At 41.7% G+C, this 257,763-nt stretch overlaps 2 protein-coding genes across 8 annotated transcripts; one reads left to right on the top strand and one right to left on the bottom strand.

The window, feature by feature from the left end:
* Positions 1–19,663: 19,663 nt before the first annotated feature.
* On the top strand, positions 19,664–82,284 carry HADH (hydroxyacyl-CoA dehydrogenase). Its single transcript, XM_003410389.4, has 8 exons — positions 19,664–19,853; positions 57,598–57,726; positions 60,324–60,481; positions 67,690–67,816; positions 71,249–71,338; positions 75,067–75,139; positions 80,372–80,488; positions 81,549–82,284. The coding sequence occupies exons 1-8, from the start codon at positions 19,722–19,724 to the stop codon at positions 81,665–81,667; spliced, it is 945 nt and encodes a 314-aa protein (XP_003410437.1). The 5' UTR covers positions 19,664–19,721; the 3' UTR covers positions 81,668–82,284.
* A 13,115-nt stretch (positions 82,285–95,399) lies between these two features.
* Positions 95,400–223,959, bottom strand: LEF1 (lymphoid enhancer binding factor 1). Of its 7 annotated transcripts, none has more exons than XM_003410390.4 (12): positions 223,556–223,957; positions 221,020–221,086; positions 219,432–219,565; positions 140,615–140,747; positions 133,516–133,606; positions 131,665–131,748; positions 128,891–129,013; positions 127,425–127,587; positions 121,415–121,522; positions 115,580–115,628; positions 114,884–114,924; positions 95,400–96,626 (listed from the first exon to the last, which is right to left on the bottom strand). In XM_003410390.4, exons 1-11 carry the CDS (start codon positions 223,766–223,768, stop codon positions 114,890–114,892), a joined length of 1,200 nt encoding a protein of 399 aa, XP_003410438.1. In that variant the 5' UTR covers positions 223,769–223,957; the 3' UTR covers positions 95,400–96,626; positions 114,884–114,889. The 7 variants fall into 7 exon arrangements, with proteins under 7 accessions (XP_003410438.1, XP_003410439.1, XP_003410440.1 ...); XM_023548566.2 differs by lacking the exon at positions 223,556–223,957 and adding an exon at positions 222,298–222,843 and having other exon boundaries at positions 95,401–96,626; XM_023548564.2 differs by lacking the exon at positions 95,400–96,626 and adding an exon at positions 96,633–105,476.
* Positions 223,960–257,763: the final 33,804 nt, after the last annotated feature.

Raw genomic sequence — 257,763 nt, 5'->3', positions numbered from 1 at the left:
CTACAGGTTCTTAATTAGAAATCCTGAGCTGCTTTTGGAGAGCAGAACATTTAGAGATTTAATGTGTGAGGATGTGTTCAAGTTCCAATTCCATTTGCTGACAAGCTGATAGTGCTCCATAGGGTTTTCAGTGGCTTAGTTTTCAGAAATATTTCACCAGGCCTTTCTTCTAAGGTGCCTCTGGGTGAACTCAAACCTCCGAACTTGTGGTTAGCAGCCAAGCAAGTTAACTGTTTGCACCAGCCAGGGACTCGTGTTCAAGTTACTATTCTTTAAACCTAGTTCCTATTTACACATCAAACTTAGTTTCTGTCTCCAAGTTTAAATGGCAGACGCAAATGAGTAATGATTTTTCTCCCTACAAAGCCATTTAGCATATCTTCTTATTTTTAGCCTCGTCTCAGAATTAGTTAGAAATCATGCTATTGACTGGTCATTCATTCTAGAGATACAATGATACTATCTTTTAAAATAATAAATCACTAAACAGTGTTCTGCTAACCCAGAATATACAGATGCATCGATGAAACAAAAATGAGGGCATAAACCCATGTCTTCTGGAGTGTATAAAAGTGGCATCACTCTTTGATGGAACTTAAAGAAATATTCAAAAAACAGTGCTGGGAGCATCAAACAACCTTGAAAACGTAGTGCTGAGTGAAGCAAGTCAGTCACAAAAGGACAAATACTGTATGATCACACTTACATGATATATCTAGAACAGGCAAGTGTTTAGAGGCCTAAGCTTATTAGTGCGCTCCCCAGGAACAGGAGGGAGGGGGGAAGGGAAGTTATTTTTCTTGATTGAGTTTTTGTTTCTGGTGATAAAAAACTTGGCAATGGATACTGGTGATGGTTGCACAATATGATCATTGTATTTGGTGTCACTGAAATGTACATGTAAAAAATGTTGAATTAGCAAATGTGTTTTATATATATAATATGTGCGTGTGTGTATTTTATATATATATATCAACAATAAAAAAAAAAAAAACAGTGCTGGGGCAATTGGTTAATTATTAGAAAATTAATTCCAGGAGGTCTGAAAAGTAAAAATACCCTGTCTGTATGCAACTGTCTATGAAATAGGGAATGGGAGGTACCTTTCTAAGCACAAAAAAGGAATGAAAGCAATTGTAAAACTAAAGCAAAATAGATTTGATGACATTAAAAATAGAAGACTTCTATGTTCCAAAAAGAGAATTGGCAAATCATGAAAAATACTTGTATCAGCCTTGATAAAAACTTAATATCTTTAATATATAAAGTGTTTATAAATCAGTGAGTAGATCACCCCAATCAAAAAAAGATAAAAAAAAAAATTTAATACAAATAGCCAATAATATGAAAAAATGTTCAAACTCATCAAAAATGCTAACTACAACAGTGAGATACCACTTTTTAATCACTAAATTTTAAGGATTTTTTTTTAAAAAAAGGACTAAAAAAAAAAATTTTTTTTTTTTTATGCCAAGTAGTACTAAAGGAGAAGTATTCATACACTGCTGTATGGCAATGTATATGGTATGTCAACAATATCAACTGGAACCACAAATCGGGAGAAAATTTAAGAATACACACCAAATATCTAAAAGTGTTTATTCTTAAAATGCAATGTGGTATCCTAGATTGGATCCTGGAACAGAATAATAACATTAGTGGGAAAACCGGTAAAATACAAATAAAACCTGCCATTTAGTTAAAAGTATTGCACCAAAGTTAATTTTTTAGTTTTGACAGACGTACGATGGTATTTAAGATGTTAACGTTAGGGGAAGCTGGGTGAAGGGAATATGGAAACTCTGCACTCTCTGTGCAATGTTTATAAAAACCTAGCATACAAAATAAAAAATATATTTACTCCATTTAGCCAAGTAAATTCTACTTCTAAGATATTAACTACGGGAAATAATCAGAGATTAAAGTAGTTTCAGATAAGTTATTCACTGCAGAGATATATTTGATAGCAAAAGAGAAAAGAAATGGAAAGGAAAGAAAAAAGTAAATAATCCAAATGATCAAAACTACGGACAACGGAAAAGCCATATTCATTCACGTATAAAATAATTATGAGAATTATTCTGATGTTGGGACATAATGAACCAAACAAAGATCCCTACCATCAGCAGCTTAATTCCCAAGAGGGGGAAAAAGACAGTGAGATAAATATAATATGCAGCATATTAGCGATGTGTTATGAAGAAAAATAAAACCAAGAAGAGGATGCAAATTATCAGCAAGAAGTTGCAATTTCGGTGGTGAGGTCAGAGGAAGACTATATGGGAAGGTGATTTTTGAGTGAAGATGACCTGACGGAAGGGAGGAAGTGAGTCCTGCAGATATCTGGGGAAAGAACATTCTAGGCAGAGAGAAAAGTCAGGAAAGGTGTGCACCAGGGTTGTATTCTGTCACCATACCTATTCAATCTGTATGCTGAACAAATAATACGAGAAGCTGGACTATATGAAGAACAGGGCATCAGGATTGGAGGAAGATTCATTAACAACCTGTGTTATGCAGACAACACAACCTTGCTTGCTGAAGTGAAAAATACTTGAAGCACTTACTAATGAAGATCAAAGACCACAGCCTTCAGTATGGATTGCGCCTCAACATAAAGAGAACAAAAATCCTCATGACTGGACCAATGAGCAACATCATGATAAACGGAGAAAAGATTGAAGTTGTCAAGGATTTCATTTTACTTGGATCCATAGTCAACACACATGGAAGCAGCAGTCAAGAAATCAAAAGCTGCACTGCATTGGGTAAATCTGCTGCAAAGGACCTCTTTAAAGTGTTGAAGAGCAAAGATGTCACCTTGAAGACTAAGGTGCACCTGACCCAAGCCATGGTATTTTCAATCACATCATATGCATGTGAAAGCTGGACAATGAATAAGGAAGACCAAAGAAGAATTGATGCCTTTGAATTGTGGTGTTGGTGAAGAATATTGAATATACCATGGACTGCCAAATGTATGAACGAATCTGTCTTAGAAGAAGTACAAGCAGAATGCTCCTTAGAAACAAGGATGGTGAGACTGCGTCTTACATACTTTGGACGTGTTGTCAGGAGCGATCAGTCTCTGGAGAAGGACATCATGTTTGGCAAAATACAGAGTCAGCGGAAAAGAGGAAGACCCTTAACGAGGTGGATTGACACAATGGCAGCAACAATGAGCTCAAGCATAACAATGACTGTAAGGATGGAGCAGGACCGGGCAGTGTTTTGTTCTGTTGTGCATAGGGTCACTATAAGTCGGAACGGACTCAACAGCACCTAACAAGAACAACAGGCAGAGAGAACAGCAAGTCAAAAGCTCCAAGGCTGCAGTGTACCTGGAATGTCCCAGGGAACAGCAGGGAAACAGTATGTCTGGAGCAGAGTGAGCAACAGCGGATAGTAGTAAGACAGGAGACAAGAGAAGTGGAGGTGGGGAGGGCAGACCTTAAAGACTGGCCTTTATCTGAGAGATGCCAGCCATTGGAGGGTTTTGAGCAGAGAAGGGACATGATCTGCTTTATGATTTAATAGATTTGTGCTAGCTACTGTGCTGCAAATAGAAGGGGGCAAGGATAGAATAATAGAATATTACTCAACAGTTACATATTACTGTTAATAATATTTACTGATATGAAAAATGCTCAAATATTACATTATCATTTTTAAAAGAAAGGCACAAATCTAAATACACTATGATTTTTCTAAAAACAATTACAGACTGACAAGACTTTGGGGAGTAAAATGATGGTTGATTTTATTTTCCTTTTAATTCTTTTCTATTTTCTATAATGAACATCTAGTCTTAAAAAAATATATATATATATATATATATATATATATATATCCTAAAGGTTATGAATTGCTCACAGGTAAGGAACTGAGTTACGATTGTGATTTCTTATAGCAGAGAGCCTGTTTGGTTTAGGATACTTTAATATTAATCTGTAAAATGAAAGCCTTCATAGCTCTTAATAAAGCATACTGAACATTTTTAATGGAAAACTTACAAAAAATTTTATTTTGCTGTTGTTGTTGAGAATATACACAATGGAAAACTTCTTTGTCTAAAATGATGATTTAAAAAAAACAAGGCAGAAACCACTTGCTGTCAAGTTGATTCCGACTCAGGGTGACCCCGTGTGTGTCAGACAGAACTGTGCTCCGTAGGGTTTTCAGCGGCTGGTTCTTCAGTAGATCATCAGGCCTTTCTGCTAAGGTGCCTCAGGGTAGCAGCATTAACTCTTTGCTCTACTTAAAACCCACTAAAAAACCCACTGCCATTGAGCCGATTCTGACTCATAGCGGCCCTCAGGGACAGAGTAGAACTGCCCCACAGGGTTTCCAAGGAGCGCCTGGTGGATCTGAACTGCTGACCTTTTGGTTAGCAGCTGTAGCTCTTAACCACTACACCACCAGGGTTGCGCTACTCAGGGACTCCTAAAATGATGATAGGCTAGGGTTTTTAAATTATAGAATTCTAGAGCTAAGAAAGGGGAGTTTAGAGGGGATCTAATTCAGTTCCCTACTAGATGAGATGGAGGAACCCAAAAGTAAAATGACCAGTCCAAGGGCTCTTGAATCCAGAACTAGAACCTAACTGTTTGATTTCAACATATTGTCAAAGAAAATTGAGAGTACGATGCCAAATTTTAAGGACCCACTTAAAGCGATCACAGGTAAGATTCCTACTTCCTGTTGTTTCAAGCAGTAACTTAAATGGCATAAAAATATCCACCAATCTTAAGCTTTTTATTTATTCATTCAAGAAATATGTTGAATGGCTAGTAGGTGCCCAGCACTGTTTAAAACTTAAAGATAAAAAATTTTACTTCAATGAAAAGCTATACTTATAGTTTCTTCTCTTGTTATTGTTGTTGTTAGGTGCCATCAAGTCGATTTTTGACTCACAGTGACCCAAATGTGACACAGTAGAATTGCCCCATAGGATCATCTTGCCAGATCTTTTCTTCCGCAGAGCTGCTGGGTGGGTTCAAACCACCAACCTTTCAGTTAGCAGCCAATTGCTTACCTGCTGTACCACTAGAACTCCTAGTTTTTTCCTATATGTACACTTTAAAGAAAGAAGGCTAAGAAAAGTTCTTTAAAAATAAAAGGTGCAGGCAGCATCAGATTTTAAGCACTCGATAACTGTGTACAATTGTGGCGACGGTGCAGGAGCACGCTGCGTTCCCTTCCCTTGTGCACAGGGTTGACGTGAAGGGCAGCTAACAAGAACATAAACTGTGAATCGAAAAAGCTCTTTGCTGCTCTCTTGTGGAAGAAAAAAGATTTTCCTATTAAAAATCTTAAAGGTTAAGAGATACCTTAGAAGTTACAAGATACATTTGGTTTGGGGGGCTGGGATAAGTTCAGTATAATTTAGCTGTATGACTATATATTCTTTCTAGTCCACTAATGAAAAATGTAATTTTAAGGAAAACAATTGAGCCTTGTTCTTTTCAGGAATCATACCATGAGGTATGTAGAAGTAAGTTATAGAAAGAAACTCTCAAGGGACCAGAAAATAAGCTGGTGGTAAGAGTTGCTGGCCTGAGTGAGTGGAACTCGGTAAGAAACCAGACAGAATAGGATAATGAGAGCGGGATTAGGAGCATGGCAGACCTCAGACCCAAGTCCCACCCCTGCCAGTAAATGGCCATATGACCTCTCTGGACCTCGATTTCCTCATCTGCCAAAGGATTTGGAGAGATGATCTCTCAGGTCTCTGACTAGCTTCACTATTCCATCTTTTCAGCCTCCCACATTGAGCATTGGGGCCATGTCCAGGACTGATAATCTAATATCCCCTTCTCCGCCTCAACTTCTGCAGCTCCCAGATGTAGAGACTTAGGAAGTCTTCAGGCATCTCCCTCCTCCCTGCTTTTTCCACTAATCTGCAGTGGCATATCCAGGAATAAATGCACAAGGGTGGAAAGAGCACTGAGCTGGAAGGCAGGACACCAGGATCACAGCCCTGGCCATGCAGCTGCCTCTCTGGGTAAACTTTCGTGAGCACTTAACACCTTTGGCCTTGATTCCACAGCTCCCACAGAACAGAGTTCAACTAACTAGTGGTTCCCAACTTTGGCAATACTTTAGAATCACCTGGGGAATTTAATAAAAATAGTGGCACCCATCAACTTGTACAAGCCAAGGTCATGGAAGCTCCACAGATACATCTAAACTCCCTGAGGGACCAAATTGCTGGGCTGAGGGCTGTGGGGACTGTGGTCTTGGGGAACATCCAGCTCAATTGGCATAACATCGTTTACAAAGAAAATGTTCTACATTCTACTGTGGTTAGTAGTGTCTGGGGTCTTAAAAGCCTGTGAGCAGCCATTTAGGATACTCCACTGGTCTCACCACTTTGGGAGCAAGAAATAATGAAGAAAACTCAAGATACAAGGGAAAGATTAGTCCAAAGGACTAATGGACCATATCTACCACAACCTCCACCAGACTGAGTCCAGTACAACTAGATGGTGCCCAGCTACCACCACTGACTGCTCTGACAGGGATCACAATAAAGTGTCCCAGGCAGAGCTGGAGAAAAATGTAGAACACAATTCTAATTCCAAAAGACCAGACTTGCTGGCCTGATAGAGACTGGAGAAACCCTGAGAGTATGGCCCCTGGACACCCTTTCAGCTGAGTGATGAAGTCACTCCTGAGATTCACCCTTCAGCCAAAGATTTGACAGGCCCATAAAATAAAATGAGACTAAAGGGGCACACCAGCCCTGAGGCAAGGACTAGAAGGCAGGAGAGGACAGGAAAGCTGGTAATAGGGAACCTAAGGTTGAGAAGGGAGAGTGTTCACATGTTGTCAGGTTGTTAACCAATGTTATAAAACACTATGTGTACTGTTTAATGAGAAACTAGCTTGTTCTGTAAACTTTCATTTAAAGTACAATCAAATAATAACAATAAAAGGTTTAAAAAAAAAAATAATGGTACCCGGGTTCTACCCCAGACCAATTAAATCAGAATCTCAGGGTAGTCAGGTCTAAACATTCATAGTTATAAAAAGTGGCCAAGGCTAAATAAAATGTATCTGTAAAAGCCAAACAATATCAAATGTCAAGACTCCTTACGAAGTTATAATAAGCAAGATAGTGCAGTATGCACAAAGATAGACAAGTAGACCAATGGGACAGACCCACACATTTAAGGGCACTAATTGTGACAATGATATCACTACAATATGGTGGAAAAAAGGTGGAATTTTCAACAAATGGTGCTGCATCAATTTGATATCAACATAGAAATAAATGAACCTTGACTCTTCTATCTCACACCATATATAAAAATCAACTCCAGAGGGGGGTAGACCTAAATGTGAACATTAAGCAATAAATATTCTAAAAAAATAAAAGTATCTTTATTGTCTGAGGTAGCTAGACTCCAAGATGGCCTCTACTGATTCCTTTGTATAGTTCCCTTCCACAGTGAACAGGGCTGACTGTGTAACCACTAGGATATTGCAGGAATGATGATTTGTAACTCTATAAGCTAGGTCATAAAAAACACTGTGACTCCTGCTTCACTCTCCTTTGGTTTACTTGTTCTGTGGGAAGCCACCCGCCACATTGGAAAGATACTCAAGCAGCCCTGTAGAAAAGTCCATGCAGCTAGGAACTGATTCTTCCTGCCATTGGCCAATACTGTTGGTGTTATGGATTGAATTGTGTCGCCCCAAAATATATGGTGGGATTCTAGCTCCTATGTCTATAGATTCACTCTGGATCGTCCATACATCAGGTTGGTCATCATCCAACCTCTGGACTAGAGCCAGAGGCCTGCCTATTGCCTGCCGAACTTCAGTTCGTCAGCCCCCTGTAGCTACGGGACTCAGAAGAAGCATCCAGGGGGATGCCTGACCCACCGACCAGGGACCTGCCAGGCTCTACAACCCTGAGTTGAAGAGGGGGGAGAGCGTGACCAGACTGGCCTAGAAAGGTTTCCGAGGAGCTAAGGAGGGACCCCATGTGTCTGTCGGTTTGTCGTACTGTGGGGGCTCGTGGGTTGCTGTGATGCTGGAAGCTATGCCACCAGTATTCAGATACCAGCAGGGTCACCCATGGAGGACAGGTTTCAGCTGAGCTTCCAGACTAAGACAGATTAGGAAGAAGGACCCAGCAGTCTACTTCTGAAAAGCATTAGCCAGTGAAAACCTTATGAATAGCAGCAGAACATTGTCTGATATAGTGCTGGAAGATGAGTCCCCCAGGTTGGAAGGCACTCAAAAGATGACTGGGGAAGAGCTGCCTCCTCAAAGTGGAGTCGACCTTAATGACGTGGATGGAGTAAAGCTTTCAGGACCTTCATTTGCTGATGTGGCATGACTCAAAATGAGAAGAAACAGCTGCAAACATCCATTAATAATTAGAACCTGGAATGTATGAAGTATGAATCTAGGAAAATTGGAAATTGTCAAAAATGAAATGGAACACATAAACATCAATATCCTAGGCATTAGTGAGCTGAAAGGGACTGGCATTGGCCATTCTGAATCAGACAATCATATACTCTACTATGCTGGGAATGACAACTTGAAGAGGAATGGTGTTGCATTCGTCGTCAAAAAGAACGTTTCAAGATCTATCCTGAAGTACAACGCTGTCAGTGATAGGATAATATCCATATGCCTACAAGGAAGACCAGTTAATACCACTATTATTCAAACTTACACAACAACCACTAGGGCCAAAGATGAAGAAATAGAAGATTTTTATCAGCTGCTGCAGTCTGAAATTGAGCAAACATGCAATCAAGATGCATTGATAATCACTGGTGATTGAAATGCAAAACTTGGAAACAAAGAAGAAGGATCAGTAGTTGGAAAATATGGCCTTGGTGATAGAAACAATGGCTGAGATCGAATGATAGAAGTTTGCAAGACCAATGACTTCTTCATTGCAAATACCTTCTTTCGCCAACATAAACAGCGACTATACACATGGACTTCACCAGATGGAACACACAGAAATCAAATTGACATCTGTGGAAAGAGACGATGGAAAAGCTCAATATCATCAGTCAGAACAAGGCCAGGGGCTGACTGTGGAACAGACCATCAATTGCTCATATGCCAGTTCAAGCTGAAACTGAAGAAAATCAGAGCAAGTCCACGAGAGCCAAAATATGACCTTGAGTATACCCCACCTGAATTTAGAGACCATCTCAACAATAGATTTGACGCATTGAACACTAGTGACCGAAGACCAGACGAATTGTGGAATGACATCAAGGACATCATCCATGAAGAAAGCAAGAGGTCACTGAAAAGACAGGAAAGAAAGAAAAGACCAAGATGGATGTCAGAGGAGACTCTGAAACTTGCTCTTGAGCATCGACCAGCTAAAGCAAAAGGAAGAATTGAAGAAGTAAAAGAACTAAACAGATTTCAAAGGGCTTCTCGAGAAGACAAAGTAAAGTATTTTAATGACATGTGCAAAGAGTTGGAGATGGTAAACCAAAAGCGAAGAACACGCTTGGCATTTCTCAAGCTGAAAGAACGGAAGAAAAAATTCAAGCCTCGAGTTGCAATAGTGAAGGATTCCATGGGGAAAATATTAAACAATGCAGGAAGCATCAAAAGAGGATGGAAGGAATACACAGAGTCATTATACCAAAAAGAATTAGTCGATATTCAACCATTTCAAGAGGTAGCATATGATCAGGAACTGATGGTACTGAAGGAAGAAGGCCAGGCTGCTCTGAAGGCATTGGCAAAAAACAAGACTCCAGGAATTGATGGAATATCAATTGAGATATTTCAGCAAACAGATGCAGTGCTGGACGTGCTCACTCGTCTATGCCAAGAAATATGGAAGACAGCTTCCTGGCCAACTAACTTGAAGAGATCCATATTTATGCCTATTCCCAAGAAAGGTGATCCAACCAAATGTGGAAATTATAGAACAATATCATTAATATCACAAGCAAGAACAATTTTGCGGAAGATCATTCAAAAATGGCTACAGCAGTATATAGACGGGCAACTGCCAGAAATTCAGGCTGGTTTCAGAAGAGGATGTTGAACCAGGGATATCACTGCTGATGTCAGATGGATCCTGGCTGAAAGCAGAGAATACCAGGAGGATATTTACCTGTGTTTTATTGACTATGCAAAGGCATTCGACTGTGTGAATCATAACAAACTATGGATAACACTGTGAAGAATGGGAATTCCAGAACACTTAATTGTGCTCATGAGGAACCTTTACATAGATCAAGAGGCAGTTGTTCGGACGGAACAAGGGGATACTGATTGGTTTAAAGTCAAGAAAGGTGTGTGTCAGGGTTGTATTCTTTCACCATACCTATTTAATCTGTATGCTGAGCAAATAATCCCAGAAGCTGGACTATATGAAGAAGAAGGGGGCATCGGGATTGGAGGAAGACTCATTAACAACCTGCGTTATGCAGATGACACAACCTTGCTTGCTGAAAGTGAAGAGGACTTGAAGCACTTACTAATGAAGATCAAAGACCACAGCCTTCAGTATGGATTACATCTCAACATAAAGAAAACAAAAATCCTCATGACTGGACCAATGAGCAACATCATGATAAATGGAGAAAAGACTGAAGTTGTCAAGGATTTCCTTTTACTTGGATCCACAATCAACACCCATGGAAGCAGCAGTCAAGAAATCAAAAGACGCATTACATTGGGCAAATCTGCTGCAAAGGACCTCTTTAAAGTGTTGAAGAACAAAGATGTCACCCTGAAGACTAAGGTGCACCTGACCCAAGCCATGGTATTTTCAATCACATCATATGCATGTGAAAGCTGGACAATGAATAAGGAAGACCGAAGAAGAGCTGACGCCTTTGAATTGTGGTGTTGGTGAAGAATATTGAATATACCATGGACTGCCAAAAGAACGAATAAATCTGTCTTGGAACAAGTGTGGCCAGAATGCTCCTTAGAGGCTAGGATGGTGAGACTACATCTTACATACTTTGGACATGTTGTCATGAGGGATCAGTCCCTGGAGAAGGACATCATGCTTGGCAGAGTACAGGGTCAGCGGAAAAGAGGAAGACCCTCAACGAGGTGGATTGACACAGTGGCTGCAACAATGAGCTCAAGCATAAAAACGATTGTAAGGATGGCGCAGGACCGGGCAGTGTTTCGTTCTGTTATGCATAGGGTCACTGTGAGTCAGAACTGACTCGATGGCACCTAACAACAACAATATGTCTGTAGATGCAATCTATTTAACATAATGTAATCAATTTTTTTTAATCACTTTCCTTAATACAAAGTAATGTAAAGCAATCAATCAGTTGAGGCTATACCTGTAAGAGCAGATTCTAAATCTAATAACTTTGAATTATACAATGAGTAGCATAGACACTGGGCAAGGCAGAAGCCATGTGATGATCATCTACAAGCCAGGAAACCAGGGAACACCTGGGGCTACCAACACAGCAGGAACACTGGTTTAGACTTTTAGCCTCTAGAACTGTGAGAAAATTAATTTTTGCTCCTTAAAACCACCCAAAAGGAAAGTAAGACAACTTACCTGAGAGTGGGGGGTGCTGTTCTAATAAAACACCTAAAATGTGGAAGTGGCTTTGCAATTGGGTAATAGGGAGTTGTTGTTGTTAGGTGCTGTTGAGTTGGTTCTGACTCATAGCGACCTGATGTACAAAAGAACGAAACACTGGCTGGTTCTGCACCATGCTCACCATCATTGCTTTGTTTGAGCCCATTGTTGAGGACACTGTGTAAATCCATCTCGTTGAGGGTTTTCCTCTTTTTTGCTGACCCTCTACTTTACCAAGCATGATGTCCTTCTCCAAGGACTGGTCCCTCCTGATAACACGTCCAAAGTATGTGAAACAAAGTCTCACCAACCTCGCTTCCATGGAGCATTCTGATCGTACTTCTCCCAAAACACATTTGTTTGTTCCTCTGGCAGTCCATGGTATATTCAATATTTTTCACCAATACCATAATCCAAATGCATCAATTCTTCTTCAGTCTTCCCCATTCACTGTCCAGCTTTCGCATGCATATGAGGTGACTGGAAACATCATGGCTTGGATCAGGCGCTCCTTAGTCCTCAAGGTGATATCTTTGCTTTTTAACACTTTAAAGAGGTCTTTGCCAGCAGATTTGCCTATTGCAATACGTCATTCGATTTCTTGACTGCTGCTTCCATGGGTGTTGATTGTGGATCCAAGTGAAATGAAATCTTTAACAACTTAAGTCTTTTCTCAGTTTATCGTGATACTGCTTATCGGTCCAGTTGTAAGGATTTTTGTTTTATGTTGAGGTGTAATACATACTGAAGGCTGTAGTTTTTGATCTTCATCAGTAAGTGCTTCAAGTTCTCTTTTTCGGCGAGCATCAAAAGAAGACAGAAAGAATACTGAGAATCACTGTACCAAAAAGAACTAGTCAATGTTCAACCATTTCAGGAGGTAGCATATGATCAAGAATCGATGGTACTGAAGGAAGAAGTCCAAGCTGCACTGAAGGCCTTGGTGAAAGACAAGGTTCCAGGAATTGGCAGCATGCCAAATGAGATGTTTCAACAAATGAATGCGATGCTGGAAGCTCTCTCATCTATACCAAAGAATCTGGAAGACAGCTACCTGGCCAACAGACTCAGATTCATATACGTACCTATTCCAGAGAAAGGTGATCCAACGGGATGTGGAAATTATCGAACAATATCATTAATATCACATGCAAGTAAAATTATGCCAAAGATAATTCAAAAATGGTTGTTGCAGTACATTGACAGGGAACTGCCAGAAATTCAAGCCAGAGGTAGAAGAGGATGTGGAAGGAGGGATATCATTGCTGATGCCAGATGGATTTTGACTGAAAGCAGAGAATACTAGAAAGATACTTACCTGTGTTTTATTGACTATGCAAAGGCACTCAACTATGGATCATAACAAATTATGGATAATATTGTGAAGCATGAGAATTCTGGAACACTCAGTTGTGCTCATGCAGAACGTGCACATGGACCAAGAGGCATTCATTCGAACAGAACAAGGGGATACTGCATGGTTTTAAAGTCAGGAAGGGTAGCGTCAAGGTTGTATCCTTTCATTACACTTATCCAACCTGTATGTTGAGCAAATAACCTGAGAAGCTGGATTATACGGAGAAGCCCACAGCATCAGGATTGGAGGAATACTCATTAACAACCTGTGATATGCAGATGGTAATAGAGAGACTGGAGAAATTTTGATATGCTTGATAGTAAGAGCATAGAATGCCTGAAGAGATTTTGGGGAGAATTATGGACATTGAGGGTAATTTTGATGCAGGTCCAGGAAGAAATGAGGAATTCCATTGAGAAACCTTCTACTGCCATGAATAGAATGTTGCTAGAAATATGGATGATAAATGTGCTTCTGGTAAGGATTTAAAAGGAAATGACGAACACGTTATTAGACACTGGAGGAAAGTTGATTCTTGCTATAAAGTGGCAAAGACCTTGTCTGAACTATGTTTGAATGTTTGGTAGAAAGTAAAACATAGAAGTAATGAACTTGGGTATTTAGCTGAAGAGATTTCTCAGCAAGATCTTAAAGGGGTACCATGGTTTCTCCTTGCTACTTAAAGTAAAATGCAAGAAAAAAATAGATTTAGAAATGAACTGTGCAAAAAACCATTAAAACATAAAGATTTGGAAAATTTTGTTATATAAACTAAAAAGGCACGTCCTGGAATTTTCAACAAGGGTATGGCTCTAAATCTTCTCCTAAAGAAATCAGACCTGTGAATGATGGATCTAATCAACAAGAGGCTGCAGAAATACTGTGAGCTTAGAATGAAAGGGACAGAGACAGGGTGAAATGAAGGAAAGCATCTGGCTCCAAGAATTCTTTAGGCAGGAAATGGGCCAAAGGAGCTTATCTGTTGTCTTCCTAGAAGAGGAAGGCAGCAGCACCCTGGGAGCAGTTCCAAGATCAGCAGAACTGTTAGAAGGAGCAAAAGTGGAGTCATTGCTTCTAGGTTTCAAAGGGTGGAGCCACCACGGCCACCTCTGTTCTGGAGAGTGAGACTGCCAGCTCTGGAGGGTAGAGCTGCTGTTCAAGTGGGCCAGGAGAATGGGGACACTGCCCAAGGGTGAGCAGGCAGAGCTGCCATGCCTATGAACCAGAAAAAATGGGGTGGCAGCCCAAAGTTGAGAGGGTAGGACTGCCATGTCAGTGGGCCAGGAGAACAGAGCTGTCTAGGGCTTAGGGGCTGCGGTCACCATTCTCAGGTGTACCAGGAGAATGGGGTTACCCAAAGCCAAGGGAGCAGGACTGCTATCCTAGTGGGCCTTGAAGGCAGGGCTGATACCTAGGGCTAAGGGGCCTATACCAAAAATCCAGAGTGTGGCTAACTCCAAAAGTCAGGAAGGCAGAGCCATTGCATAGATGTGCCCAGAGGACAGAGGATTATTTTCAAAAGCCTTGAGAGTTGAAACTTTCCTTGCTTAGTTTTGAACTTGCTTAGTACCCATGACCCTTCTTTTCCTCCAATTTCTCTAATTTGGAAGGAAATGTCTATCCTGTGTCTACTCGACCAGTGTACTTCAGGAACAGATAACTTGTATTCTAGGTTTCATGGGTTCACAGATGGAAAGGAGTTTTGCCCCAAGATAGAACACACCCAAGGTCTCACCCATACATGATTTAGATGATTTGGAAAATGAGATTTTGGATTTACAGTTGATGCTGTAATGGATAGAACCTTTGGAATGATATGATAGGGTCAATATGTTTTGCATGTGGGAAGAACATGAATTTGGGGGGGCCAAAGGGTAGAATGTTATAGATTAAATTGTGACCCCCAAAATATGTGTTGTAATTCTAGCTCCTGTAACTGTGCATGTAATCTATTGTAATCACCGTCCATAATACAATCTAATACAATTAATCAATCAGTTGAGGTCATACCAGTGTAGGGTGGATCCTGAACCTGATCTGTTACAGGTTATATAAAGAGCAGCATAAACACAGGGACATGTAAGCACAAACTAGGGAAGGCAGAAGCCATGTGAAAATCAGCTACAAGCCAAGGACCAACGAACACCAGGGACTACTGACAGGGAAGGAAATCAACATGGCTGAAACCCTGATTTGGACTTTTAGCCTCCAGAACTATGAAAGAATAAATTTCTGGCTTTTGTAAAGCTACTCACTTGTCATACCTATTATAGCAGTCCTAAGAAACCAAGACTAAAATCAAAATCAAACCAGATGCCCTCAGGTCAATTTCAACTCATGGAGACCCCATATATTACAGAGAACTGCACTCCCTAGGGTTTTCAAGGCTGTGACCTTTCGGGAGCAGAGTAGCAGGTGTTTCTTCAAAGGCACTTCTGGGTAGGTTCGAATCATCAACCTTTCAATTAGAAGTTGAGTACCTGACAGTTTGTGCCACCCAGGGGCTCCAGAAACTAAGACAGAGGGGTGTGATTAGTACCTACCACGTAGGGTTCCTGTGAGGGTTAAATGAATTGATTCATGTGAAGCACTTAGAAGAGTGAAGAACATAGTAAAAGGGGTCAATATACGGTGGCTGCTACTACATGGAAAACCATTTAACGGAAGTGTGTGGCCTGTAAGAAATACTCCAAGGGATGACCATTATTTTTAGCATTATTGTTAAGGCTAGTAAAACGGTTAGCTTCAGATACATGAACGTCACACCTGAAAATTCTAAGAAAAATCAAAAGGTGTGGTTTGTGTCAAAGGACATATTCTGTAGGTCATTCTCCCCTATGGCAATAATGAAATTGTATTGTGCTATCACCCTTACTTGGTGGTCCTTGTGATTTGAGGCAAACATTTGGAGATTGCTGGCTGAGGTTAGAACTGTAATCCATTCTCAATACTTCTGAAATCTTTCACTTCCCATAAAATACAAGGAAAATCTTGGCCTACATTCAGTGAATCCCACGGCCATTAATAAAAAACAAATCCATTGCCATTGAGTCGATTCTGACTCATTGTGACCCTACAGGACAGTAGAGCTGCCCCACAGGGTTTTTAAGGAGCGGCTGGTGGATTCAAACTGCCGACCTTTTGGGTAGCAGTGGAACGCTTAACCAGTGCGCTCCAGGGCTCCATTAACGCTTAGGGTGAAATATGCAACTGTTTCCCCTTGTGTGCAAATCCCATGCTGGAGGTAGAGAAACATTCTGTCTCCCTAGCAAGAATCCAAATGAACTCTTACCCAGACTGCAGAATACGTCTAAAATCAAGATTGCATTAGCTGTACTACCCACCACCCACTTTCCTCCAAAAGGAGCATTTCATGCAAACGCTTGTTGTAGGTGCGTATTTACCACTTTGTTCCCAGGAATCCTGCGCTTCACACTTTCTAGCACTGGGAGTGCCATACTGCTCTGTAACAGAGAGAAACATTTTCCAAGCAGGGGACAAAACGTAGGTGCAAAGGAGATGATATTGAGGTGACTGCTGGCATGACAGAAAAACCAAGAAACATATTTAAATTCTATTTTTTTTTTTTTTTAGGCTCAAAAGGGTAAATGTATTTGTAAAGTTGTTCAGTGTTTCAGGATATTAGAGGTCTTGCTGATACGTATTATATAAGTCATTCTGAGGGCATATTTTAGTAGGATATACAAATCTATTACTGGGCCCTTCTCAAACTAACTATAAACTATACTTCTTGATTATGCAAACCATATGATTAGTTCTTTGAAAACACTGCTGATGATAGTGGCAACGTCAGCCCTCATTAATTTTGCAGTAGTTAAGCTCTTGGTTGAACTTTCTAGACTTTGCTGTGGTATCACTCAGCAGCTACAGCTTCTAGTTTTCTACTATATAAAATCTAAAAATTGCTCAACACAGGAGACACAGCATTAATTTTTCACTCTTTCCCCAGTAAGTCAGAACTCATTAATTTCCCACAAATAGAAGGAAAATTCTGCCTCACTGAATGAGTCCCGCCTCCATTAATGCTTCTGACTCTTTGCACACCCTGTCCTTAGGTCAACGTGTCTATCACATGACAGTGTAAAGACTGGGTGTCCGCTCAGATCCCTGCCTGCCTACTCATAACTCACGATGACCAGAGAGCCTTTGATATTTTTTCTGCCCAACGGGACTTTGTTGGAAGCAAAGAACCTACCATACTCCCTGCTTCTGCAGCTCTCGAGGGCCACCACCATGCATGTTTTCAAATAATGCTTCTTTGATATCTATTTTTTAAGTATTACAGTGATCCATTTATGGGACAAATCATATAAAAGCAGTGATTACTCACTCCATTCTCTGTGCCAGCCCTGTTCTTTGTTAAAGCGCTTGTTGTCTCTGGGTTGGTTCAATGGTCATGGCCACACTTCCCAATAATCCGCTCTCTCTGCAGAAAGAAATGAGGCATGACCCCTAGAAAAGGGTGAAGGTACAGGTCAGGGGCCACAGAAATTCCTACCCGGTTGCCAAAAGTCCAAGGTCACACTTGGGAAAAGTTTGCAGTCCTTGCAAAAGAAGGATTCTGTTTTAACTATCATCTGACCAGGACTGGACAGGAGGAGGGGCAAGGGAAGTCCTCCAGCTTCAAAAGACAGTAAACAGGGTTTAGACTCTTAGTGGGAAACTGGAAAGTTATTTGTCTGACCACTTCTTTCAACAGACATTGGAGCCTGGGGAGTTAAGTGTTGGCAGGTCAAACAACACACTAATGACGGAGCCAAGACTGTTAACTCTCACTATACTGTTTTCTTTATACCACACCTTTGCATCATGGAGACCACCTCAGATTTGAGAATTGCTAGAAAATCCTGCAGCGGTTAATTTTTTTCTTTTGAGGAAAATAAGTCACAGATCTCAAAATGTACCATATTAAGGCATTATGTTTTGTATTACACAAAAATTTTATTTTTAAAAAATATATTGTGACACCATAACACTGTAACTGGTATGTTTGGCCTTGTATTGCATAAACCTTGTAAATGAGAAAAACTAACACCCGCCTGAACAAACTTGAGTGCATCCTCATTTATCTTCCTAGCTTCACCTTTAACCACATCTAACTCCTCACCCTTTCCCCAACTGCAATGCTTCCTCATGTTTCTGCCTTTGCTCATGCTGCTTCCTCTATCCAAAATTCCTTTCTCGATAAACTTACCCATTCTTCAAGCTACTAGGTTTCTCTGTGTAATCTTTTCTCTTTCTATTTCCACAGGTTTTGGAAATGGTCAAGTCCTAGACTCTAGTGGTTAATGGAGTTTAATTATGTGGATAGAATGCTCTCTTCCCAAACAGTAGTGATCTCCTTAGTATTGTCCTGAGCCTAAGAGGGCACTCAACAACAGGACTTCTCCCATATTCCTATAGAACTAGTTATAAAATAAGATCAGATCAAAGGAATGATGAACACAGATTCACTATGATAGTTATTTCTGGTAGGGGAGGCCAACTTTTGTTTGGATGGTGGGTTTGTGGGTCCTTATTAAATATTTTAAAGTAAATTAATAAACAATTTTATAACACTATGGAAAACCTGGTGGTAACAGGTTTTTTGTTTGTTTTTTATCTACACTAACTTTAATCTTGACTCGACGGCAATGGGTTTGGTTTTTTTGGTTTAAGGTGCCAAAACCCGTTGTAGTCAAGTCGATTCCTACTCATAGCGACCCCATAGATCGAGCAGAACTGCCCCATAGAGTTTCCAAGAAGCGTCTAGCAGATTCAAACTGCCAACGTTTTGGTTAGCAGCAGCGTAGCTCTTAACCACTGCGCCACCAGGGTTCCTATCACTAAGGTACAGTAAAAAAACTAGATATTATTCACCCTAGTGCAAAGATTGGCCTAGGTGGTCCCAAGTCTTCCACTATCTGGAAAGACATTCCTTTCTTATGTTTTCTAACATTGCATTGCTCTTTGATCTTAATCCGTCCACGTGTTCACTGCATTGATCTCTGGTTAGCTGTAAAGTGGAACAGTGAAATACACACTAGATAACTGTTTTGGATATCGGCAGTTTAAGTTTCCTTCCTTCTTAGCAGAAACGATCAACACCCGCTGGAAATAAACGACACAGTGCACATTTTAGATTCCAATACCACAGCTGCCAAACAGCAAATAATTACTCAGTGCCTAGCTGTGTACAGAACTCCCTGTCCTTGGAGTCGATTGCGACTCAGAGGTACGCACAAAACCAAACCCGTTGCCATCGAGTTGATTCTGACTCATAGGAACACTATAGGAGAGAGCAAGAACTGCCCGCATAAGGTTTCCATGGAGCGGCTGGTGGAATCGAACTGCAGACATTCTAGCTAGCAGCAGCCTCATCAACACCGCGCACTTTGTTATGTTATACAAGGCGCCCGTGCCTTTTTCAAGGGCGGGCCGGTGCTCAGCCCAACAAGGGAACGCGAGCGTCCCAGCTCGCCTCAAGACTCGGAACAGACTCGCTCGCCAGCTCTGGTGCAGCTCTACCTGCAACTAGTCCGCCACTCCCGGCGCAGCACAAGGCGGTGGCCTGCGCCGGCCCACTCGGGCCCGGACGCAGCGCACAGACGTTCAAACGCGGTAGCCCGCGGTCTCGGCCAATGGGTGGAGCGGGCCGCAAGTCCCCGCCCCGCCGCTGGGTGACGTCACAGAGCCGCGCGGGACGGTGGGGCCATCTGGGTCTCCGCCCCCAGAGATCGTCTTGCCTTGGTTCCCTCGCTGACTGGGACTTGTCGCTGTCGCCGCCGCCGCCGCGCCATGGCTTTCGTGACCAGGCAGTTTGTGCGCTCCGTGTCCTCCTCGTCTGCCGCCTCGGCCTCGGCGAAGAAAATCACCTTCAAGCATGTGACAGTCATCGGCGCCGGGCTGATGGGGTCAGGCATCGCCCAGGTGAGCCGCCCCGCGGGCTGCGCGTCCCGCTCGCTTTAGTGCCCACCCGAGGCTGGCAGCGACCAGCAGGGGGTGTCCGGCCGGGTGGCCACCACCCACCGGAGACCGGAGGAGTTTTCACCCCTCCCCTCCCCCGTGTAGTCGAAATATCTGGAGTCGGGGCCTGCAAAGGCTCAACAGGCTCCATTCGCCCAGAGGCTAAATGCCCTCGGACTGAGTCTCGGCTTCCTCGCCTCTAAAAGTCCAGCTCCTTCCAGGGGCCAGTGAGGTTCTGTGGAGAGTGTTCGCGAAAGCACGAGGAACCGAAACACGGCGGTGCAAAGGAAACCAAAAGGCAAACCAAACCCGTTTCCGCTCATAGGGACCCTATAGGACAGAGTAGAACTGCCCCGTAGGGTTTCCAAGACTGTAAATCTTTACCGAAGCAGACTGCTTCATCTTTGGGTGGGTTGGAACCGCCGACCTTTTAGTTAGCAGCCGAGCACTTTAACCACTGCGCCGGGGCTACTTGTGCAGAAAGAAGGCAATATTATATGTGCCCCCCATAACGTGTTTCCTTCTTACTCACTTCAAGCAGGAATTTGCTTCCTGAAACCTGGACTGCCATCATTTTTTAAACTTAATTTGCTAGTTTTTAAAAATAACTGCAGTCTTTGCTCTCCTAAACGGTCCCCTCTCTCCCGCGTGTGTTTCTTTTGCTGGTTACAAAGAATAATAATAGCCATCCTTTTTGTAGTATTTGAGAAGGTCACTTAATCAGAGCTTGCTGACCACCTGGACTTGGTCGACAGTAGCATGAGGCAAGTTTGGCCCTTGACTTGGTGCCCTCCGTGCAGAGAACTGTGCTAGGTTTAGTGCTGGGGAAAGGTGGGAGGGAGAAATAAAGCTGCAGACTGGCCTTCTACTCTGGAGGAGTCTCTAATCTCACTGCACATTTCAGGACTATACCCTGCTCACCCTGTTCCAGGCCAACTGTGGTTCAGGGTCGGTTGTGCAGTTGATTTCCTGGGATACTGTAATGCTTGCTTTTCATTTATTTTTAACGAATACATCCCAGCTGACGTTGGAGGACCATGATTTTCATATTTGGGCTGATTATATTCTTAACATTTCAACTCTTTACAACTTGAGTTGTTGGGGAAGGGAAAGTAATTTTTCTTGATGGAGGAGCCTCAAGTTCAATATCTACAGTCACAGCAGTTCAATTTTTCAGCATCTGTTTCCAACCAAGGGCTCACTTTTTTGCTTGCTTTTAAAATAAATCTCTCTATTGTCATAAATCTTAATTTTTTCCGCTCTGCAAAGTTTTTGCAATATGTTAGATTGATTGCATTTTCTCCTAAAATATATGTTTCTGTAAATGTTTCATCCTTCTGACTTCTTACAGTCTTCCATTTCTCTGAATTGAGATCATGTTTTTGAAGATACATTGCCTTTTTTATTGTGTAGGTGCTGTAACTTCCAGATTATGGTGTCCCCATAGTCTGTGTTATACATGGGATGGAAGGAAAAAGCCACTTTAACCTAAAAATTTCGGATGTTATACTCAAGACAGAGTTTAGCTTGAGAGCACTTTCATCCCTCTGTTCAACCCACATCTCCCAAGGTTGTGAGAGTGAGATTTGTGTGGGCAGAAATAAAATACTTGTTTAAAACCACACACCTGAGGAGCCCTGATGGTGCAGTGGTTAAGCGCTCTGCTGCAAACCCAAAGGTTGGCAGCTCCACAGGAGAAAGACCTGGTGATCTGCTTCTGTAAAGATTACAGTCTAGAAAACCCTATGGGGCAATTTTACTCGTGTCACATGTGGTCACTATGAGTTGAAAGTCGACTCAATGGCATCTAACAATAATAACACAATATCTTAGTCATAAGATATCAGAGCCATAAGCCTCTAATGACAATAAAGGAAATGGATCCAGAAAATATTGTGGATGGTGTGCTTGAAGACATCAATGGAAAAAGATTAGAAACTGAATAGAAGGCATCACCTTTGTACAAAATCAAGGTTGCTCAGTTCTTGGAATACAGCATCCATTATTGGCCACATAAAGGGATTATGTTGCATGAAAGACACAAGGGCAACTCATAAAATTCAGGTGTGGTATTGGAGCTCTCATATGAGAAGAGAGGGATGAGAAATGATAGACATTAGTGGGGAACACAGACTTGTGGATCAAATCCTTGAATAACTGAGCCAGGGAATACTTTTTGAAACTTGAGAGGGCAAAAAAGCTATTTGCCCCACAGCTTAGAAACATAACAGAACTTGTGATTCCAAAAGGTGATAAAGAAATCTAAATAGTGGACAGTCAAAAAGAACAATAGTTCCATCCTTACACGACAGGGTTTAAGAGTGCCTCAGCCACTTTATGTGACAGTCATAATCCTGTGAAGGAGAACCATGCTTTCCTGCAAAACATCTCTGTGTCACTCTCAGCTGGTTGGTTTCAGCAGCGTTTTCATTCTTTATGTTCCTTTACTGAGACGAGCTAAATTTCTTTTGCTTATTGAGTGCCACTGACTAATTAGTTGATGTGTTTTGAGTACAGACTCGCCCCAGCTCAGGGTAATGGTTGCAAGTTTAGGCCTGGAGTTGGATGTGGCCTGAATGTTAGCTCTGCCTCATGCCGGCTCTTAACATGGGAAAGTTGCTTAACCTGTGTGCTTTGGTTTCCTCATCTCTAAGGTAGGACCAGTGCTAGTATTTGTAGGAGTATGGGGAGGATTAACTGACTTAACGCATGTAAAGCACTTAGCCCACAATCTGGCACCTAATAAGAGCTCAGGAGATGTGATTTGTGATTATTATCTTATTTGCAGTTATCCTTGTCCTGTTGCCCTTTTCCCCTAATATCTGCTCCCATCCCTGATTGTTGCTGCTGAGATAGGCCTATAATGTTTAGGTGGAGAGCATTTGACGTGACTGTTTGTTCCATCTGGCTTAATTTTGAATGCAAATGCTAGTTGGTACTGCAGTTCGTTTACGGACCTCTGAAAAGAGAATGGGCACTTTTTATCTACCTCTCATTTTATTGTTAAATTTCATCAAAGCCTTTAAAACACAACCACAGATCATGGTGCTAATTCACACTTAAGTCTCCTAAACTCCTCATGAAGTAGTTTTAATTTTAATCAAGATGCAGTTCTGTCTACAATTTTAATTTTTTAAATAATTTTTATCATATGTTCCAGTTCGTGCTGAGCAGGATGAAAAAAAAATTAAACAGATTTTTGGGGGCCTGGTAATTCCATTTGTCAAAGAATTAAACAGTTTAAGACAAGTGAGGTCCCTGCTTAATTACATTTGATCAGAGCACAGGCCATTTGTCTGTTTGTATTCTCCAAATGTATTTATTTTGCCTGTCATTTGTTTGTTTTAAATTTAAAGGAAAAAAAAAAAAACTCTTAGGCTGCTGGTTAATATTTAAGTAAGGCTAACTTGTTTTATGTGTTTGCCCATTATACACTTCTGACTTGGTTCTGATTGCCTTTTATCTTCAGCTGCGTACTTAGGTTGGAAAGGAAGCTTAGACCATTCAGTGATCCTTGGGTGAGGGACAGGTTTTTATGTTTTATAAAGGAGAAAAAAGAATTTTCTTTTTCTCCAGTTTATAGACTGAATACTGTATAAGCTTTGCCTCATGCATTTTCTTTTTTTATGTGAAGATCCCAGAGAACTCATTAAATCACTGGTGAGGAGGAGTGGGCTCCCTGGGAATGAAATTCCGTAGGCTTGATCTCTCAGGGCTCATCAGCATAACTTTTCGTTTTAGTGCGCTACTCTTCTTTGAGAAAGTGAGGAGGTTTGTATTCTGAAGGGGTTGGACATGGGTTTTTCTCATCCAAAGCTGTTTTTGGGAGTGCATCTTTCTTAATACAAAAAGTTGGCATTTCTTCTGCGGAGAGCACCTTAAGCTGTTAAAACAAAGGGATAGGGCATTCCAAACTACTCCTGTTACTGTGCAGTGTTTGAGGAGGACTGAAGACCGAAGTGGACCTGAAGGCTTTTCTTTAGCCACTGAACTTCTCTTGTATCTTCTCCCTGCCCTGAACTCTGAATTTTCTGATGCTGAATAGAAGGGTGATCAGAGTTGCTTTGTATTTCTTTTGGGGGGGGCGGTTAGGGGGACTTTATTCTTTCATTCTGCTACAGTGAATTGAACATTTATGTTTGCTTGAAAAACAGTGCAGTGGCCTGGGAGAAGTTTCAGGATCACAAGAGATAGGCACAGTCACCTGACCATAAATACTCCTTTTGACGGTTCTTTGTGGAGGGAATATTTTTATTCCTAGATATTAATTTCTACTCAAGGCGATGGATACATCTGTTTGTCAGAAAGCTCTTGCCTCATTTCCTAGGTTGTTGCTTAGTTCTTTATTGGGTTGTTCTCTGATCTTAACTGATGTACTGGGATAGTAAAACCACCTTCTATGGACGTATTAGCATTGCACTTGGGGCAGGGTAGAAGATACTGTCATTCCCAGAGCAAAGTAAGGCTGACAGGTAAAAAAATAATGCCATGGAAAATGGTTGAACATTTTGTAAAGCAGAAATGGCCCTTCAGTCAGGTTTTGGTTTTTCTCTGCCATGTCCTAGATCCAGCCTTACTATCTCCTGCCTCTTGCTGAGTTTCAAATTTCCTCCCTTACTCGATCTGTTTCCTCACATATCTGCCTTACGCACACACTTGCTTGCCTAGTTTTACTGGGACCATAGGAAACCCTGGCTTAGAACTGGTTCATTCCAGTTCAAAGCCCTGTGGAGGACTCTTATTTCCACAAGATTCCCATAGGGATCTTGTTCAAATGTAGATTCTGATTCAGTGTATCTGGGTTGGAAAGGCAATTTTCAGCAGGGGTTCGAATTGGAATGAACCAATTTGAAGCCATACAGGAAGCTAATTCTGCTGCTCTCTATTCTGTGTTGCTCCCTGGATTATGCTAATAATGTTATGGTTTCTGGCGAGTGATCTGCTGATGGGGAGGGGCAGAAAGAGCTGACTTGACAGTACAGCCTCTGAGGTGCCTGTGCCGGAATTTGAGTCCCAGTCCTCCTTCTCCTAGCTGTATGAACCTTGGGCAAGTTACTTCAGCCCTCTGCCTCTTTCCTTTCTGGAATAATGGTACTGGCCTACAAATTTTAAGATTTAAATAAGCTAATATGTATAAAAGTGCTTAGAATAGTACTTGCCATTGATTAGTAACTGTTTAGTAAAAGTTAGCTGTTTTTATATAGGTCCATCAGATCTAATCTGGTGATGATTTCTCTTATTTTAGATTCTCTTAATTATCTTTAGAACTGTGTTTAAACAGTTCTAAAGATTTTAAGACTAATTATGTGGGTTGTTGAGAAAGGTAATCTTAGTGCTTAACTTTTGGGCATTACAATGAGTTCATACATATAAAGCATTTAGAACAGAACCTGGCATTTAAAAAACACTACAAATGTGACACTTTATTCTGTTCAGAGCACTTTGACATCTGCCATCTCATGTGACCATTAAGTAATTATCCCTGCAGAAATGATACTTGGGCTCAAGGCTCAGAGGTGGAGCTAGGGCTGGAACTCAGGTCTGTTAGATCCTGGTTAGCTGACTGGAGATTCCTGAGGCTGAGAACCATCACAGTTCTGCCTCTACCTCTGGCCCCTGCTGTCTTGTGGGGAAAAGTGTGTTGCCCTTGGGAAGGAGATTTGTGGGTATGTGAAGTCAGTGGACATCAGCTTGGCCTCTCCTCAGCTCTAGACTCAAATTTAGAATCACCTGCTGGTCATCTCCATCTAGATGCTCTGTTGCCATCCCTGTGCCCGTAATAAAGACTCAAATACAAAGACTCAAACACACCTGCCAAGACTTAATTAATTCATCATGTGCCCCCACCCCCACTTCTGCCCAGAGTTTCCTCCTCCTAATATTGTCATTGTTCATCTAACCACATACACTGAAGATGGTGTCATGGGCAATGTCTCTTCCATCCTTGAAAAGGCTTTGTAGCTTTCCATTCTGAGGAGGGCTCTTTCTTCTACTCCCTCCTTTGTATTTCCTGGACTAGGCCCTGTTACCTGAATTGTGAGAGCATCCTAATTGGTGCTTTCAGCAAAAATCCCACTCATCCTAACAAGCCTTGACAGGTTATTTTTCCTGGAAACCAGTCTGAGTTTGTGTCTACCCAGAAGGTGTCCTCATTACATGTCTTTCAGGGATTCTTAAATATAACCAAGACTTGGTTGAGATGCTGTCGATATGTACAGTTATCCCTTTTCCAGGATTTGTAGGAGGAGGGAGGAAAGTCTTGGGAGAAATAGAGGTATTTTCACTACATTACCAACTCTGGAAGCTTATCGAGTTTTTTTTTTTTTTTTTTTTTAATTGTTTAACAGACTTTTCATCTAAAAACAGAGGCATGTTTTCTTGGCTCTTTAGATATACTTTTTGAAATATAAAGATACAAGTCTTAAAAAAGGAGGTCAGCCAATGAATTTAACTGTTTCAAGAACAAACCAGCTGGTCACGGTAGTGGTGGTTGGAATTCTCAACAAAATGCCTTTTTCTGATTGTTGAGGTTAGTGAATACAGCTTATGCTGTTGGCAGAATTCAAAGCATTGCACAACCAGAGATAATCATACGCCTAGACTTGCCAGTTCTGAGAGAGGCAACTGATTTATGGCTTTACTCTGTGGATCAAATATTGAGAACGCAAAACGATAGCTAGCAGCCTCTGGGCACAGTCAGCTGAGGGAGAGCCCTGAACAAACCAGCTGGTCATGGTGGTGGTGGTTGGAATTCTCAACAAATTGCCTTTTTCTGATTGTTGAGGTTAGCGAATACAGCTTATGCTGATGGCAGAATTCAAAGCATTGCACAACCAGAGATAATCATAAACCTAGACTTGCCAGTTTTGAGAGAGGCGACTGATTTATGACTTTACTCTGTGGATCAAATGTTGAGAGCCCAAAAGGATAGCCAGCAGCCTCTGGGCACAGTCAGCTGAGGGAGAGCACTAACTTAATGTACTTATTCTGGGGATTGGGAGGAATACCAAATTCAAGTGGTAGGTGGTTCACACAATGTTGATATTTTTCAGAAGCAATGTAATCTTGATGACATGAAGCTGCTTTATGGTGTAAGGGCAAATGGGATACCTCCTTCCCCCCTTGGAGCTGTGTTGAGAAGGAGAGGATGGGAAAAAGACTAGTTACTGGACTAGTTGATGTAACTCTCACAAATTCACTACTCCGCTTATGTTTCGGAGAAGCTACCTCAAATCTGGTCATACATTTGGAAAAATATAAGTTCAGTATGCTTCTTCTTGGCATGTTTACTTGGCTCTGTGGCCAGATTACTCATGGCCTTTGACAAGTATGCTCTTCACTCAGCCTATTTTTATAGCTCTGAAGCACTCTTGTCTAAAAATATTTCCTCTCTGGCTAAACTTGCCTTCCACCAAGCCTAGAAAAGTCATGGAGTCGAGGACATAGCCTTCAAATAAATTTTTTTCCATTGCAGAGTTCTCATCCTCAAGGCATAACAGCATGTAGGTCACTATCATAAAACAGGAGTTCTTAATGGATTGGCTTAAATTATGGTCACTTAAGCTTAAATAGTGATAGAAATGATACCAGAGATCACATATTAGAATTTTGTTAAGACCAAAGACTTCTTCATTGCAAATACTTTTTTTCAACAACGTAAACAGTGACTCTACATGTGGACCTCGCCAGATGGAATACACAGGAATTAAATTGACTATGTCTGTGAAAAGAGATGGTGGACAAGCTCAATATCATCAGTCAGGAGAAGGTCAGGGGCCAAATGCAGAACAAGTTCAGGTTGAAGCTGAAGAAAATTAGAACAAGTCCACGAGAACCACAAGTACAACTGTGAGTATATCCCGTGTGAATTTAGAGACCATCTCAAGAGTAGATTTGATGCGTTGAACACCGATGACCTAAGACTAGATGAGTTGTAGAATGACATGAAGGGCATGATATCTGAAGGAAGCAAGAGGTCATTAAAAAGACAGGAAAGAAAGAAAAGACCAAAGTGGATATCAGAAGAGAGTTTGAAACTTGCTCTTGAACATCAAGTAGCTAAAGCATATGGAAGAAATGATGAAGTCAAAGAGCTAAACAAAAGATTTCCAAGGGCAGTTCAAGAAGACAAAGTAAAGTATTATGTTGACACGTGCAAAGACCTGGAGTTAGAAAACCAGAAGGGAAGAACATGCTCAGCATTTCTCAAACCGAAAGAGCTGAAGAAAAGATTCAAGCCTCAAAGTTGCAATAGTGGGTAAAATACTGAACAACGGAGGAAGCATCAGAAGAAGATGGAAGGAATACACAGTGTCATTGTACCAAAAAGAATTGATCAACTTTCAACCATTTCAGGAAGTAGCGTATGATCAAGAACCGATAGTATTGAAGGAAGAGGTCCAAGCTGCACCAAAGACATTGGTGAAAAAGAAGGCTCCAGGAATTGACAGAATACCAATTGAGATGATTCAACAAATGGATGCAGTGCTGGAAGTGCACACTTGTCTATGCCAAGAAGTATGGAAGGCAGCTGCCTGGCCAACAGTCTGGAAGAGATCCATATTTATACCTATTCCCAAGAAAGGTGATCCAACCAGATGCAGAAATTATCGAATAATATCATTAATATCACATGTAATTAAACGTAGCCGAGTTTCATTCAAAAGTGGTTGCAGCTGTACATCAACAGGGAACTGCCAGAAATTCAAGCCAGATTCAGAAGAGGATGTGGAACGATGGATATCATTGCTGATGTCAGACGAATCCTGGCCGAGAGCAGAGAATACCAGAAAGATATTTACCTGTGTTTCATTGACTATGCAAAGGTATTTGACTGTGTGGATCATAACAAATTATGATAACATTACAAAGAATGGGAATTCCAGAACACTTAATTGTGCTCATCAGGAACCTGTACAGAGATCAAGAGGCAGTCACTCGAATAGAACAGGGGGATACTGAGTGGTTTAAAGTCAGGAAAGGTGTGTGTCAGGGTTGTATCCTTTCACCGTATTTATGCAGTCTGAGTGTTGAGAAAATAATTGGAGAAGCTGGACTATATGGAGGGGCATCAGGATTGGAGAAAGGCTTATTAACAACTTGTGCTATAAAGATGACACAACCTAACTTGCTGAAAGTAAAGAGGACTTGAAGCACTTGCTGATGAAGATCAAAGACTACAGCCTTTAGTATGGATCACACTTTAACATAAAGGAAAGAAAAATCCCCACAACTGGACCAATAAGCAACGTCATGGTGAACGGAAAAAAGATGGCAGTTATCAAGGATTTCATTTTACTTGGATCCACAGTCGACACCCAAGGAAGCAGCAGTCAGGAAATCAAAGGATGGACAGCATTGGACAAATATGCTGCAAGAGACCTCTTTAAAAAAAAGAGTTGAAAAGATGTCACCTTGAGGACTAAGGTGTGCCTGATCCAAACCATGGTGTTTTCAATCACCTCATATGCATGTGAAAGGTGGACAGTGAATAAGAAAGACCAGAGAAGAATTGAAGCCTTTGAGTTGTGGTGTTGGCAGAGGATATTGAATCTACCACAGACTTCCAAAAGAAGGAACAAATCTGTCTTGGAAGAAGTATAGCCAGAATGCTTTTTAGAAGTAAGGATGATGAGATATCTCACATATTTTGGATGTGTTATCAGGAGGGACCAGTCCCTGGAGAAGGACATCATGCTAGGTAAAGTGGAGGGTCAGCAAAAAAGAGGAAGACCCTCAAAGAGTTGGATTGACACAGTGGCTGCAACCGTGGGCTCAAGCATAGCAGCAGTCATGGGGATGGCGCAAGACCAGGCAGCGTTACGTTCTGTTGTACGCAGGGTCCATATGAATCAGAACCGACTCATGATGGCACCTAACAACAACAACAAACTTCAGTGCCAGAAGAGTCTTCCTTATTTATTGTAAAAATAGCAAATGTCTATGGGAGGAACAAAAAAAGGCCTTTATCCTTTTGTGTTCTCCTCCTCCACTACCATCTCCTTCCCAGAAAAGTAACTTGGGTGGTATTGTTGCATAATTGAAAATAATGAGTCTCATCGGTTTCCTTAAATCCAAGACACATGAAATTGTTTTCTAAATAAGAACCCTAATCATATAATTATTTTCATATTATAAGAGACCCTCAGCTATGCTGTTAGGGTTATTAGACAATGGAAAGAGCCCTAGACTTCAGGTGACCAGTTCTCATCTTGGCTTTACCATCAGATGTATTTGTTCAGGAGCTCTGGTGGTACAGTGGTTAAGAGCTCAACTATTTTCCAAAAGGTCCAAAGCTTGAATCCACCAGCTGCTTCTTAGAAACCCTGTGGGGTAGTTCTGCTCTGTCTGATAGGATCTCTGTGAGTTGAAATCAACTCAACAGCAATAGGCTTGGTTTTTTGTTTTTTATTTTTTAATTGACTAACCCACTGCTATCAAGTCGATACTGACTTATGAAAGAGTAGAACTGACCCATGGGGTTTCCAAGGCTGTGATCTTTATGGGCACAGACTGCCACATCTTTCTCCCCCAGAACAGCTGGTGGGTTCGAACCACCAACCTCTTGGTTAGCAGTCAAGTGCTTTAACCACTGCCCCACCAGGATTCCTTTAATTGACTTAAAACCCGTTGCCATCAAGTAGATTCCACTTCATAGCGACCCTTGGGACAGAGTAGAGCTGCCCCATAGGGTTTCCAAGCAGCAGCTGGTGGATTTGAACTGCTGATCTTTTGGTTAGCAGCTAAGCTCTTAACCACTGCACCACCAGGGCTCCTTAGTTGACTGAAGGCTCTGGGTATTAGCTACTTTTTTCTTACTGTCCTTTTCAAACTAATAGTGTGATTTCTCATAATTCTAAAATAACTTGAAAGGTCACGTAATGTTTGTTATAAAGGGCTCGTAGCAACAAAACCAGTCATTATTTCTTGAGGACATATTCCTAAAATAATTTACAAATTCCGGTGTTCATTTCATGAGTACTAAGTGTCTCCCTGAAAGGAGCCCTGGTGGTGCAATGGTTAAGCAGTTGGCTACTAACCAAAAGATTGGGAGTTTGGACCCACCAGCGGCTCCGCAGGAGAAAAGACCTAGTGGTCTGCTCGCATAAAGATTATAGCCACAAAACCCTATGGGGCAGTTCTGCTTTGTCAGATAGGGTCACTGTGAGTTGGAATCAACTTGACAGCACAGAACAAGAAGTATCTCCCATGTATTGGGGCCTGGGAAATGTAAGATGTGGTTGCTGCTCTTAAGGAACCCACTGTCCAAAAGAAATAAGATATGAACAACTAACCATAATAAAGGCATGGATTGTCTACCTGTCATATCTGGGATTTAGCCTGAGGCAGTCAAAAGTTTTAAATAATTTAGGTAACCCTGGTGGCGTAGTTGTTAAGAGCTACCGCTGCTAACCGAAAGGTTGGCGGTTTGAATCCACCAGACACTCCTTGGACACCATATGGGGTAGCTCAGCTCTGTCCTGTAGGGTCCCTATGAGTCAGAATAGACTCAGTGTCAACAGGTTTTTTTTTTTTTTTTTTTTTAATGTTAAGGTACTTTGAGTTACTACATATAAAAAAGGCTTTTAAACATTTAAAGTGTACTTATGACACATAGGTTGTATCTTATTACAGTAAAGAAAAAAAGACATTAAAAAAGAATATGATGATTAAAGGGACGATATGCCAGGAGGATATAACCATATTAAATATTTATGTACCCAATGACAGGGCTGCAAGATATATAAAACAAACTCTAACAGCATTGAAAAGTGAGATAGATAGCTCCACAATTATACACCACTGTCAGTGAAGCACAGAACATCCAGAAAGAAGCTCAATAAGGACATGGAAGATCTAAATGCTACAACCCACCAACTTGACCTCATAAACATATACAGAACACTCCACCCAACAGCAACCAAGTATACTTTCTTTTCTAGTGCACATGGAACATTTCTCTGGGATAGACCACATATTAGGTCGTAAAGCAAGCCTTAGCAGAATCCAAAACATCAAAATATTACAAAGCATCTTCTCTGACCATAAGGCGATAAAAGTAGAAATCAATAACAGAAAAAGCAGGGAAGAGAAATCAAACACTTAGAAACTGAACAATGCTCTGCTCAAAAACAACTGGGTTGTAGAAAACCTCAAGGGTGGAATAAAGAAATTCATAGAATCCAATGAGAATGAAAGCACTTCCTATCAGAACCTTTGGGACACAGCAAAAGCAGTGCTCAGAGGTCAATTTATATCAATAAATGCACACATACAAAAAGAAGAAAGGGCCAAAATCAAAGAATTATCCCTACAACTTGAACAAATAGAGAGCAACAAAAGAAACCCTCAGGCACCAGGAGAAAGCAAATAATAAAAATCAGAATTATATGAAATAGAGAACAGAAAAACAATTGAAAGATTTAACAAGACCAAAAGCTGGTTCTTTGAAAAAATTAACAAAATTGATAAACCACTGGCCAAACTGACAAAAGAAAAACAGGAGAGGAAGCAAACGACCTGAATAAGAAATGAGTTGGGCAATATTACAACAGACCCAACTGGAATTAAAAGAATCATGTCAGATTAGTACGAAAAATTGCACACTAACAAATTTGAAAACCTAGAAGAAATGGATGAATCCCTAGAAACACACTACCTACCTAAACTAACACAAACAGAGGTAGAACAACTAAATAGACCCATAAAAAAAGAAGAGATTGAAAAGGTAATTAAAAACTCCCCCAAAAAAAAAGCAGTGGCCCGGATGGCTTCCCCGCAGAGTTCTACCAAACTTTCAGAGAAGAGTTAACACCACTACTACCAAAGGTATTTCAGAACATAGAAGAGAACAGAATACTCCCAAACTCATTCTGTGAAGCCACCATATCCCTAATACCAAAACCAGGTAAAAAAAAAAAAAGACACCACAAATAAAGAAAATTACAGACCTATATCCCTCATGAACTTAGATGCAAAAATCCTCAACAAAATTCTAGCCAATGGAATTCAACAACATCAAAAAAATAATTCACCATGACCAAGTGGGATTCATACCAGGTGTGCAGGGATGGTTCAACATTAGAAAAACAATGTAATCCATCATATAAATAAAAGAACCACATGATCTTATCAATTGATGCAGAAAAGGCATTTGACAAAGTTCAGTACCCATTCATGACAAAAATTTTCAGCAAAATAGGAATAGAAGGAGAATTCCTCAACCTAATAAAGGGCATTTATACAAAGCCAATAGCCAACATCATGCTAAATGGAGAGAGCCTGAAAGCATTCCCCCTTGAGATTAGGAATCAGACAAGGATGCCCTTTATCACCACTCTTAGTCAACATTGTGGTGGAAGTCCTAGCCAGAGCAATCAGGCTAGATAACGAAAGTGCGTCCAAATTGGTAAGGAAGAAGTAAAAGTATCTCTATTTGCAGATGACATGATCTTATACACAGAAAACCCTAAAGAATCCTCAAGAAAACCACTGAAACTAATGGAAGAGTTCAGCAGAGGATCAGGATACAAGATAAACCTACAAAAATTAGTTGGATTCCTCTACACCAAGGAAAAGAAAAATTGAAGAGAAAATCACCAAATCAGTACCGTTTACAGTAGCCCCCAAGAAGATAAAATACTTAGGAATAAATCTTACCAGAGTCGTAAAAGACCTATACAAAGAAAACTACAAGACACTACTGTAAGAAACCAAGGGAGACCTACATGAGTGGAAAAACATACCTTGCTCATAAATAAGACTTAACTTTGTAAAAATGTCTATTCTACCAAAAGCCATCTATAGATACAACACAATTCCGATCCAAATTCCAATGACATTTTTTAATGAGATGGAGAAACAAATCACCAACTTCATATGGAAGGGAAAGAGGCCCCAGATAAATAAAGCATTACTGAAAAAGAACAAAGTGGGGGGCCTCACTCTACCTGATTTTAGAACCAGGGTCAAAACAACCTAGTACTGATATAACAACAGATACGTAGACCAATGGAACAGATTTGAGAATCCAGACATAAATCCATCCACATATGAGCAGCTGATATTTGACAAAGGCCCAAAGTCAGATGGGGAAAAGATAGTCTCTTTAAGAAATGGTGCTGGCATAACCGGATATCCATCTGCAAAAAAACAAAACAAGACCCATATCTCACACGATGCACAAAACGCAACTCAAAATGGATCAAAAACCTAAATATAAAATCTAAAATGATAAAGATCATGAAAGAAAAAATATGGACAATGCTAGGAGCCCTAATACATGGCATAAACAGTATACAAAACATTACTGACAATACATAAACAGCAGAAGAGAAACCAGATAACTGGGAGCTCCTAAAAATCAAACACCTATGCTCATCCAAAGGCTTCACCAAAAGAATAAAAAGATTACCTATAGAGTGAGCTACTTGCATCAGGTGGACACTTGAGACTATGTTGGCATCTTCTGTCTGGAGGGGAGATGGAAGGGTAGAGGGGGTAAGAAGCTGGCAAAATGGTCACGAAAAGAGAGACTGGAAGGAGGGAGCGGGCTGTCTCATTAGGCGGAGAGTAATTGGGAGTATGTAGTAAGGTGTATATAAGTTGATAAGTGAGAGACTGACTTGATTTGTAAACTTTCACTTAAAGTACAATAAAAATTATTTTTAAAAAATCATTAAAAAAAAGTTAGCTACAGACTGGGAAAAAGTTTTTAGCTATGACATTTCTGATCAACATCTGATCTCTAAAATGTACATGATACTGCAAAAACTGAACTACAAAAGACAACCCAATTAAAAAATGGGCAAAGGATATGAACAGGCACTTCACTAAAGAAGACATTCAGGTAGCTAACAGATAACATGAGGAAATGCTCACAATCACTGGCCATTAGAGAAATGCAAATCAAAACTATAATGAGATTTCATCTCACTCCAGCAAGGCTGGCATTAATCTAAAAAACACAAAATAATAAATGTTGGAGAGGCTGTGGAGAGACTGGAACGCTTCTACACTGCTGGTGGGAATGTCAAATGGTACAACCACTTTGGAAATCAATTTGGCACTTCCTTAAAAAGCTAGAACTAGAACTACCATATGATCCAGCAATCCCACTCCTTGGAATATATCCTAGAGAAATAAGAGCCTTTACACGAACAGATAGATGCACACCCATCTTTATTGCAGCACTGTTTACAATAGCAAAAACATGGAAGCAACCAAGGTGCCCATCAACGGATGAATGGATAAATAAATTGTGGTATATTCACACAATGGAACACTACACATCAATAAAGAATAGTGAGGAATCTGAAACATTTCATAACATGGAGGAACCTGGAAGGCATTATGCTGAGTGAAGTTAGTCAGTTGCAAAAAGACAAATATTGTATAGGAACTTGAGAAATAGTTTAAACTGAGAAGAAAACATTCTTTTGTGGTTACAAGAGGGGAGAGGGAGGGTGGGAGAGGGGTATTCACTAACTGGATAGTAGAGAGGAACTACTTTAGGTAAAGGGAAAGACAGCACACAATACAGGGCAGGTCAGCACAATTGGACTAAATGAAAAGCAAAGAAGTTCCCTGAATAAACTGAATGCTTCAAAGGCCAGTGTAGCAGGGGCAGGGGTCTGGGGACCATGGTTTCAGGCGACATCGAAGTCAATTGGCATAATAAAATCTATTAACAAAACATTCTGCATCCCACTTTGAAGAGTGGCGTCTGGGGTCTTAAACTCTAGCAAGCAGCCATCTAAGAGGCATCAATTGGTCTCAACCCACCTGGCTCAAAGGATAATGAAGAACACCAAGGAAACAAGGTGATTATGAGCCCAAGAGACAGAAAGGGCCACATGAACCAGCGACTACATCATCCTGAGACCAGAAGAACTAGATGGTCCCCAGCTGCAACCGATGACTGCCCTGACAGGGAAAACAACAGAGAAACCCTGAGGAAGCAGGAAAACAGTGGGATGCAGACCCCAAATTCTCATAAGACCAGACTTAATGGTCTGACTGAGACTGGAAGGACCCTGGTGGTCATGGCCCCCAGACCTTCTGTTGCCCCAGGACAGGAACCATTCCCGAAGCCAACTCTTCAGACATGGATTGGACTGGACAATGGGTTGGAGAGGGATGCTGGTGAGGAGTGAGCTTCTTGGATCAGGTGGACATTTGAGACTATGTTGGCGTCTCCTCCCTGGAGGGGAGATGAGAGGGTGGAGGGGGTTAGAAGCTGGCGAAAAGGACACAAAAAGAGAGAGTGGAGGGAGAGAGCAGGCTGTCTCATTAGGGGGAGAGTATTTGGGAGTGTGTAGCAAGGTGTATATGGGTTTTTGTGTGAGAGACTGACTTGATTTGTAAACTTTCACTTAAAGCACAATAAAAATTATTAAAAAAAAAAAAAAAAGAAGGCCTGCTTCAGGTGGTTAAGGAAGCCCCCAAACCCCACTGCCTTTCTTTTTAAATGGAGAGGGATCACAGCCTTTTCATAAAAATGGAAGGAGACAGAAGAGAAAACCTGAAAAAGAAAACTGAAAGGGGACAAGTCCTGAGATCAAAAGGTGTAAGAGCAAATGCACAATATAATAATTTACTTTAGAAATCTGAACCTGGATTCAGTCATAGACCACAGACCCTTGCAGGAGGAGGAAGGGGGCTACCTAGAATAAGAACAAGCTCTTGTGATGTGCCAGGCACTGTTCTAGGTGTTTAACTTGTATTAATTCATTTAATCCTCCCTGTTTTTACAGGTGGAAACCCTGGTGGCATAGTGGTTAAGTGCTGCGGCTGCTAAGCAAAAGGCTCACAGTTCAAATCCACCAGGTGCTCCTTGGAAACTCTGTGGGGCGGTTCTACACTGCCTTGTAGGGTCCCTGTGAGTCAGAATCGACTCAACGGCAGTGGGTTTGGTTTTGAGTTTTATTTTTACAGATGAGGAGATGACCAGCAGAGGTTAAGGAATGTTTTCTGTCTCACAGTTGGCAGAAGGCCTCCAGAGTCTGGCCCTTGTCCAGCTCAGTACTGTCTCAGACTGTTTCCCTCAGAGCCAGCCATGCCTTGCAGGGTCAAGAACTGCACTTGAGCTCTGGATGCAAACAGTCAGACCCCAGTCAGGCCCCAGGCTTTCAGTGCTTATGGTTACAATGAGAATGACACCATGCCCCCAGAGGCTGTTAGGAGGATCAAATGAGATAATTTACGTGGAATGAAAGCTCTCTGAGAGTAGGGGATTTGTTTTGTTCACCACCTTATTCCAGGGCACGAAACAGATTCCAAGTTACTGTTTTTACTCAAATAATGTGCATGTTATTATATGTTTTCTTTGCCAGCTGCACCCTCCCTCACTCAGGTATTTACATAAGAGTAATGTGCTAATTTTTTACAGCAACAGTTAAAAAATACCCTCGTTATTGGCATAAAAACACAGTAATAGAGGGCAGCAGTCAATGAAGGAATGAGGGCAGTGAAGTGCTCAGCATGGTAGTCTGAGTGGTAGTTCCCATCCGTTCCACAGATGTGAGGGGAAGGAGGCAAAAGAGCTCAACTCTGAGAAGCTTCGTTCTTTGTGACCTTTGCCATAGGTTGAAGCAAGAAAAGTGGTGGGAGAATGAGCAATTACTGGCACTTGATGTTGCTGTAAGTACTGAATACCGAAGAACGTGCCCCGCAGTAGTGAGGACAGCGTTCCTGTTGGGGGCACATGTGTTGAGTTGGGTGCTCTGTTTGGGGGAACCAACCTGGTGTAATTAGCAGTAAGCCTGGTGGTAACGATGCAATTCCTTTTCCTGTTAATGTCAAAAATAATTATATGCTCGTTTAATGCAGATTATAGCATAAATGTCGTTTCAAGAGGATAAACTACAGAACAATAAAGTGACACATCTTTAAAATTGATATTTGATGCTTGTGGGCAGAATTTGTGTGTGATGATGATCATTCCCAAGTGGCAAACAAAGCCCTGAAGTTGTCAGGATGGGTTTTTAATGTATTTTGTGAGTAGGCAGTTTTTCATTAGTGTTATCGAAGTCAAACTAGGGAAACTGAGTAAATAAATATAAAAGGGATCATGAGGCTGCAGCTTCCTGGTGTTAACCCAGCATCAGTGATTCAGTTATAGCAACACAAACTCATCTGTTATGTTGATGTCGTTAATTTGAATTGTATCGGTTTTATTTAATTTATAAATTTGGTTTTATCGTTGTGAAGTTCTGTAAGTATAAGGTGTCTCAACTTGATGGCAGCTAACAGCAACTCCCTTTTATTTAAGTGTGAACTGGAATAGCTGTGTTAGTTTAGAGGTGCTCATTAAAGAGCTTGGCTTTGAGCTCAAATTCTAGTAAAAAGACCAGACTTAATGGTCTGACTGAGACTGGAGGGACCGCGGAGGTCATGGCCCCAGACTCTCTGTTTGTCCAAAACTAAAACCATTCTCAAAGCCAACTCTTCAGACAAAGATCGGAATGGACTGTAAGACATAAAATGACACTGCTGAGGAGTGCGCTTCTTAGCTCAAGTAGACACGTGAGACTGTGTGTCTGGAGGTGAGATGAGAAGGCAGAGGGGGACAGGGCCTGAGCGAATGGACACAGGAAATACAGGGTGGAGAGAAGGCGTGTACTGTCACATTGATTGTAGGGAGAGCAACTAGGATCACATAATGATGTGTGTATCAGTTTTTGTATGAAAAACTGACTTGAATTGTAAACTTTCACTTAAAGCACAATTAAAAAAAAAAAAAGCTTGGCTTTGGCGTCCCAGGGACTTGCTTGGTTTAGAGGTATTCCGTACTAGATAGTATCTCTGTGGCATTTCTAGAGTTATTCAATCTCTCTCAGCTATTGTTTTCTCATCTGGCAGATGAAGATAGTAGTTCTTTTCAAAGGTTGAGCATCAAATTATCAAAAACTTAGCAGCTAATAAGCGTCAGCTGCTGTTCCAGGTGCGGAGGTATAGTGGGGAGCAAAGCTGCTGCCTTCGTGCCACTTAAATTCTAGTGGTGTCAGCTGCTGTGCAGTCAGCGCCAGCTCATGGGGATTCCACACACAATGGACCAAAACACTGCCTGGTCCTGTGCCATCCCCATGACTGGTTGTGGGTAGGACCGTTGTGATCCATTGGGTTTTCATTGGCTGATATTTGGAAGGAGATCACCAGGCCTTTCTTCCTAATCCATTTCAGCCTGGAAGCTCTGTCAAAACCTGTTCAGTGTCGTAGTAACACATAAGCCATCACTGACAGATGGGTGGTGACTGCGCACAAGATGCATTAGCCAATCGAACCCCAGCCTCCTGCATGAAAGGCAAGAATTCTACCACTGAACCATCAGTGCCCTTGAAGCTAAATGTAAAGTAGTAAAGCTGTGTGGGGCAAGAACAGCACATAGTGTGTAAACCCTGGAGCAAGATCACGTAGCATCAGATCAGATGCCTTCATGTTATTAGCTATTTTAATTGTTGCTGGGAAACATCTAGGAATACTAAGGAGGGGCACATAACTCCAAAGGGACAGGGAAGGGTTCCTGGAGGAGATTACAGTAAGACATGAAGTATTAGCCAGGTGAAAGGTGCAGGTTACAGGTGTTCCACACAGTGGGAGAGCTCCAGAAATGAGTATCACCCGTGGTTAAGACTCTCAGCATGGCTAGAGCATAACACATGGGGCAGTGGTGGTTCATGGTAGAGCTCTTGCCTTCCATGGGAGAGACCCAGCCTCAGTCCCCAGGGCCAGTGCCCCTTATACGCAGCCGCCACTTGCTGAGGCTTGTGTATTGCTGTGATGCTGAACAGATTTCAGCAGAGCTTCCAGACTAAGACAGACTAGGAAGAAAGGCCTGGTGATCTGCTTCTGAAAATCAGCCAATGAAAACTCTATGGATCCTGATGATTTGATCCCATTTTACATGGGGTCATCATGAGTTGGCCGAAGACTGGATGGCAGCTAAAAACAACAGCAAGAGCATAAAATGGAGTTTCTGGTTGGTGCAGACAGTTAATGCACTCAGCTTCAAACCAAAAGGCTAGAAATTCGAGCCCACCCAGAGGCACCTTGAAAAAAAAGCCTGACGATCTACTTCTGAAAAAACAGCCATAGAAAACCCTGTTGGAGGTGGTACAAAATGAAAAATGTAGTCAGTGTCATTGAATTGTAAATGTGGCAGTTGTCAGATGTTTTGGAGTGTATATTTTCATCATGGAAACCCGGGGGGCATAGTGGTTAAGAGTTGTGGCTGCTAACCAGGCGCTCCTTGGAAACCGTATGGGGGCAGTTCTGCTCTATCCTATAGGGTCGCTATGAGTTGGAATCAACTTGACGGCAACGGGTTTGGTTTTTTTTGTTTTTATCTTCATCACAATATACATAAATCCAAATCCACTGCCATTGATTCCGACTCATAGCGACCCTATAGGACAGAGTAGAACTGCCCCATAGGGTTTCCAAGGCTGTAATCTTTATAGAAGCAGACTGCCACCTCTCTCTCCTACAGAGCGACTGGTGGGTTCAAGCTACTGACCTTTTGGTTAGCAGCTGAGTGTTTAACTACCACACTGCAAGGGCTAGTAATAAAGAGATTATACACACACACACATTGTGAAAATGGCGTGAGGGAGGCATCTGACGTCCTCTAACTTCACAAGGAGGAAGGAGAATCAAGATCAACAGCTCAAGGCTGGTTGCTATGGGACAGAGGGCAGACATACTTCCTTTCGCCAGCCCTTTTTACCAATTCTGACACCTTCCATGGCACTCTGTTGTAACCAAAGGAGGGTTCTTGTCCTGTCCTATGAGCTGATTGAAATAAGATGGATGTCTCACACCACCAGCTGCAAGGGAAACAGAAAGTGGAAATTTATTGTTGTTGCAAACGAGGAGCAACGTGGGGCCTAGCAGCCAAAAGACCACTCGATCCCAGCCCCAGGGGAGCTTGGAGCTTTTATGCCATCCACTTCCCAGGGGGCGCGATTGGTGCCCAAAATCTGACACCCCAGTCCGTCCCATGTCCATATTTGGAGATCCAGGTGCTGAGTCATTTGTAAAGGAAGGGAACTTCCACTTTGTAAATGAGCGCGGGTACAGTTGTTTGCCAGAGAACATCTTCCTCTCCAGAGAAGTTCAGGTCCAGGGTCAAGTTTGGGGCAATGGATCTTCAGGTCCTCTGAGTGTGCTGAGATCTTGGCTTGTGTATGCACGGGATTTCAGCACTGAATTCAAACCGCAGTTTGGGCCTGTGGTGTGGTCGGGCCAAGCTGCAGTTAGAAACCGGGGCGTGGTAGGCTGCAGGAGGGGGAGGGGGGCACTGTGGCTGAGCAGAAAGCCTTGGTGGAAGCTTCAATCCTGTGGTGCTCTACTCTGCTAAGTTCTATTAACTCATCGCAACAGCCACACACAACTCAAAGATATGGGGTTTATTTACAATTGTGGGGTTTATTAGGGAAGTAACAGGTTATAATTCAGCTTCAGGAACAGTCAGAATATAATTCTTCCACTCTTTCCAGCCATGCCCACAGGCAGGCCTTTTTCTGGCCCCATGGCCTGGCTTCTGCCCTGCTCCAGCAAGTGTTACAGAGCTCTTTTAGTTCTACTGATAAGTGCCCCGAGGCACCCCATTTCTCCAGTAAGTCTCTGCCCTGAGGCACTCAGCTCTAGCTCTTGGAGTCAGCAAACCTTGCTCCACCAAGTGCCCGGAGGCACCTTTTTCCACCAGCAAGCCTCCTGCCCAAAGGCACTTAGCTTTTCTGCCCTGTGGGGTAGGACGTTTCCTGCCTGTCTCCTGGTTTGTTGCCACCACTTGTTTGCTTTTGCTTCTCACCATCTTTGTTGTTACAGCTCTCTCTCTTTTTTGCTCTTTCTCATGCTCTCTTTCTCAGTGTCCTGGTTCCAGGAGCTTCTCAGCAAGTGACTTAACCTCTCTAATTCCATTTCTTTTGCAAAATGGGAATGATGTCTACCTTGACAGGTGTATGCCTGCCTATCTGCCTGTATTGCACATGCAGACAGGCTGTGCCTGAAACTTCTAGGCAGACATAAGACTGCTAGAAGTGAGGCACGTATACCCACTGGCATCAGCCATTCCGTGGTTGCTACATTCATCTGTGATCAAGCCAGACACTCAAGACACTTACACAGTGTTAGCAAAGTGAAAGCCATTATTATAATTTATAGAACGCAAACAGCAAAAACAGAGTCTTAAAGGGGAACTGCTTACCCTTTCCCAAATTACTCTTGTCCATGCTTATGTTGCTGGGCAGGCATGCTGTGGTTCAGGTCGGACGCTGTCTTCACATCATCGCCTCTGGCTACTACCATGCTGCTTGGGGGTCTTCCTAGCTCCTGAGGCTTCTCCTCTGTCGCTGGGTCTTGCTGATGAAGACCCCTGCACAGGATCTTCTGGGCCTCTGCCACTGGCTCCCACCATGCTTCCTGGACCTGTGCTGCCCAAGGGCCCACGTGCCTCCTGCCATGCCGACAGGGGTGGGGGCGGGGGGCAGCGTGCAGCCCTTGCGTGGGACACACTCAGGCCTCTGCCCTGCATGGGCAAGTGTTACAGTTCTTTTAGCTCTGTGGGCAAATGCTGGGCAGCACCCAGCTCCACAGGCAAACCTCCTGACCAAAGGTGCTCAGCTCTGTCTCTCTCCGTGGGCTGGTAAACCCACCACAGCCACCTCTTTCTCTCCACGGGCCACCCAGCCTGCTGTCGCTGTTGCTCCATCTTCAGTGTTAACAGCTCTCTCTCTTGTGTCTACGAGATTCTCAGTGCAGGAACCCCAAGCTAAAAGAACATGCTTCACTCCAAACTCTTCTTGGTATGGTAGTCAGGTCACCCTGAACCTCTGTGGGATTGGCCTTTATATAAGCAAACTCCTTGTCAATCAATTTCAAGGCATGGCCCTCCCAGCAGGACCATGAAGCAACCAATCGCCTCAGTGGACTACAAGTCAGTCAGTCCTACTGAGTGGGTTTTCAGACCAGCATTTGCATAATAATTGACCAGTCCCTTGTTAGATTGTGGCACAGCCAGCCATTTTGTGGGAGTTACAAGACTAGGGCTAGAAAGACCATATATAAGTGATTCATTGTACTGCACCAGGATTGTTGGATTGATCAGAAATTGTCTTGGAAAGTCCAAAGCTTGTGCCTGGCGCACAATAGTTGCTTCATACGTGACAGCTCTTATTTTTGCTGCATTTGGCTTTGTTCTTTCAAAGGCTTATGTTCTTTCTGTTAATGGCATGTAAACCCCTTAAAGGTAGAGACTGCTGCTTACATAAGCTCTCCTGGCTCTCATAGGAGAAATAAGAAAAGCTCATTAATAATTCAGAAAGAAACCAGCTGGCCTCCAATGCCTCATGGCTACCTAGCCATGCTAACGGCTGCATTAGCTTATCAAGCCAGCCTGGGATGAAAGTCATGCAGCTTTCAGGTTTAGTGTGGATCGCGTTGGGGCAAGGAACAGATTGCCTGTATTGTGAATCTGTCTCTATGTAAGACAGTCGAAGGCAAGTTTTATTATGCCTAATGCTGTCAGGGTGCAGACTAAGAACATTACTATCCCTTGCATTTGTGGTCTAGCCCACGTACTTATTCTTGATGGTAACCAACTAAATAAGTCTGGTGTTTATAAGGGTGTTAAACAGTGTGTAACCAACTAGCTTGCTGTCTAATTTCTATGTATATCCTGTTCTACTTCTCCCGTGTTATTTATCCGTATGCAACAAGAGGTATTTGCTACAGCGTAGACTACACTTTCTTGGGCTAATAAAAAATCTTAAGGCTATTTTGTTATCTCAAGTCACCTTGGTTGATGAGGTCAGAGATTACTGTTGTGTTTTTATCTAATTAGCAACTTCGTCTGTTATTCGTCCCTTAATGATTGACCCATTTTCTAGTTTCTGTAACTTGCGCCTTATGTCTGGCACGCTCTGAGAGACAAAAGTCAGGTTAACAACTTTCTGGAAAGTAGAGTCATCAGAATTTATCTCAGCATGTTTTCTATAAGCTTCTAGGACCCACTCAAGGCAGGCAGAGTGATTCTCATCTGGCTTTTGGTGAACCTCTTGAATTTTGTTAAGGTTCCTGGGTTTGGGTGCTCCCTGCTGGAGCCCCTCTAGGATACATTCTTGATAATGTTGTAAGAAAACCATATTATTAGCCTGGTGGACCTCAGCAGACGGAACACACAGGAATCAAATCAGCTACATCTGTGGGAAGAGACGATGGTAAAGCTCAATATCATCAGTCAGAACAAGGCCAGGGGCCAACTGCAAAACAGACCATCAATTGCTCATATGCAAGTTCCAGTTTAAACTGAAGAAAATTAGAACAAGTCAATGCCAATGAAAGTACAGCCTTGACTATATCCCACCTGAATTTAGAGACCCTCTCAAGAATAGATTTGATGCATTGAACACTAATGACTGAAGGCCAGATGCGTTGTGGAATGACATCAAGGACATCATACAGGAAGAAAGCAAGAGCTCATTAAAAAGACAGAAAAGACCAAAATGGATGTCAGAAGAGACTCAGAAACTTGCTCTGGAACTTAGAATAGCTAAAGAGAATGGAAGAGATGATGAAGTAAAAGAGCTGAACAGAAGATTTCAAAGAGTGGCTCGAGAAGACAAAGCAAAGTATTACGATGACATGTGCAAAGACCTGGAGGTGGAAAACCAAAATGGAAGAACACGCCCTGCATTTCTCAAGCTGAAAGATCTGAAGAAAAAATTCAAGCCTTGAGTTGCAATAGTGAAGGATTCTACGGGGAAAATATTAAATAACCCAGGAAGCATCAAAAGAAGATGGAAGGAATACACAGAGTCACTATACCCAAAAGAATTGGTTGATGTTCAACCATTTCAGACAGTAACATATGATCAGGAACTGATGGTACTGAAGGAAGAAGTCCATGCTGCACTAAGGCACCGGTGAAAAACAAGGCTCCAGGAATTGATGGAATGCCAACTGATATGTTTCAACAAACCAGTGCGGCACTGGAAGTGCTCGCTTGTGTGTGCTAAGAAATTTGCAAGACAGCTACCTGGCCAACTGACTGGAAGAGATCTATATTTATGCCTAATCCCAGGAAAGGTGATCCCGCCGAATGCAGAAATTATCCAACCATATTATTAATATCACACACAAGTAAAATTTTGCTGAAGCTCATTCAAGAACGGCTGCAGCAGTATATCGACAGGGAACAGCCAGAAACTCAGGCTGGATTCAGAAGAGGATGCGGAACCAGGGATATCATTGCTGATGTCAGATAGATGCTGGCTGAAAGCAGAAAATACCAGAAATATGTTTACCTGTGTTTTATTGACTATGCAATGACATCTGACTGTGTGGATCATAGCAAATTATGGATAACATTGTGAAAAATGGGAATTCCAGAACACTTAATTGTGCTCATGAGGAATCTGTACATAGATGAACAGGCAGTCGTTCGAACAGAACAAGGGAATACTGTGTGGTTTCAAGTTGGGAAAGCTGTGTGTCAGGGTTGTATCCTTTCACCATACCTATTCATTCTGTATGCTGAGCAAATAATTAGAGAAGCTGAACTATATGAAGAAGAACGGGGCATCAGGATCGGAGGAAGACTCATGAACAACCTGTGTTATGCAGATGACACAACCTTGTTTGCTGAAAGTGAAGAGGACTTGAAGCACTTACCGATGAAGATCAAAGACCACAGCCTTCGGTATGGATTATACCTCAACATAAAGGAAACAAAAATTATCACAACTGGACCAATAAGCAACATCATGATAAATGGAGAAAAGATTGAGGTTGTCAAGGATTTCATTTTACTTGGATCCGCAATCAACACCCATGGACGCAGCAGTCAAGAAATCAAAAGACACATTGCATTGGGCAAATCGGCTGCAAAAGACCTCTTTAAAGTGCTTATCATGAGGGTTAGAGAAAAAGGGGAAAACCTTCAACGTGACAGACTGACACAGCAGCTGCAACAATGGGCTTTAGCAAAACAAGGACTGTGAGGATGGAGCAGGACCGGGTAGTGTTTCGTTCTGTCGTACATAGGGTCGCTTTGAGTTGGAACCAACTCAATGGCACCTAACAACAGTAGTCCTATAGGGTCGCTATGACTCAGAATTGAATCATTGGCAACGGGTTTGGTTTAGCTTTTTTAGTAGTTTATTTAATAAAGGTATCACAACTTCCCTTCCCAGCCCTGCGCCACTCTCCTGTTGAAAGACATTTAAGCTGTTTTAAGTTTTGGCATTTTAAAAATATTACTGAATCGATATATGCACACCCATGTTTACTGCAGCACTGTTTACAATAGCAAAAAGCTGGAAGCAACCAAGGTGTCCATCAACGGATGAATGGTTAAATAAATTATGGTATATTCACACAATGGAATACTATGCATCAGTAAAGAACAGTGGCTAATCTGTGAAACATTTCATAACATGGAGGAACCTGGAAGGCATTATGCTGAGTGAAATTAGTCAGAGGCAAAAGGACAAACATCGTATAAGACCACTATTATAAGATCTTGAGAAACAGTATAAACTGAGAAGAACACATTCTTTTGTGGTTACGAGAAGGGGGGAGGGAGGGAGGATGGGAGAGGGTTATTTACTGATTAGTTAGTAGATAAGAACTACTTTAGGTGAAGGGAAGGACAATACTCAATACATGGAAGGTCAGCTCAACTGGACTGGACCAAAAGCAAAGAAGTTTCCGGGATAAACTGAATGCTTCAAAGGTCAGCGGAGCAAGGGCGGGGGTTTGGGGACCATGGTTTAAGGGGACTTCTAAGTCAATTGGCAAAATAATTCTATTATGAAAACATTCTGCATCCCACTTTGAAATGTGGCATCTGGGGTCTTAAATGCTCACAAGCAGCCATCTAAGATGCATCAATTGGTCTCAACCCACCTGGATCAAAGGAGAATGAAGAACACCAAGGTCACACAATAACTATGAGCCCAAGAGACAGAAAGGGCCACATGAACCAGAGACTTACATCATCCTGAGACCAAAAGAACTAGTTGGTGCCCGGCCACAAGCGATGACTGCCTTGACAGGGAGCACAACAGAGAACCCCTGAGGGAGCAGGAGATCAGTGGGATGCAGACCCCAAATTCTCACAAAAAGACTATACTTAATGGTCTGACTGAGACTAGAGGAATCCCGGCGGTCATGGTCCCCAAACCTTTTGCTGGCCCAGGACAGGAACCATTCCCGAAGACGACTCATCAGACATGGAAGGGACTGGACAATGGGTAGGAGAGAGATGCTGATGAAGAGTGAGCTATTTGTATCAGGTGGACACTTGAGACTGTGTTGGCATCTCCTGTCTGGAGGGGGGATGGGAGGGTAGAGAGGGTTGGAAGCTGGCAAAATTGTCACGAAAGGAGAGACTGGAAGGGCTGACTCATTAAAAAAAAAAAAAGACTCATTAGGGGGAGAGAAAGTGGGAGTATGGAGTAAGGTGTATATAAGCTTATATGTGACAGTCTGACTTGATTCGTAAACGTTCACTTGAAGCTCAATAAAAATTAAAAAAAAAAAAGAATAATTAGACAAGGCACGATTATAGTTGGGATTTTAACATACCTCTCTCAGTAGAATGAAAGTCAATATAAATATATAATGTGTGAACAATATAATTAACTTACATGAACTAATTGACATATATCAAACACTACACCAAATAATTGCAGAATGCACATTCTGTTCAAGTGCCTGTGAAAAATTACTCAAATAGATCGCATGTTGAGAGACAAAGCAAGTCTAAACAGATTTCAAAGAACTAAAATCGGAGAGTGTGTGATATCTGATCTCAGCAGAATCAAAATAGAAATCAACAATAGGAAGATAACTGGAAAATTCCTCAAATGATAAAGATTTAAACAACACATTTAAACCATCCAGGGAACAAAAAATAAATTATAATGGAAATCGGAAAAAATTTTGAACTACATTATAATGAAAATTTGGCATCTCAAAACTTGCATGTCAGCTACTGCAGTTATTAAAGCTTCCCTGTTTCTGACAGTTGCCGTTGAGCTGGCCTCCAACTCATGGTGACCCCATGCACAATGGAACAAAATGTTGGCCCAGTCGTGCACCATCCCCATGATTTGTTGTGGATTGAACTGTTGTGATCCATAGGATTTTCACTGGCTAATTTTTGGAGGTAGGTTGCTAGGCCTTTATTCCTAGTCCATCTTAGTCTGGAAGCTCCACTGAACCCTGCATCATAGCAACATGCAACCCTCCACTGACAGACGGATGGTGGCTATGCATGAGATGTATTGGCCAGGAATTGAACTCAGGCCTCCTGCATGGAAAGCAAGAATTCTACCCCTGACCCACCTCTATTAGAACTTTAAATACATATATCATGAAAGCGGAAAGGTTGAAAATCAATTATCTAAGCTTCCATCTTCAAAGCTAGAAAAAGTGTGGTAAAATAAACCCTCCAAAAAAGGAAAATAAAAGAAATATAGAAAGCATAAATCAATGGAATAGAAAACAGTAGTACAGTAGAGAAAAATAAAACCAAAAGATGGCTCTTTGAAAAGATTAATGAAACTAATAAACCTTTAGCAAGACTGATCAAGTAATAAAACACAAAAGTTATTAATTTAGTAATGAAAAAGGAGACATTTCTACATTTTCCTATAGATATTGATAATAATAGGATAGTATGAACAACTTAGAAGTCCCTGGGTGGTGCAAATGGTTAAGACGTTTGGCTGCTAAGCAAAAGATTGGCAGTTCGAGTCCACCCAACGTGCCTGGAAAGAAAGGCCTGGTGATCTACTTCTGAAAAATTAGCCATTGCAAACCTTGTGGACTCGCCAGGAATCAGAGTTGACTTGATGGTCACTGTTACTGGTATGAGCAACTTTATACTAATAAAGTTGAATATTCAGATAAAATAGAAGTATTTCCTGAAAAATACAAATGCCAAAATAGAATATTGAAATAGCCAAAGATTAAGACAAGCCCATAAAACAAAACGAGACTAAATGAGCACACCAGCTCAGGGGCAAGGCCAAGAAGGCAGGAGGAGACGGGAAAGCTGGTAACAGGGAACCCAAGGTCAAGACGGTGAGAGCGCTGATGTGTTGTGGGGTTGGCAGCCAGGGTCACAAAACAATATGTGTGTTAATTGTTCATGAGAAACTAATTTGTCCTGTAAACTTTCATCTAAAATACAACAAAAAAGAAAATTGAAATTAAAAAAAAAAAGAAAAGAAACCCATATTATTAGCCTGGTTTGGATCCTACTTGGGGTCTTGAAGGGGCACAGCCACATCTGCAGGTCATCTGGCCAGATTCCTCCCTGTCTCATGTAGCCTCTCTGCCTCCCGTCTAGCCTTTTCTGAAACCATCCTTCTTTCCTCCTGAGTCAGCAGGCCTCGGAAAGAGGGCTTGTACATCTGCCCATGTTGGTTGGTGAGTATCAAAGGTACTCTGAAAGAACTCTGCCATCTGGCTGGGGTCTTCTCGGTAACTGGGCATTGATCTCCCCTAGTTCAGTTTTTTTGTTTTTTTAGTTCAGTAAGTCAATAGAAGTGAAGGGAGTGTGCACCCTCACAAAGCTGTGGAGCATCCTTTGATCATCTATTCCTGCCGGAACCTGGTGAAGAGGAACTGCTTTTGCCCTTTATCAGAAGAGGGAGGCCCCTGGCCTAATTGAATACCACTGTGGGTGTGGGAAGGAGAGGCCACTTCCTCTAATCAGGAATATAAGGTTTCTGCTGTTTTCTTGGCCTCCCCTTCCGGTTTCTGACCCTTGCTGGGTCCTGGAGTTGTGGTCGAGGGGGCGGCAGCTGCTGGAGCCCCGGTACATAAAGGGGGTGGGGGAGGTGCTGTTGGGAAAGGGAGAGGTTCCCAAGGCTCACTTTCTTCTAAAACCTCTTCCTCTTTGTCTTTCTGGTCTCGAGGCTTTTTTGCCCTCTGAACCATTAATTTACATTGTTTCTGTAAATTTCTCTTTTGATATAAAGCCATAAAAGCCTACACATAAGGGATTTCATCCCATTTCTTTTTTCTTTTACAAAACAACATTAACTGTAAGATGGTATCATAATGTAAGGGGATATTTTACCCAATTCTGATTACAGTACTTGATCATGACTTTCCTTTTCATATCCCCATAGCTGAACTGTTTCCAGTTCTTTAAAATACAACCCAGCGGTGAACACTCGGGGATCGACAGCATGCCTCCCATTCTCTACACAGCACTCAGCATGCACACACACAGACAAGAGTGAGCTCACACCAGGCCTGAGGATGGAGTCTCAGGACCCTGTGGTTAATGGGAATGGTGGAGGTATCTAGGTGGGCCACTTCAACCCCTCAGATCGTAAGTCCTGAAGCAGAACTCACACCAGGGGTTTCTTGGCAGGCTCTGTTTCAGCCTCCTAGTCCCCTCCCAACTGTATCCGGGGAGCGGACTACCGGTCCAGTGCCTCCAGACCAGACCAGATCTGTTTGTCCTCTCAAAGTTGGGCTTGCACTGTAACAAGGAACACTGCCTGCCGAGCTTGAACTTACCTGCGTCATCTGGGTCGAGAATGACCCAGGCGTGCTGAGGGCGCCAGCAAGCCAGGCCACAGCCGGGATGGCACTGAGGAAACTGGGCAAACAGCAGATAGAACTGCTCACGGTCCCATCTGGGGTGCCAAAATTGAAACCGGACTGGTGGGTCTGTGCCTAGCATGCAAAAAGCCAAACTCTCAGACGCTGGTTTTGAGAGGAATAAAGAGTTTATTTTGCAGGCTAGCAAGCAGGAACTCAGAGGTATGGACCTCAGGTTGAGTTCACCAATCTGGGAGAGCAATTTACAATTTATACTTTTACATATTCATTTAAGGGTAGAGGAAAACGGTGGGCAGCATCAGAAAGTTCTAACTATTCATAGTTTCTATTGATTATATATTGAGAGGTAGGGCTAAGACTTGGCATAGAAGTGGCTGACAGACCCTCTGCTTTTGAAATAGGCTCGACTACTGCCAGTGATGTATTTCCGGTGATTTTGGTCCCTTGGCATGAGTCTTTTGTTTCCTTGACATAAGATCTCTTGTGTTATTGACCATGCATGTCGGTCATCTTTGTCTGTTCTGCACATGTCTGACCGTTCTGAACCCATTAGATCTGAATTTGTCCGGGTCTTTCTGGAGAGTCTGCAAGACAACTTGAGGGAAGTGAGTGACATGGTTGGGGAGGTGACTAGAAGTGGCCTGATAACTGGTGGAGTATCTTTAGCTTCTAGTGTCCCCTAACAAAAACACAAGAGGAAATACTGACATATAAATCTTGACCCAAAGAGAATCAAGCATTTTTCTTGATTTTGACGGCACCTTCCATGTAATTTATTAAATAAAACTTTTTAACTCTTTCCCTTTATAAAAAAAACTTTTTTCGGCTTTCCATGAAGTTTCAGAGTTGTCAGGAGTTTGTTATAGGTCACTGTGAAACAATTCTTAAGTTATTTAACCAAACATGTTAAAGTAAAACCTTGGCTTTTTCTTTTTTCCCTAAATGCCATGCAGCTTTGTTTTTGGCTCAGGAATCTTATTCTTTCATGAGAGGCCGAACCTCTGCCTTAAAGGCAGATTACACAAAGAATAAATTAACCCTTCAACTCAGAAATCAAAGAAAATTTTAACGGCAAAAAAACCCAATTCTTTGTTTTATATTTTATTTAACATTAAAGCTCTTAAAAACCTTATAAATTAAACTTTCGTCAGACAGATAAAACTTTTGACCATATCAAATAAATTTCTTTTTAATAAACCTCTGAAATGTTGTCTTTGTTGCATACTTTTTAAGACAGACACGAGAGTTTTTCTTGGATGAGGAAAGAACTGAGGTTCTAAGACAGCCTTACAAAAAAACAGCAATTCTCAGCCATAGCCTTCAACCAGATGCAGGACAGAAACTTAGAGACACAATGCTCCAGATCAGAAACAAGCTCTTAGAACAAAAGGACACAGAAAGACCACATAAAGTTACTGAACTGTATATGGGGATTCTAGTTTCTTAAAGTGTATATACCAATTTTTCATAAATTCAACTCAATTCAACAGAAATAACAGATTTTAGATAAAACTTATTAACTTGCCAGAGTGTCAGATGGAGGAATCCTGCTGTGACTCTTTATTGAGAAATTCTGTCATAAAACAGATACGGCGCTACCACTTCTCCCTGTGAATTTGGCAAAACAGAGCACTGTTCCCCAGGCTTACTCTGAGCCACAAAAAGAAACCTAATGAGGAAGGGCACAGGGTTTGGACAGTGTTTCACTTAGACCAATGTATACCTTCTTTGCGTGACTGTTTGCTTGTGGGTGGCAGGCAGCAAAGTGCTCTAACGTGTTTTGCAACCAACCACCTTATCCTGTCACCGGAGTCTTTAGCTCGTAATGAGCACTGGCGAGCACACCAATGGCTTTTACTGGTTGACCCATGCCTAAATTTTTGCGGCTTATAGTGGCTTAGAGCTCTTTGAAAATAGAACTACCTCTTTAATGTTTAAAACGCCCAAATCCGGACCTAAACTGCAGTTCACCAAGAGTTACTAGATACCAAAAAAACAAACCCAGTGCCGTTGAGTCGATTCCAACCCATAGTGACCCTATAGGACAGAGTAGAACAGCCCCATAGAGTTTCCAAGGAGCACCTGGCAGATTGGAACTGCCCACCTTTTTGTTAGCAGCTGTAGTGCTTAACCACTACGCCACCAGGATTTCCAAGTTACTAGATATCACTCTTAAATGATCAAGCAAAAATCTAAGATTCTCCTTAATCAAACAACGGGTTTTGCAAGCAAATATGCTGAACTAAACAAGAAAACATGAGAAGAAAAAAAAAAAAAAGGAAAGGCTCGTTTTCTGAGAGCACTCACCCTTTCGGTGTCTAAGGGACGTGGAGTGTGACTGCATGGGTCCAGAAGATAGGACCTCTTTTTTGCTGACTTCTGCTCCACAGACGAGGTCTCCTAGAGGTCGACTATGGGCTAGGGACTGTGGTTTATAAGATTAATAGGACGTGGTCCCTGCCCTCAAAATTCAAAAAAGTCAGAGTTGCCGACTTTGTGTCTATAGAGTATGTCTGCAGAAAATGATTACAAGGAATTTGAGTACTCAGGTTGGCTTGTTCTCTGCAGATGGGTGAAATGAAAATGCTGTTGTAACTTGAAATCATTTGAAGTCATGCTGTGACGGTGGTTTATCGCTGTGTAATAAATTGTGACCTGCACCACAGAGCTCCTCTGTAAAAACCTAGTTCACCTGTAGTTTCTTCATTCACTGTGGGTTTAAACAAGAGTGTCATTTTTATCTGCATGTCTGTGGAACGTCCACATCATAAGATTACTTTTTATTTCCTTAAGCTTTGTGCGTTAACCAAGGAAAGAAAACTCGAAGTTTAAAAGAAAAAAAAAAAAACGCGCCACAAGTAACCAGTTAGAAAATATAATTGTTGCCACTCACTAGATGAGAAATGCAAGCTTGGGCATGTCGGAGAGTCCAGAATTGATGGAAGTAGAGAGAAAAATTGGGCCAACGTTCCTGCAAGAGATGCAGCCTCTTTCAGATGGATGAGGGTAGTGAGTGAGCGGCAGAGGGAAGTGTCGCAGAGCAGGAATGTGGCCAGTCAGCAACAGGCTGGGAAAGAAGACCTGTCTTTTTCCTTCTCTTAGATTTGGCCCCCTCCTTGCGCCTCTTATGAGGTCGCTATGAGTCGGAATTGACTCGACAGCAGAGGGTTTGGCTTTTTGTTTTTTTGCACGTCTTGTATTTTGTAGGGTTGCTACGAGTCGGAGTCGACTTGACGGCACTGGGTTCACTGGGTTTTGTATTTTCTAGTGGAAATGGGAAAACAAACACTTTGTATACTTAGTCTCTTTGATATGGCCTCTTGACACACGGACTTTGCTCTCCTGGAACATTGCCGAGATTTAATAATTGTTTTTTGCCCCATTTCTGCCTTTCTGTGCTGTCTCTGGTATGCTTATGCAAACACCACGGTCAAGGAAGGCAGTAGCTGAATTGGCCCGGTTTTCCTCATATGGGTGGGAGAGTATCTGAGGACTTTGGATAGGCGCAGAGAGTCAGCATTTAGGCTAAAAGTGCTTTTTTGCCCATGGTTTTTCCTGGTTGAATTTTAGTGTTTCATAAATGAGCATGTATATTTTAGTTTACTTGAATATTTGAGAGTGCTTCCTCTTTAGGTTTTTTCCGCTTATAGCTTTTGTTTAAATTATTACTTTTAAAAAAATTAATTATGAGGGCAACATTATGGCTTATCTGCAGCATAACCAAAAATGTCCAGTGACTATTGGAATCAAACTTGTTTGTGAATAGAATAACATTGAAAGCGACTTTCTAGAAAAAAAGCCCTCATACTATCGCCTTCACCTGCTCCACTCACCTCATTAAGATTAATACAGTACCTAATACCTTGGAGGAAACCCTGGTGGCGTAGCGGTTAAGACCTGCGGCTGCTAATTAAAAGGTCGGCAGTTTGAATCCACCAGGCGCTCCTTGGAAACCCTATGGGGCAGTTCTGCTCTGTCCTTCAGAGTTGCTATGAGTCGGAATCGACTCAGTGGCAGTGGATAATACGTTGGAGGTTTGGCCTGTTCTGGATACTCTCTTCTTATCCAACCTCTGAGATCTTTTGCCTGACGGGATTCTTGACCTAGGCTAAATTCACGACGGTTTTTATTTCATTGGACGCTCCGTTTGTGGAGCTTTATATTGTTTTTTGTTTGTTTGTTTTTTCATGTTTTCTCAATGAGATCTGCCCTTCAGCTTTGGCACAAGTACTTAGAATTTTTTCTGCCAACTTCCTGAAGAGGAAAAGGCTGAGTAATACCTGCTGGAAGAAAAGTACAGGGGAAAGTGGATTGGGACCTAAGTGGCAGTTAGAAATCCTGTTTGGCATATTCAGAGAAGGATCTAGGTCAGAGAGAAGAGGAACAAAGTAAAAATCACTGTGCCATTCCAGAGGGATTGTCAGAGGAGCCAGAAAAGAAAGGGAAGGGCCCCGGAGCCAGCCGTCTCAGCTCACCCCATCCTTGCAGATGACATACCCTTATCAGCCATCATCACTACTGCCTGTGGGCTCTTGCTCCCCAGGGTGCCATCTCAAAGCAATTCAAGTTCATCACCAGCTCCAATCAGAATTTAGGATTTATTTTTAGTTTCTGTTGGGCATCCCCGGGACCACTGACAATGTTTAGCGATTGCTTGGAGAACTCACAGGACTCATAGCTATGATTTATTACAGTGAAAAGGTACAAAGCAAAATTAGAAAGAAAGGAAAGGCATATGGAGTAAAGTCTAGGGGAAACTGGGCGCAAGCTTCCAAGAGTTCTCTCCCAGTGGAGTCACATAAACCAAACAAAACCTGTTGCCATCAAGCTGGTTCTGACTCATAGACCCAATAGGACAGAGTAGAACTGCCCTACAGGGTTTCCAAGGCTATAAACCTTTATGGAAGCAGACTGCCACATTTTTCTGCCAAGGAGGGGAGCAGCTGGTGGGTTTGAACTGCTAACCTTTGGGTTAATAGCCAAATGTTTAACCGCTGAGCTGCCAGGGCTCCCAGAGTCGTACAGCACGTGCTTAATTCCTCCAGCAATGAGTTGTGACAACACATGTGAAATGTCTACTGTGAAGGCTCTGTAGAGACTGTGCCTCTGGGCTTTATTGGGGCCTGCTCACATCAGCACTCTTTCTTGGGGACGTACTGAAATCCCCAGACTTCAGAAGGTGTTCACCGTAAACCATATTGTTTGTACAACAACTTTAAGCATGGTGAGGCACTCTTACCAGGGAATGATGGGAACCCTTCCAAAATCCAAGTTCCTAGACACCAGCCAAGGGCCAGCCTTGCAAGGATGATATCTTGGGCCTGCTATGTTAACTCATTTCTGCACAGTTTCTAAACTTGCTCTTGCTTTTTTACTTTGAATTTATTGTTGACTAGATAGACCTTAGCTTCTTGGCACCTAGAGATAAACGCTTATGTTTATCTAGCTTGGTGGGTGTTTTGCTTTTTGGCACATTATTTGATTTTGCCTGCCTGTCTGAAGCCTGTGGATTGTTTCTACTGACCAGGCAGGTTTGCTGCTTGCCTCTGTCCTTTAATTCATCCGCAGTCACCCCCATTGCCCTGTCCTGTTGTCAGGCTGTCCCCTCAGGCCTTCCCTTGTTGGCAGTGTTCCTTTTTCATGGTTCCCAGGCAGGCCCCGGGGCAGTGGTGGTGTGGGCTCAGACCTGTGGCTCCTGAGTGCTGCTGTCCTGGGAGAAGCCAAGGGAGGGGGAGGGGCCTGGTAGAAAGGTACGATTGTAATTACCTTCCATTTAAAAATTATAATTGACTTCCTTTTAAAACCCATCTAGCCATTTTGAAATGTGTTCTTGGGAAATCTTACTTTGGAATTTGAACGTCTTTGCCTTTGGGTTTTACTGTATATTTCTTTTCCTCTTTGGTTTTCTGCTTTGAGTTTTAGTTGCCTGGCTTCAGAAAATCTCACTTCACAATGGTAGGTAGGGGCTGTTTTTTGCTCTGTCACCTCTTTTTTCTTCATTGGGTGAATTCGCTCCAGTTGACCAGCCCCTCTCCTCTGCACTGTTGATGCCTCAGAGATTTCACATCAGTGGATCTGTGGGGGCTTTTCAGACCCCAGGGGATCTAAGAAGGCCTGGGCATTGTGCTGTCCTCTTGAGTCATTTATGTTTGGATTAGGTCACCTGTGTCCTCTTGCTTCTGGCCTGAACTGATTTACTTATAACATCCTGTCTGAAAGGTGACCTGATTGCCTATTTTTAGCCACATTACCTATTCCATCCTTTTTTGCCAACACCATTAGCAAACTGGGGTAAAGTAGGGATTTACTTGTCACCAACTGGCTGAATGAAGGTGGCTGTCTGCCAGCTTGGGGCAACTTTATTAAACGTACCTTGTACCCCAGGATTCCTCCCTTAGCCAGAGTTGGTGGCTGAAGGATGAGGAAGCGCCCTTCCTAAGTTGGCTAGCTGCTTAAAACCTCACTTATATGAGAGTCTTGTCACAAAATAGCCCTTGATGACAGGAGGCTTTTTGCCATTGTTAATTGAAAGTTTGTGGTCTTACCTTCTGCAATTTATGGGGTCGCTGTGAGTCGGAATTGACTTGATGGCAGTGGGTTTGGTTTGGTTTGGTGGTGAATGAGAATGGCCAAGATACCGAGCTGCATGGGACACTCCAGCACTAAGGACAAAAGGACGATGGCATGAGGAATGGCTGCTGTGTGACTGGGCCCTTGAGCACTTGAAATGTGGCTAGTGTGACTGAAGAATGGGATTTTTCATTTTACTTCATTTCAGTGACCTTACATAGCCACATGTAGCTGTTGACTCCTGTATTGGACAGTACAAGGGAGGGGTTAAGAGTGTGGGCATCCCAGTGTGTGACTTCGGGGAAGCTTCTTAACTTTAGACCATTGTTTTGGGAGTTTGTGTTAATCCACAGAAAGGGCTGAGATCAGTGCACCCCGCAAGAAGTATGTTTAGTTAATGCTGGCTGTTAGTATATCCACTCATTGTTTTGAGGATGGAATGGTAGTAGAATTCATGTGGAGTATGAAACTTCCATGCTGTTTAATATTTTTAAAATTTTTAGTAACTTTTATGTTTTTTCTTTTAAAAAAACTGTACTTTTCGCTCTAGGTCGCTGCAGCAACTGGGCATAAAGTAGCGTTGGTGGACCTGACAGAGGACATCCTGGCAAAATCTAAAAAGAGAATTGAGGAAAGCCTTAGGAAAGTGGCCAAGAAGAAGTTTGCAGACAACCCCGAGGTAATTTCTTGTTATTGATGTACCTAAGATCAACCTTCTGACCACAACACATTTGTGAAGGCCTTCTGGTCTTTGCTTGCATTTTTGGGGTGGGTGGGTTGGTTGGTTGGGTTGGTTGGGTTGGTTGGTTGGTGTAAAACTCATTTCCCTGTAACCATAGATCAATATAATAACAATCACTAAACATTCAGTGGGGGCTGATTAGAAAATGGGGGAAGCTAAAAACCGTATTGCTGAGTAGGGTTTGAGGTTGAGGAGAACGTTTCTACAGGTGGCGAACTCCACTGAGACTTTGGGACTGAAGAACACCTATTTTATTACAAAGCTGGAAGAGGGAGAAACAAGAAGATAATTTTAGTATTTGCAAGCTAAAAAGAGAATGGTTAAAAATAAACATTCTATTTAGAGACTTTTGATTGCTTAAATAGTATCTTGTGCGCATTTACTGTATACTAGAGAAGAAATTATAGGGTGAATCATTCTCGTTTTCCAGGGAAACAAGAGGCACAAGAGCTTGTGAAACTCTTAGAAGGCTGGGAACCCTGGTTTACTGATTCTTTCTCATTGGATCATGTGGCTTTTCCACCACACTTTCACTTAGAACTTGGCAATTAACTAGAAATACTGAAAAAATCATCCAAATGAATTTTTATTTACCTTTGTCGCCTTGTTAAAGTTGCTTAAGATTTATTTCCTTGGGCCTTGGATGTGATTTCTCTTCTCATGAAGGTAGAGAAGAGTGCAAATAGTTTTTTTTTTTTTTTTTTTTTTAACCTGACTTAACTGTGATGGTGTGTCTAGTCACCTTTTAAAAGCCAGAGGGGAGGGAGGTAGATAATTTTACCTCTCCCTGAAAAAATCCAAACAGTAAAAATCACGGACAAATTAAGATTTTCTTTACCTGTTCTCCATATTCTTAGTTATGGGGGGACCTGGAGCCCAGGTGGTGCAGTGGTTAAGAGCTTGTCTGCTAACCAAAAGGTCAGCAGTTCAGATTCACCAGCCACTCTTTGGAAGCCCAGTGGGGCAGTTCTCCATCCTAAAGGGTCACTATGAGTCAGAATCGACTCCACAGCAACGGATAAGAAAAAATTTTAAAAATATAGGGGGAACCTAGTATAGGGAGTGTTGCGATGAGGGCCTATGCAGATGGGATTATAAGAGTCCTGGGCTGATGGTTGGAGTCAAGGACAGAGTGAATCTGAGCTGAGATATCCTGTGTTTTTCACTTGTTTACTCTGCAAACATCTTACGAATATGGGGTGGGAGGCTCTGGGCCACACCTGAGGGTAAAAAGATCACCCCAGGCTCCCGTTGCTGGACTCCTGACTCCTGAATCCTCAGGAGTCTATTCTTCTCTGCCAGGGACATCCTTGGATGAGGGTGGCATCAGTTTGCCCAGTTGACATACTGTATTTAGCTCTGTGGTGACCATATGGTAGTCACTACCCACAAGTGAGAGTTGATTAGTTTAAATGTGGATGGTCTGACTTGAGATGTGCTGAGAGTGTAAAATAGACACCAGATTTCAAAGACTTAATATAAAAAGAAAATGTAAAACATCTCAACAATTTTTTATATTGATTACATGTTGAAATATTAATATCTTATATTGGGTTAATTTCATCTTCGTTTATTAATGCAGCTAGTAGAAAGCTGAAAATTTCATATGCGTCTTGTATTATATTTCTTTTGAACAGCTCTCAGTCTCGTTTATTCTGTGATGATTTTGGATGCCTTTGTTAATCATAAACATTTTGATGCCCCGTGGACAAATTACATCTTGAAATAAAATGGCAGGCGGTAGAGGCATAATCTCTGCTTATGCCTTGAATGAGGTCTGTTTGTGGAAACCTGGCATCACAGAATGAAAATGAGGAAGAGAGGAGGCTGCAAGCTCTTTGAGAGTAGAATCCTTGTCTAGCTTGATTTTGAAACACCAGCTGCTGGCCCTTGATAGGCGATTATTGTTTGTTGAATCACTGTTGAGTTTGGCTTTTTACTCTGGCTCTTCCTTACTCAGCTCTTCTCTGCCACCTATTAGCGGGAATAGTCAGCACCACTGTAAGACTAATGGAGGGTGCTGAGCTTAAGCTTTTGCCCTATTCTGGAAAGACAAATTACAGGCTTCATGGAAACTGAGAGAACAGATGTCATGGGCCAATGTAGGTGCTATGAACAGATCATTCAGTAACCGGATTAGAGCTGACTGACTTGAAAGATCATGACTGACATAGGGTTGTGGTAGCCAATAGTTGGGATTGATTGTTCTCTGGTAGACTTCTGCAGTACATTGAGATGCCATTGTCCCTAAGCAGAAATGTAGAGAGTTTTATATCTTAGAATTCCAGGGTGCATAAAAGTGGTGTCAGGCATCCAAAATCATTACAAAATAAACCAGACTGAGAGCTATTCAACAGAAATATAATGCAAGACACATATGAGATTTTCAGTTTTCTATTAGCTGCATTGATAAACTAAAAAGATGAAATTAATTAACCCAATATAAGATATTAATATTTCAACATGTAATCCATATAAAAAATTATTTTCAGGAGTGCGCAGTGAATGTTCTCTTCTTCCTCCCACTGCCTTAGGCTGCTGATGAGTTTGTCGAGAAGACCCTGAGCAGCATATCAACCAGCACAGATGCGGCATCTGTGGTCCACAGCACAGACCTGGTGGTGGAGGCCATCGCAGAGAATCTGAAGGTGAAGAATGAGCTCTTCGCAAGGCTGGACAAGTTTGCTGCTGAGTATGTGTTCCCTGGACGTTTTTGTCGCCTTCTGAGGGTTCCCTCCCCGCGGCTCAGGCCTTTCCCCTTTTTTATTGCCTCCTTCCAGGAGGGATCTTCTGACACTAAGTAACTTCTTTTTCTAACAGGCCACTGCTGTTTCCAGAAGAGGCAATACTGTGTTTTTGTTTTTTTGCCCTCCACCCTCCCACTCTCATTTGTTCCCCGAGGCTTGGTTTGCCCTGATATGATCCTTGTCCCCAAATGAGGATGGATTTTCCTGCAGCAAAACGAAGGGATTTGTCCAGGAACAGGTCTTTATATCTCTTGCAGCATCTAGATCATTGGCTCTTCCATGCCAGAGACATGAACATGTCCTTAAATGTCTGCCAAGGAGCCTCAGAGCAACTTTGTGTTACTTCTTTTTTTGGTGGAACAGATATAGTGTAGTTGACGGGAGTGCCTCTCTACCTATACAGATTCCCCAAGACTCTGCCATCTAGTGCTTTATCTGGGTTAAACCAGAGTGCCCTTGGGAACATTAAAGGAGCATAGAATAACCAGGCTTCCTGGCAAAGGGAAGGATGGGTAGGCCAGTCACACATAGGCCAGATGCACAGGTGCCTGGTGCTCAAGACTGTCTGTAAAGTGTCAGCAAGCATGTACAAGCTCTAGGTCACCTCGAATCCAGAGCCATAGGTTGTGTTTGACTCTTGCCTTTGGACCATTGTGATAGCTGACTGATTCATTCATGCTGTCCTTGCGCCTTGCTTGGCCACACTTCACCTTCTTGTTTGTAATTGAAAGTCAGAATAAGATTATATGACAAAAGTAATTATTAGGTAGCCACCAGTGAGCAGTGGCTACAGAGAAACACTCCCATGACAGCCTGGTGGAATGTCAGCCATCAGAGTTCTGTGGCCTGGTGGCCAGAGAGGCCCTGCCCCCTGACAAAAAGAAGAGACCTTTCTTTTTGTGACCTGTGGGTCACTCTGCTGAGCAGCATGCTTATGTATGCCACACTGGCATTTAGGGGCTGCAGAGACATCTGATAAATACAGAAGACATTCTTGGTCAGGAGTTTGGCTCCCAAGTCATAAGGGAGCCCTCTAAGATAATAAAGCACTCACCCCAGGGAAGGGTGTTTCATCGAGCAACCTGGCCTTTCTTGAGATATTGGCTATTCCCTAGTAACCAGTGATAGGCTTGACTACCCTCCTGGGTCAGTGTGAGGGATGGAAGGAATATGAGATGAAAGTTAAGAGACTGGGGTCTGGTGCTAGGCTCCTACCACTTCACTCTCTGGCTTTGGACACATCATATTTTATCATCTTTGTGGTTCTCAGTTTAATCATCTATAATCTGAGTTGAGGGGCTTAGAGTTAATAATGTCTAGGACCTTTCTAGTTTATCTCCCCAAGACTAGCTTCCTTATTTATAAAATAAGGGCATGGTACCTATTACACAGGGTTGTTTAGATGATATTCCTGTGTGCCTCCTGTGTGTCAGGTACTATACTAGGCTCTTTCATCTGAATTTTTATAAAAGATGTGACATGCGAAAGGCCATGACCCATAGTAGGCATGCTATAAATGTGACCTTGCTTTTGGCCTTGAGTCATCCTTCTCTGCATTCTTTATTTTCTTAGATTACCTGCATTTTTGAATGCCTGCTAAATTTTTTTTTTTTTTTAATCAGCTTTATTGAGACATACTTTGCTACTCAGTTTTACAGTTAGATCCTATAACGGGAAGAAGCTATGTTAGAGAGAGAAGGTTCCAGCTGGAATCCCTGATGAAACAACTGCATCCTGGAAAAGAACACTCCTTCCCTAGCAGCAGGTTAAAAAGTACAAAGGAAAAGCTCGGACAAGGCCCACAGTCACCTGGAGCTGAGTCATGGCTCTCCTCCTTTGATGAAGCATGGACTCTCCCGTTTGTTACACTCCCCCCACTCCCTCTCTCTTCTCCATACTGAGGTCTGTGCTGTTGATTTTCTTGTACATGTAAGAGAAAAGTAATTTTTTGTACCTGAGTTGGTCAGAAAGGGAGAGATGAGATAGTCCAGTAGAGTCAAGTGTTTCTAGGAAAATGTGAGAGTGTATTTTTTTGATGGAAAGTAAGACAGTGCTGTGTGTTTAATATGTAAACACATTGTGCTTGTGTTGAAAGAACAGTGTGAGACCCTGTTGGAAACAGAGCCACCCTAACCTTGTGGGCTGTTGGGACTTGGCCCTTGGGAGAGACAACTGGGGTAGGCTCCAGGGAAGTCTTTTGTAAGTGGCTTCCCCCCCGCCCTTTTTTTAATTGTGGTAAAAACATACACACCAAAACTTCATAATGCCACAACTTCCACATTTACAACTCAGTGATATTGATTACATTTTTTATGTTGTATCACCATTACTGCCATCCTCATCCAAAAAGTTCCACCACCGTTAACATAAACTCAGTGTCCTTCCCCCCACCCCATCTTAGTCATCTAGCGCTGCTATAACGGAAATACCACAAGTGGACGTCTTTAACAGAGAGAAGTTTATAATCTCTCACACTCTGGTAGGCTAGAGGTCCAAATTCAGGCTGCCAGTTCTAGGGGAAGGCTTTGACTCTCTGTTGGCTTAGGAGGGAGGTCCGTGTCATTAGTCTTCCCTTGGTCTGGGAGCTTCTCCATGCAGGAACTTCAGGTCCAAAGGACACGCTGTACTCCTGGCATTGCTTTCTTGGTAGTATGAGGTCCCCCACGTCTCTCTGCTTGCTTCTCCTCTTGTGTACCTCAGAAGAGATTGGCTCAAGACACAATCCAGTCTTGTAGACTGAATCCTGCCTCATTAACATAACTGCTGCTAGTCCCATCTCATCAACATCATAGAGATAGGATTTACAACATTTAGGAAAGTCATATCAGATGACAAAATAGTGGACAGTCACACAATACTGGTAATCATGGCCTAGCCAAATTGATGCACATATTTTGGGGGAACACAATTCAATCCCATGACATTCTACCCTTTGGCCTCCAAAAATTCACATCCTTGCCAGATGTAAAATATATTCACCCCACCATATCATAGCAAAAGTCTTAATTCAACTCCAAGTCTAAAATCCAAAAATTCCTCTTCATCTGTGAAATGTAGAATACAAGTTATCTGCTTTCAAAGTACAGTGGTGGAATAGCTAGACATTTCCATTACAAATGGGAGAAATTGAAGGGAAAGAAGGGATAACAGGCACCAAGCAAGTCAGCAGAACACATTACATTAGCCCTCAAGGCTTGAAAATAATCCTCTCTTCTCTGAGACTATTTACACAATGACCCTGCCCTTTAGACTGCAGGTACTGGCCACACTCTCCGGATTCTGAGTAGAGGCCCCTAGACCCTAGGCTTCAGCTCTGTCTTCCAGGTCCACTGGAATAGCAACTCTGCTCTCTTGACTTTAGGCACACCATTCTCCTAGTTCGTCTGAGTGGTGACTCCACCCTTAGAAACGCCAGAGGCCATGGCTCCACCCTTTGAGACCCTAGAGGTTGTGGCCCTACCCTTTGAGACTGAAGCAGCTTGCCTTCCTGTGTTCCTTGTCTCTTCGGCTTCTACTTTCTAGTTAGTTGGCCTCACAACCCTTTGGGCCTCACTGCCCATGTCTGCCTGCTGGGGCAAGTATTCTAAAGCTGTGTGGCTCCACTGATAAATGCCTGGAGGCACCCCACTCCACCAGTACACTTCGGCGAGAAGGCACTTAGCTCTCTTGCTCTGTGGGTTGGCAAGCCTAGCTCCATCAATAAGTGCCTGGAGGTACCCCACTCCACCAGGAAACCTCCTGCACAAAGGCACTCAGCTCTCTCACTCCATGGGTGGGCTCCAGTGTCATCTCGCACTCGTCTCCTAGTTCTGCTGCTGCCGGTCCTGTGCTGCTGCTTCTCCCCATCTGCACCATCTCTGTGTTTACTGTCCTCCCCACTTCCCTCTGAGTTCTCTATCCATTCACAGTTTCAAAACCGCTTCCCACATTTTAGGTATCTGTTAAAGCAGCACCTTACTCCCAGTACCAAGTGTCTTAGGCTGGGTTCTCTAGAGAAGCTAAATCAGTAAAGCATATAAATATATTTATATAGAGAGAGAGATTTATATCAAGGAACTGGCTCACGCGCTTGTTGAGGCTGGAACATCCCGAGTCCATCGGTCAGGATAGAAGCTTCTCCTGATTCGTGTAGCCCCCCGGGGCTGGTGAACCCAAGATTGGCAGGTTGGAGAGCAGGGCTATTGCTCACAGGCTGTGAAGATCAATAAATCCCAAGACTCGCAGGCAAGACCGAAGGTAAGCAGCTAGCTCAGTCACCAGAATCAGAAGTTGGATGGACAGGAGCCAGCTGCAGGATGCAGAACAAGCAAAAGCCCCCATCCTTCCAAGAACATCACCTTTTATTTGGATGCAGGCCATGTACCCAAGGAAACTGCCTTTCAACTGATTGGCTACTCACATCAGATGCCATCATGGGGGTGATCACATATCAGATCTCAACAGGGAAGTGATCACAGCGTTATACGACTGCCAGCACACCGAGAGTCATGGCCAAGTTGACGCACAGTCTTAACCCTCACATCCCCCAGACAAAAACCACCCTTTACCCCAGCCTGCCACCCCTAGAAATCCACTAATAATCTGGTTTTTATATATCTGCTTATTTCATATAGTGAGATCATACCTTATTTGTCCTTTTGTGACTGACTGACTTCTCTTAGGAGCCCTGGTGGCACAGTGGTTAAAAGCTCAGCTGCTAAACAAAAGGTAGGCAGTTTAAATCCACCAGCACTCCTTAAAACCTTATGGGGGTGATTCTACTCTGTCCTGTAGGGTCCCTGTGAGTCGGAATTGACTTGATAGCAGTGGGTTTGGGTTTGTTTTTTGTTTTGTATTTCGCTCAGTATAATGTTTTCAGGGTTCCTCCTTGTATGTAACCACATTTTGTTATATGTGTTTATCTGTTGATGGACGTTGCGGTTGTTTCCGCCTTTGGTTATTTTGAAAAGTTCTGCAGTTAACATTGGTGTACAGGTTTGTAAGTGACTTTTCAAGAAGCAGACACACAAGGCTGAGGAAAAGCTCTGAGCAGGAGCGGTCTACCCAGGAGAGAGAGCCCTGGACTGTCGACATCTGGGACTGGACTCCAATGTCCCTGTTTGTCATTTTACAGAATGTGCTTTCCAGCCAGTGCCCTAGTCTCCCCTTTTCGGCAGGCGAGTTGCCCTTTAAATGTTATATAAAAAGCTACCACATTATGACATAATACTAATTTTTGAAATAACTATTCCTTTTCTTAATGGAGGTGTAGAGCAGCTGTTAGCACAGCCTTGGGCCAAGACCGTCCCTGCTGCCCTTGTGGGCTTTATGCCCCAGACTCGTTCAGGGTGTGGAGCTAAAAGGAGTGCTTGTGCTGGCCATACATAATGTTATTGGCAGAGGAGCTTTTGTTATTACGTTAAATAATTGGAGATTTAAAAAAAAAAAAACCCACTGCCGTCGCCTCAGAGAGACCCTATAGGACAGAGTAGAGCTGCCCCATAGGGTTTCCAAGAAGCGACTGGTGGATTCGAACTGCTGACCTTTTGGTTTGCAGCCATAGCTCTTAACCATTGTGCCACCAGGGGATAGTTTATGTTATTTACCCTGTGGACCAAACAGCAGGAAAGTTTGAAAGCTAAAATCTAAAAATCTTAAAAATACATTTTTTTTTTTTTTTTTAAATAGGGAAGCACCCCTGTGTGGCCTTTAAATGGGCTAACTGGAGGTTGGCTGGGAAAAATAGGTGCTACTGTGCACGGGAAGTGTTGACGCGGCAGACCTTCCCTTAAGTAAATCTCTTAATCTCACAGCTGCTGTCTGTCATCTACTGCACAGGCTTCTCCTTTCATCTCACTCTCCTCTCCTTTTTCCATATTACTTGTTTCTTCTCCCTTTGTCTTTCCAGTACTCCTGCCCACCCTGGTTTCAGGCAGATTATGGTGTTGCCTTTTGGTAAGCAGGAACTCCAGGATCTGGTCAGTCCTTTCTGCACTGTGACTAGCCAATATGATCGTAATTAGTTAGCATTAGGTTGTTGTTAGGTGCCGTTGAGTCAATTCTGACTCAGCGACCCTGTGTACGACAGAACGAAATACTGCCCTGTCCCGTGCCATCCGTACAATCATTGCTGTGTTTAAACCCATTGTTGCGGCCACTGTGTCAATCCATTTCATTGAGGGTCTTCCCCTTTTTCGCTGACCCTCTGCTTTACCAAGCATGGTGTCCTTCTCCAGGGACTGGTCCTCCCTCACTGATAACATGTTCAGAGTACGTGAAACGAAGTCTCACCATCCTTGCTTCTAAGGAACATTCTGGCTGTACTTCTGTAGGTAGTTTTGTGAATTTTTATCCATAAGGTGGCGCTCTAGGAAAGCTTAGAAGTCACCTGTATTAAAGATCTGCCTATTAGGCCTTTAACAACCCACGTTACTGTCAAATTTGACTTGAGTTAGTACAGATTTTTTAAAATTAATATTTTATACACACAAAAGAAAACAATACTGCTTTTTCAGGAGATTTTATAATCTGAAGACCTTGGACATCTTCCTTCCTTTCCCAAAACTACCTGTGTAACCTTAAAATTTCTTTTTGAACAGTGTTGGTTTTCTTCTGTTTTCATTTTAATTCTTGTTCAATGGGAAAGTAAAGCTTTTCACTTGGGGGTAAGAGATTTTAGTTCATATGTACTATCCACTGTTTCTCACTCAGGATTCAGGTGTTTATTTACAGTTTTTGTTTATTTCGGGTGTTCGTGATACAGCCTTCTGTGTTAGCCTTTGGTGACTTAGAGTTTTCATTTTGTGACTGAGGTTGGTTAAATAGCTTGCTCAGTTAGCTGCCTTCTTGTTACATACTATGATAATTAACTAATGTAAGCAGATAGGAGAAGTTTTGCTCCCTAAAATTAAGGAGCTATTTATAAAGGTTAAATACACCCTGGAAACAGGTAACTTTTAAGTTATTTAATTTAAAATTTCAAAACTTAAGTTAAACTGAGATCACTGGATTTCAGCCTCTTGTATAAAGATGGGTCTTTCTTCCAGCTTCCTGCACAGTCAGGGCAGCAGATCTGGGCAGTAAGTAGGCGTGTTGTGCATTACACCCAAGATTTGTCTTAACTGTTGCCAAAGATGAGACTCACTCCAATACCCCACCATTTTTCTCTCTGCAGACACACAGTCTTTGCCAGCAATACTTCCTCTTTGCAGATCACAGGCATAGCCAATGCCACCACCAGACAAGACCGATTCGCTGGGCTCCACTTCTTCAACCCAGTGCCCATAATGAAACTTGTAGAGGTCAGTGGGTATCTGCTCGTGCATGTCTGCTTGCTCTGCTGGCTTTCTCAGTCCTGCTTTTCTGAGTTGCACTGGCCTTGCCACCAGGGGACCGCATCAGCTTGATTTTAACGGGTGGGTAGAAGATTGTCCTTGTGCATGTTTCTTGTGCCATAGTCTGTTCTTCCAGAGTGAAAAGAAGGCGGCAACCTAGTATATAGGAAGGCGCCTGTACCTCGTTTCTTTCGCAACCTGTGTTTTGACCAGTGATGTCCAGGAGGACTGTTAACTTTTTGGCATGTTATTTACTTGTTTGTGCCAGAGCTGATGGGCAATGCTGAGAAACCCATCAGGCTGGGAGGGCAGCATGAAAGACCACTTGCTTGTGGAGACCACAAGGGGAGAACCACAGCTTGGTATTCACACTGAGGGTCATTTTGCTCCAGGCCATAAGTGGAATATTAGATAGACCTGGTTTTAAAGAGCAGGTATGCCCCATCCCCCATTCCTGGGGTGAATCCTGGCCCTATGCAACAGTCCTTGGTATTGTCCCCAGATGATGCACACCTCCTGTGTGTTGTCAGAGCTATTAAAAGCAGCTCCCAATAGCCTTGAACCTTCTGACCAAACCCGAGAGGCAGAGGGAAGTGGCCAGGGGGAGCTACCCCCAGCATTCCTGTTTGGGCTGCTTCTGTTTGATTGCTTGGAGACTGGGTTATGAGGGAGGTGGAGTCACAACAGACAGTTTGCACCTGAAATGTGGCAACTTGCCTTTTACAGGGAGCTAATTACAGGGTCTGAAGAGCAGCCACCATTAAAGTAGCATTTGTTCTGAGATTGAGGAGTTATTGCCTTGCGAAGTGTGGGGGAGGCTGCTGATGTGGGTGATGTGGAGCCAGCAAACCTCTGGAAACTGGCTCTGGCCTCACTGGGAGGGGGTATGGGGTCTCCTGCAGCCCCTTCTTCTCTCCTTTACCTCCTCTGTGCCACCCACATAAGCACTGATTTCTAGTTTAGTGATGACGGCATCTTCTTACAGTCTTCTCTCAGGTAGTAATCTGACCCATCTTGCAATTGAAATTTGTCTGTTCTACCAACATTGCTCCTCAGCTTCTTCCATTTACTCCTCTTCCCTAAGGCTGGTTTTGAAGACATTGAAGAATGAAGGGGAAGGACCAGGGATACAGGGATTAGAAGAAATAGCACTTATACCTTATGTGTAAAAAAAAAAAAACAAAGTAGTAGAATGGCATTTTTAACATCTCAGTACCTAGGGACAGATGAATTTCTTTAGTTACTATATTGTGTACATACATGGGTTTCTTTTTAATAGAAAACTTCTTTTTGGAAGTTTTAGGTTTACAGACACATTGTGGGGAGAGTATGAGTTCTCATATATCTCCTCTCCTCCCTGCACACTGTTTCAAAATGTATTTTTAAGTTAAAGACAAATTGTATAGATTTACTTCCAACCCTAAAAATGTTATCAACTCCATTTATCTGATAATGTCTGGTCATGTCTTTAGCACCTTGGTTGTTAAGAGCTAAAGTTCAGAGAATGTTACCATTTTCTGGAAAATGTTTTATAAAAGTGCTCTTCTCCGTGCAATTTTTATTCTTTAACTTTCGCTCTTGTATGTGGCGCTGGTGGTGAGCCCCAGAATGAATGGTACCGTAAGCTGAGTGGTACCTTTCCTTTACTTGAGACTGGACTCATTTATATATTTTTTTCAGACTCTTTCGTTGGAACTGTAAACGGAATAATTATCTGTAGCACATTGCCATTTATTGAATGAATGAACATGTATCCCTCTCATTTCAAAATAAAACAAAAACCTTTACTATTATAGCCGCCTTTTGTCCTTGCTCAAGTTCATTAGTTCTTGAACAAACCCTAGGATTGCTGTTTGATTTTTGACACCTGCAGAGCAGTTGGTGGTCCATCTTGTTCTCCTCGTCCCATCTCCAGCTTCATGGTGCTTTTTTCAGCTTGTACTTATTTACTTCCCTCAGTGTCATTACGTACCACCACTCCCCAGCCTGTGAGCACATTGGAACAGGCACGATAATAACCCTCTTCACTGATATGGCATCTTTCATCCCTTTACAGACACCAGCTCATTAAGCCGTACGGCCCTCTGACAGGGAGATGTGTGAAGCGATATTATCCCCATTTCATAGTTGAGAAGGCAGGTATGGAGGGCTGATTTGACTCGCCTACAATGGTTATGAGGATGGCGCAGGACCAGGCATCGTTTTGTTCTGTTGTGCGTAGTGTCGCTATGAGTTGGAAACAACTCAGTGGCACCTAACCACAACAACATGATCACGTAAAGGGTCTGAGGAGGAGCCGAGCCTGTTGCTGTGACTCTGGTTGACATTTCTTACTGACATTCAAATTATATATAAATTATATATACATATTTTAAGTTTAAATTCATTTCTGTCTCTCTCCATTTGCTGAAATCTAATTCCCTGAGAGATGAGTTCCCTAAATATGTATTGAGGGCTGACTCTGTGCAGGCACTGTGCTTCTTGCCATCTCCTGTAGATCCCAGCAGGCTGCTGAGAACAGGGCTCGTCATATGCTTGCCCTACACCTTGTAGAAGTCAGGAGGGAGCCTTCTCAGGTGCCTGGCAGACAGCAGGCCCGTTTGCTGTTTGCTGTAAATGTAAAGCCTTGCTCTGTGGGGAGAGCCTGAAGCAAAGGGCGCCTGCTGGGCTTTGATGCGACTGTGTGGGAGAGGGTAGACTAATTGGAGCAACACTCATCTAGGGGCCCAAGAGACCTGTGACTCGGTTTCCTGGGATTCCTTCTCATCTGTGATAGGCAAGGGTGGGGCTCTACGTTCTACAGTGTCTTCCAGCACTGACATCCTGTGATATAAGAGTAGGAACAGAACTTGGGCATTTCCTTTTTCTTCCTCCCTTGCAGAGAACTCTAAGGGCAAGTATCACACCCAAGTGGACTTTCACTTTCTTCCCTGAATTAACAGTAGCAGCTAAAACAGTAACAAAATCCAGCATTTACTGAGCACTTCATTCCTCCTAAGAGCTGTGCTTAGTGCTTTACCCACTAATCTGATTTCACCCTCAACACCACTCCTTGAGGTAGCTAGAGTGATTTCATTTTCAAGAAACATGCCCAGGGTCACACAGCCAGTAAGTGGTGGGTTTGGGATTTGAACCCAGGTCTTTCTCAACTATAATCCTGTAAAACTACCACACACACTCTCTCTGTCTTCTTTCTCTTTCAGCCTTGATTCTGTACATTCTTCAGTGCTTTGTTGTCTTAAGATGGACATTTGGGTAAACATTTTGTTTCTGGTTTGAGATCCCTACTTTATTTTTGCCATCTGTGCGGGCCTTTTTGATTGATACTTTCTCAAACAGTTCTATTGAGGTTGTTTACTGACTCTCAAGTCATAATTCTTCTCTGCTTTGCATTTTCAGGTCATTAAAACACCCATGACCAGCCAGAAGACATTTGAATCTCTGATGGACTTTAGCAAAGCCCTGGGGAAGCATCCTGTTGCTTGTAAGGTAGGGTATGGGTAGCTTGGGAAGGAGGTGGTCTTCCTTGGAGCCTGACTCATTCCTGGTAGAATTACGTGAGCAACGGAGCACTGGTCACGTGCAAGCGTGTGTGTCAGTCTCTATTCCAGTTTCCTGGCAGGGAAACCCGACTCCTAAGCCATGCCCAAGGCCATCAGGTGGGTAGTTTGAGAGCTGAATGGTGCCCAGGACTTCAGTGGAACAGAAGACGTGGGACTTCTCTCTGGGTCCTGACTTCTGTCCCTTGATGACCAGCTATATTTTCATAAATGATTTTTGTTACCTTGTCAGCTTTGGCTTCTTTGGGGCTGCTGGGAGCAGAGCCCAGTGTGGTAAGCTCAGGCTGGAGGATGCACGCAGCCCTAACGGAGAATTAGGGCTTTACTTTTGGAAAGCGTGTCATAGATGTTAGGGGAATGATGGGAGAGGAGAGAGGCCACCCTGCCCAAAATAGCATTCAGGAAGCTGTTTCTCAGCAGACCATCGCATTGTGTTGTGTTTTTTTAATAAGAAGCGTGGTCGAGTGGAAAGGCACACTTAACCTCCAGCCTTTTTTTTTTAAATCATCCCAATTGTCTGAAATGATAACCTACTTCATTTTGATTTCCTTTAGTTTCCCCGTTGCCAAAAACCTGGGGATTATGCTTCTGTATGATGTCGCAGTTTTTCTACAGGGGCAGTTGTGTCAAGAAATTAAACACCATTACTAAGTGTTATAAATAAGCGCTCTACCTTTTGACCATGATCTTTTTTTGTGTGTGTGTGTGTGTGTGTGTGTGTGAAAATACATACACAGCAAAACATACACTCATTCAGCAATTGCTCCCTGTGCAACATTGACCATAATCTTTTATAGCATTAGGGTTCTTCTCATGACATCCTTTTGCTTTCTAATATAGTCTCAAGTTTGAACTCACAGTATTGTATTAACCCATGTGAGATCATATGCTCAGGAATCATCTGAGTAAGTCATCTGTTCAGTCATCTGTTCATGTGGAACCCAGTAGCTGAAGACAGCAGGCCCCCCAGCCTGAGAGGGTAGTTTCTTCTTATTAGGGGTCTCATTTTTTCTTTTTCTTGTACTTTAGATGAAGGTTTACAGAACAAACTGGTTTCTCATCACACAGTTAGTATACACATTGTCCTGTGACATTGGTTAGCAGCCCCATGACATGTTAACCCTCTCCCTTCTCAACCCTAGGTTCCCTATTACCAGCAGGTCTCATTTTTTTTAACACCTTTTTTTGTTGTTATTTTAAATCTGGATTTAAAAATATCACATTAATAACTGGCTGCTGTGATTGTACTTTCTGTCCCCATTGTGCTCTGTTAATGGAAGAAAGTAATAGTGTTAGAAAGAACAGCCGTGTCTAGCAAATTAGCTAGGTATAAAAATGAGAGTGCAAGGAAAAGCCAGTGATTATCTTCAGCAGTGTAACCATAAATCATGGAGCATGGTGATCCATTCTCCATCACAGCGGCCACGGCAGCTGTGGGGATGGCAGCACATTAGTCTCATCAAGTTGCCCTTTTTACGTCATTCCAGAACTCTTCTTCTCTGGGATACCTGAGGGCTCTCCAGGAGTCTTTATTCTGGCTTAGTTATTTAGGCTCTTGAACATTCAGAAAAAGTATGGCAACCACTTAGAACAAGGGTCAGTGAACTTTTTCTGTGAACAGCCAGGTAGTAAATTTTTTAGGCTTCGCGGGCCCATATGGTCTCTCTTGCAACTACCCAATTCTGTTTTAGTGCAAAAACAGCCATGGACAATACATAAAGGGGTGAGTGTGGCTGTGCTCCAATAAAACTTTATAAAAAACAGGCTGTAGGCTGGATTTGGCCTGTGGGGTCATAGTTTATCAACACCTGACATAGAAGAATGACATTAATATCCCCTGAGTATGTCTTTCTTCATAGTGAGGCTTCACAGGGAGAGCATGGTGTAAAGGTTATGGGCATGCACTCTAGAATCAGCCTGACTGGGATTTTACTCACTGTGTAATCGGGCAAGTTACTTAACCTGTCTCATATTATTATGAGGAGTAGATGAATTAATTTTGTAAAGTACATAGAACAGTGCCTGGCACATAGTAAGTACAGTAAATAAAGTGTATTAAGTAAATAAATATTAAAAGATTATGAAGAATATAAGGCTTATGACTATATAAGTTAAATTGCTTTATAAAAAGGATTGTCTCTTACTAGTCCCACTAATATTATGAGAGTACCTTTCTCTCTGCATCAACAGTTTTGAATATTATGATGGAAAAAAAAACCCTGATGATATTATTGGCAAAAATGCTGTTTAATTCTAATGAATATTTCTTTGATTCCTAATGAGTTTAAATATTTTGTTAGTTTTAGTACTTTCTCTTTATTCAGTTCTGTGAGCTCTTGCAATAGAGGATATTAGCTATTATAATTGAAGCAGATATTTTTCTGAGGCTGTTTTCTGACTTTGCATCTTGTCTGTGATGGGCTTCATGTCCTCGGGCATTTTATCCTGAGTTTCTACAGTAAACCTTTTGACGGTGAAAAGCATATTTTTGCCTCAGTTTTAAGCATAAACATGTTTTCATTAATACAATCTTGATTACACTGATAAAGCCCTTTTGTGTGTGTTTGTGCTCCTGTGGAGACAGGGGTCGGGACTGTTAGCAGCTTGTCCACAGTCACAGGAGGTGCACGTCATGTTTTTATTGGCCGCTTTACATCACGCAGTCCGGTTATCCACAGGAGTAATGCATGAGCCTAGTCATCTTGATTCAAATGTTTATTGAGTGCCTAGTGGGTGCTGGAAACTCAATACAAGGTCCAGGGCCAGGGTGAGGATTTCCATCCTCAGGAAGATCACAGCCTTTTGACAAAGGAGGGGTCACCATTGATTTAGTGGAAATCAGTTTCACTAAATGCCACCCAAAAATTACCAACACAGCTGACCTCACAGGTACCCAAAAGAGATCAGTAGGTAAAATCTAAAACCCACACCAGTCCACAGGAGAGGCGATTAGCAACTTAATGAGGAGGAAAGATCAGTGAGAGGGGCATGCCTTAAAGGAGTCTTCTCCAGGGCTGCCGGTCTTAGGTGGTGTGCTGGGAAAGGCCAGCATCCATCGGGGATCCACTTGATTACACTGGACTGTGCAACGGAGCATGAGGAAATACCGAGCAGCCAGAGGGCTCCGGGAGCCTGGGATTTAGTTCTCCTTTGGGGTTTGTTCTAGATGGAGGGTTACTTTTTCTAGATTTCTAGAAGGGATGTGAGAGAGGAGTAAAGGGGCTACTGTTTGAATGTAGGCTATGTGCACATGTCATTTACGTGTTTTTTAATTTAATCATCGTCATAACTTATGAAGCAGACATTAATACCCCCAATTCACATATGAGGAGATTGAATATCAGGAAGATGCAAGGTCAGAGTGCTAGAATTTGAGCCCAGATCTGCCTGCCCCTAGTGGCCCCTCTACCTTGATCTGCCTTTATTTCAGGATCTGTGCAGTAGGGACACCTGGGGTTGATTTTCTTTCAAGTGCCATGATTATTGGATAAATTGTCATAGGAGATAGAAATAAGGCTGTGTTGGTACTTGAAGACAGATTTGAATATGAATAGCTTTATAAGTGTGGATAACATAATGCAGGGTATAAAGGCGCAATCTATTTCACAGATGAAGTTTACTGAAAATTCGCTTTTATTTTTCTCTCTCCTAAAACAGGACACTCCCGGGTTTATTGTCAACCGTCTGCTGGTGCCATACCTCTCAGAAGCAATCAGGCTGTACGAGCGAGGTAGCTGTCCTGACCCGGCCGAGAGCAGCAGGTCTCTGCTCCTGGCACCACCCTCCAGGAGCCCTATACAGTGTCTTCAGGAAGGGAGGGGTGGGTGGAGTAGAGGAAGGAGCTTGTGTGTTGTAGCTGTGTGAGCTTGGGCCTCACCCCTTTGGGCCCTGGTGCCTTGTCACTGTGTTCTTAGGGGTCCCGGGGCTCTCTGTGAGACCTCTGGGGCACAGCTCTGGGACCCCCTTAAGTCCCAGCCAGAATGGTTCCATGACCCACCTGGATTTATATCCTGGATCTTTGCTTTTAGTTAAAAGGTTTAGTGCTTTAAAAGAAATAATAATTTATAAATCACTAAGCGAGGTGATTTCTAAAATTCCTTAAGATCCTAAAATTCTATGGCTATATGATGGGTGATGGGAAATATGGGACAAGGCTGATAATATGATAAAGACTTCCTAGTAGCCCTCTGCCCTTACTGAGTGATATTGGGGTACTTTTTTTTTTTTTAACCATAAGCATGGTCTAAAATTTTTTCCGGAAATATTGTTGATTGACAAAGAATAGTCTTCCCTGTTCTAGAAATACAAGACATGTATCCTGCCTGCTCCCCCCACCCCCCCGCCCCCATTTCTCCAAAGGTAACTACCCTGGCTGCCTCAAAGGTAAACAAGCCTGACTAAGGCTGAATAAAAAGCAAGTGTAATTGTTTTCAGTTACTTCATTCACAAATGCTTGCTCCTGAGAATGTCATTTTTGAAACAAAACATTTACACCAGCTCTTCCAGGGAGATGAAAGCACATTTACTTCCTCAAAATCTGCTTTAAATATTAAAACTTTGCTCTGTGGTTTATGGAAGCAGTTGCCTCACTTTTGCTCCAAGATCAAACCAACACTTCTGTGTTTATCTATCAACAAATATGCCTAATTACACCTCAAAGAAAGCGTAAAGCATTTGCCTTACCTTGAAAGGCTTTTTTTTTTTTTTTTAAATAAAATGCTACTTTTTAGAACGTAGCAGTGGGTGATCCCCATCTTAGTGGTGTTTTTCTCACTGAGACATACGGTTGTTTTGATATATTTTCAAATGTACTGTGTATCTGATTGTTAGTTGAAAACCATTTTCTTGTCCTCTGACCCTTACCATCCATCACTAACCACTGTGAGATGAGGCTGGAAGGGCCACTTCTGGCCCCACATGGGACATGCTCGTCTGTTCTTAGCGCTACTAACAACAGAGCCCTCCTTGTCGGTCCCTCTGCCTCTCTCTCCAGCAGCCTTCTTGGGGCTTGTGAGCTGGAGCATTCCCTTGGGGAGGGGCTGGACATCATGTCTGGGTTGGGTGCTGCTTCCCAGGAGTCCACAGTAAGGTCTCTACTTCTTAGGTTGCACCTTAGGCTTTGTACCATGTCCCTCTGCCACCTTTCTGCTTCTCCCCGTTTCAGCCAACACAGAGGAGTGTTTAACTGCATGCCCGCCATCCAGTTTCCATTTACCTGCTGCTCAGCTGCCCTGAGCGTCAGTTCCGCTTTAAAACCTGAAATTATCTTGGAATCTCCCTCTCTGGCCTGCCACTTCTGTCCGCTGGTCATTTTTACTTCGTGCCTGTTCTGCCTTTTCCTCTCTCCTTTCCCTATGCCAGTCTGGCTGCCTCAGCTCCTTCAGGCAACAAAGGAACCCACATTACGTGTCTTTACAAACTGGTATCTTCTGTAACACAGCCGTCTGCCATGCTTGCAGTAAAAGGGTAAAGTTGTTACCGAAATGTACTGTACTGTATCTCCCACATCTACAGCTGAGGGAGTCTCAGGATCCAGCAGCTATTTAAAAAACCTCTGTAATGTAGACACTATGTGACTTCGTTTAGCCCAGCCTTTTCTGAACTCATTTCGGAAAAAGTTTTCTTTGCAGTACTGTTGATGCCCCATCCACACATACTGTTAAATGCTGCTTTGTGTGATGGAGGCTTGTCATAAGGATGCGTGGCATATTCGAGCAGAGAATCATCTCAGCCATGGACCAGTCAGGTCTCCTGGACACTGAGCGGCTTTCAGGAAGCTTGCGAACTCCCCACGGTATCTGCTGGTGGTTCATTGGCCCTCTCTTACCACTGCCCCTGACTACTCTGAGCCTCATGGCTTCTGCTGCATGGTGCCTTCTTTCTCAGTGCCTTTCAGCTGCTGTCCTCACTCTCTTCCTTTCAGGAAAATTTGCTCTAATGGAGGGCCTGATTGGTGCAGTTAGTCACTTTTGCTCCTGTGGGTCAGAGCTCTCTGCAGACCTTTGAGGAGGCTGGTGCCCAATGGTGGCCTGCTGCTCCTGGCAGACACCCACTGCGATTGGTCGACTCTGGCAGGGTTGGCGGCCACATGGTTAGCTTTTCTTAGGAGGGATGTGCTGGTGGCAGTGCCTGGTAGCTTAATGAGCCCGCCCGAGTCACTGTATGACATCCTGCTCACTGCCACTGCTTGCTCAAGACATTTTCAGTGGTTCTGTAGTGACCTACCAAATAAGCGCCTTTTCTTCTCACCATCAGCCCCTGCTGTCATCACCACATGCTTTACTTTCACCTTTCTCACAAGGCCTACCTGAGTTTCCTCAGTGCTGCAAAATGGACATAATCTCTGTTATCGTAACTCTGTTTATGCTTCACATCCCTGTTGGGGCTCTTGCCACTCTCTCCCCTTTCTTCTCCTGTTGTATTCTGTTTGCTGGGCAGTGTCTGGGTCCTCCTCATCTTTATACCCCAAAGTGCTTGTCAGTGACAGGCATTTAGTAAGTAACTGTTGATGAATAAAGTGGCTGTGCCCCGTTTCTGATCCTTAACCCGGCTTGTTGTCATTGCCAAGAATGGTTGGTAGGTGGCGCTGATGAGCTAGCAAGAGAAAGAAGGTGGGGCAGGTCCCAAGTCCCAGGTTACAGGTCCCCAGCCAAGAAGATTTGAAAGTTCACTGGTGAAGCTTTTCTTTATTGTCTTGTCCAGCGGTAGGGGCTCTTACCCTTGGGGAGAGGGAGCTCCTGAACCTCCCACGGTTGGCGTAGAATTCTGTGTACATGTGCAGTTTTTATGGAGAGAGTGTCAGATTCTCAGAGAAGTACTTGGCTTTAAAGAAGTGTAGGAATTATTAGTCTGTACAACATGACACAACATTTAACCCGTACTTGGCACACCAATCTGCCTGTTTATTTCTCTTGGGGTTTTTTTTTTTTTTTTGGCAACTATTTTATTCTGTACTACTCAGAAGGATTTTTCCATTTACAGTGACTGGAAACTGTTTAGATTTTTTACATGATATGCTCTAACTGTGTTTTGAAGTAAACTTGTCCTCAAAAGAGCCTCTGAATCTGGAATTACACCTCGCCACTAGCTCTAGGGTTCACTATCCTCTCGTTGAATATAGATTTGATTAAATAACTCTGGTTAAATTGGAACTATTATGTAATCAGATTTCTGCTCCCAAGGAGCTTACATTCTAACGAAGGGAGACAGACCATAATAAATGAACCAGTGGAGAACATGTTAGGTTTTCATCGGTGGTAGTGGAGAAAACTAGTAGGATGGTGAGAGTCCCAGCCTGGAGTTCCAGCAGTTGCAGTTTTATACATTTTATATATAGGGATGTGTCACGGCTCTGATGAGGCGACACTGGAGCAGAAAACTGAAGGAAGTCAGGGTTCGGGCCATACAAATATCTGAAGGCAGAGTGTTCCAAGCACAGGGACCAGCAGGTGCTAATCCATGAGAGAGGAGTATGTTTGGCTGTCAACTCAGCGTTCTGGTTATAACACCATAGAAGCCTCGGGGTCTCATGAAATCCTCTGAGCAGAATCCATTTATGAGCTGTGGAGTCACACCCCAACTATGACATGTTCTGTCTCACCCCTGCTTTTGCACGTGCTGTTCTCTGCCTGGAATGCCCTTTTCACCTGCTCTTCTCCTGGGATTCTCTTCATCCTTGGGAACCTGGGCTTCGGTGGTGGTGGCTTTGGTGAAGTCATTGCAGTCTGAGTAAATTGCTCCATCTTTGCTCACACTGAACCTTGTGAATCTTCATGAATCTTTAGCACTTGTTAGGTTGAAATTTTTGGTGTACACATCTGAGCTCTCTGGTATCGTGAGTTCTGAGAATTTGTCTTGTTTTTCTTTGTCTTGTTCAGTGCTTGGTGCATTTTAGAAACTAAATAAGTTGACTGAATGAAAAGAGGGCCTTTATAAAGCTAACGTATATCGTTATTCCTTGCTTTCAGTCACAGTTGTCAGAATCCTCTGGTTGACTAACTGGTATAGTACTCATAATGTCATCCAAGAAAAGTAATTGGGTGGTATTTTAATTTCATCCCCTTGAATTACCTTGAAATCCTTTGATTTACTTTAGTATTCCATATGCCTTGGAAAATACAGTCTTTATAGATGTTTAAGTAGTTCTTACTCTTTGTGCCTAAAAGTCGGCGATTTTTAGGTATAAAATCCTGTCTGTTTTAGCATTTTCCCCTCCTTTAACTAGTTTTGGTATGGTTGACCATTATGTTTTGGAACAAAATTCTAGGTAGCCACTGTATAGACAGACTATTCCAGTTCCTGATTTTGAAGGAAGGGAGCAGTTCCCTATAAAGGTCTCTTGTGTCCCCAGGTCAATACAGTAAGGGTAAAATGCCTAGGAAAAAGCCCACGGGCCTTTGTCTTAGTCCACTCAGGCCACTGTCAAACCTGCATGACAATTCTAAATAATGTTTGGGCTCTTCTTTACACAGTTATCTTGAATAAAGCGTTTATGTGAATGTGACTCTGTAGGAATACTCATTGCCTGTAAACCAAGAAAGCTGGAAAAGAAATGTACTTTTCCACATAAAAACAAAGCTTTATTAATTCTTGCCTCTTTTAAAGAAGCCTGTTTCTCCATCAAAAAATACGATCTAGCTTTAAATATGACATTTTAGTAAATTATTCCAGAGTTGGAAAAATCCCCATCAATTAGAAAGTAATGTTTCCAGGGCCTTCTCTCTCCATCAACGAGGTAGTAATGCTCTAGAATTCACCTCACATGGCGGAATAGCTTCAAAAATTTTGTGACGTATTTGGCTTGTACTTCTGAGATGAAATTTTAATTAAGCCAGGAATTCTGTTTCTAAGAGTTTTTTTGAATGCGCAGATCTATAAAACTTCAGTAATTGTGGGACTAACCCTGTGACAGGGAGAATTGTGGGAAGGATGGCGGTGACTCAGCGTTGCCCTTTTCTCCCAGGTGACGCGTCCAAGGAAGACATCGACATTGCTATGAAGTTGGGAGCTGGGTACCCTATGGGCCCATTTGAGCTTACTGACTATGTTGGGCTGGATACTACAAAGTTCATCCTAGACGGTAGGAATTGGAATTCTCTGTTTTCTGTCTTTTATTGAGGTGAAGTTGTGTCTGTGAACTATGGACTATAAAAAAACTGCATGTTTAATAACTGTGAGTCTGAGCAGAGCTTCCAGAGTCCACATCCCTGCCTTAGCAGCATAAAGACTCAAGTTAATAGATAGGAGAAGGACAAATGTGGTGGTGTGGTACCTCTGAACAGGGTAACCTTTTTTATTTTTTAATTTTTAAATAATTAGATTTCACAGGATGTTACAAATACAGTACAAACAGGTACCCTTCACCCAGTTTCCCCAATGGTTACGTCTTATATAACCATAGTGCAGTATCAAAACCAGGAAATTGACATTGGTATAATGTGTCCTTCACCACATGTGTTGATTTGTGTAACCTCCATTGCAGTCCAGTACACAACCATTTTTTAAAAATGTATCCATTTTAATGTAGTGACTCTGAAGACAGGGTAAAAATAATTATTGAAACTGGAGTGAAGCCAAATGTAGCTCATTACTCAAAACCACCGAAGTCAAATGTAGCTCATTACTATCAGGTTTCACAAAGAATACTTGCATATTTGAGAGGACTGAGAAGTAGGAGATTTTGCATTTTATGAGGACGAAGAATTTTTTTTTTTAAGACTATACCAGTAGTAGCAAATGCAGATTTTAAACATGTATTCCGAAAGCTGTTTAAATGTGTCACTAAGGAGTCAAACCAAGAAATCAGTGGCCTCTGTTTGTGTTCTTAGACCTTTGGCAAACTGAAGTCTGGCTTTAGTGATTACCAGGAAGGGCCGGGATAAGCAAGATGGCCCTCTGAAGCTGGGCCTCGAGCTGCACCGCCATGTGGCAGCCCAGGCTCTAGGGCTGATGTGGCTGGGTCAGCTAAGCCCTCCTTGTGCCTGAGCTGTGCTGGCCCGAGTGGGCACCATGCCTGAGAGGCTCTCCCACATCAGGATAGAAGCCCTTTTCTCCAAGCTCTGTCAGACTGGCCCTGGGAATGCTGAAGCATAAAAGTAAAACACAAGACTTCATCCTAAATCCTTTCCCTCCTCTAACAGGGTGGCATGAAATGGATGTACAGAACCCCTTGTTTCAGCCCAGTCCGATCCTGAATAAACTGGTAGCAGAGAATAAGTTGGGCAAGAAGACTGGAGAAGGATTTTACAAATACAAATGATGCGCAGCGCCTCTGGCTCCAGGAAGGACCCACGGAAGCGTGTACCAGCCAGCTCCCCAAGTGGCCTCGGGAATGCTGTCCAGTCAGACATTCCCTCACACCGCACAGTCTGCTCAATGTGCATTTTTGATTATAATCTTTCTGAAATAATTATTTACACTAGTTACAGTAATAACAGATTCCTTCACTGAGAACTAACTCCCTTTTTTAGTCTATTCATTTTGGGGTATTTCCTGAAAAACTTTATACCCTTGGTGCCTTGGAGCAAACATTTCTTTTCATTTTCATAAGAATTGCCTGAATTCATTCACTTGCAAAGGGAAAAAGCCTTCCTCTGAGAGCCCTGTGTTTTCATCATTGCCTCGAGGGAGAGTCATGAGCCATTGAGATGTAGTATGTCCATGCAGTGTGTATTACAGCATTTGCTACCTGCAGCTTTGAGCCTTACCCTACATTCTGGGTGTGACATAAGATGTTATGTCTTTATTCAACTCATCATCAGGATGCTGCTGCTGGATTGGTGGGAATAACTGTGCTGGGTTTGCAGGAAGAGCTTTGTTCTCATGGTCATTCACATCTGCAATCTTAGTGATTACTGTCTCTGTCTTTTTTTTTTTTAAGAAATCAATGTGTTACAAACAACTTATAAATTGACTTTAATAAAATGTAATCTTTTAATCTATAAAAATTTGGATTGAAAATAAAAATATAATTTCAAATCATAATAAGTTTAAGTGTTTATAAAAGTAAAGATTGGTAATTTAAGCAAAAACTATGCCCCATCTTCCTTGGCTTATTATTCTTTTTTAAAGTGTCAGTGGTAGGGAAGGAAAAGGCAAGGGAAGACATTCACATATAAACCTGCCTGTGACTGTCCCTTCCAGATTTCTTACCAGTAAAGCAGTAATAGGACAGAGAGAAAGATTTTTAAGGAACATCTGTTTCTTCTTTGCCAGCAAAGTCAAATAGTGTAACACAAGCTTCTTTTAATCATTGGCCTGAGAAAGTGTCTTCCAAGATCGAATTTTGAAGCTGGAAAGATGTCAGAAACCCTGAGGTCAGTGGCCTCCCTTACAGAAAGCTCAAGTGATGTGCCCAAGGTCACCAGAAGTTTTGTAGCAGAGCCAGAATTAGAACTAGGTCATGATGATAAATACAAAATAGCACATTTGAAAACCTCAATCCAGAGTTGCAGACAGGACTGTCACCAACATGGACATCACAGTTCTAATGGCTGAGAATATTTTTTTCTTCATTCTGTGATTGATAAAAAGGAGCTTACAAATAAATTTTTAATTTGAATCTAATTATAGCAGAGTGTGAAAATAAATAAATATGCACTTACGTTTCTACCACACATAGAACCAGGTTTATTTAGGAAACTTTTGGGTTATATAAAACGTTCCCTAACGAAAAGAGGAAGCACCTGCGAAGCCACCACCATTTCCATTAATAAAGGTTACCCCTGTGGTCTGACAGCTCCCTGCTCACTCCCAGGCTGACTCTTGACCTTTAACATGAGTCCTGGGCTTAGGAGGAGGGGGCTTCACTTCTCACTCTCTGACCAGAGTCCCCATAGGATGTGGCCCTTGGCCTGGAAATGGCAGGGCTCTTTCTTGACCACTGAATTCCAGGAAAGAGATAAAACTCAGCAATGTGCCTATCAGCCTGAGAACCACGCCTGCCAGATACAAGGGTGCGGTGACATTTTCTGAGATTTTTAAATGCATTTTTAGCCTACCAGAAGTCAAAAAGCCTGGCCTCTGAGCATCTTTTTATCCTTTTCAAAATATCTTTTCCATGCGTCCTGTTTGGGACCTGGAAGACATTTGAACATCCTTCTCTCCTTATACATGGGAGGTGGGAGTGGCTTTCTCCATGTCTTTGCTCTCTCAGGTGAGTACAGCTGCTTCCCACAGGGAACTCCAAGGGCTGAAGGAAAGTCTCCTCAGTCAGGTCCTCTGCTTTCAAATATAGACCAGCTGCACACGGAGCTGCTGCTCTTTTCCTCTCCTGTGTTTTGGCCAAACTTGTTTAGGAAGGAGGGTGAGTCCGGGCAGTGCTGCTGGGCCCCGACCTCACCGCTGCCATTCCTCTTCACTTCCCAAGCTTACCTCCAAATAAAAACCATGAATCTTTTATAAAAATTTTAAAGTACCAGGTTTTGGTCAAGAGGACACTTTTCCCCCCTGCCCCTTCCTCTTAGTATTATTTTTATTCCTACATTAAAAAAAAAAAAAATTTAAGATTAAAAATAAAACCATACAATCTATGAAATGTCTTGTTGAATAAGACTAAGTGAGCCGCTGAGCATAACTGTCACCTAGACTTCAATTGTTTATTAAAATAGAGTTTTTCAAAGAGTAGTTTTAATATTTATTAAGATGTCTTTGTAAAATAAAAGTTATAGCCCTTTAATATCTTTAAGATGGTAAAAACGGCATGGGGTAGTATCTCACCTCCTCTGACCCCACAAGGGGAAAGGAGAGCCAAGATCAGTAGCACAAGCCTGACTCCCATGATGTGGAAGCCAGATAAGCCTCCTCTCTCCACCATCTTTACTAATTCTACCACCCATCTCTTGCACAGCTCTCTGTGCTTCTCTGCTGGGTTCGATAATTCGTTGCAGTGGACACACGGAACTCACCATACTCACAATTATGGGGTTTGTTAGGGAAGTACCAGTTACAATTGGCTCAAGAACACTCAGGATAAAAAAAAAAAAAATTTTTTTTTTTTTTTTTACTCAGGATAGAGTTCTTTAATCAGGATAGCCTCTCCCCAGCTGTGCTTGCAGGCACGCCTCTCCCTGGCCCTTAGTCTCTGCCCAAAGGCACCCACCTTTCTCTCTCTGTGGGTTCGGCCCACCATGCTGTCTCCTGCTGCTGGGTCTCGCCTTCCTCGGTGGTGGTGGTGGGCTCCTCCCCTCTGCTCTGGAATTGGCTCTTTTAAGGCAAAACTGACCGATCCCCTTGGTAGGCCACAATGACCCTATCACACAATCACCTATATGGGAGTTGCAAGACCATGGCTAGGAAGGCTGAGCACAAAATTAATTTGTCACATTGCAAAGATTCACTGTAAATAACAGTTTCTCAGGGAAAATAGTTGGTTAACTTCTTTTGACATCAGTTATAAGGTGTATTTGCAGTACTGGAACTGCTAAATGGCACAGCATGGGGGTAAGGTGGGGCCAGGTCATGAAACAGAATCTGTGGTATAAAAATCAGGTGTTGTATAATGATTCATCACTGGGTTCTGGTAAATAGTGAATTTCTGACTAACACGTCAGCTTTCAGAAGTTCATTTTAGACTGAACCACTCATAGTTGATAGAGTAAGACCAGTATGTTAGTCATGGCTTATACAACAATATGCAGTAATTATGTTTTCTCTCTGTTGGTGAGTTGCACTTTTCACACATTTGAAACAAGCTCTTGTCTTGTCCCACCTTGATTTTAATCCACTTAATATTTCACCCTAAGTAACCGATTAAGTCTACCACAAATACAAGGTGTGGCTATAATTTTATGGGACTTTCTTGTAAACAAGTATCAATGGTGCATAAATAGTAATCTTAAAAATGCTTTAAACAGTGGGACCATCGCTATATTTTCAAGGCTATGTTTTGAAAGGCAGAACCCATTTGGCTGTGGAAATTCTTTTTTAAATCAATCTCATTGTTTGATAATCACAACTTTTTTGGTTATTTCAGCAATCTGTCTTGATGGAACACCTCCTATTTTTAAATGGCAGAACAAAGTTTAACTCCTGAAAGACACAAAATCACATCATTGATACTAATTTTATTCAATTTTTTTTTTAATTTAAAATAACTGTAGCTGCTGTAGTATTAATCTATATAAATGATTAATACCACAGACCTTGGAGTTAAAACAGATGGGTTCTGGTTCTCAACTCATCACTCTACCTATGTAACCTCGGGGTTATTTCTGGTTTGGATATATCTACTAAGACAGGCCTAATCACGGAACCTCTCCTAAGGGGTTGTTGAGAACCATGTGAGACGATGGCTTTCAAGTGTTGAGCTCACTGCCTAGCACAGACAGGCCAATTGTGGCTAACCTCCTTCTGTGCCCAGCTTGGAATGAGGCCATAGTTCCTGTAAACCTAACGGGTTACAGTCAGCTCTGAACCTTCCACACCTGGGGGGAACAGACTGAAGATTGGGAACAGGCCCAAGTGCCTCATAAAAGAGTCTTAGAAGTTACGCTGTTGGGTCACTTGGGTAAAAGATTAGAGCTAAAGCTCCGTACTCCACCACACAGCCACTCCAGAAGGTCTTTCCGAACTTCAGCAGAGGTGCAGCTCAGGCCTAATCAGGAGGGGTTAAAGTGCAGGGGAACAGTCACTCCTGTAGGTTACGTTGTGTGTATGGGCAGTAGACTGGATGGTTTAAGACTCCAGGAAAATATAACTACGTAGGAAAGAAGTTCCCCAAGATTCTCCTAATCACATAGGGTAATTTGGGAAAGTGGTGGTATATGAACAGGAGGAAAATTTAACTTAAGTCTATCGTAGTGTAGTTTTCAAATGACATTAGGCGAGCTTCTAAAGATTCACTCTTCGGCTGAAGTTGTGGGAGTGAGTCCCCACTAAGTCTCTTAATCAGTTACTTCAGACAAGGGAGCAATAGCAGGGATCACCCTTAGGGCTGAAACTAATTCAAGCAGGTCTTGAGTCAGTGTCAAGGTGCAGGGAGGGGTTACTATAACCGATTTAAGCATTAGTTTTTATTAAGGTAGAGCCCCTTTGCATGGCAGAGGATTTGTGATGCAGAGAAGCCATGGTGTCTGAATGTGGGTCTCCAAGCCACATTCCTTTAGATGCACTTACTGGAATATTCTACCAGAAACATGTAGCCTGTTCTCAGGCAAGCAGGTATTGTAAAGGAAAACCCTGGGATGAGAACACTGCTTCCTGCTATCTCAAACAGCCACTTGACTCAAATACCAAGTTTAGAAGACAGGAAACTGAGAAGCTCTCCAAACCAGTGCTGGAGGGCAGAAGGCATTTTGAAACTAAATTTTCTACTGTGGGCAGTTTGAATGGCTGAACTGTAAATGGCAAATGCTTCTGGAAAGGTAGTTTTCCAGAGCCCCGTATCCTCAGTATTAAAGTTCTGGGGAAGTTCAAGGGCACAGAGCAATCTTTCCCTCCACTGCACTGATTTGTAGTAGCCCAGGCAGACAGAGTGAAAAGCTCTTGTCTAGCCCTGCTCTAGTCCCCTTTGATTTGAGTCCTAGGGATGAGGCTGTCTGGTGCAAACGTGCTCCGGATTTTAGGTGAAGAAGCTCCTGCTTAAGTGGTGAAAGTACGGTGCAAAGAGAGGGAAATAGAAACTTGAGTGTACACACACATCCTGGTCTAAGCATGCACAGTACATGGCGATGGGAAAGAGAATTAACTACCCTGTCAGTACTTGGTCTCAGGTGGATGCTTTCCAACAGCTGGCTTGGCATTCTTTCAAGTCATAGGCCTAAGGTAAGGTTATTAATGCTATGTCTTGATTTTCTCTATTGTCCTCCCGTTCTTGTTAAGTCTTGTGTGTGTACCGGGAGGGGGAAGGGAGGTTGTCTTTTGCTAAGAGAGAAAATTAGTTTATAGCATCCTTTTATTAAAATCACAACTAATCCCAAATACCAGGAGGTTGGTGAGAGGACACCATATCTTATTCATGTGACTTGCAATTTGCACACCCACCCCACCCCCATGAACCACAGCCTCCTGGGGACTCTGCACTCCAGGGTCCTTTATCAACTCTTGAAATCCCCCACCAATTCTGGCTGAAGAAGGAGCCCTGGTGGTGCACTGATTAAGTACATGCCTGCTAAGCAAAAGGTCAGGGTTTGAACCCATCAGCCACTCTGAGGGAGAAAAGACCTGGTGACCTGCTCCCATAAAGATTACAGCCTAGGAAACCCTATGGGGGAGTTCTGCTCTGTCACATGGGGTTGTCATGAGTTGGAATCAACAACACACAACAAATGGCTGAAGATCTTATCATTCATCTGAGAAACCCTGCTCTGGGGAGAAAAGACAGAAGGGGAGAATAGAGACAATCATTCCAAACAAGTGTCAGAAGAAAAGTGCAGTTGGCCACAATGTTGAATGTGTCTCTTTCAGGTTGAAAACTCATGAAAACCGGATGGTTTTTGCCAGGGCTGCCTGAATGAGTTTGAGTTTCCTAGGGCCAGGCACTGAGAGGACAGCCATAGCTAATTGGCACCTTAGAAGTAGAGCAGGCATAGCGTACGCAGCATGTGTGAAACAGGTAAGATTTTCCACAAGGCACCTTTGGGCTTTCGTTAGCACCCCAGTGAGTACCACATACCCCTTGTGTTTGATACTCGGGAGCTCATCAGTGCTGAAGGGTGTCTCAAGACCTGGGCATGAAGGGTAAGCTAGATTTTAAAGCTGTTACCTTTCTCCAATTGTGCAGTAGTTATCTGAACTAACTTTGAAAGGGTCTGCAATAAACAGGCCAAATTGTGGGGCTCCATTTAGAAGCAAAGATGGCGAGACTACGTCTCCCATACTTGGCATATGTTATCAGGAGGAATCAGTCCCTGGAGAAGGACATCATGTTTGGTAAAGCAGAGGCTCAGCAAAAAGAGGAAGACCCTCAAAGAGATGGGTTGACACAGTGGGGCTGCACAAATGGGCTCAAGCATAACAACGATTGTGAGGATGGCGCAGGACCAGACAGTGTTCTGTTGCAAACAGGGTCGCTGTGAGTTGGAGCCAACGCAGCGGCACCTAACAACAATTTTTACTTTTGTTACCTTATAACATTATCTTGCTGATGGGAGAAAAATCATCATAGCATGGAACAAGAGTCAGTGATTCCACTGAGTTCAAATTCTGAAACTAAGTTGGAGAAACGAAAATGACTATCAGTTCCGCTGTGACTACAAAGAAGCAGTCAAGATGATGTGTGATTACTTCTATTATTTGTATGCAACGTTCTTAGTCCACCTGGCAAATAATATATTTTCTACCAATTTCTCCCAAAGTTTTTTATGGAGTTCAAAAATTTAATCTGTTTAGCTGGTAAAATCTCAAGGCTCTGACCCAGTAAAAACCAGACACTGCCCCCTTTTGTTTAAGTACTTCCTTGATCTTTGCCCAAAATAGACTGGTTAGTCCTGGCTACCAACTGCTTCCATGGGCAGAAAAAATAAACTCATATGTTCTATGGCTATGGGCAATAAAAAACGAACTCTTTCTTACACTGGACAAAAAAAAGCATGTTTTCTAAAAAATAGAAAACAATTTAAGAAGACATTTAGCCCACAAAGAAGTATGCTCAAAGGGGTTAAGTGCACAGCAGCCAATAAATGTAGAAATGGACTTTGTTCAGGTCTGGGTGACTAGAAACCTGGCATTTCCCCACTGTGCCCTCTCCTTCCTAATATAAGTTGCTATTTTTTAAAGTCCAACTTAGTAGTTGGAGAGGGGGATGCTTGAACATTGTAACAAATGCAGATGGTGGACAATCTTACAAACAATAAAAAACATTTTTCTTGTGCACGATTATTTGAGCATAGCCCATTGGCAGGTACTCAATAAAAACACTGAATGCATTATTTTTTTTTTAGTTCCATTCTACTGTGACCCACAGATAGGCTGATGATGTTACCATTGTTTCTTCAGTAAGAGCAAGGAAATAAAAGTCACGTTCTTCAAGTTTTACTGTAAATTATTATTTTAACATCACCAAATACCAAAAAAAAAAATTTTTTTTTAATATCCTAATCTCTATAAAATTCCAATGTAGGTTGATTTGTGCCAATGTTTATTTTAAATAGCTGCTCTTATACACCCTTTCCTTTTCTCTCTGCAGCCATTCCTAGTTTCAGAGTTAGATAATGCAGGTCTTCCCAAAAGGAGAGTTGCAAAAGTTTAAAACAGCAACTTTCACAATGACATCCACTAAATGATAGTCACAAAAGCAATGATCTTATTTTTGCTACAATATAAACATTGTTTAGAAACACATCCTTCTAAATATTAAGATGTTTAACCACAATTTTTACAGTTCCTATTTAAAAATTTTATCCATTTTTTATAACATTTTAAAAAATACCCTTTGCCGGACCATGGTTTCAGGGGACATCTAAACCAATTGGCAAAATAAAATCTATTAAGAAAACATTCTGCATCCCACTTTGAAGAGTAGCATCTGGGGTTTTAACCACTAGCAAGTGGCCATCTAAGATGCATCAATGAGTCTCAACCCACTTGGATCAAAGGAGAATGAAGAACACCAAGGACACAAGGTAACTACAAGCCCAAGAGACAGAAAGGGCCACATGAACCAGGAACTACATTATCCTGAGACCAGAAGAACTAGATGGTGCCCAGCTACAACTGATGACCGCCCTGACAGGGAACACAACAGAGAACCCCTGAGGGTGCAGGAGAACAGTGGGATGCAGACACCAAATTCACATAAAAAAACTAGACTTAATGGTCTGACTGAGACTAGAAGGACCCCAGTGGTCATGGCCCCTAGACCTTCTGTTGGCCCAGGAGAGGAACCATTCCCGAAGCCAACTCGTCAGACGTGGATTGGACTAGACAATGGGTTGGAGGGGGATGCTGGTGAGGAGTGAACTACTTGGATCAGGTGGACTACTTGAGACTATGTTGGCATCTCCTGCCTGGAGGGGAGATGGGAGGGTGGAGGGGGTTAGAGGCTGGCAAAATGGACATGAAAAAAGAGAGTGGAAGGAGGGAGCGGGCTGTCTTACTGGGGGGAGAGTAATTGGGAGTATGTAGGGCGTAGTGGTTAAGCGCTATGGCTGCTAACCAAGAGGCCGGCAGTTCGAATCCACCAGGCGCTCCTTGGAAACTCTATTGGGCAGCTCTACGCTGTCCTATAGGGTCGCTATGAGTCAGAATCGACTTGATGGCAGTGGGTAGCAAGGTGTATATAAGTTTTTATGTGAGAGACTGACTTGATTTTTAAACTTTCACTTAAAGCACAATAAAAATTATTTTTAAAAAGTACACCTGTAAGAAATCCAAGTGGGAAATGTGTGATACATATTTTTACAACAACAACGATACAGAGCAGCTGCTGAGTCTGCTTATGTACACCAAAAAAAAAACCCTTGCCATTGAGTGGATTCTGACTCATAGTGACCCCATAGGACAGAGTGGAAGTAGGAACTGTGAAATTAGGAATGACATTGAGAATGAGAATTCCAGAACAATTCATTGTGCTCATGCGAACGAAACCTGTACACAGACCAAGAGGCAGTCGTTCAAATAGAACAAGGGGATACTGAGTGGTTTCAAATCAGAAAAGGTATGTATCAGGGTTGTACTCTTTCATCATACTTATTCAATCTGTACGCTGAGCAAATAAACCAAGAAGCCAGATTGTGAAGAACTCGGCATCAGAATTGGAGGAAGACTCATTAACAACCTGGGATATACAGATGACACAACCTGTTTGTTGAAAGTGAAGAGGATTTGAAGCACTTATTGATGAAGATCAAAGACTAGAGCCTTCAGTATGTATTACACCTCAACATAAACAAAAATCCTCCCAACTGGACCATAAGCAACATCATGATAAACGGAGAAAAGATTAAAGTTGTCAAGGATTTAGATTTTACTTGGATCCACAATGAACACCCATGGAAGCAGCAGTCAAGAAATTACATGATTTATTGCATTGGGCAAATGTGCTGCAAAATACCTATTTAAAGTGTTGAAAGCCAAAGATGTCACTTTGAGAGCTAAGGTGTGCCTGACCCAAGCCATGGTATTTTCAATCACTTCATATGCATAAGAAAGCTGGACAATGAATAAGGAAGACTGAAGAATTGATGCCTTTGAGTTATGGTGGTCGAAGAATACTGAATATACCATGGACTGCCAGAATAATCAACAAATCTGTCTTGGAAGAAGTAACAGCCAGAATGCTCCTTAGAAGTGAGGATGGTGAGACTTCCTCTTATGTACTTTGGACATGTTATAGGAGGGAGCAGTCCCTGGAGAAGGACATCATGCTTAGTAGAGTGTCAGTGAAAAAGAGGAAGACCCTCAATGAGATGGATTGACACAGTGGCTGCAACAGTGGGCTCAAGCATAACAACGATCATGAGGATGGCACATGACCAGGCAGTGTTTCATTCTTTTGTACATAGGGTCGCTATGAGTTGGAACTGACTCGGTGGCACCTAACAACAGCAGCAATGTGAAAAATGATTCAACTTGTCACACACAGACACATATATATATGTTTTTTTCTTCCTGTTTTTCTTTGTATCTCCCCAGAAGCTAGGTTTGCAGAGTAGATCTTAAAATTCCCGACGCTTCTATGTATGGACGTTAATATCCTGCAGGCATAAATAGTAAATGTCATTTCTTAATAAACACTATTATGTCATGTGGAATTTAAATTTCTCTTTTGTGTCAGAACCATGCATTTCTCCCTCATGATTTTTCTTCTCTAGAAGAAAAACCACACAGATACCTTGTTATTGCTCACTGGCCCTTTATTGGAGGTTTCCAAATTGTTCCAGACTTAGACCAAAATATAGAGGAAAAAAATATTGTACTTAGGACAGCTGCAGTGGTAAGACAGTTCAAAAGTCCCTTTCCAGCTAAACAGGTAGTTACCAGCAACCCTAGGGACCAAACAACCTAACACCAGGACCAGGAGGAAAACACCCCTTCATAGTGACCAACATGCCAGGTGTGATCTCAGGGAAAAGCTCAGCACCCAGAAGGCTAACTCACCCTCCTCTTCCTGGCACATAATTCAAGCTCTGAGCTCTTAGTAGGGAAGGGAGCCAAATCACTCAGATCAAACAGAAGCTGCGGCCCTAGGAGTATCCCTTTCCCCACAGATGCCCCCAGGCTAGTTTCTCTCTTGTCCATACCTCGACCAGGACTGTTTGACTCTCCTTCCCCAGAACTGCTGCCTGCAGAAGGCTGGATTTTGGTGGAATGGGCCAGGAATGGGCACTGAGCAGTGACATCAAATTAATTAGGAAAGTTATTCTAGAGAAAATACAGAAAAGTAGGAGGGGGACAAAGTTTGTGGAAGGGACAACTGGCTCAGAGGGTTCAAACAACCCATTTTCTTCAATGTTGTTTAGTCACTTTTTGTGTGGGTGTGTCATACGAAATGTAGAGGAGTAACCAAGGGAGAGGGGTTGGCCGAGTCTTGATTTTCAGGTTTACATAGGTGGTGCTCATAACGACTCATAGCGACCCTATAGGACTGAGTAGAACTGCCCCACAGGATTTCCAAGGTGTGGCTGATGGATCCGAAAAGGTGACCTTTTGGTTAGCAGCTGAGGTATTAACCACTATGACACCAGGGCCCCAGCAACAGGTTTGGTTTGTTTTTATAGGTGGCACAGTGGTTGAGAGCTGTGGCTGCTAACCAATAGGTAGGCAGTTTGAATGCATCAGCCGCTCCTTGGAAAACGTATGGGGCAGTTCTACTCTGTCCTATAGGGTCGCTATGAGTCAGAATACACTCAACAGCAAAGGTTATGTCTGTTTGGGTGGTGCAAATGATTTTCCTTTTTAAACCTTCAACACAGCTGGGGAACAGCTTGTAATAACCTTGAAGATAGACATTAAATCACTCCTCAAATTTTTCTGGGTGGCACAAACAATTCAGCACTTGAACTCCAGCCAAAAGGCTGGCAGCTCGAACCCACCCAGAGGCACCTCGGACAACAGGCCTGGCAGTCTGCTTCACAGCCTTGAAAACCCTATGGAACAGTTCTACTCAGCACACATGGCGTCAACATGAGTCATAATTGACACAATGGCAACTAACAACAACAGTGTGTCTGTGTGTACTTAGTTTCTTCCCAAGATCCAGAAGAGCCTATCTTTCTGTTGCCATAACCTTTTTTCAAAAAGTAACACTCCAAGGTCACCTCCTATACCATTTTGTTAGATTTCCTAGTTAACCTTCGAAAAGACCATGGTGGTAGCTGAAGACTGTTTTAAATACTTGGTTCGTATATATTAAGAAACCTCAGATAATTTTCCAATGAAGTTCTGGCCACAGCTGAATATGAAACCTTTATAACAAGTAGGTCCCCTGAACATAATAGACTCCCCCCACCCCAGTTCAAGTCTAGGACTAAATGAAGAGAAATTGGAGAGGTTCCAGAGGATAGTAATGAAAATGATTAAAGGACCAATGATGAAAGGTTCAAGGAATTGGGATTACTTAGCCTGAAGAAAAATTTGAGGGGTGATTTAATGGCAATCTTCAAGTACAGTACGTGAAGGGTTATTACAAGTATGGTAGCCAGCTGTTCCCCAGCTGTGTTGAAGGTTGAAAAAGGGAAACAACTAGAATTTCAGCAACAGAGGTTTCAGTTAGACTAGTGGTATCAATGGTTCTCAAAACTAGCTCAAGGGATGGAATACCACTGTGGAAGACACTGAAATATTGTTTTAAATTTAAAATGGGTTTTGCTAAACCAGATACCAACTGATACTGGTATGATCAAAGTTTAAGGGAAAGCTATAGCATAGGATTTGTCAAGGATTTCATTTTACTTGGATCCACAATCAATGCCCATGGAAGCAGCAGTCAAGAAATTAAACGACCTATTGCACTGGGCAAATCTACTGCAAAAGACCTCTTTGAAGTATTAAAAAGCAAAGACGTCACTTTGAGGACTAAGGTGTGCCTGACCCACTCCATGGTATTTGCAATTGCCTCACGTGCACATGAAAGCTGGACAATGAATAAGGAAGACCGTAGAAGAATTGATGCCTTTGAATTATGGTATTGACCAAGAATACTGAATATACCACAGACTGCCATAAGAATGAACAAATCTGTCTCGGAAGACGTCAACAGCCAGAATGCTACTTAGAAGCAAGGATTGTGAGACTTTGTCTCAAATGCTTTGGACATGTTCTCAGGAGGGACCATTCCCTGGAAAAGGTCATCATGCTTGGAAGAGGATAAGCAAAAGAGAGGAAAACCCTCAACAAGATAGATTAATATAGTGTCTGCAATGATGGGCTCAAGCGTAACAATGATTATGAAGATGGTACAGGACTGAGTGGTGCTTTGTTCTGTTGTACATAGGCTCACTATGAGTCGCAACTGACTGGATGGCACCAAACAACAACATAGAACAGCAACAACTGTGAGGATGGCACAGGACCACGTGGTGTTTTGTTCTGTTGTACGTAAGGTTGCTATGAGTTGTAATGGACTCAACCGTACCTATTAAACGGAATATCAACTCAAAATTGGGAAAATGCAGACTGTGGTTAAAACCTTCCCTTCAGCACAGGGACACCATGATTTTGGGAGCCCACTTTGAGAACCCGCTATGCAAAGTACCCGTACACTTAACTATGGTGAGCGTGGCACAGTGATGGCTTGCCTTTCTTTAAGTTGTCAGGAAAGAAGAGAATCTTGCCCATCTGACTGTTCTCTTTCCTTTCACCATGATTTATGCCTACACCTGGAAAAGGAGGAAGACAGGCCATACAAGTACTTCTGAAGATTTCCATGTCGAAGAGAGAGACAAGGAGGGTCTTCCTTACAACAGGTGTTGGCCTGTGCTTATTCAGAGACGGCACCAGCAGAGCTCCAACGACGGGGAAGCTCGGGTGCGATCCAACTTGGCCTTGGTCTGTAATTTAGCTCCCCATTCCCCAATTTTAGATGATTGGGAATGTCACTCTTAATGACACTTTTTTTTTTTTTTAATGTTTTATTACAAAGCTTCTTTTAAAAAATGCTCAGCACGTTAACTCAAACTGGAATGACAAATGTTAGATGACAGTTTCGGGCAAAGGCTGTGCCTTGCTATTTAAAAAAAAAAAAAAAGGTACATCAATGCTCATTTTAACAACTGGCATAAAATCCCACTAGTTGGCTAATAAAAACAGATACAAATACAGAACATTTAAAGAAATAACAATTCAAGTGCTGGGCTTTTTACAACAAGGGGGTAAGAAGGAAAGAAATGAAAATTCACTGCAAACCGGTCTGCTGGAAGTATCTGTTAAGGTTTACCTTTTTAAAAAAAGAAGAAGAAAATCAGAAGAAAAATAAAGTGAAATACAACTGCCATTGCTACAAACAGAGTGGGTTTGGCTGTTCCATTTATTCAGCTCTACAGAACACCTCACAAAGACAGAGAGGCCACTACTTTGTTACAGAAAATTCACAGAGAAGCCACTCATCAGACAAGGTATCTCTCAGAAAAAGAGGGCTCCTTTTATAATTTTGTTTTCTATTTCAAATATTTCTGGATCTTTGAATTTTATTTAAATGCTCATAGCTAGCAAAATATACAGGAAAATGAAAACTAAAAAGTGTAAATTAAAAAAAAATTCAAGTTTAAAAAAAAAGAAGCAAACATAAGATTGATCCTTTTGCACTGTTAAATAAAGCTTTAGGAGAAAGGAAGAGAAAGAAAAAGACAGAAACAAAGAGGGAACTCTTCCACAAATTCCTCTGCTGGGATGCTGACGGACAGACGGACGTGCTGGTGGCCGGCTCCAGTTGCTGACAGCAGGCAGACGCAGCCAAGCTACTGTCCTTGCCAAAATGTTACAGGTTTCGAGGCAAGATGCTCTGGGAAGTTCCCGGCAGAGAAGGGGGAGGAAGCTTCTCAGCTGACCCAGGGTCTGCTAGCATTCTTGTGTGCTTTCTAATTTTCCTTTTTTTAAAACCCTTTTTAAGTTTGATTTTGGAACTTGGCTCTTGCAGTAGATGAAAGGGGGTTTGGCAGTGATTGTCTATGGATCAGCGTCTCTAACAGCAACCTCAGGGTGACGTTGGTGTCAGTTCTCCTTTGGGGTCGACTGCGCAAGCCGTGGAGACAGTCTGGGTTTTCAACAAGCTTCCATCTCCAGAAGAGGTCCTGGGGTTGCTGCCTTGGCTCTGCACGTTGGGAATGAGTTTCGTTTTCCACCTCAGGAAGGAACAAATGAAATGCTATTAATATGAATTTGCCACAGACCTTTAAAAGATTCTGCCTCTATTAAGTACAGCACATGTCTTAAGATCTCTGAATTTAATTAATCTACTTTGATTTGGTAGGTGGCTCACATGGATTGCTCTATGGTAGCCCCAAATCCTCAAAATACATTATATAATAAGCACAATTTGGTTCTAAATGTGTCTGCACAGGATTATGATGTGAAAGGTATTTAACACTTTGGGTCATAGGAAAAGAAAAAAAAATCATGTTTGAAAAACGTCAGTAGACATGGCCCGACATAAATTGGAAAGGTAGGCAATGACCAGATCCAGAAAAGGCCTGTGTCAGTCCGAAGTGTTTGGTCTTTTCAGTCCGCTGTGGTAAGCCACCGTATGCCAGTACACAGGGCTATCGCCCATTCCAATTACCCAGGGCACCACCTACTCCCATAGCATCAGGCCCCAGTGCAAATGGTGTGCTTGCTCTGACCACTCATATAGACAGCCCAAGATACGACGCCTTTCCATCTTCAGTTAAGACTTTACGGTTCTCAAGACATTTTTCCTTCTTAACAACTTGGATCTCTAATGTTAGCCTGGTAATGTACATGCAGTAAGTCCTTTTCAGTAAAGGTTACTAAATATTCGTGATGATAAGGAATTTCAAAAAAGAAGAGTCCCCGAATCCAAAAAGCTTTAAGGATCTGGGATTTTAAAAATGGATTGAAAATAAAATATAAAAACACGGTAACAAGATGAGACTAGGACAACTTGAAAGAAAAGTGTTGCAGAGTAAAGTTCCTTCACCCAAGAACCTTTGCCTCGCGTTGAGCCTAGAACGGCTGCTTTCCTTTAGCTGCAGACAGAGGCCGGAGGACACACGGATTCTTCTTCGATCCCTTGCCAGCCTCAGCCCATCCCAACCCTGTGCTTGTGGCTGTGGGTGTCCTTGTTACTAGCAGAAATCTCCTTCAAATTTTTAATTCTAAATCAAAGCAGACGCCTCTATGAGTTTTATTTGCGTGAGAGGAAAGAGAAATTAGAGGAGAAATAAATGGAAGCTTTGAAAGAGTTAAATAGTAAAAACAAAACTTTGGTTAGCAAGTTAGTCTACACAGTGCTTTTCAAAGGAGAAGAAAAAAAGGAGAGTCATGTGTAAAATGGAAATGGTGGCTTGTACCTACCTCAGGGGCTGCTGTGAGGAACTACTTGGCTAATGTATCTTAAAGCGCTTAAAAAGTGCATACCATGTGGGAAGCCCTGTGTACCTGTTAGCTATTGTCATTACTGCAATTTTTACCACTGTTGTATCTAAAAATGAATGACAGGAGCTGTGAAGAAACTACCTATATATCTGGGCAACTTGGATCTCTAATGTTAGCCTGGTAATGTATACGCAGTAAGTCTTTTTCAGTAAATATTGGTGATGATAATGAATTTCAAAAAAGAGAATCCCCAAATCCCAAACAGGAAGTCTTCAGTGACAATTCCAATTCCTAGTCTCTTGCAGAATTAACCTTTCTCCTCTTAACAAGAAAACACACACTACAGCATTATGATTTTTCAATTTAAGAGGAATGCCACTCCTTAGCACAAGAGGATTAAAGAGCCCTACCTTTCCAAAGGAGAAAGGAACAGGACTCAAGCACAGAGCCTGGAAAGGGTGGTTAAGAGCACCCCACAGATTTTTATTTACGTTGTACTTTTTCATCACAGATTTTCAAAGGTTTGGTCCAGGTTGGTCTTCCTGCAGGCTTTCCTCTCAGCACTACATGACAGTGTTCAGCTTCCTGAGAGGAGTGGCCTAGAAGCCCTGGGCCAGGAGCTCACAGCCGCCTGGGACAAGTGCTGTGATTGAGAATGGCCAGGCTTGCTGAAGAACCCGAACTGTCCACAGGCTGACTCTGACATGAGAGACAGCTTCCATGCGCTGCTGTGTCCCCTGTTCTCAAACACATTCTACCCACAGCAGCCTAGACTCCCCTAGAGTCTTTCTTCCCCCTCCTTGCTCCTTCTGCTCTGTCCCCAAAGCTCCTTCTTCTTCCTTCTTAGCTGAGCACAAAAACAAACGTGGCTTCCCAGAGAAGGCCCATTTTAACACAAGGACAACGTGCAACCCCTGGGGGAACGAATTCCGCCACCTTCTAATAAAGCTATTTCTTTCTACAGTCTTACATTTTCCCTCCTTTATTTACTATTTCATATTGTCCTCTTACAACCCTCCTATAAAGGCTGTAAAAGCTGGCTTCAAAGATCCTCTGTACAACTGCCTACCAAAAGGGACGTGTCCCCACAGGGATACAACAGTGTAACCAGTATTTAAATACACCCGCATAGAAACTGCCTCACTATCCTATAAAGCCGCAGTTTGTCCCTAGTTGCTCCTTTAAAATAAAGGGTCATCAGGGTAGCCCAACTCCTCTTCAAATGGGAGATATGGGGGCCTTAGAGGGTTGCTTCACAGATATAAAACAGGTCAAATCAAGATTCTTTTCAAGAAACCACAGGCATGAGGCTCCGGAGACTGGAGACTTCCCACATCTAAGGCTTCACTGGGGGGCTGCGGCTGAAGCTCTGCCAGGCCAGGCGAGCCCCAGCAAAGCCCCATCCACCAGAGAGTCGGCGGTGCAATCAAAGCCAGCAATTACTGCTCTGGCTGCGGCTCGGCTTCAAAGGAGCCCGGCAAGGCCCGTCCTACATATGTTAAGGCTTGGGCTCCTCCACCCGCTTGCTGGTGGGCGTCGTCACCTCAAGGGGCATTTGTACAGGATCTCTGTAGGCAGCACAAGACCCTCCCTCCCTCTTCCTCTCCAGCGGAAACCTTAGAAGCTCTAACAGATCAAATCCCAATCTCAACAAAACATCCCACTAATGAAGGGCACCCTTGTGGCAAAATGGTTAAGCATCAGCTGCTAACCGAAAGGTTGGTGGTTCGAACCAACCCAGCGATTCCACTGGCTAAAGACCTGTCAATCCACTCCCATAAAGAGTCCAGCCTAGAAAACCCTATGGGGCAGTTCTACTCTGTCACATGGGGTCGCTATGAGTTCAAATCGACTTGATGGCACCTAGTAACCAAATGGAGCCAGAGACCAAATGGGCAGAACCACTTACTTAAGAGCTAAGAGGGAAAGGGAAATCTAAAGATGTCAGGCAAGGGCCTGCTTCTGGGAGACAATACTGACTCTGTAGGGCATTCCAGACCTTGACACAAAAAGATGTAGAAGAATGGAAAGGGGAAAATCCTTTCTCCCTAAAATCTTATCAAAAAGCGAGTGCTTTGCCAGCCTGTATCTTTGGGGTTCTACTGCCCCAGCCCCCTTCCCCAGGCAGTCCTCCGGCATCAGAAGTCAAGGAAAAAAGCCCACTAGTGACCTGAGGTGGAGGAGAGGAGGGTTTGGAGGAAGGGTGGAGACCTGCTCTCTGCCATACGGCCCAGGATGCACTCTGTCTGCTCAAGCTACCCAGGCCAAGCGGGGCAGCAAAGCTGGGCTCCAGGAGGAACACGGAAAATACCTCTTGGTATCAAGTGATAAAAAAAAACAAACCTATTGCCTTTGACTCAATTCCGACTCAGCAACCTTATAGGAATGCCACTTCCTTATTTAGAATTTGTGAGGAACCCAAAAAAGTGGCTTGGAATAAAGACCATTCCCTCCCTCCTCCCCCCTCAGCTCACCTCCCACTCTCAATTGCTATTAGAAAGGAAAAGGAGCAAAAACCTTAAAATGTTTTTCATAATGACATGAAATTTGAGGACAGAATATCAGAGATTAGTTTTGTGAGAGGTGAAAACAGGCACAGATTATAACTGCACGAATTGCCTCACAGCACACCACACGCCTCCTGCCAACTGCCTGTTTTTCTGCCTTGGGGAAAACTGACAAAAGCCTGTAATTTTAGGGCGTGAACTCTTCTGTTGCACAACGTCACATGTGTTTTTGAAGGAAGAAAAGCACAGACTTCCACAGCAGGAAGCAAGGGTGATGCAGCGAGCAGGACCCTGTCATTTTAGATGGGAGCCTGAGGGACTGGCAGAGCTGGGCCAGCACCCGGGTCTGTAAGCGGCTGATGAGAGGGAAAGGAAGAAAATCAACGTCCCCTGGCCACTGATGCACCAGGCACTGGGACTCGTGCTTTACATGCACCATTTCACGCAAACGTCACAAAGCTCTGCATATTCCCCCCATTTACGGATAAGGAAACCGAGGCTGCGTGAGGTCAAATAACTTGCCTGAGGTCACCCAACCAATAAGTGTCAGAATTAGCCTTTGATTCCTAAAACATATGCTCTCTTCCAGCATACCTTAAAAACCAAACCCACTGCTGTCAAGCTGATTCCGGCCCATAGCAACCCTACAGGACAAAGTAGAACTGCCCCACAGGGGTTCCAAGGGGCGGCTGATGGATTCGAACTGCAGACCTTTTGGTTAGCAGCCAAAGCTCTTAACCACTGCACCACCAGCATACCTTGGAGACTATGATATTATCATTCATTTCTCTTCTTCCTCCCACCCATTCATCTGTCTATCCATCCCTTCATCTCTCATTACTCATCACTAAAACCTTTATCATTGTGGAGGTGGGCTAGGTCTACAATACTGCAGCCACCCTATGACCAGCTTGAAAGCAGGATGATAGAGAACACAAGGAAGGAGTTAACTTCAAAATTTAATTCTCCACTAAGATTGAACATACAAAGGCCAGCTTCTATTCCTTAGCAGTAAATGTTAGAGAAAAAGGAAAAATGATAATGTGGTTAGAAAGAATAGCACTGAGTCTTCTTTACGCAATTAAATTAGCCCTTAGTCCTAATATTCAAGACTATTCAGTCTTCTACCACAAAGCCCTGAGACAAAAAGAAGATTCCCAAAACCTGGAGAAGGGAAGGAAGTGTCAGGGCTGTGATGAGCCATTAACTCTGTCCTTGGACTCAGGATATACTGAGGCAGGGTCAACTGGATACCACCACTGAATCTGTGTGGCTCCTTGCCCTGGAGTTATTCAGGGTAAATTATGATCAGCTAAACCAGAGTTTGGCCATGTCAACATGACACTGAGACTGGTCTGTAACTACTAATAAATTATTCCAGAGGAATTTTTGGTTTATATCTGTAGCTGTTGGTTTCTTTTCCTGATATGTTCTTTGTGTCTCCCTTGTGAGGATATACAGTGAAACCTGTAAGAGCCAGAACTTGATGGGACTGCCTTATTTTTCCAGGTCTCACAAGTTTTCTACCTTTGGCAGGGTGCGGTCTTCCTACTTTTCCCCTGCTCAGTTTAGTGGAAAATATTTGAGTTTTCCTTCTCTAAGAGATTTCCACCTTACACAGATTCTGACTTTTGCAGGTTTCACTGTGTATATCCCCATCATGAATGAATTAATTTTTTGTTTATATAATGTTTTTTCATTAATGGAATGCATGCTCAATCACTGAGTGTGTCTGAACTTTTGGTAAGTAACAAGGATTTTTTTTCTGGCCTCATCCCAAAAATCCTACCCTCAGAGTCTAGAGGGACATATATGTCCCCCTAATTCTACTCCAGAGTTCAGAGGGATATATGTGTCCCACGTAAAAATTTTTCAAAATCCGTATTTTACCTAAAAAAAAAAAAATCGATTCAGCACCACCTCATACAATAAAAAAAAAAACCTCATACAATACCTGCTAAAAAAAGGTAATTTGCAGCATACGTCCGTTTCTCCATTTCAGTTATACAGGTCCCTGCCTGCTAACAGCACATACTGTCAGTGGTACAGAATCTTATCAATAAACCTGAGAGGTGGAAAATGTAGGTGGGATCTCTTTGTTCCACTATTCATGAAAGGGATATCACAGCAGGAAGGGTGGGCCTCCCAGTAATAGCAGGTTAATACCCTCTAGATCCTTACTACTTACTGCTGGAAAAATTAAAGAAATATTCTTGAGGAAAGTAATAAGTAGTCATAAAAGAAAACCTTGCAACTCCATTTTAGTTCTGTAAATGGAAATGCTTCAAGAAGACATATATCCGTCTTATTACCCACCTCTAAATTCTTTATCCAGTCCACATTTCTCTCAATATAAGTTATCTTACATTAAAGATGTTAACTCTACCTTCTAAAAATAAGATGACAAGATGAGTGCGTACTTTTTTTTCTTTTCAAACCCAGTATTTCCACCGTTATACCTGTGTGTGTGTGTGTGTATGTTTAAGTGTACACGGTGTAGCCCATTGCTGTCAAGTTAATTCCGACTCATAACAATCCTAAAGGACAGAGTAGAACTGCCCCATAGGGTTTCCAAGGAGTGGCTGATGGATTCCAACTGCTGACCTTTTGGTTAGCAGCCATAGCTCTTAACCACTGTGCCACCAGAGCTTCTGTACACAGTGCAGACAGGCAATAATGCATTGTGGGTTATGAGCATGGGCTTTGTAGGCAGACTGTTCCGGGCTGGTTTGAACCCTGGCTCTATCAGGTACTACCTGGGTTATCTTGAGCAAGTTACTTGCAAATACCAAACACTCCAGTTTCTTCATCTGTAAAAAGGAGATTAAGTCACTATAGCTCATAAATTGTGTTTGAGGGGACGAAAGGAGATAATACATGTGAAGGGCTTGGCACAGTGAGGGAACAATAAATGTCAGTTATTGTAGTGGGTCAAGACTTGGACGTACAGATAAGCACACCCAGGTTGAAATCTGACACTGCTCCTCAACCAGCCGTGTGGTTCTGGACAAGCTACTGATGCTTTCCCTTTCCTCAAAGAGGGATGAGATCTATCCCTGTACAGACTGCCCCAAGAAAGGGATGAGGTAACATACGGAAAGGCGTCTGTTAAAGCACCCAGGACGTAATATGTGGTACATAAATGCTAGTGCCATTTTGCTGTTCCAACGTCACATGACATGTTCGGGGTAGCCAAGATTCATACTATTTAAAGGACTTCTCATGGAATATTAAGACCAGTAGAGTATTCTGCAAAATAATTACATGCCTTATAAAACAGAATGTCCCCCCAAAATTACCCTATTTGAGAAAGGTATTTCCAAAAGGGCAGCAACTGAATTTGTTATTACAGTCATGTACCTAAAAATTTAGAAAATGTCAGGCTAGATAGGAATGAAAACTTAAGCAAAAAAGTGAGGAAGTACTGTGGAACTGAAATACTTCCATTTTTTTTTCCTCATTTTCTCAAAAAAAAATAATAAATACAAGCTACTTTGCTAAATCTTGTGGACAGTTATAAGCAGTATTACCTCACTCATTTCAATCTCAATTACCTGGCAGCTTCAGTTATGAAGAACACAGCGGAAGAGAGAGGAGAAAGAAGTTAAAAAACCCTCAAAGTATAAAAATATCGAGAAATTCATACAAAAAATAACGTATTTTACCTTTCTTTATAAAAGAGCTCTTCATACCCCAACTCAGACCCCATTTACATTTATACATTATTCAGATAAGCTTAGTTTTCTGGTTCCTAAATCCACACAGTGGATAAGAAGGAAGAGGGTACTAAAGAAGAAAGGGGGATAGTCCCAGACGGCAAAGGAAGACAAAAAATAATTATAAAAAGCAGACTCTTAAAATCCCACATTATCTGGGGACATTAAGAATAGTGGCTGACAGCACCATATTCCTTGTTAACATATACCACATTCTCTGCAAGGAGCCCTGGTGGTGCAGTGGTTAAAGTGCTCTGCTGCTAACAAAAAAGTCAGCAGTTCGAGCCCACACAGCTGCTCTGCGGAGGGAAAAATGTGGCAGTCTGCTCCCATAAAGAAACAGCCTTAGAAACCCTATGGGGCAGTTCTATTCTGTCCTATAGGGTTGCTATGAGTCAAAATCGACTCCATGGCAATGGTTTACATTATATGCACTGTAGAATAATGGCATGAAGCATGAAGAAAGCTTTGAATTCTTTTCAGCATACTCTGTTGAAGACGACAGTTGCACCCAAGAGTTAAAATAAAAAATGTTTTGATACTTAAAGAGGTGAACCTAGGGGTAAGCATTACCTCCTTGATTGTGAGCTATTCCTCACTGTTCCACACAGATCAGTGAAAAAATGTTCTATTAAACAAAATTTGTTAAAAAAAAATTCTTTTTTAATTCTACAGACTATTCTGTTGCATTGATCTGAGTTCAATTCTGTGGGCTTTTATGAGCAATACTAAATATAAAGTGTCTCAAGAGGGTTTTCACGAGCCTCATGTACTTCTCTCCTTTACTTATTATTTCTCTCACCTATTATGAGTCAGAATCGATTCAACGACACTGGGTTTGTTTTTTTTGTTTTTTATTATTTTTTAATGGCACCTGATCAGTCTTGCTAGCCACAGGTCCCTTTCCCTGTTTCTGCTTCCCAAAGCAAGTGAAGCACAATTCTAGGCCTTATGATCATTAAGGAGAGAAAAGAGAATTGATGGGAAGGATACTTCAGCAGAGATTTTAAAAGCTCTCACCATATGTATGATCCTCTCCCAAGTTCACCATTAACACACAGCTACCTAGATAAAACCCCCTCTTAATCTAACATACCCCCAACAACCAACTTGGGAGTGAGCTGTAGTGGACACCTGTTGGGTTGCTGCCTAGATCCCCTCTTCATTATCCCAACTCCAACCCCAAGGTTACAGCAATGAGCTCTGACAGCCATTTTATTTTGTAAATATAACTGTCTCCTGTGGCCACAGTTTATTGTCAATTAGGGTATAGATGTTTGACCCAAGCTGGGCTAAGCAGAGTCCTTTCTCCAGAATTTGAAAGATTCATCCTCTCTTTGGGAGGCTGACACTCTAACAACATGCAAGCTTGGAAGTTCTGGACACGTGCATCAAAGGGCTGAAGGAAGTCAATCTGCAGAGGGGAGAAGGGAGCAATTTTCAGGGAGGGGTAAATGTTAGAGGCAATAAAAGCATTTGTACAGCATTCCCGGGCCCTCACCCAGGACTCTCCTTGACCCAACTACACTATTGGCCTTGCGTTCCACAAGATGCACCTGTATGCTTAAAATAAATTTCCCCATCAGGGCCACAATAGATGGACCCTGATAGAATGAGAGAAAAATGTGAAACAGAACTCAAAGTCTTAAAAGTCCAGACTTACTGGACCAGTTGAGACTAGAGGACTCTCTGAGATTATCGCTCTGAGCTATTCTTTAAACTGTGAACTGAAACTATCCCCTGAGGTCACCATTTAGCAAAATCACAGATTGGCACAAAATTAAAGGATATGACCCATGAGTACGGTGCTCCATTAAAAAAAAAAAATCTACATGAGGCCAAAAGGTCAACAATTACTCCAAAGAAAAGATGAGAAGATAAGGGGGCAGGGAAACTAGAGCACTGGAAAAGGAACAACCAGAATACAATTAAAGAGAATGTGCACTTCACCACAGAAGACATTCAGGTGGCTAACAAGCATATGAAGAACTGCTCATGACCATTAGCAAGTAGAGAAACATAAAACTACAGTGAGATACCATCTCACCCCAACATTACTGGCACTAATCAGAAAATAACAAATGTTGGCAAGGATGTGGGGAGACTGCAACTCTTATACACTGCTGGTGGGAATATAAAATGGCACAACCACTACGGAAAACAGTATGGCGCGTCCTCAAAAAGCTAGAAGTAGAAATACCATATGATCCAGCAATCTTACTCTTAGCTATGTACCCTAAAGAAATAAGAGCCATGACATGAACAGACACATGCACACTCATGTTCACTGCAGCATTATTCACAATAGCAAAAAGGTGAAAGCAACCTAAGTGCTCATCAACAGATGACTAGATTAAGAAACTGTGGTACATACACACAATGAATACTACACAACGATAAAGAATAATGATGAATCCACAAGGAATCTCACAACATGGATGAACCTGGAAGGCATTATACTGAGTGAAATAAGTCAATCACAAAAAAACAAACATTGTATGAGACCTCTTTCATAAAGTAACAATAAAAGGTTTACACACAGGAAAAGAAAAAAAAAAAGCAGACACAAGTTAATATTGGTGAAGGAAAAGGCGATGCAAAATATGGAAGAAGTCGGCACAACATGACCAACATGAGATGACACTGAGAAGAACACAGGAATAAAGCACAACTATGGTAACTACTATAGCATATACAATCCTGCAACAATAGAATCAATAAACAATAATCCATAAATTAATACATAGCTAGCTAGCTAGCTATGCCAAAAGGTGAGGGAAGGGGTAAAGGAACACACCCGCCAGCAGATACTGGTTCGTTTGATGGTGGAAATTTCTAAATACATGACTGTAGTTGCCCCTCATATATTAATATAGAGAATAGAGCACACAAGTGACACAGTCGGCAAAACAACTTAGACATAACTAAAAACCTAGTGGCATGAAGTTCCCAGGCTCGGAGGCAAAAGACCACAGACTCAGGGGAGATCTATGTCAACTGGTACAACATAGTTCTTAAAGACAATCTTCTACATCCTACTTTGGTAAGCAGTGTTGTCTGGCATCTTAAAAGCTTGTTGAGTGGCCATCTAAGATACAACTATTGGTCTCTTCTAATCCAGAGCAAAGGAGAGGGGAAAACACTAAGACTCAAAAAAAAAAAAAAAAAAAAAGACTCAAGGGAGTGATTATTCCAAAGAACTAATGGACCACACGAACCACAGCCCACACGACCCCAAGACCAGAAGAACTAGATGGTGCCCAGCTACCACTACTGCTGACTGTGACTGGGGATTACAACAGAGGGTCCCAAGCAGAACAGGAGAAAAATGTAGAACAAATGGTCAAATTCACAAAAAAGACCAGACTTACTGGTCTGACAGAGACTGGGGGAATCCCTGAGACTATGGCCCCCAGACACCCTTCTAACTCAGAATTGAAGCCACTCCCGAAGTTCACCTTTCAGCCAAAGATTAGGCAGGCCTATAAGACATATGATAACACATGTGAGGAACATGCTTCTTAGTTCAATCAAGTACACGAGACCAAATGGGCAACACCTGCACAGGAACAAAGATGAGAAGGCAGGAGGTGAAAGGAAAATGGGACAAATGGACATGGTGAACCCAGGGTGGAAAGGGAAAGAGGGAGAGTGCTGACAGTGCAGGATTGCAGCCGATGCCACGAAAAAATTTGTGTATGAATTTTCGAAAGAGAAACTAATTTTCTCTGTAAACTTTTACCTAAATCACAATAATAAAAAATACCAAAAAAGAAAAAAAGACAGAGAGAGAACATGGACGCATTGTGAAAAAATGTAACTAACGTCACAGAACAATTTGTATAGAATGCGTCAAATGGGAACTTAATTTGCTATGTAAACATTCACTGAAGACACACAAAAATAAATAAATGAATTTCCCCTCTCCCCTTCAGCTAGCATGGGTTCTTTCTGAGATTTTTGATCAAAAGGCTCCCAATATGTGAATATACATAAACCATCCTGAGGAAACGGTCAAATCGTGGGTGAACCTGCAGTCCACACATACTTTAGCCTAGCCACACTTCTATCATTATGCAGCCATCCCTATTTAAGAATGTGTGACCAAGCCTGACCTTACCGTCAGAGGTCTGGAATCTTCTTAATTGAATGTCTTTTTTTACTAAGAGATTCCCAGTAACGAACACCGTAGTCAAGTGTCATCACACTTTGAATTCCCAGTAAGTTTTCCACTAATCTGTGACAAGTTTTTCAGGGATCTGTGGTCACAGACATAAAAAGAGGAGGAAGGAAGACACAGGTAGACCATCACCTTAGACAGGAACATTCTCAGGGAAGGTGCCATGTGTGAGCCTTTCTAGGCCATTAAGACCTCCACATCCTGGAAGTGTGAACTTGTGGTCCCACACAAAACAAGTAACATGCCAGCAGTTTTTCTATCAGAATCTGCTGTGGTAACACAATAGGCAGGTGGTAACACAATAGGCAGGTGGTCACCCAAAGAACTGTGACTTCACTCCAAGGAACTTCACGAGCCAAGCTCTGAGATGATGCTGAGCAGGGTGCTATTTCCCCACTATGTTGTCTTGGGGGTGCGGCGGTTAAGAGCTTGGCTACTAACCAAAAGGTCGGCAGTTAGAATCCACCACCCGCTGCTTGGAAACTCTATGGAGCAGGTTCTACTCTGTCCTATAGGGTCGCTTTGAGTTGGAATTGACTCGACTGCAATGAATTTAGATGTTATCTTACATACTGCCGGTGTTGCCATGAGATACTTGATCTTCTCCAATCTGACAGCCACCCACCTCCAGACTTCAGGCTTCCTTGTGTCTTCTGCTTGTTTAGTAATGATTCTAAGTCAGGTGCTTTCTAAGTATATTACAAAAAGTCCCTAAGTGTGTTATGAAATGATGAAGAATGAAAAACCAGATGCCATAGTTCCACCTTCTAGCCGTCCAAGTCTTAATTTTTCACCTTAAGTCTTTGGACAAGAATCTAGATTTCTGTAGCTGCTTCCAACTTCCTTTTTATTTTGATATTTTTAAATAGCTTGGCTTTGTTTTCTAACTAGACATGCCAACCCAGAAGCTTATTGTAACTTAATGTTGTGGCTATATCCGAAACTGTGGAACAATTCAGAGCAAGGGCTAGGTAAAAAATGTCAAACACCAGAGTCAACTTCAAAAATTATATGAAATAAATGTTTATCTCAACAAGACTGTAAAAAATATTTAGAGTGTTCCCTGACTCTAAGATGAAAGGGATAAATTCTAGGTTTCAGGCAAGGCTCCTAGAAGGCCTGCAGAGACCCAGTCCTATCATCAGTCTTACTCTATGCCCACTCTGCACCTGGCCAGCCCTGTTGGGAGGTCAAGCTAGCTGAAGCAGAGGGGGAAAATTTAAGGATACAGGAGGGTCTTGTGGAATCCACAGCCAACTGTGCAGCTGGGTCAAGGAGAATCCTGGAAGAGGGCCCTGGAAAGCTTCGTAGGACCCAGAAGTGCCAGTCACCTCCGGAGGCTCTAAAACATCATCATCAATGACAAGCTGGAAACATATTTTTTTAAAGATCTAAATCCAACCACTGTGGTGCAAATGTGCTCGGCTGCTAACCAAAAGGTTAGAGGTTTGAGTCCACCCAGAGGCACTTCAGAAAAAAGGCCTGGTGATTTACTTCGGAATCGACTTGACGACAGTGGGTTTGGTTTTTTGGGATTTACTTTCAAAAGATCAGCCACTGAAATCCTATGGAGCACAGTTCTACTCTGATGCATGTGGGGCCATCAAGAGCTGAAGGTGACCTGACAGCAACATGCTTTTGGTTGGTCTATGCTCCACTAACATTTGGCATGTATCTGCACTGCCTAATAGAGTTCTTGACTTGTAGGAGTAGTCCTCAGTAGATGTTCGCAGAGGGAATAAAGATATGCTTGGCGTTTATGACACTGGCCTTCCAGCTGGACCCAGGAGAAATTCCCTGAGGCCCAAGCTCCCAGCGTTCTCACAGTGACAAGTTAGTCAAAAAGGCTAGGGATTAATTTGGCTTTCTCCCCTGAAGACCCCATAGCTTGGGAATCATGTCCAACCAGAAGGAATACCTTCTTATGGATCCCACTTCCAATTACCCTGAAAGTTATTGCACAGTGTTGGGCCTGGGTTAATGCTACTTTCTTTGTTTAAAGCTGACTTCGCCAAAGTGAAAACTCTTATAATGCACAAAAGTGGAACTGCACGTGAGGCAACACAGCTGGGTGTATGCAGAACTACTTAATGGGCCAATTTCTACACTGGGCTTCATGAGGCAATCGCAATGGCATTTCCCAGAAAAAAATGAAAGCGTTGGATGAAACGCACTTATTTTTTATGAAGTAAAAGCATACGTTTTTAGAAGGCTTTTTTGTTTACTGAGAAGAGTCTTTTCCTTATTAGTGGGGCCTTTTCTTTATACTTCATTGTTCCACAACAGTTCAGAGTAATTGAGTAACGGGAGCTTTCCAACATGTGAGCTACATACATGGAAGTCTGAGTTCAAAAATTTAATTTAATCAGCATTTTCTTTAATGTCATAAAGGTGGTGTTAAATTTCGCTGTGTCCAAAAAATCTCTTCATGTTGGAGCCATGGTCTCGTCCCTGACTGGGCAGTGTGTGTTTTTAGTATCACTTCATGAAGAGAGGAACGTGAGCGAAGGATCTAGCTAACACTCTTCAAAAAGAGAGAAAAGAATAAGGGCTGAAAAGCAGCTGTGTGAGATTCTACATCACACTCTTTGCAGGATTGGTTCTAATAAAATATTTTCTGTCTTCTGGCTAATGGCTCTTCTTCAGGTTGTTTCTAAGGTGACGCCTGCACTAGTGTGGCCATGGTCTGCCAGATAATGAACCATATAGCCTATCAATGGAGAATCAAACCCCCACCTTAGAGGCAATGCTTCTGAGTATCCCAGGCCACGAGGTGAACATTCTGGGGAATAGGAGGAGGAGGCAGGGATGATCTATATAGGAATTGGGGGAACAGCCACATAGTGTGCAAGATGATACAGATAGTCTTACAGAACCGCTCAAACACAGAAAGGTGATGACAAATAGGTTAATGAGACAGAGACCCCAATCCGTTTAAGAACACTGGGAGGCAGTGCAGACCAAGAAGAGGAAAGAAGACTAGGAAGCTGGACTATGAGGGAAGCAGATGGGAGATCTTATGATGCCATCGTGTACAGTCCTTTCAAGTCACGCCCGTAACACCCTGGGAGCAAGAGGTCTGGAGGCTTTAAATCACCTGTCCCAGGCCCGCAGTTCATGCAGTGGCCAACTTGAGAGTCCAGGTGGCCTCATTCCTAGCCTGGGCTCTTTCCATAACATGAGGTCGGTTCCCTTGACTTTCACATCTCTGACATTGCTCTGTTCCAGAATCATGCACAGAACACTGCTCGCTTTTCAGGGATAACAATGGTTATTATCAAGTGTCACTCCCTTGAAGGGGCCTTTCCTGACCACCTGTCACTCTCAGCTTTATTTTTATTATAGCACTTGTATTTTCTTGTTTATTTTATCACCTACTCCCATAGCAATGTAAGCACTAATACAGCAGCAGCCTTCTTCAACACTGCATTTCCAGATCTCTGAACTTTACCTCACATTTCTTATGTACTCAATAAATGCTGAATGAGGACTAACCAATCAACTACTACTACACACAGAAAAGTTTCTGAAGTCCTAAAATAAAAGGGGGAGGGCACAACAGGAATATTATCATTCCTAATCTACTGAAATCCCGATGAGTGTGAATCTGAGCTGCTCTCTGCTCCATAATTCTCCTCAAGTGACTGCCAGTTCTGCTCTCCATAACAGGACAATCCGGAGGACAGTGACTTCAAAGGCTGCACGACTGATCCAGGAATGAGGGGGAGAGTAACACTAGAGACCCTGATTAAGTGAAGCTCAACCAACTGGAGCCTCTCCAGCCAGCTGGATGGCTTGATGAGGAATTTTTTTTTTTTGGAGGGGGGAGGAGGGGTAGCTTTGTTTTGTTTTTCTAGAGGAGCCCTGGCGGTACAGTGGTTAAGCACTTGGCTCCTAACCCAAAGGTCAGCGGTTTAAACCCACCAGCCGCTCCACGAGAGAAAGATGTGGTAGCCTGCTCCTGTAAAGATTTACACCCTTGGAAACCCTATGGGGATTTCTACTCTGTCCTACAGGGTCACTAAGAGTTGGAATCGACTTGATGGCAATGGGTTTCATTTTGGTTTTGGTTTTTCTAGCATGAGGGTGAGGACACCTTAACCTGTAACCTGTTACCATCAAGTCAATTCCAACTCATAACACAATACAGGACAGAGCAGAACTCCCCCATAGGGTTTCCAAGGAGTGGTTGGTGGATTTGAACTGCCAAACTTCCGGTTAGCAGCCAAGCTCTTAGCCTCTGCACCACAAGGCTCCGAGGACACCATAACCTTAAAAAAAAAAAAAAAAAAAATGACAAGAAGCAACCTGACAGATGATAGCCGTTTGGGATACATCCTAGGATAATAGACTCTGGCTAATTTTCGACATCTAAAATACTATCTAATGTTAAAGAGTAGAGAATATGAGATTGACATTCTCAATCATTAAGGACACCAAATCATATACCAAACTCTGAAGCACAGCAAGACATTTTGATTTTTAATAGGGGTTGTTAACTTTCAAAGATTTTCGTGCAAACAGAAGATGTAGTAAATTGATGAATATTGGTCCTTAGCACACTGCACTTCTGAGGGTTTTTGTTTAGAGTTAAGGGCACAAGAAGGATCTGCTGGCCACACTGTCAGTTAACTAAAAGGACAACATTCATAACAACAAAAACAAAACAAGCAACAAAGACTACAAACAGCATGTGTATGTGCTTATTACTAGAAACACTTCTACGGTGACATCATGAGTTCTAGGGGGCTGGGTCCATGTTCCCAATAGCCGTGCCTGGGGGCCAGCTCTGAGGAGGTCTTTAATTAATAGCCACTAAGTTTTTTTTTTTAAGTTTAATTATATGTGGACATTGTCTATGATGATATTATTTTTCTGATAATCACCTGCAAAAAAGGATGAGTCCTTTCACTTGGAGAAAAGCCTGCCACTCAGCATTAGTTTAGAGGAGTTTTGAGATCATGAAAACACAACGGGATTCTGAAAAACCTGGGGATCTGCATAAAGACCAGGAACGTTTTCACAGAGATGATCACTGAGTTAGGTCCCGATGAAGGGTGGAGGGAAGAAGGAGGTAACACTTGAGTTTCAGTTTTGTGTCAGAGTCTAGGTTAGGCATATATTAGACATAAACAACCACAGATGGTAGGTGTTAGTGTTCCATTTTACAGATGAGAAAAATGGTTGAAAAGCTGAACTAGACTGCCTGGGCAAATTGTTGATTTAAAATTCAGATCCATTTGGTTCCAAAATCTCTACTGGCTCCTTTGGCAGTATCTGTTGAAGTTTTAGCTCAGAACTCAGGACTAAAAGATTCTGTAGGTAGGGGTCAAGTTGAACCGAATGGCCTGTAGACAAATGCTCTTCTCGCAAGAAACACTGCACAGTTACATTCATCCCCCAGGTGGGGTACGCAGGCTTTCCAAGCTCCCCTCTAACTCTTTGGAGAGCTGATAATAATTTTGTCTGGACCAAGCACAGGATCCATAAAGGCTAGGTTGCGGGTAAGGAGAGGTAGAGAAGCACAAGAATCTGTGAGGAGACGGCAGAGGCAGATCCCCGCTGAGTGGTTTGCCTTTAGGCAATGACAAAAGCACTGACTATTTCTAAGTAGGGAGTGACATAATCAATTCGTGTTTTAGGAAACCCCTCAGGGAGCAAAGCGAGGATGAACTGGCAGAAAGCATATTTGCAGGCAGGTGAATCATCTGTCAGCCATCACAATAATCCAGATGGAAAGTTTGAGCACCTGAACCAGGGCTGTGGCAGTGGGTATGAGTCTGAGAGAAGTCTTCAAGGCTGACCCGGAAAGTAGGCATGACAAAACTTAGTGACTGATTGCACCTGGGTTCCTAGAGCGAGAGCAGAACCAAAGGTGACTCCTTTGGAAAGAGTTGTGACTACGGAAGAGGAAGACACACCATGAATTCAGAGCTTAGCAAAGACCAAGTCTTGATTTATGAAGCCAGGTTCCCTGGACTAGTAGTCATGCAGTCAAAAATAAAAGAATGATAGTAAAAAGATGTAAGTATTACTTTTAAATATTAGAGTGAGATCTAGCAAAGATTACCAGTAAAGAGAAATACTTGATGGTAGAACTACAGTTAACCAAATAAGTACCCATGCCGTAATTTTAATAATAATAGAAAAATACACAGCACATCTTTTTCTCACCAGAAACAAATGAATTACTTCCTAAGTGTCTACATATCATCTCTCAATTAAGACCAAGTCTTTACGGAGCAAAACTTTTGAGCTGTGGGCTAGAATGTGCTCCTCAAACCTACCCCTGGGTTTGCGGAGGAAGATGGCATTTTGCTTACTGCTTTCATCATTTTTTCAAGTAGACAGGTTTGCTGCTGAACAGTAAGGAATAGCTGAGAAAAAACAGTTAGGGAAAAGGGAGCAGAGAAAGAATGAAGGGGCAAAAGGGGAAAAGAGGAGAGAGAAAAGCACATTATATTGCAAATACATAGCCGGTATAAAAACCATTAGATGTGGAAAAGCACTAATTTGATTTTGGTGGCGTTTTCCTCTTTACAGGGCAATGTTGAATGGAATTGATGTCAGCAGGAAGATTCACAAGCAAGTGCCACGTATTACAACTAATGTCAGCAGTAGGACCAGAGAGTCGTTCTTACCATGTTTCAGATGTAGGCAGCTGTCATTCTTGGACCTGTACCTGAAGAAAATTGTGTCTTTAACAAATTTTTATTGAAGAGGTTTTTGTACATTCCAAATACGTAGTAGCTACAACATCATGTGGACTTGTTTGCTGTACTTTTTATGGTTCTTATACCAGCCATTTTTATTTGTGCAGTACAAGTAGTGGTCTTATTTTTCATGAAAGAAAAAAGAGAGATAAATAGGACCTCACTGATGTTCTGAATTAACCTCAAGAAAGATAAACCCGATCATCATGTTTTCTATTTAAGAAAAAAAAAAAAATTAAACCACAGAAAAGATTCTCAAGGGAACACAAAGTAGTATATTGTATAATCATCATAAAAATGGTATTTTAAGGAGTTATGCAAGTAGAAAGAAAGCAGGCATGTTAAAAGCAAAGAACATGGTCAGAAAACAGAAGAGAAAAATAATCAACCAGAGCTAACGAGCAGGATTTCTGAGAATGGGGTTTGGGAAAGGAGTCTTTAGATGTATCTCCACGTAGTCACATTTAAAAGAAAGATCTTAAAAAATGTTTAAAGAATTTCAGGAAGAAGAGCAGAGTTAAAGTATCACATGTTAGAGAAAAAAAGCAGTGTGTGGAAAGATGCAGACTACTTTAAAAGGTATCAGGAGCATAAGAATTAACTGGAAAGTCGCATGGTGCCTACCTGATGTAGATTCCTGTAGCTTCTCTCTCTTCCTCTTCTTTTTCTTACCCTGGAAGAAGACAGGCACACTGCCATGTTATAAGCTGTCTTGCAAAAGTGGTCAATGAAGAGGTAAAAAATGGCTCATCCTCTCCTTCTTACCACCTCTATCTAGAAACAGAGTCAGACCAATAGACGGGTCCTGATCAAAAGGAGGAAAAGCCTGGAATAGAACTTCAGACTCATATGGAAACCAGACTTCCTGGATCCATTGAGGCTGGGGGAACCTCTGAATCTAATGCCCAGAAATAATCTTTACACCTTGAACCAAAACTCATGAAGCCAGTGTTAAACTAAGTAACAATTTAGCCCAATTAATAATGTTTGCCTTGAGCATAGCGTTCTTATAAAGAATTATCTATGAGTATTTAGAAGAAGAACAGTTAATCTAAAGCACAGATGAAAACTTTAAGGGGCAGAGACCCTAAATTAATGGTGATGAAACAATATGGGTAAAGAGACAATGGTGACACAATGTGAAGTGTATGACCAATGTTACTGAACTCTTCGCGCAGAGAATGTAAATGGATGGATGTTCGGTTGTATATATTGACACCAAAAAATTAAAAAAAAAAAAAAAAGAGAGAGAAAGAAAATACATGAATTCTTATCCCTTTAACCTTTGTCTCCACAGCTTCAGGTCATCAATACTGACATTGCTAGGATCATGCTGTCCTAGGGCTTCAGCCACAGAACCCTCTACAAGGAAAGCCCGAGTAATGAGGCATTTCTTTCACTACCCACCATACTTAAAACTTGCTTTTGGTAGTGTTCAAAATAAATCTCCCTTACTGTGAATTCTGCTGAATAATTAAAAAGTTTCAGAGTGTTAACTGAGAACTCATGGCCCCTCATGGCATCAGACAAGACAGAACCAAGAATGAGAGGTAGATGAGCTAGAACCTGAAGAAACTAAAGATAATTTTGAAGACTTATTTCTGGCAATTAAGGACCTTGCTTCCTAAAACATACAATAACACGGGGATGCATGCAATTTTAAACACATTTTAAAATACTCTCAGTAACACACTGTAAAATGTAGGTTCCATTTACTGTGGTCTAATTTTCTATCTTCAGTGGTTGAGCGCTACAGCTGCTAACCAAATGGTCAGCAGCTTGAATCCATCAGCTGAATCCTTGAAAACCCTATGGAGGAGTTCTAATCTGTCCTATAGGGTCACTATGAGTCTGAATCAACTCAATAGAAAGGGTTTTTTTTAAAAACTAGTTTCTCTTTAATAGGGCATTACCTTATATGAACAGTGAATGACCAACCTGGATTAGGACAGCATCTGCTATATTCCCTTCAAACGGAATTACTGTGATTTCCACAAAGTGCTATGAGGTTGTTTCATGTGTCTGGAAACTTCTTCCTCACTTTCTCCTCTGAATTCCTATTTGCCCTTCAACACTTGTCTCAAGGGTCAATCTATTCAAGAAACTTCTCTACTCAATGCTGCCCCGCCCTGCCCTCAGGCAAAACTGGGGCTGCTCTTCCATGCTCCCCCATAATCCTCTGTTCACTGCCATAATGCAGCTCCTCACAGGCACTGTAATGGACTGTGCCCCTGAGCCCCCGACCACATGGCTGCTGGTTTGTCAGAGTTTCTTACAAGCACTACATCTCTGCCACGCTGCATGTGCCTAAAACACGGTAGGCATGCGGCAATTGCCTGTGGCATGATGCATTACGTCTCTACTGTCTTTGTGAAATAACCTACACCAAATTCTAGATATAAACCAGTGGTTGAAAAGGACCTGTATTTATGACAGACAAAAAGACCTAGTCGTTTGGATGTATTAATTGTCAACTTACAGGAAAACCAAAATTCTTATGTAGTAAACAAAAAACATTTTAAAACATTAAAATTATACATAATGTATAAGGCCGGGAAGCATTAAGTACCAAATTTAAAAGTTCTAATATTTGGTTAATCTCACCCAAGAAAACATGTACATTGTTGATACATGAAAATGTCACTTCTTATGTTATAGCTGTACCCTATATGTTTAAGCTCAAAATGCTGACCAGTCAGCGGCTTTTTCTTCAGAGCATGTTATAGGAAACAAAGTATGTAACCTATTCCTAGAATTAAGTTTAGATGTATGTTCAGAAGATTTTGGTATCTTATTATATGGGATGTACAACCTTAAGACACATAGTCTCCTCACGGTCTCCCACGGGGACTTAAGCCTCACAGTAGCATCAGCAGCTATGGCCTCACATTAAATTATGCATTGATAATAGCTTCACTTTTGCCCTTCCTTAATGGGACAATTCCAGTTAAATTAAGGCTCTCCTAGCTTGCATTTCTAATGTTGGTCTCACATGGAACTTGAGAATGATCTTCTAATTTTAAAATTATTTTCAAAGCTTAGTCAAAATTATCTCCCTCTATAAAATATGGTAAAACTTCCATTATATCATTTGTAATACAGTTGCTCAGAAATATTCTTTGCTGTGTCAAGACTATATTGGTCAGGTTCTCAAACTCTATACTAATAAAATAATTGGCAAATTAAAACTAGATCTTTCTTGTTAATAAAATTAGCACAGCTTAAGAATATAATAATAGGTACTCCATTTGAATAAAACACATAAGAAATATCATGGTATAAAAAATATCATGGTATATCTATACAAAGAAAACTATAAAACTCTGCTACAAGAAATTCAAAAGGACATACTTAAGTGGAAAAACATACTCTGCTCATGGATAGGAAGACTTAACATAGTAAAAATGTCTATTCTACCAAAAGCCATCTATACATATAACGCACTTCCAATCCAAATACCAATGTCATATTTTAAGGGGATAGAGAAACAAATCACTAATTTCATATGGAAGGGAAAGAACCCCCGGATAAGCAAAGCATTACTGAAAAAGAAGAAGAAAGTGGGAGGCCTCACTCTACCTGATTTCAGAACCTATTATACAGCTACAGCAGTCAAAACAGCCTGGTACTGGTACAACAACAGGCACATAGACCAATGGAACAGAATTGAGAACCCAGATATAAATCCATCCATGTATGAGCAGCTGATATTTGACAAAGGACCAGTGTCAGTAAATTGGGGAAATGATAAGTCTTTTTAACAAATGGTGCTGGCATAACTGGATATCCATGTGCAAAAGAATGAAACAGGACCCATACCTCACACCATGCACAAAAACTAACTCCAACTGGATCAAAGACCTAAACATAAAGACTAAAACGATAAAGATCATGGAAGAAAAAATAGGGACAACCCTAGGAGCCCTAATACAGGGCATAAACAGAATACAAAACATTACCAAAAATGATGAAGAGAAACCAGGTAACTGGGAGCTCCTAAAGATCAAACACCTATGCTCATCTAAAGACTTCACCAAAAGAGTAAAAAGACCACCTACAGACTGGGAAAGAATAGTCAGCTATGACATCTCAGACCAGCGCCTGATCTCTAAAATCTACATGATTCTGTCAAAACTCAACCACAAAAAGACAAACAACCCAATCAAGAAGTGGGCAAAGGCTATGAACACACATTTCACTAAAGAAGATATTCAGGCAGCCAACAGACACATGAGAAAATGCTCCCGATCATTAGCCATTAGAGAAATGCAAATTAAAACTACGATGAGATTTCATCTCACACCAACTAGACTGGCATTAATCCAAAAAACACAAAATAATAAATGTTGGAGAGGCTGCGGAGAGATTGGAACTCTCATACACTGCTGGTGGGATTGTAAAATGGTACAACCACTTTGGAAATCCATCTGGCGTTATCTTAAACAGTTAGAAATAGAACTACCATACAACCCAGAAATCCCACTCCTCGGAATATACCCTAGAGATACAAGAGCCTTCACACAAACAGATATATGCACACCCATGTTTATTGCAGCTCTGTTTACAATAGCAAAAAGCTGGAAGCAACCAAGATGTCCGTCAACGGATGAATGGGTAAATAAATTGTGGTATATTCACACAATGGAATACTACGCATCTATAAAGAACAGTGACGAATCTCTGAAACATTTCATAACGTGGAGGAATCTGGAAGGCATTATGCTGAGCGAAATAAGTCAGAGGCAAAAGGACAAATATTGTATAAGACCACTATTATAAGATCTTGAGAAATAGTAAAAACGGAGAAGAACACATACTTTTGTGGTTACAAAGGGGGGAGGGAGGGAAGGAGGGAGAGAGAGGGTTTCTTATTGATCAATCAGTAGATAAGAACTGCTTTGGGTGAAGGGAAAGACAACACTCAATACAAGGAAGGTCAGTCTAATTGGACTGGACTAAAAGCAAAGAGGTTTCTGGGATAAAATGAAAGCTTCAAAGGTCAGCGGAGCAGGGGCGGGGGTCTGGGGAACATGGTTTGAGGGGACTTCTAAGTCAATGGGCAAAACAATTCTATTATGAAAACATTCTGCATCCCACTTTGAAATGCGGCGTCTGGGGTCCTAAATGCTAACAAGCGGCCATCTAAGATGCATCAATTGGTCTCAACCCACCTGGAGCAAAGGCAAAGGAAGAACACCAAGGTCACACGACAACTAAGAACCCAAGAGACAGAAAGGGCCACATGAACCAGAGACCTACATTATCCTGAGACCAGAAGAACTACTTGGTGCCCGGCCACAATCGATGTCTGCCCTGTCAGGGAGCACAACAGACAACTCCTGAGGGAGCAGGAGACCAATGGGATACAGACCCCAAATTCTCATAAAAAGACCATACTTAATGGTATGACTGCGACTAGAGGAATCCCGGAGGCAATGCTCCCCAGACCTTCTGATGGCACAGGACAGGAACCATCCCCGAAGACAACTCATCAGGCATGAAGAGGACTGGTCAGCGGGGGGGAGAGAGATGCTGATGAAGAGTGAGCTAATTAAATCAGGTGGACACTGGAGAGTGTGTTGGCAACTCTTGACTGGAGGGGGGATGGGAAGATAGAGAGAGAGGGAAGACAGCAAAATTGGCACGAAACGAGAGACTGACAGGGCTGACTCAATAGGGGGAGAGCAAGTGGGAGAAGGGAGTAAGATGTATGTAAACTTACATGTGACAGGCTGATTGGAATGGTAAATGTTCACTTGAAGCTTAATAAAAATTAATTAAAAAAAATATATCATGGTATATTAGCATGGAATAAAAAAATTTTTTTTATCTACTTCTGATTAGTCTGTGGCAAAACACTGACTTGAATACACTGCTTGTGAGAACTGTAAAATATACAGTCCTTTTGGGAAAGTAATTTGACAGTATTTCTCAAGAGCCTTAACATATACCCTTTAATTCAACAATTCTGCTATGAATTCATCCTACAGAAATAACAGCCCTGAATACAGAAAGACGTTTGTTATGTACAGTTACATTCACTGCATGGTTATTTATAATTGTGAAAAAAAATAGAAAGTAACTTAAATGTCTAAGAGCAGGAAAAAATGGTTAGGTAAATTATGACATTCACTGAATGGAATATTGTGTTGCCACTAAAATGCCTATCTACAAACACTATGCCAGATAATAGGAAAGTAACCCAGTATGACAAAATGTGTATGTATGTACAGGCACATTTACATTTAAGTAAAAAATAAAAGCACATGCACAGAAAAAATATCTGGAAGGAAAAGTACCTCATTATTACTGATGGAAAATTTATTACAAAGTTCATTAACTTTCAAAAACAGTAAATAATATCCGCACCATATATATCCAAAAACATTTCCTTCCAGAGAGCAGTAGGGAAAGAGAATGAGTGAAAGCGGAGAGTGGTTGGTACACAGAGAGACTTACATAATTGTCTCTGGCAGACCAGCCTGGGTAAAGCTGCATATGGAGCTGTCTCTCCTTCCGCGCTAATTCATAATATTTAGCCTGCTCTTCACGGGAGAGGGCATGCCACTAAATCAAAAAAAAAAAGAAGAAAGAAAAAAAAAATCAAACGAAAGTAAACAAGATAGCAACAGTATTATATACCTCATGTTTCCAACACTGAAAAATGAAAATACTAAGCATTTAAACTTTGACTTATTTTTAAATGGCAGAAGACCAAGTGCTGCAGAATTCCAGTTGGAGTCTGGTGGCCGCAGTGAAATTCAAACTTTGGTTTCTCTATCCTGTTCTCCGGTATCACATGGAACACATCAAAGTCAATCAAAGTATCCAAAGTAAAATGATCTCTGTCATCTACCCTTGCTTTTTTCCAATATAAATTAAAAAGAACTTTCACTGGTGAACCTCAACACCCAACTTAGCCCTTTTTTCTTCGTTTGTAGCACATTCTGATATCTGAGCCCAACTACCACTTATTTACGCAAAATGTGATAATTTCCAGATGTCTTTTTTACACAGATACACCCTCTCCTCACATGGACACTCATAATGTCATATGAAGAGTCTGAAACCTTAAAAATAATAAGCTTGCATCATATGATCTTGTCTACAGAGCAAGACATCAAAAGTCAGTCTGTCTCAGTCTCTTCATCCTCCCCTCACACTTACATAAATGTTAACTGTCTACAGGAAAAACACCGAAAACACCGCATAGTCACGCGGCACACACTTTATAGCTGTGGTTTTGACCTTCCGTCTACAGAAAACAAGCAGCAGTGTCTAAGTTTATTTTGCCATCTACCACTTGAGATTTTTATATATAATTTGGATAATGTAACCACTGATATCCTTCAAATTCTTCACTGTCCCTTTACGGAACTGATATACTTACAGATATCATGTGTAGCAAAATAGCTTACATGGGAAATGTCTCCCTTTGGGGTCTTAAGAGGCTTGCATTTGCATACTGCTTTGCAGTGGTTAAGCGTTTCACTGCTGACCAAAAGGTGGGCAGTTCGAATCCATCAGTCGGTCCTTGGAAACCCTATGGGGCAGTTTTACTCTGTCCTATAGGGTTGCTATGAGTAGGACTTGATGGCAACGAGTGTTTTTTTTTTTTTGGCATGTGTTTGCACATTACTCACCCAGGCCCCCAGCAGACAGTTTTTAAGTCTGTTACCTACACCCCAAATGTCAGGATCTGCCAGCAGAATCATCCAGGGGGGACTGGCTGGGCTTGGGCGACCCACTGGCTCTGAGGCCATCCTTCACTCAAGGAGGCAGCAGCTGCAGGAGGAAGAGACAACCACCCCCACCCTAGCCAGCCCACCTCACCCGGAGGAGTCTCGCCACCCTCCACTCGGTGTGTTTCCAGCCAGGAGCCTCCTTGTGCCTACTCTCCCCAGCTCTGGGATGTGGAGCTTCCCTTTCTATTTCCTTTCCATCCAAGGCTAGGAGATCCTTTCCTATTCATGGCAACATGCGTTAGGTTTTAATCTCCCTATTTTAAAATATAATTAAAGAAAAAAAAAGTGTGAGTGGGCTGGGAAGGTAGGACGGGAAGAAGGGAAGGAGGTTGATCAAAGAGAAAAAAACCTCACAGAAGAGGCTATGTCTAGGTCCTCATCAACTTCGCCTCAGCCCCTTAACCTACGGCTGAGAAGTCATCCTTGAGAAAACAGGAACACCTGCTGCTCTTCTTTGCTAACAGAGCAAGAACCTGAACCACCTCAAGAGAAGCAGCGGGCCCCTTCCCTCGGCATCCCAGCCTCTGCTCCGGCCGCAGTGCACACGCTGCGGTGCCCACGGGCAAGGCAACAGATCCCATTTCCTGTGGGAGCCCCTGTAAAGCCAGGCCTCTGGTCGGAGAGGGTAGAGTATTTCCCTTTTAATTGCTTTCGGAGTGCTGACTGGAAAGTTAAAAAGCATGACACATAGCAGGACTTGCCCCGAGCGCCTAAAGGCAAATAGGTAATCTGCTTTTATTAAAAAAGAAGTTGCGGGGAGGGGAAGTGAGCAGGAAAAAAAGAAAAACCTGAAAAAATTACCTGAGACACAGTTCCCTGTACTAGCAGAGTAAACACAATTACACAAATGAGACACACGAACACAAGGCACGGGCTGGGGCAGCAGTGGGAATCTGTGGAAGCAGGAAAGAAAAGTACTTCTACTTCAGCAACTGACGGCTTTTCCGAATCTTGGACCCTGACCTAGAACTAGAGATATTCAGGCGGAAGAAGACACTACACAGCAGAAAAGAAAACCCCTGCCTCCTGCGAGAAAAGACTGATCATTAGGATTTACAGTTAGCTCTGGCGCTAAGGAACTGTGATTGGCAAGAGACTGTCTTTTCAACAAAAAAAGGAAACAGGAAAAGACGACAACAAGGATAGAAATCTTCCTTCAAAAAAATTTTTTGTTCATTCATTTGACAAGTAATATCTCCCTCCCTGGTGGCACAGTGGTTAAAGCACTCGGCTGCTAACTGAAAGGTCAGAGATTTGAACCCACCAGCCGCTCCCTGAGAGAAAGATGTGGCAGTCTGCTTCCGTAAAGATTACAGCCTTGGAAACTCTACGGGGCAGTTCTACTCTATCCTACAGGCTTGCCACGGGTCAGAATCAACAGCAGTGAGTATTCCCCGATTGCCACTGAGTCAATTCCAACTCACAGTGACCCTACAGAACAGAGTAGAACTGCCTCATAGAGTTTCCAAGGCTGTAATCTTTATAGAAGCAGACTGATCCCTCTCTACACAGCTCCTTATATTACTAAAATATATCTATAGAATTTTATATAATTTATGGTAGCTCTATAACTTGCTGAGAAAATCCAAAATCTTAAGTAAAATTTAACCTCCCAAAATACATAGGACGGTTTGGTCTAGCTGCTACCCAAACAACTAGGTATTTTTCAGCTAAAGTAGAAAATTCAGTTTGACGAAAAGACCCCAGTTAACAAAACTGAACAACATGCAAGGAGAAAAAAGCAGGGAGCAAACTATTTACTTGCATTTTCAGCTGCTTTTAGATCTTTCATATGTTTATAAACATACAATGGGTTTTGACTTATAAAATATTTCTAATGCACAAACTAGCTCACAAATAAAAACACTAAAACTGCAGATAAAATGATGGTACTGAAGCTTCACATTAAAAACAAAAATAATGTCTAGTACAGACTAGAGAGATGGCCTGTCTTCACAGGAATTTCTGAAACACAATTGAATAAAAGCCATTTTTAATCTCTTTTGCTTGCTGAAAAATTAAGAGTTAAATTTTTAAAAAATCAAATTTTGTTTTCAAGATTTCATCAAGTCGTAGGGGGAAATGTCTACTTTAGAAGAAACTTATACAGTTCCAAGATAAAAAAAACAATTATGAAAACAAATCTCCAATAAGTGGACTTCTGTTAACAGTCTAAAAAGTCAGAAAAAGAAAAAGCCTATTTTAAAATAAGACTTGTGTTATTATTATCATTTTTAATAGGGATTAAGAGAACTTTGGGTAACTCACTATGAATGAACATTTCTATTTTTTAAAGATACAGTTAAAATGAATAAAAGTCAAAAAATAAAATGTTCCAGGATGGATTTAGGATCCACTTTTAAGAATTCTAATTATCCCAATGTAGAACTTCATGATTTTAAAGCCAGGCACTTTAAAGAACCAGCAAGAACTGCCCTGCCAGAGGGAAATTATGAAAGGATTGAAAATCTGATCTTAATCAAAGATCTCAGAGACCTATAAATAGAAACAGGTGGCCAAATCAAAGACAGAAAGAGACCCCAAATGAGAACCATCCTTTAGGACACATGGTCCGATCTGGGGGTTGTTAAGGGAGCTGAGAAAGTAGCAACTGTTGGAAATGTGCCTTAAAAATCAGAAGCATCCCTCCATATCACTTACTCTCTTGAGCAGGAAGAGAATTCCCACTGAAGGGCCAGCGGTCCTTTAACTTAAAAAAAAAAAAAGGAAAAGCTAAGGGTTTTACACATGCTGGAATAAAAACGTCAACCCTTCTTTTCCTGATTTCTTCTTCTGAAGGGTCAGGGAAAATGATCATCAGCCTTTAAGCTTTTGAGGCAGGGCTCTTCAAAGATGATGGGACTCACTCATCTGCTACGATCTGGCTTGGGAAATAACTGTAATTATTGTTATTAACTGTTTAAGAATCCACAGGGAGATATAGCATTGCACACAGGACACCAAAAAAGCTATAATCTACCACCACACCCTACTGTTGAAACACTGGTGTCCTGCAGATTGGAAATGGCTGCATTTTTTTAGGCTTTCCAACAGGAATCGATAATGCAAGAAGGCCTGCTTCCCTCCTGTTTACACGGACGGGCAACCTCCTAAGTATTTTCTGTTATGAATATTCAAATTCATTAGGTTTCGAACCAACATGGCAAAAATCGTCAACAACAGCTAAAAGACGATCCTCTAGTTTCACGGATATTATTAGATCCCCCCGATCTAAATGCTCATTGGCATGATTTAAGAAGCTATCTGCACTTATGGAGCCCCCCGACGACACAAACAGTGAAACACTCAACTGCTGACCAAAATGTTTGAGGTTTGAGTCCACCCAGAGGCACCCTGAAAAAAAGGTCACAAAAGGTCAGAGCCATGAAAACCCTATGGAACACAGTTCTACTTTGCACACACGGGGTCACCATGACTCGGGATCAACTCAATGGCAACTGGTATTGCACATACATGAAAAACATCAACAAATTAAGATGAAGTATTTTCAAAATTTTGGAAGTAGAATTTAAATCAGAATAACTCAATTTCTTTTCTACTACTCTTTAGACACCTAACTAAAACAACTTCAACTCTGAGAAAAGTACCTGGAAAGACCATCTACACTTTTGGCTGGTGGTTGGATAAAGAAATCTTAACAGAGTCTAATTAAGTTGTAGCCTAGTGTTAGGAGCACAGTAGGTGCTCAGGAAAATATCTTAGCATCAGCGAAAGAAGAAATGAAAGAAAATGAGCACCCTGGCACATGTACACTTCAAGAATCAGAAACCAATATTTTTTAGAATAAAGCTTTCTCTGGCCCATATAAGCTCTTCCATTTAAAGGCTTCAGGGTGGAACAGATAGGTGTCTTAGACGGAGTGGCCACCTCCATTTGCCAGGGTTTATTCAGAAGCACTGCTGGTCCCCCAAAGCCTTTTCTGCAGCAACCTAAATGTGTTGTGTGCTTTCCTGCTTCAGAGTCTGTACACAGTTGCTCCATATGGGAAGGGTCCACTGGTTCCTACTGATCACTTGGCCAAGACCTACTCATCTCTCAGGTCTCAGTGTAAATTTTCTGAAAGGGGTCGTCGATGACCCCCAAATCTAAACGACACACCCCCTGCCATGCGTTCTCATAGACGTTTGCTCTTTACAGTCACTGCATTCATCTCAATTTTAATTATATATTTACTGGGTAATTCTTTGTCTAATATCTGTATCCTGTCACTAAACTTTAAGCTCCATGAAGTCAAGGGCCATATCTATTTTATTTGGCAATTACTACCTAATGTCTAGCATAATGCCTGACACATAAAAGACACTCAATAACTATGGGACAGAGTAGAACTGCCCCATAGGGTTTCCAAGGAGCAGCTGCTGGATTTAAACTGCTGACCTTTTCGTTAGCAGCCAAGCCCTTAACCACTGTGCCACCAGGGCTCCAATACTGGTTTAAAGGATGAGAACATTAAAAACGGTTGTCATTTACAGGAAGGCTCCTACGGCCAAGGTCAAGCTACGTTGTGTTTACAACTCATTATATCATGTAACCCTTCCCAGGGTTATTACCACTCTATCTTGTGCCCTTTGTTACTTCCTGTAGTGCCTGGTGGTTATACTGAAGTTTCCAATGACCACCTGATACATAATTAAATTTGTACAAATTTTAATGAAGCGTACCATGGTTACCATAACACTGGTATATACTGGTATACTACTTACCCTTCTGCCTAGGATCTGGTTGATAGCTGCACTTTCCTTTAGAGTACACTCAGCTACGACATTTGCTCTCATTTCTTTCATGTATAACATAAAAGCATTCAGAGGTTTCTTAATGTGAGGTCTTTTTGGCTCCTGCTCCTTTCTCTGTTCATGCTGAGGCTTCCTAAAAGGTGGTTGTGGTGGTGGTTGGGGGAGCGGGGGGAGGTACAGGGAATAAGAAAGAGACGGGAGGAGGAGAGAAGCAGAACACCTGTTTACATCACCAGTCGCACTCAGCAGACCCTTTGGGCTCCCTACAAGCCACCAGGATACGATCAACTTTGAAGGGCAATGCTTAGTTCATTTGATGAAATATCGAGATGCAAACAACCAAAACCAAAAGGGCTTTCTATTTACTCATTAACTTTTCTTGAATATGGATCCTTTGGTTTGAGAAAGTTACTGACAGCTCTAGGAGTGTTTAACACAAAATGGAAATGGGTTTGGGTTTGTTAAGACACTCCATCTGGGACCTTAAGGCTGAATTCCTTTGTCACTTCAGAAGATGCTGGACATATAGTTTAGATGATCATACCTCTTTCGGTTCTTAGAGGTTCTTAATTTTCCTGGGGTTAAGGACCCTTTAAGAAGCTAATGAAACTTTAGAACCTTTCCCCCAAACAAATGCATACTGGCTTTACATACATTTGCAGGGGTTTTATGGACTATCACATAACTGTCTTCCAACCCTCACCCTCCCATCTCAGGCCACAAACCCAAGATTAAGGAACTCAACTACTAATCTCTTCAGGGAATTTAGTCCTGCTGTGATAATCCTGGCCCAACAGGGAACCCTGGGCTTTGTCCCTTTCCCTTAAATTCTGTGCTTTTGAAGCCTCAAACCAGGGCAACTGCACTTCCAGAAGGAAATGCATTAAACCTCAAGTCTAAGTCTCTCAGGTACTAACAGGTGCTCCCCATCAACCTGAACCGAATTAAAACCTGGCAATAAAGGCTGAACGGCTCAAGATTATTCAAGCCTAGGCTGTGACACTTTGGTTCCTCCATATTGGTGAGGTTCCCGTGATCAAGCGTAAGGTCTGTGCTCCTTTCTAATCTCAGCATCAAAATCTGGGCAGTGAGAATCAAGCAGTGAAATATCCTCAGGGACAGAGCTTTCGAGGCACAACGATAGCTGATTTTCATAATAAAAATGATAGAGAAGGCCTGATGATAAAGACCAAACCAAAACAAAAATCAAACACAGTGCCATCGAGTCGATTCCGACTCAAAGCGACCCCATAGGACAGAGTAGAACTGCCCCATAGAGTTTCCAAGGAGTGCCTGGCGGATTCGAACTGCCAACCCTTTGGTTAGCAGCCGTAGCACTTAACCACTACGCCAGCAGGGTTTCCGATAAAGAAGGAACAGTGTTTAAACCCTCAGTTTCGTGAGGCATGTGCAGATGATACCAGGCAGATACTCACACGTGCATTAGGTCACTGTCAGTGTGGGGATGCTCCTGTTTGACCTGAGGCGTTACGATAGCTGGATGAGGGATGCCAGTTGTGTGGGGACCAGGAGGACCAGGAATCATATGATGGGAAAACCTAAAAGGAGGAAAGAAAAGAAAACAATAAGTACTAGTGGCTACTGTACCAAAAGTGGGACAGAATTTCAAAACAGCCTACTAACTGCTATTGGCAAAGGGTGGAAACACATCCTTTATATGCAGAAATGTTAACTGAATTATAATTGGCTGATGATTTTTTTTTTACTTTCTGTTATCAGGTGGACAATATTTATAATTATTTCCTGTATAACAGAGCTTTTTTCAATCTAGTAGTAGAAATTCGACATTTTTCCTGAGAAGGCTCAAGGCCACAGAATAAAAAAAAGGTGGGGGGTGGGGGAATCACTTTTCTTGCAAAGCAGTTTTCAAATGAGTTCCAATAAAAACAGTCATTGAATATATAACACTTTATTAACGAAATCTTAAGTTTATGATTTTTAACTGGAACCTAAAGACAACAGACAACACACTTAAAAATCTCTGCTTCCATTCACAAGCAAACCATCACATTAAGAGTTTTCTCGTATTGTTAGCTTCTTCATTAATGTTGCTGTTGCATGTTGTCAAGAAGTCGATTCCAACTCATACAAATCTGTAGGACAGAGCAGAACTGCTCTATAGGATTTCCTAGGCTCCTGGTGGTGGAGCAGTTAAGTGCTATGGCTGCTAACCAAGAGGTCGGCAATTCGAATCCACCATGCACTCCTTGGAAACTCTATAGGGCAGTTCTACTCTGTCCTATGGGGTTGCTATGAGTCAGAATCGACTCAATGGAGGTGGGAATCTTTCCTGGGGAAAACACTGGTGGCGTAGTGGTTAAGAGCTATGGCTGCTAACCAAAAGGTCGGCAGTTCAGATCCACCAGGCACTCCCGGGGAACCCTATGGGGCAGTTCTACTCTGTCCTGTAGGGTCACTACGAGTCGGAATCGACTTGATGGCAACTGATTTTTTTTTTTTTTTAATCTTTACTGGAGAACACAGCCAGGTCTTTTCTCCTGCAGAGCAGCTGGTGGGTTTGAATTGCTGACCTTTTGGTTAACAGCTGAGTGCTTAACCATTGTACCACCAGGGCTCCTTTAGGAGGAAATAATAAAGTAAGGCAAAGAGATTTTTTTCAGTCCCCCACTTAGTTATGTTTCCATTAATATCATCCAAAATGATGTTCTATACAGAAAGAAAGTAATGTCTGAGAGATCTAGCCTTATGAAAAACTGATAACAGAATTGAAGGGAAGGATTTAGGTACACGGAAGGATACAATTCTGCATCAAGGTATAAACCACACACAATAAAGACAGCTACTTTTTCCCAAGTATGCTTGTAGAACACGAAAATAATCTTAAAATATCCACCACCAGCCAACACAAAGAAGGGAAACTGCCATGCAAGAAAAATAATATCAATATAGTACTTTCAAGGAGCATTTCAGGTAAATTTGGATATGCTTTAGAAATTTTTGCTTTTCAAACTGTCTTAAAGTGAACTTTCATTCAATAATAACATTCTTGGTCTTTCATCATAGCCTATATAATTAATTCCTTCATCTGAGAAGGAGAGGTGAGATTCTGCTTGAATATGCAATATTTTAGAGAAAATTTTTAAATAATTCGGGAAACCTGGTAAAAATACAAACATCTAATCAAATAACAACGCTTTGCTAAGTATACTATTTTCAAGAATGCATGATGCTGATCATTTGTCTGTGAGAAACTCCTGTCATCAGAGAGCTTTCACAATATTAAAAATAAGTATAAAATACATATTACGGGGTAGGATATTAATTTCGCCACCCTCTCAACAGCCAGATTGACAATTCATTAAACAAAGAGTATATTTTTTAAGGCTGTTAATTCACCACGGAAACTGCCGAGTTTCATACCTATGTAAAAAAGTAAAGATTCACAACCAGTTAATAACCCAACAGCTTGCCTTCTGGCACAGTAATGCTAGCTCCCTTGAAAAAGGCACACTGAACACACAGATGATACACCACACGTGTGTGTACATTAAGCACAGGGCACAGAAGCCATCCTTTCCAGAAGCAAAGCATTACACAGAGCAGCCTCAAGTGTGGCATGGCAGGCCTCACAGAGCTTCGCTTGCACTAATGTGTCCACACAGGGCCTGATTCACACACTAGGACCCACACCCCTTTTGGCCTGACAGCTTGTGAGCACTGATCTTTCTCTTCTGACAGTCTTGGTCCAGGAAGGCTCTAGATTACTCTATTACCTGGGGGCATTATTCAATCACCTTGGCAATACACAAATACAGTCCTCAAAGGAAGCAAATTACAGAACTCAGAGCAAACCCATATTTATCCCCCCCATCCCACTTTGCCCCATCCCCAATATGTTTTGAATCAATCCAGCTCTTCTTATAATGCCCACTTTCGGGACATTTCACATCCCACAGTCAAATGGCAAAGAATGCTTTTGAAGGCAGCGTTTCTCAGTGGGGTAAGTCGAGCTCACTGGTGGGCATGGCTGGTCCCGTGAGGCACAGCGTTGGGCTCCTACCCGGGAACCTCTATGACCCCTAGTGTGGGAGCCAGGCGCACTGCACAGACAGACACGAGGTTGAGGTATGCACCCTCCTAGCCGACCGAGAGGCAAGCAGAGGCACACAAGATGCAAGCGCGGGAAGAGCAACTTGTCCTCCAGTGCCCCGTTTCCACCTCCACCTACCTGGACATGGAAGTGTCGACAGACAGTGAGGATGGGTAGGGTTGCCTGAATCCACCCGTGATGGGATATACAGGCTGACCTTGCCTGAGGTCACAGAAGAAAGGAACCCATCAATGACAAAACACCAGTTACCAACCAGCAATGAGAGGGTGATGCGGGAAGAGGGAGATATTCAAATAGAATCTATGGGCATAGTACGACCACAGAATTTCTTCAATTGTGTAACTGTTTCCCTTCCTTATCCTCAACCCAATCAATGCATCATTTGCCTTAAAGAAAATCCCCCGCCCTCAACTTTAAAGGCAAACCAGTCTATGTATTATTTGCCTTTTATCCCCTCTTCTCTCCCAGCCCCATTAATGCCTAGCACAATGCTTCGAATAAAGTAGGCACTTTGTATTAAACATAATGAAACCCTGAGAATGGTGAATATTCCTTTCAGAGAAGAAGCCTGATGAATTCTTTATCAGAACCTTAGAGAATTTCAGGGAAGGGAAGAAAGAAGGACATGAAAATTTTTATTTATATTAAAATGAACAGAAGTTTAAAGAACACTGCACTTTCCCTCCTCATATGCCCATGTCCGAGTCAAGCAGTACAAGACCAGTTCACTGGAATTCTTTCCTCTCCTCCTTGAGAATTCCATCTTTCTCTCTATTGTTTCCACATCTCACGTTTCCTTTATACTGCTTTTATTTCCAGCTGCCATTGGTGCAACTCGACACAGGATTATTGCCCCTAAGTAGCTAAGTTCAGACAGAATAATTGATCTAGGTTTGAAGGTATATGCATAATCAATCAAATTCAAACAGAATTACTGACTGCGAGATTTAGTGCTAGAGAAAGAGAGAGAAAGAGAGAAAGAGAGAGACAGGGAGACAGAAAGAAAGAAAGCTGGATTTGCCATGGCAGGATGGCCATTCCTTGCTGAAGAAGCGGCATAATGTGAGGATATAAAGGTAGGGAGATTGGGGCAAGGGCAGAGGCTGTGGGCTGGAGGACCAGATAGAAAATGGAGAAAAGCATTTGTTGAAGTTGAAGTACTGTTTTCCACAGTGAGAAGTGGGGATGGGAGCAATGGAGGGGGATGGGAGTGGGAGGAGGGAAAGCGGTGTGCTAATAAAAAAATGATAAAAATAGGCCACATTATATAGAATTATTCTTTCTTCCCCAAATTTTCCTTTCTTTACCTTTAGAATTTAAAAAATTTAAAGGCAGCAGTAAGAACTTTTTTTTTTTAGAAATAAACAACAAAATAAACTCACATTTTAAATAATTAATAATAAAAATAAATAAATCCAAACAAATTTGAGTTCTGAAAAAGAAAGCCCAAATATGAGTTTTTCATTTCTGAACTCGAACTGGATATTCACATTCTTAAACTCGAAATGATGCTTTTGTATTTTGAATTCCTCTCTAGTTAGTTCTTGTCATTTTTCTCACTTGCCTATTTATAAGAAAAGGTGGATATTCATTGTGTCTAAGTGTATGTTCCAAAATTATAAGTTGTTCATAAAAGACTAGAAAAAGAAAAACCACAGTGAGCTCTAACTTTATACAGGCAAAGCAAATGCCCAAAGCCACAAATTGAATCCATAAAACTATAAGCTTCAAAGCAAACTCTACACAGTCATTTTCTACACATATTAGCAAACTGATTCAATCCATTTCAGTCTGTAATTTTTTTTAATCATTTAAATTGAAAGGAAATAAAGTTGGCACCCTGCTTGCCGATGTGAAATTTCTTCAACACCACAAGTGGTTACTGTCTATAAAGCTAATTTCCACAAACGGAAAAGTGGAATAAGATGTGTTCAAATGCCTGACTGAAAGTTGCAGGAAGGATCTTACCAGCCAAGAGGTGGGGTAATCTGCCCAACGCCACCCGGAGACAGGGGATAAAAGGTGGGGATATCAGGAGCCGGAGGATGTCTGGGCATCCCTGTTAAAACAAAAACAAAAACAACAAACAGAGAGATACAGTGTTCAGATTCACAGGACGGTTGACCATAGAACAATAGAAAAGCAATAAAGTGCTTTCTGCCATTAATAGTTCAGGTCTAGAATGAAACAATATTTAGTCATTGAATCCATTAACAGGAGTCAGATTGTTAGTTTTTCTCAAGATTCCAACATCTGAGAAAACAGGTCTTTGGATTGTATACCTTGAGGAACTCCCGAAAAAGTAAATACACTTCCAGTAAAAAAAAACACCAAAGTAGACTTTTATTTATTTTGCCTCCATTATTTCACTTGGGTTAAGAAAATTGTAGGCCTTGTTTTTGTGGAGAATGTGAAATTGTTTTGCGTAGTGTGGGAAATGACAGTCCCTCATAAGCAGACAGCCTTCCAGGGTGTGCAAGGATTAGGTGAATTGCCCCTTTCATATTTTCATTGGTTCCCTTATGGACACATAGATTTGGGAAATGTGATACCTCAGAGGATCAAAGTTTAATTAGAATCGTCTTCAGCCTCATAATGGTCACACTTGATATGATTCATTTGGTCTCTGTCTGCCTCTTCAGCTCCAACTAAGCTCTTCATCAAGTTGAGTCCTCTGGGCACCAAGGTCAAGCTGTTCTGGATTAGTTGTATTCCACAGAAAATGAGATGCCACCAAACCATTTCTGGAGCTTGCACTCCCTGGAGCACGCTGCGCTATAACCGTAAAAACCATCTCAAGACCATACCTAATCCGAGTCCCAAATGACACCCCTTTGTTTATACCCTACCTTAGGTGGTTTGTTTTTTTTTTAGGTGGGGGCGGGGGGAAGGAGTAAGAAAAATGTGCAAGGATGTAAAATTAAAACACTTAGACTTCATGTATTTGGAAAAAAGTGATTCTCAACAGAAAAAAGCCACAGAAGTTTCTTTACACAGCTAATCATGGCTTTACAAGACTGCTTCCATATATAAACACACTTTTGAGGTTCAACACCCAGAATATGTCACTCGGTGGTTGTAAATACACTGAGTATGTGGAATTAGGTGAGCACGTGGAAGATACTATTTAAATATTCTGCTTTTTTTACTATTTAAAATGCCTATGAATTTCATTTGGCTCTTAAAGGATACAGAAGGCCTTGAACACACTGGAATGCCTTAAGTCACAAGTGTTGTCCTAAAAGTTGATGTTAATTTGACTTTGAAGTTAGAACAAAACTATTTCCAAACTCTTATAGCAAGTAAGTAGTAAAGAGAAAGGTCTTTACCATCTTTCACTCTCTCTTTCACCACAATTTACGTAATATCATCTCATGTTTTGTTGTTTTTAATAGCCTCAAATCTTTTATTTTTGGCTAGTGTCCTTGTTATCTAATGCTGCTATAATGGAAATACCACAAGTGGATGACTTTAACAAAGAGAAATTTATCTTCTCACAGTTCAGGAGTGAAAGTCCACATTCAGGGTGCCAGCTCTAAGGAACGGCTTTCTTTCTCTGTCGGCTCTGGAGGAAGTTCCTTGCTTCTTTTCAGCTCCTGCACAATCTTCATGTGGCCTGGCATCAATTTCCCCCAACTCTGCTTCCTAGCTTGCTTGTTTATCTTCTTTGTATCTCAAAAGAGATTAACTAAAACACACCCTACACTAATCCTGTCTTATTAACATAAGAAAGACAACCCATTCTCAAATGGGATTATAGCCACAGGCATAGAGGTTAGGATTTACAACACATATTTGGGGGAGGGGGAGACGGGATGGGACACAATTTAATCCACAACAGCTAAAAATATAGATTCTTCTGGTCACAGCGCCCTCATATTTCACACTTTGGGATTTTCTTCTTGGATCTGGAAGAGTTTGGTTACAGAGGTGATGCTAAGGAGTCTATAGCGGTGACTCCTGACATACGGGAATGGCCTGGGAGCTTCTCCAGTTTGCTGTCTCCCTCATCCTAAGATTCAGATACCCCATTAAATCTCTGGGCCTGAAGAGGATTGCTCAGGTTTGAACAGAAAAACCAGGCTAACTCAGAAAAACTTCAGACATTTAGAGGAAATTTGAATGTGTCATTATATTAACTTGAAAACCATGGTTAGAGATCATGTTGCTGTTGTTAGCTGACGTCAAGTTGTCTGACTCACGGCAACAGCACGTACAAGAGAACGAAACGTTGACCAGTCCTGTGCCATCTTCACCATCACTGGTATGACCAAGTCCACTGTTGTGGCCCTGTGTATTTTGAGTACGTTCTAACCTAGGGAAGTCATCTTCCAGCACACTAGCCAATGATATTCAACAGTGATCTACAGGTTTCCATTGGCTACTTTTTGAAGGTAAATTGCCAGGCCTGTCTTTTTAATCTATCTTAATCTGGAAACTCCGCTTAAACCTGTCCACCATGGGTGACCTTGCTGGTCTGGTATTTGAAATACCAGTGGCATAGATTCCCGCAACACACAAGCCACCACAGCCTGACAAACTGACAGATGGGTGGTGGTTTAGAGATCAGAGACTATCTGAAATATCTGTTTTAATCCTTCTATTTTATAGATGTAGAAATTAAGGCCAGAGAAGTGACAGTTCAGGCACCCTGTTTGGGCAGACGTAACATATTTTTTAGTACAGTAATTTTATCACTGGGATGCAGAGAGGTAACCTGCATGCAATCACAAGTCTTTAAACAGACAAGCTTAAAACCTTGCTCTCCACTCTAGTCCTTACTCTAAGTGTGCTTAGAACCCAGCATCTGGAGATACAACAGAACAAAAAACACAAACTAGATGGATTGGGTTTTTCTGTTAGTAGGAGGGAACTAACATTTATTTAGCACTTGCAACACACCAGGTCCTATAAACCAGCTGGGGCTGAGCCGACTCCTGCTCATGACGACCCCATGTGTTCTCAGAGTAGGATTTTCAGTGGTTGATTTTTCAGGAGTAAATCAGCAGTCCTTTTTCCAAGGCACCTCTGGGTAGACTCAAACCTCCAACCCTTTGGTTAGCAGCCAAGCGCGTTCACTGTTTGCCCCAGATTGGATTGTAGCTATTAAGAGTCTTCTCATCTTTTGATCACACCTCCCCCATGCAATTTTCTCTCTTTAGCTCTGAGAAATCTCTTTGTCCTTTGAACTACAACATTTTATTTGTAATTTTAGCATAGTACTTAGGATGTTTTTCATTTTCTTTTATAGTCAGTCTGTGCAAATGATTTCCTGCATGAGCTTATATACTGCTTGGAAAAGAGAGACCATGTTTTACAAACCCACAGATGAACCTAGAGTTGTCTGCAGGGGAAGCTCTTCATGATATTTTTTAAGGACTGAATGAAAGAACAAGTGAAAGGTAATGGTGTTAAAATCAACCCATCCCCTATGCAGTGTCCATATTATCGAACATTTTAAAACAAGCACATGACGTGGCTTAGGTGATTAAGCAAGCAAAAAATGGATCTGGGTCTTCTGAATATCTCGCTGCTGTTTTACAATCCTAGAAGTGTATGCCTTTCAGAGATCCCTAGCAATGTACACCTCTCCATCAGCTGCCATGCTACTGAAGACATCTTTCGCATCATTTATTCAATTAGTATTTACTGAACCCCTAATACACGCCAGAGGCTATACTCAGCATTGGGACAGTATTAAAGATTTTAAAACTTTCATAGTAAATTAGATAAATTTAGATAAACTTATTTTAGAATAAGACTGGATTAATACAGCAATTCTGCCACTCACAATGTATCTTTGAAGAAGTCCTTTAATTGTTATTGTTTTGTAAAATCAGAATAATAACAGATTAGGGATTCTTGTGAGGAATAAATACGCTAACGTGTAGTTCAGAACGGTGCCTGGTACACAGTAAGTGGCCTATAAATGTTTATAGTTATTTCTAAGGATAAAATGGATAATGCACAGATACAAACACGTACCTAAACCCAATACTTCCTTAAAGGTCTTAACATTTTTAGCAGACTAAGAAAAAAAAAAAATTTTTTTTTTGAGTACCCCCCCCCAAAAAAAAGTTCCGTGTTAGCTTCCTTTCCTTCCTGCCCCCGCCCCCCACATACACACGGTGGTGGCGGGGAGAGACAGAGAGAGAGAGAGGAATAGACGGAAAGGCATGCAAAATTATACACATTTTTAGGATAAAATAAACTGTAATCGGACAACTTTAGGTAATGCCCATGAGTTCCTTCTCTGTAGTTAGAGAGAATTTGTTAAAAAAAAAAAAAAAAAAAAAGAGTTTGAGAAGCAATGATATAAATTACAGTTAAAAAGGCAAAACAAGGTAGGGCAGCAGTAGAGACGGGCAGAGAAGGGAAAATTTAAGTGTAATCGGGAGCAAGTTATAAACTTGTTTCTTTTTAAAATTGATTGGTCCCAGAATTCTTCAGAAAAACTACTGGGCCATGATGTATTCTTCTCTTAAATAAGTTAATATTTAAAAGTGCTTAGAACAGGGCCTAGGATCTATATAAACAAAAAAAAAAAAACCCGTTGTCGCCAAGTCAATTCCAAAGAGTAGAACTGCCCCACAGGATTGCCAAGAAGCGGCTGCTAGGTTAGAACTGCTGACCTTTTGGTTAGCAGCCATAGCTCTTAACCACTACATCACTAGGGTTTCCAGGATCTATAAAGTAAGCACTATATAACTATTAGTTAAATAGTTAAAAAATACATATATATATACTATTGATTTTTTTTGCTAATAGTATGTTTGTAAGTTTTATATCTATGTTTAATCATCATCTAGATCTTTATGGTTCCCAGGTGTGTCTCTAGCTCAGACTCTGATCTGAGACTGCGACCCATGTGTTAAATTGCCTATCACATGTCTCCCCTCAGATATTTCAAAGATACCTTAACTCGCTGTCACCAAGACGATATTCTTGACTTTCCTCTCAACTCAGTCCTCTTCCTAAGACCCCCATCTTAGTTTCCTTTCTCACCAGATAGCCACAGTCCTGTCTTTTTGAGGTTTCTTATTCTTTGGAGGCCCTTGATGAAATCAAGCACGACTTAGAATGAGCAACAAAACAAGGGTAAACCTGGAAGCCTCTGCCTAGGCGATTCTCCTCTGAGTCAGGATCAACTGGACAGCAACTGGTTTGGCTTTTGGTTTGGTTGAGAAAAGGTACTTGGGCTCCACTCTTAGGTATTTTAGTTATCTAGTGCTGCTATAACAAAAATATCACAAGTGGATAGCTTTAACAAATAGAAGTTTATTCTCTCAGTTTAGGAGGCTGTAAGTCCAAATTCAGGGCCCAGCTCCAGGGAAAGGCTCTCTTTCTCTCTCTCTTGGCTCTCAGGGAAGGTCCTCGTCATCAATCTTCCCCTGGTCTAGAAGCTTCCAGAGCAGGGACCCCAGGTCCACTCCTGGTGCTTCTTTCTTGGTGGCATGAAGTACCTCTCCTCTGCTCACTTCTCTCTTTTATATCTCAAGAGATTGACTCAAGATACAACCTAATCCTGTAGATTGAGTTCTGCCTTATTAACATAACTGCCTCTAATCCTGCCTCATTAATATCATAGAGGCAGGATTTACAACACATAGGAAAATCACAGCAGATGAGAAAATGGTGGACAAATACACAATACTGGGAGTCATGGCCTAACCAAGTTGACACACATTTTGGCAGACACACAATTCAATCCATAACACAAGTCAAAGTCTGGAAGTAACTAATTCCTTAAATAAGTTTTTCATTTGAATGATGGAGGAAACTGAAGGTGTGAAGATTTTAACCCCAAAAATGTTATCAGTGATGGAAAGAACACCCAGCCTCTGTTAACTCCACTCTTTTTTCATTAAAAAAAAAAAAATACACTTACTAAATTTTGTTGTGCATTGTAAGTCAAAAATAAAAACAAAAACCAAACCGGTTGCTGTCAAATCGATTCTGACTCATGGCAACCCCCTGTGTGTCAGGGGAGAACTTCACTCCACAGGGTTTTCAATGGCTAATTTTTTAGAAGTAGATAGCCAGGCCTTTCTTCTGAGGCACCTCTAGGTGAACTTGAACCACCAACCTTTGGATTAGCGGCCAAGTATGTTAACTGCTTGCACCACCCAGGGACAAAAGGGTGAAATGCAGGAGACAGCAAATTTTAAACCTTCATATTCTCATTTTTATTTGGTTTTATAGGATCTTTTATTTTGAACCTCCAAGATACTGGTGAGGTTGAAGTGCGCATGTGCATAGAAAGAGCTTAGGCCGACCTGTAAGCAAATTCATCCTCAAAGTTTGCCCTAAGTGGCCAGCCCAGAAGGCCTGAAGAACCCGAGTTTTGTGTCCTAAAACCACACCCACACCCATACACATCAGGCAGAATTTATTATTTCTCAGACCCCCTATGATGTATGTTTTTCTGTAAATGAAATAGAAGCAGAACATAGTAGTAACGTAAAGGAGCAGAAGATGGTTCGTGTTGCCGTGGCTTTAAACGGAGGTGGTTTTGTGCTTTAATTATCATTTATAATATCTAAATGGTAAATTTAAAAAAAGAAGAGAAAACACAACAGCGATATAACTCAATAACCAAAAGAAATCACGAAAGGCTGAAAAAGAGAACATCTGAGGTGAAAATCTTCTATTTTGTCCCTTCTCTAACTTCTTTCACACTTCCATCAACACCTCGTACATGCTGAAATACACGGATACAGGAGGGGGCACTCAGGATGGGATTTTTTGTATATTTGCACAATATACTGGTTTCTATTATAGGTTGTAGATTTTTTAGAGCTGTCACTTTGACTGGAAACGACCCTCCTATGCTTTTCTTCTGTTTTTTAATTCTAAAAAAATAAAAGAAGCAACAATAGATTCTCGTGGGCTTACAGAGAATTGCTATCAAGTAAATCGCTCTCGTCTTCTACAAATGTGTTTTGATCCACTCAGTGACATGGGGCAAAGACAGTGGTGGGGTCATCTAGGCACCACAGGAGGCTGACCAATGGGCTTGGCACCCTGTTCAGAGAAAACACGGGGTTTGGAAGGCAGGTGCTCTCACCTTGTTTGGAGTTGACATCTGATGGGATGTGTGACGGGTGTGATCCTGGAGAAAAGTGCTCGTCACTGTAAGTGATGAGGGGGGTGAGAGGGTGGACCGCATGGGATGGCTGCACCACGGGCACTTTATTTGACTGCAAAGTAACAACAAAGTCAACAGTTAATGGGGATGCCCAGCTCACGTGTCCCAAAGAAAAATCCGCACAACAGCAGTAACTGGCCATCAGCATAACCCCACAACCATATCCAGACCCTGGACAACTGCAACCATCTGCTGTACACACCTAAACCTGCAGAGTTTTTCCATGTTAAATATCCCTCAAATACATGACTGTCCCACCATACCAAGAGGCTACCAGTTACTTAATCCAGGCCCCTTGGGGGACTGAGGTTGGGCACTATTATTTCCTGTGACGTGATCTGTGCGTGCACGTTTTACTGTCCCTTTTGGATCATCACCCCAGGTTACTGGGGCAAAAGTTATGAATGTTTTATAAGCTTTTTATTCATTAAGTATGTCTGGTATAAAAAAGGCACTCAAAAATTGTTCTATGAACAAACGAATTTATTTATAAAGTAACCCAATAAATACAAATTTGCTACACTGATATCCCCTTACGGCATAAATTCATGATTCTGTAGTTGTATATCTTTAAGAAGCATTTTACGTCCTTTTTTTTCCATGTTTTATCAATTAGCTCTGTCAATTAGACATGACTGTCCACCATTCGGAATCGACTCGACGGCACTGGCTTTGGTTTTTGGTTTATCCACCATTACGCTTTAGCCCCTACTCAGTTCAGCTTCTGGCTCTTTATTTCTAGATGTCTTAGCTGATCAAAGTAGATTTCCAATCTTGAGTTTAACTGGACAATATGAAATACAGCCTGCAAGAACTTCTAAAATTGCTAACATTTTTATATTTTACCATACTTTCCACGTTTTTAACACGTTTAAAAAGAAATTTTATTATTTAATTTGGAAGTCTAAAACTGCTCAACAATAAAAGGTTCAGTCTATTTATCTGGACTTCGTTAATTTGGAAGCTGTGATCGTGTTTGGGTAAAGTCTATTTTTTCAAGACAGTGCTTGCTAAGCAAACCAATAATGTAAACAAGATTCAGACAGGTTTAACTTAATTAAGGGAATCATTTTTAAGAAGCTCAACACACACACAGACAAATAAAAAAGAAAAGAAAGGAAACCCACACAATTATATACATGCCAGAAGATGTTTCTCATTTTACACTCATCTGAAAAAAAAAAAAAAATTTTTTATTTTTATTTTTATTAATTAAAGCAGCCTTGGAAGATCTCTACAGAGAATCGCTCTAGTAATGCGAAACTTGTGAATTTAGGGGGAACAGAATGGAATGAATTTTGAATGTCCTCTAATTCACTAGTTCAGACATGCCTTCACCATAATTAGTTTGAATTAGTGAGATTTTACTATAGGCTAAAATGTGTGTTAAATCAGTTTCTCCAGAAAAAAAATCCACATAAAAAAAACTGAAAATTTGAGGAAATACCTGAAAAACTGTGCAATGTAAATTGCTTAAAACAGAGGCATGAATATGATGTGGTTACAAGGGCCCCAGCAACACACATGTGCATAGTGGTTACACTATGACACACACTTATTTTTTGTTTGCTATTTTTTACAAAGTAGGTACAGAGAGTATGTGGCTTCCAAAGGGTTAGGACTACCCTCAGGAAAATTAGGAACAATTACCCTAGTAAGACCTAATTCTTTTTACAACCTATCATTACAACCTACACCAAAAAGAAACTTACAGAAAGAAAAAAAAAAAGGCAAGGAGGAAAAAAAAAAATCAACTTTTTTAAAAAGACGATGTAATTTCCATACTAGCTTTTCCCTGTTTTATAATTATTAGCTTCTCTCTAGTGGCAAACCTGCATAGCTTGTATAGCCCGTGGCATTTATTAAATACAGCACCATTATCAAAGCCACACGATTTTCCTCCACACATCTCAGCACAGACATCTATGCATATAAATCCGTAGAAGGTTAAAAAATGTTTCGATGCTTTTTAAGTGTTAATGATGGAGTTCACAGAACATACAGAATCAGCTTCTTAAATGCAAGGAATGTAGAATGCTGGAGCAGGTGGGGGTAGGGTGGGGACAGGAGGACATTCATACTACAGACCCTTTTGAAAATGGAAACAAAAATCTCAACACCAAAATACTGAAATGAATATATTTCAACTACAGAGGAGCCGTTTCGAGTTTCATTTCAGAAGTCTCCTAAGAAGCATAATTGCCAAACAGTCTACAAAGATAATTTCTTAGGGCAGTTATAAAGAGGGGCAGAGAAGACATCTTCTGGAAATATATATATTTTGCATGCCTTTCTTGTTTCCAGAGCACCACCTTAAGGAACCTGCATTAGCAGGCAGTATCTTCTTAATGTCTGACCTATCCCTCCAGTCATACAGCTCAGAATCTGGTGCCATGAATTCTTGCTAAATTATGCTATCCTCGCCTTCCTCTTAATTTTACGGTTTTCAACACAGATTTGCTTTCCTGTGGGAAGGAGATAAGAAGCCGAGGATTTTAATTTAAGCTCCGGCCTTGTCTTATATGTTGCAAGATGGATAGCGAAAGCAGTACTAGTAGGTGTGTTAAAGCCAACCAGGATTATGTCCATTTTTGTGGCCAAATAATAACAGCAATATGAAATCTCAATAATATGTATGAAAAGAATTCTAAGGTTAGATTTCTCCTCCTGCCAGCCATCTCCACCATGTACATAAACGGAACAAAGTGGATTCCCACCTATACCGCAGATGCCGACCACGTCACCATCACAGGAAAGTGTCCTCGGCCCTAAATTTGTGGGCTTCCTCTGACATCGGGAGTCACTGTCATTTAATACTACCTGCTACACGAGGTGAGAACCCTGGCACTGTTACCATGGCTAAGTTTTAAGATGGGCGCTATAACCATTTTTAAATCTACTCTTACAAGCTCCAAACAGCAACAACACGGTGTATTTGGGGGCGGGGAGTGAGAGGTGGGAAGTATAAAACCGACTACCTAAGTCTGTGTAGGCAAGTTTACGTAACTACATTATAAATGCATAGATACACATTATATGCGTGTGAATGTGTACCTAAACCGTGCCAACCACTGTCCTAGGTACCAATGGACAACACAGACAAGGTCCCTATTCTCATGCAGCTTACTTTCTAGGGGCATGGAAGTGAGGAAGGGGAGCGTTGGGGGAAAAGAAAAAAGATGTAAAAAAACAAGCAGAATCTGAAAAGAGAGTGCCAAATACTATGGAGAAAATAAGCCCAGGTGGTAAGACAGTGCGTCTTCTTATATGCCTTCATATCATGTTAAGGCTGTAAGAACTCAAAAGTGCAATTAGTCCAAGATCCTTATTTTATAAGACAAGAAGCTGAGAAACAAGGGTCAACAGGGAACGGGTGGCTAAGCCAGGACTGCTGTCAGCAATTCTAATAATACAGCCCTGCTCAGTCCACAGCTTCAGTAATACAGGGTCACGGCGAATACGATGGGAACGGGATCCCTGAGCCACCCAATACCTCGGAACCAAGCAGTCAATCAAGTCGATCTTTTTGGCTCTTACTCTGTGTAAATACTGCACCTACAGTACTGCATGTACTAGAACCTGTGTCTCCTGACTCCCATGCCAGTGCTGTTCCCACTCCACATCTCACTGTGAAGGAGGCAGAAAGGGTAACAATCACTTGGGTTCTTTTCATGTGAAGGTAGAACCAAGTAAGTCTTAGCTTCCAGTGGAGAATCAGTCACCAGGCAATCCCAATGTGTATTCCTTTGTTTTATTATCGCAGAAAGCCTGCTGGGATATGTATTTACTCTGCCTTTATGAGATACCTGGCAGCCTGCAGTCATCCCAGACTCTCCACTCTTGCTCAAGGAGGCTCAGTAACTTGTCCAGGCACAAGGTACTCATGCTGGTGACTTGTAAGTAGCTTTAAGTGGCTGAGCCAGGCTTCCACCCCCGATACTCTGATTCCAAATACACATTCTTGAATCTCAGGCAGTATACTGGCCAGGTGAGCAACGGGAAAGTCATAAAGATCGAAAGAGAAGAGGTACTGGAAAAGGTGTAAAAAATATCAACGGTCAACTCTGAAAGACAGTTCTCCCATTGCTCTCAAAACTCATACAGGGCTATTCGGGAATTTTGCAATCCTTTCCCAAACTTGAAAAACCACAATCAGGCCACAAGATTCACGTCACACATAATTACAACTAACACTTACCAAGTGCTTACTGTGTGCTAAGCGCTTTATCCTCACAACAACCTCTGAGGCAAGTACCATTATTATGCCCTTTTTACAGGTGAGGAAACTGAGGCACAGAGAAGTTAAGTAAGTTTCCCAAGGGCACACAGCTAGTAAGTGGCAAAGCTAGGATTCAAATGCAAGAAATTTGGCTCTAAGGCCATGTCTACACTATACCATACTGCCTCCCTGAAGAGCCAGTTCATAAAATCTTGGACACTGAGTTGACTATCCGGGCCACACCTGACAGTGTGACATCCACGAAATGACTGTGGTCTCTGTCCCAGGCACAGGAATCACATCAGACAAGGAGGTATGTCATGAGAAGCAGTTAGAGCTACAGAGACTCAACTGCGGCCTTTCTCTCCAGGCCTGAAAAACATTCCAAGGAAGCCGGCTTGGCTGCCATCCAGACTGGTCCCTGGCAGGTAAGGACCTCTTTGGTATCACAGCCAATAAAACCCACACCTCCTCTGGGCACGAAGTGGGTGCCACTTAGGGGTTCCGAGAGCCACCCCAAAGCAGCGTTCCCAGAAATGACCCACTCACCACTGGCAATAACTCAAGTTGTCATGAAAGCTGTGAACCTCCACAGAATGTGGTTCTGGGAAGAGCTAAAAAGTGGTTCAGCTCCCTACTGGCTAAGGCCGCGGACCTGCTGGTAAGTGGAGTAATTGGGGGAGGTACCTGCTGGCATGGTAGCTAGTCCTCATTTTGAACATCTCCAGATTTCAACTAAGCCCAAAGCGCAGGATCCGGCTGTGCGTAAATGTCTTGAGCTCCATTTCAATTTGCTGTGCATTTTAGCAATAGTCCTCCTGGTAATAATGGAATCCAGGGGAGTTCTAACATTCCAACAACTTACTGAGATGAGGAATTTCATCTGGCTTCAATAGTTATGCTGGCATTTTACTTTTTATTAAACCCTTAAGAAGTCTGGTGCTCGTGAAATAGATAGAAGCCATGTAATTTAATTCCATGTCTTCCTTCTCTTCTGAAACTCTGAGCTTCTCAAGTCTTCCCACAAAGAGGAACAGATTTAATTTACTCCTAAAAGATATGTTGATTCTTGAATCAACTTGTTATTGTTAGCTGTCAGTTGCCATTGCATTGATTTACAAAGTAAAACTGCTCCACAGAGTCTTCTTGGCTATAATCTTAACAAAGGCAAATTGCCAGACCTATATTCTGTGGTACCACTGGGTAGGTTCGTCTGTGTTACAGTTGAGCGCAAACAGTTTGCGCTACCTAGGGACCTTAACTAGACCTCAAAAATAACATTTAGTCCTGGAAATCCTTCCTAAGATACCAAAGCTAAACACCTGAGTCAGGGCTGACGAGACCTACTGCTGGCTGTGAGGCAGCAGCACTTTTCAGATAATGACAAGCCCCAGGTTCTAAAGACCTCCCCAGCAGGAACTGGAAAGTTCTAGAGTTTGCAAATGACAATTATTGCATGAGCCCAACTCTGGAGGCCAAGGAATAGCCTAGAGACCTCCTCTATCATTGTAAAACTACAATGTTTTCCTACAGGAGGAAGGAACATGTCAGAAGGAAAAGGAAAGGAATTAACATGGACTGCATACCCGGTACGTGACTGTTGCCACAGTTGCGCTTTTATGTATTCTGGCACTAATCCACGGAAGTGAGCATTATTACCCTGTATTTATAGATGGGGAAGCTGAGTCTTTTTGGACACGGTGCTAAGTAATAATTAGTCAAGGGAGGAATTGTGCCAGCACTGGTCTGATACCGAGGTCCCTGCCCTCCCCATACCATACTGCTCAGTACTTAGCTCCTCTCTCTGCATCTGTTCCAGACCACTCTGCCAGGTGAGTCTGGCCTGTCACAGGCTCTGTGAAGAAGCCCCTAGACAGAAACAACTGACCATTTGGTGAAGACTGCTGTCACTAGCAGGACGGCAAACTCCCAGAAAGAGGCCTTTAAAAAAAAGGCCTAGAGCACCCATTATGCCCCAAGTGCTCTATAAGGTGATTTCTGTACGTTTTATCATTTAATCCTGAAAAAAAAAACCTAGATTAGGTATTATGATTTGTTTTCCAAAAAGAAGAAAACTAAGGTTCTGAGAAGGTAAGTCATTTATACAAAGTCACACAGTTATTTAAGTAACAGAACAGAGCAGGGATTTTAATCCAAGTCTGGGAGACTCCAAAGACCATAGTTTGTATTCCAAGGATCCAAAGACTGGCATTCTCTATCTGCCAAGTGGAAGAGACAAGTAACAATATAGTTGAATACTGATGTGTGTGGGCACTGGAGGCACACAGTTCTGATCCCAAACATTCAAATACCATTTAATCCTTATACTTGGGTAATTCACTTAATTTTCAGAAATCTCAGTTTCCTCATATGTAAAATGCACATAATAATACCTCACAGGATTAAGGTGAGGATTAATGAGTAATGCAAATACAACATCTAACTCAGGTCTTCACCTAAAATATATATATGCTCAATGAGTACTTGTGGAACAGACAAAGGAAAGAGGGCCAGTGAATGAATCACTCTGCTCCAAAGTTCAAATCCCTCATCTCTAAGACACAGTAAATTTTAGAATTTAGAATTATGCTTTCTTTCTTTCACATGAATTCCCCACTTAACTCTTCCTTCCCTACTCTGCCACCATACTTTTATAGTCCACACCTGCAATCCAAGAGCATTCCTCTCATCACTGTTTGCTGCATTCCTTCCCATGCCTTCAGGATCCATCATTAATGGCACCCCACCCTGGAAGCATTAAACCATTTATAATTTTCTGCTACAGACCTTGCTATACCATACATGTGCACAAGTTTTCTATGTGCATGCTTCATGTCCTCTATTGGGTTATAATTTAAGAGACGGTGTCTATGTCTACTCATTAAAAAAAAATCTCTTACGGCAGCAAGTTTTCAAACTCTTTGGTTTCAGGGCACCTTTACATTCTCAAAATTGAGGGTCTCGATGAGCTTTTGTTTATGTGGGTTTATCTATATATATTTATTACATTAGAAAGTAAAATGAGACATAAAAGTTTTTACTTTAAAATGGCTACTGTAACCCACTATATGCTAATACAAATATAACCCATTTTTATAAGAAATAACCATTTTCTAAACTGAAAAATTTAGTAAGTGACATGTTTTAATATTTTTAATTAAATAAATAAATTTGATTTTTTTGCAAGTCTCTTTAGTGTTTGATTTAATAGAAGACGATGGGGTTCTCATATCTGCTTTTACATTCACTTCATTACGATAATTTATTTTGGTGGAAGAGTCCCCGGTTGGCATAAACGGTTAAGTGCTGGCTACTCAACAAAAGGCTGGCAGCTGACTGACAGGGAGCACAACAGAGAACCCCAGAGGGAGCAGGAGAGCAGTGGGATGCAGACCCCAAATTCTCATAAAGAGACCAGACTTAATGGTCTGAGTGAGATTAGAAGGACTCCGGTGGTCATGGCCCCCCGACTTTCTGTTGGCCCAAGACAGGAACCATTCCCAAGGCCAACTTTTCAGACAGGGATTGGACTGGACTATGGGACAGAAAATGATACTGGGGAAGAATGAGCTTCTTGGATCAAGTAGACACATGAGACTAGGCTGTCATCTCCTGTCTGAAGGGGAGATGAGAGAGCAGATGGGGTCAGAGGCTGACCAAATGGACAGGAAAAGAGAGAGTGGAGGGAAGGAGTGTGCTGTCTCATTAGGGGGAGAGCAATTAGGAGTACACAGCAGGGTTTGTATAAGTTTTTGTATGAGAGACTGACTTGATTTGGAAGCTTTCATTTAAAGCACAATAAAAAATTAAAAAAAAAAAAAAGGTTGGCAGTTTAAAACCATCCAGAGGTGTCTCAAAAGACAGACCTGGTAATCTGCTTCCAAAAGGTCAGTCTTGAAAACACTATGGAGCATTTCTACCTTACACATATGGGGTTGCCATGAGTCAGAATCAACTTGATGGCAACTAACAATAGTATCTTATTGAAGCACATGAAGAAAATTCGGCCTACATAGATGCTTAAATGGAAAAGACAGATTTTAATAGCTTTTTTCTTCCCCCCAGATAATTGTGGCTCTTCTTGATACTACACCAAAACTCAACAAGGGGTAGTTTCCTAAAGGTTAGTTGCAAAGTGAAGTCTAAAACTATCACTAAAATCCACTGGTCTACCTTGAACTTTAAATTTACTCATGCTGATTTTGTAAGCTAATCCATTTGTCATTCAGAAAGTACTAGAGTTCACTTAGTAGGCATATTCCATTACAGAATACAAAAATCATATTTGTTAGTATCATTATTGATCTCATCATAAAAGCTTTGGGGGAATCTGTGAAGTCAGCAAGCTCACAGTAGTGGATACAGGTTTTCTAAAATTCTAATTATTTCTTGAAAGTTCAAATTTTATCACTGGCAACAAATGCTGTCAGCTGTTTTCCTTGAAATGACAGACTCATTTGCTCATTTCTGATAAAATATCTGCCTAATACCAAAGTCTGGATAATCATAGTTTATCAGTTACGTACTCCAAGATGAAGGTTAATAAAATTGTAATTTTACAGCTTTAGCAAGGGTATTTTTCAGTGGCACTGCCTTTTTGGTTTTTCCTGTGAGGGTGTTCTCGCGCAAAATGCAATGATTGCTGGTACAATTTGGTGCTATTGGCTTGATTCATACTAAGACACCTGCAGTTGTACCCACCATGCTTTTGCATCACCAATCCAAAAGTCAATACAGTGAAGAAGGCCAAGAATCTTTTCCTGTTATCATGAAAACAGTCTTGACCTTTTGGACCCCATGACCTTTTGGACCCCATGAGGGTATATCAGGGAGCCCCAGGGGTCTGCAGACCACACTTTGAGAATTGCTTCCCAACAGTAAAGTAACAGTACATAAATAGTTATTGATTGTGGGTGATCCAAAAGAGAAATTGATTTTTATCATTTACAAATAGGAAATGTTCTCATGATATACTAAACTATCCTTTCTTTTCCCTTTTATTTGCTAGTATTCAAAATGTACAAATCAACAGAAATTTTAAGGGCAAACAAAAATAAGTACATATACCATGTCCTTTTAAATAATATTTAATTTTGAATTATTTTCTTCAAAGGGATTCTTGAGGTACAATAGCTGGGAATATGGATTTGTACCCTTTGATTCTAAGGAGCCTCTTCAGCTCCTTCATCAAGTAAACTCAGTCATAATCTGCTGCTCTGTACTTACAGCAGGATATGCCTCTTTTAGACATTTACTACTTTGTATCGCTGCCATTTGTTGGTGTTTTCTCCGACTAGATAGAGGTTGCGCCTTAGTGTCTTATCCCCAGCATCTAGCACACGGCCCGGCCAAGTGGAGACATTCAATATGTATTTCTGATGACTACTGACTGAGGATATCCTTGCGTAGTGGTTAAGTGCTACGGCTGCTAACCATAAGGGTCGGCAGTTCAAATCCACCAGGCACTCCTTGGAAATTCTATAGGGCAGCTCTACTCTGTCCTATAGGGTTGCTATGAGTCGGAATAGACTCAACGACACTGGGTTTGGTTTTGGTTACTGACTGAGGGTTTCAATACTAAGAAGTCAAGCCCTTTCAAGAAAGAATTAAGACCCTTATATTTAAAGAGCCCTGGTGGTGCAAGGGTTAAGTGCTTGGCTGCTAGAGGCTCTGAGGGAGAAAAGACCTGGTGATCTGCTCCTGTAAAGATTACAGCGGAGGAAACCCTATGGGGCAGTTCTATTCTGTCATACAGGTTTGCTGTGACTCAGAATTGACTTAATGGCATGCAACAACTTAATTTAAAACAGGATTTGCCAAATATTCATTTTTTTATTGAAAATATCTGCCAAATATTAAAGTTTGAATAACTATAGTTTATCTGTCAGTTATATACTCAAGGGTGAAGTTTTTAAAAAGTTAATAATTTTTATTGCTTCATCAAGGATATTTCTTTTTTTCCCCTTGTGGTACAGAACACGATGGCTACTAGTACAATTTCTACTGCTGTGTAACAAATACCACAAACTTAGCTGCTTACAACAATACAAATTTATTATCTTACAGTTTCTGTGAGGCAAGATTTGGCAGTGTGACTGAATTCTTTCTCTGCTCAGGATATCACAAGACTGAAACCAAGGTATTGGCTGGGCTGAGTTCTTGTCTGGAACCTCTGGGGGGAAATCTGATTGCAAATTCATTTTTGTTGTTGGCAGAATTTAGCACCCGTTTCCTTGCTGGCTCTCAGCTAGGAGCTGCTCTCAGCTTCTATAGGCCACCCACACGCTCTGACATGTAGTCCCCCCCATGTTAAAGCCAGCAGTGGAATGTCAAACCTTTCTTATGCTTTGAATCTCTGACTTCCTCTTTTACAACCAACGATCATGAGAGAAAACTCTCTGCTTTTAAAGGGCTCATGTAATTAGTCAGGCCCACCCTCATAATCTCCTTTTCCTAAACTTAACAGGGGACAGCTGTGATAAGGTCGGGGTGCAACTATTATCTCTTAAAACAAAGATAATACACGAACTTTCTCATTTTTTCTCTCCTTTTTTTTTTTCGAAGTTATCTTCATCTTTTGTAGGTAAGAATGAAGTGCCATTACAAACATTATCACTTGGTGTTATAATCATTCTATTTACATTACAAAGCTCTGGGGTTTAGTTTTGCAATTTTATCTTCCTCCTCCTTTTTCTTTTAATCCAGAGGCTATAACTTCAAGAGTGTGTATATTCGCACATCTCACAGTTGACAGGAGTTGTGGTTTGGGGGAAGGAACAAGAGTAAGGATTAGCACACTTTCCTCTTCCCTCCTCCCAAGATCAGGGAAATCAGAGAGAACTACGTGCAAAGAAAGTTTCAAATTAACTAGACGGGGTTTAAGAGATTTAAACGGGCAGTGACTAAACAGAGTTGAGGGTCCAAATAAATGTATTCTGAAGAAAATAAAAAGGACTTTGGCTTTCTTTCCAACTTTAACAATCAACAAGTCAGACTTTTGTCAATCATTTGCCTTTTAAGCAAATTTTTAGAAAAATCATTAAGTGCAAACTCCTCTATCACAAAGTTATGTGTAACCTTCAGGTTTATTTTTAATTATCTTTTTTTTTTTTTTAGGTGACTAGAGTCTTACCATCGTTTTACCACCCCTTAGTTAACTAATAATGCACAAAATGCTTTATGAAATTAGGATGGGAGGGGAAAAAACCCCACTGCTGTCGAGTTGATTCCAACTCACAGGCACCCTGTAGGACAGAGCAGAACTGCCCCACAGGGTTTCCTAGGCTGTAAATCTTCACGGAAGCAGACTGCCACATCTTCTCCCACAGAGTGGCTGGTGGGTTCCAACTGCCAACCTTCTGGTTAGCAGTAGAGCACTTAACCACTGCACCACCAGGGCTCCTCACAGTGGCCCATGGACCCTAAATTAAAAACTGCTGGTCTACTTCAAGAGAGAAGTGCTTTGACAATTAGAGCTGCTCAACTTGGTGAAAGTAGTATTTGTGTAGGCTGGTGGGGAATGACGGAAGGTAGAGATATTCCTGAAGGTGGGTGAGGAGTCCTGAGCAGAGTCTTCTTCCTTTGTCTACCCTGAAATCTCAGAGCAGAGACCATAGGCTATACTTTACTCTGTAGCCCACTGACAAGGTTGTATAATGACAAAGGCTAGCAGGAAAAGACAGGAAGAAGCAATTCCAGGCCTCCAGAACCAGAAGGAGGGTACCGCTTTGAGGCGGAGAAGTCCTAGCTCTCCTCTGAACCTAATCAGCCAACAATCTTGAACACACTCAACCAGGTTTTTCTAGTGCTGGTATCTGGGCACATTATGGTTAGAAAGGCTCTCTCCACCAATTCCTCCCAAAAACATGTTGCTGTCGAGTGGGTTCCGACTCACAGTGACCCTGTAGGTCAGGGTAGAACCACCCTATAGGGTTTCTGAGGGTGTAATCTTCACGGGAGCGGACTGTCACATCTTTCTCCCCAGGGCAGTTGTTGCATTCAAACTGCCAACTTTCCGGTTACCAGCCAAGCATTTTAACCGCTGTTCCACCAGGGCTCCTTACCTGCACCCCAGGGATGGCATATTCAAAAGGAGCTACAGCCATACCTTTGTATTACCTGCTTTCAGAGGGCTGGAAGGTCTCCCCAGGGTGTCCAGAATGCCCAGGAGAAAAAGAACAATGTTTGGAGCCCTGAGTAGATAGATGGAGGGCTCTAGATCCCCTGCGGTGGGTGAGCTAGGTGCAGCCTGCCTGGGGATGAGGTCAGGAAAGTCCTGCAGCTACCGAGCTGAGGTATGTGGATGAGTTTACACGTTCAGATTGCAAATGGATGGTGCAAAATTCAACGGGGGCAAAGCCAACAGACTTAAACATAATTATTTCATATTGAAAACCGGTCCCTCACTCTTGACTTAAAGTAACTATGATAAGCACTTTCCTTATTTTAGCTTAAATAAAATTGATTTTTTAAGGCTGGGTATGAAGCATCGATGCAACAGTAGTAAGAATTTTTATGTGCCAATTTTGTCCCACCAAACCTTCCCGGATTTTAATAAGTGCCATATGTGTAAAATAGGCTCTGATTAAAACTGGGTGTTTTAATAAGTGAAAAGAGTAACCTTTAAGTTTGGCTGAAGAGGCTTTCAGAAATCAAAAGGCAAAAATTCAACAAATAAAGTATTTGGGGTTCAGCTACTTGATAGAAAGATTTGGACTAAAACTATAATTGAGAGGCTAAAAGTTTATCAAGAAACTCAAATCATTTTCTGCCGATGTTTAAATGTGCATTTTCCTTATAAGATAAGCAGTAGCTATTCCACAGAGCTATGCTGTCCAATACGGTAGCTGTTAACCACACTAGCTACTGAGGCCTTGAATGTGGCTAGTCCAAAATGAGATGTGCTTTAAAGGTACCTACATATTGGATTTCAAACACTTAGTATGAAAAAAAGGAGCCCTGGTTGCCCAATGGTTAAGTGTCTGGCTGCTAATCAAAAGGTCTGCAGTTCAACCCCATCAGCCACTCCGAGGGAGAAAAGACCTAGCGATCTGCTCCCGTGAAGATTACAGCCGAAGAAACCATATGGAGCAGTTCTACTCTGTCATTTGGGACAGTAAAAGTTGGAATCAACTCAAGGGCACGCAATAACAAAAACACCACCACAGTATGAAAAAAGGAATGTAAAATACCTCAGTAATTTTTATATGTATTACATATTGAGTTATGACTAAAATTAATTTCGCCTGCTTCTTTTTACTTTTTTATATGGCTACTAGAAAATTTGAAATCACATATGTGGCTTGCATCTGTGACTCGTGTTATTTTTCTCTCAGGGAGCTCTATTTTCAAAGTTAAATATGTGCAGGTAGGGTTGCCCCTTTCCCTCTCGTACTTCAATTTGACTTGAACAAAAAAAGTAGGGATATTTGTTAACAAAAAAATCACTTTTGGTGGATGAGGACACCAGAAATCAGAAAAAGTTAAGTGGCTTGTCCAAGGTCATAGGCTGGTAGGTGGCAGAACTTGCTATTAAACTTTGGGTTTCAATATACCATAACTAAACTAATCAGTTGCCATGGAGTTGAGTCTGACTCATGGCAACCCCACGTGTGTCAGAGTAGAACTGTGCTGCATAGGGTCTCAGTAGCTGAGTTTGTGGAAGCAGACCATCTGGCCTTTCTTCCCAGGTGCCTCTGAGTGAGTTCTAACCATCAACCTTTTGATTAGCAGCTGACTGCATGAACTGTGTGCAGCACCCAGGGACTCCTCAATATGAACCAAGTCAATTTACTTAAAACAAAATGTTTCATATGACATAGAGTATGAAACTGTAATATTATACTTTTTGGTGTGAAAAAAATTATTAAATGATGTCTTTCTTTTACAGGTTAAAATGATCTTTATGAACAAATGGCTTGCTGCACAGTAGTTTACAGGTAACTTTGTTAGTCTGTCAGTCAGCTCAGATTATTTTCTAAAATACCTAGTATACATTTTCAGACTCATTACAAGTTACTGATTAACTCATCCCTTGACAGCTAACCATCTTTTCATTTCACATCATGGCATACTGCCTGGGAACAAAACAGAGCTTATCTTTAGGGAGCCTGATACACTATAGACATCATTATTCATTAAAAAAAAAAAGAACCAAACCCACTGCCATCTAGTTGATTCTGACTCATAGCGGACCCTATAGGACAAAGTGGAACTGCCCCATAGAGTTTCCAAGGAGCGCCTGGCGGATTTGAACTGATGACCTCTTGGTTAGCAGCCATAGCACTTAACCATATCACTATTCATAGGACATACTTATATGAGTCAAGGAAAAAAGAATCTTTTGTTTTGGATTTTAAAATTCTGAAAAGAGATGGAAATTGAGGTAGAAAACTTAAATGACAAAGAAAGCAGATTAAGGTAACTTCTATGACACAAATTGGGTTTTATGTATTTCTGCACATTTTTATTCATTTTAAAGTCTCCAAATAAGTCAAGCAAGAATAGATAAATTTCCTTGAAAATAGTATTTTAGTGGTTAAAAAAAAAAGAGAGCGAGAGAGAGAAAACAAAATGTAAAGGCCCAAATCTATTTATATACTCCAGAAAAGAAATGTTCTGCCGTCAGTGGAAAACTCAAAGAGCAAAGGTGACAGTAGCTATTCTCTTCTAGTGAAAAAGAATATTTCTGTGAATAGACTCCATCAAGCATAGACTCCATCTTGTACCATTTATTATGACTAGGGAATTTCTTTCCTGAATTTTATTTTGCATTTCCACCTTTTTCTGAGGAACATGCAGATCAACTTCAGGCAGATACTGACAGCCTGATCTATATATTTTTCCAAAGAGCAATCTGGGTTATTCTGATTTACAGTAGTGTGCTAGAGCTGGCTTGTATTAGCTTGCAAGAGTTGACTGCTATATTTTTGAGAGCTTGTTAATGTCATGTTGGTAGCTTGAAACTGGCTATGGTGGGCTTATTTACACCATGGAAACTGGCAAATGTGAAAAGTCCTGCCCACCCCATCTAGTTGTTAACACCACTGGCAAACACTGAATCCCTTCCTAAATTACTAGGTGAAATAAACTTTACTTACGTTGTTCCTCTTTATTTGACAAGCAACCATAATCTTTATTCTTGTCCAAAAAAAAAAAAAAAAACATTCCATAATTAGGAATTTTCAGATTGTCCTTTGACACGATCTAGGACGACCTGACTCTTGTCCCACTTCCTGATAGCACTGGTGGGATGTGCAGCCACTCGTAATTAATTGCTCTGCCTGGCTCCTTGCCTCTGGGCCTCAACAGCATTGGAACTGAGTCGCCGAAGAAAAAGCACTACACTGCACATTAGTGAAATCTGTAGAAGACTCACTGGCATTTTTTTCTTCCCTCTGCCTTTTATTTTTCAGTTATTGTAGGCCCCCCAAAATGTAAAATGCTTGATATAATTATTTTCAAAACTTACTCATAAAAAATAAATTTTATACCAAAAAAAAAAAAACCCTTAGAAGCTTAATGAAAGTTAATTTAAAAAAAAAAAAACCCTTAAATAATAGAGATTACTGCATACGTGCATTAAAGGATAGACTAACGCAGCTTTCGACAGGAGGGCAGTATGTCAGAGTACAACTGTCCTTGCCAACTGCATACATCCTGACATTAATCTAAACATTAAAGTAGAGGGAGACGGGAGGCTCTTGTCTTTTGGTGCACGCACTCAAGACACATAACCCAAGTTCTCTCCAGAGAATACGAGATCAGTTTAGAGGTATCTGAAAACAATTCTGAATCTTGGAGAAGACGTATCAACAAGCAACAATAAATTAGGGCTATTTAAAGAACATTCTCAAGACGCGCTACTCTTTGCCTTAACAATGCTTTTGCCCAGGTTTCTACACCAAAGCTGGGCGTGGAGGGAAGTCTGGGGCCAGTTCTTGCTCAGATAACAGTATACTGGGTTTTAAGGCAAAGACTTGGGAACTATTCTTGGTCCTACTTGCTATTTGCTATGTGAACTGAGGCAAGTGATTTATTCTGTGTTGCAGATGCCTTGTTAAATAACGGTGATATCTTCCCCACGAATATTGTAAGGATCAAATGAGATCATGCATGGAAAAGCACTTTGCAAATGGTAAAACACTACATAAATAAAATATTAATTCCACTCTGGAAAAAAGAACCATGAAGTCCATTTCCTGCATTGAGAAAGTTATTACTCAAGTCAACATGCATGACTTTGGCAAGTACCAAAATAAATAATAAAAAAATAAGGCTAATTTTTGAAATTTGCTGACACCGTTAATGATGATCTCAAAGAATCCCTTCAATCACAGTGCTTTGCTATGATTCGCAGCCTCGAGGAGCTCTCTGCTTCTCTGTAACGACAACTTCATGTAAGAACGTTTTCTTAAGACGCAAATATGCTACACCCCAGTCCATGTGAATGCTTGAAGCGTATTTCAATGCACCTATTCAATGTGTGTCTTCTGGTCCATGTGAATACCAATATTTTAATGATGTTTGAGTGGAGGTGGATGGTTAGATAACTGGCTAGATAAGCTAACACAAAAAGTGGAAATAATTAAACGGGCTGACCAAGAAACAACAAAAGAAAACATAAGCTATGTAACTGGATGCTTCTGCCCATGTGAAAAGAAGGTGATCCATGAACACAGCAGGTGACAAGAAAGGTAAATGTACATCAGAGGAGTGGGCAACCACCTGAAGTTTCTGAACCAGGTGGAGTGGATTCCTGGCATCAACAAATGATGAAGTGTAGACCTGGATATCTCCAATACCCTTTCCACCTCCAATGACCCTCTGATCCCAAGGGTTCCAAGGCTCTGAATTCCAATACACTATTATTTTAATACTTCATAGTTTTGACACTTCTGGATGAAGCTATGTAAAAAGGAATTTGAAGAACCAAAAGAAGAACTGTATATGGTCAGAAATGACTTACTTACCTGAACATCTTTTCAATCAGTTTTAAAATGGATTGACACAACACTGCTGATGGTTGGCACTGAGTAAACGGCAGTGTGCATTGGTAATCTGAAGGAGCATCAACAAAGCTTACAAAACAGATGTAAAACAGTGAGAAGGAGCATTCTGATTGTCACTAAATTTCTTACTGATTTCCCATAGCCCTAACCTGATTTCTTCCATGCAAAGATCTATAAGGTTGTGCTAGTCATCAAGAAGCAGACGAGGTATGGTCATCCCTGCCAAAAGTCCACTGAAGGCTGCTCCCTTTCTACAGCAAAGACAGGAACCACTGTCTACTCCGGTGCCCTGAATCTGCCTTAAATCTTCCATCACTAAATTAGCCTTCACAGCCAAACCCATGTGGACAAGTCTGTGACCAGGGAAGTGGCATTCACCAGTCTCAGAAGAAGTGCAGGGAGATGACAGCCACTTGGAGTAAGCAGTGTAGGCATAAGAAGGTCAGCCCAAAGTCTCCAGCTGAGAAAGTGGGCTGACATTCAGTATTCCTAAGTTCTGTGAATTATATAATTATAGAGCTATGAGACATGTGGAAGAAGAGTCTTGCTTTATTCCAACAGTCTGGATTTCAAGTCTCCTCTAAGGATTTTATTTCAAAGAAGATACATCTTTGGCCAGCATGGTCTAGCTATGAATAAGCCACTCCAGGGATATGCTGATGTGTTTGGGTAGGCAGAAGCCAGACTTGAACTATAATAAAAACAACCAACTTTTCATTATTCTGTAAAGTGCTTTCATGTTCCTCATCTTATTTGGATCTCACTATCACCCTGTAAGGAAGGTATTATTTATATCCTCCATGTTTCAGATCAAGATAATAAAAAAGAAAAAAAAGCTCAGAAAATTCCAAAATCACACAGTAGAGAGCTGGACTCAATCCTCTTTTCTTTTCACCAAATCAAGATGTGCCCTGCTTTCTGGTTACGCAGGAGCTTGTGGCCACTCTTGCTACATTGGTCTCAAAAATTGACCTGGAGTTGGCCACGGGGCCCTAGAGGCAGGAGTGAGACGTGTCAAGCAGTAAATGCACAGTCAGATAAGAAATCACTTGGCAGAACATCCTTTCCTCTTAAAATGCTCTCACTGCCATCAACATCTGTGTTTCTGTTTTAGAAATGGTTATGTAGTATCATTTGAACATGCTAATAATAAATAGTATAATCAATAAACTACCCACAAGGCTCTGTGACAAATGGAACATCAAGAAAGAATGTAAGCTACCATTCTGCTTAGAAAATTCCTGTCCATAGAATGAAGAATGATCTAAAATAGGAGAGTCAATTTGTGTACCTAGGTTTTTCACCTTCCCCTTAATTTTCCAGCGAATATTAGCAGTGGTGATTTCTTCGGGCTCTCAGCTATTCCAGCTATCAGTGCTCAGGGTATCTTCTCAGCCTTAACTGTTATTGCTAATTCTTGAAAACAAACAAACAAAAAAATCTTATTTCACCAGACTTTGAAGATTGCTATTAAAAAATCTGTGGGAATTCATTTTCTCCACCCTCACTGTTTAGTCCAGTTTTAATATGTAAATATGGAGATACCCTAAGTTAATATAAATAATAAATTTTCTTTTTTTATAACTTGAATTTTTTCTGTTCAGCTTATTATTAATTCAGCTGTGCATTCTCTAACCAAAAATGCTAACCTGTTTAGCCTCTTCTTCCTTTTTAAAGAATATTCAAAGGAGATTGACAGGAAACAGTTTTGCAGTTCTTCAAAAAGGTGAACACAGAATCATATGGCCTAGCAATTCCAAGAGAACGGAAAGCATATATTCACACAAAAACTCAAACATTATTTATGTTCATAATAGCTAAAAAGTGGAAACAACTCAAATGTCCATCAACTGATGAATGGATAAACAAATTGTATATCCACTGATTTGGGTATATCCACTGAATGAATTATTACTCAGCCACAAAAAAAGGAATGAAGTACTGATACATGCTACAACATGGATGAACGCTGAAAACATGATAAGAAGCGAGACTTGTGTCTCACCACATATTATATGATTCTACTTATATGAGATGTCCAGCATAGGAAAATCCATAGAGACCTAAAGTAGGTGAGTGGTTGCCAGGGGCTAGGGAAGGAGAGGAAAGGGGGCTGCTGTCAACAGGCACAGGGTTTCTTTTGGAATGATGGAAATGTTCTGGAATTAGATGGCAGTGATAATTGCACATCATACTGAATATACTAAAAACCACTGAAGTGTGTACTTTAAAAAGAGAATTTTATGTTGGATAATTATACCTCAATAAAAAAATAAAGGCAAAAGAGCCGATTTGGAATTGAGTGAAGGCTAATTTTACTTTATACATAGGTAAATCCAGATAAAATTTTACTGTGTATATGTATTGTATTTCTGAACCTTGTAATCTCACATGCAGTGATGACAGGGGAATCTTAGCAGGCTAAAGCTGACATTATATATAACCAAAGCACAGCCCATAACAAAAGTCTGACATACTGTGTGTGCTTAGGAACACAGATGAGCCCAGATAATTGTATTAAGGATGTTCTAGGAGCTATCCTTGCCCCCACTACCCAAACACACACACACAATTCCTGGGCCTATCTCACAGTGATCGTGCTAAGGCGGTCATTAGCCTTTCCTGCCCCTCCACTGGAGTAACCCCATATATGGCATCAGTTTGGCTCTCTGAGGGTGCTGCCCGTCAACTGACAGTTGGATATCCTCCAGCCTGCCAGAGGATGATTAGGGTGCGGCAAACCACCTGGGAATGCACACTGGCAGCCATGTCTGTCTTCTCAGCCTGCTCTCAGCTGCCAGGTAGACAGACGGGCGTGCCATGGGAGCTCAAGGGAACATACTTGTAGACTCTGAGTTGCATGGAAGAACTCCAAGTGTGTTCCATGGCCCAGCCACCAGGCCAGGTTTACAGTCTTCATTGATAACCTAGAAACTCTACATTTTAAATCATGAGTGCTAAGCACTATGGCTGGTATTTTTCCTAGCATTTTTTTTTTTTTAAACTTAGAAGCGTGTAAAGAATTTACTTCAACTCCTTCAGAGGACTATTGGGGTTGTAATAAAAAGCTTAAAGGCAACTGTCTCAGAAATTTCAAAAATTGTTCTTACCTCAAATATCAACATTTTCCCAACTGGTTTCAAAATTAACTTCAATAATGTGTCAAGGCATAATTTTTACTGATGTGAATGAAGTTTTTAAGTCTTCTCTCTCATTTCTCTGTAAAACATCTGGCCAAATTCTTACGATTGAGCAATGGAAATGATTCCATTTGCTCTAATTTAAAGTCTCCATCAGTGCATTCATTAGCCTCCTGTCATAGAATATGTGCAGGATGACTCCTGGGCGTGAGATAAAATATTCATTTTATCTCATACAGAAGGAGAAAAACTGCCACTTCAAAGTGATCAAATGCAAAATAGTTTACTAATGTGGAATTCTAGAGCTAGATCCTTGAGGACTCAATCAAGTCTGACTGTCCTCAGCCTGAAGATGAGGAAAGTGATGTCCAGAGAAGTTAGGTGTCTTCCCCAAAGTCAGGCAGCTGGTCCTCTCTGCTCAGGCTTCAGCTTTTCCCACTCCTAATCCAGGACTCTGAGTATTATGCCAAGCTACTACCAGATTCATTCATAAATTGCTCAGACAGGAGCCCAAACCTGGCTCAGAGAGATTAAGCAACCCAATCAATTCAGCTTAATTCTTTCCAATTCAATCAACATTAAATTGAGTGTGTACCATGTTAAGGTGCTGTGCCAAGAAAGCATGGCAAAGGGGACAAAGGTTAGTAAAATCTCATCTCTGTTCTCAAGGAGCTTAGTATCTCCCAAAAGAGGTGAGACATATACACTTGCAACTATAATGTGGAATATTAAAACCAAAACTAGGCCCATTAGGAGAGGAGCAAGCCCAGACAAGAGGTAAAAGGATAGAAGGAAGGTGGTGACAGTGAAAATGGGGCAGAAGGCACAAATGTGAGTGCCACTTGAGGAGGCAGAGAAAAATGAGCTGGATTTAATGACAGCCTAGATGAGGTGGGTGAGGGAAAAGGCCAGGAGGAAGAGGCCTCCAGGGCTCCAGGACCGGAAGCCCAGGAGAATGGACATGCTGCCTTTATGGACTGGGATGGGGAAGGCAGACGGGACGAGGAATCCTAACGGGCTCAGTTTTCAGTGTCCACTGAAAGCCACTCGGCAACAATAATAATACCATATGTTCATATGCTTATTAGGGTATTTGTGTTGTTGTTGCTTCATATAACACATTAACAAGGTGACCTGTATGAGGTCACTTCTGAAGAGAGTGGTAGAACCAGACTTCAAGCCTTGACTCTGGCCAGCCCACGACTCCCTAAGTGCTACCTATCATTGATGAGTTTCAAAGACCAGGTGTAAAAATGTTATTTTTTCCTAATCTGGTCAGGTTATTAAAAAAATATTAAGAAAAGCATGGTATCTCTTGATCACAAAACCACTCGACCATGAAGGATAGTTTACACATATTCCCTTTATGTTTTGGAAACTTGTCTGAGTGGGAGTGGTAGACAGGTTGAAAATGGGTAATGACACAGGGATGAGTACAAACCAGACGGCATCAGACACAAACTGTGTGTCACTCAGAGTCCCAACACTTGGCTGGTAATTTGATCCTGGTTGGAAAATACACAAAACCCCTACACCTCACATGCCTCTTAAAATAAAAAGGCCCATTGATCTTGGTGGAAAGGCTGACTGGAATAAATAGTCCACTCTCTCTGCCCCTCATCACAACTTTCATCATTTTTATTCCGCGCGAATGTACAGACTCACTCCCTGCAAGGAGGGCTGAGGTCAACGACCTATGCAGGCAAACATGATGGGTTTTCCGGGCACAGAAAGAGAAAGGGTTTTTTTGCTTTTTTTTTTAAAGATCACACAGATTTAGCAGCCTTAGTTCTGGGATAAACGAAATTTCACATAATGTCTACAAATAGAAAAAAAAAAACAAAAAACTAGAAATATATGCACTGAAATTTTAACCACAACATTAGCTTGTGAGACTATAGGTGACTTTTATGTGTCTCTTACACTTTTCTGTATTTTCCAAAGTCTACACCTAGATTATACATTATAGTCAGAGAAAGAGTTTTACTTTCTCAAAAAGGGAATGTTTAGTGCTAACTGGACTTTCTTGTGTAAAAGAAACTGTATACTTTGAACTTTGCGGAGCCACTGAAGTCAGATTCACATGTGAACTTTTAGTTTTTTTTCAAAAAATTTCTTTGCTTTTGTCAAGTAATTACCTTCACAAACATACACGCACACAGTCTGAGAATGTTTTAAATTCATCTAAAGAAAAAAAAAAACTGGATGTTATATCCTCGCACTACCGTGAGTCTAACTTCATCCCCCACCCCCTACCCCGCTGTCTTTCACCTCCACTGCCCTGTTATCGGTAAGAAAAGGAAGAAGATACAGAAAACCTAGTAGAGGCACATAACTTACAGGGACAAGAGTCACAAGCAGGAGCCAGGAGAGCCCCTGGAAGTGTGACTGGATCCAACAAACCAGAGGCAGACATCCGCAGAGCTAAAGCTGGCTAGGAAGGCACAGGTCCTCTCCCCTCCCACCGCCCACCCCAAGGATGCAGTTAAGGAAGAGCCATGGAGTGAACACACCTTCGCTTTACCTCAAGAGAGGGATGGAAGTTTCAGTGAGAGACAACCATCTATTTAATCATTCTGGAAAGTGTGAAGCTGCAAGAGACCTCATCCATGACACGTGGCTTTGTAAGAGCGTGCTTCAGCTCTGAGGTTTCCTAATTGCTCAGATTTTCCACATCGACCATCAGGGCTTTGCAAGAGATACTGCTTGGTAACGAGTGGTAGCATTGTGCAGGTAACGACAAGGCCTAGGTTTATCATCATCTCATCTGCATCAGTCTGTCATAGCGCCTCTTTCTTACTTTCAGCTTCCTCTAGATTTGACTCACTCCTTGTACACCCTCTCTCCTTGTAACCTGAGCTGGTCAAGAGGTGCAGCACTATGAATGTTTTCTGGGCTCGGCCTTTCCTACCCAAATTCAGGCAGTGACATGGATAAAAGTTGGTATCTTCCTTCTGAATGTGTACAGTAAATTACAGTAAAATGTGGCGATGTCCAAGGACCCTGGAACTCTGGACACTTCCATCAAAATAAGAGCAGCTGCACCGCCAGGATAAACACTCAAGTGAGTGGAAAGGGATTCCACATCCTCATCTTACCAGATCTTTTCCAAGTGGTAAACAGAAAGGGTCACCCTTGAAACCAACACAAACCACCAACTTCTCAATTTCCTTATTTGTAACTTACACTCACACTGGGTTAGGATGAACAGTTAAATACTAGGCTTAAAAATAAACAGAAAACAAGCAAACAAGACCTTCCTGTTGGACTTCAAGTTTCTCTGCAACCTCTGTAGCACTCCCACCCCTATTAACCTTTTCTAGTTGTATTAAAAAGTATCTGGAATAAAGATCTTACCAGTAATTAGAATTGACTTATGTGGGTTTTTCATTCCTCATCTGCAACCAGGAATAGAGGATTGGGTCCTAACCCAGGATCGAATTCAATAGGTCTCGCCTGTGTCCCCCACTTTGCATGCAAACTTTGATGTGTAGGAACTTAATGTTTCTACCTAGGGATGTAGTTTTGATAACAAAGAAGCTTGGTAGACAAAGGATAATTTGTTAAATCTGCTAGGAGCTACTTATCTGCTGTGGGCATGCACTTTTTAGGCATATTTGAGTTAGCACCTGTGTAGAAGAACTAATTAAACTGGAGGAAATAAGAAAAATCCACTCCTTGTAAGGCCATCAACTATTATGCCTTAGTATTTTAGCCTGAGCACTTCCTCTGTGCTCAATCTGTTTCAATTATAACCATAGAAAGCTAAATGCTGTTGATTTGCTGGAGGCTGTAATCAGCTAGAAACACCTTGTCAAACGTAAAAGGGACAAGTTGTCTTCCAGTATAGTAAGGTGATTAACCATGAACTCCAGAGCCAGACTGCCTGGGTTTGAGTATCACGTCTGCGAATTACCAGCTGGGTGACCTCTGGCAAATCACTGGGTCTCCATGTGCCCCAGTTTCCTCATTTGTAAAATGGAAATAAAAACAAGAGCATCCTGAAGGGCTGTATTAGCAGTCGTTGTTAGCTGTCAAGTCGGCTTGACCCATGGCAACCCCAGGCACAACGGAACAAAACAAAATGCTGTCCAGTCCTGTGCCATCCCCATGATCAGTTGCGAACTGGATCATTATGACCCACAGGGGTTTCTTTGGCTGATTTTCAGAAGTAGATTGCCAGGCCTTTCCTCCGAGTCCATCTTAGTCTGAAAGCTCTGCTAAAACCTGTTCAGCATCATAACAACACGCAAGCCTCCACTGACAGATGGTGGTGGCTGCCCTTGAGGTGCATTGGCCATGAATCAAACCTGGGTCTCCTGCACTGAAGGCTAGAATTCTATCACTGAACCACCACTGCCCCAATATAAGGAGTACATGTGTTAATATTTGCAAACTACTCAGAACAGTGCCTGGCACATGGTAAGTACTACGTACAGTGTTAAAAATAAATGTATATAAAATGTGTAGAATGATGGCCAATAAGCATGAGATATTACTATTCCTCTCTAATGTGAATTTTAATACAAGAAAACAGAAGCCAAAACATTCAGGGTCTGAATACTAAGACTCAGGGTCCTCAGGTTCTAAACTATGGCCTGCCATTATATAGATACAGATTTTTAAAAATTTAGAAGAGTCGTTTTCCATCATCAAGTCCCAAGCTCTTATGGGTGCATCAGGCCCACAGAAATACACGTCTGTCCCCTCCCCTGATTAAAAAGAAGTCACCAATAGGGAAACACAGATTCTTTTGAAGTTCACCAGAGCTTTACCAATACAAATTACTTGCTCCCAGTATTTCAAGCAATTATCACCTTTAATGTCTAGTGGGGGAGGGGTATGAACAGAAAAGGAATGAGGATTTTTATCAGAACTGCCTTTCCCCTCGGTTGTTTATAGCCAGTCAGTAACAGCAAGTAGCCTCCAGTGGGGAGGGAAGATGGGGAAGAAAGGCAGGTGGTATTGCTGGCTAAACAGTTTCGCAGGTAGAAAATTAACATGCTCCAAACAATGCTTAATTGTTAAACTCTTCCTCTCTGCTCTTCTGAGTACGGCAACAGGGGTCACTAAATCATTTCCTCATGTGACATGTTTTCACTTTCTAAAATTAACACATTTCATTATTTTCATTCTCATTTCTCTGAAGTCAGAGTTTCTCAACAACATCATACAGTTTGGGCATTTATTATTCCTACACTTAATAGCTTCAATGTGTCCCTGGTGACACAACCACTTGCTGTTGCCCAGAAGGTTGCTGATAGGATGCTTGTAATTGTCTTTGAGATTGAACTTGTGCTACTGATATTCATTTAAAAAAAAAGATTATTTCCTAATAAAGAGAAACACATAACCAATATGATGGGTTGGCACCAGCCAGTCTGAACCATGTTAGCACATTAGGAACTGGGCACACATCATGTGGCTACTGGGGCTTTAGAAACTTCCATCTCTGGAATCCAGTTCTGTGAGCCTTCAATGGTTTGGTGTGATCAGATGAGGGACCCAAGATAGCTGCTTCTTTTAGAAGAAGTCCAAGAAGAGCCAAAGCCAGTGCCAACAGCTCCTGGGGGTGGGAGTCATTCTGTCCTCACTCTCTGTGCCCCACCCTATGTAAAGTATGCTGACCCTGGCTCCTCACAGGCAAAGAGAGAACGTGTTCTTTGAAATGGCATCCAGGACCTCCACCCACCTGAGGGCACACAGCCTGGAGGCAGTGTTAAGGGGATATGTCTGGAGCCAGACTGCCCAGGTATGAATCTCAATTCTCTCACTTATTACATAACCTTGAGCAAAGCAGTCATTCTCTCCGTGCCTCTATTTTTTCTCATTTGAAAATTAGGATCATGATAACACTACCTATTTCATAAAGTTGTTAAGGATTAAGTGAGCTACCATTAGTAAATTCTTGAAACAGCTCCTGGCTCATAATAATCATCTACATATGTTTGTTAAACAGATAAAACATACAAACAAATCAAATCAGCTGCACAGTAACCAACTGTCATTACTTACAGGTGAAATCTAGTCCAAATGGTTTAGCGTGATCACGATCAGTGAGTGCACTCATTTTAAACCTAAACCCTCTTACGGAAACAGCCCTCTCAGAAAAGGCAGAATTGAGCCAGCACCAAGCTCAAAGTAAAGCTTTATCTGTCCCTAACATGTCCCCCCAGGTATCCATAAAACCTACCATTAGGGAAAGTCGGAAAAGCACTGCCTTGTTGGAGTGGAAACACTAGAGGCGGCAGGAGCCCAGGAATCGAAGCCTGGTGCCACACAAGCCTCTCAGCTGTAAACTGCAGAATGCTGTCCAAAGATAAGATGTTATTAAAGTGAAAAATACACCGCGTATTTATTTATTAACTGATGACACTGATGGAAGCCATTCTCTTTGTTTAATGTCATACAATTCACCAGTGAAGAAGGAATACATTCATCCCGTAAATCCACTAACCCAGATTTTTCAATGTGGAAATCAGAGACAGCTACATGGGACAGACACATTTTGATAAAGCCAGAGAGAGTCAGAGCACTAGATGCCGTTGCCATGACCACGTGCCATGGTGGAGCGCATTGGGTTTGGGCCAGGGAGGGCTGTGTTGACGGGAGAAGGGAGCACCAACTGTGAAACAACCCAGTGCACAAAGTAATCTAACTGTGTGGGGCGGAGGGGGAAATGGGGGCCAGAGTCAGGGTGCACCCACCCTGCCACAAGCATACCGCCTGTACAGTCAGACTCACCTAAAACATCCTGTTTTTGCCACAGATCACAAGCACCCTAAGCTGCAGACTGCATCTAGTGCTTTCAAAATATCAAAACATAACGCATCTAAAAGCCTGTTCTTCCAAGAATTCAACAGAATTTCCCTGGTTCTCTTTTAAATGGGAGGAAGGGCAAATGTAAAAAAAGCAGTAAGGATGTTAGGAGGTCGGGTCCACAGACAGGCTGCAAGAATATGTGTTGACAGAGGTGGGGTAGCAGGGAGGGTGAAGCCATTTGTGGTTATTCCTACCACTCAGGCACCCACCGTCACCACCGCTTAATAATCAACACTTTGAATAAAAGTTGACTCCAAGCTCAAAGTTGGTTTGTTCCGCTTTCAGCTATGAAAGATTTAGCTCTGGACCTTAAGCTCATTAAAAACAACTATGTGAAGACAAAGAATAAAAGAATGTCAACAAATCAGTTTACAGCAATCTGGATTTCTTCTCCTTTTCTTTTTTTTTCAAATCAACTATTTCATGGACGCTTCAGGAAGTTTCAACTACTCAAAATTTCTACCTAGTTTATTAAAAGTTATTGAAAATGCATTCTTTCCATTGTAGAAATTCAGCATATTCAAGCTGGTAGTTACAAGCACTCAGATTTTGGGACTCTTCAGTAGCCCAGAGTATTTAGTGTTTAAGTCGAACAAGAAAAGAAAAACTGTCCTCCAGAGGTTTTCTCTCCTTTATAGTTAACTCAGTTGGTAAGCAAACTAACGTATAAAATATTTTCAGAATCAAGGAGGCTGTAAGAGCAAACCAGGGAGGAGGACCAAGCTTGCCTGAGCGATAAAGTGATAGAAGCATTCTGTACGCAAAGAGCCACACAAATGGTATCATCATCCACATAAACCAGAAAACCAAAACTGCTGCCATCAAGTTGATTCCAACTCATGGAGACCCCGTGTGTTACACAGTAGAACTGTTCCATAGGGTTTTCTTGCTATAATCTTTATGGAAGTATTTTGCCAGGCCCTTTTTTTTTTTTAACTCGATGGCAGTGGGTTTTTTTTTTTTTTTTTTCTTCTATGATGCCTCTGGGTGGGTTTGAACTGCCAACCTTTAGATTAGTAGTTGAGCCCAGACCATGTGCACCACCCAGGGAACCCAACATTAATATAGCAGGATGAAAAATACCAAATGGGCCCCTCCAGAAAATGGTTATTGCAGAAAAAAGACTCTCACCTCCCCCACCTCCACCCCCCAGGGTCATGTGTTATAAAGGGGAAGACCAAAATGAGGAAAACAGCAGAGGCATGGGGATGAAGAGGTAAGCGGTTTGAGGAAATAGCCCAAAGTAGTATGAAAATAAGAGAATTCTCTAGAAGATGGGATATAATTTTGGTGCACATGAGCAGACACACTCAATGAGCTGAAATGAGATTAGTATTTGGGGAAAGAGCCCTGAAGATGAGCGAGCAGTGGCTAAAGGATGAGGGAAACATCTGGGTTTGGAAAAGGGTTTAAAGAGGGAGGATAGGACCCCAGGGCAGAGTGGAGACCAGTCAGGGGCCATCAAATTATATCAAATTGAGGGAACTACATTTCCAAAGTCTAAGCAGAACAGCTGGATTTTTCTGTGAACACAAACTCCAGAGCCCTACTGCCCCTGAAGTTGTCCATCACTGAATGATCCCAGACAGCATCCTGGGGCTGGGTGACCACTAGGAGCTACCTGCATTTGAACTGTGTTCCTGCTGGCCTATCGTGGATAGCCTAAGTCTACCAAAACCAAAACCATTGCCCTTGAATTGATTCTGACTTGTAGTGACCCTATAGGACAGAGTAGAACTGCCCCATAGGGTTTCCAAGGAGCAGCTGGTAGATTCAAACTGCCGATCTTTTGGTTAGCAGGCAAGCTCTTAACCACTGTACCAGCCTAAGAGGTGGAATTTAAAGCAATTTATTTATTATCTGTTTTAGCTTATTAAAGGTTCTCTTCCATATGTGTATGTGTGTGCACGTGCATGAGTGTGTATATGGAGAGTCATACACACACACATATACAAACACACACATACACTTACACACACACATATATATAATAGTATATTCCTCTGTTGGAGAAAAAAAGTCTCTGTTGGCTAGCAAAACCCAACTATATATTGGAAATCAGCTGTCCAAACAGATCAGACCAACAGGCACTGCTTAACGTTTGTGTCAACCTGAAGGTGAAAACAGGATAAGCAGAAACTACAAAAACCCAATGAAGAGAAACTAGTCAGTGGCTATGGTGAGGCCACATCATTCCTGTGCTTTGTAACCTTGAAAAAATTTCTATTTAAACATCTTTTTTAAGTGCTTCACTTTGATAAGACATTGGACTTTCTAGAAACAATTTTGCTAATAACTCACGAATTGGTAATTGAGCTCTCTATTGAAAATAAGTTTTACCAAATGATGCCACAGGACAGATAATTACTATCAAAGCAACAGGACACAGCTGAGGTACTAATCAGACTGCATAAGGTTAAAGAAAGATCTAACAGTGTTGCGGTTGTTGTAGAAATAAGTGATTGGACTCTAACCTCTTTGCGTTTGGTATACACTAGTAAAAGGAATCAGTTACGGAAAATGTTAAAAAATGCACTGAGGTCTTTCCAAGAACCAGAGCAGTGAAAGACTTGGAAATTCATTTAATCTGGTCCTTGCATTTTACCAATGAGGAAACTGAGGCCCAGAGAGGTAAGAGGTCCACCTATAATATGCACCTGGGCTCACACACCCACCCACCCACACAGACACACACACACACAGCTTTAGGCAGACCTGTGGTTTGAAGGCCTCAGGCCAGGAGAGCCCTTTCTTCTTTACCTTGCCTTCTTCCATGTATTTAGGAGCAGCTGTGGAAAAACTATTTTTGTAGGGAGAGCTGAAGCCACTGACCATGGCAGAAAAAAAGAAATGGTGGTTTCAACTCCAAGTGAAGCTACAGACTCACTGCTGTGCTCACATCCAGGAAAGATTTTGACTGTCAGGTAAAATAAACAGTAGAACCCCGTAACCAAGGCTCACCTGTGAGCTTAAGATTAGGATCCAATGAGTGCAGAGGGCAAGGGGGCGTGGGCTGAACTCAGCTGACAGGATAGAGTATCAATAAGTATGAAAAAAAAGTATCCCTATGTCCACCTATAACTGTTTTTGCAATCCACACCCCCCCCCCCAAAAAAAAAAAACCAAATCCATTGCCATGGAGTCAATTCCGGCCCACAGCAATGCTATAGGACAGGGCAGAGCTGCCCCACAGGGCTTCCAAGGAGCGGCTGGTGGATTCAAACTGCCAGCCTTTTGTTTAGCAGCTGAGCTCTTAACCACTGGGTGCCACCAGGGCTCCTGTTTTTGCCCCACAGTACCCCAATTAACCCTCACCATGACTACATGTAAAAAACACAGGTTGAAAACAGCTGGCCACTAGATCCCAGTTTTCCTCAGGGCGAAGCAGGGCAGTGTGTAGTTAGAGCATGGATTCTGGGGCAAGCCAATCCTGGGTCTGAGTCGTGGCTTTGCCTCTCACTAATTGGGCGGCAGTAGCTAGGTAACCTCCCTGGGCCTCAGTGTCCTAAGAAGGAAGGATAACAGTGTTTACTTCATGAAAGAACTATCTCTAGAGTACTGAGAAAACTGCGTACAGTAGGAAGGATATAGGTGTTCACAGGTAAATGAGCTGTTTACATTCCATAGCTTCAAGCACACAAGTCTCTGAGGGTGGCAACATGTGAGCACACAGGCGCCCAGCACTTCGAGGCACCACTGTGCACATTCACACATCCTCCTTTCTCTGAAGAGACTAACCTTTTCCTCTGAAAGGCAATTTGGTTTCTTGCTTTAAAAAAAAAAAAAATCAGTTTTTGTTTCTCCTTAAAATTCTTAACTCACTTTCTAAAGCACTTAGAAATCCAAGCAAAAATAAAACAAAAATTATCTGGTACTGCCATTCAGAAAAAAAAAAAATCAACTTTAACACAGTTAAATTTATCCCTAGTCTTTTTTTCCCCCTCTATATTTTTCTTTATATATAGTTTGGAAACCCTGGCGGCATAGCGGTTAAGTGCTGCGGCTGCTAACCAAAGGGTCGGCAGTTTGAATCTGCCGGGCGCTCCTTGGAAACTCTACAGGGCAGTTCTACTCCATCTTATAGGGTCACTATGAGTCGGAATCAACTCAACGGTACTGGGTGTTGTTTTGTTTATATATAGTTCACACATATGTATTTATTTTTTTTAATAGTTTTATAACCTAATGTTTTAGTCATTATGTTGTGAACATTTTCCCTTGTGGTTGTATTTTCTAACACCATTTCCAATAAAAAAAAATAGGTTACTGTAATTTACCACTTGTTATCACCTTTATGACAAAATGTGACCTCCACTTTCCTATTCCCACCTTTTACACATCCCATAACAAAAGCGTAAGAAGGTTTTGACAGCGACCCCCAAAACAGGCGTTGGCGTTGTCCCTTAAGTTTCTTAGCAGCTCAGCTGAGTACCAGTGCTCAGAAGTGGCTTCTAGATAAAGTTCTCCATTTAAGTGCTGGCGCTTCTGCAAAAAAGACAGTGGAAGGGCTGGTCTTGCCGACAACAGCCGAGCCGAGCGAGCGTCAGCGCTCCCGGAATGCCTGACCTTTCCCAGGGCTTTGATCCAGCGGCCTCCCACTGTGCGGTAACTGGCTGGGGCTGAGGTGCAGGAGGGAGGGATGGGGGGAACAGGGAGGGAGCAAGCCTGAGTGAAAAACCCCTCCAGGAGGCAGCCTGCCAACCCCCAGAGAGGTTGACTCAGACAGTCCAGCTGGAAGAACCTTAGAGATCAACAACCAACTCCCCATTTTAGAGATAAGGAAACCGAGGTTCAAGAAGATAACAGGGCTTAATTAGCACTTGTTACATACAACTCAATATTAGCAATGACAACAGCCACAATTACTATTCCTACCATTTGGGGCACTTATTATACATCAAGTACTGTACTAAATGTTTAATCCTAACAACAACCCGGTGAGATCGCTAATTATTATCCCATTTACAAGGGATGGGTAGGGGTGGAGAGGTAGGCTGAGGCTTAGAAGACTGAAGGAGTTGCCCCAAATCCCACAGCTAATAAGTGGTAGAGGTAGGAGTCAAATGTCAAATGTACATCTGATACCAAAGTCAAGGCTCCTTGTAAACATATTGAAAGAGTGAATAATTATTTTTCTTTCCATTGGTCATCTTTTCAAAGAAATGCAATGGCAAGAAAAATAATTATTCATCACTCTTTCAATATGGTTAGAAGAAGCCTGCTAATTCGGAAGGTAATGAAGAATTCATGCTTTCCTCTCCCTAGTCATCTTTTTACAAATGTGAATTTCTGCATTTGCTAAACAGTTGACATAAAAATACTCAACAGATGGATTTGCTGTAGTTAACTGCCACATATTTTATACAAAAGGGATTTTTGACCATGGCCAGAGTGTGATCCTTAGGCTCAATCTGAGCTGTCAACTACAACGCCACAGCTGAACTAGCATGAAGCTGACAGACGTGATAAAACACTATCCATCTCACAGTGACAAATGACAAGACATTTCTTCTCACAGTGACAAATGACAATACCTATGTAAGGCCACTTCAGGTTTGGAAGGGCCTCCGGCCAGGGACTCTACCCGTAATTACAATGATTCTGTTAGGTGATTATCAGGTGGAAGACAAAGATTTCAAATCGTTAGTTTACTTATTTTTTTAAAGGCTCTCACTCAGAATGACTCATGTAAGCAACTTAAACAGCTGTGGCAGAAGATAGCCAGTGCTTGCTTGGTTCCGTGGGTAAAATGTGCTGAATCTGTGCAAGTTAATTAGATCAATCTTGATTCATTTTCTTTAATGAGACAGTATAACATCCACCCGACTGGTTTTCTTGGTTTTGTTTTGCATACATTTGTTACGGACCAATCTGTTTCTCAGCTTCTTTTTGGTTGGAGTGAAAACATTTTAACTATTTTTTTCCAAACATGTATTTCTTGAGTATATACAATGCTAATGCATCATTACGAAAGAGCTATATACTTCACAGCAAGTAGTTCATGATCAAATACATTCAAGCGACTTATACCAAAGAAAAAACATAAAAATGATTCTTGAAAGATTTTATGTGATTTGCCCTCCTATCGGGTTATGTAGCTTATAAACCAAATTTTGCTTGAAGGCAGGCTTAATAGTATTAATGGTTTCTTTTCTCACTTTCTGAAATATTACATGCATATATAGTAAGCTGATTTTTCTCTTTCTTGCTCTCACCTCTTGAAATTGTGCATTGTGGAATTTTGAGGTCTAAAGGCCAAGAGGAACAGCCTTGTCTGTGATGTGAAGGCCAACTCCCACACACAAGATCAAAGCTCAACACCACATCACCAAAAATCACCTATTGAGCAGAAAAGCAAGTCTTTGCGTTCTAAATCATCTGCCCTTAAACATTTTCTGTTAAAATGGGAGAAATTTTCTATACTTCTTCCTTTCGTTTAGAATAGAGCAGTTCAGTCCTGATCTACTCTAAATGCACATACTAGAATTTTGCTTTAAGTAAAAGTCAAGGATATCGCTAGTTCTCGTCATAAATTTTCACTCAGAAAATTTATGAGTCTACTTTAAATATATGATAGGGTTCAGGTTTATGGCATTCAAAATGTCACTTAAGAATATTTACAGTCATGTACAAAATGACAGTGAGAATCAACCACACTTTTAAAGAAGTCCTGCTGTAATGAAAAAAAAAAAAAAGTTCAATAAAATTTCTTAAAAGTCTTCGCCAATTTCAGGATTACACTGTGGTGTGGTTCATCACTAATAGCCTCCACTGCAAAAAAAAAAACAAAAAACAAAAAAAACACATATGTATCTGTGGTATTTGGTAGCCTCAAAGGCTAAGCAAAAGAATTTGGCCCCTCCCAACTTAGAATCCTAACACACTAACATGTCTTCTCATGAAAGATTAGCTATTATTTTTCTCTATACTCAAACCCTAACTAGATTTCATTGTACTTAATCAATTCAATATAATTCAGCCACCACCGGCAGCAACAGGAATATTCTTTACAGTGGGAGGATTCCAGCTCTTTCCAATAGATTCCTCCACACACAATCATTGTTAAATTCCCCACCGTTACAGAGGAAATATTTAGTGCTTTTGAATTTACTGGATAAACTCGTGAAAATCTGTGAAAGCTCAGTAGATATGTACATGTTAAACACACTGATGCTGAGTTGATTCTGACTCACAGGGACCCTATAGGACAGAGTAAAACTGCCCCATATGATTTCCAAGGAGCAGCTGGTGGATTCAAACTACCTACCTTTTGGTTAGCAGCCAAATACTTGATCACTGTGCCACCAGGGTATTTATTAGTGGGATTTTTGCAACCTTAAGGTTTTCCAGAAAAATCATTCATTTGCTGCATAACACCACCTTAAATCCTCCCTCCCCCCCTTTTTTTGCACGTGTTTGGAAAATACTTTAGTAGTCAACTTTAAAAACAACTGACCCACCACAGATGGTTTAACTGCAGCCAGTCTTAGCACCCGGGAAGAGAGGTCACAGCTTGCCTAAGACTTAAATTTACTGTCATCCATAAAGGCTGATTAAATCGATTGTGATTCACGAATGGGGCAATCCTAAATGTACTATGTTGTACTATTTTAAATGCTAAGTTCAAAAAGTTTTTAAGCGTAACAGTGCTCACACTGATGAGACTTTTCACCACCAAAGCCCATAAAACTAGCCATAACCTACCAATTAGAACATTAAGTTCTTAAATCTTGCATGTACACACAACTTTCCTCGAATAGGGTAGGTTTGTTTTCTCTTTTGCTGTTGTTTGTTTCAAGCAATGGTCCTACTCCAGTGTCCAGTGGTTGTAATTACGTTCTGAAACCCTCTCCCATTTTCCACTAACGATCTGAACCTCCTCTTTAAACAGGCCAATTTTAAGTTTCTTAAAACTACAAAAAGTTTTATGTACCGTATGCACGCATATGAGAAGCCTATTCTAGACTTTTGACAATAAGGAAAAACAGAGATATCATGGATACTTCTACTAAGAGCTCAGAAGTTATTTTACTCAATTGTATCCACTTTTTCACTCAAAAATTTTCATCAAAGTCTTGAACCAGGACTTCAACTAACTAGTTTGAATTCGACCTTCCTGGGCCTTTGGATGAGCTGCCTGGTGCCACAGTGGTTAAAATGTCAGTCTGCTAACCAAAAGGTCGGCAGTTTGAACCAACCAGCCACTCCACGGGACAAAGACGTGGCAGTCAGCTTCTGTAAAGATCACAGCCTTAGAAACCCTATGAGGCAGTTGTACTCTGTCTTACAGTGTCACTGTTAAGCCAGAACCAACTTGATGGCAGTGGGTTTGGTGTTGGTGCCTTTTGATACGTACATAAAGTTAATAGTTTCTCAACACACTAGTTCTCCTGCTTTTTTCTTCTTCTTTTTTTTTTAATAAAGAGGAAAGTATTATTCGCTTACTCCATTAACTGTTGAAATGCTATGTAGAGGCTAGTCATAAAAAGACAGTCGTTGTCCTTAAGAATTAGGGGGATGAGCCATTAGGGAACTGAGATGTAAATAAGTAACTTTCTATATGATGTGGAAAATGCTGTATTTGAGTCACGACTAAAATACTGCAGGAGTAACTAAGACCAATTAGAGGGATCGAGGAGGGCTTCCTGGGAGAGGTGATATATGAGTAGGTCACAGGCTGAGTAGGAGTTTTCTGTGTGTGTGGCAGGGGTGCATTTTAGCAAAAAGAACAGTACATGTGAAGTCCTGGTGGCCGAAAACAACAAGCACCAAAGAGAGGCTGAATGCTAGACTTGGTACTTCTTACTAAACAATTCAATTATTTGGGTTATCCTTCAGAAAGGTTCCTTATGTTATTTCAAGGTCGTCTAAGTTTGGGGGGCTACTAAAGGAATGAATTCCCCACCACCATGGAGTTGATTCCATCTCACAGCAACCCTATAGGACAGAGTGAACTGCCCCATAGGGTTTCCAAGGCTGTAAATCTTTATGGAATCGAACTGCCACATTTTTCTCACATGAAGCTGCTGGTGGGTTCGAACCCCCAACCCTTCATTTAGCAGGTGAGTACTTAACCACTCTGTGCCAAGAGTGCTCCTTAAGCAATGGATGCTATCTAAAAATTTCTTACATCATTTATAAAGTTGTATACTCAAGAAAATGTTCACGAGTTAAAGATTGCTCATATAAGCCGCTGAAGCTGAATCTCGTGAACCTCCAGGGATAAGCCAAAGAGAGAACCATAGGGAGTGGCAGCTAGAAAGAAGCAAATCTAGGGGTTCACTGATGGTAAAATGAGCTTGGTATTTTTTCCTTAAAAAAAAAAAAAAAAAAATGATCCGTATAAAGCGCATAGATAACTTCTGACTGAATGTAATAGGCAAAAAGTAACCAAAAACGTATTGTTTCACAATTATTATTGTATTATTGTGTAGTAATAAGTGCCACAACTTATCTGTCAGTTTGTCATACTGTGGTGGCTTGTGTGTTGTTTTGACGCTAGAAGCTATGCCATCGGTATTACAAATACCAGCAGGGTCACCCGCGGGGGACAGGGTTCAGCACAGATGACAGACTAAGACAGGAAGGACTTGGCAATCTACTTCTGAAAAACATTGGTCAGTGGAAATCTTATGGATAGCAGCAAAATGCTGTCTTGATATAGCGCTTAAAGATAAGCCCCTCATGTTGGAAGGCAGTCAAAATATGACTAGGGAAGAGCTGCCTCCTCAAAGTACAGATGACCTTAATGACATGGATGGAGTGAGCTTTTGGGACCTTCATTTGCTGATGTAGCACAGCTCAAAATGAGAAGACACAGCTGCAAACATTCATTAATAATCAGAATGTAGAATGTATGAAGTATGGATCAAGAAAAACTGGAAGCCGTCAAAAATGAAATGGAATGCATAAACATCGATATCCTAGGCATTAGTGAGGTGAAATGGACCGGAATTAGCCATTCTGAATTGTACAATCATATGGTCTACTATGCTAGGAATGACAAATTGAAGAGGAACGGCATCACATTCATCATGAAAAAAAAAAAAATTCAAGACCTATCCTACAATGCAACACTGTCAGTTATACCATAACACCTACATGCCTATAAGGAAGGCCAGTTAATGTAATTATTGTTGAAATTTACACACCAACCACTAATATCAAAGATGAAGGAACTGAAGATTTTTACCAACTTCTGCAGTCTGAAATTGATCAAACATGCAGTGGAGATGCATTGATAACTACTGGTGGTTGGAATTCAAAAGTTGGAAAACACAGCCTTGGTGACAGAAACGACACCAGAGATTGCATGATAGAATTGTGCAAGACTCAATGACTTCTTCATTGCAAATACTTTTTTTCGACAACATAAATGGCGACTATACACATAGACTTTGCCAGATGGTATACACAGTAATCAAATGAACTACATCTATGGAAAGAGAGGATAGAGAAGCTTGATATCATCAGTCAGAACAAGGCCTGGGGCCAAGACTGCAGAGCAGACCATTATTTTGCTCATATGCAAGTTCAAGACGAAGTTGAAGAAAATTAAAACAAGGCCATAAGAGCCAAAGTACGAACTTGAGTGTATCCCATCTGAATTTGGAGACCATCTCAAGAATAGATTTGACGCATTGAACACTATTGATCAAAGACCAGAAGAGTCGTGGGATGACACCAGGGACATCATATATGAAGAATGCAAAAGGTCATTAATAAAACAAAAAGAAAGAAAAGATCAAAATGTATGTCAGAAGAGATTCTGAAACTTGCTCTTAAATGTAGAGTAGCTGAAACGAACAGAAGAAATGATGAAGTAAAAAAGCTGAAGAGAAGATTTCAAAGGGTGGTTCCAGAAGACAAAGTAAAGTATTATAACAAAACATGCAAAGACCTGGAGTTAGAAAACAAAAAGGGAAGAACATACGCAGAGTTACTCAAGCTGAAAAAACTGAAGAAAAAATTCAAGCCTGGAGTTGCAATACTGAAGGATTCTATGGGCAAAAAAATTGAATGACACAGGAAGGAATACACGGATGGAAGGTATACAGAGAGTTACTGTATCAAAAATAATCGGTCGACATTTTACCGTTTCAGGAGGTAACATATGATCAAGAACCGGCAGCACTGAGGGAAGTCTGAGATTCACTGAAGGCACTGGTCAAAAACAGGGCTCCAGGAAATGACAGAACACCAAATGAGATGTTTCAACAAATGGATGCAATGCTGGAAGCACTCAGTGTATGCCAAGAAATTTGAAAGACAGTTACCTGGCCAACCGACTGGATGAGATCTATATACCATCCTATTCCAAAGAAAGGTCATCCAATGGAATACGGAAATTACTGAACAATTATCACTAATATCACATGCAAGTAAAATTATGCTGAAAAATCAAACAGTTGCAGCACTGTCTGGACAGGAACTGCCAGAAATTCAAGCTAGATTCGGAAGAGGACGTGGAACAAGGGATATCACTGCTGATGTCAGACTGATCTCGACTTAAAGCACAGAATACCAGAAAGATGTTTACCTGTGTTTTACTGTCTATGCAAAGGCATTTGACTGTGTGGATCATAACAAATTATGGATAACATTGTGAAGAATGGGAATTCCAGAACACTTAATTATGCTCATGAGGAACCTGTACATAGACCAACAGGCAGTTGCTCAAATAGAACAAGGGAATACTGAGTGGTTTAAAATCAGAAAAGGTGTGTGTCAGGGTTGTATCCTTTCACCATACTTATTCAGTCTGTATGCTGAGCAAAAAATAATTTGAGAAGCTGGACTATATGAAGAAGAACAGGGCATCAGGACTGGAGGAAGAATCATTAACAATCTGCAATATGCAGATGACACAACCTTGCTTGCTGAAAGCGGAGGGGACTTGAAGCACTTACTGATGAAGATCAAAGACCACAGCCTTCAATATGGATTGCACTTCAACATAAAGAAAACAAAAATCCTCACAACTGGACAAATAAGCAACATCATGATAAAAGGAGAAAAGACTGATGTCAAAGATTTCATTTTACCTGGATCTATAATCAGCATACATGCAAGCAGCAGACAAAAAATCAAATGTTGTATTGTATTGAGCTAATCTGCTGCAAAAGACCTCTTTAGAGTGTTAAAAAGCAAAGATGTCACCTAGAAGACTAAAGTGCGCCTGACCCAAGCCATGTGTTTTCTGTCACCTCATATGCATGGGAAGGCTGCACGAGGAATAAGCGTGACTGAAGAAGAAAGACTGATTCCTTTGAATTATAGTGCTGACAAAGAACACTGCATATACCATGGGCTGTCAGAAGAACGAACAAATCTGTCTTAGTAACAGCCAGAATGCTCCTTAGAGAATGGCAAAACTGTCTTATGTACTTTGGACATGTTATTAGGAAGGATCAGTCCCTGGAGAAGGACATCATGCTTGGAAAAGTAGAGGGGCAGTTCAAAAGAGAAAGACTTTCAATGAGATGGACTGACACAGTGGCTGCAACAATAGGCTCAAACACAGCAACAATTGTGAGGATGGTCCATGACCCAGCAGTGTTTCGTTCTGCTGTACGCAGAGTCACTACGAGTCAGAACCGATGAGATGGCACCGAACAGCAACAAAGAAATAAGTATTATGTCCTCCTCTCTCAACTCCCACCTATTTGAAAACTGGAAGTCAAACTACCTTAGTGGGACTATCAAACAAACAAACGAACAAAAAAACCTGTTGCCATCGAGTCTATTCTGACCCATAGTGACCTATAGGACAGAGAAGAACTGCCCATAGAGTTTCCAAGGAGCACCTGGTGGATTTGAACTGCCGACCTTTGGTTAGCAGCCGTAGCATTTAACCTCTACACCACCAGGGTTTCCAGTGGGACTACAGTGTTGTAGCCACCGCCACTATTGCTGTAGAGTAGATTCCGACTCCTAGCGACCGTATGTGTGTCAGAGTAGAGCTATGCTCCATAAAGATTTCATGGCTGACTCTTTGGAAGCAGGTCACCAGAGTTTTCTTCTGAGGTGCCTCTTGGTGGACTCGGACCTCCAAACTTTTGGTTAGCTGCTTAATGCAGACTGTTAATGTGTGCACCATCCTCTAATGCCACATCTCATTTACTTAAGAAGAAAATGTACTGTAGCATTCTTGCCACTGTAGGAAACCAGAGATTTTAAGGATACGAATGGTAGGAAAATGGAAATCACTGAAAACTGATGAATGCAGTAGTAGGAGTTATAACTTACAGAAGACAATAAAGGCTGGATCATATGAAAGAGGAATTTAGGGTCTGAAGTTTTTTTTGGCCAAAAAAAGAGAACTGGGTCAAAAATACAGTGTTTGTCCTTGTGTCCCTTTTTCTTAAGCTTTCCGCTGTGGCCCTGCATCTTTTCTGTAGAGTCTATGGTGGCCATTTCCACCCCACCAGCCCTTTTCTTGAACTCTCCAGCCACTGGACGCTGGCTAAGGTAACGCATGTAAACCATGTTCTCCTAGTGTATGATTGTTGGAATACTAGTGAATGAATTATGCACTGTTCTGAGGAGAGAGCAGCAGGGACCATACTCGCAAAAGTAAATAGATGCACACACACAAAAAAGAAAAAACAGCTGTCACCTGTTTGGGAGGACAGGAGTGGGGGGAATGGAGTTCTCTCAGAAGCATTTTTTACCAACGGAGGCAAAACCTTTCTAAGATCCTTCAGTCCTGTACCCCAAGGACAAGTTAGGAAATCAAGAAAAACAACAAAAAGGGGAATAAAATTGAATGAGAATCCCCAAATATCAATGTTTACAATGTAAACAAAGAATTTAAATGTCATTTTACAAAACCGTATCCATAAAAGCGTGGCAAGCAATCAGTCACTTGTAGAAAAGCAAGGCAGATCAAACTCAAGAAAACAAAGGAAGGATAGGGCTTTACTTTTAAAAGGATAAACTGATGACCAAAAGAAAAGAGCTAGAGAGACTTGAGAACTTTTCTTTTGCCCCTTGGAAAGACATTACTTACTGTAAGGCCGACTCTAATGGAATCCTTTTCTAAATCGTGAACCATGTTCATTAATGTTAAGATACAAAACTCATACTTACTGAAAGTATATAAATATCCAATCAGTAGGATTACCAAAACATAATAAATACATGTGAATGCGGTCAAGGACTAGAAAAAAGTCATGAATGATGAAAACAGTTATTTATTAGGGTGGTAAGGCTGTGTATGAATTAGCTTATTTTTGTTGCTGCTTTAATATAGATTGAAAAATAAAAAAAAAAGGAAATCCAAGAAAATCCATTGCTGTCAAGTCGATTCCGACTCATAGCGACCCTATAGGACAGGGTAGAACTGCCCCACAGGGTTTCCAAGGAGCAACTGGTAGATTCGAACTGCCGACCTTTTGGTTAGCAGCCAAGCTCTTAACCACTGTGCCACCAGATAAAAATGCCTATCATATGTGGCTGTCTGTAGCAACCCAATAGATATTATCACAGATAGAAAAGGGCATTCCTAAAACCATTAAATCACAGGCCAACACTTTCAGTTGAAAAATAAGGCCAGAGAACATCCGCTGGATGCCATCTCCATCACTCTCTTCTCCTACCCCTGAAAGACGCTGAATCACAACATTTCTTGTTGCCATTCTCTGTGACTCCCTCCAATTCCTCACATTCCCAAACCTGCTGCTTCTCAGGGAAGAAGAAAGGAATGCTGATACTGAGAACCATGTTTCCTTGAATACCTCTGCAGGATTCTGGCCACTTCTAAGCCTTTATGATTGTACGTAACCCTGGTCAGTTCCAAACTGCATCTACTATAAAATGTAGATTAGTCATCTAACTCACTAGAAAGATGTAGAAAAATAACACGCCCTTTCCATTCCCCAGAATCCGTGGCCAATCAGAATGCTCTCTTTGCTTCTCTAGCATTCTAGGAGCTCTGGAATTGCAAAGAAAATTATAATTTTAGGAGTTGAAAAAATATCTTTGAATCATAGTCTCTCTAAGCCTCAGAGTCATAATTTTTCCTGTAAGGAGGAGTTAGCAGCTCAAACTCTCTATGGGTTGCATAAATTTTGACTGCTTTGTTTCAAAAACACACACGATCCTTCATGAATAATGGAGAAGCAGCAGAGGGAGAAGAGCAATCCAAGTCAAACAACACTTTTCTGGATCCTGAGAAGATTCAAAGGATAAAAAATCCTGCCCTGGGTATTCCACTTCAACAAACACACACACACAACAAACAAACAAAATATCAATGGATGTTCCCCTCGTTCTCCTTACATCTTTCCAACAACAAAATACTCTTAATTAATTCAGGTCATACCTTGGCATTCCACTTGTTCAATAAAGTAGAAGCATGTTCAGTTTATTTTACATTATTAGCAAAAACTGGTTGCAAACCCTAGGCACAAAAATGTGTTATAAATATTGGACACTTGCTAAGGTATAGCCCTAGGAGTCCCATTGTGTGTCCCTGAAACAATTTTCTCAGGGTGCCTGAAGTACCAATAATAAATGATATCTATTTAGGAAAGAAATACGGTCTGGGCAGCAATGCTATTTACAGACTGAACAGCAATGAAGGTACTCAACAGTGATCCCATTTCTCATTTCTTTTCTTCTATAACATCATCACTTTCAATGATTGCTAACAGAAAAATGGTACTTCATACACTTCCCTTTGAGTTTCAGGGTGCGCTAAAATAATCCTTCAAATCTCTCCCTTCATACGAGGACTTTCAGAGCAGCAGCTGTAATTTATGTTAAAAAAGAGGAAGGACAGCCTGTAACGCTGATGGCCAGACCCAATTATTAAGACTGTTTGTATACTTCTCCTTAAATGAAGCCATAAGATGAGATCCTGAAAGGCCCAAGAATGCTCTCTTAAATTACTTGCCAGTTCCTACATTGCTAGCTTATCGGCTTCATCAGCTCATCAGGTTTTCCAGTTAATTTGCTACTCCGTGAAAAGAACATGTTTCTTTTCTCACCCTCCCCCAAGTTGCTTCCTAGATCTTCTTGCTCTTCCCTAACCAGAGGAAAGAAAATTGATGAGGTGTGTATATTGTTTTGCCTTAAACAAAATTAAACTATTACATAATGGTGGTGTGGTGCTATCTAGTAAGTTTACTTTAAACCGCTTCGTAGTACCTATCTACGCATACACAGTTATACAAGAAACCACCACAAAAACGTACTTCCGTGTATCATTAGACATAATTTTGGCCGAAGGAAAGGCATGTGGAAGCATGTGAACTCCCAAGCAAAAGCATCAAAGTCAATCTTCATAAACTGCCTAAGTGGTCTAATGATGAGACCGATGAAGACCAGTCCATCGGCCTTTGCTTTGGGTATTCTAGCACAAGCCAATCTATGCTACTAGTCACGATTACAGTGTCTGTGAGGCACGGGCTCTTTAGGAACATAAATACAATTAAGAAAACTTTTCACAGGTTAAAAATCCTGCCCCTGTGTATCTTATCATATAGCATAAAGCAAACCTTTCAAAAAATATTTTCAAGTTTAAAATTTATACAAACAGTTCCCAGTAAGAAAAATTTAGGGGGTGCTGTATAGGGCATGGAAACCCTGGTGGCGTAGTGGTTAAGTGCTATGGCTGCTAACCAAAGGGTCAGCAGTTCGAACTCCCTAGGCGCTCCTTGGAAACTCCATGGGGCAGTTCTACCCTGTCTTATAGGGTCGCCATGAGTTGGAATCGACTCGACGGCACTGGGTTTGGGTTTCTGGGTTTGGAATAGGGCACGACGATAGAAGAATGAGACTGGCTTTTACAAATCACACAACAAAACAGTGTTACTTCTTTGTAGCTCTGTAAGTGTACTAAAATGGTGTTAGGCTTTAGGTCAATGTGGATGGAAATTGCAAATCCAAGTTCGAAATTTTTATTGATGACTTGGACAATAATCTAATTAGGCAATGGGCTTGACAGATTCAGGAAACCAAAAAGTATAGGACTTGACCAAAGTGCTTATTCAAGGAAGATGAAATTTGTTAAGCATTAATAAGGTAAGGCACTTACTCAAGTCTAAAAAAAAAGATTTCAGATCCAAAGGATTACAAAATTCAGCAGTTTGGCTGACGATATAGTCTTAGCTCACCCTTGTTAGTACCGTATCTTCACCGACATTCTAAAGACAATTCAGTTTCCTCAGCCAGGAATGCTATCCCATTCTGTACCTCCCAAAGTTTCACCCTTGTCTTCAAGCACACATTTCCAAATGAGCCTCTTCTCTGTCCCAGTTAAAATCCCATTATCCCTTCCCTATTCTCCTTCGAGGGAGCTCTGATGGCACGCTTAGCTGCTAACCGGAAGGCTGCCAGTTCAAACTCACTCAGAGGCAGCTGGTAAGAAAGGCCTGGTAATCTGCTTCCAAAAAATCACAGCCTTGAGAACCCTACGGAGCAGGTCTACCCTGCACACATAGGATCACCGTAAGTCACAATGGTCTTGACGGCAACTAACAACAGTAACAACACTCTCTTCCTGCATTTTGAGTCTTATTTGAAGCCCTTTCAGGATAGCACCTTAGAATAGAGTAGCCTGGGCCTATCTCCCAACCATACTATGAGGCCCAAGTACAGGCACCGTCCATCCGCCCCTCTGTAATGCTTACTGAGTATGTATTAGGAACACCTGGAGGGCTTAATAAAGCATAAAATCCTGGGCCTCACCCACCGAGTTCACAGTAGAACAGGGGTGGGACTGAAAATCTGTATTTCTAACAAGCTCCCAGGTGACTCTGATGCTGCTGACCCTGAGACCACACTTTGAGAGCTTCTGGGTAAGATCAGACTCATGAATCAGAAGTTTATCATAAAACTTCCATTTAGAATTCAAACTTCACAGTGGCCACAGCATTCTATGTAATCATGGGACCCAAGCAATAAATGTAAAGCAATTACAGGCTCCTCCCTCATTGGGTACCTGCACTCACTGGCATGGCGTCCCTTGTTTAGTTTCTGTCCTAATTCTCAGAATGAGCCAGAGCTACAGACTCATAGGCAAGCCTCTGTTGGACCCCATCCACCTAGGGCCTAACAAACTGTGTCTTTTAAGTTACTAAATGGAGGGTTGGATGGGAGGCCCAGTCTCCTCCTCAGTAACCTCCTTTGACAACATCCCTAACCACAGCACCACCACTACCACAGCACCACCACTACCACAATGATCTCGGTGTCTCGATGCCATCAAGTTGGAAAATAATCTCGTTTTGTTGTTAAGTAAGGCTAATGGTTGTCTTGCCAAGGCTTCTGCCTACCCATTGGTACAGACCCATAATTCCTTATATAAAACCCTTAGGCCAGATGTTTTATAACTTAAGTTTTTAGGTTTTAGAAAAGAAATATGGAATGCATACTGTACATTCCGTATCGTCCCCAGTGGGGTCCAGGGCAGCATTTTATAATCAAACACATTAATACTTTTGTAGTGACGTATATGACAATTCATGTCTAGTGGCATAAAAACTAAAAAGAACTTTGCATTAACTAGGGTCAGACGTTACCACCAATTTTACAAAAAAGAACTTTTAGTTTTCAGGGATTTTTCAATTCCAAAGTTAATGAATAAAGCATCATGGACCTGTGTTAGTTTGTTTCCTGTGAATACACAAAATAAGTCTCCTTCCTCCTCCACCCTAGCAGTCCTTCAACTCCCTGAAGGCAGCTATCGTTCCTCCCCCTCATCCATTATGCCCCCCGCCATGTCACCATTCTTCTAAATTATCAACTCTGATAAATCAACCCAGTGTAAGGAAAGAAGGCTAGGAAATGGGTCAATTACTCATCTAAAGCAGCCTTATATTTTTTTTTATTTAAAATGCAAATGTGCAGTAAGGAGAAGCAGTAAAAATATCTGGCACTCCATCAGAGAAAAGAGAAGACTTGTGAAGCTGATGGGCAAGGTCATTGCTTCAAATACCTCAAGACATACAGATGAAGGATTAAACTTTGCGTGAATCTAAAAGGGAGGGAGGGAGGGAGGGAGGGAGGAAGGAAAGGCTAATACTTTTTTGAGGCGTAGCGGTAGTTCAGAGGTAGAATTCTTGTCTTCATGTGGAGACCTGGGTTTGACTCTCAAGCAATTCATTCACTTCAAGCACAGCCACCTTCTGTCAGTGGAGGCGTGCATTCTGCTATGATGTTGAACAGGTTTTCAGCAGAGCTTTTAGATTAAGATGGACTAGGAAGAAGGCCTGGTGATCCACTTTGGAAAATCAGCCAATGAAAACTCTATGGATGACGATGGTCTGATCCACAACCAACCAATCATGAGGACTGCACAGGATCAGGCAGCGTTTTGTTCTGTTGTGCATGGGGTTGCCATGAGTCGAGGGCTGACTCGACGGCAGCTAACAACACTTGCTGACAACTGCTATGTGCTAGACACTGTTTAAGGATTTACATACACGATCTCCAATCCTTATAATGGTCCTATGAAGTAGGAGGTCCTTTTATACACAAGGAAATTAAGAACCTGACAAGTAAATTGCTCAAGGTCACACAGCGAGCCAAAGACAGACCGAGGATTCTTATTTGATTCCAAAGTCTAAGCAGAATCTCTCCAATATACCCAAAGAGTATACTGATAAATGGCTCAGTAAGTCTCTTCTTAGCCCCGCCTCTACACACTTTAATCAATAACTTTAAAGAGGGTGCAGATGGCTGCTTTTCAAGCTCCCGTATGACAAGAAAATGAGAAGAATAAAAAATGTTGCATCACGAGATCCAAAATGACCTAAAATGGCTAAAAATGACCAAGTGACATTAAGAAGGAGGCTTTAATATTAATATAAAACGTGGCAAGGAGATGGGCCCACACACCACCATGCTGAAGTAAGACAGGGGTTTTAGTTGCCTGAAACTTTGGGCCCAAGAGGTCATCAAAACTCTAAAACCTCCGGCTGCATTCATAGATCTCTAATGTCCAGGACAAGGGAAGCTATACACCAACCTTACCTTATAGACCCAATCTGAACTACCGAGCACAGGTCAAACCCCAAACTTCTATTAAGCCAAAATAAGCACAAAATGAGAAAGGGGGCCAGAAACAGGAAACATTCCGAAACCAGAAGGCTTGGGAGAACTAAGAATGTTGGTTTTATCTTGGAAGAGTGAAAAAAATGGTGGGAGGGAGACAGATGACTGTAGTCTGAAGTACATACAGAAGAGGGAGTCCATTTATTCCTGGTGGTGGCCCTCAACTGCTGGGTGAGGGCCTGTGGGGGGGCGGTGAGAGTGAGGGGGTGAGGTGTTGGGGAATTCTGACAGAGGTTTGGTTTGTGTTTCACCTCAGGTACTGTGTGGTGCCTATCAGCCAGAATGCCGGGCAGACAGACGACCTCTCAGGGCACCCCCTTCCCTTCCCCTACGGCTATGTTACAGGCTCTGAATGGGGCCTGTAGGAAACAACGCCCCTGCTTTGTCTGTGTAGAGCCTCTAACAGTGGGAATTTGGGAGCAAGTAGGCCGGCTGAGTGACACTTCAATGGACTGCCGGCAGGGGAGATATTTTTAGGCAAGCAAAGGCTTGTAACCCTCCTGGAGCCCTACAGTGTAGGTAATTAACCACTCTGAGTCCTCAAGGCTAACCCCTCCTAGCACCCGCAATTCCTCTGTCCTCCTCCCACTCACACCATGGCTTCCAAGGAACTTTTTATTTTTGGCTTCATTCCCCCGCTCCTCAAATTTGAACCGTATATAAAAAGGAACCTGTGACTAAATACATCCATTTGAAACTCCTTTAGTTGACGTCTTCCTTACACCCATCCAAAAAGAAAATCAGCCACAAAGTTATCCAACAGGCTGACTGAGCAGAAAACGGGTCTCATTTTACCTGGCTGCAGCACAACTGTCCAGCTGAAGGCAGTGATGTGGTGTGAAGAGATTTAATTAAATCCTTCAAGGGTTAAATTTTCAGGTGGTTAAAAAAAAAAGAATATGATTGGCAAGAGTGAGAAGAAAAAGAAAGAACTCAATTTAAATGCAAAATAATTTCCAGAAGATAGTCATATTGAAAACTTTAAAAATTATGAAGCATAGTTTATCTTTTCTAAGATACACAACCAACACTATTAGTTCCACAAAGAACTCTTACCTATAAAGTTTCTGCGTCGTGTTGGTTTGGCATTTTATAGTATCTTTCCAACTACTATTTCTGCTTTGTCCTTACACTACATATTTTCCCCAAACCTTCAAAACTTAAGTTTAACCTAACCAAGTATTCTAAAATCATAGAACGGATCTTCATAAAAGATCCGTTTTTATATGCTTTATATGCTACATAAATATAGATATATAAATAGATGTACACCCTCTTGGTCTCAGATTATATGGCACATTGCTAGCTCAAATCTTTCTAATGAGGTAACGTACATCTCTTTAAATTTCCTTTTTCTTTTCTCTTTTTTATTTCATGTTTTTGCAGCGTAGTAAAAATTCCAGGTTTGGATACCACACCCAAATCTGAAAAGCTCAGCAATACACAGAATCAAATGCCAGAGGTTTGCCTATCAAGAGTCTTATAACTTCAGAACTAGACTTATGATTTACATGTGTTATAAAGCATGCTATTTAATTGTTAGAGTGCCTGAATAGTCAAATTAAATAATTTAGGGTCATCTGTCTCCAATAGAGCTTCTTTCAGAAATACAAATTTTTCCGATTATTGACCTTATTTTTAAGATTTAAACATTTTTTAAGATTTTAAAAATAAGGTTCTAACTCCACATAACAAAGAGTAAAAAGGGAGATGGCTTCCAATAATTTCCATGATGCTTCTAGATAAAAAAAAATAGAGATATCCAAAAAAACAACCAAACCCAGTGCCATCGAGTCGATTCCGACTCATAGCGACCCTATAGGACAGAGTAGAACTGCCCCATAGAGCTTCCAAGGAGCCCATGGTGGATTCGAACTGCTGACCCTTTGGTTAGCAGCCGTAGCATTTAACCACTATGCCACCAGGGTTTCCAGATAGAGAAACAAAAAAAAAAAAAAAATTTTTTTTTTTTTTTTTTTTTGGTCACTGAAAATTACATAGCTAGAAATAAGAGCTCTGGGTCCTCCTTTAAAATTCAGAGACGCTGCCTGGTCATTTCTGCTAAGGATAAAACAATTTAACTCAGACAACATTTTTTCTGGCTTGTCAAAAAGTCAGTCTTTTTCATTATTTCAAATATTTTTAAATTGACTTTAATCAATGTTAATTAAAATGTATTTTGGTGTCCCTCTCCTAAATAAATATTAGAATTATTCTTCAGATAGTACAGAATGCTGATGCTAAAATAGTGAAATAGTTTTCAGAAAATAGTTAAATATGTCATTTTCAACAAAACAACACAAACCATCAAAGTTAGAGATCTCCTATTAAAAACAGAAAGTCCAGGTAATACTTTGTCTTCACACTGCAACTAAGATCGTCAAGTTGGAGTTTGTATGCGATGCAACTGACCTCGGAGGGAGCAGAGAAAAGGCAAAGCAGCCTTGAGGATTTATTGGCCTACCAGTCAGTTGGAGGCTGGTGCACTGGTGGGAAAGAGGAGCAAAGTGTGAATACAAGAAGGAGAGAGGCTAGTTACTTTGCTGTCTGAAGTCTAATTTTACTCCCAGAAGACTACAATCATCTATTAACCTGAATCTTGCCTGTCTCACTGACTGCATCCTTGAACACTGTAAACTTAAAACGCTTAACTCATATTTAATTGGACATTCAAAACATTTGAGTATGGCTTTCCTTTTCACCATTCCGAATGCATGTAAATCATACAGGCATAAACTTGGTAATAAGAAACTAATATTTTCTTATAGAATATATCCAACTAAATATACAAAAATATAAGTCACATATATAACCTTAAGATATTTTTCCTTTGAAGAAAATACCTGTTTCTTTTAGTATATTGGAAAAGCTAGGGGGGAAAAGCAAACTATGGTTTTGTTTTCCCAAATTCCAAATTACTGAAACCTAAAAGCTTAGCAAATATTAACTCTACATTTTCTTCCTTGGTTATATAGCCCTTAGAACCATCACAATGCCATCTCTTATTTCTGCTTCTTCAATAGAAATACAGGCTTAGATGAGACATGCTGGTTTAATACTGTCCTCCCACACCGGGCTCCACTCGGGGAATGAGTCAAATGTGGAAATTCAAATATCAAAAACACATATGTAAATGAGAGAGTACATCTCAAAAAGTTGGTAGCAAAATATAAATAATGTTTTGATTGACTACGGAACAGACTTGTTCTTTTCTAACAACAATAACAGTGAACATTTCTTAGCACCTAAATGTCAAGTACTAAGCTCTGCATTTGCCTCTCAGGTTTACACAAGACCCTGGGTAGCTACTACTATTATACCCATTATACAGATAAGGAAATTGAGGATTAGAAAGTTTAACTTGCTTAAGGTCCCACAGCCATTATGTGGTAGAGCTGAGATTCAAGTCCAGCCAGTCTGATTCATGAGTTTTATGTGTATACAGGTGAGTCTGCCTGACAGTTCATCTAGCATTAAACAGAAAAGTAAAGGACTGTCAGTTCATCCAGCATTAAACAGAAAAGTAAAGGACTGTATACATCTCTACGTAGAAGGGGTTTACGAACAGCAATCTGGTTGGAAGAAGGGATTAGAGGCTGTATCTTGAAGAATGTTTTTACTTAGCATAGATGCTTGTTTGAATGGCTGGGGGGCAATTCTGGAGATTATGGAGGCTAGACCCTCCCAACCTATCCCCTGGAGCTACCACTGCCTGAATGAAAGTAAAAAAATTCAGAATTTCGGGCTGGGAATGTCAGGAATTCAAAGCTTCCTCCGCAAAGGCCAAATGGGAGCTGGGTGAGGCACGGTACCTATGAACCACATACACCATCTTGCCCTCATTTCCGCCTCTGCCTTCTTTCCTTGCATGTCAACATGAAGCCACTTACAACACCATCCTCTAAGTAGCCTGGAAGGATAACAAGAAGGGATTAAGGATAGGAAATGGTAGAGAGAGACTAGAGTGGAAATGGTAGCTGAACCCAGCCTGAAGGGGAGTCAGAGGACAAAGACTAAAAATACAGACTGAGATTCCCTACTACTACAGCTTAATTGTAAGGAATGGGAAAGAATCTGCATGCCATTTCTTCTCTCAGGGCCTACAGCAATACTGCTAAGCTTCAATGTTTATAGTAAAGTACCTTCGTTAATAGTTTAAAATGATTTAAGCTTTAGATGTGTGGAAATGGTGCTGCCATTTTTCTGCTCATTAACTCTGTCCTAGGAATTAAAAGTTGCAACCAGCAGTGCATGGGTGTTTTCCATTTGAGTTTATTTAATTTTCAAAACAGTGAGTCATCTCAACTATGTAAATGAAAGCTATGATGGTTTTACTCAAATGATTAACTACAGTCTATACATAGAACAAGTTTCTTTAAATAGCAGGAGATCCAGCTCTACATAAGCCAAGCTAGCTATATCCTTTTCTCCACGAAAACCTGGAAACTGAAATCCTGAATGGCTGTGAACTGTGACTGCGTCCAACACAGGCTGAGATCCACAGTGGTTAGGGAGAGGGATGGGGAGCCTGCCCCTCAGTGCCCATAGGAACTCAGGTACACTGTTCTACCTGAGGAGCCAAAGGAAAGAACAAAGTTCAGTGAACTCTGTGCTGCCACTTTGTGAAAGACCTTTAGGGAAGCTAATTAAAGAACTATATATTAGATCATCTCAGAAACATTTACAGTTAGGCAACTACTGAGCAAATAGATTCACTACTCTGTAAGAATACAAATCTTAAAATGCAAGCCTTTTTTACTCTACCCTGGATTGATTAAATTACGTACTGGCTCATGTACCAAAATGCTGGCCAAAATGCTTCAGAGAGTTGAAGTTAATCTCCAAAGATATCTGACATTACCCACAAGAAACAGAGGGAAAACACAGATTTCCTACCTCAAAAAGAATTCATGGGGCTTTCCAGCTGTCCTTAGAAATTTGGCTTGAAGAAAGCACACACACTATAGAGATTTGGCCTTAACTTTCACGTAAATCTATAGCTTTCAATAAACATTAAAAAAAAACTCCCCTCAATTTATATTCAAAATATCAAAGGATTATCAAAACCCCTAATTTGCTATTGAAGTCTGTGGCAAGTTTTATACCTTGAATGAAATGCAATCTAATTCCTACGTGGTTATATTTAAAGAGGGAGGGGGAAAAGGCAACTTTATTGAAGCCAACGCTCCAGGCAGCCCTGGAGCGGACTGGATCCAGTTTGAAAAGAATTGGCAACCCTAAAACTTTTTGATAAGATAAAAATTCATTGATGTTGGCTCGCATGAGGCCCACTTCAACCCTGCACTTGTCCTCCGTGGTTCCTCAGCATATCGGCTCCTTTCCTCTCTCTGCTTTAGCATAACTTTATTTTTCTCTTTTATCTTTAGATAACTGCACCCAGGGACCAGAGGGGATTGATTTTTTGTTTTGACTTATTGTTTGAAGATCTGTAACTCAAAGCAGCTCTCACGCCTCTGATGTCTAAGCTGGAGCGGCATAAAAGGTAAACCCAGGCCTGGGTATCAAACTGAGCGGCAGCAATACCATTTTATAATCAGCCATCTAGATTTTCATCTTATTTTGCCTTTTCTCCCCCTCTTAGCCCGGCTAGCTGGAGAAGTGCGAGGTTACTCCTACGCCCTTTGGTAGGTGACAAGAGCAAGTTGAAGTAAAAATAAATGCCTCACCAGCTTTTCATGCCAGGGCTCCGAGATTAAATACACTTCTACTTAAAGTTATTTCCTACCTAGAAAAAAAAGATCCTGCTTTTATTCACAATGAAAGGAAACTTCAACGCATTTCAGAAGGTAACTTTAGAAAAATAACATTTGAAAGCACGACTGACAAAATCATTGCCCCAAAGAGCTTAAATCAAGATGAAAAAAAAGCCTAACACTTGGTTTTGAAATTGATTAACGAACTGAAAATAAAAACATTACTCTTGAAGCAGAAGCTGTTTTAAAGACAGACCTTCATACATGGCGTTAGAAACTTAGTTGTGTTTTCAGAGTTCCGGGTTAGCAGCAAATACTCCACATTAGCAAATTTATGAACCCAAAGTTTAAGTTCACTTTCTCTCTCTCTTCCAGTATAATCCTCAAATTTCTAGGATTATTTTTCCTTAATTCGGCTAACAGGAAACTCCCATGTTAGTGTACATACATACAGGGATCCACAAGAGTTTTCAAAGGTCTGCTCCCTAAAGTTGTTCAGCTTGCTGAAATATGGTTACATATGCAAACATTATCTCCCAATTGTAACCTCATTTTCTGCTCTGCTGGACAGCGTGACCAGCATTTGTCATCGTGCCTCCCCCGCCCGCCGCATCATTCATATGTCTATAATTGTCATCGAGATGTGGCATGTCAGCGGGACTCCAGTGTTCTCTGCTCCCCGTCTCCACACAGTCACTCAGGTAACAAACCCGTAATCTCGTCCTGTTTTCATGATGGTTGAATTACACATAATTGTTTCTGCACAGTGATTGATTTCTGCCTGAATAGAGACCTCTGCCTTTTTTCAATGCAAGCGAGTGGCAGCCAAGTCTCTCCATCTAGGAGGAGGCAGCAGCCTTTGAAGAGATCAAAGCCAAGGCCGCAAGCAGTTGTGCGCCCTGGGAATATGGAAAGCCTTTATGCTCTCAACCCCATTTCCAGCATCATGTTGGATTGCAGCTGCATTACATTCTGCCAGCATTCTTAATGCTTTTAGTATTGACTCTGACATCACCGATAGCTGTTTTAAAGTAACAAAAGCCGAAAGATGACTTATTTTCACAACTCTGTAATTGGAACATGCAAAGATGGGGGTGGGGAAGCAAGAATGAGGAGGAGGGAAGTACATTTGCTTTTAATTTAAACCACAACAAAAGAAAGCCCAGCAAAAAAAGAAAAAAAAATTATATAAGTTTCCACAAATGAAAAACATGTTTTTCATATGGAAAAACCAGCAGGGGCATTTTATAACTCAGACCACACAAAATGAACTGATGGCTAAATACACACTTTTTCAAGCCTAAAAGGTAAAATGAAAATGATGGGGTAAGTGATTCAACTGGGAAAGGGACTCTAAAGTGCATTTGGTCTGAAGACTTTGCAGACACCTGATGCAAGGTGAACTGGGGCAGCTATGCAAGAATTGCCCCTCCCCCTCACCTACTGCCTTTCCATCAATTAAGCAGAGCTGAAATTTGCATGTGTAGTAAGTCACAGGTTTATCTGGGAATATGTAAACGCACAAATTCCTCATTAACAGGAAAGGAAGAAGGAAAAGTCAAAGGAGGTTTTCAATTCTGGGCCCAGATAAGGGTTTCAATATCAGTTCAAGCTGGTTCAAACCCCTGTGGAGAATTTTCATTTCCACCCCAGATATACTGAATCAGAATCTACATTTTAGTACGATCCCAGGTGATTTTTATGTGTAATAAATTTTGAGAACCACTGCTCTACTAGTGGCTCTCAGAATTGTCCCCTAACCAGCAGCTTTAGCATCACCTGGGAACTTGTTAGAAATGCAAATTCTCAGCAGGAGTTTGAGCCTGAGCAAACCGGTTCAAAGACCTGATCCAGATACACAGACACAAATCAATCTATCCTGATTACAACTTGACATTTCAATCAAATCCTGGAATCACCCAACACAGCAGAAAAATTCTTAAGGATGCAGTAACCAAAATATATAAACACCAGTATTCTACTCTTTCTTAAAATGGCAAGTAAGAGTGAAGCTATTTCTGGTTTTAAAATAAGTTAAGGCATTTTAGTCTCTAGTATTAAGGACATTGTGTAAATCACCCATTACTGCATTTAAAATCAACCCAGAAAACTAGCAGATCAACCATTAAATCATTACACCACATCTCTGGTGTTACATACAGCAGTACGCATGTGCAGTAAACTCTACTCCCTTGCTATCAAAAAAATCCTCTCATAATTCAATTCCGATACTTAAATTGCTGCTTTCAAAAATTACAGACATAGCTCTACACAGAAATGCACCCTCTATATGCCAATTGTAATGGAATGACAAGACTTCAGGACGCAGAAAATGGAAAAGTAGAAGAATCTCAACAGACTTTACAAAATTAAATGCATCTGATTTATTAAGGTTCCCGTTACCAGAGAGATTTAATATTGTTTACACAGATAGCAGACACTGATGTCGTTCTAAAACTTCCTGACATCGAAGAAATGCCTATGAAATAACTGCCTCCTTTTACTCTGAACAAAATCTCTTAGTTCTGAAACACCCGATAATTGGCGAACAAAAGCTGCCTTGTCTCTTTGATAGGATTTTGAATCAACAGGCCTAGTTGTAAGGTACATAACCGTAAATTTTCTTTGAAAATCTTGTCTGAAACTCTGCTCAACTAGGAAACCCATTTAATAGCCTACCTACCTCAATTTACGGGATTACACTTTCAATGTTTCTTTTTTGGGGGGTTGTTTTTTGTTTTGTTTGGGGGGGAGGGGGTACCAATTGCTTGAATTCAGAATTGCCAAAGCAAAATTCAACAAGCAAATCTGAATAATATTTCAAAGTCTACATCTTTTTTTTTTAAATGTCATCTTTCCTTAATTTTACCATTTTCAGAAAATGCCAGAAATAAGTTCCAGAGTTATTATATCTTTTTCTCTAGCTTGCATTCCTGATAAGATTATCACATTTTCCATATCCCAAGGCCCCAATCTGATTTCAGGTTATCAGGCAAAAAAAAAAAAAAGTTTCTTTTATGATTCTCCATCATTAGCTTTCTCCAGCAAAGTGACAAGTAAAATAGCCACTGGAAGCATCCCGGGCTTCTCCTTCATATCTAAACCCCAAAAACCAAAACCACTGACTCATACTGACCCTATAGGACAGAGAACTGCCCAACAGAGTTTCTGAGGAGTGCCTGGTGGATTTGAACTGCCAATCTTTTAGTTAGCAGCCATAGCTCTTAACCACTATGCCACCAGGGTTTCCAAAAGGAAAGTCTATATATGGCTAACCGAGCCCAGGCCCCTTTTCACAAACAAGCGTTCAGCTTTTCCTAAACTCTTTCCAGTGAGTCCAGCATTCTTCAAGGCTCTTCTCAGAGAAACCTGAATTTAGAAATTTAACCACCTGAAAAAACATGTGAATAATACAACACCATGTGCTCAGCCTCCAACTTCAGCAATGCTGTGGTGGCTGAGTAGAGTCAAACTAAAAGCATAGAGAGAGAATCTCAGTAGCCTCAGTAGCCGTGGGTGCCACATACTCCTAAGACTGCCCCTCAGCAAAAAATTACGATAATTGAGAATTGAGGTGACAACACCGTAATAATACACAAGAGACTCGTTATACAGCATAATCTATATGCTGGCCTATTTATTTTCCCCTTCAGGAAGGAATATAATCTTTTGAAGGGCCTGGAGGGTTTGTATGCTGCTTACTGAAAAGAAAATAAAACTGCCTCAGAGGTGAAGAGCTGGGGAGGCAAGCTGGGTGGGGAACAGGAGTAACAGGCACAGCCCAGGGTCTGTGAACCCTCCAGGTGAGGCATTTAAATCGCTTCATACAAACAAACATTCACTCTTAAAACCTTTAAATAATCAGATTCCACGCTTCCCTTTGATAAACCATTCCAATGTTTATTAATCCCCCCCTCTGAAGTAATTCTTCCAACCTAAATTCTTTCAACAATTTAAGCCCATTTCCTTTTGGTTATTTTCTTCAGTGAAGAACAAAGCTGGCTACAGGCTCCTGCTAAAAACACAGTCTGTATTTAGAGATGATTTTAAATTATCCTCTTGTCTTCTCCAAGTCAAATGACCAGCTTATCAGGCAGGTCGTTCTGGGGACTAGCAAAGAGTTGTGCCATCAAGGTCCGCAAGAACATGTCAAGAATTGGATGGTGCCCAATTTTCAACATGGTCGTTAAAGGCTGAGAACTGCCTCAGATAGCATAGTGCTTTCTTTTCAAGCGGTTTCATCACTTGCACACACAGTACATTTTTGGTTTAAAATAGCAAGGGCTCTAGCACAGACATCTAATCTAGGGGAAAGGAAGGCAACAGAATTCCCACACAGCTGCTGGAGGGCAGGGCCACAAGAAGGGTGTGCGGGAGACACCACAAGGTCAGCGTGAAGCACAGCCTCAAATGATGCAATCTAGCTGGGCCACGCTAGGGTGACACACAGCCTTAGCCCCCTGCCCAGTGTGCAGCAACCCAGGTGATTCTGAGCGATCTGCAAGTAACCTATACGGCAAAGGACAGACCCAACAAGCCAAAAAAGAGGAGCATTCTCATGAATGCTGTATACTTCGCTGGTCCCACTGAAAACCTTCCTATGAAGCACAAAACAGCCAGGCTGTCAGAAGTATCCTACTGGAACAAATAGGAATATGGACCCCTTGTATTTTCCTCAGCCATGAGCAGTGGGTTATAACCCACCACATAAAGAATACACAGGATTATCCACTGGGGAGCAGGAAAAAAAATTCTACACCTTCTCTATATATTTTAATATTAAAATTTTTAAGGTTTACAAAAATATCTGCTGTACGGTTTGCTCCTGGGGCCCCCATTTGCTCTGTACGTCAGATGGTTAACAGTACACCAAGTGGATTTAATACAGTGCTAATATTGCACGCACAAGCAAACATCAATAAAATGCCTAAACTAACAGGTCTCTTACTTCTAATACCAGCTCTTTAAAAGCCTGAATTACAGCTAAAATCTAGAATGGGATCTGAAAAGAAGCTAACCAAAATAACTAGAAATTATCCAGTTTACTTAAAATAAGGATTTGCAGCTTCCACCAATGACAATAAACATTGCTGTAGTGTATACTGTGCGTGAGGTATTACAGAATTATGTAGCTCAGAAATATAACTCACAAATAGTTATATAACTGCTAATTTTTTTTTAAGCTGATGGGGATCCGCAATTAAAAAAAAAAAAAACTATACCACTGATTAAGGGAACTCATCTATCAACTGACTTTGACATTCCTTCCTCCCAAACTAGATAAACCAACTCCTCTCCTCACTGTGCTGATGCCCCTACCTGCATCAGGGAAAAGATCCAACCTTCCAGAAGAAAGATGCAGCTGTGAACGCCAGAGGGGGAAACCCTCTACACAGAACCTCCATGAGTATAACTACTCTATGGCTTAATCTCTGTCCGAGGAGGTACCTTGTGACTTTAAAACAACAAAACACTGACTTATGAAAATGAAGCACCTCATGACAACTGAAGGCAGGGAATCCTAGGAACATATTTTGGCTATGAGAAGAGGAAGAATGCAGAAAGTAGGCATGGGTTGGTTCTATGAAGGTAGACTTTTAATGACAAACAATTCAATCCAGTGAAGTTATTCATTAGACACCCAGATCTTACTTGGTACCCTAAGTCTTCACTGCCGGTGCCCCTGGGAAGATATTAATACATAACTAGCTGACCTCCGAGAGCCAGGTAAAATCAGTATTAGGTCAATCTTCCATGAATGTCACACCACAGACCTTGCTTTATCCCTACTACAGAAAAACATTCTTCGCCCAAGCACTAAGGTCAACTTTGGTGTTTTCAGTGCTGATAAAACAACTCCAGAGAAATGCAAGTGTGTTTCCATCTCTGAGCCAGCTCAAACATCTGGCACCAAGAAGCACAGAGGCTTTTAAACAAAGAAAGCACATTTACTGAGAGTCTGTTACATTCTAGGTACTTCCATATACTGTGCCCCTACGGGTCTACCAAGTCAAAAAACAAAACCCATTGCAGTCAGGTGAATTCCGACTCATGGTGACCCCACGTGTCACAGAGTACAACTGCTCCAGAGGGTTTTCTCGGCTGTAATCCTAATGCAAGAGCCCTCGTGGTGCAACAACAGTGAAGCGCTTGACTGCTAGCCAAAAGATTGGCAGTTTGAGCCCACCCAACGACTCTGTAGGAGAAAGACCTGGTGATCTGTTGCCATAAAGATTACAGACTAGAAAACCCTATCGGGCAGTAATACTCTTGTCACATGAGGTCGCTATGAGTTGGAATCCACGCAATGGCACCTAACAACAACCTTAATGGAAGCAGATTGCCAGGCTTTTCTTCCATGGTGCCACTGGGTGGGTTCAAACCACCAACCTTCAGGTGAATAGTCAAGCACAAACCATGTGTGCTACCCAGGGACCTTCCTTAGTCCACACAACCAACATTTGTTATTACCACTTCACAGATCAGAAAACTGAGGCTCAAAGAGTAGAGACTTATTCAAAGACACATGGCCTGCAATGACTCGCCAAACTCGACGTCAGGATTTTTTCCCACCATGAAACGTAATCAATATTAGAACTATAAAACCTAACCAAAAAAAAAGTTCACTCTGGCCATGAACTATTAAAAAATAACAAGCAATAAAATAAAATGAATTAAAAAAAAAAACTCAGATGTCTCTGAGTAATAAACTGTGTTCTCATTTGTAGTATAATTATCACATTTCTCTTACCACTACAAAGAAGCTTCTTGTGTTTCATAACTGATACCCAGCCATCTTCGGAGGGAACATTTCTTTTTGAAAAATTTAATTTCTGACTCATTTCTCCAATAAGACACATCAAAACCCCTCGTAAAATCTACTTAATATGATCTTGCACTAATTAACTTTGATTTTAGCTTAGCATTATTCAGTAAGTGACATAAAAGACACGAAGGCCTGCAATTCACAGACCTATCTATCTTGACACTTCATTCCTAGCAGTGCAGTGACACCCAGCCATGAACTGTGATCAAATACTTCCCATGTGTGGTAACTAAGTAACATCATTTTCTAAAACAGTTGCTTCCGACTATGTTTCCAACTACCTTTAGGATGTCAGGAAATTTTTCAAAGTGTTTATAAGTAAAGAATCAGAGACAGAAAGGCCAAAGTAAATTCCTCATCACAGAGCTAGGAAGTGGTCCATCCTGGGTTTGGGCTCAGGCATTCAATATCCACAGCATGTGCTCTTAGCCACTCCCCAATACAAATAAATGAAAACTTGTCCACGTTCATCAGATTCTGTCTGCCTAATTTTAATTGTAGTCAAGTTTGGCAACAACCATTGGAAACGTGGTTAAAGAGAACACAGAGCAAATATCTTGCAAGTAAAGGTTTCTGGCGATGGCGCGAATGAAGTCGGACACACGCCGGCAGCACAAGACAGTGGGTTAACTCCTCACCTCCACTGTTACCACTCATCAGTCAACATGGCAGCAATGTTTATAAACCTGTTCACTTAAAATGCTCTGTAAATATCTCTGAAAGTGCCTGCAGTCACTTAGTATGCATATCACCATTAATTAAAAAAAAAAGTATTTCTTGAGCACTTGTCCTGACGAAGCCCAAGAACAGCTGTCTGCAAACCACTTTTAAAGAAGTAAAACACACACTCTCTACCATACTTCGAATGGGCCACGTGGAACTAAAAGCAGGTAAAGAATGGCACACACAAAAACTAGTGCCCTCTGGAACTGCAATAACAGGCTGCAACACTCCAGGGTGACCTGGCTAATCTCTGTCCATGCCTGTATCGCTGGGTTTATACTAGGGATGTAGTTCTTGCCTCACTCTGCATTGAGTCATGGGTGTTGCATCAGTGTCTTGCCCTCACTAAACTGTAAGCTCCTTGTGGGCAGTAGCTCTGTCTTCACTGTTACATTCACAACAGGGCTCAGCACAATAACTTTCAAAATAAGCACCTTCAATGAGTATTTGTGACATGAAAAATAAACCGTTCCTGAAATAAAGAAACATTCTTTGGTCTTTGTCTTCGTTCCACCAAGAAGCTTCTTTAAGCCTAAATTTTAGATTCTTTAAATCTACTCTAACATCGGATACCTTCTGATAAGTGAAATAGAATAAAATGTCCTTTCTGGTTTCTGTGCCCTCCTACAAGGGTCACTACTAGCATCTTCTTCCCTGAGATAAAACATAAGAATGAGCTAAGCTAACAATGGAATACATGTTCTTGTACAGAGCAGCTGGTTGTTTATACAATAGCCAGCAGGGAGATCTCAATTGTGTGGCTGTAAAGAAACAGAAAAAAATCATCATAATTTTGGTTGTAAAACAGTTTTGAGTAATTATTATTTCAACAGAATGGTTGAGTAAAATGGTTAAAATGTTCTATATAATAAAAGCTCATAAATCAGTAAGACATGAACAAACAACTCACATAAACATAAACAGATTACAGGTAAATAAGTATTTTTTAACATGGTTTCATTGTAGCATTGTTTAAAATGAGCTACAACAAAAATCTTTACTATCCATAATAGAGGATAACATCAATAAATTGAAATATTCATACAATTGGACAGTATCTAGCTATTACGATCGATAACACAGACACATGGAACTATGAGCACAATGTATTTTTAATAAGAAAAAAACAATGCAAAAATGGGTACAAGAGAGTAACAACTATATGAGCCCATTTGTAAAAATGCATGTATTATAGGTATAGATGCAGAAAGAAAGTCTGAATACGTATGTGTGTGTGTGTGTGTGTGTGTGTGCGTATACACACATATGTATGTATGTATATGGAGCCCTGGAGGGCAGTGGTTAAGAACTTGGCTTCTAACCAAAAGGTCGGCAGTTCGAACCCACCAGCACTCCTTGGAAACCCTACGGGGCAGTTCTACTGTCTTGTCGGGTTGCTATGAGTCAGAATCAACTTGACGGCAATGGGAAAGTAACAGCATGTATATATATGCACGTATCAAAATGAAATCATTATACCTAAATGACAGAAATAAAAATGCTTCTATCTGTTCTTTAATGGGTTTTCCCCTAACTTAAAAAACAAAAACAAAAAACTTTTAAACAAACAACCAAAGGAAAAAAAAACAGACATTTCCTTTTGAGAGAAAGAGAAGATTGCTCCTAGTAAGCAACTCCTTAAAAGTTTTTTCACTTCTTAAAGAAAACTCACTGTTGCAATTTCTCAGGAATGTTCACAATTCCAGTTAATTCTGAACTAATTTCCCTTACTGAACCTAACACCATGATACCATAAGAATCACCACCAACAGCTCTTAAAAATGAAAATATCACCTTTTAATTGCTTATTGTGCAAAGAACCGTCTTTGGCAGCAGACTTTTGCCTGTAAACACTCAATTCTTATAGAATAAGGAGGCAACAGTATTTTCCAAAGAGATCCCAGGAATTATAAAACATTTTGCCACACAGCTATTTGATTGATCTGTTTAGTCCTTAAGACTTGGGGACAGTGGGACCCTAGAAGTGAGCAGTGTGGATTCCTATAAAAATCACACATTTATCAAAATGCATGTGTATGATACGCCCAAGGAATACACTGAACAATATAATACATGGTCATAAATTGTATGACCCAGAAGACAACTTTTACATGTTCTTAGAACATATAATTTAAGCCATCACTAAAATCTATTTACGTTGCTTAATAAAACATAGGTAAAACATGATTTTAATCCTCAAAATAGTTAACTGACACTGACAAAGGAGTAATCTCAATACCCTTTTGAGGGAAGTACTAGTTTATGATTTGGGTCCTAACTCCTGTATTAGGAATGTCTGGCTTTGAATCCAAGCTCTACCACTTACTAAGCTTGGGGACTTCTCTGAGCTTCAGTTTCTTTGTTAGAAAATGGGAATGTTAATAATATTCGCTTCATAGTGTTATAGTGAGAGTTTAACAAGAAAAATCCATGTAGGTGCTAATATATTATTTGGTTTTAGTATATTATTAATAGTATTACTCCTGTAAGGCCTGAGTAGTACACAGGTCTATTTCTCACAATCATACTCTACTGAGGCTTCTATTCAAAATCCAGGCAGCATCACAGGTAAGTGAAACGATCTTGTGAAGCACTGCTGACTTAAATCAAGGGTGACCAAAACAATGCCCAAAATGTAAAATGCGTGGTTCCAAGATCTTGGTTAACTTTTTTGTTTTCTTAGCCTAAAAGTGAAAACATAGGATAAACCCTGAACAAAACTCATGAATGTCCCCAAACCTGCTCCTCTTTGTACGTGCATTATGTTCGTTAACACCGTCCCCCAGTCATCATGCTAGAGCATTCACCATCTTTTAGGCCTCTCCCTTCCTCTGCGTCTAGCTGGTTGACTTTGAACGTGATGCTTCTGACTACCACTGTAATAGCTATAACTATCAAAAACAATGTTAAAGGAATTTACGATTTCACATATTATGTCATTTTATTCTCACACACACACAAAAAAAAACCCTTTACGTTAAGAATCATCTCCATCTTACTGAGGAGAAATTAACGGATTCATCACCCACACCTTCTGTGTACCTATATTACCTATAGTAGTAACGGTAACAAGAAACTGAAGCTGCTGCAGAAAGCACCCTGGAGTGGGAGTCAGAAGACCTGGGCCCCAATCACGTTGCGACTAATTACGAGCTGTGTGGTCGTCAGTGAATTACCTACTTTATCTGACCTCCATTTCTTTAACTGTTTTACAGTGGTCTGTAACACTTCCTATGCCCTTCTATGCCTCAATTCCTCAACACTGCCTAAGCCTCAGTTTTTTCACCTATAAATTAAGGATGTTAACAGTATCTACCTCATAGGGTTATTGTAAGGATCAAATGAGCTAATAAAGTGCTTAGAACGCTGCCTGGCATGTAGCAAGCACTCAAAACCAACGTCTAATCCGTGGACTTTATATTTGATGCCCAGATAATTTCTAAGCTCAGTTCCAGCTTTGTGCTTCTGTATGAGTTTACATTTTCTTAAGAGTGCCCATTTAAATATGGATTAATATCTAGTGTTACTGCCCTACATTATTGAAGTTTTAAATTTTCTTGCTTCTCTTTATTCTACAAACATCTGGAGAGTAACCTGCTCTATGCTAGGTAGTGTAACAGATTCTGGGCAACTGAGATAAGTAAAAAATCCTCCCTTATCCTAAAGGAATTAACAACCAGTGAGGAATACAGACATGGAGAAAACATAACACTATAAAACATGGTAACAGAGCAATGAGGAAGGTTGGTGGGAACCATAAACCACCGTTGCTGCCCTTGAGTCAATTCTGACTGACAGCGGCTCTATAGACAGAGTAGAACTGCCCCATTGGGTTACCAACGAGTGGGTGGTGGATTCGAACTACCAACCTTTTGGTTAGCAGCTGTAGCTCTTAACCACTGCACCAGCAGGGCTCCAGGGAAGCCATAAAAACAAACCCATTGCCGTCGAGTCAATTCCGACTCATAGCAACCCTATGGGACAGAGTAGAACTGACACATAGGGTTTCCAAAGAGCGCCTGGTGGATTTGAACTGCCGACCTTCTGGTTAGCAGCTGTAGGTCTTAACCACTACCCCACCAGGGTTTCCACAGGAGACAGCAATTAGTCTTAACTGCTGATGAGATCACGAAAAGCTTCATGGAGGTACCATTTACCCTGGCCCTGTTATGGACGAACAAGACTGTGCTAGCAGAGAAGAGGAAGCAAGACATTTCAGGGGGACCAAGCTATAAAAGCCTGAAGATTGGAACTTGAGAAACGGTTTATGATGTGGGTCAGGGAATGTAGCCGAGTCAGGATCTGCAGGGGGGAGGGATGAGGAAATAAGGCTTGAAAAGTGGGATGATTCCAGACCGCGGAAGGCTTTGAAAATAACACTAAAGGGTGTGGGCTCCATTCTGCAGTCAGTGAGAAAGGGTGCTCGGGGAGGAAACCTCATGAGATCTGTTTGAGAAAGATAAGTCTGGCAGCCAAATGGAGAAGTGATCAGGAGTGAATAGAGTGGCAGCTGCCTAGATGAGGGCTGAGATCAGGATGAGTAGAAAGACAGTGAGCTTTGGGTCCAAGGGCCCGGCTTTGAGCTCACGCTCCACAGCATTCTAGGTGTGAGACCTTGTGCAAGCCACTTGTTGCTTCCGAACCCCAGATTCATTCAGTTAAATTATGGATTATTTACTACGTTGGGTGTTTTCCAAGCTTTACATAAGAATCAATGAAGGAGCTTGTTTACAGCGCAGCTACATATCTACCTGCAGTTTCCGATTCAGGACCTTTGTGGAGCGGCCCAGGAATGTGCAGTTTTAACAAGAACAGCAGTAATTCTGACGCAGGTGGTGCCCCTTCCAGAAACACCAATACTAACGCCAAGTGCTATATGCCTTCACGGGTAGAAGAGGTGGCAAACTATGGTACAGACAGATGAAAAACACAAGATTCAGACAGAGGAGGTAACTGGCTGAAGAGCACACAGCTGGTCAGCAGCACAGCACTGGGATCTAGGACTTGTGACTCCAAGAGAAGTGCCCTGCTGCGGCTCTTCTACAGTCTCATCGATCAAGGATGCGACTAGAGAGGCAACCACTTCTCTTTGCCCCTCCTCCCTAGCTTGGCAGTGGCTGTAGCCCTTTCTCTACCCACCCCTCAGTCACTCCTCCACAAAGGAGAAACACAGACTCATCACTCTGGTAATTTGAAAGAAGAAATGCAGCAAGGATGGATTGGCCTTTTTTTCCCCCCTCCTTTAGGGCTTTTAGGGCCAGCTTGCCCAAGTGTGGAGCCCTGCTGGCTCAGTGGTTAAGAGCTTGGCTGCTAACCAAAAGGTCAGCACTTTGAATCCACCAGCCGCTCCCTGGAAACCCTACGGGGGAGTTTTACTCTGTCCTACAGGGTCGCTCGGGTTAGAATCAAATAGACAGCGACAGTTTTTTTGAGGTTTTGCCCAAGTGTGGCTTTGTTCTCTTGTCCTCTTGGGGGTGGCCTGTGGCTTGGTGGTGTGCTCAATCTGGGGAAGTCAAAGTCCAAATTCGTGTCACAGTTCAAGCCACATTCTCCAATCCTGCCTTATTAATAATGAGGCTGATATTTGGCTCTCTGTCTGTCTGCCTTCTTGTCTACTGCTGAACTGATTCTTAACTAGAAAAAGCCAAGTGGAAAGGCATGAAAATGATCAGCCTCAGAAGTCCAACCACAAGTGAGGGTGAATAGAATCAATTACACACTTTTAAATACTGACTTAAAATAAATTTTTTAAAATAAATGTGTTTTTTAAGGTTAAACTGCAATGTTGTGATAAACCGTACAAAGGTGCATTGCCTTTGACTCTCCAATTCTACTTCTAGAAATTTATTCCAAAGAAACAGTCTAGAATTTATGTAAAGATTTAGTTAGAAAAATACTCATTTCGTCAGTGTTGTTTAAGACAGGGAAGAAAGATAAGTCTGGCAGCAGCATGGAGAGGAAATTAGAAGTGAACAGAGTGACAGTGGCCTTAGCGTCTACCACTCTCAGTCCCTAGAGAAGGACATCACGCTTGGTAAAGTACAAGGTCAGTGAAAAAGAGGAAGATCTTCAACGAGATGGCCTGACACTGTGGCTGCAACAATGGGCTTTTACAGAAACGATTGCGCAGGATGGGTGGTGTTTTGTTCTGCTGTACATAGCGTCCCTATGAGTCAGAACCGACTTGACAGCACCTAACAACAACAACAAAGGGACTGGCTAAATAAATTAGGCAATCATTAAAAATAACGTTACAGTAGCGTATTTACTGACATAAAAGGATAGCCATTATATACTGGTGGAAAAAAGAGAAAGTTACAAAATAGTATATTATGCTCCCATTGTCACGAATATATAACATTGATCACTAGCAAAGGACATCATATTTCGTAAATTATAATCAATGTTATGATTAATTGAATAGGTGTTGGCTGTTCTTAAAAAGAACTATGGATATTTTTAATGAAAAGACACAAGTCTTTAGGCCTTATAGGAAGTGCTCTGACTCTACAATTTATTACATCAAGGAAGGTTACTGTTGTCCCTGGGGATCGACTCCTTATCTTTAACATGGAGATTATCCTACCTAGCCCCCAGTTTTCTTGTTAGAATTAAATTAAATAAGATAACCATGTAAACTGCCTAGCACAACATCTAGCATGGCATAGCAGTTCAAAAAAAAGTTAATTGCTTTCACTTTTCCCTTTCAAACAACAACAAAAATTCTTGAATTTTAATTAAAAAAAAATTTAATGTATATATAAAAATGAGTAAAAACCACTTCAAGCAATTTTTGGGAGACCTGATTATAATTACTAATCCTGACAGCAATCTGACTGGTTATCCCAATTGTAGTAAACGGTAAAGGTTTTTTAGTTCAGTACTTTCATTTTTATCTCGAGACTTAAAAAATCTGTGTGTTGGAGTCTAGGACAAAGCCTAACACATTTCAGGTAAGATTACAGTGCCATTTTCCTTGATCTAAGCCACCTGAGCTAGTAAACCAAGATGACATAATCATTATTATTAAACGGTACAATATACCAGTTGCTGTCCAGGCGATCCTGACAGCATGGGTTGCGAAGTAGAACTATGCTGCATAGGGTTTTCAATGGCTGTGAACTTTCAGAAGCAGATCGTGAGCACTTTCTTCTGAGGAGCCTCTGGGTGGATTTGAACCACCAACTTTTCAGCTAGTAGCTGTCATGGATTGAATTTTGTCCCCTAGAAATATGTCAACTTGGCTAGGCCATCATTCCCAGTATTGTGTGACTGTCCACCATTCTGTCATCTGATGTGATTTTCCTATGTGTTGTAAATCTTATCTCTATGATATCAATGAGATGGGATTAGTGGCAGTTATGCTCATGAGGCAGCACTCGATCTACAAGGTTAGGTTGTATGTTAAGCCAATCTCTTTCGAAATAGAAAAGAGAGAAGAGAGCAGAAAGACATGGGGACCTCATACCACCAAGAAAGAAGCACTGGGAGCATAGCTCGTCCTTTCAACCTGGGTTCCCTGCACTGAGCTCCTCCACCAGGGGAAGATTGATGACAGGGACATTTCTCCAGAGCCGACAGAGACAGAAAGACTTCCCCTGGAGCAGGCACCCTGAATTTGGACTTCTAACCTACTAGACTGCGAGAGAATAAAGTACTCTTTGTTAAAGGCATGGTATTTCTGTTACAGCAGCACTAGATGACTAAGACAGTAGCCAAGCACTTAACCATCTGAGCTACCTAGGGACTCCAAGATCAATATATAGTGTTCAAAACTGAGGAATCCTGAATAAAGAAAGTCAACCCCACATTGCTTTATATTTAACATTCACATTTTATTGAGAGAGAAAGAAAAATTCTGAAAGGATGGAAGGCTGGAATTTTCCACTACGCAAGAGAAACACTGATTTCTGCTTGCTGCCCAGGCAATGCATCCCCTTGGACCTGATCCTTTTTAGGTGCCAAGAAAATTACAAAGACAAGTTAACTGCCCATCAACAGATGAATGAATAAACTATGGTACATACACACAATGGAATACTAGACAATAATAAATACAATGATGAATCCTTGAAACATCTCACAACATGGATAAATCTGGAAGGCATTATGCTGAGTGAAATAAGTCAACCACAAAAGAACAAATACTGTATGAGACCACTATTATAAAACTCATGAAAAGATTTACACACGGAAAGAAACAATCTTTGATGGGAGGGAAGGAAGGAGTGGAAGGAAAAAACACTAACTAGACAATAGATAAGTGGTAACTTTGGTGAACGGTAAGACAGTACACAATACTGGGGAAGTCAACACAACTTGACCAAGGCAAGGTCATGGAAGCTTCATAGACACATCCAAATTTCCTGAGGGACCGAATTATTGGGCTGAGGGCTGGGGACCATGGTCCTGGGCAACATCCAGCTCAACTTGCATAACACAGTTTATAAAGAAAATGTTCCACATCCTACCTTTGGTGAGTAGCATCTGGGGTCTTAAAAGCTTGAAAGCGGCCATCTAAGATAATCTACCGGTCCTACCCTGTCTGGAGCAAGGGAGAAGGAAGAAAACCAAAGACACAAGGGAAGGATTAGTCCAAAGGACTAATGGACCACAACTACCATAGCCTCCACCAGACTAAGTCCACCACAACTAGATGGTGCCCAGCTACCACCACTGACTGGGATCACAACAGAGGGTCCTGGACAAAGCTGGGGAAAAATGTAGGACAAAGTTCTAACTCACAAAAAAAGACCAGACTTACTGGTCTGACAGAGACTGGAGAAATTCCAAGAGTATGGCCTCTGGACACCCTTTTAACTCAGTACTGAAGTCACTCCTGAGGTTCACCCTTTAGCCATAGATTAGACAGGCCCATAAAAGAAAACAAGACTAAATGGGCACACCAGCCCAGGGGCAAGGACAAGGCGGCAGGAGGGAACAGGAAAGCTGGTAATAGGGAACCCAAGGTCGAGAAGAGGAGAGTGTTGACTTGTCATGGGGTTGGCAACCAATGTCACGAAACGTGTATTAATTGTTTAATGAGAAACTAATTTGCTCTGTAAGCCTTCATCTAAAGCACAATTTAAAAAATCAGATTTAATAAGCTAGGAATAAATTTGAAGAGGGAAAAATAACTCTCCTGTAGTCCTCTAGTCACACAGCTCCTATACTTCCTCTCTATATAATTTTGGCAGTGGAAAGAAAAAAATCCAGCTCCTAAAAGATTATGAAAAAAAAATTCTAGTAAACAAAAATTTATTCTTATGCCCCACGCCCCCCCCTCCCCCGCTCAGCCCCTAGGAGTTAAGAGTTATCTGGAAAATTCGTAATTTCATATCAGTGCAGTGGTTAAGAGCTTGACTGCTAACCAAAAGGTCAGCAGTTCAAATCCGCCAGCCGCTCCTTGGAAACCCTACGAGGCAGTTCTCCTCTGTCCTACAGGGTCTCTATGAGTTGGAATCCACTGGACAGCAATGGGTTTGGTTTTTTGGTTTATGAGATTCTCAGCAAAAGTTAGAAAAAAAAAAAATTTTTTTTTTTTTTTTACGAAATTCTTAGCCAACAAATCTGAAATTCAGAAATCTGCTCCCCTGCACTGTCTCATTCCCTTAACAGAGTACTATGGTGCTAAAGAGGAAAACGAGGTGCTGTCGTGACGTTCAGGAGAGAACAGTGAGCCCACAAGAGGAATACCATCTTGAAAAAGGTGTCCTGACAATCCTAAAAAGTTTTATTTATGCGGACATTTCCTAAAGGTTAGCGACAACTCAGTGTCCCAATTCCAGATCAGCATTCCGGTCCCAGGAGCTTCCTGGGCACAGCTGAGCACATCAGTGGCTGCAAGATTCCCACCAGGTGGGCACTGGGCACTGGCTGACACATCTTAGACCTGTGTTCTGCCATCACAGCTAGAAAACAGAGTGCTTTTGCAGGCTTTGATCCATCTGCCCTTCACATCAAGGTAGGAAAGCCAGACACTAATATGCCATTTTGTAAATGAGAAAAAAAAAGACTGTTGTTAGCTGCCATCAAGTTGGCCCCTGAGTCACGTGTTAGAGTGGAACTGCTCCACAGGGTTTTCTTGGCTGTAATCTTTACAGAAGGAGATTGCCAGGCCTTTCTTCTGTGGAGCTGTTCAGTGGGTTCCAACCACCAGCCTTTCAGCTGGCAGTTGATTGCAAAGCACTTACACCGCCCAGGCTCTTTGACATTAATATGCCATTTTGTACATGAGGAAAGGAAGGCTGACAGATATCAAATACTTTCCCAAGGCTTCTGGAGGAGGGTGGTGGACTTGGGACTAGACCCCACGTCTTTTAACATCTAGCCCAGGATTTCCCGAATCTATGGGCTCAGTCTTAACACTCAAACATTTTGTTCTCATGTTGCAAAAGGACCTAATTGAGTTACAACACCCACTGGCCTACAAAAGTCAGCAACGACGCTGCCACATGCATTTAGAAAGACCACACAGAATTTTTTAATCTCTGAACATACCTCAAGCGTTAATGGAAACTGTCCTTTTCTAGCTGGGAGGGAATAAAAAATGAATTGAAAAGCATTAACCACAGGATACTAAAACATACTTGAAGACTGTTTTCTTTTTATTACTATTATATTTCCATCTCAAGCACTCTTCTGAAAAAAAGCATTTCTATCATCTCCTTTTCTTCCATTGGTTTCTAGGACCCAAGCAAGAGATAAGTAGTCCTTATGCCCAGTCCTCATAAGAAAGTCCACGCTCATCCTTTTTCACTCTAGCAGGGAGCTCCCCTGGCTGACTGTTTTTAGCTGTTAACTGAAAATTTAACATTCTATAAGTAGCGACACTGACTCCTTTAAAGATACCCATCTAACGCTCTTTTATTCACTGATGCAACAGATCAGAGAAAAAGTAAAGCAATAAAATACTAAGAAATATTCAGCAGATACTTTCAGGCCTCACTTTTCACATAGCATTTGGTTTGCTAAAAAGTGATCATTCAGAAATATCCAAAAACATACAGGAAATGTTTCTTCTACTTTATTAACACAGCAAATTTACTGGGCTGGTGGGTTCAAACCCCTGACCTTTCAGTTAGCAGCTGAGCCTTTAACCACGGTGCTACCAGGCCTCCTCGTAATCTAGTAACCAGGACTATTTGCAGAGTATTATCTGAGGCTGTTTGGAGGATTATAAAGTCTCTGTAAAACAGTGCATTTACACACACTACCCACTCTGGCTAAACCTTTAAACCTACTAAAATTATCCACCTGCTATATGCAGACCACTGACAAAGCTCACTGAGGGATGGTGTACGCCTTCAATCTGCATGGGAAAAATTGTAAGGGCATTACAGAGCAAGCAAGAGTTTTGGTTGCATGTGCTCTTCCTTCCATCTCTAGGAGAAACACGGCAGAGATGCTACACCACAGAGGGCCTAGAAATGTGTTTTATTTTTGCAGCTAACTAAGGGCAAGGTCACTCATTAAAAAACTTTGGACCACTGACCATATGTCTAGCTATGCCACTCCAGACAAAAATGCCCACAATTAATCTTATATGGAACTTGATCACAGTTTTGCAGAATTAAATTTTCACCTTCATTATGGCAATTCGTTGATATTATATCCACTTTTTAAAAAGATGCCTGTTGCTCTTGTTGAATGAAGGGATGGGTGGAGAGAAGGCTCTAAAACATAAACAGAATATTGGCTCTAGCGTCAGTTTCATTTTCTTTCATTATTGTCGTCAGCTTCTGAATGAAAGTCACCGAAAATTTAAAAACCTGACATACTGAGATAGTTTTTATAAGTTATTGTATGATTTTCTTTTCCTTAAAACAACTTTTTGATAAAAGCCATCAAATACTAGGGCCTGCGGATGTGTTGTGAGATGGGTACCCTCAGCCTAGCACAATTTCCCATGCAGATTGAAGGCGTACACCATCCCTCAGTGAGCTTTGTCAGTGGTCTGCATATAGCAGGTGGATAGTTTTAGCAGGTTTAAAGGTTTAGCCAGAGTGGGTAGTGTGTGTAAATGCACTGTTTTACAGAGACTTTATAATCCTTCAAACACTCTCAGATAATACTCTGCAAACAGTCCTGGTTACTAGATTACCAGGAGGCCTGGTAGCACCGTGGTTAAAGGCTCAGATGCTAACTGAAAGGTCAGGGGTTTGAACCCACCAGCCATTCCACGGGAGAAAGATGTGGTAGTCTTCTTCCATAAAGATTAAAGCCTTGGAAACCCTAGGGGAAGTTCTGTTCTGTCCTATAGGGTCACTATGAGTCGGAATAGGCTGAACGGCAACAGGGCTTTTTGGTTTTGTTTTGTTACCAGATTACCAGACTCTCCAAGTTAGCAATTTCTGCTCCCTGTCCAGTCCTCTGCTCAATTCTCTACTCTTCCTTTTGGTACATTTCAGCCCCTACCGCCTACTCTTTGTTCTTGGTTTACAGGTCATTTTCAAAAAGGCTTTGAGCTTCCAATCTTAGAGATTATTGGGTCACTTATGCCTAAAATGACTTAGGGGCTTACAGCAGAGTCTGTAGTTCCTAAACTATGACTTCACAATCATATTACAATTTTAAATGATCATAAGAACTACAACATGTTTTTTAAATTACTTAAATGAAGTCCAATGGTTGCTTTTTCCAAATGAATAAGGACCCAAAGAGACAATGCTAAACAGTACTATGTCTCTCGATTACTAGCGCATTAGCTTTCTGGCTCAGCTTAGCATCATCACTTAAGCAAACATTTTAAAGGAAAAAGACTTAAAAGAAAACAAGTTTTAAATGAACAACTCTTTAAAAGAAAAAAAAGAAAAACCTTGAGTCCCATGACAGCAGCCCCTGCAAAACGCTGAGCTCCAGCTCTCTCTAGAATAAAACCCACACATGGTGTGGGCACCTTTTCTCCTTAAATTCCAAGTCTTTCTCCAAAATAAAAAAGAAACCAGTTTTATAAAACCACAATCATGCCTACAATATAGAAGTGAGGCACAAAAGGAGTCAGAAAGCAGTGGAGTGATCCGACTGCTTAAAAAAATTTCAACAGCATAAATCAAAAATGGTTCTGCTTAAAGATCCAACAGGATAAAAAAAAAAAAAAAGGGAAGAAAATAAAGACAGGAAGAAAGGACTCAACAGCTGCAAAAATTTCTCAGTTGATTATGGAAAAGCAATCATGAAGCTATGAGTTCAAGTCCAGATGAACCCATTTGTGAGGCCCTCCTTCTGTTAAATCTCACACGAGTCTCTGACCACAAGATAGACTATATTAAAAAACTGGGGTTGGTAAGAACAAATCCTGGGCCTACATGGAATGTGGGGCTGGGGCTGGGGGGCAGGTCCACTTCAAAGAGCAAGATTTTCTGCAGGCTGGCTCAATGGCCTTGCTTCAGCAAAACTAACAAATATCTTCTGGGTTGCTCTCATGTCTTTATGGATGAATAAGAAATTGCTATGGTCAATTAAAAAAATACATTTGAATAATGATCATACTCTTGCCTTACAATTATCCAAGTGCAATATTAGCTCCTAAACGGTCACGTGCAGTATAGCTCCCTGAGACACTTGAATAAGTGAACCGTTTGGCCATAAGATATCTGAAGGGGAGTGGCAACAGCTTCCAAGTGACCCTTTCCCATCTTTGCAGCAGTACAATTAAGAATGAATTAAAGAGAAGAGTTTGGGGGCTTCTGAGGACTTTTCCCACACATTCTCCCAATACTTGCATCCAAACTTGACAAGAAAACTTTCTAAATCTTAACTAATCCTGCACTTGATGTACAAGGGAAAACTAAATATGCTTAGCTTCAAAAAAAGGACACCAATTAGATTAGAAAATTAAAGATAATTTATTAGTAAGTCAGATTAAGTAGCTCCTTGCAGTAAAATCCCAAAACACTCCTCCTTAAAAATCCTGCTTGAAATACAAGCTATAGTCTCCTTCTACCCTTGAATTATTATTTCCGTGATTGTTTTCAAAGCTATGCAACAGTGTGATATACAGTGCTGTTCGGAAGCTTACTGATTAGACAAGTCCAACTTGGTTCCCAAATTTCAGATGTGAGCAATCACAAAATCAAATTTGTAAACAAATATAAATACAGGGGAGGGAGAAGTTTTAAGTCAAAGTTACAATAAGTATAACCCTGACCATCAGAAATCAAAATGTTGACACCCTTAAGGCAAGAGTCACACACACAATAGAACTGAGTTGCTCAAAATAATGAAAAAAGAACCTCTGGAACGGTTTCATAGCTATGTTTATTTAAAAGAAAAAAAAAAAGCTGAAATGGGAACACACAAATCTTCCTTTCCCACCTAAAAGATCCATTCTAAGAAAGATCACAAAGAAACAAAAACAATGAAGTTAGCAGCACTACACTGACCAGGTGTTATTGTGGTTTGGTTATGACTTTGAGCTGCAACGTTAGCTGAAGCTTCCTGCGCTAGGTCTGCAGCCTTTCCCTCCCCCAGCACCAGAAGAGATGTTTCTCTTCTGAGGTGTTAAACATTTGGGTTGCAGGAGGGACAAATGGAAGTTTGACACCTAAGATGAATAACCACAGTGCATTAAACTAATGGCAACTTTCACTATGTTAAAGCCAGCCAGGCTTACTCTCCACACTGCATTTAGGCACACAAGTGCCAGGACTAAACCAAGGATGTAAAGAACTATCTTTTCCTTTAATACTTTACCATTGGCCTACATGGATTTTCATAAATAAGGTTCAGAGCAAGAAAGGTTTGGGAGTATGCTTTTAATAAACTCTCCAGGGTCCCTGCTCTGAAATATTTAACAGGCTTCTGCGTCTTCTTCCCAGTCTCTATGAAGAAGATCAACTCAAAACAAGGCTTACTGTGCTTTAAGGACTCACGTTGACACCAATGCGTTATAGGCCCTTTCTTCTCAGGCCCAATTTAGCTGAACTAAGAATTTTTATTTAACACTCCGTGAGAGACTCATTCATAAAATTTCTGGTAGAGGCATGCACACCTCCAAGAATTCCAGTTCTGGAAGGATGTAATCTGCCAATTAAAATGTTCCTTCAGAAGGAGAAAAAAAAAAAAAAAAAACTAGATTAAAGAAGGTGGGTCTCCTGAGTAGGTAATACCATTCTTAGGTCATAGGTAAGAGCCGTACGAACATATAAAACCAAAAAAACCAAACCCACTGCCGTCGAATTGATTCTGACTCACAGCGACCCTATATATGTCAGTAAATACATGTCTTAAAAAAGAGAATCATATAGAACTGTTCAAATGAGGTTCCAGCAGAAAACATTTCGGCGTGCCAGCTGGCCACAGCTGCTATTCTCTGTATTATCGACCTGTAAAGAAAACCCGTTGCTGTCTGGTCAATTCCAACTCATAGTGACCCTATAGGGCAGCGGAGAACTGCCCCATAGGGTTTCCAAGGAGCGGCTGGTGGATTCAAACTGCTGACCTTTTGGTTAGCAGCCTTATCACTTAACCACTGCGCCACAGTTACCTACAAACAGCAGATAATGTTTTCCAGCCTTTGAGAAACAGATGCAGTAAACAGCAGTTGCTTTATAACGCAAATTCAAGCAACACGCATGCTGTTGAGAATGCTCCCACCCTAAGCCCAGACGCAAATGGTCACCCAGCTCTTGACACCCCACATGAAAACCTATCACTGTAGATGTCAGTGACAAACACTCGGTCCTGCTAAACACAGGAGTTAAAGAGCAGGAAGGCAGAAGTGTGGTTAGGGGTGAAGAAGAGAGGCTGCCTTCCGGTTACAGTGTTTTTGATCTCAGACACATTAAAAACAGCTGTTCAGTATTAAAACCCAAAGATTGGAACTCACTTGGGTTGGACACTAATAAAAAAAAAAAAAACTGACATAGTTTTGTGGTTAAAACTGAAAAGCTTCTGGAATTGTGCAAACTACAGAATATCATAAGAAAACGTGCCTAAAATATTCTAAAATGGAACAGAATAAAGCAAAGCAGTAAAGTAACTGTTTCCTGACCACACCCCTTTCTTCAGCTCTACACCCACCAACATTTATCCTGGCCACAAATCTTTCTTACACAATGAATGACTGTTCCATTCACTGACCTCAAAATTTTCATACATACACTAACAATAAATACCTTCCATTCTATCAAAATTTCAAAATGATTAGTATTCTCTGGGGTGGAAGACAAGGCTGGAGAGACATAAAGCAGGACGCTAGCTTAAAGAGAAGTTTAATGTTTAATATTCCTAAAGATAATTCATAAATATTATACCCACATTTAAAAACATATTTATAAATAATATATATTTATACTATATATAATATACATACATACATACGTATGTGTATATATACAGTTTTGAAGGCAGACATGGCTGATCTCTCCAAGGAATAAATTTCACGAATACTTACTAAGCATTAACTGCACGCACAGCCAAAAGCGTAAGATTGTTTTAGTGGCTATTTTCTATTGCTACCAAGCCAGAGACTATAATTTGATTTGTCAGAAAGATTATTTGTTCTTCTAAAAACCCTTTAAACAGAAGCCATGCTATTTACAAAGTCCAAAGCTGAACAGAAATTGCTTACTTCCAACTAAATTCATGATCCTAACAATGAAATAAGTATCTTCAGTTACTCCTTATCTAAAACACATTCTCTTTCCCCCAAAACACAAAACAAAAAGCGAAACAGAGCAACAAGAAAACCTGCCAAGCTATACAAGAAACATCTTATGCATTTGTATATTTAGTTCAACAAATACAGAGGCACCCATAAATTTTAAAACCCAGAAGCATTTATTTGGGGTGGTCTCTAGATACTAAAATATATTTGGTTTTATCAATGCATTCACTTTTGATATAGGACAGTCATGTGTACCACACAGACATCTCTAACATTAAATATTTGAAAAGCCTTTTGAAATAAAATGTTAAATGCCCATCTCCTCTAAAATCATCATGAAGTTCTCCCAGCTCAACTTTAGTTGTAACATAAAAATTACAAAAATCTTATTTTCCACCTGAAAGGTCAAAGATCTGCTTGAAATTTGTAGAAAAATAATTAAAATAACTTCTAAATCACAGGGCCCACGCAAAGCAGTTATGATATTTCATATAGCTATCATTTCAACAGTTGAGAACTACGGATAATCAAGATAACCACAAGTACTCCTGTTTGTTGATACTGTTGATTATGGTCCGCTAGTTTAGAGCATCTTCTCCCTCCCAGATTCTATTCACTACGGTATCAACAACAACACTCTCCTCAGATATTGTGACTGATATTTCCGCTGGTGGCAACACTGAGCGAATAAGGCAAGAACAAGGCAAAAATCACTGGTTTCATTTCAGGATCCTGGATGTGAACCCAGGGGGGCCAGTTAAACTGAAACCCTAATGCCCAAGACCTAGCCACACGTGGTTTTGATCCCAGGTGGGTGGCAGAAGAAAAGTGAGGCTGCAGAGAGAGAAGGTAAATGTATCGATGGATCAGTAAAAATCCATCACCACCACTGCAGGGACAATTCTCAGGCCCTTGGGAGAACAACTCAAGCACCAGTACACTGCCCATACTACACAAGTTCCCCTTTAAATGTTTTCTTACAACATGTAAGAGATTATTTACACTTCCCAAGAAATGAAAATATCATCAAGTAGCATACCTGAAATTCTAATGACTTATATTTTTAGAACTTTGAAAGCTAACTGAATTACCAGATTTAAAAAAAAGGAATAATTTTCCTTAGAGTTATCTTCAAGTGATACACTCTCAGCAACTTAAAGTAAAAACAGCTGATCATCCCCACAAGTGATGTTAAAACCCTACGTCAACTATTTCTCTAAAGCTGATTCTAGACAGCTTATGGGCAGTGAAACCTATCCCATACCTAGCTGACAGCAAGATTAAATCAACTTTTTCTTCTCATCAGTCTAAAATGTACAATACTCACAACACCATGGATTTGTTGATTTAACTTCATTTGATTTCACGATGACTCATAATCTGTTATTTATTAATCCTAACCAATAAGCCAACAGCTAAAATTCCAAGGGCAAGACATCAAATGTAGCACTATTTCAAGGCAACCATTCATCATAATGGTCCTAATTAAGCAATGATTGGTCATATACAATAATGAAAGAATTTCCAATGTGTTTGAAAAGATAAACATTCTGCCGAAATACAAATTCATTTGTACCTCTGAAATACTCTACAACATCAGGGTGTTACTCACTGTTCTCGGGATGGGCGGAGAAAGAGATCCATTTGACATGTATGGGTCGTTATTCATGTTTGGCATCATTATGTACCCGGAATAACCCGAGTAGGAGGGTCCCTTGTTGTAGAGGCCTCCATCTGGATGCTTTCCTGGGAGAGTCCAAAGAACAATCAATGATATGGTACCGTCCCTTTGTATATCACCGTAGTTTTTCATCTGAAAATCTGATAATTCTAAGAAAATCTGGCCATACGTAAAAGATTTACAAAATACTGTAACTGCATTACCATGTTCTATTGCAGATCGACACTATTTATTCTCTTAAATGGTTTAGCAGCAAACCAGATGTTTTAAAAACATGTGGTTCAATTTACTTCCACTATTGACTGGTGTTTTTACAAAAGTAAGTGTTATCCATCTAACTTAATTTCTTCTAATACTAACAAACTGGACTAAAAAATAAAGACACATGAAAGAACATACACAAATCTAAGGCTATAATATAAATACATTAGGCCATCTACCTACACACACACACACACACACACACACACACACACACAGTTACATTTCACCTCACAGGCAAACTGAAAAATTCTACCTCGGCTTTTGGATTTCTGAAAGAGAACTATTTTACTAAGAGGGAGTTGTACCCTAGTATTTGGGCAACTACCCAAATTTATGAAGGATTAACTACAGGATTTTTATGTGCTTCACTTACATCATTCTGTCAAAGTAATTTGTGTGTGTTCAGTATATAGATTTCTTCTTTTTCATCTGTGTAACCATTTGTAGCTGAAAAGGAAGCCTGCTATTATAGTTCTCTTCCCTTCTTTGAAATACTGTATGTATGAACACTTCATTCTGGTCAGGCCAATTTTAAGTAATTAAAGGAGAACAGAAATGCAGACCAGTGGACAAGGAAATCCTACAGATTGCCTGGCTCTTTCAAAGTCAGAGGGAGTTCACCTTAAATCTCAAAAATAGGTAATTTTAAAAGTTTTGAGCAAGAATCAGAAATGGGGAGACAGTCTGGTTATCATGTTTGATATGCCTAATTCCTAACTATAGGAATAAAACTGTATTTTTCAAGTTAGGTTCTGCTTTCCTAAGCCTTGTGCAGTTTCTGCATTCACTGCTGCCTTCTCACACAATAACAAGACTCAAGAAACACCAATTTTGCAAATGAAAAGCCATTCAAAACTCTTCTTGTTTTAAAATAAAACAGACTGTCATCCTTCATAATAATACACAGAAAAAAAATACTAAAGGTCTAAGCTATTTCAAAATTAAGGTAAAATGAAGAAAAGAGAAAAATTCATTATAGACGTTCCCTTCCCCCAAAGAATCTGGAAACCAACTGAAATCCAAAAGCTGCTAACTCACTCAAAGACATTTTTTAAATGATACAAATATACATTAGAGATAAGCCGTAACTTTCCTGGGTTTTCTTCCCAATTTTGTGAAAACAGTCAACACAGTCTTATCACATCTGGTTTGGGTTTCTTGAACTCAAATAAAAGTAGCCAAGCATCTATAAACACAAACGGTTTATGTTAAATTATAAAGTTTGAAGAAGTAGAATCTATCATCAGTGTCTTACCTTCATCAGGGTGTTCTCTGGCCTTGTCATGGTAGGACTCCTGAGAGGTTTGAGCTTGTCTGGCCACCTAACAGCATGAATCCCCACCCCCAAAAGAAAGAAAAGCACCTTAGAGTTTTTGACAATAATAATATAACGGTGTGCCCACTGGTTACTCAGAGGAGGTGGTTTAGGGGCAACCCAATCCGCCTGTGTTATTAATCCAAGAAGGGCAGGCTAGGGTTGAATAGTAGGAAATCTTTTCCCTCTTTTACTCAGCTTGTATTTTGGAGTGACTATCATCTTTTTTTTTTTTTTTTATCATCTACTCAGAATTGTAACGTATAATAATAACAAAATACTAGCAATATAGTAAATTTGGGAATCATCCACATACTGTTCTGTTTCCTAAAACACATCAAGGCTACTTGGAGGCCTAACATGATAGGTGTTTGAGTTAATGGGGTGAGTGTCCTGATAGCCTCTTCAGCCTCTGTTTGCTTCGGTCAGAGCTGATTAAAAGCATGCTGAAACACTTTGCAACTCAAAGTGACATTTTAAACATAAGCAAGGCAACCACTCATACATGAGGTTCTAATGCCGCTGGCCTCATCAAAGTCCTGCAGGAGCTCCACTCCAGCTCCGTATCTACCATGGCTGGCTGCATGCATGCTTACAAGAGAAAAGTACAACTATTTTGCGGTTATAGGGAGGAAAATTAGACAGTCAGGTTACAGACATCTAAAAGGCAGCCCAGTTACCTATCAGTTCTGGTAACCACCATCCACCCAGACTCAACCACGTGCAAATCAGTGGTATTACCCCTTCACCATCTTCCTTTACCGTAGGGCTGCCCTATGCCCCCTCGCCACCGTGGCCAAGATTAGCAAAACCCTATTACCCTGGTACTCGCTTCAAACGCAGTCTTTCTTCCCAGACGAGAGAAGTGTACAAAAATTTGAAGCGGGTGGCAAAATTTATGTAGGGACTAAGGAAGGTCATGGAAAATGAGTAGAAAGAAAAAAGGGGGGCTTCTCTTTAAATATGAGAGCTTGGCAAAAAGCGTCTGAGTGTTTCGGACGTTAGGTGGTCCCTCTCACACATGTCCTTTCAGGGACCTCCTCTCCCCAATACATATATAGCCACAAACGTTTAAAGTGGAGTTGGGTGCACCTCCGTCACCCTGAACTCTCCTCAAACTGACATATTGCGATAAAAGATTCATGGGATAAAGAACATTCTTGTGCCCTGTGCCCTCCTCAGAACCCGGGCCCCCAGCCTTCCAAAATGTGTACTCACCCCTGCCATTTGGATAGAGAGCTTAACTCTGAGGTGTTCTTAAACGTGTTGTTTAAAACCCCAAATTTCCCCGCCCCCAAAACCACAAGCTTTCTTTTTTGGGGCAGAAGGATGCCATTTAAGGAAAAAGGGTATACCCTCCAAGTTTCTTTGGAGGGAAAAAGCGTTGGTGAAATCATTTGGGTGTCAAGACTCTTCTACCGGATTTCCTCCAAAGGTTTCTCAGTTGTTGAATTAAGGGTGGCCAATTGAGTGTCGGGTATCAGGGTCCATCCGCCTCCACCCCCATCGAAAAGTCTCCGCGCCGCCCGAAATAGCCCTCCGACGCTGGCCTGCTCCCGGCTTTCTCTTGTCGGCACCCACGTGTCTCTATTTACTCTACTCGGGTTACCAGCGCTATCGCCCCCACCGGGCCAGGAGATCTGATAAAGCGCCTTCCACCCTCCCCTGAGAGGTGCCCCGGCTTCCGCCGCATCTCTTCCAAGACTCGCCTTTCTTCTGCAAAGATTTCAGGCCTGATCCGGGCCCAAACTAACCTCAAATATAAATGCTTTTTTTTTTTTTTTTTTTTAGTAACTGGAGTTGGAGAAATAGAGTGTGAGGGCGGTAAGACGACGTCCCCCTGGGGTGGCTCGGCTGGTCTTGCCCACAGATCCCACAGCGGATCTGGCCCTTGGGACTCTGGGGCGGCAAGGACCTGGCCCCGCACCGCCCCCGCGCGCCCCTCTGCGGGCCGCTCGGCGGCGGTTGGGACTGCCCGCCTGCCCCCGGCCCACTCCCGCCCCCCTTCCTCTCGCTCTGCCGGTCTCCACCTAAGCCTTTTGGTGGTTTAACGCACTTCTGCAGAGACATCTACCGAAAAAGATAGCGGGTGCACTTTGTTTTCCGTCCTATGGAAGAACTTTTCAGCAGTGCTGTTCAGACACTCTCGCTCTAATTCATCACACTCCCTCAACCGCACCAAAATGTCCGGAGGTGAAACGTTATAGGTTAAGGGCAGCTTTTCCTGCCCGCAAGACAACGGCTCACCCACCGAACCCCTAAACTGATCCACTTGGTGTAAGCTGCCCTGCACGCCCCCGACACGACAAAAGGGGAATGTAGACTAAGGGCCACCATCCCCCTAAAAGTTTAAACGCTGGCGCTACTGCAGCCCCGTCAGACGGGACTATCCCACGCCTTCTCCCCCTTCCTTCTTCTGCTCTTCCCCAGGACCCAGCCGCGCTTCTCGGGGTTTTGGGGACAGCCGCCCGCTCACCTCGTGTCCGTTGCTGGCTGGGATGATTTCGGATTCATTGACCAAGGAAGACTTGATGTCGGCTAAGTCGCCTTCCTCTTCGGGGTGACTGATCTCGGCGAAGATCTTCTCCTTCTGGGGGTCGCCCTCGTCCTTAAAGGGGATCATCTCGTCCGTGGCGCAGAGTTCCGGGTCCCCCCCGCCGCCACCGCCTCCCCCGGAGAGCTGGGGCATCCCGACGGCTGTGTAATCTCCGCTCGGCTTGAGGAGCACCCGCGGCGACAGCAGCAAAGAGAGGCGGTCAACGAAAAGGAGAGAGGGAGGGAAAGGAGAGTTGGAAGGGTGCGTGAGAGAGGAGAGCGAGCGGAAGCGGAGCCGGCAAGTGCGGGGCCGCCAGCCGGCAGCCGGAGCAGCTGCGGCGGCGCTGGAGCTCCGGCGGCCGCCCGCGCCTTCCCGCTCTGCGGAGACCGACGCCGGCGCCCGCCCCCGAGGCCGAAGGGCACGGAGCTAAGAAGGCAGCCGCGGCCGGCGCTTCTGGGGGCGTCTGAGCCGCGCGCGCGCTAGGCTATGCTGCCCGGGCCTGGGCGGCCACCCCACACCCCCCGCGTCGCCGGGGTCTGCGCGCGGAGCACGCTGGTTCTGCCCAGGGATAGACTCGCGAAAATGCAGAGGAGGGTCCGTCAGCGCGTCGTGGCGCAAACCTCTCCACCGTATCTTCCAGAGATGCCGATGTGGGAGTGTGTTTTCCGAGAAAAGGGGAGTTGGACAAAAAGACTCGGTTCACCCTAGCGGAGAAGGCGCAAGGAGAATCAGAAGTTAACGCAATGTCCACTTCCTGGAGGGGTTAAAAAAAAAAAAAAAAAAGCAACCAGGGTTGGAGGTGTCCGTTTTAGAGCTTATTTCCTTCCCTTTCGGCTCAGTTTTCCTTCTCGAGGCGCATTTAATCTGCTGGAGGAGGAGAAGAAGAAGGCGGGGGCGGAGTAGGAGTGGAAGAGAAAGAGAAGAACTTTGCCAAGAATAAAGTTTGTGCCGCCGAGCGCTGGGACAAGACAGTGGAGGGAGCGGCGGGGTCTCGGGAGTCACAGCAGGGGTCTCGGTCCCAAATGCTTCTGCCCAGAGTTCGAGTCGACGCACACACAGCCAGACCCCTCTTTGTTCCCGGCTCGAGTTTCTCAGCCTGGCTCGTAGACTCTCTCTCTCGCCGCTCTCCACGCCTCCGCGAGGCCCGCTCTGTCAAAGCAAATAGCTGCGCTCCTCGGGTTCCCTCGGCCGAGGGGTAAAGGAGGTCCCGAGATTGGTCGCGTGCGGGGCTCCGGGAACGTCCGGACTCCCCGACTCCAGAGCGCGCAGTCCGAGTTCCTCCTCCGCGCCCTGCCCCGCAGGTGAGCGGCTGCGCCTCCCCACCGCTTCTCCTCCTCCCGCGCCACGCCGGCGCTGAAAAGCTACACACTTGCGTCGCTTCTCCTCCCCCTCCCCTCCCCCCCGCCTCCAGCTCTTCTTGGCTGCCGGCTCGGAAGGGGGGGGGAGGTGCGAGAAGGAGGTGGTGATTGAAGGCTTTTTTTTCCCCCCTTTTCTTTTCCCAGAGCCTGTAGGACTAGTCCTAGTTTTGGGGTGTGTGTGTATGTGTGTGTGTGTGTGTGTGTGTGTGTGTATGTGTGTGTGTCTGGACGGATGGTCAGGCAACTTGAAGAAAGGAAGGAACGGGCGCTGCTTGTAACCCACGGAGACACTCGCTTTGTCTGCGTGCAACTGACAAACTCTGCGCGAGTGGCTTAACTTCATCACCTAAGCATCTCATCCCTTGTCCTTCTCCCCCCACCCCCCCCCCATTCCTCTTCCTCTGGCAGTTTCTCCCCCACCTCCTTTCCGCCTCCCTCACTCCCTCCCTCTCACTGGCCGGGGGAGGAAGATGAAAGAGAAGCCGCCGCCGCTGTGATCGACACCACGTTGATAGATGCTCTGACAGGGGAGATGAGGGGGGAAGCGGGGACAGAGAGAAGGAAAGGGGGAAATATAACAGACCTTCCTCAACTAATAAGGGAGAACGGAAGCAAGAAGCAAGGAAAAAGAGTTGTGGTTTATCACACATACGCTATTTGGAGACAAGGGAGGAGACGTCAGCGAAAATAAAATCTTCAGGCTTACCGAGAAAAATAAGACGAGGAAGAAGCAAAGAAGACTGGATCTTAATTATCGCTTTTAAAACAATATCTCTTTCATTATGTCTTCGCCACGGGATATACGGAGTTACGCTAGATCGCTCGTGGGGTTTTCGAAGATACACACCGCAGTGTGTGTGAACCTCATAGAGAATGAAAAGACAAGCCAAACGGGAAGGGAAAGAGAAGGCAAAAGGACCCAGGAGAGCGAATCCAAGAGAAGAAGGAGGGAGGACTGGGCAGTCCCTGGCACCTTGTACTGCGTGCTCAAAGGGACGCTTGAAGATTCAAATCCGAATCCAACCTCAAAAATTCTTCAGCCTCCACCGTCTCTTTGACGCATTTTGTACAAGTACAGGACTTTTAAGGAGATGCTTTGTGAAAGTTACAGTATAAGGGAAGCTGAAGTTTGAAAACACATTACATTTTGTCCCTTGGCTCTCAAACCCTCAGTTAAAAATCCAGCCAAAATTATTATAGCCAATACAGTAGCCATCTGTAAAACCTCGGAACAGTAAACAGGGGGCAGGAAGAAATGTCTCCATCTCTCTTGAATTGAAAATGAGGGACACACTACGAGATCAGACTTTAGCTTTATTACATAGGAATGACCCTGCAAAGACCCTTCTTTTCCTAATGGGACATTGTAGGCTGGACACTATATACAATACTTTAAATGAGCACTTAAAACTTCATCTACTGGTAACTACTCGTGGGGGTGGGATTTTACTATGGAAGCAATATTTAAAACTGTACCTTTTAAAGACTTCACTCGGTCCCATAGAACATGTAAATTCTACCTGGGGGATTAGAGTAAAATTAAGGGGCTGGTGATGGGAGCCAGGAAGAATAAAACACTAAATCTCCTTTAAATAGCTAGTAATAGTATGCCTTAAAGGAGAAAAACAAAAAGAATATTCAGCTAACAGCGTGTCTGTAAGGCAATACTAAAAAGGGTGGAAAGAAACCCAATTTTTGTTCTTTTGGGTGGTGGCAGTATGCAGCTTCTCTTAAAGTTATGCATCACTGTGAGTATAGTGCTCCCCAGAGATGTGAACACGTAGCTATGTCAGACATGTATGCCCTCTGCTCTAAAAGAAATATGGGAAAACAAAGTCAAAAGTCCTCCCACAATTGTGCCAATTTACCTATAGGAAGAGGACTGGGAAATACAATTTCAGCAGAGCAGGCAAAGTAGACCTTCCTTAGCATCAAACTGTCCAGGATTGGGTGGAGGGAGCGAGGAGGTGTGAGCATTACACAGAATGGCCAGAAGGTATTTTCTAGAAGCCCAGGAAAGATTTCTAGAAGCCCAGCGTCGCTGGGTTTTGGGACATCCCCCCCACTCCCGTTTAAGTGTTGCAATTAATTCGAATCCCATTTTCTCCTTAATGTTAATTGTCTGGACTCTCAAAGTCTTTTGGAGCTCAGCTCCAGGTGTCTTGGAGATTAGGAGCTAAAGAGGATGGGAATTTTTGGAACAATAACTAATGGGAATTGTTTACCAGAGGGGCCAAGAGTTGGTGGCCAGTTTGTTATTTTGCTGTAACCTCCTCCTTTGGAAACATTGTTTCTAACGAAATAACCCAACGCCCTGCTTATTGGTGTGACCGTTTGTCCTCCCCGCGGCGTGCGTTTGTGTTGCCTGATGGTTTTTAGCGTTGTTGCAAATCTTCTTATGGGAGGCACTTAGTCTTTAATAGATACCAGGGACCCAAAAATTTTAAAGATTTGTCTGGGAGCGAGTTGGCATTGCCACGTAAAGTGTTTCTTTTAGGGCAAAAAGCGGGGCGTTGCGGGGGGGGGGCACGGTAACCCTAGGAAGACGTTCCCTCTCTCTCCAGGTTTGGTGTAGTCCCTGTCAAGGGCATTTCTGTCGCCGGGTAGCCTCTTCTAATTCAAGTGGGGGCTGCTGTTAGCATATTCAGCCGCCTCCTCCGGTGCCGCGAGTGGGATCCTAGGGCCGGGATGTGGTGGGTGCGGCGCGGGATAAACACCCACTCCCTCCCCTCGGATGTAGAGGCAGGTTATTCGTGTGAACTCGAGCAAACGACTGGAGGTTGGCTGTTGCAGGTTCACTCCTCCAGGATGTGGGTTTCAGGGGGCGTTTTGATGTGATTTAATTCCGACCGTGAAACAATTGCTAGGGGCTGGCTGGATTGCTGTTGGTTTTTCCCCTCCTGGTGGCTTTGGTTGGTTTGTGTGGGTTTAGTTTGGGAGCGAACAGCGACTTGTTTTATATCAACACTTCCTTCTGCACTGGGCGCCGTAGCAGGCGCTGCGCGTGGGGCCAGGGGATGGGGCTCCCACCCGGCTCCGGGACAGAGGGGGAGGGGGCGAAGACAAGCCTCGCTGCCCACAGAGTAACCGGGGCCCAGCCCCCACTGGGAGGCAGAGGAACAAGGGTAATGACCCACACCCACACCAAAAGACCCCCCCCCGCCCCCGGCGCTTTTGCTGCCAAGTCAGTGGATTCTGCTACAAGACACTCAAGTGAGTCCTTAATTACAGGGACGAAAGAAAAGCGCGGTGTCTTCAGAGTCCTCTCCACCCCCTCGGTCCTAACCCTCCGCCCCTGCTCCGGGTCGTCCCTTTTGTGTGGGCTGGAATCTCTCCCAGACCCAGCTTTGGTGGGATCCCAAAGGATGGAGGTGGTGGGATCCTACAGAAGAGGATGCTCCGAAAGAGAGAAGCGAGGGAGCAGGACTAGAAGAACGAATAACGTGATTCCAGAGGCGGAACTCGGGCACCCTCTGTTCCCTAACCCCAGATTCACCAGGAGACAAGCTGTGGGCATCTTCAGATTAACGGATTTCGCGAGAAGAGAGAAAGGGGGGGGGGCGGCGAGGGAAACGGCAGTTTGTGTCCCAGGGGCTCTTCCGCCCCTTGCCTACTCCAAAGACAAACAAACTCAAACCCTCACCCGCCGGGGAAACAGAACTCGTGGGACCGTGAAATGTCGTTCCCAAATCCGGCCGCCTGCGACCGCCAGGCTTCCGCAAGGCCGGCGCCCGTTGGCGTCCGCAGCTCGGTGCAGCCTCGCGCGGGTGGAGCGAGCGGGGCCCGCCTGCGAAGTGTTTGCAACAGCCCGTCCCTTGCGCCCTCCGTGGGCTTCCTTCGCGCTCCTGCGGGTGCGGGGAGAGCTCGGCGCGGGAGGGCCCCGAGGCGCGACCGTCGAAGGGCCGGGTCCTCCCACGGCCGCGAGGGAGAACCACATCTCACTCCACTCTGTGGGCTCTGCCGGCCGATCCTTTGCCAACACGGAGGCCAGAGCCCACGGCCCGAGTCTGCCAGGTGGAAGAAGATTCAAGCCCGGGTGGCCGTGGGCAGGAACAACGGAAGGCGAGGCTGGGGGAGAGCGCAGAGGAATCGGTCAGAAAGAGCCCAGTAATGCGCCCTCGAGAGTCGGTTCCGCGACGGGAACATCCACTAGCCCCCAGCAGGAACCGGAGCTCCTAGGATGGTGCTTGCGGTAGTTACAAACAGTGCATGGGGACCGGCGTTACGTCTCTAAGGGGATTTGCTGGAATGGAACTGGAATGGAGGAGGTAGCTGCAATATATTTGCGGGCCACGAGACGCCTGGCCTAGTGGACCCTACGTGAAATTATCATTTTCCTCCTTTCTGCAAACTTTCTTAGGCGCTTGAACTTGGCGTGGGGACCGACCTCTGGAAGTTGGCAGCTAACACAGAGGAGGCGGCACTCCCCTACTTCCCCTCCCTCCACACCCGGTCCTCGGTGGTCTCCCAAGTAGCCCTCCCCACGGGCCGGGGGCGCGCACTGGATCTGCGGCGCGGACAGGCCGCCCGCGCGCAAGCTGCGTCTTATATCGGCAGAGGGCGGCTCCTGAGCAGGGCCGGGCGCGGCGGCGCAGCCTTTGAAGTCGGGGCGGCTGCCGCTTTCATCCTTTCTTTTTTCCCTCGCAGGCCCCTTTGTGTGACTAAATTTGGCAAGGATATGGAGCCGAGCCAGTCTTTCCACGTGTGCTCCCAGCTCCCAGCTGAGAAGGCCAAGGGTTCTCTTCCGGGTAAGGAGACAGGGAGAAAGATCAAAGAGTTTGGGGAGCTGGATCTGAAATGTGAATTGAAAATAAAAATCAAGCCTGGACACATTCCAGTTTGTAAAGCAAAACCAACCCTCAGCAGAAGCCTTCTCGCTATGGCTCTTTCTCTCTCCCTCTGCTCTCTTGCTTTCCCTGCAACCATCCTTGAGCACATGAAATGAGAAGAACATAGGGAAGCACTTAGTTTCTCCAGATTTTGTTTTGCAGTAATTTTATTAGGGAAAAGATCTTGTTCATAATTACCGTTATGTGAAGCCGAATTTCTTCAGCCATAAATATTGTCTTATTTCAACGTGCTTCCCACTTTCTTGTGCAGCCACGTTTGGGGAGTGAAGACTGACACAACACGTGTGCATATGTCCATTGTGCTGTGGTGCTTTTTGTTTTTCAGGCTCCTGACGGTGGACCGCATGATTTTTTTCCACAGATATCCTGAAAAACCAATGTTGGTATCATTTTTTTTTTTTTTTAATCAAAGCACTCACTATCACAGCTGGTCTCTGATTTTGAAACCTTCTTGTTATAGACTGTAGAGATCTTTTCCTACACCAATTAGCCACAAAAATTTGTATCTTTGTGGTTAAAAAACTGTAAAATCCTTTCTTGAGTACACCCCTTGACTGGTATTCTGTTGTTTTGGAGGTAGCCAAAAAAGAGAGACAGTTTTGAAGCAGTGTAATGCAAAAAGTCAGAAATGTTGAGTGTGAGGTGGGATCTGCCATCCCCTTTCAAGCCATGTGTGACCTCAGGCAAGTTATTTAGCCTCTTCCAGACTCAGTTTACTCCCAAAAATGGGTGTAATAATAGCCCACTTGACAAGACTGTTGTAAGAATTCAGTGAGATAATGCATGTGAAAGTATGTACAAATTTAAGGTATTACTAGTCCATGAAATGAAGATGATCATTATAAAAAACAAAACAAACAAACAAAAACCCAACCAGTTCCCTTGGAGTCAGAATCAACTCCTGGTGACCCCATGTGTGTCAGAGTAGAGCTGTGCTCTCTAAGGTTCCCAGTGACTGATTTTTCACCATGCCTGTCTTCAGTGGCGCCTCCAGCCTCTTGACTCCGCTTGCACCACCCAGGAACTTACCTGTAAATTGCAAAACAGTAACGGATATACTTCTAAAGTACTAGAAAATCTTACCACAGGAGCAAATGGGGATGGTTTCACACGGAAACGTCCACTGCTGTGGCCATCTCCACATCTCTAACAGTAATGTTATGAAGGCCACCAAGATCACACCCCGGCATTTTTTCCGAGAGTGAGTGCTGAGGGAGAAGGAACATTTCAAGGTGAGAGGGAGTTTGCTCTAACTCTGCCTCGTTTTTTATAGTGAGCTTTTAACAGATTCATGGATGGAAAAAAAAAAAAAAGACACTTAAAAACATGGAATTTTTATGTGTGTGTGAGGCATGTGACAGGACTCACAATGGAACTGAAAATAGCCTGAGTAGTATGATGGACTGTCAAAGGGTTAATGTATATGTGGATAATATACTAGTAACAATGACAGCAAAAAGAACTTGTGGGAACTGACCGTAAAGGTATATAAGAGGTGTTTCTCGGGACTGTGTAAATCCCATCAGAAATTGTTTTATGTATTTTTAAAATTTTATCATGCTTTAGGTGAAAGTTTACAGTTCAAATTAATTTTTCATTCAAAAATTTATGCACGTATTGCTTTGTGGCATTGGTTGCAATCCCCACAATGTGACAGCACACTCCCCCTTTCCACCTCAGGTTCCCTGTGTCCATTCATCCGGTTCTTGTCCTGTTCTTGTCTATTTGGTCTCATATATTTGATTGAACCAAGAAGCAACATGTGTTATTTTTTGTTTTATAGGTCTGTCTAAGCTTTGTCTGAAAAGTGGGGTTTGGGAGTGGTTTCAGTTCTGAGTTAGCAGAGTGTCCAGGGGCTATAGTCTAGAGGATTCCTCCAGTCTCTGTCAGACCAGTAAGTCTGGTCTTTTTTCGTGAACTTGAATTGTGTTCTACATTTTTCTCCCGTTGTGTCCAGGACTTTCTGTTGTGATCCGTCAGAACAGTTGGTGGTGGTAGCCAGGCACCATCTAGTTCTTCTGAGCTCAGGCTGGTGGGGTCTCTGGTTCATGTGGTCCCTTAGTCCTTTAGCTAATATTTTCCGTGTGTCTGGTTTTCTTCATTCTCCTTTGCTCTGGGCAGGATGGGACCAATAAATGTATCTTAGATGGCTGCTCACAAGCTTTTAAGATCCCAGATGCTACTCACCAAAGTGGGATGTAGAACATTTTCTTTATGCACTATGTTATGCCAGTTGGCCTAGATGTCCCCAGAGACTATGGTCCCCAGCCCCCAGCCCCAGCTACTTGGTTCCTCAAAGTGTTTGTATGTGTCTAGGAAACTTGTATGCTTTTGTTTTGGCCCAGTTGTACCGACTTTATATTGTGCGTTGTCTTTCCCTTCACCAAAGTTGACACTTGTCTGCCATTTAGTTAGTGATTTCCCCTCCTGTTCCCTCCCTACCCCCCCAACCACCAAAGAATGTTTTTTTCTGTGTGTAAACCTTTCCTTGATTTCTTATAATAGTGGTCTTATGCAATATTTGTCCTTTTGTGACTGACTTATTTCACTCGGGATAATGCCCCCCAGATTCATCCATGTTGTGAGATGTTTCCCGGATTCATCATTGTTCTTTATCGTTGTGTAGTGTTCCATTGTGTGTACGTACCATAGTTTGTTTATCCATTCACCAGTTGAATGGAGAATTCATGTTTTAGAACAGAATGTGTTTACATATCTCAGGCTCGAGGCATCTTAAGTTTACAGTGCAATAAAGATTATGGCTCCGGCTAGCTGTGAAGTGAAAGGAGCACCACATGGCAGTACTTAGGGCATTTAGCCATGTGTGCCTCATGTGGGATCCTTTCTAACCTAAGGTAACACCACCAGTGGAGTCTTTTCTTGGGTTCAACCTCCCAATATAAACTCATCAATGTGACCTGTATACAAAATGATGAAAGTAGGGGTGGAGGTGGCTTCCAGTGCTTCTGTCTCCTCCTGCCCATTCACTGTGGCCCAAGGCTGCCCGGCGCGCAGATCCCTCCTGAGATGCTCCATCTCTTCTGGCTGTCTCCTGATAGCAGCAACACTCAGCCTTTCCAAATAGTGTTGAAGGGGCTCTGTAGCATTTTGGGGGGGTACTTACGAGACACCTTTTGCTTCTATAAACATATTTTGCCCCCAAATATCCCAGATTAGAAGTGGGTGCTGATCAAGTTTCCTGGTCAACTAAGTTCCTCCCTTTAACTCTTCTTTACAAGTGCAGCCATTTTGAAACGTTTTCTTGGCCAACAGAGGAGTTTGGGCCAAGGCATCCAGGGTTCTGTCTTGCTTTGAGGGAACAGTGGGGAGGCCTTGAAAATCTCCAGGAAAAATTTTGGTCCCTGCGTTGAAGAAAATAAGTTCTCTGAAAGAGGAGGCATGGCTAGGGGATTTACTTATTTTTGTAAATCTATTTCCTCAGTGAATATGACAATGGAGGTATTTCTTGAGTTGCAGTAAATGCACCTCATAAGACGGGTGACCTCTGTAGTGTTCTCAGGCTTCCTGGGCTGTAGGAGCAAGGCCCTGGGCTCTGTCAGCACTGGGTGAGTGCCTAATCCCTGGTTTGAGGCTAGAAGCCAAAGCCACAACCTTCTTGCCTAAAGGCAAGAGTATGACCAACTGAGCCATATGGAGATTAATGCAGAACAAGGTCATTAGTCTCATTGTTTATCCAGTTACTCGCAGCACAGATTTGTGTAAATTTCAGCTACAGTGGTTGCAGCCTGCCTTTGATGTGTGTAATCTGTACGTTTTAGTGCTCTGGAAAGTGCCTGACTGACAAGAACTACATCCAGTGCTCAGAAAACACATCCACGCAGGCACAGTGAAGCATGGAGTTGAACAATTTTCCAGTGAGTTCCATCAAAGTAAATAAACCAACCTGTAGGGTTAGGATGAAGCCCCTTTTTCTCATGACATGAAACTTTTAGGGAGTCCTTGTGGTTGATTTGTGTTTGTTTCCATTTGAAACACGGGTAACTGCTTTAAATCTTCATTTCTCTCTCAGAGGAGGGTCTTGGCCTACGTAACATTTGACCTTTGGGATACTTCCTTTGTATGAGCACTTCCATCCGTAAAAACAGACTCACTGAGTGGAGTTATCCAGGCTAAATATAAATGTATCCAGAGCATAGTCAGTTTCTAGTTCTTTCCTTAACTCGGTTTTGCTTGTATAGCTGTGCTTAAACTCAGAATTAGCAGTTATGGGAGGGAATTCGGAAGATGGAGAGAGCCAGTGCAAATAGTTTAAGCTACAGAATCGCCATCTGGCTCAACTAAACACTTTTCTTTGGGAAAAATAAAGCTAATTTGCCTGATCTGAATTTGACTTTGCAAATCCTGCTTTGCTAATTACTGATCTCAAGTCTACTTTCCTTAGGTTCCATTTACAGAAAGCAAGCAACAAAGATAAATTACTATCCTGTGAAGGTAGAGGAAACCCTGGTGGCGTAGTGGGTAAGTGCTACAGCTGCTAACTCAGAGGTTGGCAGTTTGAATCCACCAGGTGCTCCTTGGAAACTCTATGGAGCAGTTCTACTCTGTCCTATAGGGCCACTATGGGTCGGAATCAACTTGACGCAGTGGGCTTTTTATGAAGGTAGACAGTGATTTTTCACTGCCCATCCAGGTAATGGTGCAGACTCCCAAATACATTTTAAGGCCTGAAGTATCTAGGTGTTCAATCTCTGCAGTTTGAATTCTCTGGATAATTTTTAGATTATTTTACTTGGTATTGCTGGGACAGCAACTCTTACAGTGGCTGAGTCAGACAGACTTGATTGAAGCCCCCATTCTCCCACTGTGGGGTCTCTCTTCTGTCCTGCTGTAGTAGCCTCCTAACTGGCCTCTCAGCTTCCAAGTTCTATGCATGCCCCACAACAGTCCATGCTTCATAGGGCAGTCAAGGCCATGCCTCAACATTTCCTGGTCATGGCTTCTAAGTCCCTCCGTGAACTGGCCAATGCGTCCTCTCCACTCCCGTGCTCTGTGCTTTGCAGCACCATGGCTCTCCTGATGTTCCTCCAGTGTGCAAAGCACACCCACCTCAGTCCTTTACTCCTTCGCTTATTGCCTCTGTGTGGAAGCTCACACCCAGGATAGGTATTTGGAGGGCTCACTCCCTCTGTTCACTCAAGTCTCTGCTCAGATGGCAACTCCTTCTTAGACCGTGTTATCCAAAATAGGCCTGCACCTCACCCCAATAATCAGCACTCTCCATGCTTTCTGGGCTTTATCTTTCTTCATAGCCCTGCCACTGCCTGATAGGACTTTTTGTAAGTATTTATATGTGTATTAGCTCTTTTCCCACTAGAAGGTAAGTTCCATGAGAGCAGAGATTTTGTTTTGTTGTATCTCCTCCACTGCCTAGAACAGCATAGAAAATGTAGTAGAAATGTGTGTTCAATAATGAATTAACATAACCTTTCTAAACCCTCAGTCTCTTCATCCGTAACCTCTACGTTGTAGAGTATTACAAATAATGGATATAAAATTATCTGGCATATAGTAGACACTCAATAGGTGGTAACTATAATTGTGTAGATTAGCACTGACAACGGAAATATAATGCAGGCCATGTATGTAATTTAAAAGTTTCCAGTAGGCACATTTAAAAAACTAAAAAGACACACATAAAATTAATTTTAAAAATATTTTCTATTTAACCCAGGTATCCAAAATATCTTTTTTTATCCAAAAATACTACTATTTTAACATGTAATCATTATAAAAACATATTAATGAAAGATTTTGCATTTTTATTTTTACACTAAGTCTTTGAAATGCAGTGTGTAGTAGCAAATGAAAGTCCCGAAAGGTTTACTCCATCTACATTTTTAAGGTCAGCTCTACTTTGAGGAGGCAGCTCTTCCCTAGTTGTATTTTGACTGCCTTCTTTTTTTTTTTTTTTCCCAATCTGAGGGGCTCATCTTTCCACACTACATCAGACAATGTTCTGCTGCTATCCATGAGGCTTTCACTGGCCATTTTTTTCAGAAGTAGGTCACCAGGTCCTTCTTCTCAGCCTGTCTTAGTCTGCAAGCTCCACTCTACCATGGGTGACCCTGCTGGTATTTGAAATACAGGTGGGATAGGTTCCAGCATCACAGCAACACACAAACCATCGCAGTACTGACAGACCAGTGGTGGAGTTTATTTACGGCATATCTCAATTCAGAGTAGCCACATTTCAAGTGCTCAGTAGCACATGTGGCTAGAGGCTACCATATTAGGCAACGCAGCTGTAATCAGTTGATGCTTTAATGACAAGTTTTGGTCTGACTCATCCTTATAGCTCCTTGCACAGTTCCTTCAAAATAGTAGATGATTAAAAATGTATCAAAAAATATTATAATAACATGCTGTTATATACAGTTTTTCATGGAAAATATAGACCTTCAACTTCATTGGAGGGTAAAGGCCTTTGTGAACTAGCTTGAGAGTGTAACAATCATTGTTAACTGTATTCTAACAGTACTTTGCACATAACGGATGTGTAAAGAATAGTTGTGGTTCAAGTGAACTGCTGGATTGTTTCTTTGATTATTTTTTTCTAAGTTCTAAGTAATGGATTTCCACTGAACTTTAGGAAATAATATGAGTTGCAGACTTTCCGTATCCCATTTTCTAGAATAACTTTCTCATCCGCTACAAAACTGCCAAACTCACAGTTCTGTAAGAGTTATCTAGATCAGATGTTTCTCGGGAAATATGTAATGTGGACAGCTCCCACTCCCACCCAGACTTCGTTTTCAGCTACACTTCCTCTTCAGCTGCTTCTTGGCCGTACGTGGGTCAAGTAGTAAATCTACTTTGTTCTGTGCCTGGGGTTTTCACCAAAATATGGTAATGCCGTAGGTGTAGACAAGTGTTTTATGGAGCCGTTCCTTCCATTTCAGAGATTTCAACCCAATGGAATGAGGATAAAGGCAAAAACAAACAAAAACAGTTGCTGAGTTGATTCGACTCTGACTTATGGAGACCCCGTCTGTGTCAGAGTAGAGCAATGCTCCATGGGTTTTCCGTGGCTGATGTTTTCAGAAGTAGCTCATCAAGCCTTTCTTCCAAGGTGCCTCTGGGTGGACTCAAAGTGCCAACTTTTTAGTTAGCAGCCAAAGGCGTTAACTGTTTGTACCACCAGGGACTCCAAATGAAGGATAGCAGAGTAGTTTCCTCAAAGAAATGGGTGAGGAATCTTCTGGTAAGGTATCTGCGTCCAAGGCCTTAATGGTAGAGAAACATCGCTTGGAATTAAGTTCATGAACATGCCATACTTTACTCTGACTTTGAAAACAACCTGTAGATTTTTTTATCAGAAATATAAGAGACTGAGGTTTACCCTACAGCCAAAGATTAGACAGGTCTATAGGGCCAAAAATAACACACATGACAAGCGTGCTTCATAGTTCAATCATATATACAAGACTAAATGAGCACACCAGCCCAAAAGCAAAGACAAGAAGGCAGGAAGGGCCAGGAAAACTGGACGGAAGGAAACAGAGAACCTGGAGCCGAGAAGGGGAGAGTGTTGACACATCATGGGGTTGGCAACCAATGTCATAAAACAATTTGTGTATTAATTGTTTAACGAGAAACTAATTTGCTCTGTAAACTTTCACCTAAAGCACAATTAAAAAAAACTTAAAAATTAAAGAAATGAAGAGAGTGCTAAAGACTAAGTTTATGCCAGCATAAAGTGAAGGGTGTTTAAAAAGAAAACAGTTAAGTATGTTAGCAATGATTCCTGAAATTAACCAGTAAGAAAAACACCGAAAATATAATAGTCAAAAGACTCGAGGTGCTCATAGAAGTGTCATTTATAACTTTGAAAAGTCTTGCTGTTTAAACAGGATTTATTAAATAAATTTTAATATAGCCATAAGATGGACTACCATGCAGCTATAAAAATGGTGTACAATTATTTTTATTTGCATGAAAAGGTATTAATGATACATTGTTAAGTGAAAAATCAGATTATGAAAGAACAAATACAATAATGCCTTATGTAAAAAACTCCCTCTCTACATATTATTTATTAGAATGTGAGCTCTGTGAGGGCAGGGCACTGTCTTGTTTGCCATGGTATACCCAGTGCCTTGAACAAGCCCTGGCACAAAGTGGTCATTCAGTCAATATCTATTGAATGTATCTAGAAGGTTATACACTAGAATTCCAACAGCAGTTTTCTCTGAATAGTGGAGAGTGGGTGATTTTTGTTTTCTTCTTTTTGCTTTTAAAAAAAATTATATGCAATGAATCAACATTAATGTAATAAGGCAAAAAAAAGTAAAAATATAAAACGATAAAAGAAAAGTTTGTGGAAAGGAATGTAAAAGTGTGTTCAGGTCTATCTTCTTGGGATGTCAATTTGGAAGATGTGGAGTCAGGATAGTGCAGTGGTTTAAGGCATGCATTTTGTAGCCAGAGCTGCCTGGGCTCAAATCTCAGCTCTGCCACTTACTAGCTGTGTGACCTTCAGCAGTACTTTCAACCTCTCAGTACCTCAGTTTTCTCATCTGTACAATGGTGATACTAATAGTTTCTACCTTGTAGGATTGTTGTGAGGATTAAGTGAATTAAAACAAACAAACCAAACCACACATGCATGCGTGAGCAAGAAAGAAAATTTGTAACAGAGTCTGGAATATAGTAAATAGTATATAAGTTTTTTTTTTTTTTGGTTTCGATATAAGTGTTGTTATTGGAGTAAAAAGTTAATATGCAATATATGTGTGTGTGTGTGTACGTATATATGTGTGTGTGTCTATATATATACGTATATGTATATATACCAGAAACAAACAAGCCCATTGCCATCAAGTCTATCCCAACTCAGAGCGACCCTATAGGACAGAGTAGAACTGCACCATAGGGTTTCCAAGGAATGACTGGTGGATTTGAACTGCTGACCTTTTGGTTAGCAACCAAATGTTTAACCACTATGCCACCAAACCAAAAAAAACCGTCGCCATTGAGTCGATTCTGACTCATAGCGACCCTATAGGATAGAGTAGAGCTGCCACATAGGGTTTCCAAGGAGCACCTGATGGATTCAAACTACTGGCCTCTTGGTTAGCAGTGGTAGCTCTTAACCACTAAGCTACTGTATGTGTATATATGTATATATGTTCTACTCTATCCTATAGGGTCACTATGAGTTGGAATCGACTCGACGGCAATGAGTTTGGTTTGGTTTTTATATGTGTGTGTATATATATGGAAACCCTGGTGGCGTAGTGGTTAACTGCTGCGGCGGCTAACCAAAGGGTCGGCAGTTCAAATCCGCCAGGCGCTCCTTGGAAACTCTATGGGGCAGTTCTACTCTGTCCTGTAGGGTCGCTATGAGTCGGAATCGACTCGACGGCACTGGGGTTGGGTGTATATACATATATGTGTGTGTGTATGTGTGTATAAAGTAATAGATTATGAATTTTGCTCAAACATTTATGGTAGCAGAGCAGACCTGGGTGAAATGTGGAACTAATTACACCCCAGGCCCCCTGGGGTTCATGTTTACCTCCTCTTCCTTAATCAGTCCTTTACTGAAAATATTCACAATACATGAGTGGAGAGCCTCTGAAGTATTTTAAGCAAGGTAGTGATGATTATAAGGAGCCCTGGTGGTGCAGTGGTCAAGCTCTCGGCTTCTAACCGAAAGCTGCTCTGTAAGAGAAAGATGTGGCAGTCTGCTTCTGTAAAGATTGCCCATTGCCATGGAGTTGATTCTGACTCTTAGCGACACTATAACTGCCCCCTAGGGCTTCCAAGGCTGTAATCTTTAGGGAAGCAGACTGCCATATCTTCCTCCCATGGAGCAGCTGGTGGGTTCAAATTGCCGATCTTTCGGTTAGCAGCTGAGAGCTTAACCTCTGCACCACCAGGGCTCCCAGCAGTAAAGATTACAGCCTTGGAAACCCTATGGGGCAATTATACTCTGGAATCAACTTGATGGCAATGGGTTTGATTTTGATTTAGTGATGATTGTATTTGCATTTAGAAAAATGACTGTTTAATCACTTGGATGAATTGGATGAGGAAAAATTAAGAGAAATAGACAGGCTTGGAAACTGTTGAAAATGACCCAGGTGACGAGGAGAGGTCCTGAGCTGAGGCAGTGGCTGAGGAGAAAGACAGACCCAAACATGTTAAGGAGATAGAATCAATGTGTTGACTGTACCGAGGGAGGAGTCAAGGACAACTTTCATTTTTCTGGTCCTGGCAACCCAGTGGATAAATACAGGGGGAGCGTATTTAGGGGATTCTAAGTAAAGAAAGATGGTGACTTCAGTTTGGGGTAAGTTGAATATAAGATACTTGTAGGATGTCTTAAACATAGACAGTTGAATGTATAGGTCTAGAGCTTAGACCAGAGGTAGGAAAGAGTGAGAGACAAGAGAGAGGGTGAGATTTCTAGGGAAGATAAAATGAGAAGAGGAAATCTGGAAACATGGAGAAAACCACCATTTAAAGGGTTAGCAAAGGCAGGGAAAAGAGGGAGAACACAGTGCCCCACTAGCCAGAAAAGGAGAACCGGGAGAGAGGCATCACAGAAACCAGAGGAAGGAAAGTGGGTTGAGAAACACCAAATGATCAATGGAATGACGCAGGGATCAAATAACATGCAAACTAAGCAGTGGCCATTGGAAAGGCACTCTCAGTCTAAACTGGGTACAGAAGTCAGTCTGGAATATTTCAGAAGCGGAATTGGAAGTGCTTATAGACTCTTGATTTATGAGTCGAAATTGACTCAATAGCAGTGGGGTTGTTTTTTTTTGTTTATAGACCCTTGGAGCACCGGTAGTGCAGTGGTTAAGAGCTTGGCTGCTAACCAAAAGGTAGGCAGTATCCACCAACTGCTCCTTGGAAACCCTATAGGGCATTTCTACTGTGTCCTATAGGGTCGCTATGAGTCAGAATCCACTCAATGGCAACATTTTTTTTTTTTCCCTTTGGTAGAGACTCTTCCTAAATGTATGGCTGGAAGAAAAAGAGAGAACTAGGGTGATAACTCTTTAAAAAGTGTTATTCTATGGTTTGTTTGTTGTTTCAGGCAGGAATGGAGAACGTAAAAATACAAGAATTCATTCCTTAGTTTAAGTATTCAGATTAGACCTTATTTAAAGTCTTTATGAGTACCTAGCCTAGATCTTCCCCAATTGACTGGAAGAGATCCATATTTGTACCAATTTCAAAGAAAGGTGATCCAACAGAATGTGGAAATTATCAAACAATATCATTAAAATCACACACAAGTAAAATTTTGCTGAAGATCATCCAAAAAGTGGTTACAACAGTACTTTGACAGGGAACTACGAGAAATTCAAGCCAAATTCATATGAGGACGTGGAACAAGGGATGTCATTGCTAATGTCAGATGGATTTTGGCTGAAGCAGAGAATGCCAGGAAGATGTTTACCTGTTTTTTATTGACTATGCAAAAGCATTCAACTATATGGATCATAACAAATTATGGATAACATTGTGAAGAATGGAAATTCCAGAACACTTAATTGTGCTCATGCAGAACCTGTGCATAGACCAAGAGGCAGTCATTGGAACAGGACAAGGGGATGCCGCATGGTTTAAGATCGGGAAAGGTGTGTGTCAGACTTGTATCCTTTCACAATACATATTCAATCTATGTGCTGAGCAAATAATATGAGATGCTGGACTATTTGAAGACGGAATGGGGCATCAGGATTGAAGGAAGACTTATTAACAACCTGCGATACACAGATGACACAACCTTGCTTGCTCAAAGTGAAGAGAACTTGGAGCACTTACTGATAAAGATCAGAGACCACAGCCTTCAGTATGGATGACACCTCAACATAAAGAAAACAAAAATCCTCACAACTGGACCAGTAAGCAACATCGTAATAGCCAGAGAAAAGACTAAAGTTGTCAAATACTTCATTTTACTTGGAACCACAATCAATGCCCATGGAAGCAGAAGTCAAGGAATCAAATGATGCATTGTATTAGGCAAATCTGCTGTAAAAGCCCTCTTTAAAGTGTTAAAAAGCAAAGATGTCACTTTAAGGGCTAAGGTGCACCTGATCCAAGCCATGGAGTTTTCAGTCGCCTCATATGCATGAGAAAGTTGGACAATGAGTAAGGAAGACCCAAGAAGAATTTATGCCTCTGAAGTATGGTGTTGGTGAAGAATATTGAATACATCATGGACTGCCAGAAGAATGAAAAAAGTGTATCTTGGAAGAAGTACAATCAGAATGCTCCTTAGAAGCAAGGACGATGAGACTATGTCTCACATACTTTGGACATGTTATCAGGAGGGACCATTCCCTGGAGAAGGACATCATGCTTGGTGAAGTAGAGGATCACCAAAAAAGAGCAAGACCCTTAACAAGATGGATTGACACAGTGGCTGCAACAACGGGCTCAGACATAACAACGATTGTGAGGATGGCACAGAACCATGCAGTGTTTCGTTCTGTTGTGCACAGACAGGATCACTATGAGTTGGAACTGACTTGACGGCACCTAACAGCCTGGATCTTGTTCTAAGTTGTCTTTTAAAATTAAACATTTCAATAGAAATATATTACAAAAATGAAATGCCCTTCCCTCCTTTTAAATAGGCAAGGATTTGCATGACTACCAGATCCATGCAGGGTGGGTGATTTAGATCAGAGGGAAGAGGGAAGGAAGGACAAAAGGTAGAGGGATTATGACACTGTTTGATTTGGTTAAAAGATATTTGTATTGAGCAAAAACCCTTGGAACTCTGGTAGTAAACTTTCGGGAAGGCTTGGCTTTCCTTATTCTGATGAAATAATTCCTTCACTGGGTATATCCTAAACATATAAAGCCTCATCAGCTTGAGCATGGCTTACTGTCACTCATTCAGGTTTGACCCCAATTGAATACATCAACCGAATTTCCCTCCCAAACTTAGCTACTCCTCAGCCTTTCTCAAGGACCTTCGTTTTATTCCCCGTAGATGGATCTCAAGGTGAATTTTCTGCTTTGTTTTGCTGCCCATTACTTCCATATATCATAAACTGCTCCCTTCTAGCTCAGCTTAGAAGCAGAACCTCTGATTGCGTGCTTACAAGGCATAGTTTGTTTAACTGAATATCTACTCTTAGAAACTCTCAGATAATTGACATAAAATTACATCTTATTTGTCAGAGCTGAGACTTGGGAATCATGACAATAATAACAGCAAAAAGTAATAAAAAACGAAAAGCAGAGGATGAGGCACTAGATGAAGATTTAGAGCCATGGTGTCATAGGAGACATGATCTCAGGCCCAGCTGTCTGTCTAAAAACCAGTTGCCATTGAGTCAGAATTGACTCCCGGTGACCCCATGTGTATCAGAGCAGAACTGTGCTCTGTACAGTTTTCGGTGGCTGGTTTCTCAGAAGTAGATTGTCAGGCTTTTCTTCTCAAGCATTTCTGGGTGGACTCCAACCATCAACCTTTCTGTTAGCAGCTGAGCAAGTTAACCTTTAGCACCACCCAGAGACTCCAAAACTAGTGGTCAAGCAGAAGGCAAATACAAAGGGGTCTGACAGTTTGCAGCCATCAGAATGGTGAGGTTTTTTTTTTTTTTTTTTTAAGGTAAAATGTAAACGCAGTGAAATTCCCAAGTTTTAGTGTACAATTCACTGAATTTTGGTACATATATACACCTTTGAAACTATCACTGCAATCAAGATACAGAACATTTCAATAAACCGAGAAATTTCTCCCATGGAATGGACTTAATTTGAAGCAACTTTTTAAGCTACAGTTTTGATGAAATGTCATCTGTTGTTAGTTTGTTCTTTTCTTTTTTAAAACAGCTTTCTTGAGACATACCATACGATTCACCCATTTGAATTTTTATCCCATAGTTTTTAGTATAATTCAAAGATATGTGCAACTACCACTACAGTTAATTTTAGAATAGTTTCATCATTTCAAAAAAAACCCTGTATCCTTCAGCTATCACTCTCCTTTCCCCACATCCCCTCCTACCAGCCCTAAAAAAAAAAAAGTTACCATTGAGTCGCTTATGACTCATAATGACCCTGTAGGACAGAGTAGAAGTGCTCCTTAAGGTTTCCAAGGCTATAAATCTTTATAGAAGCAGACTGCCACATCTTTCTCCTGAGGAACAGCTGGCTAGCGCTTTGCCACCAGGAGTCTTTTCCCAACCATAAGCAACTACTAATCTACTTCCTCTACAGATTTCCATATTCTGAACTCTCATATGAATGGAATCATATATGTTTCTTTCACTTAGCATAATGTTTTCAAAGTTCAGCCGTGTTGTAACCTGAACTTCATTCCTTTTTATGGCCAAATAATATTCCACTGTATGGATATATGGTACCCTATTTTATTTATCCGTTCTGCACTTACTGGACATTTGGGTTGTGGTTGATTCTTTTCTTACTGCTGTTTTGGGAATATCCCTTAAACTGTATGATTTGATTCTCCATCTGAGAAAATGGCCAGATTAAAATATAACCTCCAGAAAATATACTAATAATGTAATTTCTATGAAGGGCAGACATAGACCTCAGGGAATTGGGTTGACTATGGAAATGCTGAATTAAAACACTGACCCCATAAATTCAGTGAAATACTTTGTGTTGCAAATTGTCTTTAATAGATGAGTTGACGTCTGTGGTCCCAGCAGACACAACAATCAGAAGAGGTCTTGGTTGCTCCAGACACAGATGTTTGGAGGAAGAGGCTGTGGGGGCAAGTGAGGAAGGGAATGAGGGGATGATTTCCAGAGGCAGCCACATCCCAGAGACTTGGGAATGTTGAGAATCTTTGGTGGGTGTAGAAACACAGGAAAGAAATTCAGTGGTTTTGTGCGTGCCTTGGGTACGTGACTCCCAGCTTTAGGCTGCTTCTGACCACTGTCTGACTCAGTGCATGCACGCGTAGAGTTAAACACTGAAACAGCAAACAGGAGGGTCTTTTGGCTGTGGCACAAAATTGTAAAAAAAAAAAAAAAAAAAAAGGCATTTCCTGAATTTGCCTTGTGGGAAGTGTTAAAAAATACAGACGGGATGTAGTCTGACGTTTTTTCCCCTTATTGTGAAATCGCTCAAGTTCTTGTCCTTTTCTCTCTCACTAATATGAAGATAAACCTGGACTTCCAGGAGGGGGAAAATCTAATAATCCTAAATATAGGCTCAAAGGGACATGTCAGAATGATCCATAGACTGAAGAAAAAACAGGTCCGAATTGTCCACAAGAGGACTGAGGAATGAATTGCAGCATGGTTGTGGTCTTTTTTTTTTCTGGTCAGGGGATTTCTTAGCTAAGTGTCAGAACTTCTTGGATTGTTCTCCTGATAGTCCAAAAAGACATTGCATGCTGTAATAGAAATGAAAACAATAATGTGAAAACAACATTAAGGATTGACTCCAAGTGTGGACTGCAAAATGCTTCGGAGCTGCTGCTCTGGCTCGGCGGTACCTTTCATCCGTCCCCCTTTTTTCATGGACCCTGCAGCATGTGGGGTGTGAAATCACTTGATAAACTGTTTCCACTGGTGAGTTATGAGAATTTCATAGTTTGACCCCTGGAAATGAAGGGAATTAAGAGCTGATAGGACGATTTCGTGCCCAAAGTGGTGAATTGGTTGCTGGAAAGAGTCACCTGGGTAGGAAATACTTTTGCATAATGGCTGTGTAGGTTAAGAAATAATAAGTGAACTAAAATTAAAATAATAAAGAAAGATTAATTTCTATGAGAAGGTCAGTTGGAAAGAGAGCGATAATAAAAGTTAAGTTACCACCTGAGATATGAAGCAGCAGGGGGAGTTACTTAGTAACTTAATGTTTTCTTTTGTCCCTACCTCCTACTTGTAAGACCAAATGCATGTTTTTTTGTTTGTTTTCCATGCAGGAGTTGATGCTTTCTGATTAGTTATATTCACTGTTCCAATAACATCAGCAGCAAAAATGATCTTTAAGTTAAAATCATTGTCATTATACCTACTTCTTTCTTGATGACTAAAATTGAAAAAAAATGTTGAAAATCAAATGGACTTTGCACATTAGTTACTGTATTTCACTTACTATAGATGATTAAAAAAAAAAACCCTATTCTGTTTCACTTAATGCTTCCAGTAAATTTCATTTTCTGCCTCTGACATTTGAATACAGGGCTGTTATCTTAGAGTTCCCAGCACCATGAAAGAAACATTTCATGGAAGCATCTCTATTTCAGCTGCAGTGTCTCTTTCTGGTCCTGTTTTATTTTAAAAAAGAAGAAGGGGGGCAAAAAAAAAAAAAAGAAGAGAGAAAAGGAAAGGAAAAAAGATAAATAAAACAGTAACTATATTTCTACCCTAAGACTATGATCCTTTGAATAAAACTCTACCCACACTTACAGTTAATGAGTGAATGAGTGATATCCTATTTCCTTATAGTTTCTTCTAGTCTAGGTAAAATGAAAGAAGAATTTGCAATCAAATAAAAGTGGTATTGCAGACATTACAACTAATTTATATAGTTTAAAACTCAGGATTGTATTCAGATCTGACCAGGAACATGACACAAGATTTAATTTAAAAGAAAAGAGGACAATTTCTCTTTTCTTTTTATTTTGGTAACTCAATTTACACAGTGCCATGAGTCAGTAATGATGTTGCTGGCCTCACTGTGAACACCGATGAATGTAACTTTGTGTTCATACATTATGTTGAGACTAGATTCAAACAGAACTAACTCCATCATTCAGAAATATTGCTTGCTTATCTTTTTCTTCCTGCTGTCTCTTTTTTCCTATCTTCCAGATCACAGGAACAGATAGAAAAGAGGAGAAACTTATTGACTTACATTAATAAGTATGTATAGCTAATTTTTTTTTGTTACGTAAAAAGTAAAGCAGAGAATGAAACCAATCATTTAAATATTTTAGGCAAAATACCCTGCTGTTGAAGAAAAAAAAATTTTTTTTAACCAAAATTAAATCAGTTACTTAACCAATTAAATTGAGCAGAGTTCATATTCTATTATAGTTTATTTTTGTCAGGGAAATAATTTGACATTTCTTTAGGTTCTCAGCAGTGCGAAAATCACGGGTACAAAGATGGTAGCAAACGTGCGTATATTCCACTTCTCCCGTTCTCTCATTCTCTCTCGTTTTAAATTGTATTTTTTTTTTCACTGCAATAATAGCTGAGCTTTCTTTAGGAAACAGAAAAAAGCACATTTTTTTCTCTGCTACAGTATCTGCCTTACAAGTCCCATTCTTTCTGGAACACACTCAGACATGCTTTTGGTACCAACTTTCCACCAGAACAGCTAAATCTGATGGTAAATTCTCAATCCTTTTATTTAACTCATCATCAGCATTTGACACAGTTGATTACCTTCTCTTTCTTCAAACACTTTTTTCACTTGCCTCCAGGATACCATCAGCTCCCGTGTTTTTCCTGGACCACTCCTCAGTCTTCTTTGCTGGTCCCTCATCCATTCTTTCACCTCTAATTGAAGTGCACCTATGGCTCAATCTCTTAGCCCCTTCTATCTTCTGTCTACTTCATTCTCAATGACTCCATACAGTCTCATGCCTCTAAATACATTCTGTACGTTAACAACTTCCAAAGTTTTATCTTTAGCCTAGACCCTAGTCCCTGACTTGGAGACTTACGTATACAACTGCCTGTTATAAGACCTCTCTGTTTGGATGTCTAATAGGTGCCTGAAATTTAACATATTCAAAATCCAACTTCTGATCGTCCCCCAAATCTGCTCCTCCATCTCAAGAAATGGCAGGTCTATTCTGGTGGCTCAGGCCAAAAGCCTTCAGTGCAATGGATTGCTTTTACATGGCCTTTCTTGCCATGGTCTTGAACTCCCACCAAGTGATTGGGTACAAATAAGGTGCTTGTGGCCCACCAAGGGGATTGGACAGCTTGCTAATAATGCAGATAGGGTGCATGGCACCCTTGTGGGTGGGACCATGCAAATAAAGTGTGTGTAGGGGGGATTGGTCAGTTTTGCCATTCTGCTAGGCTTCAAATGAGCCATCCCAGAGGCTGAAAGGGGGGATTTCACTACCACCAAGAAAGAAGAGCTAGGAGTGGAGTGTGTCTTTTGGACGTGGGATTCCTGTGCTGAGAACCTCCTAGACCCAGGAGACAGCTGTAACACTAGAGACAGTGCAAAATGGCGAGATGCAGTGGCAGAGAAGCAGCAGCAGTAGAACCAGAAGACCATGAGATGGCACAGTCTGCTTCCTGGCCTATGGAGTAAGGTGGTTACCGTGGATGTGCTGACCCATGGAGCAAGAGAGCTGAGTGCCTTCGGGCAGAGGCTTGCTGGTGAGTGGGGTGTCCCTGGGCACTTATTGGCAGACCTAAAGAGCTTTGTAAAACTTGCCCAAGCAGGGCAAAGGCCAGGCCAAGGGTCCAAGGGCCCAAGAGGCCAAGTACCAGAGAAAGACTTGCTTGTGGGCATGTCTGAGAAGAGGCTGTACTGATTGAAGAACTGTATCCTGAGTCATCCCTGATCCTGAATTGTAACCTCTTATTTCCCTAATAAACCCCATAACTGTGAGTATGGCCTGTGAGTTCTGTGTGGCCATACATAGCAAGGAATTATCGAACATAGGAAAGTACGAAGTGCTGTGGAAGGGACAGCTGGTATCAGAATTGGTAAAAAGGTTGGAGAGAGGTGGTATGACTGAACTCTGCTTCCTAGGAATCAGCCTTGGGCTGGTACTAATGGTGATTCTTTCTCCCCCTCATGAAGTCAGAGGACTTCTGACGCCACTGTGCCATCTTTACAAACCTCAGAGCCACTCTTTGCCCTTCTGTTTCTCTCACTCCACATATCCAATCTATCTACAAATCCTTTACCTTCAAAGCATAACCAGAAGGAACTACTTCTCGTCAACCTGGCTAAAGATGCTATCATCTTTCACTGAGATTCCTGGTCTCCCTCTTTCTGCCCTTGCTGCACCTGCCTATTGTCGGTAAAGGTACCAGAGTGAGCCTCTTAATCTAAGTCTGTTCATGTCTTTCCTCTTCCCAGAAAAGTCCAGTAGTTTACCATTTCACAATGGTCTACAAGACCCTATATGACCTATACTCCACCTTTACTTTTCTGGTCCGACCTCCTACTACTTTCTTCCTTGCTTACTCAGCACCAGCCTCACCAGTTTCCTTGCTATTTCTCGAATCTCAGGCACATTCTTGCCCCAGGATCTTTGCACAAGCTATTTCCGTTCTCTGTAATAATCTTTCTGCAGATCTTCACATCTCTTACTCCCTCACCTCTGTTGGGTCTTTCTTAAAATACTCCTTGTCAGAGAGACATCTAATCACCCTATTTAAAATTCTAACCCCTCCCCAAGCCATTGGTACTCCCTATTTTCTTTCCGGCTTTATTTATAGCACTTATTACCAGTTGACATTCTGTATATTTTGCTCATTGATTTATCGACTATGCCCCCACTAGAATGTAATTCCTTGAGAGAAGAAATTTTTGTCAGTTTCATTCATTGTTGTATCTTCAGAGTCTTAGAACAGTTCCTGACATATAGAAAGAGTTGAATAAATATTTGTTGAGTGAAAGAATGCCTACTAAAATACATATGCATACACAAGTGTGTGCACATGGTACCTGTATGTTTTATTCCTTGTTATAGCTGTGATCTCCAAAGTAGGTGTAGCTGAATATTTGTAAATGAATCATATTTTAAATGAATCTGGGAAGCTGTTACTTAAAGGAATTTTATTTATTTATTTATTTATATAATGGTGAAAATTATTCTTTAAAAGTGACCAGTGATACTGTCATTTGTCTATGCTGCCAATATACATTTTCATCTTAATGACTTCCTTTGATAGAGAAAAATTTTTTATGACAGCTCTATTAGTGGGAGTACATATGATGGGGCTACCCTTGATTGACGGGGAGAAAAGTAAACACAAAATATTTCAAAATATCTATTTTTCAGTGGCCTGGTATCAATGAGGTTTGGTCAGGCCCCTTAGAACAGTTGATAGGTAAACTCCATCCGTTTTGAGCTGCTTCAGGCCTAACTGAGTATCTAAAGGTTTCTCAGGGTGGGAAGCCCTTAGCTTGGTGGTGTGGGAGATGATCTTGAATGGTTTCACAGGCTCATCAATAAATTACTTGATCTCAAATAATGAGAAAGCGATTACCTTTTCTGTTCTCTTTCAATCTCAGTGTATTACCTGTAGCAGCCTCTTTGGGAGCCTTGCCCATATTCCCTCACTTTTATTAAGTCAGTGTACATCTACCAGACTTCTGACCGCAAGCACTTGTGTTCTTAGCCTCTGGCGCCTGTTTTGCTACTCACAAGGCAGGCTATGGATGCTAGGGAATGAATGTCCCTGGAGCAGCCTTCAGCCAATGACTGAGAGCAGTTGGTGTATAAATACCCCAGCTCTCTCACCTTTGTGTGGGCTAAATCTGAGGTACGTTCTACACTGGCTCCCAGAGTGTCTCCAGTGGGATTATACTTCAGTTGCCCAGAGCGATAGCTGGCCAGATAATCTATCATTTACTGGCTTCCTTCCCTCCCCTTCCTCACTTCCCAGCTCCCTTATTTATGTTTCTGTGCTTTCTTCATTTCCCAAATAAACTGCAACTGAATTCTTAACACAGGGTTTGCACACCTAGGGAAACAAAATTAGACAGTTCCAGTAAGTCTTTAACTCCTTCTAAAACACACACACACACACATACACAGAAACCCTACACTCATTGCCATAGAGTCAATTTCAACTTATAGAGACCTTATAGGACACACTAGAACTGCCTCATAGGGGTTCCAACGAGCAGCTGGTGGATTCGAACTGCCAACTTTAACCACTGCAAAAGGAGCCATAGTGGTGCAATGGGTAAGTGCTTGGCTGATAAGAAAATACCTATAAAGATGTATAGCCTAGGAAACCCTATGGGGCAGTTCTACTCTGTCATATAGGGTCAGTATGAGTCAGGATCTGCTTGAGGGCACAGTGCAACAACAACAGTGCTTTTTAATCTCCTTTTTTATTACAGAGTTAGATCAAGTCTCAATGTAGAAGCTGGGTTGTTGAGAGCACCTTGCTAGAATTAGGAATAGTTGTTTTGTTTTCATTATATTTGTTTTTACTTACCTTCTATTTATTATGATAATAATTTTCTATTTACTATTGTGATATAAATGTATCCATTTAAATATAAAAAACAAGTTGATTTAAATAAAATGTTTGTTAAATATTAGGACTGGTAGTAAAATCATGAGATCAGTTGGCTGAAGATTGGGTAACACCCTCATACGGGTTCCTGAACTGGCTCTGTATGGTCTTTGTGGGAACGGGAGAATTTCCCACCATGCTTCATGTGATACCTTTACAAAATGGCAAGCAGTGATATGTGATGGCTATATCATTTTATGCCATATTTCCCATAAAATTGGTATTTTCCCTAATGATTGAGCATATTGAATAAATTTGTTACATATGTATAATTTAAAAAATGTTTCCTTTTGGAATATTGCTCCTTTTTCTTCCCTTTTTCTAGGAACAGAAGAAAATAACAATCACCCATAATCCCACTACTACTCCGAAATAATTACTGTTGACATTGCGCTGTATTTCCTTCCAGTTCTTTTCTAATAATATATGTAAATGGTGTACTGAACTCGTTCTGGTAAAATCCCCCAATGACCACTAAAAGTGAAGCTCAGTTTTAGTTGTCAAATTGTTCTCACCACAGTATTTGTTGCTCTTCACCCTCCTCGAAGCTCTCCCATGCCTTACTAACTGTGACACTGCCCTCCTGTCTGCCTTTTCCACCTGCTTTTAAAGGTCCCCTATCTCTGCCCATATCTTAAAGGTAGAACTTCCGCTGGTTCACCCCGAGAAATCTCATCTACCTCGTGAAATTCACTACAAATCTACTTCTTTGACCCAGATTTCCCTCCTGATCCCAGGCTTGGAACATTCTTTCCTGACTGTCTCATGGCCACTTCAAACTCTGCATGTTCAAAATTATACTCATAATCTTTCCTCTGAAATCTATGTTTCTTTTTTATTTCCAATCTCACCAGTTTAAGCCAGAGTGTTATTCTTGACTCCACCCTCTCTCTCACTCACACAACTAATAACGAATCAAGTCTCCCCCTGTCCACCCGGTCGCTGCCTCGGGGCAGGCTCTTATGTCTCTTCCTGGGAGAACTGCTTCAGTCACTTGGGGAGGTTCCCTGCTTTCAGTCACCCTTCGCCCCATATATCCAGTGCCTGATGCCCAAAGTGATCGTGTTGATACAAAATCTGATCATGATGCTTTCCTGCTTAAAATACTCGAATGAGAAATCCAGACAAATGAACACTAAATTGTTAGTTCTAGGGAATGGGGCAGGAGGAGGAGGGGAAGGAGAATCTTGCTTTTTTTCTATTCACTTCTATAATATTTAATTTTTCTTTAACAATGGGTCTATATTATTTTTACAATTAAAATGAATAAGGATAAATATTATCAAAGGAAAAATACCTTCAAGGATTCCCCTGCCCAGCTACAAGATAAAGCTCAAATCCTTTACAAAAACAAAAACAAAAAAACTTGTTGCCATTGAGTCGATTCCAGCTGTAGCGACCCTATAGCAGGGTGCAAATAATCACTTTAAATTCCTTATCAGGGTGCAGACAATCACTTTGTGCTCTTCCTCAGGTTCTCCCTCGGTTTGTTTCTTCCACATAATAGTCTTATACCACATGTCCCAAGCTTAAGTTGCCTGCTTCAGGCATCCTGAACCACTCACAGTTTTCCATGCCTTCGCTCATGTTGTTTCTTCCATTTGGAGTGCTGTTCCAGTCTTGGCCACTTGTCCTATGTTTAAATATGCCCGTGTTGTGTCAGCGTGTGTCACCTCCCCTATGAAGAATTTTCTGGCCCCTGGTGGGAATGACCACTGCTTCCTTTGTTTGCCACTCTGAAGAAGTCTACCCTGGTGCCCACCTGATCTGTTTACATGTTTGGCCCCTTCTCCTCAGTCCATGAACATGCGCTTGTCTACTCTTATAGCGAGCACTTAAAAAAACAAAATAAGGCAAAAAACAAAACCTGTCTTTTATTGAACCTTTCCCCACCTCCTATGCCCTGTGTATCACATATGTAATTTCTAATCCTGGAAACAAACATTAAGGCAGAGAACTTCCATTTTGCAGAAGCAAAAACTGAGGCTCAGAAGACTAAAGGTCACACAGATAGAGCAGGAATTTGAACCTAGATCTGCCTGACTCCAGAGCCTACGCTTCTAATGGAGGGCTCTGAAAGCAAGGACCATATCTTATAGTTATCTCCCTTGTAACAACCAGCATACTTCCGGCTCACTCGTTCATCAATAAATATGTATCTTCGAATAATTTGGTAGGATAGTAGCCCATCTCACTAGAAGATATTTACCAGGACTATGAATTAAAGTCAATTCTTCCTCCATGTATTCTTTTAAAGAGATGCTCAAGGGCACTTAGAGGAACACAGAGGGGTTTGCAGGGTGGACTGTGTGTATCTACCCTGGATAATCTGGCCCAGAGTGGATTGTTGGTTGTCATTGTAAAGTTGTTTCCAAGTTCATTATTCACAAGCATGTCCTTCGGGACAATAATTTTGTCACTGAACAGGGCACAGACACAGACAAAGGCTCTGTGGCAGGGATTTCAATTCAAGGAAACCCAGAGTTGTTCTCTCTGTCTGTCTCTGTCTCTCTGTCTCTGTCTCTCTCTTGGGGCCAAGGGAAGTGGGCCAGCAAAAAGGTGTGACTGCTGTGGGAATCATCTGGAAAGCCATGGACTACCCAGCACTAGGAGCCTTGTAGTTGTGTGTATGTGCCTGTGGTGGGGGAGGGGCTTGAGGCGGAGCACAACTTAAAAAAAAAAAAAAATGGGGGCAGTGAGGCTCTGGGTAAATCAGGGCTAGTGAGGGTGCGGATGGTTCATTCCAACCTAGCTGGGGATGAGGGAACCTCTCCTCGGAGGTTCTCACAGCTCCCCATAAATGTTTAGTCTGAATGAGGCTCAAGAAGAAGTAGGAATGTAGCAGGGAAAATCAAGGCTCTGTTTATTTCTCGTGGAGCCCTGTTGGCTCAGTGGTTAAGAGTTCAGCTGCTCACCAAAAGGCAGGCAGTCTGAATCCACCAGCTGCTCCTTGGAAACTCTATGGGGCAGTTCTACACTGCGCTATAGGGTCGCTATGAGTCAGAATCAACTCCATGGCAGCTGGCTTGGTTTTTTTTTTTTTTTTTTTTACTTACTTCTTGCTGGGGAGCATGGGGGAGAGGGGCAGAGTAGCAATTCTGTGAGCCCAAGGAAAGAATTAAAAACCAGTATGATGATTACCCATTGCTGTCAAGTCGATTCTGACTCATGGTGACCCCATGTGTGTGAAGATAGAACTGTGTTCCACAGGCTGATTTTTCAGAAGTAGATCTCCATCCCATTCTTCCCAGGCACTGCTGGGTGGACTTGAACCTACAACCTTCCAGTTAGCAGCCAAGATGGTTAACCATTTGCACTGCTCAGGGACTTCTAGTAGAGCAAGGCAAATATGCAAACCTAGAAAAACAATATGGTGTGGGGTGCGTACCAACAGGCAGGCCTGCCCCGGGGCAGCAACTGTAGGCACATTATTTCAATCACCCATTCTAACACCCCAGTGAAAAAGGCAAATCCTCTTGTTTCATTCCACGGCAAAACAGAAACACATGAGCAGTAAGAGGGTTGCTAGTTAAGTCCCAGCACCTACATTCACACCCAGATCTGTCTGATGCCAACATGTGTCCCATTCCAGTACATTATGCATCTAAGGGGTACATGAAAATCTGCTTGGAAAGCGGGCTATGCAAATGGGGAGTGATAATATTATTATTATATCTATACCTAGCACTGCCAGTGCTTAGAAATAAATGGAAACCAAACTTGGTCAGGCTGCAATCGGGAAGTTGAAGGCTTCCTGCTGAACAAACAGCATTACTTTTTGCTCTTCAGGATTTGAGGCAGAGGGTGCTTTGTTCTAAAATTTTTAGCAGATAAAGAACGAATATTTATTGTTTTTATGAGCATTGTTTGTATAAAATGAATTTGCCGGAGCGGAAAGAAATAAATATTCGGGACAGCAAACATTTAAATGCCAGTAGTTAATTTACTTTGTTACCTTGATTTACAATGGTAACATTTGGGTGGAGAGTTGAAATGAAGGAACACTTTTGTCCTTGTTTTATTCAGAATTTCTGAAGTCTAAAGGAATGTTTTTATTGCAAGTACATAAAGTAAGGGGGGAAAAAAAAAGCCAAAGATTTAAATGCCATTATGGAAGCTTAACCTCAGGGTGTTAAATGAGTGAGTAGAGGTTATTCTAGCAGATTTCTTTTGAATATTTTTCTTTTCTTTTTTTTTTTTTTCCTTCTTAAATGCCTTCCAACTTCACATTTGTGGTTATAAGAAAGACCGATTTGGGACTCAAGAGACAAAGGTTTTATTTGGATGATTCAGACAGTTCATCTAATACAGCATGGGGCCGCTCTCTCCTTTGCCTGCCATAGATCCAGCCTGGATGACTAAACAGCTACCGGCTTTGGAGTCTTAGGGACCTAAATTCCTAAAATCACATTTAGAGCTGATGTGATGTTTAAAGAGGGTCATCTAGAGGGAAATCATCTGATCGGCTTAGGAGGGACAGACACTGGGTCTTCAATTTTCACACATACCATTGGCCTCGATCAGATGTTATTTTCAAGGAAACAGAATAGTCTTGTGTCTGGGGCTTGGCCGCTTCAAAAATTGCTCTGAAATTTTAAAATACTCTAAAGTTTCATAAGCAGCAGAAGTGGTCAAAGGGAAGAAAAAAACCCATGGCTTGTGTCTTTCAGGGCATATTTATTTCAAATTACATTGTCCTTATGTTTTATATGTCTTACATCATTATCACAAGCAGAATGGTGCAGCCATGGCAATGCTTATAGAATTCCTGTGTGATACTTGGGGCAGCAGTGCTGTGGGCAGGCGTAGCACACTCCAGAGCAAGGAAGAGGATGACATCAAAGAACCTGAAGACGGAGCACATTTACTTTTCTGATTCAAATTATTTTGTTTGGAAAAAAGTAAACACAATTACCTTAACAACTGAACTAGGAGGCTTTGGGGGTTTAACACTACATTGTTTTCCTAGGGAGGGGGCGGGGACTGTGTAGGATCAGGGAGAGAGGCCTAAAGAACCAGGTGGTTTTATTTGTTTTTCACTTTCTTCTCAGAAATGAGTTTGGGTATTTGCAGGGCATCTCAATGAATTGCTAAAAAAGAAAATTAACTTTGCTTTTTTTCCCCGTATTTAAATAGAATTAAAAAAATTTTTAGTGGAATTAATGTTCATGATAGAAAAAAATTAGATAAGTCAAAAGAAAATAACTACAGAGCTCCATCACCAATTCTCCTCCCACGTTTGTTTCCCCAAAGCCACACTGTTGTCCTACAAAGATTACCTATGGATTTATGCACACACACACACGCCTCAAATGGTAGCATGCTATTCATTGTTTCATTGTTTGTCTTTTTTTACTTAATATATCCTGAAGCCCTTCTACTCTCAGTCCCTATAGAGTTGCTTCATACTTTTTATCTGTAGCATAGTATTCCATTATATGGATGTCCCCCATTTTATTCAGCCTGTCTTCTATTGATGGCTATTTAGGTAGTTTCTAATCTTTTACTATTACCAACAATATGGAAATTAACATCCTTGCATTTATGTGATTTTGCAATTGTGAGCATATGCCTGGAGGATAAATAAATAGAAGTAAAACTGCTACATCAGCAGGTATGAACACTTGTGTTTTGGACTGATACTGTATTGTCAAATCTCTCTCCTTAAAGTTCAAACCAGTTTATATTCCCACCAGCCATGTATGAGAATGCCTGTTTCCTCAGACCCTGGGTTCGATGGGCCTTGATATGATGCCAGCCTTCTGGATCTTTGCCAATCTGGAGGAGAAAAATAGTCCTTAATGTAGCTTAATGTATACTTCCCTTATAAGCAAGGATGAACACCTTGCATAAGTTTAAAGACCTCTTTGACTTTCCAGTTCTGTAAACTGTGTGCTCATATCTTTTGTCTGTTTTTCTGTGGGGCTGTTGTTCTTTTTCTTATTGATTCATCATAGTTCTTTATATGTTAATAATGTTAGTTTTTTGTCTGTGATATGAGTTACAAATATATTTACCAGCTTGCTATTTATTCACATTTTTTTCCAAGCAAAAAGTTTTCATGTTTATATAGTCAAATATCTGTCTTTTTATCTTTTATTGCTTGACGGTTTTACATCATACTTTAAAAGGCTTTTTCCAAAAGAGAATATTTTTTTTAACATCCTTCCATGTTTTTATCAAGTTTGCCTATCAATTCATATTGATACATCTGGAATTTATTTTTAATGGAAGATATAAGGTGAAAAATAGTTTTCTTCATATTTTCCAGATTACCACCTATTTACCTCAACATCATTTATTGAATAATCCATTTTTCATTAATGTCTTTGTGCATTACTATTTTATATAAAATTATCTCATGAATTTGGTTCTACTTCTGAACATTCTGTTTTAGTCCATTGATCAATTTGTCAAGTCATGCACCAGCACCACTTTGTTTTAAAAAGTGTAATTTCATCTTATACTCTACTACTCTTTTTTTTTTCCCCTGGAATTTCATGGCTAGCCTTGCCACCTGTTGCCATTGAGTGAATTCTGACTCATCATGACCCTTTGGACAGAGTAGAACTGCCTCACAGAGTTTTCAAGGCCATAATCTTTACAGAGGAGCCGTGATGGTACAGTGGTTAAAGCACTCAGTTGCTAACTGCACGGTCGGTGGTTTGGACCCGACAGCCACCCCACAGAAGAAAGCTGTGGCAGTCTGTTTCTGCAAAGATTTA

This window comes from Loxodonta africana, chromosome 5, assembly GCF_030014295.1.
Source record: "Loxodonta africana isolate mLoxAfr1 chromosome 5, mLoxAfr1.hap2, whole genome shotgun sequence".
Taxonomy (NCBI): Eukaryota; Metazoa; Chordata; class Mammalia; order Proboscidea; family Elephantidae; genus Loxodonta; species Loxodonta africana.
The sequence above is the reverse complement of the archived record's forward strand: the minus strand, read 5'-3'. Positions and strand labels throughout refer to the sequence as shown.

Bases quoted from the DNA above. Each gene is read 5' to 3' on its own strand.
- HADH (XM_003410389.4), top strand. From the start codon at position 19,722: ATGGCTTTCGTGACCAGGCAGTTTGTGCGCTCCGTGTCCTCCTCGTCT. The intron at 57,727-60,323 runs GTAATTTCTTGT...CCACTGCCTTAG, and splicing joins AGTTTGCAGACAACCCCGAG to GCTGCTGATGAGTTTGTCGA. The intron at 75,140-80,371 runs GTAGCTGTCCTG...CTTTTCTCCCAG, and splicing joins AATCAGGCTGTACGAGCGAG to GTGACGCGTCCAAGGAAGAC.
- LEF1 (XM_010590496.3), bottom strand. From the start codon at position 223,768: ATGCCCCAGCTCTCCGGGGGAGGCGGTGGCGGCGGGGGGGACCCGGAA. The intron at 221,087-223,555 runs GTGAGCGGGCGG...TCATGCTGTTAG, and splicing joins CAGCCAGCAACGGACACGAG to GTGGCCAGACAAGCTCAAAC. The intron at 140,748-219,431 runs GTGAGTAACACC...GTTACTTTGCAG, and splicing joins CTCCGCCCATCCCGAGAACA to TCAAATAAAGTGCCCGTGGT.